General features: G+C 38.8%; 1 protein-coding gene across 1 annotated transcript; it reads left to right on the top strand.

Annotated features, from left to right (window-relative positions):
• Positions 1-202,709: 202,709 nt before the first annotated feature.
• On the top strand, positions 202,710-203,282 carry LOC140860810 (uncharacterized). Its single transcript, XM_073263817.1, has 2 exons — positions 202,710-202,779; positions 203,014-203,282. The coding sequence occupies exons 1-2, from the start codon at positions 202,710-202,712 to the stop codon at positions 203,280-203,282; spliced, it is 339 nt and encodes a 112-aa protein (XP_073119918.1).
• Positions 203,283-288,358: the final 85,076 nt, after the last annotated feature.

Below are 288,358 nucleotides of genomic sequence, written 5' to 3' on the forward strand. Positions count from 1 at the left end.
GTTCAACAGTGATGTCTCCTCTTTCCACAATCTCCCGGATGATGTGGTATTTCCTCAGTACGTGTTTGGATCTTTGATGAGACCTTGGTTCCTTTGCTTGAGCAACGGCACCCGTGTTGTCACAGTACACCGGGACTGGACCAACAAATTCAGGAATGACGCCCAACTCTTGGACGAACTTCCTCATCCAAACGGCCTCTTTAGCAGCAGCTGATGCTGCAATGTATTCAGCCTCAGTGGTGGAATCCGCTGTGGTGTCCTGCTTGGAACTCTTCCAAGAGACAGCACCGCCATTGAGCATGAACACAAATCCAGAGGTTGACTTCGAGTCATCCACGTCACTTTGGAAGCTAGAGTCGGTATAGCCTTCCAATTTCAGATCTCGTCCTCCATATACCATGAACATATTCTTAGTCCTTCGTAAGTACTTAAGAATGTCCTTCACGGCTTTCCAATGCATTTGACCGGGATTAGCTTGATATCTGCTCGTGACACTCAGAGCAAATGCTACATCCGGTCTGGTAGATATCATCCCATACATGATACTACCTATAGCTGACGCATATGGTACATGTGTCATATTCTCTATCTCTGCATCAGTCTTGGGACACATAGACTTGGATAAAGAAACTCCATGACACATGGGTAGATGTCCTCTCTTGGACCCATCCATTGAAAACCGTTTCAATATGGTGTCGATGTAGGTTGATTGAGTGAGTCCTATCATTCTCTTAGATCTATCTCTATAGATCTGTATCCCAAGAATGTAGGATGCCTCACCCAAATCCTTCATCGAGAATCTACCTGATAACCATATCTTTGTTGACTGTAACATCCCTACATCATTCCCAATGAGTAGGATGTCATCAACATAAAGTACTAAGAATGTCACAGCATCCTTAACTACTTTCTTGTACACGCACGGTTCCTCCGGGTTCTTGATGAAACCAAAATCTTTTATTGTTTCATCAAATTTCTGGTTCCAACTTCTTGATGCTTGTTTTAGACCATAAATTGATCTCTGAAGCTTGCATACCTTATGCTCGCTTCCCATGGATGTGAACCCCTCTGGCTGCTTCATATAGATTTCTTCCTTAATGTCTCCATTAAGAAAAGCAGTCTTCACATCCATTTGCCATATCTCATAGTCATACCATGCAGCTATGGCAATAAGGATTCTTATGGACTTGAACATTGCAACTGGTGAAAAGGTTTCATCATATTCAACTCCTTGTCTTTGAGTGTAACCTTTCGCCACCAATCGCGCCTTGTAGGTCAATACCTTACCATCAGGCCCAAGCTTTCTCTTGTAGATCCATTTACACCCTATTGGAACAATTCCATCAGGAGGATCTACTAAAGACCAAACTTGGTTTGTATGCATTGAATCCAATTCAGACTGCATAGCTTCAAGCCATAAATTTGAATCCGCATCAGAAATTGCTTCCTTGAAGTTTCTTGGATCACATCAAATGTCGGGTTCATCTTGATCCCCTTCAAGAAGAAGACCATATCGAACAGGAGGTCTAGAAGTCCTCTCGGATCTTCTAGGTTCAGGCGTGTCTAGTAATGGTTCCTGAGGCGTAGGATCGTTATTTTGTATTTCGGGTTCTTCTCGAACTTCTTCGAGTTCCATCATCTCACCTTTCTTATCCAATAAGAACTCCTTCTCCAAGAAGGTGGCATTCCTAGAAACAAACACTTTTGTTTCAGCAGGATAATAGAAATAATATCCGATTGAATTCTTCGGATACCCTACAAAATAACATAAGCTGGATCGACTATCCAACTTATCTCCCACTGTCCGCTTCACGTAAGCAGGACATCCCAAAATCCTCAAGTACGAATACTTAGGAGCTTTGCCATTCCATAACTCGTATGGTGTTTTGTCCACTGCTTTAGTGTGGACGTTGTTCAACAACAATACCGCCGTTTCAAGCGCATAGCCCCAAAACGAAAGTGGAAGCTCAGTGAAGCTCATCATAGATCGAACCATGTCCAACAAAGTTCGATTACGACGCTCCGATACACCATTCAGCTGTGGTGTCATAGGAGGAGTCCACTGAGAGAGAATCCCATTCTCTTTTAGATAGTCCAAAAAACTCGGTACTTAAGTATTCTCCACCTCGATCCGATCGAAGTGCTTTAATACTTTTACCTAGCTTGTTTTCTACTTCAGCCTTGAATTCTTTGAACTTTTCAAATGCTTCAGACTTATATTTCATTAAATATAAATACCCATACCTTGAATAATCGTCAGTAAAGGTAATGAAGTAGATGTGGCCATATTGAGTCCCAACTCTAAATGGTCCACAAACATCTGTATGGATCAAATCCAACAGATTTTGACTACGCTCAGGCTTCCCCTTAAAAGGAGATTTAGTCATTTTCCCTTTTAGACAGGATTCACAAGTAGGTAGAGAGTTAATATCAGACATATCAAACATGCCCTCTCCCACTAGCTTGTTCATCCTCCTTGAGGAAATATGACCTAGCCTAGCATGCCAAAGGTTCGCCGGGTTTTGACTATCGATTTTTCTTTTGTTTGTTGTTGCCGGTTTATCAATATAATTTATTGGAACGTCTTTCAGTTTTAAGTTGTATAGATCGTTTTCAAGTTGTCCATTTCCAATCAAACATTCATTCTTGTAAATATTGCAAATCCCATTCACAAAATTGCAAGAATAACCATCTCTATCTAACATAGAAACAGAAATAATGTTTTTAATTAAATCCGGAACAAATAAAACATCTCTTAAAAATAACTTAAAACCGTTCTGCAAAATTAAACAAACATCTCCAATGGCTGTAGCTTCAACTCTGGAACCATTCCCGAGCCTCAGCTGGGTCTCACCCATTCTAAGCCTGCGACTTCTTTTCATCACCTGCAAATCATTGCAAATGTGAGATCCACATCCGGTATCCAATACCCAAGAAGTAGTATTAAGTGAAATGTTTATTTCAATATAGAACATACCCTTTGCAGTTCCCAACTGCTCTAGATATTCCTTGCAGTTGCGCTTCCAATGACCGGGCTTCTTGCAGTAATGGCAAACATCCTTGGATTTTCCATTGTTTGAAGCCTTTGTCTTGTGATTCTTCTCGGGCTCGACTTTCTTGGGTGGGGCAGAACGTTTCTTGCCCTTCATACTTGGCCCCTTCTTAGCAGAAGATGAGGAGCCCACCAAGAAAGCTGGCTTATCCTTCTTAAGTGTGGATTCATATGTAACGAGCATATTGACCATCTCTTCAAGGGTGGCCTCTATCTTGTTCATATTAAAATTTACCACAAATCCGTCAAACGAAGAAGGAAGAGACAGAAGCAGTAAATCCACATTGAGTTCATGCTCCAACACCAAATCTAGGGTCGCTAACTTCTGTATGAGCCAAATCACTCGTACCCCATGATCACGGACCGAAGTCCCTTCACGCATGCGACACGTCATTAGCTCCTTAACAGTAGCGAACCTTTCAGCCCTCGATTGAGCCCCAAAAAGTTCCTTGAGTTGAGCGTGAATGTCAGCAGCATTCACGGTGTCCTCAAATCGCCTCTGGAGTTCATCAGACATCGAGGCTTGCATATAGCATTTGGTCTTGATGTCATGGTCCCACCATGCATCAAGTTTGGCCAATTCCTCCGGACTTACATCAGCTGGTGCTTCCTTCGAAGGTGCTTTCTCTAACACGTAGAGCATTTTCTCCGAAGTCAAGACAATCTTCAACTTCTGGAACCATTCCGTATAGTTGGCGCCAGTCAACTTGTTTTGTTCGAGGATCGAGAATAATGGATTACGCGAATTCATCGTATGAAATACTGAAAAGAAAAACAGACATATATCAATGATTGTTTAACAATTTACTAAGACATAAAATAGGCGAAATTTAATTTTATGAATCTCACTCCCACTATTTTAACGATTTCACCACCCTCTAGTGAAAACGAGAAACTTTTTCCTTAGTGAGAACATGGAGTCCAATTGACAAACTTATGGTCCCGAATAATATCAGCCAACCATAATTCTCAAAAGGTAGAGCCCAATTGCTTCCAAAGCAACCCCCATGTATTTACCTCATGTCCAATAAGGGCCCAATAATATGACGCCGTTTAAAGTGACATGTCAAGATGACCCATCAATATTAAGTTGTGATGGACGGTCGCCATGTGGATCCCCAATAATATGAGCCGATCCCATGGGAGTTCCACCCAACTTACAACATTTGTCGATCCAATGTACAGCTTTCCGACGGACGGGCCCCCCCAATAATATGAGCCGGACCGTATCCGCGGGTAGCATCACATACATTGACCGTTGATGGAAGGTAGGAATATTTAAACAAATTTAAATTTCCTTTGTTTATCTTGATATCAATTTTAAATCATATTTAAAATGAGGGATTTTTAATTATAAAAATTTGTCTCATCAATTTCAAATTATTGCATGCTTGCCGGATTCACGCAATTATGTCTAAAACATGCATACAATCATAATATCATATATTATATAGGATGATCGATTCCATTTCTAATTGACCCGTGGTTGCCAATCACGAGTCTTAGTCCAATCCTAGGTAATATGCAGTATGCAATGCAATCCTATTACATGTGCTTCCAATTTACATTTCTTCTGTCTTTATTGTCTGTTGGGCCCACCATCTTCAAATCTTGATCTCCCACTAAATCTAATGTATTTACAATAAATAACAATGACAAGTAGGGGATACATTTTTAGGGGTGGGAACGGGCCATAAACCAAGCCCACTTTTATTACATATGACATTCATACTGGGCCATAAACCAGGCCCATTAATAAAACCAACAACAATAAAAACAAATGTAAATTCCTAACATACACCTACAAAATTGGTCATGGCAATCGATCATCCTTATCCAATAACATTTAATTCAAAATTAATTTATTGGATAACATGTAGTGGCAATTCAAATTTAAACAAGATAAAATCATATTTTACATATAAAATCATATTTTATCTCTTTATCAAATAAAATCATATTTTATCTACAAAATCCAATTTTATAGATAAAATCATATTTTACTTAATATATCATAAGATCAAATCTTATCATCAATTGTACCAAAAATAATTGATTTCAAAATTCAATTTAAGGATAAAATATTAAAATTTTCCAAAAATTCAAATTTATCCAAAAATCAATTTTAAAATTTACGGACTCGAACAATTCGATCCGAAATCTCGTGAACCAATCAAAAACAATTTTTTTGACCGGACCAAAAATAAAATTTTAACACATTAAAATTAATTTTAAATAAAAAATTTAATTTTTCCCGCGGGCCGCCTGGGACACTCCTGGGCCGGCCCGCACCCGTGGGCGCGGGCCGGGGCAGCCCGGCTGCCCCTTTAGGGCAGCAACAGTTGCTGCCCTGGCGGCGCCGTGCGCCGCCCTGGGCAGCGCCCAGCGCTGCGCTGGGCAGCGCTCGGCGCTGCCCTGGCGGCGCCGTGCGCCCCCTTTGGGCGGCGCCGTGCGCCGCCCGAGGCAGCAACAATTGCTGCCCCACCGGGCAGCGATCCAATCGCTGCCCGGGTTTTGCCCCGAAATTTTTTTTTTTTTTATTTAAAAATATTTATTTTGTTTCAAAAACCGAGACTCAAAAATTTTTGTACAATCGATTAATTTAATCGTTTGATCTGAGCAACCTGGCTTTGATACCACTGTTGGAAAACTGGCGTTCAGATCAATCACGATTGATACCCGGTGCAGCGGAAGTTTAAAAATTTTATTATGGAACAATTCCATATTGTGGGTATCAACCGTTCAACGATTAAATTATAAGTGTGTGTAAAATTTAAATAACAATTATTAAAATTTTACCTTCAATCTCGAAGCGAGATTATTGGACACCAACAGAATTAATCTGCTCTTGTTGTCTCTCCCTGGAACCGATGAACTCCTTCAATCAGGTCCACGAATGAGGTTTAAATCCCTCTGATAGATTGCACTAGAAAATCTATCAGAAGTTTTTCTGCGAAGAGATTAAACGAATCTGATTCGTTATTCCTGACTGCAATTCAAAATCACAGACCGGAATTTCTCGGGCAGAGATAGGGAGTGTTCGGCCGATTGCTTTTGAGAGAGGCTAGGGTTCGAAATTTTTCTCTCAAAAATAATGAGCTGTTGTGTTTAATTTCTGTACTGCAATAACTTATTTATAATACAGGCCACTAACACCTTAGGGCCCATTAGTCATAAGTTGAGGCCCGACAAGCAAAGCCCGCATGTTCAGAAATTAATATAAAATTCATCGTGACTCCGATTGATAAACCGATTTTACCAATGTGCACAGAAACCATTTCTGCACATTTTAAAGTCAAGATAAATTTTCCTGAATCCGAATTCAGTGATTTCCAAAAATGTACATCCCTATGTCATTTTAGGAAATCCTACTCCCTTACTCTTATTTAAGAAGTCCAACTTCTTTATTCATTAAATTTAACTCTTTAAATTTAACTATCTCAACGGGGATTAAAACTCCATTACACTGTGTGACCCTCAATGGTTCAGGGATACAGCTAGCCGTGGGCTCACAACTCCTTGTGACTCGGAACAACGATTTCCGACTTGCCCAACGAATCATGGTAAAGCGCCTAGCAACATCGCCCCATGATTCCCTAGGTATCACTGATAGTGCCTACAAGAACCAGTAGATTTTGGTTAGCGTACAGTACGGTCCCTTCATCCATATATCCCGATCGAATCAACAACCATTGGTATATCGAGAGTCGCTCAAGATTCGATAACTATGCAATACATCTTGAAGATCAAATTAGTGACATCACATGTGCTACTAAGAAACCATTTCTTAAATCACATCAAGTACTCTGGCCAGAGATTCGTCACACTAATATCTCCTCAGATCGCATAGGATATCCACACTCGCAAGTATGTGGTGAATCCTTGACAACAATGCATCGACTCCTATATGTGTTGTAACTGTACCCAATCCCGACACCTGATGACCCCCATAGAGTCGGTAAACGAGTCAAAGCACAGTACTAGCATATAGAGTCTCCATGATGTTTCAAATAGTAAGGACTAATGGTGTACAACCAAAACCGCGGACTTTATCCACTCGATAAGTGATAACCACTTGGAAAATCCGGATAGGGTAGTTCGATTATTCATCCTATGAATATCCATTTGCATGCTTCGAACATCTCCATGTTCCCTACCAATGAAACGTGGTACTCCGCATCGCAAATGCTAGTCTCAAACTCGAGCGATCCTTATCCTTATTATCGGACAGCTCAATTGACTAGGAACAGTTTAGAATATACAGTGACTATAAGATGTATTTCATGATAGACATCCCCATGTTCTACCACATCTTACATACACTATAGTATATTCAAGGTCTTTATCAAAACAACAATAGTATATCACAATATAACAATATGAAGAAAGATAAAGTCATTGCCATTAATAAAAGTGTAAATTATATTAAACAAAAGATCGTTTGTACAAAGAGTCATCAAAGCCCATAGCCACAAGTTGGCTCACTGGGCATCCACTCTTTCAATACCTGCAATCACTTCATCCGATGCTGCTTGTGCTTGCTCTTCTGTCAATGCAAACACTCGTGCTTGTTGCCTGGGAGGTTGATTCACTGTTTGACCTCCTCCTCTACTCGGTGCTGCAGGCTGTGGTTGAAAAGAATGAACAGAAGATGTAGATTGACCTACTGGTCTCGATGATCCCACACCCTGTGCACCTTCAGAACCTCGTTGTGGACACACTCGTGCAAAGTGTCCCATCTTATTGCAAATGTGGCAGCTTCCAAATACACCTCGGCATTGTTCATTGGCATGACGTCCACCACACTTGGTGCAATATACATCAGACTTATGTCCATTTCTAGACTGTCGGGAACTAATTGAACTTGAAGAGTTACTACCACCAGATCTCTTGAACTGTTTACTCTTGCCCTTGAAGAAACTTTTCTTTCCACTACTACTACCTCCAGCTTCAAATCGGGGTGGCAGTGGAATCTGTGACTGTTCTTGGGACTGTCTCACTGGCTATGGCACAAACTGTGCTCCTCGTTGTTTCAGCATCCCTGCTTCTGCACCCTTTGCTCGATTCAGAGCATCAGCAAAGGTATTCGGTCTTCTCGAATTCACAAGTGTAAATACATCAGGATTCAAGCCATTGATGAATTGATCGGCTTGAGCTTCATCATTAACAGTGATATGTGGAGCAAACTTCAATAGGCTAGTGAATTTGGCAACATATTCTTCGATATTTAACTGCCCTGTTGTAGACTTGCAAACTCTGCTCCTTTATCCTTACGATAAGACACAGGAAAGAAACGCTGATAGAAATCAGTTCGAAATACAGACTAGGTAATAACAGTACCTTGGTTCTCCAATGCTTTCTTCGTCGCTATCCACCAACTCTTGACAAGACCATGCAGTTGATGAATTACCAGTCTCACATGACGATCATCTGTATAATCAATAGACTCGAATAACTGCTCAATATCTTCCAACCAGTTCTCGCACTCTATAGCATTCTCAGTTCCTTGCAACTTCGGAGGTTTGAATGATTGGAATCGTTTCAGAAGTTTCTCCATCGGATTAGCATCACTGAACTCATCAGTAGAAGTACTACCCTGTCCATGTTCAGACACTGTCACTGGGACCTATGCAGCATTCGTCTGTTCAGGCTGATTCGTAGCCAACGTCTGTCTAACTCTCGGTGCTGGTCGGGGAGGCATATCTGGTAATCAAACAGATTAGTGTACAGTTCGATCTCAAATACATTAATTCTGTGGCAGTCCACAATGCCTTCTTAAAAGATCGAGTTTCGATTCATCCTCATAATACATGCTAGTACTTCAATCAAATAACCAGATAGCATGTAATTCAAACCATTGTATAGCATATTCTTCGCAAATTATCACAGCATCATGTAACAATTTAATATCTGTAATCAATCAATCATATACCATACAATTATGAAAGCAATAAATAAATCAGAATAGAAGACTCGATCTACCCCGCTCATCTAATCTCAGTCCAAGAAACTTATAGCTCTGATACCACCTGTTGTGGGGACTTTGGGTTGCTAATCTCATCTTAGGGCAATTAATGAACAATTAACATTCATTAAACATCAATTAAGAAACCAAGAGCTAAGTAAAATTTTTTTTTTTTTTAAATTTCAGTGTCTCGCTCGATCGGGAAAAAACACCCGATCGAGCGAGCACAATTGCTCAGCTCTCGGATGGAAGTATAATTTGGCCTCGCTCGATCCGTCAACTTCTGCGGATCGAGCGAGCCAAAAACTAAAATCTCTGTTTTGCAAAATTAATGGCCGCGCTCGATCCTGGCTTTTCACAAGATCGAGCGTGCCCTCTGTTTTCAGCAAAACCAGCAATTCATTTTGCTGTCAACCCGATTCCTTCCATTCTAAATCATCAAAACATGGTCCAATACATGATATATCAATTCCAAAACATGCATATACATATAACCAAGGTCACAAGCATTATACATGCATTTTATTACATCGAACAAGTCGCTAAAGAACGATAAACGACATAAACTATCTCAAGTTTCATACATGTAATTCACAACCAACTAGACTAAAGTTTCATGCTTCTAAAGTTTAAGACATCATCTACAACCCGAGTCCTCATGTGCTAGACTCTCTCCCAGCTGTCAATGACGTTGATGACCAGCTCCTGCCCCATATGTTGTCATGCACACATACAAAACAAGACAACATCCGTATAAACTCCGGTGAGAAACAATTCTCAGTATAACCAACATATAGAAAGCGTTAAATAAATCACCTTGACTCTATTTCTACTCGACTCAACAAATAGAGTACGTAAACGCTTTACATACAAACTTATTCACATAACTTCAAAGCCATCAAGATTCATAACTGATCTTGACATGGATATCCATCTAACGAGTTCGTAACCAACTCGCAAATAAGGTTAACAGCAACCTTGACATAGAATCAATTCAATATAGCATCATATCAACTCAAATATAAAGATCCACTACCTGATATGGATCGACAACGTCACAATCAAATCAAAAACATAAACAAGTATGTGGTTTTGCGGGCCAACTCAAGGTTAGTCGTTCTTGAGTTTCAAAGTCCCTACTTCGCGATTTCGTCATTATTCCTTCGTTTATCTCGATTCTGAACTCTTCAAATCTGAAAAATACAATCATAATACATATATCAAACTTCATTTCAATCTATTGTATCAAAATCGAGTCGAAAACATCATAAAATCATCGATCAAACTCATTTCAAACCTCAATCCAACTTCTTCAGTTCAAAGTCGTTGTCTCGAGTCGTTGGCCTTCCAAACTCGACTGAAACGGAAGTATAAAATTCCCATAACATTCACATCATCAAGATAAGTGTTTCAGCTTAGCTATCGAATAACAAAACAGTCCAAAAACTCGATTAAACGGCGTAGCGATTGAAAATCGGTAACCGACGTAATCCCGAAACCATTTCTAACTTCTAAACAAATCATACATGTATTCAAGTCAATAACCAGCTGATAAATCATTCAAATCCTCATCTCAATAGCTAAAAAAATCGATTAACATGCTGGAATCAAGATTGGATATATGTAATACAAACTCATCAATCCAGTTTCGATATAGAAGCGCATAAACGTCGATAAACATAATCGAAAACTCAACATCTGATATCTGTCAACTTTAGAGCTTCAAACCATACTGAAAGATATAAACACTTACACTAAATCGAAGCCCTCTTTGTAAGGATTCCAGAACAATTTACGAAATCGAAATCGGATAACCGAAACAAATGTTATGGCAAATCAAAAATCATGAAATCAAGAAACAAGAAGATGAACTCGGCTCTGTACAAGTTTTCTGAATTGAATATTCAAAGAACACGTATTCATGCTGAGTAATAACTCTAAAATCAGATAGCTTCAATAGAAATTGCAATTTAGTCCCTCAATTCTTCAATAATGGCAATTTGGTCCTTGGTCCTTATTTTAATTCAATTTCAATCCTAAATAATTTAAGAATATTAGAATTTAAATCAAAACTCTAAATATTCCCAAATTAAATATACTCGGATTAAAATTAATTAAATTCAAATTAATATTAATTAATCCCGGGCCTTACAACCGACGACCTGGAGGTTTGCTTCACAGTCTGCCTATTTCGGAGTGGAAATGAGAGTTTATCACGATGGATTTTGTGACCCATTTGCCAATGTCCTCGAGGAATTGTGATGCTATCTGGGTTGTGGTGGACCGAATCATCAAGTCAGCGCATTTCATTGCCTATAGCCGAGAGTACACCGTGGATCGTATGGCCCGTTTGTATGTTCAGGAGATCGTTCGACTTCATGGAGTTCCTGTGAGCATTGTCAGTGATCAAGATCCCAGGTTCACTTCTAGGTTCTGGGGGAGTGTTCAACATGCGATGGACACTACTCTCAGCTTGAGTATTGCCTATCATCCGGAGACAGATGGTCAGTCAGAATTCACTATCTGTACTTTGGAGGATATGCTTCGAGCTTGCACTATGGACTTTGGTACAGCCTGATAGGATCATTTGCCATTGATTGAGTTCGCGTACAACAACAGCTTTCATACTAGCATTGGGATGGAACCTTTTGAGGCGTTGTATGGGCGACGTTGTCGTACTCCACTCTTTTGGGAAGAAGTGGGGGAGAGACAGGCTGGGGGACCGGAGTTTATCCAGCATGCAGTAGATGTTGTTGATCAGATCAAGAAACGGATTAAGACGGCACAGGATCGTCAGGCCAGTTATGCTAACACAAAGCGTAGGCCTCTGCAGTTTGATGTTGGGGAGAAAGTGTTTCTGAGAGTGTCACCTTTCCGCAGGATTCTCAGATTTGGCCTTAAGGGCAAGTTGTCTCCCAGATTTATCGGTCCGTTTGAGATCTTGGAGAGCATTGGCGATTTGGCTTATCGTCTAGCTTTGCCACCGTATCTGTCCAGTATTTACAACGTGTTCCACGTATCTCTGTTGCGAAAGTATGTGGCAGATCCGTCTCATATTCTACAGCGGTCTGAGGTTCAGGTGATTAAGGATTTGACCTATGTTGAGAAACCTATTCGTATCTTGGATCATAAGGATAAGGTCTTACGGAATAAAGTCATTCCTCTGGTTTTGATTCAGTGGCAGCGCCGAGGCACTGAAGAAGCCACTTGGGAGCTCGAAAGCAGGATGCGCACAGAACATCCTGAGTTATTTTGATTTCATTTTCGAATTGTATTCAGTTGTAAAAACTGTAAATTTTGCAATTTGAATAAAAGAATGTTTCTGCATCTTGTTTAACATTCAGTACTTAAGATCTGATTTCGAGGACGAAATATCTTAAGTGGGGGAGAATGTAGTATTCCAAACCCAATTTTAGTGATTAAATGTTATTTAATCCAATAAACATGATTGAGGGGACTTTTAATGGATTAACGGAGCCCGGGATTAGACCCAGAATGATCAGAAATGGTCCGAAGGGTCAGGCAGAACGGAAGCAACATTCTAGAAACGGATGCAACGTTTGTGCCATCTGAAATGCGTCACTGCTTACGTACTTGATGTGACATTGGCACAATCAGAAGCAACGATGGTGAACGGACGCAACGATGGAGGAATGGACGCAACGTTCGTTGTCTATAAATAGGGGTGCCGAGGCTCACATTTGAGCACACCTTTCATCTCTTCTCTCTCGATTCCTTAGCCTTCTAACTTAGATCTAGGGAGTTCTAGGCGTCCCGTTGGGAATCCGAAAGTTGCATAGCGATCCTAACGTCGTAGCGGAGCTGTGGCCTAGTTTTGAGGCAATCGACAGCAAAGGGCTAACGACGGACGAAGGTATAGCTTTTGCTTTCTAAAAATATTTAGGAGTATGCAATATCCTAGTTAAGACTTTTAGAGCACTTTAATGATATTAGTATCATTTGGAAGTGTAGTGCGGATTATAGGCGTAGACCTAGAGCTGGTAGAGCGCGCCTAGTATTTGAGGTACGAAAGTACTGTTCGAGATATCCTGACTGAGTATGCATGTATTATGTGACTGCATGATTTATATGCCATGATTTTATGCTGCATATATTTACATCTTGAGCTATCTCTATTGAGATGTCTGTTAGTAGGGTTTACCCTATCCTGTTAGTGGATGGGCTTCCATTGATTTGGGTCCCGCATATCCACTGGTATTTTTGGTATGTGAGCCACCTCCTGAAGCGACGGCACAACGTGCTACATACCAGGGCCCGGTCTGTCTTTGTTATCTGATCTTTGACATCGAGTCTGTAGGGAGTTCACTTGCATGCATGCATACTCATACTCTCGTGCTGAGCGTTTTATGCTCACGTCTCGTACTCTGTGTTTCTGGATACCCTATTCCTTGGGGCAGGTTTGCGATTGGACGAGGCGGGTGGATCGAAGAAGGGCTAGGCAGTAGTCAGCCAGCTGGAGCTTCGTCTAGGTTCTTATACTGTTGTTATTGGGTTGATACAACTTTCGATTTGGATGTATAAACTATTCAGATATTTACAAATTTCTTTTCTTGGGATTGTATAATTGTTTATGGTTTCCGCATTTTAATTCTGATTACTGTTTGATTAAGTTAATTGCATGCCTAACTTCTGTTTAGTAGGTGATCTCGGTAAGGGTCACTACACCAACACATCTAAAATCCACTTTTTCGAATTATGCTTCCAAAAATCATAACAAATCCGAACGACGCTCTATTTCAAAACCGACTGAGAATATCGATAAGAACTATATCAAGAATGACATAACCGAAACTCAATCGATTCTAACAAAATCCAAAAATAGAAGTATAACTGATCGGATAAAAACTTACTATAGAACGAAGCTCTCGCTGTCGTGATCGCTATTCTGCCTTCGTATTTAAATTCTACCGGACGGATCGACCGAAAATCGGAATCATAAATCTTGAAGAAAGCTTTGGGCGCCTTCAATGGAGGAAAACAAGATGGGGAAATGATGGAGAATGAAGACTAGTCAACCAAGCTAAGATATTATAACAAACTCCATATTTTCCTTTTAGTCCTTGAAATTTTTGAAAATTGCAAAATAGACCCTGATCAAAATCAAATCGGCTCTTGAGTTCCGTGATCTCCGATTATCTCAAATAAAATCAATTAAGATAAATTTGGGGCGTTACAAGATAGACTTCGTACCCAACAGTGTGTTGCTGAACCGTCCTACTTATAGGAGCAATCCGTAGGATACAAAGGAACTGCAAAAAGAGGTAAGTGAACTTTTAGATAAGGGTTTTGTGCATGAGTCGATGTCACCATATGCAGTGCCTGTGTTGTTAGTCCCTAAGAAAGATGGATCTTGGCGTATGTGTGTAGATTGTAGGGCTATAAATAACATTATCATCAAGTATAGACATCCTATTCCTAGACTAGATGATATGTTAGATGAATTGCATGTGTAGTAACCCATATCAAGAATTAATGATTAATGGATAATTAATCAAGTGATCAATTTTAGATTAAGTAAAACATGATTAAGGAGGCTTCAGATAAGTCTAAGGACTTCTGAAATGGACTCAGAATGATCGGAAAGGCCTCGAAGGGACAACCAGGATCGGACGGTCCGTTGGACAATCGGAAGTTCCGTTATGGTAGGACTGACATCATCCGTGACATCAGCAAAGTGACATCATTGGTTATTAACGTGATGGGACATCGGACGCAACAAACTGAAGAACGGATGAAACGATTGGAATGGACGCAACGTTCGCCGTCTATAAATATCGGTGCGAGGGCCTCATTTCAACTCACTCATTCCTCTCTTCTCTCTCGTTCTTAGCGTTTCTAGTCAGATCTAGGGATTTCTAGGCATCCTATTGGGAATCCGGAAGTAGTAGAGCAATCCCGGCGTCGTAGCAAAGCTGTGCCTAAGTTTTAAGGCAATCGCCATCAGCGGGATGATGACAGACGCAGGTATAGCTATGGTCTCCTTAAATTATTTAGGAGTAAGCAATAGCTTAGTTAAGGCTTTTAGAGCTTAAATAATGATGCATGGGTAATTTCATTGTAGAGCTGATGACAGGCTTGTAACCTAGAGTGAGACTGCTAAGACTGCCTTTAGTAAGGTACATAAGTACTGACTGACATAGCCAACATGATATATGATATATTTGTTGCATGAGTATGTGCTATTTGTTTCTCATGTTTTTACAGCTTTAGCACATGCATAATTTTTACACCGGACTACATCTGGTATGATGTGAGTCATGACAGTTTCCAATGGTGATGATGTGAGACCTTGGTTCTAAACATCTAAACTCGAGTAATAAAATCATACATCGAATAAACCAATGCTCAAAGTAATTCAAGCAAGGAAAGGGAATTTTTTTTTAAAAAAAATAGCTACCACCCGAGCGCGGCCAAAACTGCAACCTTGCTATTTTTCTCAAATGGGGGTGCGCTCGGGCTGCAAAATTTGGCCGCGCGTCCCCTGCTGCAGACCCATTTCAGAAAATAAACAAAGCTATGAACCTGATTTTTTTCAACAGTAAATCCATTCCACAACATGCCGGGATACAATTTCACGCATTGACAATATAAAATAACATTCAATCCTAAATATTCGAATAAACGATACAACGAGTTCCAAACCAAGACGAGTTCGAAACATGCTTCAAAACATAAACTAGATTGACATAATGTTCGACTTCTAAACCGAAGTCCCACTTCTATTCGTTGATCTCAAAGCTAACCAAGCTTTCTCTGACTCGATCCTGCCCCACCTGTTGCCAAGTACATATACAAAACAAAGCAATAGCCGGATAACTCCGGTGAGAATGATATTCCCAGTAAAAGAAACATAACATGAAATAACAAGTAATATCTCAATAACATGATATAAAGACAACATATTCAATGTTAATACAAATGAAATGCATGCCTTTAAAATCGGGATATCATCTTTGATAATCGAGGAATTTCTGCTATGCTTTTGTGATCACGAGGATGAGATCACGTAACGACTCACCGACTCACCCGATCGAGGTGGTGTCACGTATCTCCATCCTCTAGACTTTGGTGCGACTACAATGAGTATGCTGACACTAAATAAACTTCTACAACCCAGGCCACTCGCAATATAGCCCCCAAAACGTCTAAACAAAAAGGGCCGTACAGCCCACTGAAATCAAAGATTTAGGCTCGAGATGAATGCATATAGAAAACACAAGGAATTAAATCATAATTCAATTAATAACTAGAATTCAATCACAAAATACAAGTTCCCCATTCTAGAACAAGTATTGATGCAAGTATGTGATTTAAGGGAAACTCAAGAACCATCTGTCTTGAGTGTTCTATCCCACTTAAATGATGACTGCTTGTACCTTTCTCGATTCAATAGCTCCAACTCTGGATACTCTACAATAAGAGATTATATCAAAAACTATACAACCAATAAAACAAACGCTCAAGGTAAACTCTTTACCGCTCTTCGACTAATTCTTTGACGATTGATTTCTTCTAAATCTAGGCTCAATAAACGTCAAACCAATCTCTACGGAGGCAAAAGAAGATCAAAAATGACAATCAAACCCAACTGCCAATGGTTCGAAAATTCAAACGAATCAAAACCCCAAAACTAAAACCGGCGGCATAACGGCTATATTCTAATCAAACCGAAAACACAGACAGCAGTATAACATCACAATCAACTCAAACCAATACCAAAACAATATCGATTCAAAACCAACACATCACAAAAACCCCATTTTCGAAATATGCTACAAAAATCATAACAATTCCGAACGACGCTCTTTTTCAAATCCGACTGAAAATAAACGATAAGAAATAGTTCAAGAACATCATACTCGAAACTCATTCGATTCTAACAACATCCGAAAAATGAAATATAACTGATCGGAGAAAAACTTATGATAGAACGAAGCTCTCGATGCTGGGATCGCTAAACTAACTTTGGATTAAAATTCTACCGGACGGATCGACCGGAAGCCGAAGAAGAAAAGCTTGAAGAAGCGTTTCTCCTTATACAATGGTGGATGGCGTGTTGGAGGAGGAGGAGGAGTGAAAAAGACCAAGTCAAGACTCAAGATAATATATAAAATCTCAATTTTGCACTTTAGTCCCTGAAAATTCCGAAAATTTAAAAATAGAACCTGATCAAAATCAAATCGGCTCTTGAATTCTATAATCTCCGATTAACTAAAATAAACTCAATTAAGTTAAATTCGGGGCGTTACAATTCTCTCCCTCTTAGAAGATATTTCGTACTTTTGGTCAAGGATCTGAATCGGTCGCTCAAAGTAGCTCAAAGTCTCGTCAAGTTCGCCTCGTCAGGCTGAAGAATATGAGAAAGATCTGGATGATAATTCCACAACATAGAGACGTGAAAAACGTCGTGAATATCAGATAAAGATGGAGGAAGTGCAAGTATGTAGACAAGATCGCCTAACTTCTCGAGAATCTCATACGGTCCGATGAATCTCGGAGATAACTTCCATATCTTCCCAAATCTAACAGTGCCTCTGAAAGGAGAAATATTCAAGAAAACTCGGTCTCCCTGATCGAAACTCAGAGGTCTATGTCTGATATTTGCATACTTCGCCTGTCTATCCTGAGCTGACTTCATTCTTGTCCGAATGATCCTTACTTGCTCTGCCATATCTCGAAGCATATTCGGTCCCAAATCAGGTGACTCGGACACATCATCCCAAAACAAAGAAGATCGGCACTTCTTACCGTACAAAGCCTCAGAGGGTGCCATACCGATACTCTCTTGATAACTGTTGTTGTAAGAAAACTCGACAAGGGGCAAAGAATCCTGCCAACTAGTGCCAAAGTCTAGCACTACTGCTCCAAGCATATCCTCTAAAGTCTGGATAGTCCGCTCTGACTGTCCGTCAGTCTGAGGATGATATGCTGTACTCAGATGCAATCGAGTACCAAGTGCCTCTTGAAGGCTGTGCCAAAAGTGTGAAGTGAATCTAGGGTATCGGTCTGAAACGATCGACTTCGGCACACAATGAAATCTTACAACGTTGCTAACATACAACTCAGTCATCTGATCGTGGTGATACATCATTGATAAGTGCAGTTAGTATGCATTATTTTATAGCATTTTGTGTTTAGTTTGAATGAATTTAAGTTATTTTTCGTTAGTTTTATTAGTGTTTTAAGTTATGTGTTTGCATTAGACTCACCTGGTTGAATTTTGTAGGAAATTAATCAAAATTTGGGATTTCTGTGCGTTAAAGCCGCGCGCGCGCGAGCCTCTTTCTCGCGCGTGCGCAGAAGGGATGACCAAAGAGCTTACAGGGAAGCCGCGCGCGCGCGAGTTGATTGAGAATTCGCTGTTTTTTAACACTACGCGCGCGCGAGACGTCCTAGGCGCGCACGCACGTGTCCGCATGACCTAAGTTTCGAGATTTTTAGTTTGAATTGGATTCCAATTAGCGTGGCCCTATAAATAGAATTTTTATGCTCTTTTTCCGGACTTTTGGATCTTTTGGGAGAGGCGGCTACGGCACAGGATTGGGAGATTTTTCTCTTCTCTTTTATTTTATTTTATTTGTCAATTCATGATTAAAACTTGGTTTTGAATTATGAATTGTGAGTAGTTTTTCTTTATTTCGATCAAGGCCACGTGATTGGGCCAGACAGTTTATGTAAAAACTTGATTTATTTATTTGAGATTTTCAGACTTAATTGAGTTTATTGATTATCAGATTTATCTTTGCCTTACAAATTTCTTGGCCAGTTATTTGTTTGCTTGTTAATCGATCAATTTGTACAGAGGAGGTTTCGAATTCGATCACTTTGGTTTTCAACATAGTGTAAAACTGACTAGAAATAGAATTCGGTTTCATTATGCGGTTTAGGTGTTTACTGAATTTTCACAGTGTTTATTCATTTGGATTTGATTAGAATTATGAAATATTAATCCGTCAAATTTGAATAGGTTTGATTGTTCTAGAAATAGTCTTTCGAACAATTTAGGAAAATTCCCGTAAATTATAATTAAGTCTGATATCTTAGATAGATTGCTTGTTGTGTGAATTGTCTGGTACCTACGTGTGTCCTTGATCGGAGTTTTTCCCAAATTTTAAGTATTCCAAAATATTCCAGCTTTATTTTAATTAAATTTAGTTTTATTGCAATTTTAGTTATTAGTTTAAAAAACTGAAATCGCTCTTTTTAATTAGCCTAGATTAAGTAGAAATAAATATATTTTGGTAATCATATTTTTACAGTCCCTGTGGGTTCGACATCTGGACCGTTGTCCACTTTATTATAATTTGACCTGGTTCGCTTGCCAGTAGAATTTTATTCATACCGAAATAGCCGGTCAAGTTTTTGGCGCCGCGTTAAAGCCGCGCGCGCGCGAGCCTCTTTCTCGCGCATGCGCATAAGGGATGACCAGAGAGCTTACAGGGAAGCCGCGCGCGCGCGAGCTCCTTCGCGCGCGCGCGCGAGTTGATTGAGAATTCGCTGTTTTTTAACACTACGCGCGCGCGCGAGACGTCCTAGGCGCGCGCGCGCGTGTCCGCATGACCTAAGTTTCGAGATTTTTAGTTTGAATTGGATTCCAATTGGCGCGGCCCTATAAATAGAATTTTTATGCTCTTTTTCCGGACTTTTGGATCTTTTGGGAGAGGCGGCTACGGCACAGGATTGGGAGATTTTTCTCTTCTCTTTTATTTTATTTTATTTGTCAATTCATGATTAAAACTTGGTTTTGAATTATGAATTGTGAGTAGTTTTTCTTTATTTCGATCAAGGCCACGTGATTGGGCCAGACAGTTTATGTAAAAACTTGATTTATTTATTTGAGATTTTCAGACTTAATTGAGTTTATTGATTATCAGATTTATCTTTGCCTTACAAATTTCTTGGCCAGTTATTTGTTTGCTTGTTAATCGATTCCAATTTGTACAGAGGAGGTTTCGAATTCGATCACTTTGGTTTTCAACATAGTGTAAAACTGACTAGAAATAGAATTCGGTTTCATTATGCGGTTTAGGTGTTTACTGAATTTTCACAGTGTTTATGCATTTGGATTTGATTAGAATTATGAAATATTAATCCGTCAAATTTGAATAGGTTTGATTGTTCTAGAAATAGTCTTTCGAACAATTTAGGAAAATTCCCGTAAATTATAATTAAGTCTGATATCTTAGATAGATTGCTTGTTGTGTGAATTGTCTGGTACCTACGTGTGTCCTTGATCGAAGTTTTTCCCAAATTTTAAGTAATCCAAAATATTCCAGCTTTATTTTAATTAATTTGAGTTTTATTGCAATTTTAGTTATTAGTTTAAAAACCTGAAATCGCTCTTTTTAATTAGCCTAGATTAAGTACAAATAAATATATTTTGGTAATCATATTTTTACAGTCCCTGTGGGTTCGACATCTGGACCGTTGTCCACTTTATTATAATTTGACCTGGTTTGCTTGCCATTAGAATTTTATTCATACCGAAATAGCCGGTCAAGTTTTTGGCGCCGCGTTAAAGCCGCGCGCGCGCGAGCCTCTTTCTCGCGCATGCGCAGAAGGGATGACCAGAGAGCTTACAGGGAAGCCGCGCGCGCGCGCGCGCGCGAGTTGATTGAGAATTCGCTGTTTTTTAACACTACGCGCGCGCGAGACGTCCTAGGCCCGCGCGCGCGTGTCCGCATGACCTAAGTTTCGAGATTTTTAGTTTGAATTGGATTCCAATTGGCGCGGCCCTATAAATAGAATTTTTATGCTCTTTTTCCGGACTTTTGGATCTTTTGGGAGAGGCGGCTACGGCACAGGATTGGGAGATTTTTCTCTTCTCTTTTATTTTATTTTATTTGTCAATTCATGATTAAAACTTGATTTTGAATTATGAATTGTGAGTAGTTTTTCTTTATTTCGATCAAGGCCACGTGATTGGGCCAGACAGTTTATGTAAAAACTTGATTTATTTATTTGAGATTTTCAGACTTAATTGAGTTTATTGATTATCAGATTTATCTTTGCCTTACAAATTTCTTGGCCAGTTATTTGTTTGCTTGTTAATCGATTCCAATTTGTACAGAGGAGGTTTCGAATTCGATCACTTTGGTTTTCAACATAGTGTAAAACTGACTAGAAATAGAATTCGGTTTCATTATGCGGTTTAGGTGTTTACTGAATTTTCACAGTGTTTATGCATTTGGATTTGATTAGAATTATGAAATATTAATCCGTCAAATTTGAATAGGTTTGATTGTTCTAGAAATAGTCTTTCGAACAATTTAGGAAAATTCCCGTAAATTATAATTAAGTCTGATATCTTAGATAGATTGCTTGTTGTGTGAATTGTCTGGTACCTACATGTGTCCTTGATCGAAGTTTTTCCCAAATTTTAAGTAATCCAAAATATTCCAGCTTTATTTTAATTAATTTTAGTTTTATTGCAATTTTAGTTATTAGTTTAAAAACCTGAAATCGCTCTTTTTAATTAGTCTAGATTAAGTAGAAATAAATATATTTTGGTAATCATATTTTTACAGTCCCTGTGGGTTCGACATCTGGATCGTTGTCCACTTTATTATAATTTGACCTGGTTCGCTTGCCAGTAGAATTTTATTCATACCGAAATAGCCGGTCAAGTTTTTGGCGCCGTTGCCGGGGACTGTTTGATATCAAAATTTTTATTTCTCTTGAGATTAGACTGTTTTTTTTATTTATCTGCTTTCTGAATTTTTTTTTATTTTATTTGTGTTTGTCAGGTACTCATCTGCTAGTGCATGCATCGATCTCGACTATTCAAAAATCTCCTACCACTCGATTTGGAGATAGAACGCACGCTTAGTAGGATTCGGAGAGCTAGGAAAGATCTTAATTTGGAGCTTGATTCTGAGTCTGAGGAAGAAATGACAGAAGAAGTTGACAACCGCACTGTTTGGGATCTTATTAGGCCTCCGGTTGAAGGTTATGGATCCAGCATCGTTCGCCCCGCTGTTGAGGGGAACAGCTTTGAGCTTAAACCCTCAACTATTCAGATGATCCAACTTCAAGCACGATTTGGAGGCACTTCTACTGAGGATCCTTATGCTCATCTGGAGCGATTCTTGTCGATTTGTGACACATTCAAGTTTAATGGGGTAACCTCTGATGCAGTGAGACTGCGGTTATTCCCATTCTCTCTAGAGTGCGAAGCCTTGGAGTGGCTTGATGACCTGCCGACTGGTTGTATTACTACTTGGACGGGTCTTGTCCAAGAATTCCTAAAGAAATACTTACCTCCTACAAAGATGGCTAAGTTATTCTCTGATATTATATCTTTCAATAAAAAAGAGGGAGAATCTCTACATGCGGCGTGGACCAGGTCCAAAAAGATGTTGAGGACATGTCCTCAGCATAATCTTACTCAAAGCCAGCAGACCTAGACGTTCTACAACGGAGCCGATCAGTCGGTTCGATCTATGCTGGATGCTGCCGCCAATGGATGCTTATTCAGGAAGAAGCCAGCTGAAGCTTGGGAGATCATTGGCAACATGGCAGAGAGTAATATTGGGTGGCCGGATGTAAAGAAGGAAAAGAAGGGTGGAATTCTAGAGGTCGATGCTTTGATGGCCCTGAACGCTAAGATCGACTCTCTAACACATCAAGTGGCACTCATGAAAACAGTGCCAACACAAGGGAATCTGAAAGAGGATCAGCAGTTGTTTGAAGTTGATGCTGTAAATTTTATGGGAAATCAAGGACGGCAGCCGTACAACTCCTACAACAATAATTATAATCAGAAATGGCAGTCCAAGAAAGAGGAGAAGAAGCCGAGCTTCGAGGAAATAATGATGAAATATGTGGTGGGTACTGAGGCTCGTTTACAAAATCAAGAAGCTATGATGCAGAGGTTGGAAAGTCAGATGGGTCAAATTGCTTCCCAATTGTCAAATCGTCCTACTGGATCTCTACCGAGCAACACTGAGCTCAATCCCAAAAGCGTAAATGCAATTATGGTAGTGACGATATCACAATCTGAACAGTCTGAGAAGCAACCGGAAGACAAGAAGGCTGTGGAAGGGCCGAAAGTTGATGAAGAAAAAGAGGAGGTGCGTACAGAAAAATCCTCCACGATAGGTAAGAAAGGTAAGACTTCAAAATTTGAAGTTAATAAAAATGTTGATTTATCTACTTTACCTTTCCCTCTTAGAGCTAAGCAACTATTATTTGATTCTCAATTTAAGAAGTTTCTTGAAATTTTTAAGAAACTGCATATTAACATACCTTTTGCAGATGCTTTAGCTCAGATGCCGAGATACGAAAAGTTTCTGAAAGACTTGCTGAAAAATAAAAAGAAGCTGAATGATCTTACGCAAGTCACAATGAAGGAAGAGTGCTCGGCGGTGTTGCAAAAGAAGCTTCTAACAAAATCTCAGGATCCAGGGAGTTTTTCTATACCCTGTCATATTGGAAGTTTGTCTTTTGAGAATGTGTTGTGTGATCTTGGTCGAGCATTAATTTAATGCCTTATTCTATTGCTCAAAAATTAGGAGTTGAAAATATAGAACCTGCTGCTATCTTTCTTAAATTTGCTGATGGTTCTATTAAATATCCGAGAGGGATCGTAGAGAATGTCCTAGTCAAGATAGAACACTTTATATACCCTGTAGATTTTGTTATTCTTGACATGGATGAGGACTGTGAGGTTCCACTGATTTTAGGGCATCCTTTTCTTGCTGCTAGTAGAGCCCTAGTTGATGTTGAGAAGGGAGAGTTGGTTCTGAGATTGAACGATGAACAAGTAGTTTTTACTATGTCTAAGTCGGCTACTGAGAGCCCAATTTTGAAATCTTGTTCTGCTATTCGTTTGGTTGATGAGATGCATGATGTTGGTGCATGTCTGCAGGTGCAGTTGTCTACAGGAATTAATCCCTTGCACAAGTTCTTTAATGATGTAGCATGCAAGTGCAGGACTGATTCGAGTTTTTCACAGACGGTGGATAAACCACCTTGAATTTCACCACTCAAAGAGGAGTATAGTCGGGCTATAGACTATAAATTTAGCGCTGACTGGGAGGCAACCCAGTGTTTTTGTTTTTTTTATTATGTTTTTGGTTTTTATTTTTGTTTTTATTCGATTATTGTTTCTTTCCCATGCCAGTTGGTCGTGCCCGCCGATAATCTAGACTACTGATACCGTCCAAGAGGATACTGTCAAGAAGGAAGAGAATGCATCGAGAACCAGGGGAGTGTTATTTTTGTTTTTCATTACATTGTGTGTTTGTTTGCATTCTGTTCATTGTTCTGAAGCATTGAGGGCAATGCTTTGGATAAGTATGGGGGGGGTAGACTAATTTATAGCATTTGTGTAATTTATTGCATTTGTCGTGTTTCGTTTTTGTTTGCATATAGTGTGTTTTTGTTGTTGTTTGCATTGCATGAGTAGGATGAGTCATGATAGCCAATGATGATGAAGTTATGTTGAAAAAAAAAAAATTTGAAAAATTTTGCTCTTGGCTTGACATGAGAAACTGTAGGTTGAACCGTGAATATTTTTAAGCACTAATGTTAGACCAGTGGACTGTAACAAAAGATTTGATGAAGTTTTTGTCTGTTTGACCATTGCACGGCAATAGGTGGTTTATGAATCTTGATTGTTTACTATGAATTTTGATGAGGTTCTAGTTTACACTTATGATCTTGGGCGCACCTAGAAAAAAAAAAAAAAGTTTTATACAATTCCATCCGGGCCTTGAAAGGATTAAAATCCTATAAAAGATTAAATTTAAGGCTAAGTATGCGGGTTAAATGGGATTGATGCTCCATCCGGGCTATAGATGAGGGGATTAGAAAAAAAAAAATAGAATGATTTTTCATATCCTATCCAGTTGTAGCTAAGTCAGCGGGTAATTATTGGGGCTAATGCAATACCGGGTGCAAAATCCGGAGGTGTGTAATTCATTATCTCAAGGGAGGTGGGTATGTCTAGAGATCGTTGGAATGAATGGACACTTGGAAAGTGAAACTTGCACTGATTTGTCATAGATTGCTAAGCAGATTTGAGACGAATTCGGTCTAAGTTGTATGAAACTGGAATGACATTTCACACACACACGTTTACGTAAAACCGAAAGTGTATTATGAAAAGTTGAGAGCATGTCTGTGATTTTTGTTGGTAATTGAACTTCTCAGAGGCTGTGCACATTCATGACTTGTCCTTACTTATGTTTTTGTTAGCATTTTCTTTTTGCATGTCTTTCTCGAGGGCGAGCAAGAGTTAAGTATGGGGGTGTTGATAAGTGCAGTTAGTATGCATTATTTTATAGCATTTTGTGTTTAGTTTGCATGCATTTAAGTTATTTTTCGTTAGTTTTATTAGTGTTTTATGTTATGTGTTTGCATTAGACTCACCTGGTTGAATTTTGTAGGAAATTAATCAAAATTTGGGATTTCTGTGCGTTAAATCCGCGCGCGCGCGAGCCTCTTTCTCGCGCGTGCGCAGAAGGGATGACTAGAGAGCTTACAAGGAAGCCGCGCGCGCGCGAGTTGATTGAGAATTCGCTGTTTTTTAACACCACGCGCGCGCGAGACGTCCTAGGCGCGCGCGCGCGTGTCCGCATGACCTAAGTTTCGAGATTTTTAGTTTGAATTGGATTCCAATTGGCGCGGCCCTATAAATAGAATTTTTATGCTCTTTTTCCGGACTTTTGGATCTTTTGGGAGAGGCGGCTACGGCACAGGATTGTGAGATTTTTCTCTTCTCTTCTCTTTTATTTTATTTTATTTGTCAATTCATGATTAAAACTTGGTTTTGAATTATGAATTGTGAGTAGTTTTTCTTTATTTCGATCAAGTCTACGTGATTGGGCCAGACAGTTTATGTAAAAACTTGATTTATTTATTTGAGATTTTCAGACTTAATTGAGTTTATTGATTATCAGATTTATCTTTGCCTTACAAATTTCTTGGCCAGTTATTTGTTTGCTTGTTAATCGATTCCAATTTGTACAGAGGAGGTTTCGAATTCGATCACTTTGGTTTTCAACATAGTGTAAAACTGACTAGAAATAGAATTCGGTTTCATTATGCGGTTTAGGTGTTTACTGAATTTTCACAGTGTTTATGCATTTGGATTTGATTAGAATTATGAAATATTAATCCGTCAAATTTGAATAGGTTTGATTGTTCTAGAAATAGTCTTTCGAACAATTTAGGAAAATTCCCTTAAATTATAATTAAGTCTGATATCTTAAATAGATTGCTTGTTGTGTGAATTGTCTGGTACCTACGTGTGTCCTTGATCGAAGTTTTTCCCAAATTTTAAGTAATCCAAAATATTCCAGCTTTATTTTAATTAATTTGAGTTTTATTGCAATTTTAGTTATTAGTTTAAAAACCTGAAATCGCTCTTTTTAATTAGCCTAGATTAAGTAGAAATAAATATATTTTGGTAATCATATTTTTACAGTCCCTGTGGGTTCGACATCTGGACCGTTGTCCACTTTATTATAATTTGACCTGGTTCGCTTGCCAGTAGAATTTTATTCATACCGAAATAGCCGGTCAAGTTTTTGTGACGATACGTCATCCTGTACGGAATAAAGTAGGGGTGGAATCGGGTCGGGACCCATCCCGTAACCCCCTTACCCGATTCCCGTCCCGAATTGGGATATTTATTTCTCCCGATCCCGCACCCGAGAAGTGTCGGGACTCGAATGTTCGGGATCCCGAATATTTGGGATCCCGTCGAGTCGGGAGAGGGTAATCCCGAACAATATTTTTTTTAAAAAAAACTTTCTATGAAAATATTTTGTTAAAAAAAATTATGAATAAAATCAAACAATTTCTTAGTACATTACAAATAAATTACAACAACTACTTGATTAATGCAAAAAAAACATATAATTATTCATAATAATAAAAAAACAAAATAAAAATTTATAACTCAATGTTAATATTAAAAAATATAAATATAAAAAAAATTATATGGTAGATAATTATAAAACATTAATATTAAAACATAAAATTATAAAAAAAAATTATTTTTTTAATTAAAAAATATTATTTTTATATTTGGGTCGGGTCGAGAATCCCGTCGAAAAGTGTTCCCTATCTCGATCCCGATCCCGAAATTGATCGGGTAGGGAAAATTCCTCACCACTCGGGTCGGGAAAAGTTCGGGACGGGAAAAATTCGAGACGGGAACGGGTTGGGAATCGGGAAGGGTCGGGATTTATGTAAAATTTGCCAGCCCTAGAATAAAGCAAGCAGACTGTCAATCTTTCGATCACTACCCAAATTGCATCACTTCCTCGAACAGATCGCGGTAGCTTCGTGATGAAATCCATCGAAATGTGACCCCAATTCCATTCAGGAACGACTAAACTATGCAATAGACCACCTGGTCGCTTCCTCTCTGCTTTCACCTGCTGTCAGTTCAAACATCGGGATACAAATCTCGTAACATCGTTCTTGATCTTCTTCCACCAGAACTGATTCTTCAGATCGTTATACATCTTCCAGCCACCTGGATGAACATTGAACCGACCGAAATGTGCCTCTCGAAGAATACGATGTCTCAACTCAGAAATATTAGGCACAACAATATGTTATTCACAAACAAAACATCATCCCTGACTTGAAATTCAAACTGATGCCCAGATCTGACTTTCTCTACTGAAATCTGAATGCTCGGATCAGACTTCTGTGCTTCTTTGATCATCACCAATAACGTTGGCTCGGATTGAATAGCAAACACTCTGATAGTCCTCCTATCTGTTTCAAACTCAAAACCAAAAGTGCAACAATCGTCGATCAACTGGGAAACACCGATAGTAGAAAGAGATAATGAACAAAGCTTTCAGCTCAAGGCATCTGCAGCTGCATTCGACTTTCCCGGGGAGTATTTGATTTCACAGTCAAAATCCTTCAACAAATCTTACCATCTTCTTTGAATCATATTCAGTTCTGACTGCGAAAAGAAATAATTAAGGCTCTTATGATCAGAAAAGATCTCAAAAGACTCACAATAAAGATAGTGACGCTAGATCTTCAAAGCAAAAATGATCGCGGCGAGTTCAAGATCATGAACCGGATAAAGCGTCTCATGCAGCTTCAGCTGCCTCGATGCATAAGCTATCACGTGCTTATGCTGCATAAGAACACATCCCAAGCCTCGGTTAGAATCATCGCAATAAACGGTAAAACCTCCAATACCTGATGGAATAGATAGAATCGGAGCACTAGTCAGTCTCTTCTTCAGATCAATAAAACTAGCCTCACAATCTGTAGTCCAGATAAAGGCGCATTCTTCTGAGTTAGCTGGGTAATCAACTTTGCAATAGATGAGAATCCCTCGATGAATCGGCGATAACAACCAGCTAAGCCCATAAAGCTTTGGATCTCATGCACTGATGTCGGTCTAGGCCAATTCATAACTGCTTCGATCTTGCTGGGATCGACAGAAATCCCATCTCCTGAAATAATGTGATCGAGAGAGACAACTCGATCCAAACAAAACTCACACTTAGAAAGCTTGGCAAACAACTGTTTAGCCCACAAAATCTGCAATACGATCCTCAAATGCTCTGCATGGTCAGTTCGGTTCTTCGAATAGATAAGAATATCGTCGATGAAAATAATCACAAACTCATCCAAATAACGCTGAAATATACGGTTCATTAAACCCATAAAAACTGTTGGAGCATTAGTCAAACCGAACGACATGACTATAAACTAGAAATGGCCATACCATTTCTGAAAGCAGTCTTAGGAATATCTTCCTCTCTCACTCTCAGCTGATGATATCCTGACCTTAGATCAATCTTCGAATAGACAGAAGAACCCTGCAGTTGATCAAAAAGGTCATATATTCGAGGTAAAGGAAACCTGTTCTTTATCGTCGCTTGATTCAGTTGACGTTAATCAATACAGAACCGCATATAACCATCCTTCTTCCGCACAAAGAGAATAGGAGCACCCCAAGGGTATACACTAGGTCTGATGTATCCATTGAAAATAAAATCCTCGAGCTGTTCTTTTAATTCTCTCAATTCGACCGGTGCCATACGATAAGAAGCTTTGGAAATTGGTTGAGTACCTGACAATAAATCAATGCTGAATTTGTTCTCTCGAATAGGCGGCAATCCATGAATCTCATCTGGAAAGACGTCAGCAAATTCTCTAACCACTGGTATATCAACCAATTCTGGGCTAGATTTCAGGACATCCGCTGCATAGATCAAGAATCCCTCTGATCCTTTATGTAGCAAACTAGTCATCGACAAAACATATATTAAAGGAATTCTGGATCGAGAACCCTTACCAAAAAATTTCCACTCCTCTGCCATCTTCGGTCTAAAATGGACTACTTTCTGAAAACAGTCAACTTTAGCCATGTACTTGGTCAAAGCATCTATACCGATAATACAGTCAAAATATGACAATCCAAGCACAATACAATCGAAAATAATCACGTTACCTTCGAAATGAAGTTCACAGTTCCGAACCAATCTTACGGACACAATTCTCCCACCCAAAGGTGAAGTAACAACTACTACAGCAGGCAAAGGCTCACAAGGAAAGGCATGCATCAACACAAATTTCTCAGATATAAAAGAGTGAGACGCACCCGTATCAATCAATACATGAGCAGAATAAAAAAAAATTGAACAGTTACCTGCTATAACATCATCAGGTGCAGCCTGATCCTCAGTCAGAGCAAAGACTTGTTCCTGCTGTCTCGAAGGCTGGTTCGCATTCGGGTTACCTCCCTGTCTATTTTGTTGCTGAGGCTGGAAGGAGTGAACCGCAGAAGTCTGCCTCTCAGGCTGAGATGTATGCCTAGAAGAACTCCCACTCTGAGCTCGTTCATTACCTCGTTGAGGACACACCTTAGCAATGTTTCCTGGCTGCTGACAGATATTGTAGTTCCCAAAAACTCCTATACACTGCTCTTGGGAGTGTCTACCTCCACACTTGTTGCAGAACATAGATGAAAATCCAAAACTCTGTCCTGAACCGAATTTCTTGGTGCCACTGGAGCTAGAAGAGCTGCTCCCTGGCTTCTTGAACTGTTTCCCCTTTGCTCTGAAGTGATCCCTTTGGTTACCTCCACTGCTTCCTCCTTCATACCTCGATGGTTGGTTCTGATACTGCGATGGCTGATTCTGATACTGAGACGGTTGGTTCTGAGACTGTTTCGGTTGCTGAGGCACAAACAGAGCTCCTCTCTGTCTCATCAAACCTGCTTCAGCTCCTTTTGCATGATTCATGACATCCGCAAAATTATCAGGCCTAGTAGTGTTTACCAACGTGAAGATCTTGGGGTTCAAGCCATTAATGAACTGTTCGGCTTTTGCTTCTTCGTTGTCGGCAAAGTGCGGTGCAAACTTCAGCAAGCTATCAAACTTAGACACATACTTCTCAATGTTTATGTTCCCTTGCATCAGAGTGACAAACTCAGCACCCTTGTCCATTCTATAAGACACTGGAAGGAAACACTTAAAGAATTCTGTCTTGAACAAACTCCATGAGACAACTGTAACTCGATTCTCAAGAGCCCTTTTCATTGTAATCCACCAGCTCTTAGCAACACCCTGCAGCTGATGAATCACTAACCTAATTCAGTGGTCATCTGAATAGTCGAGAGAATCGAACAACTGATCTATGTCGTCTAGCCAACTCTCATTGTCAATAGCATTCTCAGAACCTTTCAAGGTTGGCGGATTAAATGACTGAAACCTCTTCAATAAGGTTTCCATAGGTGTCGCTGTGGCGTCAATCTGATCAGTTTCGTTACTAGCTTGTTTGTTCGTAGGAGTAACTGGCGGTGGGTTTTTGTTAATTACTCTACTAGGACCCATCTGATAATCAAAGGGTTAGGACACAATATATCTCAATCTCTACAATTCGGTGCCCTTCAACCTCTTAGGAATTCGGATACAAGTCGATAAACCAACAGTTATATCTCAAGTAGTCCATGCTTTATAAATTAAATCACATAGTCATGTAATTCAACTAATTCTCAAATAATAAAGCATATTCGCATGGAATTCAAACAATCAAATAATAAAATCAATCACATGCGAGAATCCAATACAAGCGGACTCGATCTACCCCGCTCACTTCTAGTTCAACCAAAAACTTATCGCTCTGATACCACTTAATGTGAGACCTCGGTTCTAAACATCTAAACTCGAGTAATAAAATCATACATTGAATAAACTACCGCTCGGGTGTGGCCAAAACGGCAACCTTGCTGTTTTGCTCAAATGGGGGTGCGCTCAGGCTGCCAAATTTGGCCGCCCGGGTGCTCCCTGCTGCAGACCCATTTCATAAAATAAACAAAGCTCTGGACCTGATTTTTTTCAATAGTAAATTCATTCCACAACATGCCGGGATAAAATTTCATGCGTTGACAATATAAAATAACATTCAATTCTAAATATTCAAATAATCGATATAACGAGTTCCAAACCAAGATGAGTTCTAAACATGCTTCGAAACATAAACTAGATTGACATGTTGTTCGACTTCTAAACCGAAGTCCCACTTCTATTCATTGATCTCGAAGCTAACCAAGATTCCTCTGACTCGATCATGCCCCACCTGTTGCCAAGTAAACATACAAAACAAAGCAACAACCGGATAACTCCGGTGAGAATGATATTCCCAGTAAAAGCAACATAACATGCAATAACAAGTAATATCTCAATAACATGATATAAAGTCAACATATTCAATGTTAATACGAATGAAATGCATGTCTTTAAAACCGGGATATCAACTCTGATAATCAAGGAATTTCTTCTATGCTTTTGGGATCCTGAGGATGAGATCACATAACGACTCACCGACTCTTCCGATAAAGGTGGTGTCACGTATCTCCATCCTCTAGACTTTAGTGCGACTACAAGAAGTATGCTGATACTAGGTGAACTTCTACAACCCAGGTCACTCGCAATATATCCCCCAAAACATCTAAACAAAAAGGGCCGTACAGCCCGCTGAAATCAAAGATTTAGGTTCGAGATGAATGCATATGGAAAACACAAGGCATTAAATCATAATTCAATTAATAACAAGAATTCAATCACAAAATACAAGTTCCCCATTCTAGAACAGGTATTGATGCAAGTATGTGATTTAAAGGGAAACTCAAGAACCATTTGTCTTGAGTGTTCTATCCCGCTTAAACGATGACCGCTTGTACCTTTCTTGATTCATTAGCTCCAACTCTGGATACGCTACAATAAGAGATTATATCAAAAACTATACAACCAATAAAACAAACGTTCAAGGTAAACTATTTACCGCTCTTCGATTAATTCTTTGACGATCGATTTCTACTAACTCTGGGCTCAAAAAACTTCAAACCAATCTGTACGGAGGCAAAAGAAGATCAACAACGACAATCAAACCCAACTGCCAATGGTTCGACAATTGAAACGAATCAAAATCCCAAAACTCAAACTGGCGGCATAACGGCTATATTCTGATCAAACCGGAAACACAGACAGCAGTATAACATCGCAATAAACTCAAACCAATACCAAAACAATAATATCGATTTAAAACCAACACATCACAAAAACCCCATTTTTGAAATATGCTACAAAAATCATAACAATTCCGAACGAAGCTCTTTTTCAAATCCGACTGAGAATAAACGATAAGAACTAGTTCAAGAACATCATACTCGAAACTCATTCGATTCTAACAATATCCAAAAAATGAAATATAACTGATCGGAGAAAAACTTACGATAGAATGAAGCTCTCGATGCTGGGATAGCTAAACTAACTTCGGATTAAAATTCTACCGGACGGATCGACCGAAAACCGAAAAAGAAAAGCTTGAAGAAGCGTTTCTCCTTATAAAATGGTGGATGGCGTGTTGGAGGAGGAGGAGGAGTGAAGAAGACCAAGTCAAGACTCAAGATAATATATAAAATCTCAATTTTTCACTTTAGTCCCTTAAAATTCCAAAAATTTCAAAATAGACCCTAATCAAAATCAAATCGGCTCTTGAATTCTATAATTTCCGATTAACTCAAATAAACTCAATTAAGATAAATTGGGGGCGTTACAGATGAGTTACTCCTTATGGATTCGTGTTTGGGGAGGTCAGCCCCTGGTTTTTCTATCACTAGGAGCGACCACGATGGTGGAGTAGACGCTATAGTTGATAGGGGAATATACGAGTACTCAGTGGATTCGCTCTCTTAGCACAATACTGTGTATTCATGGCGCCCTGAGCTTATTGTTTTTAACCCTTGTTTTAAATTCATTTATGTGCTGCATATATTTTATATATCATTCCTTTCGTATTGAGCGTAGTCGCTCACGTCCAGTATTTTTTGTATTCCTGGAAACCCCATTCGACGGGGCAGGTGCAAGTACAGGTAGTACCCAGTAGCTTGGAGAGGCCAACGACCAGGGAAGATAGCAGATTACCTGTAGGTTTTATTTGCCTTTAGGATTAGTTATTTCGATTGGGTTGTATAATCGAATTTTTTTAACCGGTTGTATTCTGCAAGTCAGCATTTATTTAAGGTCTTCCGCAGCGAATTTATGTATTTATTTTAATTGCATGCTTTATTATGCTCTAACTCTGATTATGTAGTGGATCCGGGTTGGGTCGCTACATTTATTGGTATAAGAGTAGCATGCAAAGAGACTTGGTATATAGTAATGAGACTTTGGGTTGTCCTTGTAGGGATGATGAGACCATAAAAGAGATAATGATAAGGCGATTAGGTTTCCCTAAGACTATCATCATCGACAGAATTTTTAAGATTTGGCTTATGGGATTCTAGCAAGTGCGGATAGGAGCGAAGGATCGTGTTTGAGTTTTCGAGACTTCTACTCATGTGGATCCTAGATTTGGATCGAGTACCAAATGATAGAGGCAGTGGCAGAGGATTGATTGGGACACACGTGATGCTTGCATCTATACCGTTCAACCATTATGACACACCTCTGAAGATTATCCACTCGTAGTTGGAGAGATTGTCATTAAGATCTTGCGTTTAACAGATCATTTCGGATGTATTTGTGCAGATCTTTAAGAGATATGGAGAGATTGAGGAAATATACTCTACTAGAATGCTTATATTGATGCTCAAAAAATAGAGTAGATACCTCAAGATCAAGATGTGCATTACAATACAAACATGTTTTAAATATTGTATTTTTTTGTAAACATTATTTTAGTTGTAATGAATCATCAGACTCCGGTTGTATAATTTCAAGTTATTGAATGTACATTTTTATTGTATTTTGGATACTGAATTTGTATTACATGGTATTGTAATAAAAGAATTATACATAACTTGAAACGATGATACATGTATTATTTTGAGATTAATCTAGTGATTAGTTGATTAGTGCTCAACTTTTGTTCTGAGTAAGCCGATTATAACTACTTGACATGTGGTTAGTCTAGGTGTTTTTCTAGGATTGACCTAGTTAGTCGATTGAATATGGGTAGTTCCAGTGATGAGGTAATTCCTCAGGAGGCATGAGAATATTGTTTTAAACTACTTTCTTTAGAACAATGAGTTTTGTTCTAGGTTGTTTCCATAGAACAGTTGACTATGTTTGACCTCATTAGGTTGAAACCTTGTGATGATGGGTTTTCATCAGGGTGCCAGGTCGATTAATACCAAGGGTTGTGGATTGTGACCAGGATTATATGTGAGGAGGAGCGACCCGATGCCGGTGTACCTGGAAGCCTTTGTTCATCAGGAGGTGGCGGTGGGAAGGATACTCAGTCTAAGGATTTGGTAACAGTCACAACGGGATATGACCTTGGTGTGGATAGATACCCAGTTTAGTATCATTGGTTTAGTTATCGTCTGACCTTTGTAAGAGATATTGTTTTGGGTTTTCTACAGTCAGAACCAGTCTTGGGAAGGTTTTCTTGACGAGTGAGTGCTATGAGTAAATAGGTTTGACCGATGAGATTTTGCTAGACAAGTGGATCTAGTAGGTAGTAGAATTTCTACCAGTTATGGCGCAAAATATCGTCTGATGTCTTCAGAGATTAAGCGTAGGATTTTTTCCATGGGATGGGAATGATCTAGGTTGATAGACCGAAGAGAATTTCTTTGGGTTTTAGTTCACCTTGGTGTTCGATTTGAGTGAACAAGGTAGTGGTTAGTAGTTTTGAAATGGCGCAAGATGAGTTCCAATGACTACTTTTAGCTATCGCCTGATGCTCTCAGGGATAAATGTGTGAACCAGCGTGATTATTGCTTTTTGGAATAGTAAAATTTTGACAATGTGATCGAGGTTATTGATCGAGCCATGTAGGTTTCGAGGATCGATGGTTGTCTGATTTGATTATCATTGACAGGCCGAGGGTGAGCCACAGTAGATCGATGTGGTTGATAAAAGAGTCCAATCAGTGATGATTAGGATATAGTAGATCAAGGAGTACTTGGGATAGTGTTTTGATGCATTGTGCTTAGGAGATTGGTATTTGGTATAGTCTCAGAGCTGTTGACGATTTGGGTATAATTGGAATCTCTAGGATTGCCAGAGATGGATCTTTTGGGATTGCTGCTAATCGAGAATGATTGCAAATTGACTTGTGTGTACAAGTGTCGGTGATAACTTGGTTATCAGCGATAGCAAGAGCAAGCAAGGAAATTGGTAGTTCCTCAGTTTAGTGTTTTCTTATTAAGAAGAAGCCAAAATTGATCCAAGCAATTGCTTAGTATTAGCAATAGTATATTCAAGGTTGAGTAAGGAAGAGATCAAGTGGTTGCTCCATGTCAGTGGTGGACAATAATTTTTGAGGACTGTCAACCTAACATATTGCCAAGTGTTCCTGTGGTGACGTCTTAGTATACCGTTGGGTTGAGATCCAACAAGTAGTGATGATTATAATAGGCATTAGCGAGTGAACATCAGTTGTCTGATCGTGGAATGAGTCAATAGTTGAGACTTGGTTTTTCAGGGTCTAACAGGATCGTTTCACTAATCTTTTAGCGTGTGATGCGGGATGCCAGTGAGATAATTGAATCAGTCGCTAATCGACTTAGTAGCCAACAAGATTACCATTGGGATTGAAGACTTCGTAAGATCGCGATGAAGCAACTTTGTTCTTTCCAGATAGCGAGTCAGATCAGTGTGGACTAATTGTCAAAGTTATTGCATTTCTGCAATGGACAATAGTCGAGTATGTGATGTGTAGCAAGTTACTTCAAGCATGGAGTGTTCCAAAGAGTAACTTGGTGACTGGTGTTTGGTGATAGTTTCAGAGATGACGTGTTCATCAAGAATCTTAGTCTTTTCCAAATCATGTTAGGGCTGATGCGTTTCAGCAGGAACATGGGTTAGTGAAAATGTTGAATCCATTGGGACTAGTTTTATTTAATATCAGTTGGTCAGATTTCGCGAGGGTAGAATTAGCGATGATGGTGTCATCAGGGACTCCGAGATGAGTTATACTAGGTGCAAATGACTGTCTATTTTGAGGCAGGATAGGAAGCGTTTCCATATGCCAGTGTACTGTGGAATGTCCCAGTCGAGCATTTTGGTGGAAGCTTGCCTTATTCTTGATGAGTGTATAGTGATCGCAAGTATACTATCAGGAGGATGTCCAAAGTTAACTAAATCCTGTAGAGAGATTTGACTAGCCTATCGATTGAAATTCATTGGTGAGTAACCTGTGGTTGAGACGATGCAATTCGTCAGAGATGCGATTGACACCAGAATATCGTGTGTTGTCTGGATGGTTTCTCAGACCAGTATATAGTGAAGACAATTTTTCATCAATACACAATGTTGAGTTATACTGAGAAACGTGAACTACGATCAGGACTAGACATGGTGGTTTGGTTCCCTGTGCTGCTCAAGAAGCTTGTTCGTGCTTCCCAGGGTTATGGAAAGGTTACTTTACCCCAGTCTGGAGATCGAACAGCAGTGGTAGCGCTAAGTCGTATCGCGCCCAAATTAACCTAACTCAACTCAAACAAAAAAATATGTAGTAGAGAGAGTAGGGTTCATTCCCACAAGAAAGGTGCAATTTATTGTGTTCTTAAAAATACTGAAAATAAATAAAAGGGGATTTTGGGTTTTTGAAATTAACTACCGAAAATTAAAAGCAAATTAAAATAAATTTTACCAACTAGCATGCAAGAATTAAAATTATAACAAATTAATCAATTAAAACAAGTCTTGGTATCGGTCGACTACCCCCTTGAAGTTATTCACTCGATCATCGATTCCCTAAAAATAGTTAATTCTCATTGAATATTCATCATTGGAAATTTAATTCCTATCTCACCTTAATTTTAGTTAATTAGACACAAGCGTTCTAAATTAACCCTTACCAATAAATCAGCAAAAATACAAGCGATCAAGGTATAAATCCAATGTAGCATTCAAACTAGTGAAATCGATGAATCTAGACAACACAAGCACAAACGGTTTTTATTTAATCTAGTCAATTGTTGTTTCTACGAATTAACAAATTCACAAGCGGAAAATATTAATCATAGTTGCTTCACAAATTAAATGGATCAAACAATTACGGATTTGATTTCTAATTTAGCAGTAGATTTTATGATAAAATCAAAGGGCGATCAAACAAGTAATTAAACATACAAGCATATCAATAGATTTCAAACAACTCTTGATACTCAAATAAAAATCAAACAATAAAAATCAAAATCTCACAAGATAAATAAACTTCAAAGGATTTGTCTTCATATACCAAGAATTAAAACTTACAAAAATTTAAGAAATAAATTAAATCTAAGAACAAGGAAGATAAAACCTAGCCGCCAAGATGTTTCTCCCTCTTTCTTCCGACTAAAACTGATTAAAAATCGGGTTCTAAGAGTTATTTAAAGTATAGAGTCCTTCCCAAGAAAGTTTCTTTTTTAAAATATAATTCTCGAATTTCCCGTCTGGCTCAATCGGTTGAAACTTACCGATCGAGCGAGAAAATTTCTGTCCCAAATTTTAAAATTTTGCTACATGCACGGACCCCGTGCCTGGTCCGTGCCTGGGTCCGTATATACATCCCTTCCAAAGCGCGGGTTTCTTGAAAAATTCATAACTCAATTTCTAGCCGTCGGATCAAACCAAAATTTGGACAACAGCTTTAAAACATCTTGAACTTTAATTTGAACGGTGAAGATCGGATTTAGATCTCTCTAGCATTAAATTAAATTTTGACCATTGCTGCTCCGTATATCATTTTTGCGGCTCTTCTCTTACATTTCTTTGCTCCATTTTTTTTATTTTCCTATATCAAATCACAAACCATGATTAGGAACTATAAAAACAATTAAATCACTCCAAACACACCTAATAATCACAATTTAACCCAAATATACATAGAAAAATATGGACATATCAAACTCCCCCATACTTAACCCTTTGCTCGCCCTCGAGCAAGTCATGCAAAAACAACATGCAACCATAAAAAAACATAAACAATGATGATTCATGAATATCATAGCCTCAGAGAATTCCAACTTACAAAAACAAACTTACGACTACTCTTTATTTTCCATGATACACCTCCAGTCAAGTGTGAACGTGAGTGTGTGTCATGTTATTTCAGCTACATGCAACTTCAAAAGACATAGTTTTAAGACTGTTCGCCGACCTATGACACATCAGTGTGAGTATTACCATCAAGAGCCCCTTCCTCCCAACAATCTTTAAACAAAACACAACTCTCTTGAGATATAATTGATGAAACTTAAAATTTGTAATTATTTATATGTTAAAAAGTGTGTTTTAAAATTTAAGTTTAATTAAAATTATGAAGTTGTATTATTTTAGTGTTATGTGTTTATATTTAAATGCTTTACTAAAATGTTGTATTTTACGGTTTGCGCAGGTTTGGTAAAAATAAAATTACTCAAGCTACAGAGGTCATAATGGAGTAATCTCAAAACCTGTAGAATCACAAAAGAGGCATCTTAAACTTTGTAGAAGATAAGAAATTCCAAAAACTTCATTAAGATGATCAAAATAATCAAACATCAAAATGGAGATAGATTTACTTTTACAATGACCAGCTTGGAGTAAAAATATCATAAGTATTTCATATGTTATCCAAAAGGGGTGAATGAGTTGTCCAAACACATCTACACAAAATATCCTACGTGTTCTATGTTGAAAAGAAAGGCTGAATCGGTGGTCTAAGGCATCAAATATGCCAATTAAAGTTGGGTCATGGTATTGACATTCAAGGAGACAAGCACCCACCAACTTTACTATTTCACATTTAATGAGCCTTGGACTCTTGCTCTCATTTGGCCTATAAATAGATGTGTTGTAAAAGCTTTGTAGTGTGCAAGAGGGTAGAGAATTCTTCATTTGTAAAATAAATATTGTGTGTGTGAGAATAAAAGTTTGAGTGTGCAAGTTTCTCAAGTTCAAGTATGAAATTTCTTTTATCTTTATTCTTGAGTTTCATGTTCATGGAAAGCTAAATCTTTTTATGTCAAGGTGAAAAGGTTTCATTGTTGGTCAAGTAAGATTGTCTATATTTTGTATATTCTTTTCCTTTCTATTTTTATTTTTACTAATTGATCTTTATTTGTAGGTATAATTTTGGATGATTTGTTGTTATCTATTTACATCAAATGCTTGGTACCTTGAATGTGGTTACCTTGATTTGTTGTCAAATATGATACAATAATTACTACAATAATTATATACTATAAATATATGTATCTATTTATAATAAAGTCATATATATTATTTAGACGATAGCGTGACACTGTCGGTTGTTCTAAATAATATATTGTGATTTGAACTAACATTTACTTTATCGCATCTAACTTTTACTTTATCGCAACTAACATTTATTTTTCCGCAACTAACATTTACTTTCTCGCATCTAACTTTTATTTTTCCGCAACTAACATTTACTTTATCGCATCTAACATAAAGTCATATATTTTATTTAGACGATAGCGTGGCTCTGCCGGTTGTTCTAAATAAAATATTGTGATTTGATCTAACATTTAATTTTATGTCAATTTATATTTATGCATTTATATATATATTATGGGTACCATGTATTAAATATCGGTGGATATTAATATAGTGGGAACTATATTATATGATATACTTGTTTAAATATTTAATTGTTCTTTTTATGTTTATATTTATTCATCTATATATATATTATGGGTACCATGTATTAAATATCGGTTAATCTGATATTAATATAGTGGGAACTATATTATATGATATACTTGTTTAAATATTTCATTGTTCTTTTATGTTTATTTTTATTTTAGTTTCTTTTATTTATTTTTATTAAGCAATCTTAAATAAACCAACAATGAACCTTTGAAACCTTGACAATTTTATAATTTGTGTATTTGAAGTTTTATAATAATATTTTCATCTATAATATATTATTGCTAAAATTAAACTTACAACATCCTCTCCGTGGATCGATCTCGTACTCACGAGTATATTACTTGCAGACAACCTACACTTGGGTGAATTACAATTTAAGTTGTAGCAAGTTTTTGGCGCCGTTGCCGGGGAGGTATAAATTAAGTTTAATTTTGTTATTATGTAAATAGTATGTTGTTTTTAATTGTATGATTGTTTGGAGTCGTAAACAAAGTGGTAGACTTGTTCGAGTAACTGAAAATATTTTAAACATGGACGATAATTCTAATAATCAAGATGATAATAATAATAATAATAATCATCAAGAACATGAACAACCAAGAACACTTAGGCACCATATGAATCCAATAAGAACTAGTACACCATCTTGTTTAGTTTTTCCTCCTGATGCATCTAATTTCAATTTTAAGCCACAAGTCATTCAACTTTTACCAAATTTTCATGGCTTAGATTCTGAAAATCCATATTTGCATTTAAGAGAATTTGAGGAGGTTTGCAACACTTATAATGATCAAAATTGTAGCATGGATACTGTTCGATTAAAGCTTTTTCCTTTTTCCTTAAAAGATAAAGCTAAAACATGGTTGCAAAATTTGAGATCAAGTTCAATAAGATCATGGGAAGAAATGCAACAACAATTTCTAAAAAAGTTTTTTCCTTCCCATAGAACAAACTCTTTTAAAAGACAAATTACAACTTTTTCTCAAAAACAAGGGAAACATTTTATCAATGTTGGGATAGATATAAAGAGTTACTTAATACATGCCCACATCATGGTTTTGAAATATGGAGAATAGTTTCTCACTTTTATGAAGGTTTAATACCTAAAGATAGGCAAATGATAGAATTCATGTGTAATGGAACTTTTGAAGATAAAAACCCAAATGAAGCTATGGAATATTTGGAGTCATTAGCAGAAAATGCTCAAAATTGGGATAATATAGGCTCAATTGAACCACCAAGTAAAACCAATAATTCAACAAATGGGGGTGGTATTTATCATCTTAAAGATGATGTAGATGTTCAAGCTAAACTTGCATCTTTAGCAAGAAAAATCGAGTCATTAGAAATGAAAAAGAGTGATCAATTAAAAAGTGTTCAAGAAATTGTTTGTCATATATGTGACACACATTCATCTTACAAAAAATTGTCCTACTTTGCCTTCATTTAAAGAATGTCTCCATGAACAAGCCAATTATGTTAACAATTTTAAAAAACCAACATTAGATCCTTTTTCACAAACATACAATCCTGGTTGGAGAAATCATCCCAATTTTAGTTGGAGGAACGATAATAATGCACAACCTTCACAAAAACCTTTTCAAAATAACCAAAATCATCAAGGTTATGCTCCTTATATCCCACCTCCAAGAAAAAATTTTGAAGATGAAATTCATGCATACATTCAAAAGAAAGAGTCTATCAATATTCAAAACATTCAATCTATGAATGATTTGAAAGAAACTCTTGCAAAATTTGCATCTGCACTTAATATTCATGAAAAAGGAAAATTTCCATCTCAACCACAACCTAATCCTAAAAATCAAAATCAAGAAAAATTTGATCAAGTAAAATCTGTTATTACTCTTAGAAGTGGTAAAATAGTTAATGATCCATATAGTGATGAAAACAAAGATCAGTCAAACTCAAAGAGTAAGGATGAAAATCTTGATACTTTCGAGAAAGATGATACTTTGAGTCCTAAGATTAAGAAAATTGATGATAAAATAAATAAACATGTTCCTTTTCCTCATGCATTAGTAAATAATAAAAAACAAAAAAATGATTCTGATATTTATGAAGTTTTTAAACAAGTAAAAATAAATATTCCATTATTAGATGCTATTAAACAAGTTCCTTCTTATGCAAAGTTTTTAAAAGATTTATGTACTGTAAAAAGACAATTGCATGTAAAGAAGAAAGCATTCTTAACGGAGCAAGTAAGCTCTATTATTCAAAATAATTCTACCTTGAAATATAAAGATCCCGGTTGTCCAACAATTTCATGTATTATTGGAAAAAATAAAATTAAAAAAGCTTTGTTAGATTTGGGAGCAAGTGTGAATTTAATTCCTTATTCAGTTTATGAAAAGCTTAAGTTGGGAGATTTAAAACCTACATCTGTTACTCTTTTACTAGCCGATAGGTCAATCAAAATACCTAGAGGTATCGTAGAAGATGTGTTAGTTCAAGTCGATAAATTCATATATCCTGTGGATTTTATTGTCTTGGATACACAACCAATAGAAGTACATAACGAAATTCCAGTAATATTGGGACGTCCATTTCTAGCAACTTCAAATGCTTTAATTAATTGTCGAAATGGAATAATGAAATTGTCTTTTGGAAATATGACTTTAGAACTTAATGTGTTCAATTTATGTAAACAACCAAGTATTAATGAAGATGAAGATGATAATGCAATAGAAACAATTGTGGAAGAAAATATACACCAAGAAAACTTAAATCAACAATCTGAAGTTTGTTTAGTGGAAAGTTTTGATTCAAAAAATGTTTTTAAATCAAAGTTATTTGAAGAAATTAATGAACTTGAAGAAGTAAAAGAAAATGATCGTCCAAAACTTGAATTAAAACCCTTGCCAATAGAACTAAAATATGCTTTTCTTGGTGAAAATCAAACATATCCTATTGTAATATCTTCTACCCTCTTACCAAAACAAGAAGAAGATGTAATAACACTACTTAAAAAACACAAAAATGCAATTGGATGGACTTTGCAAGATATAAAAGGTATAAATCCTTTAATCTGCACACATAGAATTCACTTGGAAGAAAATGCTAAAACATATCAACAACCACAAAGAAGATTAAATCCACACATGAAAGAAGTTGTTAAAAATGAAGTTTTAAAACTATTAGATGCCGGAATTATTTATCCAATCTCGGATAGTAAATGGGTAAGTCCAACACAAGTAGTACCAAAAAAATCAGGCATCACTGTTATAAAAAATGAAAAGGGAGAATTATTACAAGCTAGGATTTCATCTAGTTGGCGTATGTGCATTGATTATAGAAAATTAAATGATGCAACTAGAAAAGATCACTTTCCGTTACCATTTTTAGATCAAATTTTAGAGAAAGTGGCAGGTAATCCTTATTATTGTTTTCTTGATGGGTATTCGGGGTATTATCAAATACCAATATCATTAGAAGATCAAGAAAAAACTACTTTCACTTGTCCGTTCGGAACTTTTGCTTTTAAAAGAATGCCATTTGGTTTATGTAATGCCCCGGCTACTTTTCAAAGATGCATGCTAAGTATTTTTAGTGACATGATTGAAGAATTTGTGGAAGTTTTTATGGATGATATAACTGTTTTTGGAAACTCATTTGAAAACTGTCTTAAAAATTTGGAAGAAGTTTTAAAAAGATGTGAAGAAAAAAATCTTGTTTTAAATTGGGAAAAATGTCACTACATGGTTAAATCCGGAATTGTGTTAGGGCATGTCATATCTGAAAAAGGAATTGAAGTTGATAAAGCTAAGGTTGATGTTATTGCTAATTTACCATCACCAAACACGATCAAAGAAATTCGATCATTTTTGGGTCATGCGGGATTTTATAGAAGATTTATAAAAAATTTTAGCATAATATCGAAACCAATTTCAAATCTTTTAACAAAAGATGCACAATTTGAATGGACTCAAGAATGTGAAACTGCTTTTAAAAAAATAATTAATCTTTTAACTACATCACCTATTTTACAACCTCCTGATTGGTCTTTACCATTTGAATTAATGTGTGATGCAAGTGATTATGCTGTAGGAGCCGTGTTAGGACAAAGAAAAGAAGGTAAACCTTATGTGATCTATTATGCAAGTAGAACCTTAAATAGTGCTCAAATCAATTATTCAACAACTGAAAAAGAATTACTTTCAGTAGTGTTTGCATTAGATAAATTTCGATCCTATTTAATTGGTTCTACTACTATTGTTTACACTGATCATTCTGCCATAAAATATTTATCAAATAAACAAGATGCTAAGCCGAGATTAATAAGATGGATTTTGTTGTTACAAGAATTTGATCTTGTAATAAAATATAAAAAAGGAAAAGAAAATGTAGTAGCCGATCATTTATCAAGAATAATTTTTGAATCATCTCAAAATGAAATACCAATAAATGAAAATTTTCCGGATGATCAACTATTTTATGCTACTACTATGCCTTGGTTTGCTAATATTGTAAATTTTCTTGTGACAAATAAAATGCCTTCTCATTGGAGTTCACAAGATAAAAATAAATTCTTGAAAGAGGTCAAAAAATTTTATTGGGATGATCCTTATTTGTTTAAGTATTGTCCTGATCAAATTTTTCGACGATGCATACCCGACAATGAGGTAAGTAGTGTCATTAAATTTTGTCATTCTGAGGCATGTGGAGGTCATTTTTCGTCAAAGAAAACAGCTGCAAAAATCTTTCAATGTGGATTTTATTGGCCTTCTTTATTCAAAGATACACATTCATTTTGCAAATCTTGTGAAAATTGTCAGAAAATGGGTTCAATTTCAAAAAGAAACATGATGCCTTTAAATCCAATCATGATTATTGAAATATTTGACAGTTGGGGAATAGATTTTATGGGTCCATTTCCATTATCTTTTGGATTCACTTATATTTTAGTAGCTGTCGATTATGTTTCAAAATGGATTGAAGCAATTGCATGTAGAACTAATGATCATAAAGTTGTGATAAAATTTTTGAAAGAAAATATTTTTAGTCGATTTGGAATACCTAGAGCTATAATAAGTGATGGGGGAAGTCATTTTATAAATAAATCATTTTCTTCGTTGTTAAGAAAATATGGTATTACACATAAAGTTTCTACTCCATATCACCCTCAAACGAATGGTCAGGTTGAACTTGCAAATAAAGAAATAAAACAAATTTTGGAAAAACAGTCAATCCAAATCGAAAAGATTGGTCTTTAAGATTAAGTGATGCATTATGGGCATATAGAACTGCATTTAAAACATCATTGGGGATGTCACCATATAGATTAGTTTTTGGAAAGCATTGTCATTTACCTGTTGAAATTGAACATAAAGCTTATTGGGCAATTAAAGCGTTTAATACTAATTTAGATGATGCATCTAAATCAAGAAAATTGCAATTAAATGAACTAGAAGAATTAAGAAATGATGCATATGAAAATGCAAAGATTTATAAAGATAAAACAAAAGCATTTCATGATAAAAATATTATGAGAAAATCTTTTGAAATCGGACAAAAAGTTTTACTTTATAATTCTCGCTTGCATTTGTTTCCAGGAAAACTTAGATCGCGATGGTCTGGACCATTTATTGTTAAATTTGTCTATCCTAATGGTGCTGTTGATGTTGAAAATCCTAAAAATAATAATGTATTTAAAGTTAATGGGCAAAGACTTAAACCGTTTATAGAAAATGAAGTTCTTAATGAAGAGTTTATGCCTTTATATGATCCAACTTAATTGTTACTTATATTTTTATTTTATTTTTGCAGAAATTAGGACACTTCCCGGTTAAGTGGCGGATAACGGTACTCCGTGGCTCTTACAGTCGGTTAAATTGGTTTCCCACAATAACTGATCAAAAAAAAAATATATTTCTTTATTTTCAAAATGGAAGAAGCTATCAAAGAACATGGAAAATATATTTGTTCTTCTGTTTCTAAAAAAGTTCGAAGAATGATTTATGAATGCAGACGTGAAAGATTGAGAATGCTTATGCAAAAAGGAATTCCGGAGGATATTCGTCTTATAATTGAAGCCAAGGTTCGAATAGGTGGCGAAGTTCCAAAATTCTTATATGTTCGAAATATGTCCGGACTAGGAAAAAGCACCTATGCGAAGAAAAGGAGGGCAAAAGGGTTAGATGTTTGTCATAAATGTGCCAGATGGACTTGTAACAAACGATGCAGATCTTTGGGATGTGTTTCCACAAATAGAGAAGATAAAATTGATTTCATTAAGAATGAGCTGAGTAAAGAGTCATTGGATGATATCTCATTGACTCTTGAGACGCATTCTAGTGGATATGTACAAGGTCAACTTCTCCGTTTATGGAAACTATTCCAAGCGCAGCGTCATGGTAATGGTCTTGGGAATCTGACTAAAAAAGACCCTATTTGCCAATTTATAAGAAAATTGGATGGGAAGCCAACCCTCAACTCATAAGAAGACGTTGAAGTCATCATTGATTCAACATGTTACGAAATGGTTTGTGTTTGTTCCTCATCTTCAATAAATTCCAGGTGATATCTCTTTCATCATGTACTCTTTATTTTTCTTAAAAAAAAAAAAAAAAAAAAATTAAAAACAATGTCATATTCAGGTTTGGGGGAGGGTTTATCTCTAAAAAAAAAAATAATAAAAAAAAAATTAAAATTTAAAAAAAAATTTATTTCTATAATAATATTTATTTTTCTTTTTCAATGGCAGAGTAAGGAGTCAAAAACTCCTGACACGCATTAGTTTTTATTTATCATCTTATCACAATAGATTAGATTTTAATATTCCGTATATATTTAAATTGCAAACTACTAAGAAAATGAAGTCTTTTTGTATAGATGTTTATTTATTCTTCTTTTTATCAATTTAATAGAAAATATATAATTGATGGGATATAAGTTATAAATAATATATAATTATGTGTTTTCAAATACATATTTTCTAAAACTTTTATGAGTATATAATTAAAGTGATATTGATTGAATAAATAATAACATGTATAATTGAGGGAATTTATTTGTAAAAGTGCAATAGTTACTCACATAAATTTTGTGAGTGAGGGGTGAGAATTGAGAAAACAACTTATAAGCTTTTATTGATTATTAAGAAATGGTTGATTACTAGATTAAACCCATTTTGAAAAAAAAAAAAAAAAAGTAAAATAAAAATTGGCTGCAAAGTTGTTTGAAGTTTGATTGTAAAGATGTAGAGTATTAATATCTCTACTATAATTATTAATATAATAGATTTACCTCATAAAAAATAAAAAAAATAAATAAACTTTGAAAAAAAAAAAATGTTACATTTTCAAAGTTTATTGGAGGTATTTGATTATGTAAAAACGATTTTGCAGCCAAGCAAAAAAAACAAAAAAACAAAAAACAAAAAAACAAAAAAAAAAAAAATGGGTTTATTCTTTGTAAATCATCCTATCTTATTTTCAATATTAGATTATTTGATTGTCTGCTTTACATATTAACCATTTTCAATGAGCGTATAATTTTCTTCCAACTCCATGAGTGAAAAACAGCTATATATGAAATACTTTAACCCGAGAGAATATGGAGTTGAGACTTTTACATTAAGATTCCTGATATTATACATGTTATGAAATGATTTCTATTATCATTTTAATTATATTATTCTCAAAGTTTTTAGAAAATATTTATATAAAAAAATTATATATATTTAATATTTTGATATTGTGTGTAATATATATGTATACCCCATCCAATTATATATTAATATATTAGTTGTTAATGAGATTTATAAATAAACATATGATCTCCTCACAAGTGTGTTTTTAAAATTTCAAAGTTTGCAAATTTGAATATATATATTAAGGAATAAAAATCTAACTTGTGATTTTATGATATTTTATGATATTTTATGATATTTTATTACTAAGGGACTAGTAATTAGCCGGTTTGGGGGTGTGATGAAACTTAAAATTTGTAATTATTTATATGTTAAAAAGTGTGTTTTAAAATTTAAGTTTAATTAAAATTATGAAGTTGTATTATTTTAGTGTTATGTGTTTATATTTAAATGCTTTACTAAAATGTTGTATTTTACGGTTTGCGCAGGTTTGGTAAAAATAAAATTACTCAAGCTACAGAGGTCATAATGGAGTAATCTCAAAACCTGTAGAATCACAAAAGAGGCATCTTCAACTTTGTAGAAGATAAGAAATTCCAAAAACTTCATTAAGATGATCAAAATAATCAAACATCAAAATGGAGATAGATTTACTTTTACAATGACCAGCTTGGAGTAAAAATATCATAAGTATTTCATATGTTATCCAAAAGGGGTGAATGAGTTGTCCAAACACATCTACACAAAATATCCTACGTGTTCTATGTTGAAAAGAAAGGCTGAATCGGTGGTCTAAGGCATCAAACATGCCAATTAAAGTTGGGTCATGGTATTGACATTCAAGGAGACAAGCACCCACCAACTTTACTATTTCACATTTAATGAGCCTTGGACTCTTGCTCTCATTTGGCCTATAAATAGATGTGTTGTAAAAGCTTTGTAGTGTGCAAGAGGGTAGAGAATTCTTCATTTGTAAAATAAATATTGTGTGTGTGAGAATAAAAGTTTGAGTGTGCAAGTTTCTCAAGTTCAAGTATGAAATTTCTTTTATCTTTATTCTTGAGTTTCATGTTCATGGAAAGCTAAATCTTTTTATGTCAAGGTGAAAAGGTTTCATTGTTGGTCAAGTAAGATTGTCTATATTTTGTATATTCTTTTCCTTTCTATTTTTATTTTTACTAATTGATCTTTATTTGTAGGTATAATTTTGGATGATTTGTTGTTATCTATTTACATCAAATGCTTGGTACCTTGAATGTGGTTACCTTGATTTGTTGTCAAATATGATACAATAATTACTACAATAATTATATACTATAAATATATGTATCTATTTATAATAAAGTCATATATATTATTTAGACGATAGCGTGACACTGTCGGTTGTTCTAAATAATATATTGTGATTTGAACTAACATTTACTTTATCGCATCTAACTTTTACTTTATCGCAACTAACATTTATTTTTCCGCAACTAACATTTACTTTCTCGCATCTAACTTTTACTTTTCCGCAACTAACATTTACTTTATCGCATCTAACATAAAGTCATATATTTTATTTAGACGATAGCGTGGCTCTGCCGGTTGTTCTAAATAAAATATTGTGATTTGATCTAACATTTACTTTTATGTCAATTTATATTTATGCATTTATATATATTATGGGTACCATGTATTAAATATCGGTGGATATTAATATAGTGGGAACTATATTATATGATATACTTGTTTAAATATTTAATTGTTCTTTTTATGTTTATATTTATTCATCTATATATATATTATGGGTACCATGTATTAAATATCGGTTAATCTGATATTAATATAGTGGGAACTATATTATATGATATACTTGTTTAAATATTTCATTGTTCTTTTATGTTTATTTTTATTTTAGTTTCTTTTATTTATTTTTATTAAGCAATCTTAAATAAACCAACAATGAACCTTTGAAACCTTGACAATTTTATAATTTGTGTATTTGAAGTTTTATAATAATATTTTCATCTATAATATATTATTGCTAAAATTAAACTTACAACATCCTCTCCGTGGATCGATCTCGTACTCACGAGTATATTACTTGCAGACAACCTACACTTGGGTGAATTACAATTTAAGTTGTAGCAATAATTACGCACCTCCGGATTTTGCACCCGGTTTTCTTAAGCCCCAATAATTACCCGCAGACTTAGATATAACTAAGATAGGATTCGAATTTCAATCCCCTCGTCTATAGCCCATATGGAGTTACAATCTCATTGGGTCCGCAAACTTAGCTATGGAATCGTGACTAGAATTTCAATCACTTTTCAAGCCCGGATGGATTTGTTATTTTAAAATTTTTCAAATTTATAACCCCATTTTATCTGCATACTTAGTCAAGAACAAGGTGATTAGAATTTCAATCCCTTGCTCATAACCCGGATAAAGTTAATTTCATTTTTCCAAAATTTTCATAAAAAAAAATATTTTAACAGGTGCGCCCAAGATCGTATATGCCATATCAAAAAAAATCATTTAGGATTCAAAAACACTCTCAGGATCCACAAACAACTATTGCCGTGCAATGGTCCAACAGACACCAACATCATTTAATGCATCGCTACATTTCACTTCTCTAGCATGTGTGCTTAAAAAGTATTCACTACTCAATCTACGGTTTCTTATATCCAATCAAGAGTAAAAAATTTTCACAAAAATTTCATTTTTTCAACTTCATAACATCATAGGCTAACAATCTCCAAATGACTGGCTAAGTCCTCTCCCCCATACTTAAGATCTTACATTGTCCCCAATGTAAGTAAAAATGCAAAAACAAAATAAATACTAAGAATGAAAAAAAAAAATACTCCCCTTGGGTTGCCTCCCAAGCAGCGCCTGATTTTCAGTCTTTAGCTTGACCCTCATAAGCACTCCTCAAAGAGCGGCTGACGCCCAAATTAATTGTTATATGACACCACAAGTGGGTATTTGCTCCATGTTCCCTCAAGCTTGGCTAGATGTATACATTTTAAGCTCGTCACCTCAACAACACTCCATAGTAGCTGGTAAACATGGGAAGAGAACATCTTTGTGGGCTCTCGGAAGCCAAAATCTTTTGAAACTGGTATTGATGGAAGGAAAGGATCTTGGAAATGTATGTATGATAATATTATCGATGAGCTCAAATGGATAGACTCTTGAACTCCGTCATCCTCAAACTTGAGATACAATATATTTCCATCATACCCTATTTCTTCCAGAACATCTTCCGTCTGAGGTTCAATAAGAAGAGAAGACTCAAACACCTCTAAATCTTTAGCATGATTTGATTCGCACTCCCAATCCTGGTTCTCTAAGTCATCATCATCGAACCAAATTGGGTTGGTGTGGCTTGAGTATTGTAACGCCCCGATTTTATCTTAAATGAGTTTAATTGAGTTAATCGGAGATTACAGAGTTCAAGAGCCGACTTGATTTTGATCAGGGTCTATTTTGCAAATTTTCAAAATTTCAGGGACTAAAACGCAATTATTGGATTTTATATATTATCTACACATGGTTGACTAGTCTCATTACACCATCATCTTCCCCAACTCTTTACCCTCCATTAGAGCCGCCTCCTTTGATTTTCAAGCTTAGGGATTTCAGTCCGAGCTCGATCCGTCCGTTTGAATTTATTTCTGAGGGCAGATTAGCGATCACTGCAGCGAGAGCTTTGTTATATCGTAAGTTTTTCTCCGATCAGATACATTCTATTTATTGGATGTTGTTAGAATCGATTGAGTTTCGAGTATGTTGTTCTTGGCAGAGTTCTGATCGTTTATTCTCTATCGGTTTTGAAATAGAGCGTCGTTTGGAATTGTTTTGATTTTTGGAAGCCTATTTTCGAAAATCTAGTTTTGGGATTGGTTGGGTTTGATCCTTTATTGTTGTTTTAGAATTGATATGAGTTGATATCGATATTGTACTTCTGTCTGCATTTCCGGTTTGTTCAGTTTATAGCCTTTATGCTGCCGGTTTGAGTTTTAGAGATTTTGAACCGTTTTGTATTGTTGAACCTTGGCTTGTGAGTTGATCGTCGTTGTTGATCTTCTTTGCCTCCATACAGATTCGTTTGGAGTTTGTCGAGCCCTGTGTTAGCAGCATTGGATCGTTGAAGAGTTGGACGAAGATCGGTAAAGAGTTTACCTTGAGCCTTGTTGTTGTTTAGGTTGTATAGATTTTGATATAACCTCTTTTGTAGCGTGTCCAGAGTTGGAGCTACTTGAATTGAAAGGTAAAAGCAGTCATCGTTAGCGGGATAGCATACTCGGGACAGTTGGTTCTCGAGTTTCCCTTAAAATCACATACTTGCATCAATACTTGTTCTAGCATGTGGAACTTGTATTTTGTGATTGTTTTAGCTTTTGTTATATGGCTTAATGTTTATGTTTTCTTATGCATTCATCTTGAGCCAAACCTTTGATTTCAGTGGGCAGAACGACCCTTTATTGTTTAAACGTTTTGGGGGCTATACTATGAGTGGCCTGGGTGTATAGGTTCACCTAGTGTCAGCATACTCCTTATAGTCGCACCAAAGTCTAGGGGAGTGGGATACATGGCACCACTCGATTGGGAGAGTCAGTGAGTTGTTACGTGATCTCATCCTTGGGTCCCAAAAGCAGAGCAGCAATCCCTTGTTGATCAGAATTGATATCTCGATTTTAAAGACATGCATTTAATTACGTTGATATTGAATACGTTGTTGTCATGAAAGCATGTTTATTGTTGTATTACTTGTCATGTTGATTTTACTGGGAATATCTTTCTCACCGGAGTTATCCGGATGTTGCGTTTTGTATGTGTACTTGGCAACAGATGGGGTAGGATCAAGTCAGCGAAGAATTGGTTAGCATCAAGAGTGAGAGTTAGAAGTGGGACTCGGTTTAGAAGTCGTGTCAGCATGTCAATCTAGTTTATGATTTGAAGCATGTTAGAACTCGAACTTGTTGTTGTTTGTAGCTTCTATTATTCAAATATTATGGATTGAAGGTTGTCGTTGCATGCAATATGAATTTCGTTATGTATTGAATGACTTTTGGATTGAGTTGCCAAGTTTTTTTTTTTCTGGCTTTCTGTTTTGTTCTTTTCTGCAGCAGGGGGCGCCCGGTCGGCAGTTTTTAGCAGACCGAGCGCACCCCCCTTTGAGTACAACAGCAGGGCGGCTGTTTTGGCCACGCCCGAGCGGTAGTTTTCTGCCGCCCGAGCGCTGCACCCCTTAAAAAAACACTTTCTTTGCTTTTAATCTTGGATCTTGTATGCTATATTGTTTTTTAATCCGAGATTAGATGTTTAGAACCAAGGTCTCACATTAAGTGTTATTAGAGCGATAAATTCTTGGTTGAACAAGACTGAGCGGGGTAAATCGAGTCTGCGTGTATTGGCTCCTCGCATGTGATTGAGTTATTTAACTGTTTATTTAATTCCATGCGAGCATGCTTTATTATTTGAGAATTAATTGAATTACATGCTTATGTGATTAAATTTATAAAGCATGATCTACTTGAGATATAACTGTTTCTAATATCGACTGGTATCCGGTATTCTAAACGGTTGTAATGGCACCGATTGTAGCGATTGAGATATCTTGTGTCCTAACCTTTGATTATCAGATTGGTCCTCATTGAGTTATTAACAGAAACCCACCGACAGTTACTCCACCGAATGAGCAAGCTAGTACTGAAACTGTTCAAATGGATGCTACATCGACACCTATGGAAACCTTGCTGAAGAGGTTTCAGTCGTTTAATCCGCCTTTGTTGCTAGGTACAGAGAACCCGGTTGACTGTGAGAGCTGGTTGGACGACATTGATCAGTTGTTCGATTCCCTTGATTACTCTGACGATCGCCGAACTTGGTTAGTCATTCATCAGCTTCGAGGTGTTGCTAAGAACTGGTGGATCATGACAAAGAGATCCATGGAGAATCGAGGTACAGTTTTTATTTGGTCTCTTTTCAAAACTGAGTTTTATAAGCGGTTTTTCCCTGTTTCGTACCGAAAGGGCAAGAGAGCCGAGTTTGCCAATCTGAGGCAAGGGAACTTGAACATTGAAGAGTATGCTGCCAAATTCGATAGTTTGTTGCATTTTGCACCGCATATTACCGACAATGAAGAAGCCAAAGCCGATCAGTTCATCAATGGCTTGAACCCCGACATCTTCACGTTGGTAAACACTGCTAGTCCTGACAACTTTGCGGATTCCATGAATCTCGCAAAGGGAGCGGAAGCAGGTTTGTGGAGATAGAGAGGAAATCAGTTGGTACCTCAGCAGCAGAGAAAATCTCAGAATCAACTGTCTCAACATCAGAATCTGCAATCTCAGTATCAGAACCAGCCACAGAGGTACGAAGGAGGAAGCAGTGGTGGTAACAGGAAGGATCATTACAAAGCAAGGGGGAAACAGTTCAAGAGGCAGGGAAACAATTCTTCTAGTTCCAGTGGTTCCAAGAAATTCGGTTCAGGACAGAGTTCTGGATCTTCATCTATGTTTTGCAACAAGTGTGGAGGTAGACACTCACCGGATTAGTGTGTAGGAGTCTTTGGGAACTGCAACACCTGTCAGCAACCGGGACACTTTTCTAAGGTGTGCCCTCAGCGTAGTAGAGATCGAGATCAGAGTGGGAGTTCATATAGACCTACAGATCATCCTGAGAGACAGTCTTCTACAGATCACTCCTTCCAGCCTCAGCAGCAGAACAGACAGGGAGGTAACCCTAGTGCGAACTAGCCTCCGAGACAGCAGGCACGAGTCTTTGCTTTGACAGAGGATCAGGCTCTGGCAGCACCATACGATGTTATTGCAGGTAAATGTTTGATTCTTGATTATTCTGCTCATGTTTTGATAGATACAGGTGCTTCCCATTCCTTTATCTCTGAGAAATTTGTGTTGTTGCATGCTTTGCCTACTGAGTTGTTACCTACTGTAGTAGCTGTTACTTCACCTTTAGGTGGAGGAATTGTTTTTGTCAGATTAGTCAGGAAATGTGAACTCCGTTTTGAGGGAAATTTGTTAGAGTTTGATTGTATTGTACTTGGGCTGTCAGATTTTGACTGTATTGTTGGTATAGATGCTTTAACCAAGTACAAGGCAGCCGTCGATTATTTTCAGAAGGTTGTCAGATTCAGACCTGAAAAGGCAGACGAGTGGAAATTCTTTGGTAAGGGTTCTCGATCTAGAATTCCTTTGATTTCAGTGTTATCTATGACTCGTTTGTTACAAAGAGGTGCAGAGGGATTTTTGGTTTATGCAGTTGATGTACTGAAATATAGACCTGAATTGGTTTATATACCAGTGGTTAGAGAATTTGCCGATGTGTTTCCGAAAGATATTCCTGGATTGCCGCCTATTTGAGAGATTGAATTCAGCATTGATTTAGTGTTAGGTACTCAACCTATTTCCAAAGCTCCGTATCGTATGGCACCGGTTTAATTGAGAGATTTGAAAGAACAGCTTTAGGATTTGATTTCCAAGGGATACATCAGACCCTGTGTATTGCCTTGGGGTGCTACTGTTATGTTTGTTCGGAAGAAGAATGGTTCTATGCGGCTCTGTATCGACTACCGTCAACTGAATCAGGCTACAGTCAAGAACATGTATCCTTTACCCCGATTAGATGGCCTTTTTGATTAGCTGCAGGGTTCTTCTGTCTATTCAAAGATTGATCTGAGGTCAGGATATCATCAGCTGAGAGTGTGAGAGGAAGATGTTCCTAAGACCGCATTCAAAATGAGGTATGGTCATTTCGAGTTTATATTCATGCCGTTCGGTTTGACTAAAGCTCCAGTGGTTTTTATGGGTTTGATGAACCATATCTTTTAGTGCTATTTGGATGAGTTTGTTATTATCTTCATCCATGACATTCTTATCTACTCGGAGAACCATACTGACCATGCAGAGCATTTGAGGATCGTCTTGCAGATTTTGCGAGTTGAGCAGTTGTTTGCCAAGCCATCTAAGTGTGAATTATGGCTGGATCGAGTTTTCTGTCGATCCCAGCAAGATTGAAGCGGTTATGAATTGGCCTAGACCGACATCAGTGCTTGAGATCCGAAGCTTTATGGGTCTAGCTGGTTATTTTCGCCAATTTATCGAGGGATTCTCATCTTTTGCCAAGACAATTACCCAGCTGACTCAGAAGAATGCGCCTTTTATCTGGACTGCAGATTGTAAGTCTAGGTTTGTTGATCTGAAGAGGAGACTGACCAGTGCTCCGATTCTTTCTATTCCTAAAGGTACTGAAGGTTTAACAGTCTATTGTGATGCTTCTAACCGAGGCTTGGGTTGTGTTATTATGCAGCATAAGCATGTGATAGTGTATGCATCGAGGAATCTGAAGCCACACAAGACTCGTTATCCGGTTCATGATCTTGAACTCGCTGCGATTGTATTTGCTCTGAAGATCTGGCGTCGCTATCTGTATGGTGAATCTTTCGAGATCTTTTCTGATCATAAGAGTCTTAAGTACTTGTTTTCACAGGCAGAGCTGAATATGAGATAGAGAAGATGGTTAAATCTGTTGAAGGATTTTGACTGCGAAATCAAGTATTATCCCGGTAAGTCGAATGCAGTTGCAGATGCCTTGAGCCGAAAGCTTTGTTCTTTATCTCTTTCTACTATCGGTGTTTCTCAGTTGATCGATGATTGTTGCACTTTTGGTTTAGAGTTTGAAACAGATAGGAAGACTATCAGAGTGTTTGCTATTCAAGCCTAGTCGGAGTTGTTTATTGCGATCAAAGAAGCACAGAAGTCTGATCCGAGCTTTCAGGTTTAAGTAGAGAAAGTCAGATCTGGGCATCAGTCTGAATTCCAGGTTAGAGATAATGTTTTGTTTGTGAATAACTGTATTGTTGTGCCTGATATTTTGGAGTTGATACAGCGTATTCTCCGAGAGGCTCATTACAGTCGGTTCAGTGTTCATCCTAGAGGTCGGAAGATGTATAAAGATCTGAAGAATCAGTTTTGGTGGAAGAGAATTAAGAGCGATGTTGCGAAGTTTGTATCTCGATGTTTGAACTGTTAGCAAATAAAAGCAGAGAAGAAGCGACCAGGTGGTCTATTGCACAGTCTATCTGTTCCTGAATGGAAATGGGATCACATTTCTATGGATTCCGTTACGAAGCTACCGCGATCTGTTCGAGGATGCGATGCTATTCGGGTAGTGATCGACCTATTGACGAAGTCTGCTTGTTTTATTCCGTACACTATGACGTATCGTCACGATCAGATGGCTGAGTTGTATGTTAGCAGCGTTGTGAGATTGCATGGTGTGCCGAAGTCGATCGTTTCAGACCGAGACCCTAGATTCACTTCGCACTTTTGGCAGAGTCTTCAGGACGCACTTGGTACTCGATTACTATTGGATCTCGGATCTCTATCGTGCCCAAAACGCAGCGGAAGTTTAAAATTTTATTTTGAAATTCAAAATATTCTTGGACACTCGTATGATTTAAAAATAACAATCATAGGGAGTATATGAAATTTATACCTAGCAATCTTAAAAGATTGACGATGACTCCAACTATTTCGAAACAATTTCGAAAATAACTCTTGTTGTAAATTCCTACGAACAATCAACTGGATCAACTCCTTTTTTCAATCTCCGAATCAGGCCGAATTCCCTGTTCCTATTCTAAATTGCACTTAAAAGAAGAAGAAATTTAACGTTGAGAAAAAATTGAATTTAAGAATTGATCGTATCAATTCTTCAGACGAACGACCAGAGCGAAAAAGGAGAGAGCAGACGAAGCCGAAGAGAAAAAACAACAGCCTTGCCTATTTCTTCTGATAGCTTCTGCTATCATTTATCTCCTCAATCAATTGAAAGTTTTTGATTGAGAAATATTGAATGAGATGTCGGTTAATTTTTATCTTTTTTTATATATTATAATAATATAATATAAACATAAGGTCCCACAATAATATAATATATAATTATATTATAATATATATATCTATATATATATATATCAAATATATATATATATATAGTTTTTTTCAGCTGCCCACCTATCATGCTCACTATCATGCCCACCAATGATGTGACACTATTTTATTGGATGTGATAAAGATGAGATAAATTGTAGGTCCAATAGAATAATGCCACATCATTGGTGGGCATGGTAGTGGGCGTGATAGGTGGGCAGCTCAAAGAAACTCTATATTTATATTTATATATAAATATATATATATATATATATATATATATATATATTATGGATCCTTATCTCCAAGTCCTACATGGAAAAATTAATTAAACTCTTTTAATTAATTTTGCTCTCAAAATTTCTATAAGCTCTTATAAACAATTTATAAGCTTATCTATCGATCCAGTCATATAAATTCAACTCTTTGAATTTATTATCTCAACGGGAACAGGAAAACCAGTACTTGTGTAACCCTCAATAGTTCAGGGATACAGCTAGCTGTGGGTTCACAACTCTTTGTGATTCAGAAAATATTCCTTTATACGGGCTTACCCTTTTAGCCCCATTTTATGTATCAACTCCTTGATCAAAAAATGTCAGAACTCATTTCTGATTTAACCCATCGAATCATGGTAAGAGCGTTAAGTAGCACCGCCTCATGATTCCCTAGGTATCACTGATAGTGCCTGCAAGAACCAGTCGATTATGGTTAACGTACAGTACAGTCCCTTCATCTCATATATCCCGATCGAAACTGCAACCATTGATTCATCGAGGGTTGCATGTGAATTTCGATAACGATGTGATGTCTTTGAGAATACATAGTGGCATCTCATGTGTAACTTGGTAAACACTTTACTCCACTACATATATTACACTCTGGCCAAAGATTCATGCACTATTATCTCACTTGATCACAGATTCTAGTCTCAAGCTCGAGCGATCCTTATCCTTATTTTGGACGGCTCAATCGACTAGGAACTTGATTTAGAATATACAGTAATTAATAATATATGTTTCATGATTGCCATCACATGTACAACCTCATATCTTACTATAGTATATTTAAGGTCTTTATCTATGCAGCTTGCATGGGTATACAGATAAAGAAAATGCCAAATAAAAGATTAATTATATTAAAATAAAGATTGTTATTACACTTGAGTCAATAAAATCCCCGACCAACATTTGTCTTGCAGGGCATCTACTCTAACAATCTCCCATTTGCCCTAAAGCCAACTACTCATTAGTTTTAATCCCATTGTTTCACGATGCTTATCAAACAATGGTCCTGGAAAGGGCTTTGTTAGTGGATCAGCAACATTATCTGCAGAGGCAACTTTCTCGATAGATATGTCTCCTCCTCCCACAATCTCCCGAATGATGTGGAATTTCCTCAGTATGTGTTTGGATCGCTGATGAGACCCTGTTTCCTTTGCCTGAGCAATGACACCAGTGTTGTCACAGTATACTAGGACTGGATCAACTCCATTTGGAATAACGCCCAACTCTTGGACAAAATTCCTCATCCAAACTGCCTCTTTGGCTGCAGCAGATGCTGCTATGTATTCGGCCTCAATGGTGGAATCCGCAACTGTGTCTTGCTTGAAACTCTTCCAAGAGACAGCAGCACCATTAAGCTTGAATACAAAACCAGAAGTCGATTTTGAATCATCCACGTCACATTGGAAGCTAGAATCAGTATAGCCTTCCAATTTTAATTCTTCACCCCCATAAACCATGAACAAATTCTTAGTCCTTCTAAAATACTTAAGAATATCTTTCACGGCTTTCCAATGCAATGGACCAGGGTTAGCCTGATATCTGCTTGCAACACTCAGAGCATATGATATATCAGGACACGTTGATATCATGCCATACATGATACTACCAATTGCTGATGCATAGGGAACACTGATAAGTGTATTTTATACACTTAATTTATATATGATTTTAATTGTTAAATATTTGTTTCGAGCAGATTTATGTGGGTATTTTGTTGTTTTTGTGTTTACAGTGATTTATTGAATTTATGTGAAAATGAGAGGAAAAAGGAGAAAAGAAGAATAAAAGAAAGGAAAAAGAAAAGAAGAGAAAATTGAAGAGAAGAAAAGATTGAACAGTATTGGGCTTTGTAATTGGGTCAATCTTTAGCGCTTGTTGTTAGCGCTTAATCTAGAGCAATCGCACAATGCTATGTTTCTGAGAGAATTGAAATCAAGATTAAGGCGCGCCCGCGCGGAGTCAAGAGCGCCCGCCCCGATCGAGATTTGGAAATTTTATTATTTCGGGCAATTATTTTATGGGCTTTTGAGTGGGCTTTTGTGCATGGTATAAAAGGGAATTCTTATCAGACTCGGAGAGGGGCCGCCACAATCACACAAAATATCAGAGTTTGATCGGGAACTTGTGAAGATTTCTGGGAAGAAATCTGGAGCTTTATCTGAAGAACAAAGACGGAGTTCGATAGACCGGACACGGCGTCGACGACGGATTTGTTTCCTTTATCTTTTATTTATTTTATTCTGAATATGTTTGAATTTATTAATTATTATTTTATTCCGAATTTTATTATGAACTAAATTTTTAGAGTCTAGAGGTCAGATGGAACCAGGTGTAGACGCTTTCATGAATTTTTGATTTTATTGAATTGAGTTTCTTCTAGATTAATTGTTTTTTCTAGAATTGATTGTCTTTTCATTTATCTGATCAATAATTGATTTGTTATATTTATTTGAAATCATTGCTCGGGATAGGGGATTTTGAATAGGACATTAGAAACTACACTGTTAAGTATTTATACAGCTCGGGAGAGTGTATGATTTTAACAGAGCTTTTAAAAAGAACATTGTTTTGTGATAGATCACTGCGATAAATTCTTAATAGGAATATTGGAATTGAATTGTAGTTGATAAACATTATTTGTTGCTCGGGAGAGGGAAACAATAAACTTAAGTGTTCTTGGCTATTAATTGACTGAAATTCATGAAGATTAATTATTTAGGATTAACTATTGTTGAAACCAGGTGAAATCTATACCTCTAGACCAATTTTCTCTGATTGATTATATCTGCAAGTTGTGTGCGTGCTATCAAAAACATCCTGATTATTTTTATTTATTGCAAATTTCTCAAATATTGATTTTCTAGATAAATTTTAGACTATTTTAATTACAATCACTGAATATTTTCATTTTACTCCCTGTGGGATCGATATCTGATTTAAATCACTATATTAAAACTTGACACTCGTACGCTTGCGAGAAATTTTCACAACAAGTTTTTGGCGCCGTTGCTGGGGAGTAAATTTTGATTATTTTTTAGTCTTGTTACCAATTAGTCTAGATTTTAATTTAGAGTTTTTTTTTATTACTAATTAAATTCTTCTTAATTTTAATTGCAGTTTATGCGACGATCTCAAAGTGCGAATTCTCTACTTTTTGATCCGGAGATCGAACGAACTGCATGTAGTGACCCTTACCCGGATCACCTACTAAACAGAACTTAGGCATGCAATTAACTTAATAAAACAAATATCAAAATAAACTTGCGAAAACCATAAATAAATACAATCCCAAGGAAAGGAATCTGTAAATTATCCAAATATTATACAACCAAATCGAATAGCTGTATCAACCCAAAAACAACATAAATAAAACCTAGACGAAGCTCCAGCTGGCCAACCACTGCCTAGCCCCTCTTGGATCCACCAGCCTCGTCCAATCGCAAACCTGCCCCATGGAATACGGTGTCCAGAAACACAGAGTACGAGACGTGAGCATAAAACGCTCAGTATGAGAGTATTAGTATACATGCATGCAAAGTGAACTCCCTATAAACTCGAGGTCAAGGATCAGATAACAGAGACATACCGGGCCCTGGTATGTAGCATGCAGTGCCGTCGCTTCAGGAGGTGGCTCCCATACCATAATACCAGTGGATACTCTGGAACCAAATTGATGGAAGTCCATCCACTAACAGAATAGGGTACAACCCTACTAACAGACATCTCGAAGGAGATACAACAAGATGAAAATGAATGCAGCATAATATCATAGCATATAAACCATGCAGTCATAATACATGCATACTCAGTCAGGATATCTCGAACAGTACTTCCGTACCTCAAATCTGTGCAAGCTCTACCAACTCTAGGTCCACGCCTATAGTCCGCTCTTCACTGCCAAATGATACTACTATCATTATAGTGCTCTAAAAGCCTTAACTAAGCTATTGCATACTCCTAAATATTTATAGGAAGCAAAAGCTATACTTTCGTCCGTCGTTAGCCCTTTGATGTCGATGCCTCCAGAACTTGGGCACAACTCCGCTACGACTATCGAACGCCTCGACGACTCCCGGGTCAAGCCTATGAAGGCTAGAACAACTCGAATACAACTAGAGTAAAGAGGAAATCCGGAATTGGCAAATGAAAATGAATTCTCGGCCTTCTATTTATAGACAACGATCGGAGCCTCCGATCCTCGATCGGAACGTCCGATCCTGCCATCGGAGCTTCCAAAGATCCTGATCTGCCACGTGTCAAAATATCACTTGTTGACTTCAGATAGGGGTGATCGGAGCCTCCGATCCTGATCGGAGCTTCCGATCTTGCCACACGTCATGCCTGACGTAATACCATCGGAGCTTCCGATCCTAAATCGGAGCTTCCGATCCTGCTCGGAGCTTTCGAACTCACCTTCGGAGCTTCCGAACTCTACCCAAGTAATTATGATTAATTCCTTAATTACTGATTTTGGTTACGGGCTACTACATTCTCCCCCACTTAAGATATTTCATCCTCAAAATCAGATCTTAAGTACTGAATGTAATACAGAAATCAGAAACATTCTTTATTCAAATCAAACGTTTACAGAGTTTGCAACTGAATACAACTTTAAGAATGAAATCAAAACAACTCAGGATGGTCTTCACGCATCCTGTCCTCAAGCTCCCAAGTAGCTTCCTCAGTGCCTCGACGCTGCCACTGAACTAAAACCAAAGGAATGACTTTGTTCCGCAAAACCTTATCCTTATAATCTAGGATACGAATAGGTTTCTCAACATAAGTCAAATCCTTGCTCACCTGAACCTCAGACCGCTGTAGAATATGAGACTCATCTGCCACATACCGTCGCAACAGAGATACTTGGAACACGTCGTGAATACTGGAAAGATGCGGTGGAAAAGCTAGTCAATAAGCCAAATCGCCAATGCTCTCCAAGATCTCAAAAGGACCGATAAATCTGGGAGACAACTTGCCCTTAAGGCCAAATCTGAGAACCTTGCGGAAAGGTGACACTCTCAGGAACACTCTCTCCCCAACATCGAACTGCAAGGGCCTACGCTTAGTATTAGCATAGCTGGCCTGACGATCCTGTGCAGTCTTAATCCGCTTCTTGATCTGATCCACAATGTCAATTGCATGCTGGGTTAACTCTGGTCCCTCAGCCTGTCTCTCCCCCACATCTTCCCAGAAGAGTGGAGTACGACAACGTCGCCCGTACAACACCTCAAAAGGTGTCATCCCAATAATAGTATGATAGCTGTTGTTGTACGCGAACTCGATCAATGGCAAATGATCCTGCCAGGCTGAACAAAAACCCATAACGCACGCTCGAAGCATATCCTCCAAAGTACGGATAGTGCGCTCTGACTGACCATCAGTCTTCGGATGATAGGCAGTACTCAAACTGAGAGTAGTACCCATCGCACGCTGAACACTCCCCCAGAATCTAGAAGTAAACCTGGGGTCTCGATCGCTGACAATGCTCACAGGCACTCCATGGAGTCGAACGATCTCCTGAACGTACATCCGTGCCATGCGATCCAAAGAGTACTCTCGGCTATAGGCAATGAAATGCGCTGACTTGGTGAGTCGGTCCACCACAACCCAGATAGCATCACAGTTCCTCGGGGATACCGGCAAATGGGTCACAAAGTCTATTGTGATAAACTCCCATTTCCATTCAGGAATAGGCAGACTGTGAAGCAATCCTCCAGGTCTTCGGTGCTCTGCCTTGACTTGTTGACACACCAAACATTTCGAAACAAACTGATAAACACTGCGATTCATTACTTTCCACCAGAAACGAGTACGTAGATCCTTGTACATCTTGTTGCTCCCAAGATGAATACTCAACTTAGTGCGATGCGCCTGAGACAAAATCTCCTCTTGCAACTCTACATCCTGAGGAATCACAAGCCTACCAGACAAACACAGAAAGCCATCTGACTGATAGTGAAATCCAGATGAGCTACCCTCGTTAGCTAGACGAGCCAAACGCTGGGTCTTCGAATCAGACATCTGAGCATCTCGAATCCGCGAATACAAAGCTGGCTCAGATAATATTGCAAACATCTGGATACTCTGCATACCTTTCTTATGCTTGAAGGTATAACCTGAAGTACAACAGTCGCTGATTGCACTAGACATCGAACAAGTCTGAAGTGCGGATAGTCGCACCTTGCGACTCAAAGCATCAGCAGTGAGATTAGCAGCTCCCGGATGGTACTTAATCTCGCAATCATAGTCTTTAAGCAAGTCAATCCAACGTCTCTGCCTCATGTTCAACTCCGCTTGAGTGAACAAATACTTGAGACTCTTATGGTTGGTGAAGATCTCAAATTTTTCGCCATATAGATAATGACGCCAGATCTTCAAAGCGAACACAATGGCTGCTAACTCCAAATCATGGACTGGGTAGTTGTCCTCGTGAAGCTTCAGCTGTCTAGAAGCGTATGCGATCACATGCCCATTCTGAGTCAGAACACAACCTAACCCCTGAAGAGAAGCATCAGTGTATACCACATACCCTCCAGATCCTGACGGTAATGTCAACACTGGCGCAGAAGTCAATCGTCGTCGAAGCTCACAGAAGTTCTCCTCACACTCGGAAGACCACTCGAAATCCACACCCTTGCGGGTGAGCTGCTTCAAAGGTCGAGCTAACTGAGAGAAATTCCGAATGAAACGACGATAATAACCTGCTAGACCCAGAAAGCTACGGATCTCAGCAACTGTCGTCGGACGCGACCAATTAAGTACAACCTCAATCTTGCTTGAATCAACAGAAATCCCCTCCCTGGATATAACATGGCCAAGAAAGACCACTCGATCCATCCAGAACTCACATTTGCTTATCTTGGCGTACAACTACTCATCCCGAAGAGTCTGCAGTACTAGCCGCAAGTGAGTAACATGCTCCTCCGCATTACGCGAATACACCAAGATGTCGTCAATGAAGACCACGACAAACTTTTCCAAATACTCCCTAAAGACACGGTTCATCAGATCCAAGAATATAGCCGGCGCATTAGTCAAACCAAATTGCATCACTAGAAACTCGTAATGCCCATAGCGAGTACGGAATGCAGTCTTGGCTACGTCCTGATCACGGACTCTCAACTGATGATAACCAAATCTCAAGTCAATCTTGGAGTAAACTGACGTGCCCTGCAGCTGATCAAACAGGTCATCAATACGAGGCAACGGATACTTGTTCTTCACAGTGACTCGATTCAGCTGCCGATAGTCAATGCACAGCCACATTGACCCATCCTTCTTCTTCACGAAGAGAACAGGAGCTCCCCAAGGAGATATACTAGGACGAATGTACCCCTTGTCCAACAGATCCTGTAACTGATTCTTCAACTCTCGCATCTCTGACGGAGCCAGACGATACGGTGCTCGAGAAATAGGCGAAGTACCAGGCATCAACTCTATGCCAAACTCGACTTCCCTAACAGGAGGAAAACCCGGAATCTCATCAGGCAAAACATCTGGGAATTCATCTACAACAGGAATACTCTCTATCCCAATGCTCTCAATGGAAAAATCAACTACATAGATAAGGTAGCCTTCCTCGCCAGACTCTAGAGCTCGACAGGCTCTCAAAGCTGATACCAAAGGCATCGGGGGTTGCGTTCCCTCTCCATAGAAAAACCAGCTCTCACTCCCCTCCGGATGAAAGTGTACTAATCTCTGATAGCAGTCCACTGAAGCTCGATAGGTAGTCAACATATCTATTCCCAGAATGCAATAAAATTCGTCCATCGCCAGGACCATGAGATTTGCTAACAGAATGTTCCCTTTGAATTCTAAAGGGCAACCCATCACTAGATGCTTAGCCAAAGCAGATTGGCCCGTCGGAGTAGAAACAGACATCACTACATCTAGTGCAATGCATGGTAACTTATGCCTCTTAACAAAACGTGCAGAAATGAAGGAATGAGATGCACCAGTGTCAATAAGTACAAGAGCATGTATACCATAAAGCAGAAATGTACTTGCGATGACTTTCTCATTCTCCTCCACTGCATGATCATGTCTCAGGGCAAACACCTGGCCAGAAGCTCGTGGCCTCAAATGAGAACTCCCAGCAGGCTGTCCCTGCGACCTCTGTTGAACGGTGGCCTGAGAACCAGATCCTGAACCAGAACCAGAACCGCCTCCCCCAGATAGTGGACAATCCCTCCGGATATGACCAGTCTCTCCACAGCGGAAACAAGCTCCAGAAGCTCTACGGCACTTGTCAGATGGATGGTTCTTCCCACAGTGATCGCACTTGTCCTTCTTACCGAAACGGACAACACCTCCAGAACCAGAGGAAGAAGTAGATCCAGACTTCTTAAAAGATTGGGCATGGGGACCCAAAGAACTAGCAGGCCTTGACTGAGGGAAAGACCTGTTCCGCCGAATGCTGTCCTCCGCCTGGTGACAACGGCTAACCAAACCCTCGTAGGACATGTCGTCACCAACCGCCACACGGTCATGGATCTCAGGGTTAAGGCCCTGAAGGAACCGATTATATTTCATCCCAGAGCTGTCAACAATATCGGGGCAATAGGATAGCAGATCAAAGAACTTCTGCTGATACTCATCGATAGACATGGGTCCCTGTCGCAAACTCAGAAGCTCGCCTGCATTCGACTGACGGAGTGCAGGAGAAAAATACAGCTTCTGAAAATCTATGCGGAACTCGGCCCAGGTGGCCACTCCTCTCGCCACAACAAAAGGTGCAGAAGTAAACCTCCATCACCTGCGCGCACGTCCATCCAGAAGATAACCTAGGGTCTCCATCTTCTGCTCCTTGGTGCAGTGGAAAGTCTGAAAATTCGTCTCCATGTGGTCTAACCAGTTCTCCGCATCCTCCGGAGACTCACCTCCAACTAAAGGCTTAGGACCCATAGCTAAGAATCGACGCACAGTGAAACGCTCTTCGTCATGATGACGATGACGCCGTTCTCGACGACACTCTCGGTCGGCATCGCCCCAACGACCGCCTCCACTTCCGTGGCTACTTTCATCATCGTAGTTTGCCATCTACCAAAATACCTCATGATGAGACTAAATCCCAAGAATAATTTTGCATGCTCTGATACCATAAATGTAGTGACCCTTACCCGGATCACCTACTAAACAGAACTTAGGCATGCAATTAACTTAATAAAATAGATATCAGAATAAACTTGCGGAAACCATAAATAAATACAATCCCAAGGAAAGGAATCTGTAATTTATCCAAATATTATACAACCAAATCGAATAGCTGTATCAACCCAAAAACAACAGAAATAAAACCTAGACGAAGCTCCAGCTGGCCAACCACTGCCTAGCCCCTCTTGGATCCACCAGCCTCGTCCAATCGCAAACCTGCCCCATGGAATAGGGTGTCCAGAAACACAGAGTAGGAGACGTGAGCATAAAACGCTCAGTACGAGAGTATTAGTATACATGCATGCAAAGTGAACTCCCTGTAAACTCGAGGTCAAGGATCAGATAACAGAGACAGACTGGGCCCTGGTATGTAACACGTTGTGCCGTCGCTTCAGGAGGTGGCTCCCATACCATAATACCAGTGGATACTCCGAACTCAAATCTATGGAAGTCCATCCACTAACATCTCGAAGGAGATACAGCAAGATGTAAATGAATGCAGCATAATATCATAGCATATAAACCATGCAGTCATATAATACATGCATACTCAGTTAGGATATCTCGAACAGTACTTTCGTACCTCAAATCAGTGCAAGCTCTACCAACTCTAGGACCACGCCTATAGTCTGCTCTTCACTGCCAAATGATACTACTATCATTATAGTGCTCTAAAAGCCTTAACTAAGCTATTGCATTATCCAAATATTTATAGGAAGCAAAAGCTATACCTTCGTCCGTCGGTAGCCCTTTGATGTCGATGCCTCTAGAAATTGGGCACAACTCCGCTACGACTATCGAACGCCTCGACGACTCCCGGGTCAAGCCTAGGAAGGCTAGAACAACTCGAATACGACTAGAGTAAAGAGGAAATCCAGAATTGGCAAATGAAAATGAATTCTAGGCCTTCTATTTATAGACAACGATCGGAGCCTCCGATCCTCGATCGGAACGTCCGAACCTCGATCGGAATGTCCGATCCTGCCATCGGAGCTTCCGAAGATCGTGATCTGCCACGTGTCAAAATATCACTTGTTGACTTCGGATAGGGGTGATCGGAGCTTCCGATCTTGCCATACGTCATGCCTGACGTAATACCATCGGAGCTTCCGATCCTGCATCGGAGCTTCCGATCCTGTTCGAAGCTTCCGAACTCACCTTCGGAGCTTCCGAACTCTACCCAAGTAATTATGATTAATTCCGTAATTACTGATTTTGGTTACGGGCTACTACACTGCACGTGCTTTGAAAAGAGCGAGAAGAGAAGAAATTAATAACATGGCTGAAGAGAATTTGAATCAAGCTCCCCTGGTGCCTATCAGAGATCACTTCAGGCCGACGATCCAGGCTCACTACTCTGGAATAGCTTGAGGAACAATCAATGCCAACAATTTTGAGCTAAAGCCGGCCTTGATCAGCATGGTTCAATCGAACCAATTTAATGGGAGTGCCACAGCTGATCCTCACTTGCATCTCAGGACCTTTTTAGAAATTACTGATACGGTAAAATTTAACGGTGTTCCTGAGGATATAATTCGTTTACGCTTGTTTCCGTTTTCTCTCAGGGATCAAGCCAGAAGTTGGTTGCAATCACTTCCGCTTGGAAGCATCACTACTTGGGAGGGGATGACAGAAAAATTTCTTGCTAAATATTTTCCACCTGCCAAGTCCACCCAGTTGAAGATCGAGATCAGCACTTTCAGGCAGATGGATTCTGAACAGCCCTACGAGGCATGGGAAAGGTACAAAGAACTACTTAGACGTTGTCCTAACCACAATTTTGCAGATTGGGAATAGATCGAGTGGTTTTACAACGGACTGAATGCGCCTATGAGGATGAACGTGGATTCTGCTTCTGGAGGAAATATTTTTGCAAAGGACCCCGCTCAAGCCTATGATATGCTGGAACAGATGACGATAAATAGTTTTCAATGGCCATCTGAGCGTGTGGGAGTCAAGAAGCTAGCTGTAGTGTATGCAGTAGATCCTCTCACATCTATAACGGCCCAATTATCTGCACTGACTACACAGGTAGCTTCTTTGAATAAGATCACTGTTGCAGATTCCATTGGAGTTGAAGGATCACATAACCCAGAGGAAGTTAATTATATCCATCCTAATGGCTACCGAGGTTATGGAGCTTACAGAGGTAATCCTATTCCCAATACTTTTCACCCTAATTTGCGGAATAATGAAAATTTTTCATATGCTAACAATACTAATAAGGGTGATGGTAAGCCATCTTTGGAGGATGTGGTTAGTACTTTTGTGCAGGAATCAGGTAAGAGGATGGCCAGAACTGAGTCTCGCCTTGACAGCTTGGAGACGCACATGGCCAACATGGGCGCGGTGTTGCAATCCATGGAGACTAGCATAGGGCAGTTGGCAAACGCACTGAAAGACAACAACCGCGGCCAAATCCCAAGCAATACTGAGGTGAATCCCATAGAACAATGTAAGGCCATCGAGTTGAGGAGTGGAAAAGAAGTTGGAGTCCAAGAACCTGCTGTTGAACAGGAGAAATTTGAGAAGAAAGTCGAAGAGAAGGAGCCTGAACTTGATCCGAAACCGATGTACAAGCCTCAACTCCCCTACCCGCAGAGGTTCAAGAAGAAATCATTGGACGAGCAGTTCTCCAAGTTCTTGGAGATTTTCAAGAAAATTCACATCAACATCCCCTTTGCTGAAGCTTTGGAACAAATGCCGAACTATGAGAAGTTCATCAAGGAGATGATGTCCAAGAAAAGAAGACTGCTAGAGAACGAGGTGGTGAATTAGAATGAAGAGTGCAGTGCGGTGCTTCAAAAGAAGATGCCACAAAAGCTTAAGGATCCAGGGAGTTTTACTATTCCTTTTTCTATTGGTGGTTCTCATTTTAATAATGCACTTTGTGATTTAGGGGCCAGTATTAACTTAATGCCATTATCTATTTACAGGGCCTTGGAGTTGGGCGAGATGAAATCCACTATGATTTCATTGCAGTTGGCGGATCGGAGCATTACATATCCCCTAGGAATTATTGAAGATGTTCTAGTCAAGGTGGATAAATTTATCTTCCCAGCGGATTTTGTGATATTGGACATTGAAGCGGATCATGGTGCTCCGCTGATTTTTGGACGCCCGTTTTTTGCTACTGCTGATGCCAAAATAAATGTCAAGAATGGTGAATTATCGATGGGTGTGGAGTACGAACGAGTGGTCTTCAACTTATTCACGAAATCACCCACTCCACCCATTGAAGAATTGTGTTTAATTGATCTAGTGGAGATTTTGGAAGCGAAATTTACCAACAAAGAAAGCCACGAAGAACAAGAAAGCAAAATTTAAAAGGCGGTTCGTGGAAATTATTTGGCGAGTAAAAGAGAAAGGGAAGATCTAACACCGGTGAAAGTCGGGCTGACGACTTTAAACCAAGCGCTACATGGGAGGCAACCCAATTTTTTTCTTTTATTTTAGTTTTAATTGCTTTTATTTTCATTTTTAGTTAATTTTTGTTATTTATTTATTTTTTTTAAGTATTTTGTTATCAATTTTTTAAGCCTAATTCTTGTCAATTTTCAAATTTTTTTCAGGCTTAAAAATCTCAAATTCGAGCACACGGCGCGCCCGCCCCATTTATTTGAGCGCCCGCGCCTTATCTGGACGAAATTGGCGATGATTTGCGAATTAAAGGCGCGCCCGCGTCATTATCTCGAGCGCCCGCGCCTCCTCACCGCATGAAGCTTAGCCATTAGCGCATCTTCTTTGCGCAATCGCGCATCTCGACCGCGCAGCCACAAAGCGCAAACGCGCAACTTAAAGTGCACAAGACCAGCGCAAACAAGACACCAACAGTGCAGAATCTAGCGCTATCACGCATCATCACCGAAGCGCCAACGATTCCCATCTGTGCCTCTTCTAAGCGCAATCGCGCTAACCAAGCCATCATCTGCGCTGCCATAGGCGCTATCGCACCACTTCAGCCCCAACAGCACAGCAAATCTCCCTATCAGAAACTCTTCTGCGCAACGTCAAGAGAAAACACGCATCGCCATTTCCAGCAGATCTTCCATGCGATCGAGATTGCATCATAAGCTTCCCCTTACCATGCTCTAACAACCTCTTGAAGGGCGCCAACCATCCTCAACAGCGCTTAATAGTGCGCTAACGCGCATGAATCTCCCCATTTGCGCATCACAAGACATCCAAGGCGTAACAGTGTTCCTGCACCACGCAAGAATTCCAGCTGCTACTATCCATGCTCGAACGAGCTCTACAACATCAGCAACTCCGTGATCCAATGATCTCCACAACGATCTCCTAGCTGGTGCAGTTTAATGAGAAATCACGCCTCTCCATCAATTTTCATGGCTCATCTATGCGCACTCCTTCTTTGTCCCTATACATTACGAGTTCTATTTTGCTTGCTTTGAGCTTTACGTTTGTGTTTTAATTGTGTGCATGTCTTATTTTTCAGGTTAATATGGACGTTCATGTTGTGTTTTATCTATCTATGCACCATATTCCCCTGATGGTTTATTTGGTGGAGTATGAGAAGTCGAAAAAAAATTTCTATCCATGGAGATCGAGATGATGACATCGAGTACTGATGCTCGGTGTCGAAGGTACACGTCCCTTGTTCTTTTTATTGTTTTAATCATTAGGGACAATGATTATATTAAGTTTGGGGGGTAAATCAATTGAAAGTTGAGTTTTGAATTTCATAGATAAAATTTTTGTTGAAGTTTAGTTGTTAGTTGAGTTGAGTTGAATTTAAAAGAAGTCGAGAAAGAAATGGAATGCATGGCCAATGATGAAATAAATTTTGTGCTATAACTGAAATCCATGATTGTCTACCTATCTGATAAATATTTTTGAAAAAATGGAACCAATTAGATGAATAATTTCCTATATACTCTGTGATTAATACTTGAATCTGATTTTTGAGACATACAGACATAGATATGATTGAGGCATTGTTGAAATTTTTGGGCCTAATTTTCATTGAAAATTTTATTCTTAGTTGCCTATTGGAGCCTACACGTTTATGAGTACATTGAGGTATAGAAAATTCTGAAATTTCTTGTTGAAAATCATCGTTAACTGCTGATGATTATTTTTTTTGCACTGATTGAGATTTGTATGAATTAATTGTGTATTGAGACTTGTCTAGAACTAGTTCGGACACTCTTCGAGGCGAAATACGGGCAAAACTGAGATTAGGAATGATTTAGGAAATTTTTCTTAATTCGTTTGAGCCTTTCAAGCTATTAATCTATGTTATCCCTAGTACCTTGTTTGTGCTTTATTGAAAATCGAATGGCATGCGTGTAAACGTGTGAATAAACCCCCATTCGTCATTATTTCAAGGTCCTACATTGACTACCTGAATAGCCTAAACATTAATTCCTACCTTTAAGGGAGTAATTTGAATGCTAATATGGTATATGCTCCTAGTTTTATTTGTGAAAAATGGAATGGTGTGGTGGATTAATTGAAAAGATGAAAAGTGGTAGTAGAAGAAAAAAAAATGTGGTTGGAAAAGTTGTAAAAGAGAGTTGAAAGAAGTTGTGAAGAATTTGAAAAATCAATGAAGTGGAGAGAAAAAGTGTGAAATTGTGAATGAAAAGGAGTTGAGATTAGAGTTTAAGCATGAATATAAATTACTCCTTAATTTGAATTCTTATCCTTTGTTTGTAGCCATAAGCCAGGCCTTACACTATAAGCTGAATAAGTCCTATTGACCGAGTCTCAGTTGCTCAATATACTAGTGGAGAAGAGTTGCGAGAATTTAGCCTATGGACTGTTGATTGATGCTTTTAATGGTTATGAATTTTGATCGAAACACGCACATACTATTATTCTTTGCATTTACCTGATTGTGAGTGTTTTTGATTTTATATCATTTATATGATCCTATGCTACCTTGAAAAGTCCTCATGATCTATGAATTTTTGAATTGAACTTGGAGAATGGTGTTTTGAACTTGAGTTGCGGAGATTGTGAGTTTATGCGGTTATTTTGTTATGACTGAAACTTTCAAGTGTTAGTAGGTTGGATGAGATTGGATTTGAAATTTTTTGAAATCATTGTTGAGGCCATTGCTCCATAATATTTCTTGACTATTCTTGTGAGTTTTTGATGATTTGAGTTTTGGAAGATTATTGTTTTGAATAGTTTTGCTCAGGACTAGCAAAAGTCTAAGTTTGGGGGTATTTAATAAGTGTATTTTATACACGTAATTTATATATGATTTTAATTGTTAAATATTTGTTTCGAGCAGATTTATGTGGGTATTTTGTTGTTTTTGTGTTTACAATGATTTATTGAATTTATGTGGAAATGAGAGGAAAAAGGAGAAAAGAAGAATAAAAGAAAGGAAAAAGAAAAGAAGAGAAAATTGAAGAGAAGAAAAGATTGAACAGTATTGGGATTTGTAATTGGGTCAATCTTTAGCGCTTGTTGTTAGCGCTTAATCTAGAACAATCGCGCAATGCTATGTTCCTGAGAGAATTGAAATCGAGATTAAGGCGCGCCCGCGCGGAGTCAAGAGCGCCCGCCCCGATCGAGATTTGGAAATTTTATTATTTTGGGCAATTATTTTATGGGCTTTTGAGTGGGCTTTTGTGCATGGTATAAAATGGAATTCTTATCAGACTCGGAGTGGGGCCGCCACAATCACACAAAATATCAGAGTTTGATCGGGAACTTGTGAAGATTTCTGGGAAGAAATCTGGAGCTTTATCTGAAGAACAAAGATGGAAATCGATAGACCGGACATGGCGTCGACGACGGATTTGTTTCCTTTATCTTTTATTTATTTTATTCTGAATATGTTTGAATTTATGAATTATTATTTTATTCAGAATTTTATTATGAACTAAATTTTTAGAGTCTAGAGGTCAGATGGAACCTGGTGTAGACGCTTTCATGAATTTTTGATTTTATTGAATTGAGTTTCTTCTAGATTAATTGTTTTTTCTTGAATTGATTATCTTTTCAATTATCTGATCAATAATTGATTTGTTATATTTATTTGAAATCATTTCTCGGGAGAGGGGATTTTGAATAGGACATTAGAAACTACACTGTTAAGTATTTATACATCTCGGGAGAGTGTATGATTTTAACAGAGCTTTTAAAAAGAACATTGTTTTGTGATAGATCACTGCGATAAATTCTTAATAGGAATATTGGAATTGAATTGTAGTTGATAAACATTATTTGTTGCTCGGAAGAGGGAAATAATAAACTTAAGTGTTCTTGGCTATTAATTGACAGAAATTCATGAAGATTAATTATTTAGGATTGACTGTTGTTGAAACCAGGTGAAATCTATACCTCTAGACCAATTTTCTCTGATTGATTATATCTGCAAGTTGTGTGCGTGCTATCAAAAACATCCTGATTATTTTTATTTATTGCAAATTTCTCAAATATTAATTTTCTAAATAAAGTTTAGACTATTTTAATTAAAAGCACTGAATATTTTCATTTTACTCCCTGTGGGATCGATATCTGATTTAAATCACTATATTAAAACTTGACACTTGTACGCTTCCGAGGAATTTTCACAACAAACACGTGTCATCATCTCTATCTCTTCATCAGTCTTAGGGCACATTGATTTAGATAGAGTAACACCATGACACATTGGTAAGTATCCTCTCTTGGACTCTTCCATAGAGAATCTTTTAAATATGATATCAATATAAGTGACTTGGGGTGAGCCCCAACATCCTTTTTGATTTATCTCTATAGATTTGTATTCCCAATACATAGGATGCTTCACCCATGTCTTTCATGGAGAATTTACTTCCTAACCACACTTTAGTTGATTGCAATAATCCTATATCATTCCCAATGATAAGGATATCATCAACGTAAAGTATTAGGAATGTCACTGCATTCCCACTAATTTTCTTATACACACATGGTTCCTTGGGATTTTTAACAAAATCAAACTCTTTGGTAGTGTTATCAAATCTGAGGTTCCAACTCCTAGATGCCTGCTTCAGACCGTAGATCGATCTTTGAAGTTTGCATACCTTATGCTCACTTCCCACTGATGTGAAACCCTCAGGTTGAGACATATAGATCTCTTATTTAATGTCTCCATTGAGGAATGCTGTTTTCACATACATCTACCATATTTCATAGTCATACCATGCAACTATGGCTAGCAATATTCTAATTGACTTGAACATAGAGACTGGTGAAAAGGTTTCCTCATAGCCAACTCCTTGTCTTTGAGTATAGCCTTTAGCCACTAGTCTTGCTTTGAAGCTCAATACCTTCCCATCCGCCCCAAGTTTTCTATTGTAAATCCATTTGCATCCTATGGGAACAATTCCCTCAGGTGGATCTACTAAAGTCCATACTTGGTTCGAATACATGGAGTCCATTTCGGACTGCATAGCTTCAAGTCATTTAGATGATTCAACATCAGATATTGCTTCTTCGAAGTTTCGTGGATCACATCCATCACTAGGTTCATCATGGCCTTGTTCATGAAGAAGCGTATATCTTGCAGGCGGTCTGATTATTCTTTCAGACCTTCTAGGTATGTGTGATTCAACTACTGGCTGCTGGAGATTGGGTTCAACTTCTACAGTCGTGGATGTATCTCGAATTTCCTCGAGTTCTATCATTTTGCCTTTTCTATCTAATAGAAACTCCTTCTCTAAGAAGGTGGAATTTCTAGACACAAACACATTTGCTTCTTTTGGATGATAGAAATAATATCCAACAGAGTTCTTTGGATATCCCACGAAGTAGCACAAAATGGATCTACTATCCAATTTGTCTCCCACTGTCTGCTTCACGTAAGCAGGACATCCCCATATTCTCAAATAAGAATATTTGGAAACCTTTCCCATCCATATCTCATATGGTGTTTTATCCACTGCCTTTGTATGGACATTGTTCAACAATATTGTCGTAGTTTCAAGTGCAAAGCCCCAAAACGATCTAGGCAATTCAGTGAATCTCATCAAAGATCAAACCATGTCCATCAAAGTTCGATTTTGGCGTTCCGAAACACCATTCAATTTTGGCATTCCTGGTGTTGTGAAAATTCCTCGCAAGCGTACGACTGTCAAGTTTTAATATAGTGATAAAATCAGATATCAATCCCACAAGGAGTAAAATGAAAATATTTAGTGCTTGTAATTAAAATAGTCTAAACTTTATCTAGAAAATCAATATTTGAGAAATTTGCAATAAATAAAAATAATCAGGATGTTTTTGATAGCACGCACACAACTTGCAGATATAATCAATCAGAGAAAATTGGTCTAGAGGTTTAGATTTCACCTGGTTTCAACAACAATCAATCCTAATTAATTAATCTTCATGAATTTCAAGGAATTAATAGCCAAGAATACTTAAGTGTATTATTCCCTCTTCCGAGTGCCGAATAAAATATATCAACTACAATTCAATTCCAATATCCCTATTAAGAATCTACTTGCAGTGCTCAATTCGAAACAATGTTATTTTTACAAGCTCTGTTAAAATTATACACTCTCCCGAGCGATATAAATAAATAACAGTGCATTTTCTAATGGTCCTATTCAAAATCTCCTCTCCCGAGTGCCAGATTTCAAATAAATATTACAAATCAATTATTGATCAGATAATTGAAAAGACAATCAATTCTAAAAAAAAAAAAAATTAATCTAGAAGAAATTCAATTCAATAAAATCAATAATTCATGAAAGCATCTATACCAGGTTCCATCTGACCTCTAGACTATAAAAATTAGTCCATAATAAAATTCTGAATAAAACAAATCATATTCAAAAATCTAGACATGAATTCAGAATTAAATAAATAAAAGATAAAGGAACAAATCCGTCGTCGATGCAGTGTCCGGTCTATCGAACTTCGTCTTCGTTCTTCAATTAAAGCTCCCAAATCTTCAGAAATCACGATCAAAACCTTTCTTTGATATGTGTGTGTGATTTTGGCGGCTCCCTTGTCTGATCAGAAAAAAATCCCTTTTATATGTTGACACAAAAGCCCAAGAATATAGAAAGTTTCCTTTCTTGATAAAGCTCTAAATTCTAAAATCTCGCGACGCGCGCCCGCCTCAGAATTAACGCGTGCGCGCATAGGCCTCTGTCAAAACACTTCACTCTTCAGTCACACAGCGCGATAGCACTTCTTGAAGCGCTAAAGGGAAGCGCTAATCTCTAGGCCCAATTGTGAAAGCCCATCTCTGTTTCAATTCTTGTCTGTACGTTTCTTTTCTTCTTTTCTTTTATTTTCTCTTTTTCTTCTAAATTCTTTTCTCTTATCTTATTTTCTTCTTCTTTTCCAAATAACTCAATAATTCTCTTCAAGCACAAAAACAACAAAACAACATAAATCTGCTCGAAACAAATATTTAACAATTAAAATCATATATAAATTAAGTGTATAAAATACACTTATCAAATACCCCAAAACTTTGACTTTTGCTAGTCCCGAGTAAAACTATTCGAAACAAATATATTCCAAAAACTACTACTACCCAACAACCAACAAGAATAGTAAAGAAATATTATGGAGCAATGGTCTTAGCAATGATTTCAAAGAAATTTCAAATCCAATCCCATCCAACCTACTAACACTTGAAAGTTTTAGCCAATAACAAAATAACCGCATAAACTCACAATCTCCGCAACTCACGTTCAAAACACCCTTGTACAAATTCAATTCAAACATTCATAGATCATGAGGACTTTTCAAGGTAGCATAGGATCAAATTATAGGAATATAAATAAAAAACACTCACAAATAGGTAAATGCAAAGAATAATAGTGTGTACGTGTTTCGATCAAAATTCATAATCATTAAAAGCATCAATCAACAGTCCATAGGCTAAATTCTCGCAACTCTTCTCCACTAGTATATTGGGCAACTGAGACTCGGTCAATAGGACTTAATCGGCTTATAATGTAAGGCCTGGCTCATGGCTACAAACGAACGATTAGAATTCAAAATAAGGAGTAATTCATATTTATGCTTTAATTTCGACTCCTTTTCATTCACAATTTCACACTCTTTTTCACTTCGTTGATTTTTCAAATTTTTCACAACTTTTTCAACTCTTTTTTCTACTACCTCTTTTCATATTTTCAATTCATCCACCACACCATTCCATTTTTCACAAATATAACTAGGAGCATATAAAATTTTAACATTCAAATTACTCCCTTAAAGGTAGGAATTAGTGTTTAGGTTATTCAGGTAGTCAATGTAGGACCTTGAAATAATGACGAATGGGGGTTTAGTCACATGTTTACACGCATGTCATTCGATTTTCAATAAGGCTCAAACAAGGTACTAGGGATAAATTAGATTAATAGGTAGCTTGAAAGGCTCAAACGAATTCAGAAAAATCGCCTAAATCATTCCTAATCACAGTTTTGCCCGTATTTCGCCTCGAAGAGTGTTCGAACTAGTTCTAGACAAGTCTCAATCCACAATTAATTCATACAAATTTAATCAGTGCAGAAAAAATAATCATCAGCCGTAAACGATGATTTTTCAGAACAAATTCAGATTTTTTCCGTACCTCAATGTACTAATAAACGTGTAGGCTCAACTTGGCAACTAAGGATAAATTTTCAATAAAAATCAGGCCCAAAAATTCAAAAAAATGCCTCAATCATATCTATGTCTGAATGTCTCAAAACTCAGATTCAAGTATTAATCACAGAGTACATAAGAAATTGTTCATTCAATTGGTTCCATTCTTCTCAAAAATATTTGTTAGATAAGTAGACAGTCATGAATTTCAGTTATAGCACAAAAATATTTTTTTCATCAGCCATGCATCCATTTCTTTCTCGACTTCTTTTCAATAACAACTAAACTCAACAAAAATTTTATCTATGAAGCACACATAATAAAATTCAACTACTCAACTACCAATCAAATAACAAAATCAAATAATGATTCACCCCCCCAAACTTAATGTAATCATTGTCCCTAATGATTAAAAACAATAAAAAGAACAAGGGACTCATACCTCCGACACCGAGCATCAGGACTCGGCGCCATCATCATCATCTCCGTGTAAAATAATTTTGCAGCCACAACGCCATGGTTAAAATGTTTAAGACGCATGCATCTCATGAACATCCAAATGATCAGCAGGGAAGTGCAAGCTGGATGTGGAAGTGCTGTAGGGAGCTGGATGGCGCATGGAAAGGCTGGGAGTAGCGCGCTAGCGCTGAGGAAGCTGCATGATGGCGCCTCATTGTGCGCTGCTGGAGGATTTGCAGCGCGATGGCGCTTCGTTTGGCGCAAATGGTGGGGTGAGACGCGTGATAGCGCATAGGGGGGATGCGGAAGGTGATGCGCGTTAGCTCTTCATGCGGCGCGGTTGATGAGTGTGTTGGCGCTTGGAGGTGATGCGCATTAGTGCATGTGTCTGCGCAAATGGTGAGCGCGATAGCGCATGTGTTGCACACTTAAGTTTGCGTAGAGGTGAGGCAGGCGCAGGAGAGTCATAAGCGAGCGCGCACAAAGTTCTGCCCAAACGTCAAAAATCCTGAAAAAATTCAACAAATTTATAATATCATGCCTCCAAAATTTCCAAAATAATTTTTAAAAAAACAAAATTAACTGAAGAACAAAAATAAAAATAAAAGCATAAAATAAATAAAATAAAAAACAAAACAAAACAAAAAATTTTGGGTTGCCTCCCAAAAAGCGCTTGGTTTAGAGTTGCCAGCCCGACTTTCACCGGTGTTAAGTCTTCCCTTTCAATTTCACTCGCCAAATAAATTCCACGAACCGTCTTTTAAATTTTGCTCTCTTTTTCGTGGCCTTCTTCATTGGTAAATTCGGCGCTTCCAGCTTCTCAACCGGCTCAATCAAGCACAATTCCTCGATGGGTGGGCTAGGTGTCTTCGTGAAGAATTTAAAAATCACTCGTTCGCACTCCATACCCATCGGCAATTCCCCCTTCTTGACATCAATTTTGGCATCAGCAGTAGCCAAAAACGGGCGTCCAAAAATCAGCGGAGCACCATGATCTGCTTCAATATCCAAAATTACAAAATCCGCTGGGAATATGAATTTATCCACCTTGACTAGCACATCTTCAACAATACCCAATGGATATGTGATGCTTCTATCCGCTAATTGCAATGAAATCATAGTCGATTTTATCTCTCCAACTTCAAGGCTCTGTAAATAGACAACGACATTAAATTAATACTGGCCCCTAAATCATATAGTGCAGTAGTAAAATGAGAACCACCAATAGAACAAGGGATAGTAAAACTCCCTGGATCTTTCAGCTTTTGTGGCATTTTCTTTTGTAGCACCGCCCTGCACTCTTCAGTTAGATTCACCACCTCGTTCTCTAGCAGTCTCTTTTTCTTGGACATCATCTCCTTGATGAACTTTGCATAATTTGGCATTTGTTCCAAAGCATCAGCAAAGGGAATGTTGATGTGAATTTTCTTGAAAATCTCCAAGAATTTGGAGAACTGCTCATCTAAAGCTTTCTTCTTGAACCTTTGCGGTATGGGAGTTGAGGCTTGTACATTGGTTTCGGCTCAGTTTCAGGCTCCTTCTCTTTCTCCTCGATTTCATTCTCTCCAATCACAGCTTTTTCAGTCCCTTCAGTTGGCTGAATTTCTTTTCTTTCCACTTGCTTCTCACTCCTCAACATGATAGCATTGCACTGCTCCTTGGGATTTACCTCTGTGTTGCTCGGGAACTGGCCTCTGTTATTATCCTTCAGTGCGTTCGCCAACTTCCCTATGCTAGTTTCCATGGTTTGAAGTACAGCACCCATGTTGGCCATGTTGGAAAACTGTGTTCAGATCAATTAGAATTGATACCCGATGCAGCGGAAGTTTAAAAATTTATTTTATTAATATGGAACGATTCCATATCTGGGTATCAAAACTTTTACGATTAAATTTGTGTAAGTAAAATAAATAATCACAATTAAATATTTTACTTTAAAATCTCAAAGCGAGATTATGGACACCAACAGAATTTAATCTGCTCTTCTTGTAAATCCCGGGAACTGATGGCGTCACGATCTTTCTCCGGAATTAGGTCCACGAATGAATAACATAAACCCTCTGATTGACTGCACTAGAAATCTATCACAAGTTTGCGTAGAGAATAAACAGATATGATCTGTTAATTCAGAATTGTAATTTTTCACAAAAATCACAAGACTGAATTTTCTCCGAAAAGGGACAAAGATTTTCGAAAAACCCTTAGAAAATAATATGTGTGTTTTCGAAAATTTGATGAATGAATGGCATGTAATATTCGAACACTGCACATATATTTATAGATAATTTCTATACTAGATTAAGTTATAATTGTAAACTCCTTAAAGCCCACAATCCATAACTTAAGCCCAACAAGCCAAGCCTGTTGCTATAGAAATTAATATAAAATTCATCGTGACCCCGATTGATAAACTGATTTCACCAAAGTGCACAGAAACCATTTCTGCATCTTTTAGAGTCAAGATAATTTTTCTGAATCCGAATTCAGTGATTTCCAAAAATGTCCATCCCTATGTCATTTTAGAAAATCTCACTCCCTTTAGTTAAGAAGTCTAACTTCTCTTTCATTAAATTTAACTCTTTAAATTTAACTATCTCTACGGGGTTTTAGTAATCCATTACCTGTGTAACCCTCAATGGTTCAGGAATACAGCTAGCTGTGGGCTCACAACTCCTTGTGACTCGGAACAACAATTTCCGACTTACCCATCGAATCATGGTAAGAGCTCCTAGCAACATCGCCCCATGATTCCCTAGGTATTACTGATAGTGCCTTCAAGAACCAGTAGTTTTTGGTTAGCGTACAGTACGGTCCCTTCATCCATATATCCCGATCGAATCAACAACCATTGGTGCATCGAGAGTCGTTCGAGATTCGATAACTATGCATAACATCTTGGAGATCAAATAGTGACATCGCATGTGTTACTAGGAAAACCCATTAACCTAAAACAGATCATGTACTCTGGCCAGAGATTCGTCACACTAATATCTCCTCAGATCGCATAGGATATCCACACTCGCAAGTATGTGGTGAATCCTTGACAACAAAGCATCGACTCCTATATGTGTCGTAACTGTACCCAATCCCGACACCTGATGACCCCAATAGAGTCGGTAAACGAGTCAAAGTACAGTACTAGCATATAGAGTCTCAATGATGTTTCAAGTAATAAGGACTAATGGTGTACAACCAAAACCGCGGAATTTATCCACTCGATAAGTGATAACCACTTGGAAAGTCCGAATAGGATAGTTCGATCATTCATCATATGAATATCCATTTGCATGCTTTGAACATCTCTATGTTCCATACCAATGAAACGTGGTACTCGGCATCGCAAATACTAGTCTCAATTTAGAGCGATCCTTATCCTTATTTGCGGACGGCTCAATTGACTAGGAACTGTTTAGAATATACAGTGACTATAAGATGTGTTTCATGATAGCCATCCCCATGTGCTACCACATCTTACATACACTATAGTATATTCAAGGTCTTTATCAAAACAACAATAGTATATCATAATATAACATTATGAAGAAAGATAAAGTCAATGCCATTATAAAAGTGTAAATTATATTTAAACAACAGATTGTTTACATAAAGAGTCATCAAAGCCCTTAGCCACAAGTTGGCTATCCGGGCACCCACTCTTTCAATCTCCCACTTGCCCTAAAGCCAACTAGTCATACTACATAATCCCATTGCTTCGTGATGTTTTTCAAACAATGGTCCTGGCAAGGGCTTAGTAAGCGGATTAGCGATATTGTCTGTAGAGGCCACTCTCTCGACAGTGATGTCTCCTCTTTCCACGATCTCCCGGATGATGTGGTATTTCCTCAGTACGTGTTTGGACTTCTGATGAGACCTTGGTTCCTTTGCCTGAGCAACGGCACCCGTGTTGTCACAGTACACCGGGACTGGACCAACTGCTTCAGGAATTACACCCAACTCTTGGATGAATTTCCTTATCCAAACCGCCTCTTTAGCAGCAGCTGATGCTGCAATGTATTCTGCCTCAGTGGTGGAATCCTTTGTGGTGTCTTGCTTGGAACTCTTCCAAGAGACAGCACCGCCATTGAGCACGAATACAAATCTAGAGGTTGATTTCGAGTCATCCACGTCACATTGGAAGCTAGAGTCGGTATAGCCTTCCAACTTCAATTCTCTCCCTCCATAAACCATGAATAAATTCTTAGTCCTTCGCAAGTACTTAAGAATATCCTTCACGGCTTTCCAATGCATTTGACCGGGATTGGCTTGGCATCTGCTCGTGACGCTCAGAGCATAGGCCACATCCGGTCTGGTAGATATCATCCCATACATGATACTACCAATGGCTGACGCATATGGTATGTGTGTCATCTTCTCTATCTCTTCATCAGTCTTGGGACACATAGACTTGGATAGAGAAACTCCATGACACATAGGTAGATGTCCTCTCTTGGACTCATCCATAGAAAACCTTTTCAATATGGTGTCGATGTAGGTTGATTGAGTGAGTCCTATCATTCTTTTAGATATATCTCTATAGATCTGAATTCCTAGAATATAGGATGCCTCACCTAAATCCTTCATCGAGAATCTACCTGATAACAATATCTTTGTTGACTGCAACATCCCTACATCATTCCCCATGAGTAGGATGTCATCAACATAAAGTACTAAGAATGTTACCGCATTCTTAACTACTTTCTTGTACACGAATGGTTCCTCCGGGTTCTTGATGAAATCAAAATCCTTTATTGTTTCATCAAATTTCTGGTTCCAACTTCTTGATGCTTGTTTGAGACCATAGATTGATCTCTGAAGCTTGCATACCTTATGCTCGCTTCCCATGGATGTGTATCCTTCAGGCTGCGTCATATAGATCTCTTCCTTAATGTTTCCATTAAGAAATGCAGTCTTTACATCCATTTGCCATATCTCATAGTCATACCATGCTGCTATGGCAATAAGGATTCTTATGGACTTGAACATTGCGACTGGTGAAAAGGTTTCATCATAGTCAACTCCTTGTATTTGAGTATAACCTTTTGCCACCAATCGTGCCTTGTAGGTCAATACCTTTCCATCAGGCCCAAGCTTTCTCTTGTAGATCCATTTGCACCCAATTGGAACAATTCCATCGGGAGGATCTACTAAAGACCAAACTTGGTTAGAATGCATCGAGTCTATTTCCGATTGCATAGCTTCAAGCCATAAATTCGAATCCGCATCAGAAATTGCTTCCTTTAAGGTTCTTGGATCACATCCAATGACGGGTTCACTTTGATCCTCTTCAAGAAGAAGACCATATCTAATAGGAGGCCTAGAAGTCCTCTCAGATCTCCTAGTAATAGGCGTGTCTTGTGATGATTCTTGAGGTGTAGGATCGCTATTTTGTATCTCGGGTTCTTCTCGAATTTCTTCAAGTTCCATCATCATGCCTTTCTTATCCAATAAGAACTCCTTCTCCAAGAAGGTGGCATTCCTTGAAACAAACACTTTTGTTTCAGCAGGATGATAGAAATAATATCCGATTGAATTCTTCGGATACCCTACAAAATAACATAAAGTGGATCGACTATCCAATTTATCTCCCACTGTCTGCTTCACGTAAGCAGGACATCCCCAAATCCTCAAGTACGAATACTTAGGAGCTTTGCCATTCCATAACTCGTATGGTGTTTTATTTACTGCTTTAGTGTGGACGTTGTTTAACAACAATACCGCTGTTTCAAGCGCGTAGCCCCAAAAAGAAGGTGGGAGCTCAGTGAAGCTCATCATGGATCGAACCATGTCCAACAAAGTTCGATTGCAACGCTCCGAAACACCATTAAGCTGAGGTGTCATAGGAGGAGTCCACTGAGAGAGAATCCCATTCTCTTTTAGATAGTCCAAAAACTCGGTACTTAAGTATTCTCCACCTCGATCCGATCGAAGTGCCTTAATACTTTTACCTAGTTTGTTTTCTACTTCAGCCTTGAATTCTTTGAACTTTTCAAATGCTTCAGACTTATATTTCATTAAATATAAATACCCATACCTAGAATGATCACCAGTAAAGGTAATGAAGTAGGTGTTGCCACATTTAGTATCAATCCTAAATGGACCGCAAACATCTGTATGGATCAAATCCAACAGATTTTGACTACGCTCAGGTTTCTCTTTGAAAGGAGATTTAGTCATTTTTCCCTTTAGGCAGGACTCACAAGTAGGTAGAGAGTTAATATCAGACATATCAAACATGCCCTCTCCCACTAGCTTGTTCATCCTCCTTGAGGAAATATGACCTAGCCTAGCATGCCAAAGGTTTGCCGGATTTTGACTATCGTCCTTCCTTTTAATTGTTGTTACCGGTTTATCAACATAATTAATTGGAACGTCTTTTAATTTTAAGCTATATAGATCGTTTTCAAGTTGTCCATTTCCAATCAAACATTCATTCTTGTAAATATTGCAAATCTCATTCACAAAATTGCAAGAAAAACCATCTCTATCAAGCATAGAAATAGATATAATGTTTTTGACCAAATCCGGAACATATAAAACATCTCTCAAAAATAACTTAAAATTGTTCTGCAAAACTAAATAAATGTCTCCTATAGCTTTGGCTTCGACTCTAGAACCATTCTCGAGCCTTAGCTGGGTCTCACCCATCCTTAGCTTACGACTTCTTGTCATCACCTGCAAATCATTGCAAATGTGAGATCCACATCCGGTATCCAATACCCAAGAAGAAGTATTAAGCGAAACATTCATTTCAATGTAAAACATAACCTTTGCAGTTCGCAACTGTTCGAGGTATTCCTTTCAGTTACGTTTCCAATGACCGGGTTTCTTGCAGTAATGGCAAACGTTTTCATCTTTTATTCCAATTGAAGCCTTGACCTTTCCCTTTTTATTTGGTACAATCTTCTTGGGCGGGGCAGAACGTTTCTTACCCTTTCCACTTGGTCCTTTCTTAGAGTTAGAAGAGGAGCCAACCAAGAGTACCGGTTTATCCTTCTTTAGTGTGGCTTCATATGTGACAAGCATATTGACCATCTCTTCAAGGGTGGCCTATATCTTGTTCATATTGAAGTTCATCACAAAACCATCAAACGATGAAGGAAGTGATAGAAGCAACAAGTCTGCGCTAAGTTCATGCTCCAAAGTCAAGTCGAGTGTTACCAACTTTTCAATGAGCCCAATCATGTGCACCCCATGCTCACGGACCGAAGTCCCATCTCGCATGCGGCTCGTCATGAGCTCTTTGACGGTGGCATACCTCTCTGATCTTGACTGAGCTCCAAAGAGTTCCTTGAGGTTCTTGTGAATGTCAGCAGCATTCACGGTATCCTCGAATCTCCTTTGAAGCTCATCAGACATCGAAGCCTGCATGTAGCATTTGGCCTTGATATCATGGTCCCACCATAAATCAAGTTTGGCCAACTCTTCCGGACTTGTATTAGCCGGGGCTTCCTTCGGAGGTGGCTTCTCTAACACGTAGAAAGATTTTTCCGAAGTAAGAATAATTTTCAACTTACGGAACCATTCCGTATAGTTTGCGCCAGTCAATTTGTTTTGTTCGAGAATTGAAAACAGTGGATTGCGAGAAGTCATTGTAATAGTATACTGAAAAGGAAACAGACAATAATCAATGATTTGTTTAATTAATTTACTAAGACATAAAATATGTCAAATTTCTTTTTATGAATTACACTTCCACTATTTTAACGATTTCACTACCCTTTAGTGAAAACGGAAAACTATTTTCCTTAGTGAGAACATGGAGTCCAATTGACAAATCATGATCCCGAATAATATCAGCCAACCATAATTTTCAAAAGGTAGAGCCAAATTACTTCCAAAGTAACCCCCATATTTTTACCTCATGTCCAATAAGGGCCCAATAATATGACGCCGTTTATTGTGACACGTCAAGATAACCAATCAATATTAAGTTGTGATGGACGGTCGCCATGTGGATCCCCCAATAATATGAGCCAATCCCATGGGAGTTCCACCCAACTTACAACATGTGTCGATCCAATGTACAGCTTTTCGACGAACGGGCCCCCCCAATAATATGAGCCGGACCGTATCCGTGGGTAGCATCTCATACATTGATCATTGATGGAAGGTAGGAATATTTAAACAATATTTAAATTCCCTTTTATTAATCTTGATATCAATTTTAAATCATATTTAAAATGAGGGATTTTTAATTTTGAAAATTTGTCTCATCATGCAATTTATGTATGCTTGCGGGATTCATACAATTTAGTCTAAACATGCATACATCAATAATATCATATATTATTTAAGGATGATCGATCCCATTAACTAATCGACCCGTGGTTGCCAATCACGAGTCTAAGTCCAATCCTAGGTGATATGCAAGTATGCAATGCAATCCTATTACATTGTGCTTCCAATTTACATTTTTTCGGTCTTCATTGTCTGCTGGGCCCACCATTTCTTCAAATCTTTGTCTCCCACTAAGTCTAATAAATTTACAATAAATTTCGATGACAAATATGGGATACATTTTTAGGGGTGGGAACGGGCCATAAACCAAGCCCACTTTTATTACATATGACAATCATATTGGGCTATAAACCAAGCTCATTAATAAACACCAACAACAATAAGACAAATGTAAATCTCTTAACATACACCTAAAACATTGGTCATGGCAATCGATCATCCTTTATCCATTAATTAATTCAATAATTACATAATTGGATAAACATGCAAAGGCATCATAATTAAAAGATAAAATCATATTTTATCTTATCCATCCATAAGATCATATCTTATCATCAATTGTACCAAAATAATTAATTTTATAAAATCTAATTTAACGGATAAAATTTATAAATTTTCCAAAAATTCAAATTTATCCAAAAATCAATTTTAAAATTTTCGGACTCGAACAATTCGATCCGATGCTTCGTGATCTAATCAAAAACAATTTTTGATCGGATCAAACACTAGAATTTCAAAAATTCAAAATTTTTTAAAAAATAAAATTTTAATTTTCCGGGCTGCCCGGGACAATCCCGGGCAGCCCGTGCCCTGACCGGGGCTCGGGCTGGGCAGCGATCCGATCGCTGCCAGTGTTTTGCCCGTCAAAATTTTGTTTTTTTAAAAAATTTGTTTTGATTCAAAAACCGGGGCTTAAAAATTTTGTACAATCGATTAATTTAATCGTTGATCTGAGCAACCTGTCTCTGATACCACTGTTGAAAAAACTGTGTTCAGATCAATTAGAATTGATACCCGGTGCAGCGGAAGTTTAAAAATTTATTTTATTAATATTGAACGATTCCATATCTGGGTGTCAAAACTTTTACGATTAAATTTGTGTAAGTAAAATAAATAATCACAATTAAATATTTTACCTTAAAATCTCAAAGCGAGATTATGGACACCAAAAGAATTTAATCTGCTCTTCTTGTAAATCCCGGGAACTGATGGTGTCACGATCTTTCTCCGGAATTAGGTCCACGAATGAAAAACAGAAACCCTCTGATTGACTGCACTAGAAATCAATCAGAAGTTTGCGTAGAGAATAAACAGATATGATCTGTTAATTCAGAATTGTAATTTTTCACAAAAATCATAAGACTGAATTTTCTCCGAAAAGGGACAAAGATTTTCGAAAAACCCTTAGAAAATAATATGTGTGTTTTCGAAAATTTGATGAATGAATTGCATGTAATTTTTGAAACTGCACATATATTTATAGATAATTTCTAGACTAGATGAAGTTATAATTGTATCAGGACTCCAACTCTTTAAAGTCCACAATCCATAACTTAAGCCCAACAAGCCAAGCTTGTTGTTATAGAAATTAATATAAAATTTATCGTGACTCCGATTGATAAAATAATTTCACCAAAGTGCACAGAAACCATTTCTGCATCTTTTAGAGTCAAGATAATTTTTCTGAATCCGAATTCAGTGATTTCCAAAAATGTCCATGTAGTAGCCCGTGCCCTAATTGAGTAATTAAAGGATTAATGTTAATTAATTGAATTAGGTATCGGACGGATCGGAAGCTCCGAAGGCACGATCGGAAGCTCCGAACAGGATTGGAAGCTCCGATGAGCGATCGGAGGCACCGATGTTATTACGTCAGGCATGACGTGTGGTTGGATCGGAAGCTCCGATCAGGATCGGAAGCTCCGATCACCCCTATCCGGAGTCAACAAGTGATATTTTGACACGTGGCAGATCAGGATCTTCGGAAGCTCCGATGGCAGGATCGGACGTTCCGATCGAGGTTCGGACGTTCCGATCGAGGTTCGGACGTTCCGATCGTTGTCTATAAATAGAAGGCCGAGACTTCACATTCATTTGCCAATTCCGAGTTCTCCTTTCCTTTCTAGTCCTTTTGGAGCTGTTCTAGTCTTCTTAGGCTTGGTCCGGAGGTCGGAGAGGCGTTCGGTAGTCGTAGCGGAGTCGTGCCCAAGTTCTGGAGGCATCGACATCAAAGGGCTAACGACGGACGAAGGTATAGCTTTGCTCCCTATAAATATTTAGGAGTATGCAATAGCTTAGTTAAGGCTTTTAGAGCACTTTAATGATAGTAGTATTATTTGGCAGTGTAGAGCAGACTATAGGCGTGGACCTAGAGTTGGTAGAGCTTTCACTGTTTGAGGTACGAAAGTACTATTCAAGATATCCTGACTGAGTATGCATGACTGCATGATTTATATGCCATGATATTATGCTGCATTCATTTGCATCTTGCTGTATCTCCTTCGAGATGTCTGTAGTAGGGTTGTACCCTATCCTATTAGTGGATGGACTTCCATCGATTTTGGTCCGGCGTATCCACGGTTATCTCGGTATGGGAGCCACCTCCTGAAGCGACGGCACAGCGTGCTACATACCAGGGCCCGGTCTGTCTCTGTTATCTGATCCTTGACCTCGAGTCTATAGGGAGTTCACTTTGCATGCATGTATACTCATACTCTCGCACTGAGCGTTTTATGCTCCCGTCTCGTACTCTGTATTTTCTGGACACCCTATTCCATGGGGCAGGTTTGCGATTGGACGAGGAGGGTGGATCCAGGAGGGGCTAGTCAGTGGTTGGCCAGCTGAAGCTTCGTCTAGGTTTTATTACTGTTGTTTGGGTTTATACAGCTATTCGATTTGGTTGTATATTATTGGATAAATTACAGATTCCTTTACTTGGGATTGTATAATGTTTATGGTTTCCACAGTTTTATTCTGATATCTGTTTAATTAAGTTAATTGCATGCCTAAGTTCTGTTTAGTAGGTGATCCGGGTAAGGGTCACTACATTTATGGTATCAGAGCATGCAAAAGAATTCTTGGGATTTAGTCTCATCTTGAGGTATTTTTGTAGATGTCAAATTATGATGACCAGAGTTCTCATGGCAGTGTTGGTGGGCGTTGGGGTGATGCCGACCGGGAGCCTCTTCGAGAACGGCGTCATCGTCACCATGACGACGAGCGTTTCACTGTGCGTCGATTCTTAGCTATGGGTCCTAAGCCCTTAGTTGGAGGTGAGTCTCCGGAGGATGCGGAGAACTGGTTAGACCGCATGGAGACGACTTTTCAGACTTTCCAATGCACCGAGGAGCAGAAGGTGGAGACCCTTGGCTATCTTCTAGATGGGCGTGTGCGCAGGTGGTGGAGGTTTACTTCTGCACCTTTTGTTGCGGCGAGAGGAGTGGCCACCTGGGCCGAGTTCCGCACAGCTTTCCAAAAGCGGTATTTTCCTCCGGCACTCCGTCAGTCGAAGGCAGGCGAGCTACTGAGTCTGCGACAGGGAGCCATGTCTATCGATGAGTATCAGCAGAGGTTCTTTGATCTGCTATCCTATTGCCCCGAGATTGCTGATAGCTCAGAGATGAAGTATAATCTGTTCCTTCAGGGCCTTAACCCTGAGATCCATGACCGTGTGGCGGTTGGTGACGACATGTCCTACGAGGGTTTGGTGAGCCTTTGTCATCAGGCAGAGGACAGCATTCGGCGGAACAGGTCTTTCCCTCAGTCGAGGCCTGCTAGTTCTTTGGGTCCCCGTGCCCAAACTTTCAAGAAGTCTGGATCTTCTTCTTCCTCTGGTTCTGGAGGTATTGTCCGTTATGGTAAGAAGGACAAGTGTGATCACTGTGGGAAGAACCATCCATCCGACCAGTGCCGTAGAGCTTCTGGAGCTTGTTTCCGTTGTGGAGAGACTGGTCATATCCGGAGAGATTGTCCAATGTCTGGGGGAGGTGGTTCTGGTTCTGGTACAAGATCGGGTTCTCAGGCTACCATTCAGCAGAGGTCGCAGGGACAGTCTGCTGGGAGTTCTCATATGAGGCCACGAGCTTCTGGCCAGGTTTTTGCCCTGAGACATGATCAGGCTGTGGAGGAGAATGAGAAAGTCATCGCAGGTACATTTATGCTTTATGGTATACCTTCTCTTGTACTTATTGACACTGGTGCATCTCATTCCTTCATTTCTGCACGTTTTGTTAAGAGGCATAAGTTACCATGCATTGCACTAGACGTAGTGATATCTGTTTCTACTCCGATGGGCCAATCTGCTTTGGCTAAGCGTCTAGTGATGGGTTGCCCTTTAGAGTTCGAAGGGAACGTTCTGTTGGCGAATCTCATGGTCCTGGCGATGGACGACTTTGATTGCATTCTGGGAATAGATGTGCTGACTACCTATCGAGCTTCAGTGGACTGCTATCAGAGATTAGTACGCTTTCATCCGGATGGGAGTGAGAGTTGATTTTTCTATGGTGAGGGAGCGCGACCCCCGATGCCTTTGGTATCCGCTTTGAGAGCCTGTCGAGCTCTAGAGTCTGGCGGGGAAGGCTTCCTTATCTATGCAGTTGATTTGTCCGCTGAGAGTATTGGGATAGAGAGCATTCCTGTTGTGGATGAATTTCCAGATGTATTTCCTGATGAGATTCCGGGTTTTCCTCCTGCTAGGGAAGTTGAGTTTGGCATAGAGTTGATGCCGGGTACTTCGCCTATTTCTAGAACACCGTATTGTCTGGCTCCGTCAGAGTTGCGTGAGTTAAAGAATCAGCTACAGGATCTTTTGGACAAGGGGTATATTCGTCCTAGTGTATCTCCTTGGGGAGCTCCTGTTCTCTTCGTGAAGAAGAAGGATGGGTCGATGCGGCTGTGCATTGACTATCGGCAGCTGAATCGAGTCACTGTGAAGAACAAGTATCTGTTGCCTCGTGTTGATGACTTGTTTGACCAGCTGCAGGGCACATCAATTTACTCCAAGATTGACTTGAGATCTGGGTATCATCAGTTGAGAGTCCGTGATCAGGACGTAGCCAAGACTGCTTTTCGTACTCGCTATGGGCATTACGATTTCCTAGTGATGCCATTTGGTTTGACTAATGCGCCGGCTATATTCATGGATCTGATGAACCGTGTCTTCAGGGAGTATTTGGACAAGTTTTTCGTGGTCTTCATTGACGACATCTTGGTGTATTCACGTAATACGGAAGAGCATGTTTCTCACTTGCGGTTGGTTCTACAGACTCTTCGAGATGAGCAGTTATACGCCAAGCTGAGCAAGTGTAAGTTCTGGATGGATAGAGTGGTCTTTCTTGGCCATATCATATCCAGGGAAGGGATTTCTGTTGATCCAAGCAAGATTGAAGCGGTACTTAATTGGTCGCGTCCGACGACGGTTGCTGAGATCCGTAGTTTTTTGGGTCTAGCAGGGTATTATCGTCGCTTCATTCTGAACTTCTCTCAGTTAGCTCGACCGTTGACGCAACTTACCCGCAAGGGTGTGGATTTTGAGTGGTCCTCCGAGTGTGAGGAGAATTTCCGTGAGCTTCGACGGCGGTTGACTTTTGCGCCGGTGTTAGCATTACCGTCAGGATCTGGAGGGTATGTAGTTTACACGGATGCTTCTCTTCAGGGGTTAGGTTGTGTCCAAACTCAGAATGGGCATGTGATCGCATACGCTTCTAGACAGCTGAAGATTCACGAGGACAACTACCCAGTCCATGATTTGGAGTTAGCAGCCATTGTGTTCGCTTTGAAGATCTGGCTTCAATATCTGTATGGCGAGAAATTTGAGATCTTCACCGACCATAAGAGTCTCAAGTATTTGTTCACTCAGGCGGAGTTGAACATGAGGCAGAGACGTTGGATGGACTTGCTTAAGGACTATGATTGCGAGATTAAGTACTATCCGGGAGCTGCTAATCTCACCGCTGATGCTTTGAGTCACAAGGTGCGATTATCCGCACTTCAGACTTGTTCGATGTCTAGTGCGATCAGTGACTGTTGTACTTCAGGTTATACCTTCAAGCATAAGAAAGGTATGCAGAGTATCCAGATGTTTGCGATATTATCTGAGCCAGCCTTGTACTCGCGGATCCGAGATGCTCAGATGTCTGATTCGAAGACCCAGCGTTTAGCTCGTCTAGCTAACGAGGGTAGCTCGTCTGGATTTCATTATCAGTCAGATGGCTTTCTGTGTTTGTCTGGTAGGCTTGTGATTCCACAGGGTGAAGAGTTGCGAGAGGAGATTTTATCTCAGGCACATCGCACTAAGTTGAGTATTCATCCTGGGAGCAACAAGATGTACAAGGACCTACGTACTCGTTTCTGGTGGAAGGGAATGAAACGCAGTGTTTATCAGTTTGTTTCGAGATGTTTGGTGTGTCAACAGGTCAAGGCAGAGCACCGACGACCTGGAGGATTGCTTCACAGTCTGCCTATTCCTGAATGGAAATGGGAGTTTATCACAATGGACTTTGTGACCCATTTGCCGGTATCCCCGAGGAACTGTGATGCTATCTGGGTTGTGGTGGACCGACTCACCAAGTCAGCGCATTTCATTGCCTATAGCCGAGAGTACTCTGTGGATCGCATGGCACGGATGTACATTAAGGAGATCGTTCGACTTCATGGAGTGCCTGTGAGCATTGTCAGCGATCGGGACCCCAGGTTTACTTCTAGGTTCTGGGGGAGTGTTCAGCGTGCGATGGGTACTACTCTCAGTTTGAGTACAGCCTATCATCCGGAGACTGATGGTCAGTCAGAGCGCACTATCCGTACGTTAGAGGATATGCTTAGAGCGTGCGTCATGGATTTTGGTTCAGCCTGGCAGGATCATTTGCCGTTGATCGAGTTCGCTTACAACAACAACTATCATACTAGTATTGGGATGGCACCTTTTGAGGCGTTGTATGGGCGACGTTGTCGTACTCCACTCTTCTGAGAAGAAGTAGGGGAGAGACAGGCTGAAGGACTGGAGTTTATCCAGCAGGCGATAGACATTGTTGATCAGATCAAGAAACGGATTAAGACTGCACAGGATCGTCAGGCCAGTTATGCTAATATCAAGCGTAGGCCTTTGCAGTTCGAGGTCGGGGAGAAAGTGTTTCTGAGAGTGTCACCTTTCCGCAAGATTCTCAGATTTGGCCTTAAGGGCAAGTTGTCTCCCAGATTTATCGGTCCGTTTGAGATCTTGGAGAGTATTGGCGATTTGGCTTATCGACTAGCATTGCCACCGCATCTATCCAGAATTCACGACGTGTTCAACGTATCTCTGTTGCGACGGTATGTGGCGGATGAATCTCATATTCTGCAGCGGTTTGAGGTTCAGGTAGACAAGGATTTGACTTATGTTGAGAAACCTCTTCGTATCCTGGATTATAAGGATAAGGTTTTATGGAACAAAGTCATTCCTTTGGTTTTAGTTCAGTGGCAGCGCCGAGGCACTTAAAAAGATACTTGGGAGCTTGAGGACAGGATGCGTAAAGACCATCCTGAGTTGTTTTGATTTCATTCTTTAAGTTGTATTCAGTTGCAAACTCTGTAAACGTTTGATTTGAATAAAGAATGTTTCTGATTTCTGTATTTGCATTCGGTACTTAAGATCTGATTTCGAGGACGAAATATCTTAAGTGGGGGAGAATGTAGTAGCACGTGCCCTAATTGAGTAATTAAAGGATTAATGCTAATTAATTGAATTAGGTATCGGACGGATCGGAAGCTCCGAAGGCACGATCGGAAGCTTCGAACAGGATCGGAAGCTCCGATGAGCGATCGGAGGCACCGATGTTATTACGTCAGGCATGACGTGTGGTTGGATCGGAAGCTCCGATCACCCCTATCCGGAGTCAACAAGTGATATTTTGACACGTGGCAGATCAGGATCTTCGGAAGCTCCGATGGCAGGATCGGACGTTCCGATCGAGGTTCGGACGTTCCGATCAAGGATCGGAAGTTCCGATCGTTGTCTATAAATAGAAGGCCGAGACTTCACTTTAATTTGCCAATTCCGAGTTCTCCTTTCCTTTCTAGTCCTTTTGGAGCTGTTCTAGTCTTCTTAGGCTTGGTCCGGAGGTCGGAGAGGCGTTCGGTAGTCGTAGCGGAGTCGTGCCCAAGTTCTGGAGGCATCGACATCAAAGGGCTAATGACGGACGAAGGTATAGCTTTGCTCCCTATAAATATTTAGGAGTATGCAATAGCTTAGTTAAGGCTTTTAGAGCACTTTAATGATAGTAGTATCATTTGGCAGTGTAGAGCAGACTATAGGCGTGGACCTAGAGTTGGTAGAGCTTTCACTGTTTTGAGGTACGAAAGTACTATTTGAGATATCCTGACTGAGTATGCATGACTGCATGATTTATATGCCATGATATTATGCTGCATTCATTTGCATCTTGCTGTATCTCCTTCGAGATGTCTGTAGTAGGGTTGTACCCTATCCTATTAGTGGATGGACTTCCATCGATTTGGGTCCGGCGTATCCACGGTTATCTCGGTATGGGAGCCACCTCCTGAAGCGACGGCACAGCGTGCTACATACCAGGGCCCGGTCTGTCTCTGTTATCTGATCCTTGACCTCGAGTCTATAGGGAGTTCACTTTGCATGCATGTATACTCATACTCTCGCACTGAGCGTTTTATGCTCACGTCTTGTACTCTGTATTTTCTGGACACCCTATTCCATGGGGCAGGTTTGTGATTGGACGAGGAGGGTGGATCCAGGAGGGGCTAGTCAGTGGTTGGCCAGCTGAAGCTTTGTCTAGGTTTTATTACTGTTGTTTGGGTTTATACAGCTATTCGATTTGGTTGTATATTATTGGATAAATTACAGATTCCTTTACTTGGGATTGTATAATGTTTATGGTTTCCACAGTTTTATTCTGATATCTGTTTAATTAAGTTAATTGCATGCCTAAGTTCTGTTTAGTAGGTGATCCGGGTAAGGGTCACTACAGTCCATCCCTATGTCATTTTAGGAAATCTCACTCCCTTTAGTTAAGAAGTCCAACTTCTCTTTCATTAAATTTAACTCTTTAAATTTAACTATCTCTACGGGGTTTTAGTAATCCATTACTTGTGTAACCCTCAATGGTTCAGGAATACAGCTAGCCGTGGGCTCACAACTCCTTGTGACTCGGAACAACAATTTCTGACTTACCCATCGAATCATGTTAAGAGCGCCTAGCAACATCGCCCCATGATTCCCTAGGTATTACTGATAGTGCCTGCAAGAACCAGTAGATTTTGGTTAGCGTACAGTACGGTCCCTTCATCCATATATCCCGATCGAATCAACAACCATTGGTGCATCGAGAGTCGTTCGAGATTCGATAACTATGCATAACATCTTGGAGATCAAATAGTGACATCGCATGTGTTACTAGGAAAACCCATTAACCTAAAACACATCATGTACTCTGGCCAGAGATTCGTCCCACTAATATCTCCTCAGATCGCATAGGATATCCACACTCGCAAGTATGTGGTGAATCCTTGACAACAAAGCATCGACTCCTATATGTGTCATAACTGTACCCAATCCCGACACCTGATGACCCCAATAGAGTCGGTAAACGAGTCAAAGTACAGTACTAGCATATAGAGTCTCAATGATGTTTCAAGTAATACGGACTAATGGTGTACAACCAAAACTGCGGACTTTATCCACTCGATAAGTGATAACCACTTGGAAAGTCCGAATATGGTAGTTCGATCATTAATCATATGAATATCCATTTGCATGCTTTGAACATCTCTATGTTTCATACCAATGAAATGTGGTACTCGGCATCGCAAATGCTAGTCTCAATCTCGAGCGATCCTTATCCTTATTTGCGGACGGCTCAATTGACTAGGAACTGTTTAGAATATACAGTAACTATAAGATGTGTTTCATGATAGCCATCCCCATGTGCTACCACATCTTACATACATTATAGTATATTCAAGGTCTTTATCAAAACAACAATAGTATATCATAATATAACATTATGAAGAAAGATAAAGTCAATGCCATTATAAAAGTGTAAATTATATTTAAACAAAAGATTGTTTACATAAAGAGTCATCAAAGCCCTTAGCCACAAGTTGGCTATCCGGGCACCCACTCTTTCAGGCCATGTGCGTCTCCAAGCTATCAAGGCGAGACTCAGTTCTTGCCATCCTCTTACCTGATTCCTGCACAAAGTTACTAAAAACGTCCTCCAAAGATGGCTTACCCTCACCCTTAATTGTGTTGTATCCCGGTGGAGGATTCAACACATTGTTATTGTTATCATAAGAAAAATTTTAATGATTACGCATACTAGGGTGATAAGTATTAGGAACAGGATTACCTCTGTAAGCTCCATAACCTCGGTAGCCATTAGGATTGATATAATTCACTTCTTCTGGGGTATATGATCCTTCAACTCCAGTTGAATCTGCAACATGAATTTTATTCAAAGAAGCTACCTGTGTAGTCAGTGCAGATAATTGAGCGGTGATTGATGTGATGGGATCCACGGCATACACTCCAGCTGGCTTCTTGACTCCCATACGCTCAAATGGCCATTGGAAACTATTGACCGTCATCTGCTCCAGCATATCATAGGCCTGCACATGGTCCTTAGCAAAAATGGTACCTCCAGCCGCAGAATCCACATTCATCCTCGTAGGCGCATTCAGTTCGTTGTAAAACCACTCGATCTGTTCCCAATCTGCAAAATTGTGGTTAGGACAACATCTAAGTAATTCTTTGTACCTTTACCTTGCCTTGTATAGCTGTTCAGTGTCCATCTGCCGGAAGGTGATGATCTCTATCTTCAACTGGGTGAACTTGGCAGGTGGAAAATATTTGGCAAGAAATTTTTCTGTCATCCCCTCCCAAATAGTGATGCTTCCAAACGACAGTGATTGCAACCAACTACTTGCTTGATCCCTGAGAGAAAAAGGAAACAAGGGTAAACGAATAATATCCTCAGATACACCATTAATTTTTAACGTAACGGTTATCTCCAAGAAAGTACGTAGGTGTAGGTGAGGATCAGCAGTGGTGCTCCCATTAAATTGGTTCTGTTGAACCATATTGATCAAGGCCGGCTTCAGCTCAAAATTGTTTGCGTTGATAGTTCCACGAGCTATTCTAGAATAGTGATCCTGGATTACTGGCCTGAAGTGATCTCCAATTGGCACCAGGGGAGCTTGTTGTGCTTTTTGTTCAGCCATTCTCTCAATTTCTTCTCTTCTAGCTCTTCTTAAAGCACGTGCAGTTCGTTCGATCTCCAGATCAAAAAGTAGAGAATTCGCACTTTGAGATCGTCGCATAAACTGCAATTAAAAATAAGAAGAAATCAATTAGTAACTTAAAATAAAATAAAAAAAAACTCTAAATTAAAATCTAGACTAATTGGTAACAAGACTAAAAAAAATAATCAAAAATTACTCCCCGGCAATGGCGCCAAAAACTTGTTGTGAAAATTCCTCGCAAGCGTACGAGTGTTAAGTTATAATATAGTGATAAAATCAGATATCGATCCCACAGGGAATAAAATGAAAATATTTAGTGTTTGTAATTAAAAAATAGTCTAAACTTTATCTAGAAAATCAATATTTGAGAAATTTGCAATAAATAAAAATAATCATGATGTTTTTGATAGCACGCACACAACTTGCAGATATAATCAATCAGAGAAAATTGGTCTAGAGGTTTAGATTTCACATGGTTTCAACAACAATCAATCCTAATTAATTAATCTTCATGAATTTCAAGGAATTAATAGCCAAGAACACTTAAGTGTATTATTCCCTCTCCCGAGTGCCGAATAAAATATATCAACTACAATTCAATTCCAATATCCCTATTAAAAATTTACTTGCAGTGATCAATTCGAAACAATGTTCTTTTTACAAGCTCTGTTAAAATTATACACTCTCCCGGGCGATATAAATAAATAACAGTGTATTTTCTAATGGTCTTATTCAAAATCTCCTCTCCCGAGTGCCAGATTTCAAATAAATATTACAAATCAATTATTGATCAGATAATTGAAAAGACAATCAATTCTAGAAAAAAACAATTAATCTAGAAGAAATTCAATTCAATAAAATCAAGAATTCATGAAAGCGTCTACACCAGGTTCTATCTGACCTCTAGATTATAAAAATTAGTTCATAATAAAATTCTGAATAAAACAAATCATATTCAAAAATCTAGACATGAATTCAGAATTAAATAAATAAAAGATAAAGGAACAAATCCGTCGTCGATGCCATGTCCGGTCTATCGAACTCCGTCTTCGTTCTTCAATTAAAGCTCCCAAATCTTCTGAAATCACGATCAAAACCTTTCTCTGATATGTGTGTGTGATTGTGGCGGCTCCCTTGTCTGATCAGAAAAAAATCCCTTTTATATGTTGACACAAAAGCCCAAGAATATAGAAAGTTCTCAGAATTCACGCGTGCGCGCATAGGCCTCTGTCAAAACTCTTCACTCTTCAGTCACACAGCGCGATAGCACTTCTTGAAGCGCTAATCTCTAGGCCCAATTGTGAAAGCCCATCTCTGTTCCAATTCTTGTTTGTACGTTTCTTTCCTTTTTTTCTTTTATTTTCTCTTTTATTCTTCTAAATTCCTTTCTCTTATTTTATTTTCTTCTTCTTTTCCAAATAATTCAATAATTCTCTTCAAGCACAAAAACAACAAAAAAACAACATAAATCTTCTCGAAAAAAATATTTAACAATTAAAATCATATATAAATTAAGTGTATAAAATACACTTATCACCTGGTGGAGTCCACTGTGAGAGAATCCCATTCTCTTTAAGATAGTCCAAAAATTCAGTACTCAAGTATTCTACACCTCGATCAGATCGGAGTGTTTTAATACTTTTTCCCAATTATTTCACTACTTCAGATCTGAATTCTTTGAACTTTTCAAATGCTTCAGACATGTATTTCATCAAATACACATACCCATACCTCAAAAAATCATCAGTAAAGGTAATGAAATAGGACTGCCCATATTTAGTGCTAACATTTAGCGGGCCACATACGTCCGTGTGGATCAAATCCAAAAGACCATGTGCACGTTCTACATTCCCATTAAAGGGAGTCTTGGTCATTTTTCCTTTCAGACAAGATTCACAAGTAGGTAGAGAGTTTATATCTGACATGTCGAACATGCCCTCTCCCACTAACTTGTGCATCCTTCTTTGAGAAATATGACCTAGTCTAGCGTGCCATATATGTGCTGGGTTTTGACTATCTTGTTTTATTTTGTTTGTTTTTACTGTTTGGACATTGTTAAATGGAATATCTTTTAATTTTAAGTTATAGAGATCGTTTTGTAATTTACCAGATCCAATCAAACATTCATTCTTATATATATTGCAAACACATTTTGCAAAAATATAAGAATAACCATCTCTATCAAGCATAGAAATAGAAATAATGTTTTTAACCAAATTAGGAACATACAAAACATCTCTCAAAAGCAACTTAAAATCATTGTTTAATATTAAAATAATATCTCCTTTGGCCTTGGCAGCAACCCTTGCTCCATTTCCAAGTCTTAGAAAGGTCTCACCTTCTCTAAGTTTCTTGCTTCTTGTCATCACCTGCAAATCATTGCATAGATGAGAACCACATCCGGTATCCAATAACCAAGAAGAAGAATTCATTGAGATATTAAATTCAATATAAAACATACCATGGCCAGAACGCTTCTTGGCGAGATATTCAGTGCAATTACGCCTCCAATGTCTAGGCTTGTTGCAGTGAAAACAGACTTGTTCTGATTTATTTGGCCTTTTGGGCCCTTGAGCAGGTTTCTTGTATGACTTTTTATTAAACTTGTTCTTAACTGTAGGGGCAGAACGCTTCTTTCCCTTGTTTTGGGATCCTTTTTTTGTAGTGACCCGCACCGTGATCACCTACTAATCAGAAGCTTAAACATGCATTTAACTTAAATAATAAATCAACAGAATTAATTGCGGAAAAGCATAAATAAAATCCCCAAATAAAGATACAACCAAATCGAATGAATCCAATGTATTAACCCAAAAACAACAGAAACAAAAGCCTAGACAAAGCCTTGACAGATATCCTTGCTGGTCATCAATTGCCTAAGCTCTCCTGGAACCACCAGCCTCATCCAGCCGCAGACCTGCCCCATGGAATAGGGTGTCCTGATACAACAAAGTACGAGACATGAGCATGATAAGCTCAGTACGAGAGTATGAGTATACGGTATTATATGTGCATGTATGCAAGTGAACTGTGTACCAAGACACGAGGTCAAGAATATCTGATCAAGAACAATCTTGGGTCCGGGTATGTTCCACGCTGAGCCGTCGCAACAGGAGGTGACCAACATACTCAGACGCCCTGATGGTAACCTAACACAAGTACATGTGTCCAACCAAATATCAGTGACCTAACACGAGATCCATGTCCAACTGATTTTGGTGACCTAACACGTGTCCCTTTGTCCAACCATCTACTGACAGGATAAATATCCAAATACCGGATATCGCAAGGATACATGCTCAATATGCTCATGTATGCAACATACAGTCGTGACATGCTGTATATATAAAGGCATATAAAACATGCAATCACATAATCCATGCAAACACATAATATATGCATACTCAATCTAGATATCTCGAATAATACTTCCATACCTTATAAACTTGGCAAGCTAGACCAGCACTATGTCCAAGCCTACAGTCCACACTACAATGCAAAGTATTCATGCATTATCACTTTATTCTAAAAGCCTTAACTATACTATAGCATACTCCTTATTTACTATAAGGAGCCAGAGCTATACCTGCGTCCGTCATCAGCCCGCTGATGACGACTGCCCCAGAACTTGGGCACCGCTCCGCCGCAACCCCGTAGCACCTAGCCAACCTTAGGACCAAGCCTAGGAAGGCTTGAAACACCCCAAAACCCCTAGAAAAGCCTAAGAACCGAGAGAGAAAACTTGAATTGATGTGAAAATTATGAAATTCGGAGGGCCTATTTATAGGCAAAGTTCGGACGGTCCGAACTGGGTTCGGATGGTCCGAACTGCCACTTGTCCAAGCCATTTTGACACCTGGGCTCTGCTGAGTTCGGACGGCCCGAACTGGGTTCGAACGGACCGAAGTGGTTCGGAGGGCCCGAACTGGTCCGTAAGCTCCGAACTGTTTTGGTCCTTCTGAACTCATTTTTGGACCACCGGGACCTACCCTACCATTTCGGACGTTCCGGATCTGATTTTTCACTTATTTTAACCAAATAAGGACTCCTTAAACATGTTTTGACACTTTTAAAATTATATGTCATTTTCTAACATGTTTAAAATCATTTAATCTTGTAAAATGGAACCGGGCTATTACATTCTCCCTCATTTAAGATAATTTCGTCCTCGAAATACATCTTAAGTACCGATATGGACTTGAATAAGAACAACAAGTTCTTTATTCTCTCATATCATTTTACAAGACCTCACCAAATCAAAATAATCACTAGTAACATCATGGTCTCTAGACTGGGGTAACTTTCCAATAACCTGTCTGAAGTTCAAAAGACTTCCAGAGCAATAATGGAAACCACCCAAATAAGTCTTACAATCACTTAATAAGAAACCCAAATCATCATGTTGATCATGTCCCCGATCACTATCTGTAACTCTGATAAGGCCAAACGATACTGATCGAAACTCCTGGTTCTCCCCCAGTACCACCTGTGAAAACTATCCATACAGAAAGTACACTTGTCAAGGAATTCTTTACAAGACTATTCTGACAACAAAAACTAAAATCTGTATCTCTGATAAATTCAAACGATAGCTTTCAAATCTCTTGGCACTAATCCAGTACCAATATCAAATTCATAAGAACATTCCTTTTTGGTAATTATACCCCTTGCTATAACTGTGTAAAAATATCAAAACTCAGGTAGCCTCCCCCAATAGCCTATCTGGAATAAACTTCCCAGAAAACACCGGCGTAGGTCGCGCTTCCTATCTCTTCTTGAACAACCCAGCACAGTCCTCAGCACCTGGTATAATTCATCATTGAATGTATGATGAAAATCCATCATCAATAACCAATGATCCAAACACCGAGTCTTTGAGGAAACCAATCAACTTTGGCACTATGTCAAATCACTGACTTTTTGAATCATTACCACGATTATTCTTATCACTCTGATTTGCCATCTACACGTGACACAATGGTTAATCCCAAGACGAATCTATATCCCAAGATTTCTATGCATGCTCTGATACCATAAATGTAGTGACCCGCACCGTGATCACCTACTAATCAAAAGCTTAAGCATGCATTTAACTTAAATAATAAATCAACAGAATTAACAGCGGAAAAGCATAAATAAAATCCCCAAACAAAGATACAACCAAATCGAATGAATCCAATGTATTAACCAAAATACAACAGAAACAAAAGCCTAGAAAGATATCCTTGCTGGTCATCAATCGCCTAATCTCTCCTGGAACCACCTACCTCATCCAGCCGCAGACCTGCCCCATGGAATAGGGTGTCCAGATACAACAAAGTACGAGACATGAGCATGATAAGCACAATATGAGAGTATGAGTATACGGTATTATATGTGCATGTATGAAAGTGAACTGTGTACCAAGACACGAGGTCAAGAATATCTGATCAAGAACAAACTTGGGTCCTGGTATGTGCCACGCTGAGCCATCGCTACAGGAGGTGACCAACATACTCAGGAAAACCCTGATGGTGACCTAACACAAGTACACGCCTCCAAAAAATTATCAGTGACCTAACACGAGATCCGTGTCCAATTGATTTTTGTGACCTAACACGTGTCCCTGTGTCCAACCATCTACTGACAGGATAAATATCCAAATACCGGATATCGCAAGGATACAGACTCAATATGCTCATGTGTGCAACATACAGTCGTGACATGCTGTATATATAAAGGCATATAAAACATGCAATCAAATAATCCATGCAAACACATAATACATGCATACTAAATCTGGATATCTCGAATAATACTTCCGTATCTCATAAACTAGGCAAGCTAGACCAGCACTATGTCCAAGCCTACAGTCCACACTACAATGCGAAGTACTCATGCATTATCATTTTATTCTAAATGCCTTAACTAGACTATAACATACTCCCTATTTACTATAAGGAGCCAGAGCTATACTTGTGTCCGTCGTCAGCCCGCTGATGACGATTTTCCTAGAACTTGGGCACCGCTCGCCGCAACCACGTAGCACCTGGCCAACCTCCGGACCAAGCCTAGGAAGGCTAGAAACACCCCAAAACCCCTAGAAAAGCCTTAGAACCGAGAGAGAAAACTTGAATTGGTGTGAAATTATGAAATTCGGAGGGCCTATTTATAGGCAAAGTTCGGACGGTCCGAATTGGGTTCGGATGGTCCGAACTGCCACTTGTCCGATCCATTTTGACACCCAGGCTCTGCTGAGATTGGACGGCCCGAACTGGGTTTGAACGCCCCGAAGTGGTTCGGAGGGCCCGAACTGGTCCGTATGCTCCGAACTGTTTTTGTCCTTCTGAACTCATTTTTGGACCCCTGGGACCCACGCCACCATTTTCGGACATTCCGGATATGATTTTCCACTTATTTTAACCAAATAAGGATTCCTTAAACATATTTTGACACTTTTAAAATTATATGTCATTTTCTAACATGTTTAAAATCATTTAATTTTGTAAAATGGAACCGGGCTACTAAATTTTTTGTCCCAGACGACGATCCCACAAATAGAACAGACTTTTCTTTCTTGATTGTGGCCTCATAATTAACAAGCATATTGATCAACTCTTCAAGGGTGGCCTCTATCTTCTTCATATTAAAATTAACCACAAATCCGTCGAACAAGGAAGGTAAAGACAACAAGAGAATATCAGTCGAGAGCTCATAAGGCATAACCACATCGAGTCCCACTAATTTCTCAACTAACCCAATCATCATAACACCATGCTCATGGACCGAAGCCCCTTCTCGCAAGCGTGTAGTCATGAGTTCTTTCACAGTTGCGTGTCTTTTTGATCGAGTTTGAACTCTGTATAACTCTTTCAGATGAAAGTGAATGTCAGCAGCAGTCGCAGCATCCTCGAACTGCCTTTGCAGTTCATTCGACATAGAAGTCAGGATGTAGCTCTTAGCTTGGAGATCATGGTCCCACCATTTATCAAGCTTGGCTAACTCAGTCGCACTGATGTTAGGATCTGCTTTCTTCGGTGGCTTCTTTTCAAGCACATACGCAATCCTCTCCGAGTTTAGAACAATCTTTAGATTTCTTAGCCAGTCTTGATAATTAGGTCTGGTTAGCTTGTTTTGTTCGAGAATAGCAGAAAGTGGATTGCGTGTCGACATCTTAAACATACTGAAATTGAAAACAGATAATCGTTACTAATTATTTTAAAATAATTTTAAGATATAAAATATGGACTTTAATTTTATAAATTTCCTTCAACTATTTTGACATTTTCACCACGCTCTGATGAAAACGAGAAATCATATTTCCTTAGTGAGCATGTAGAGTCCAATCTAGACAACTATGATCCTGAATAATATCAGTCAATCATAATTTCTAAAAGGTAGAGCCCAATTGCATCCCCATGAAACCTCTACGTGTTTCGTCTCACTCTTGATAAGGACCCAATAATATGACGTCGTTTATCTTCGAGTGTCAAGACGACCCATCAATGTTGAATTGTAGTGGATGGTCGCCATGAGTTCTCTCAATAATATGAGCCGAAGTCATGGGAGTTCCACCCAATTCACATCACCAATGTCAGTGGAAATCACAACTTTCCGGCGTCTAGGTCTCCCCAATAATATGAGCCAGACACTGACCGCGGGTAGCGTTCATCATGCAACCACCGTTGATGGAAGACAAGAATAAATTAAACTCTTTTAATTTTCACTTTTATGGCTTGATATGAATTTTGAATCATATTCAAAATGAGGGATTTTAATTTTGAAATTGTATCATCATTTTATTTAAAATCACGTGCCATGATTTTGTATATTTGCCGGATTCATGCAACTATATTATCGAATAATATACATACATGCATATTACTATATATCGCATATATCGTAATATGACAATTAAATAAGGATTATCGATTGTCAATAGTATTTGATCCATGCGAGCCAAGCATGGATCAAGGTCCAAATCCTAGATAAATGCAGGGATGCAAATGCAACTTATTACATAAGCTTCCAATATTTTACATGTCATCATCTTGATCATCGGGCCCACCATCTTCTAATCTTGATCTTCCACTATTACAAATATTTACATTTGAATAGCCATGACACATAAAGGATACATATCAAGGGGTGGGAACGAGCCATAAACCAGGCTCACTTTAATTTTATCAAATAAAATTATACAAGTTGAGACATAAAAATATCCTAACATACACCTAGCACATTGGTCATGACTCTCGATCATCCTTCATACATATAATATCACATATTATATAATTCATCAATTTCATGTATCTTGTAATTTTATCACTAACCGCCACAATTATTCAATGAATTAACAAATTAAATAAACTCCTTTATTTAATTTCTAATTAATTCAATAATAATTGATTTTCTTGTAAAACCCTTTTACTATAAATAATTAAAATCACATTCTAATTATTTATTTCATAAAAAAATATTTTTAAAACCTTATAGGGCTCGAAACATTTTCGATCCCATGGTCTGACTGCCCAAAATATTTCGAACAGCCCATCACCTAACCCGTACTCTACCCGAACAATTCGAACAGCTTGCAAGTCGTGCTGCAATTCACATAATTGCATTTAGCAATAAGGCCCACAATTGCAATCATGATTATTATTATATTATATATATATATCTATATATGTTTATATATACATATCGTAATGCATATATATACACATATATATATATAATAATATATATAATAACAATAATATATATATATATATATCTATATATGTATATATATATCGTAATAAATATATACATATATATGAAAATAATAATATATATCCATATATATATTATAATAATATATATCTATATACGTATATATATATATCGTAATATACATATACATACATATATCTATATATATTTTTTAAAATTCTATTAAAAATAAATTTTATGGTGTAGAGATTTTGTAATATTTTCTTATGCAGTTAGAAATTAAAATTACTCAACATAAAATAAACCATACAATATAGAGAACCTGGCTCTGATACCACTGTTGGATTTCGGATCTCTATCGTGCCCAAAACGCAGTGGAAGTTTAAAATTTTTTTTTGACATTCAAAATATTCTTGGACACTCTTATTGTCTAAAAATAACATGCATAGGGAGTATATGAAATTTATATCTATCAATCTTAAAAGATTGACGATGACTCCAACTATTTCGAAATAATTTCAAAAATAGCTCTTGTTGTAAATCCCTACAAAAAATCAACTGAATTAACTCATTTCTTCAATCTCCGAATCAGGTCCACGACCGAATTCCCTGTTCCTCTTCTAAATTGCACTTAAAAAAAAGAAGAAATTTAACGTTGAGAAAAAATTGAATTTAAGAATTGATCTTATCAATTCTTCAGACGAATGACCAGAGCGAAAAAGGAGAGAGCAAACGAAGACGAAGAGAAAAAACAACAGCCTTGCCTATTTCTTTTGATGGCTTCTGCTATCATTTATCTCCTCAATCAATTGAGGCAATTGATTGAGGAATATTAAATGAGTTGTCGGTTGACAACTCATTTAATTATTATCTTTTTTTATATATATTATAATAATATAATATAAACATAAGGTCCCAGAATAATATAATATATAAATATATTATATTATATATACCTATATATATATATATCGAATATATATATATCTATCTATATATATATTATGGATCCTTATCTCCAACTCCTACTTGAAAAAATTAATTAAACCCTTTTAATTAATTTTGCTCTCAAAATTTCTATAAGCTCTTATAAACAATTTATAAGCTTATCTATCAATCCAGTCATATAAATTCATCTCTTTGAATTTATTATCTCAACGGGAACAGGAAAACCAGTATTTGTGTAACCCTCAATGGTTAAAGGATACAGCTAGCTGTAGGTTCACAACTCTTTGTGATTCAGGAAATATTCCTTTATACGGGCTTACCCTTTTAGCCCCATTTTATGTATCAACTCCTTGATCATAAAAATGTCAGAACTCATTTCTGATTTAACCAATCAAATCATGGTAGGAACGTTAAGTAGCACCGCCCCATGATTCCCTAGGTACCACTGATAGTGCCTGCAAGAACCAGTCGATTATGGTTAACGTACAGTACAGTCTCTTCATCTCATATATCCCGATCGAAACTGCAACCATTGATTCATCGAGGGTTGCATGTGAATTTCGATAACGATGTGATATCTTTGAGAATACATAGTGGCATCGCATGTGTAACTTGGTAAATACTTTACTCCACTACACATATTACACTCTGGCCAGAGATTCATGCACTATTATCTCACTTGATCACATAGGATATCCACTGGCTCCTATATGTATCGCAACTGTACCCAACCTGGCCACCTGATGACCCTCATAGAGTCGGTAAACGAGTCAAATTTAAGTCCTAGAATGTAGAGCCTCAGTGTTTTCCCGGGTCGTAAGGACTAATGTTGTACAACCATAACCACGGGCTTACCCACTCGATGAATGATAACCACTTGGGAAGTCCGAATGAGGGTAGTTCAGAGAACTCATCGTATGAGCACCAATCTGTAAGATTGAACATCTCTATGTCCATACCAATGAAACGTAGTACACATCATCATAGATTCTAGTTTCGAGCTCGAGCGATCCTTATCCTTATTTTGGACGGCTCAATCGACTAGAAACTTGATTTAAAATATAAAGTAATTAATAATATGTGTTTCATGATTGCCATCACATGTACAACCTCATATCTTACTATAGTATATTCAGGGTCTTTATCTATGCAGCTTGCATGGGTATACAGATAAAAAAAATGCCAAATAAAAGATTAATTATATTAAAATAAAGATTGTTACTACACTTGAGTCAATAAAATCCCGGACCAACAATTGGCTGCAGGGCATCTACTCTAACAATTACATATGAGTACAGCTTATCATCCTCAGACAGATGGACACTCAGAGCGAACTATCCAGACGTTAGAGGATATGTTTCGAGCAATAGTTCTAGACTTTGACACTAGTTGGCAAGATTCTTTGCCTCTTGTCGAGTTTTTTTACAACAACAGCTTCCAATCGAGTATCGGTATGACACCTTTTGAGGCTTTGTACGGTAAGAAGTTCCAATCTCCGTTGTTTTGAGATGATTTGTCTGAGTCACCTGATTTGGGACCGGATATTCTTAGAGATATGGCAGAGCAAGTACAGATCATTCAGTCTAGAATGAAGTCAGCTCAAGATAGACAGGCAAAGTATGTGAATATCAGGCGTAGACCTCTGAGTTTTGAGCAAGGAGAACGAGTTTTCCTTTTAGATTTCTCCTTTCAGAGGCATTGTCAGATTTGGTAAGAGAGGGAAGTTATCTCCGAGATTCATCGGACCGTACGAGATTCTAGAGAAGTTAGGCGATCTTGCCTACAGACTTGCACGTCCTCCGTATTTATCTGGTATTCATGACGTTTTTCACGTCTCAATGTTGCGGAAGTATCATCCAGATCCTTCTCATATTCTTCAGCCTGACGAGGCCGAGCTTGATGAGACTCTAATCTACTATGAGCGACCGATTCAGATCCTTGATCGGAAGGAGAAACAGCTTAGAACCAAGTTGATTCCGTTGGTGAAAGTGCAGTGGAGCCCTCACGGGGTCAAGGAAGCAACTTGGAAGACAGAATGCGACATGAGACAACGATTTTCGCAGTTATTCGGATGACGTGAGTTCTTCTTAATGTCTTTTATTCTTTATTCTATCTTATGAGTTTTGATTCTTATTGATTTTGAGGACGAAATATATTATTAGAGGGGAAGAATTGTAATGCCCCGATTTTATCTTAAATGTGTTTAATTGAGTTAATCGGAGATTACAGAGTTCAAGATCCAACTTGATTTTGATCAGGGTCTATTTTGAAAATTTTGGAAATTTCAGCGACTAAAACGCAATTATTTGATTTTCTATATTATCTAAACATGGTTGACTAGTACCATTACACCATAATCTTCCCCAACTCATTACCCTCCATTAGAGCCGCCTCCTTTTATTTTCAAGCTTTGGGATTCAAGTACGAGCTCGATCTGTCCGTTGGAATTTATTTCTGAGGGAAGATTAGCGATCACTGCAGCGAGAGCATTGTTATATCGTAAGTTTTTCTACGATCAGATAAATTCTATTTTTCGGATGTTGTTAGAATCGATTGAGTTTCGAATATGTTGTTCTTGGCAGAGTTCTGATCGTTTACTCTTTATCGGTTTTGAAATAGAGCATCGTTCGGAATTGTTTTGATTTTTGGAAGCCTATTTTCGAAAATCTAGTTTTGAGATTGGTTGGGTTTGAGCCTTTATTGTTGTTTTAGCATTGATATGAGTTGATAACGATATTGTACTGCTGTCTGCATTTTCGGTTTGTTCAGTTTATAGCCGTTATGTCGCCGGTTTGAGTTTTAGAGATTTTGAACCGTTTTGTGTTGTTGAACCTTGACTTGTGAGTTGATCGTCGTTGTTGATCTTCTTTGCCTCCATACAGATTCGTTTGGAGTTTGTCGAGCCCTGTGTTAGCAGCATTGAATCGTCGAAGAATTGGACGAAGAGCGGTAAAGAGTTTACCTTGAGCCTTGTTGTTGTTTAGGTTGTATATATTTTGATATAACCTCTTTTGTAGCGTGTCCAGAGTTGGAGCTACTTGAATTGAAAGGTAAAAGCAGTCATCATTAGAGGGATAGCATACTCGGGACAGTAAGGTCTCGAGTTTCCCTTAAAATCACATACTTTCATCAATACTTGTTCTAGCATGTGGAACTTGTATTTTGTTATTGTTTTATCTTTTGTTATATGGCTTAATGTTTATGTTTTCTGATGCATTCATCTTGAGCCAAACCTTTGATTTCAGTGGGCAGAACGACCCTTTTTGTTTAGACGTTTTGGGGGCTATACTGTGAGTGGTCTGGTTGTAGAGGTTCTGTAGCAACCCTGCCCGGATTCGCTACCTAATCAGAGTTAAGAGCATAATTAAACATGCATTAAATAAATCGCTGCAGAAGAATTAAATAAAAGCAGACCGGCAGAATACAACCGGTTAAATAAATTCGATTATACAACCCAATCGAATAACTAAGCCTAAAGGGCAAAAACCTACAGCTAATCCGGCTGTCTTCACTGGTCACTGGCTACTCTAAGCTCCTAGTGCACAATCCTGCACCTACACCTGCCCCATCGAATGGGGTGTCCAGACATACAGAAACACTGGACGTGAGCTCTAAGCTCAATACGAAAGCAATGATATATATATTATATGCAACACATAAGTGACTTTAAAATCAGGGTTAAATCACTTTCTCTGGGCGCCTGGAATACACAGTACCGGGCTAGAGAGCGACTCCGTGTGGTACTCGTATATTCCCAAGACACGAATCCTCTGGAAGAATCACCTCGACTAATGGAAACTGTCTTGACTCACATCATCCCGATGCAGTCTCCGTAAAAACATATGCATGTGCTAAGGCCGTAAAACATGGTAAAACATATAGCACATACTCATGCAACACATATAATATATATCATGCTAGCCATCTCAGTCAGTACTAACGTACCTCACTACAGGAAAATCCTAGCAGTCCCACTCTAGGTTCCAAGCCTATCATCAACTCTACAATGCAAATATCCATGCATCATTCAATAAGCTCTAAAAGCCGTAACTAAGCTATTGCATACTCCTAAATAATTTAAGGAGACCATAGCTATACCTGCGTCCGTCGTCAGTGAAAGAGTGGGTGCCCGGTGAGCCAACTTGTGGCTAAGGGCTTTGATGACTCTTTGTATAAACAATCTTTTGTTTAATATAATTTACACTTTTATTAATGGCAATGACTTTATCTCTCTTCATATTGTTATATTGTGATATACTATTGTTGTTTTGATAAAGACCTTGAATATACTATAGTGTATGTAAGATGTGGTAGAACATGGGGATGTCTATCATGAAACACATTTTATAGTCACTGTATATTCTAAATTGTTCCTAGTCGATTGAGCCGTCCGATAATAAGGATAAGGATCGCTCGAGTTTGAGACTAGCATTTGCGATGCAGAGTACCACGTTTCATTGGTAAGGAACATAGAGATGTTCGAACCATGCAAATGGATATTCATACGATGAATGATCGAACTACCCTATCCGGACTTTCCAAGTGGTTATCACTTATCGAGTGGATAAAGTCCGCGGTTTTGGTTGTACACCATTAGTCCTTACTACTTGAAACATCATTGAGACTCTATATGCTAGTACTCTGCTTTGACTCGTTTACCGACTCTATTAGGGTCATCAGGTGTCGGGATTAGGTATAGTTACAACACATATAGAAGTCGATGCTTTGTTGTCAAGGATTCACCACATACTTGCGAGTGTGGATATCCTATGCGATCTGAGGAGATATTAGTGTGATAAATCTCTAGCCAGAGTACATGATGTGTTTTAAGAAATGGTTTCTTAGTAACACATGCGATGTCACTATTTGATCTTCAAGATGTATTGCATAGTTATCGAATCTCGAACGACTCTCGATATACCAATGGTTGTTGATTCGATCGGGATATATGGATGAAGGGACCGTACTGTACGCTAACCAAAATCTATTGGTTCTTGCAGGTACTATCAGTGATACCTAGGGAATCATGGGCGATATTGCTAGGTGCTCTTACCATGATTCGATGGGCAAGTCGGAAATTGTTGTTCCGAGTCACAAGGAGTTGTGAGCTCACGGCTAGCTGTATCCCTGAACCATTGAGGGTCACACAGAGTAATGGATTTTTAATCCCCGTTGAGATAGTTAAATTTAAAGAGTTAAATTTAATGAACAAAGAAGTTGGACTTCTTATTTAAGAGTAGAGGAGTAAGATTTCCTAAAATGACATAGGGATGGGCATTTTTGGAAATCACTGAATTCGGATTCAGAAAAATTTATCTTGACTTTAAAAGGTGCAGAAATGGTTTCTGTGCACATTGGTGAAATCGGTTTATCAATCGGAGTCACGGTGAATTTTATATTAATTTCTGAACATGCGGGCTTTGCTTGTCGGGCTTGAACTTATGACTAATGGGCCCTAAGCTGTTAGCGGCCTACAATATAAATAAGTTATTGCAGTACAGAAATTACACACAACAGGTCACAAATTTTCGAAAACCCTAAGTATTTTCTCTAACAGTGGCCGCCCCCCTCCCCTCTGCTCAGGAAAATCCAGCCTGTGAATTTTGAATTACAGTCTGGTTTAACGGATCAAATTCGTTAATTCTCTTCGTAGAAACTTTTAATAGATTTTCTAGTGCAATCTATCAGAGGAATTAATTATCCGTTCGTGGACCTGATTGAAGAACAGTTCGTCCATCAGTTTCAGGGATATACAACAAGAGTAGAGTAATCTGTTGGTGTCCATAATCTCGATTCGAGATTGGAGGTAAAAATTTATAATTGTTATTTAATTTTTACACACAGAATTTAATCGTAAAGTTTTGATACCCATTATGGAATCGTTCAATATATAAAAATTTTAAACTTCCGCTGCATCGGGTATCAATTCTGATTGATCTGATCGCCGCGTTCTCCAACAGTGGTATCAGAGCCAGGTTGCTCAGATCAAGCGATTAAATTAATCGATTGTACAAAAAATTTTTAAGCCTCGGTTTTTGAAACAAAATAAATATTTTAAAAAATAAAAATTTTTTTTTTTTTCGGGCAAAACCCGGGCAGCGATAGGATCGCTGCCCGGGGGGGGCAGCGATGGTCGCTGCCCCGCGCAACGCGGATCGCTGCCGAGGGCAGCCGGGCTGCCCGGCCCGAGCCCTTTGGGGCGCGGGCAGCCCGGGAACGTCCCGGGCGGCCCGCGGAAAAATTAATTTTTTAATTTTAAATTAAATTTTAATATGTTAAAATTTTATTTTTGGTCCGATCAAAAATTGTTTTTGATTGGTCCACGAGGCATCGGATCGAATTGTTCGAGTCTAAAAATTTTAAAATTGATTTTTGGATAAATTTGAATTTTTGGAAAATTTAAATATTTTATCCGTTAAATTGAATTTTGAAATTAATTATATTTGGTACAATTGATGATAAGATATGATCTTATGGATATATTGAGTAAAATATGATTTTATGTATAAAATTGGATTTTATAGATAAAATATGATTTTATTTGATAGAAAGATAAAATATGATTTTGTATGTAAAATAAGATTTTATATATGAAATATGATTTTATCCTTTTAAATTTAAATTGTCATTGCATGTTATCCAATAAATTAATTTTGAATTAAATGTTATTGGATAAGGATGATCGATTGCCATGACCAATTTTGTAGGTGTATGTTAGGAATTTACATTTGTTTTTATTGTTGTTGGATTTATTAATGGGCCTGGTTTATGGCCCAATATGAATTGTCATATGTAATAAAAGTGGGCTTGGTTTATGGCCCGTTCCCACCCCTTAAAAATGTATCCCCTACTTGTCATTGTTATTTATTGTAAATACATTAGATTTAGTGGGAGATGAAGATTTGAAGACGGAGCTGGGCCCAGCAGACAATAAAGACAGAAGAAATGTAAAATGGAAGCTCAATGTAATAGGATTGCATTGCATACTGCATATAACCTAGGATTGGACTAAGACTCGTGATTGGCAACCACGGGTCGATTAGAAATGGAATCGATCATCCTATATAATATGTGATATTATTGTTGTATGCATGTTTTAGACAAAATTGTGTGAATCCGGCAAGCATACAAAATTTTAAAAAATGATGAGACAAATTTTCAAAATTAAAATCCCTCATTTTAAATATGATTTAAAATTGATATCAAGATAAATAAAGGAAATTTAAATTTGTTTAAATGTTCCTACCTTCCATCAACGATCAATGTATGAGATGATACCCGCGGATACGGTCCGGCTCATATTATTGGGGGGGCCCGTTCGTCGGAAAGTTGTACATTGGATCGACACATGTTGTAAGTTGGGTGGAACTCCCATGGGATCGGCTCATATTATTGGGGGATCCACATGGCGACCGTCCATCACAACTTAATATTGATGGGTCATCTTGACATGTCACAATAAACGGCGTCATATTATTGGGCCCTTATTGGACATGAGATAAAAACGTGGAGGTTGCTTTGGAAGCAATTGGGCTCTACCTTTTGAAAATTATGGTTGGCTGATATTATTCGGGACCATAGTTTGTCAATTGGACTCCATGTTCTCACTAAGGAAAACAGTTTCCCGTTTTCACTAGAGGGTAGTGAAATCGTTAAAATAGTGGGAGTGAGATTCATAAAATAAATTTCGCCTATTTTATGTCTTAGTAAATTACTTAAACAATCACTGATATTTGTCTGTTTCTTTTCAGTATTTCATAAAGATGAATTCGCGTAATCCACTTTTCTCGATCCTCGAACAAAATAAATTAACTGGCGCAAACTATACGGAATGGTTCCGTAAGTTGAAGATTGTCTTGACTTCGGAGATGATGTTCTACGTGTTAGAAAAATCTCCTCCGAAGGAAGCACCAGCTGACATAAGTCCGAAAGAGTTAGCCAAACTTGATACATGGTGGGACCATGATATCAAGGCCAAATGCTATATGCAAGCCTCGATGTCTGATGAACTCCAGAGGCGATTTGAGGACACCGTGAATGCTGCTGACATTCACGTACAACTCAAGGAACTTTTTGGGGCTCAATCGAGGGCTGAAAGATTCGCTACTGTAAAGGAGCTAATGACGTGTTGCATGCGTGAAGGGACTTCGGTCCGTGATCATGGGGTACGAGTGATTTGGCTCATACAGAAGTTGGTAACCCTTGATTTGGTGTTGGAGCATGAACTCAACGTGGACTTACTACTTCTATCTCTTCCTTCTTCGTTTGACGGATTTGTGGTGAATTTCAATATGAACAAGATAGAGGGCTCCCTTGAAGAGATGGTCAATATGCTTGTGACATATGAATCCACTTTAAAGAAGGATAAACCGGCTTTCTTGGTGGGCTTCTCTTCTTCTGCTAAGAAGGGGCCAAGTACAAAGGGTAAGAAACGTTCTGCCCCACCCAAGAAAATCGAACCCGAGAAGAAGTACAAGACAAAGGCTTCAAACATGGAAAAGTCCAAGGATGTTTGCCATTACTGCAAGAAGCCCGGTCATTGGAAGCGCAACTGCAAGGAATATCTAGAGCAGTTGCGAACTGCGAAGGGTATGTTCTATATTGAAATAAATGTTTCACTTAATACTACTTCTTGGGTATTGGATACCGGATGTGGATCTCACATTTGCAATGATTTGCAGGTGATGACAAGAATTCGCAGGCTTAGAATGGGTGAGACCCAGCTGAGGCTCGGAAATGGTTCCAGAGTTGAAGCTAAAGTTGTGGGAGATATTTATTTAATTTTGCAGAACGGTTTTAAGTTACTTTTGAGAGATGTTTTATTTGTTCCGGATTTGATTAAAAACATTATTTCTGTTTCTATGCTTGATAGAGATGGTAATTCTTGCAATTTTGTGAATGGGATTTGCAATATTTACAAGAATGAATGTTTGATTGGAAATGGACAACTTGAAAATGATCTATATAACTTAAAACTAAAAGACGTTCCAATAAATTATGTTGATAAACCGGCAACAACAAACAAAAGGAAAATCGATAGCCAAAACCCGGCAAACCTTTGCCATGCTAGGCTAGGTCATATTTCCTCAAGGAGGATGAACAAGCTAGTGGGAGAGGGCATGTTTGATATGTCTGATATTAACTCTCTACCTACTTGTGAATCCTGCCTGAAAGGAAAAATGATTAAATCTCCTTTTAAGGGGAAACCTGAGCGTAGTCAAAATCTGTTGGATTTGATCCATACAGATGTTTGTGGTCCATTTAGAGTTGGTACTCAATATGGCCACACCTACTTCATTACCTTTACTGATGATTACTCTAGGTATGGGTATTTATATTTAATGAAATATAAGTCTGAAGCATTTAAAAAGTTCAAAGAATTCAAGGCTGAAGTAGAAAACAAGCTAGGTAAAAGTATTAAAGCACTTCGATCAGATCGAGGTGGAGAATACTTGAGTACCGAGTTTTTGGACTATCTGAAAAAGAATGGGATTCTCTCTCAGTGGACTCCTCCTATGACACCTCAGCTGAATGGTGTATCGGAGCGTCGTAATCGAACTTTGTTGGACATGGTTCGATCCATGATGAGCTTCACTGAGCTTCCACCTTCGTTTTGGGGCTATGCGCTTGAAACGGCGGTATTGTTGTTGAACAACGTCCACACTAAATCAGTGGACAAAACACCATACGAGTTATGGAATGGCAAAGCTCCTAAGTATTCGTACTTGAGGATTTGGGGATGTCTTGCTTACGTGAAGCAGACAGTGTGAGATAAGTTGGATAGTCGATCCACCTTATGTTATTTTGTAGGGTATCCGAAGAATTCAATCGGATATTATTTCTATCATCCTGCTGAAACAAAGGTGTTTGTTTCGAGGAATGCCACCTTCTTGGAGAAGGAGTTCTTATCGGATAAGAAAGGCGAGATGATGGAACTCGAAGAAATTCGAGAAGAACCCGAAATACAAAATAACGATCCTACACCTCAGGAACCATTGATAGACACGCCTGTACCTAGAAGATCCTAGAGGACTTCTAGACCTCCTATTCGATATGGTCTTCTTCTTGAATGGGATCAAGATGAACCCGACGTTGGATGTGATCCAAGAAACTTCAAGGAAGCAATTTCTGATGCGGATTCAAATTTATGGCTTGAAGCTATGCAGTCGGAAATAGATTCGATGCATACAAACCAAGTTTGGTCTTTAGTAGATCCTCCCGATGGAATTGTTCCTATAGGGTGTAAATGGATCTACAAGAGAAAGCTTGGGCCTGATGGTAAGGTATTGACCTACAAGGCGCAATTGGTGGCGAAAGATTATACTCAAAGACAAGGAGTTGACTATGATGAAACCTTTTCACCAGTTGCAATGTTCAAGTCCATAAGAATCCTTATTGCCATAGCTGCTTGGTATGACTATGAGATATGGCAAATGGATGTGAAGACTGCTTTTCTTAATGGAGACATTAAGGAAGAAATCTATATGAAGCAGCCTGAGGGGTACACATCCATGGGAAGCGAGCATAAAGTATGCAAGCTTCAGAGATCAATATATGGTCTAAAACAAGCATCAAGAAGTTGGAACCAGAAATTTGATGAAACAATAAAGGATTTTGGTTTCATCAAGAACCCGGAGGAACCATGCGTGTACAAGAAAGTAGTTAAGGATGCTGTGACATTCTTAGTACTTTATGTTGATGACATCCTACTCATTGGGAATGACGTAGGGATGTTGCAGTCAACAAAGATATGGTTATCAGGTAGATTCTCGATGAAGGATTTGGGTGAGGCATCCTATATTCTAGGGATACAGATCTATAGAGATAGATCTAAGAGAATGATAGGACTCACTCAATCAACCTACATCGACACCATATTGAAACGGTTTTCAATGGATGGGTCCAAGAGAGAACATCTACCCATGTGTCATGGAGTTTCTCTATCCAAGTCTATGTGTCCCAAGACTGATGAAGAGATAGAGAAAATGACACATGTACCATATGCGTCAGCTATAGGTAGTATCATGTATGGGATGATATCTACCAGACCGGATGTAGCATTTGCTCTGAGTGTCACGAGCAGATATCAAGCTAATCCCGGTCAAATGCATTGGAAAGCCGTGAAGGACATTCTTAAGTACTTACGAAGGACTAAGAATATGTTCATGGTATATGGAGAAAGAGAACTAAAATTGGAAGGCTATACCGACTCTAGCTTCCAAAGTGACGTGGATGACTCGAAGTCAACCTCTGGATTTGTGTTCATGCTCAATGGCGGTGCTGTCTCTTGGAAGAGTTCCAAGAAGGACACCACAGCGGATTCCACCACTGAGGCAGAATACATTGCAGCATCAGCTGCTGCTAAAGAGGCCGTTTGGATGAGGAATTTCGTCCAAGAGTTGGGCATCATTCCTGAAGTTGTTGGTCCAGTCCCGGTGTACTGTGACAACACGGGTGCCTTTGCTCAGGCAAAGGAACCAAGGTCTCATCAAAGATCCAAACACGTGCTGAGGAAATACCACATCATCCGGGAGATTGTGGAAAGAGGAGACATCACTGTCGAAAGAGTGGCCTCTGTAGACAATATCGCTGATCCACTTACTAAGCCCTTGCCAGGACCATTATTTGACAAACATCGCGAAGCAATGGGTCTACGTAGTATGACTAGTTGGATTTAGGGCAAGTGGGAGATTGAAAGAGTGGGTGCCCGGTGAGCCAACTTGTGGCTAAGGGCTTTGATGACTCTTTGTATAAACAATCTTTTGTTTAATATAATTTACACTTTTATTAATGGCAATGACTTTATCTCTCTTCATATTGTTATATTGTGATATACTATTGTTGTTTTGATAAAGACCTTGAATATACTATAGTGTATGTAAGATGTGGTAGAACATGGGGATGTCTATCATGAAACACATTTTATAGTCACTGTATATTCTAAACTGTTCCTAGTCGATTGAGCCGTCCGATAATAAGGATAAGGATCGCTCGAGTTTGAGACTAGCATTTGCGATGCAGAGTACCACGTTTCATTGGTAAGGAACATAGAGATGTTCGAAGCATGCAAATGGATATTCATACGATGAATGATCGAACTACCCTATCCGGACTTTCCAAGTGGTTATCACTTATCGAGTGGATAAAGTCCGCGGTTTTGGTTGTACACCATTAGTCCTTACTACTTGAAACATCATTGAGACTCTATATGCTAGTACTGTGCTTTGACTCGTTTACCGACTCTATTAGGGTCATCAGGTGTCGGGATTGGGTACAGTTACAACACATATAGGAGTCGATGCTTTGTTGTCAAGGATTCACCACATACTTTCGAGTGTGGATATCCTATGCGATCTGAGGAGATATTAGTGTGACGAATCTCTGGCCAGAGTACATGATGTGTTTTAAGAAATGGTTTCTTATTAACACATGCGATGTCACTATTTGATCTTCAAGATGTATTGCATAGTTATCGAATCTCGAACGACTCTTGATATACCAATGGTTGTTGATTCGATCGGGATATATGGATGAAGGGACCGTACTGTACGCTAACCAAAATCTATTGGTTCTTGCAGGCACTATCAGTGATACCTAGGGAATCATGGGGCGATGTTGCTAGGCGCTCTTACCATGATTCGATGGGCAAGTCGAAAATTGTTGTTCCGAGTCACAAGGAGTTGTGAGCCCACGGCTAGCTGTATCCCTGAACCATTGAGGGTCACACAGAGTAATGGATTTTTAATCCCCGTTGAGATAGTTAAATTTAAAGAGTTAAATTTAATGAACAAAGAAGTTGGACTTCTTATTTAAGAGTAGAGGAGTAAGATTTCCTAAAATGACATAGGGATGGGCATTTTTGGAAATCACTGAATTCGGATTCAGAAAAATTTATCTTGACTTTAAAAGGTGCAGAAATGGTTTCTGTGCACATTGGTGAAATCGGTTTATCAATCGGAGTCACGATGAATTTTATATTAATTTCTGAACATGCGGGCTTTGCTTGTCGGGCTTGAACTTATGACTAATGGGCCCTAAGCTGTTAGCGGCCTACATTATAAATAAGTTATTGCAGTACAGAAATTACACACAACAGGTCACAAATTTTCGAAAACCCTAAGTATTTTCTCTAACAGTGGCCGCCCCCCTCCCCTCTGCTCAGGAAAATCCAGCCTGTGAATTTTGAATTACAGTCTGGTTTAACGGATCAAATTCGTTAATTCTCTTCGTAGAAACTTCTGATAGATTTTCTAGTGCAATCTATCAGAGGGATTAATTATCCGTTCGTGGACCTGATTGAAGAACAGTTCGTCCATCAGTTCCAGAGATATACAACAAGAGCAGAGTAATCTGTTGGTGTCCATAATCTCGATTCGAGATTGGAGGTAAAAATTTATAATTGTTATTTAATTTTTACACACACAATTTAATCGTAAAGTTTTGATACCCATTACGGAATCGTTCCATATATAAAAATTTTAAACTTCCGCTGCACCGGGTATCAATTCTGATTGATCTGATCGCCGCGTTCTCCAACAGTCAGCCCACTGATGGCGACTATCCCGCAACTAGGGGCACACCCCTGCTGCAGCTCCACAGTCTCGAGCACTGCTCCGCTACACGAGCACTACTCTACTACTATGTCAGACACTGTCTGACTATACTAAAATATGTTTCCTACTCCAACTCTAAAATAAGAGTACCCAAAGCCCAAAATAGAGCTACCAGGGCAAAGGAGAGGAATTCGGAATTGGCAAGAAATGAGGAGCTCGGACCCTATATTTATAGACGTAGATCGGAAGTTCCGTTCCTCGATCGAATGTTTCGTTCCGGCAGATCGGAAGCTCCGTTCCTTGATCCGACGCTCCGTTTGCCACGTGTCAATTTGGTCCACATGCAACCACACACCTGTCACCGACAGCCATCGGAAGCTCCGTTCTTGATCGAACGCTCCGATCCTAGATCGTTGCTTCCGATCCCACTCGAGTCTTGGAACCCTCTAAACCAATTTCGAGTGTCCTGGATCCATTTTTGGGCTTCGTTAATCCTCCTAGAATTTCCTTAATCATGTTTTACTTAACCCCAAACATGATTACATGATTAATTACTCATTAATCGTTAATCACGGATACGGGTCACTACATTCTCCCCCCCTTAAAAGATTTCGTCCTCGAAATCTAAGGTAAAACCTCGAGAACATATAAAAGACCCTTGCTTGAGTGCCTGGTCGAAATAGCTTCTGACATACTCAGACTCTTGTCGAATTATATGCAAACTTGCATAAATGCTAAATCACAATAGCATTCTCCGAGCTGGAAACCACTGCATTACTTGATGACAATTAACCTCGCTTGACACTAACGTGCCACAGCACTGATACATCCTTCGTCACAATCACGATCTTACTGATCACGAAGGATACAACAATCCACTTGATCAATATTATCATCCCAAGTAAAATCTAAAACTGACTAAGACCAAGTCATAACCTGACTGGCTTACGATATTCGTCGAATCACTAAACAATTTTAACCATCCACTGATCCCCAAAAGTTCTCAATGCCCAACACCTCTAGTTAGGAAACACTAATCCCAACACTGTGCTGACACAACAAATCTCTTATTCTCTTCAAGAGAATCTAATTGACACAGGGTCATACTGCAATATAACTGCTTAACATGATTTCATAGACTGATTATCCTCCCCATGCCTCACCGAAGAAAAACAGCTTCCCAAGGGCAACACTGGGAACTATCCAGTCTAATATCAATCACCGTTCATGTTTCTTAGTATACCTCAGCACCCTGCTATGATGAAAACATCTTCACTCACCAATAATGATGCTACGTCATTTCTAGCCTCTGATTATCAACATCATCTCAATCATAGGTTATTCACCCATGAATTCCATTGATGGACCTCCCCCGATAGTTATACATACTCGCAATCACTGTATACAAATAAAGACTAAGGCAAGCTCCCACCAATATGCTCGACTGGGACATTCCACAGTACACAGACATATGGAAACGCTTCCTATACCGTCTCGAAACTCGACAGTTGTAAGTGCCTGGTATAACTCAACTCAGAGTCTTTGATGATACCATCATCGCATACCAACCTCCCAAGGTTAATCACACTGATCCTGGGACTAAATCCCAACGGATTCTCCATAGTCAAACAGCTTCCCTTGCTGAACTCATAAGCTTCAGCAATGAAAAGACTAATTCGTCGATTTCCTAGCCGATCCTGGGAAACACTTGTGCTTAGAGTAGTGTGTCACATATAACAGCTCCGACTATTTTCTACTGCTGCAACGTAATATCTTCGACAATCAGTCTGCATGGATGTGACTTACTAACTTGAAAGAACAAAGTCGCTGCATCGCTGTCTTGCGAAGTCTTCAATTCCCACAACAATCTTGTTGACCACTAAGTTGATCAACGACTGCTTCGATCGTCTCAATGCTCTTACGCACCATATGCTAAAAATTAGTGACACCCCCTGCTGGATCTCGAGAACTAAGTCCCAGCTAATGTCACACCTCGCGATCATACAACTGATGTCAATATAAGTGTCCAATCCTGGTTGGATCCAAAACTCCAATGGTACACTTAAGACCTCATCATAAAAGCACTTAAGCGACAAAGTACTATCCCAAGCATTTCTCGATTGCTACATCCAATTCATCGCTGATTGGACTTACTCATCGACCTCGTCAATTTGCTGATTGATACTCACACTTATCAAATCAGATAACCACTGATCGTCAACACCTAAGTGGCTCGATCAATTACTCTTGACTCGACTGATCCAAGTCTACTATTTCAAACATTGGATTACACAAAAACTCTATGGTTACAACAAACCCGCGCTTGGTAACCGAAACATAGCTATTAGTAATCCAATGACACAATCTCGTGTCTTATTACTAACAGCTATCTCGTACACTGACTTAATCAATCTGACTCTGACAAAGTTAATCATTAACCACTAGTAGTCATTAGCACAAATCCTGTGCCATCTCAGCACCACTACTCGTTCATCTTGTTCACTCGAGATGATCATCAAGACAAACCAAGTTCAAGATCTTCTCGCGATCTTATCAACCTAGACCATTTCCATATCAGGGAAAATCCTACGCTCAACCTCCAAAATATCAGACAGTTCTTGGCGCAATCACTGGACTCATTATTCTTGCCTCGTTCTTTCAAGATGAACATCACGATTCGTCAAGTCCAAGAAGCATAACTAACGAATACCAAATATCTTCACAATCTTTGAACATGCTCCGGATCAGATCCCTTGCTAAGACTGTACGACAATTCAAGACTTAGGGTAGCTTACCTCAATAACCCACCTGGACAACCACCAAGGCTTCACGGGTATAGGCCATGCTTCCCTCAGATCTCAATAATCCTTGTACAATACTTATCATATGATCCAACACTTGATGAAATCAATCATCATGAAGTAATTCCTGTATTTGAGTCGAAGTCTCGAAACTGCATCCCATCCTGGATCTCGGATAATTCCTATCTCAAGGAAACTTTATCCACAACTCTGATGACAACCACAAGTCATTGTTGGTAGAATTCCATCCACCTACTAGATCCACACGTCTAGCAGTAATCATCGGTCAAAAATTAAATCTATCTGCTCAGAGCACACACTTGTCAAGGAAATCCCTCCAAGACTGGTTCCTATAGCAGAACACTATCACTGATATCTCTGACACATCAGACGATATCGAACCATCAATATCCTGTGATATCTAATCCAAGGTCATACCCTGTTGTGACTACTGCCAAATCCCTAGACTGAGTAGCCTTCCCACCGCCATATCCTGAAGCACAAAAGGCTTCCAGGTAATCCTCTGAAGTGCAAAGACTCCCAGAGTAACACTGGCATAGGGTCGCGCCCCATCACTTCTAGTCATGATCATAGTCCACAACTCTTGGTATATACTCGACCTGGCATCCTGATGAAATCCCATCATCGCAAGTCTCAACCTAACAAAGGTCAGACAGTCTACTTTCTTAAGAAAACAAACTAGAACAAAATCCAATGTCCGAAAAAAAACAATATTCCCATGCCTCTAGATAAGTCCACCCATCGTTGCACTATCTTAGTCCACTGACTAACTAGGTCAATCCTAGGAAGACACCTAGACTAACCGCAAGTCAACAATCATCGTTGGCCCTACTCAAATCCCATGAGTCACCACAGTTGAACACTAATCAACTAGGATCAATGCTAAACTTAGAAAAAACATGCAATCATCCACGAATTTCTAGATTAATAAAACATGTATCATTGCTTCAAGTTATGTAAAATTTCTTGATTACAATCCCTATGTAATACAATTACAGTATTTCGAAAATACAAAATGTACAATCAATAACTTGAATGATACAACCGAATCTGATGATTTATTACAACTGAAACACTGTTTACAACTACAACAATACAGTATTTAAATCATCGTACTAGTCTTCGTTTCTTGAGCATGAAGCTTCTAATCGACATACGCATCGGTACAAGCATACTCCCATCCAAGTCTCTCTACATGTCCTCCCGCAAAGAACTCCGGAGAAATGGCACGTGTTAGCTAACCAGCTATGCTCTGCGTCAGTGCATGTCAATCGACCTCTTATGCTCACGATCTACCGTCAGCTTTCTTCTTGTAACTAAATCATGCTTTTGAACATGAAGTTTCCCGTACGCGTACAAAAAGCATCGATACACGCACATCGGCAAAACCATGTTCTGCATGAGTTTAAATGATAATCTCTCCAACTACGAGTGGAGAATCTCTTTGGACTGGAAGCACATGGGTTATTACACATCATTCGTTCCAAAAAGCCCTCAGAGATATCTGACGTGATATTCTCTTTCTTCCCCCCCAGTCTTTTCCTGATGGAATCCATATGTTCTTCGATCAGCATCCCAATGCATCAAATGATGAACTGTAGTCAGCATATTCATGCTACTACCAGTGTTCTCATCACTGTTGCCTTCCTTATAGCGAAGACTTATGCCGCAAACCTTGGCAATGAAGAACCAAATAATCCTTAGGTCTCACCAATCCTACAAGGATAATCCAAAGTCTCAGTACTATATCCCAAGTTTCTTGCATGTATACGCTCTGATACCAATAAATGTAGCGACCCTGCCCGGATCCGCTACCGAATCAGAGTTAAGAGCATAATTAAACATGTATTAAATAAATCGCTGCGGAAGAATTAAATAAAAGAAGACCGGCAGAATACAACCGGTTAAATAAATTTGATTATACAACCCAATCGAATAACTAAGCCTAAAGGGCAAAAACCTACAGCTAATCCTGATGTCTTCACTGGTCACTGGCTACTCCAAGCTCCTGGTGCACAATCCTGCACCTACACCTGCCCCGTCGAATGGGGTGTCCAGACATACAGAAACACTGGACGTGAGCTCTAAGCTCAATACGAAAGCAATGATATATATATTATATACAACACATAAGTGACTTTAAAATCAGGGTTAAATCACTTTCTCTGGGCACCTGGAATACACAGTACCGGGCTAGAGAGCGACTCCGCGTGGTACTCGTATATTCCCAAGACACGAATCCTCAGGAAGAATCGCCTCGACTGATGGAAACTGTCTTGACTCTCATCATCCCGATGCAGTCTCCGTAAAAACATATGCATGTGCTAAGGCCGTAAAACATGGTAAAACATATAGCACATACTCATGCAACACATATAATATATATCATGTTGGCCATCTCAGTCAGTACTAACGTACCTCACTACCGGAAAATCCTAGAAGTCCCACTCTAGGTTCCAAGCCTATCATCAACTCTACAATGCAAATATCCATGCATCATTCAATAAGCTCTAAAAGCCTTAACTAAGCTATTGCATACTCCTAAATAATTTAAGGAGACCATAGCTATACCTGCGTCCGTCGTCAGCCCACTGATGGCGACTATCCCGCAACTAGGGGCACACCCCTGCTGCAGCTCCACAGTCTCGAGCACTGCTCCGCTACACGAGCACTACTCTACTACTATGTCAGACACTGTCTGACTATACTAAAATATGTTTCCTACTCCAACTCTAAAATAAGAGTACCCAAAGCCCAAAATAGAGCTACCAGGGCGAAGGAGAGGAATTCGGAATTGGCAAGAAATGAGGAGCTCGGACCCTATATTTATAGACGTCGATCGAAAGTTCCGTTCCTCGATCGAACGTTCCGTTCCGGCAGATCGGAAGCTCCGTTCACCACGTGTCAATTAGGTCCACATGCAACCACACACCTGTTACCGACAGCCCTCGGAAGCTCCGTTCTTGATCGGACGTTCCGATCGTCGATCGGACGCTCCGATCCTAGATCGTTGCTTCCGATCCCACTCGAGTCTTGGAACCCTCTAAACCAATTTTGAGTGTCCTGGATCCATTTTTGGGCACCGTTAATCCTCCTAGAATTTCCTTAATCATTTTTTACTTAACCCCAAACATGATTACATGATTAATTACTCAATTATCGTTAATCACGGATACGGGTCACTACAGGTTCACCTAGTATCAGCATACTCCTTATAGTCGCACCAAAGTCTAGGGGAGTGGGATACGTCGCACCACCTTGATTGGGAGAGTCGGTGAGTTGTTACGTGATCTCATCATCGGGATCCCAAAAGCAGAGCAACAATATCTTGTTTATCAGAATTGATATCCCGATTTTAAAGACATAAATTTCATTACGTTGATATTGAATACGTTGTTGTCTTGAAAGAAAGTTTATTGTTGTATTACTTGTTATGTTGATTTTACTAGGAATATATTTCTCACCGGAGTTATCCGGCTGTTGCTTTGTTTTGTATGTGTACTTGGCAACAGATGGGGCAGGAGCAAGTCAGCGAAGACCTGGTTAGCATCAAGAGTGAGAGTTAGAAGTGGGACTTGGTTTAGAAGTCGTGTCAGCATGTCAATCTAGTTTATGATTTGAAGCATGTTAGAATTCAAACTTCTTGTTGTTTGTAGCTTCTATTATTCAAATATTATGGATTGAAGGTTGTCGTTGCATGTAATATGAATTTCTTTATGTATTGAGTTGCCAAGCTTTTTTTTTTTTTTCTGGTTTTCTGTTATGTTCTTTTCTGCAGCAGGGGGCGCCCGGTTGGTAGTTTTTAGCAGACCGAGTGCACCCCCCTTTGAGTAAAACAGCAGGGCGGCTGTTTTGGCCACGCCCGAGCGGTAGTTTTCTACCGCCCGAGTGCGGCACCCTTTAAAAAAAACTTTCTTTGCTTTTAATCTTGGATCTTGTATGCTCTATTGTTGTTTAATCCGAGATTAGATGATTTGACCAGCGTAATTGTGAGACCTCGCTTCTTTATATTTAATCTATGGTTAAAACAATCACTAAGCATACAATATCCAAGATTAAAGGCAATAATAATTTTTTTTTAAAGAACAGGGCCTCGCTCGATCGATAAAACTCAACCGATCGAGCGAGCAGAAATTCCAAACTTACTGCTCGGATGAATCCAGCGCCGCTTGATCGGTAAGATTCAACCGATCGAGCAGGCAAGCATTTTTCAAAACAGAAACTTGGCACAAAGTCCATCGCTCGACCTGTCAAAATCTACCGATCGAGCGATGACAGCTCTGAACAGAAAAACCAGAAGAAAACTTACCAACTTAACTCCCATAATCATTCAATACATATCAAGGTACATATTACATGCAATGAAAACATACAAACTTCAATACTCGCATAAACGATACAACATAATCAGCAAGTTCGAGTTCTAAACATGCTTCAAAACATAAGCTAGGTTGACATGCTGATTCGACTTCTAAACCGAGTCTCACTTCTATTCCTTGATCTCGAAGTTAACCAAGCCTCTTCTAACTCGATCTTGCCCCACCTGTTGCCAAGTACACATACAAAACAAAGCAACAACCGGATAACTCCGGTGAAAGATATTCCCAGTAAAAGAAACATAACATGCAATAACAAGTAATATATCAATAGCATGATATAAAGACAACATATTCAATGTTAATAAGAATGAAATGCATGTCTTTAAAATACGGATATCAACTTTGATAATCAAGGAATTGCTGCTCGGCTTTTGAGATCCCGAGGATGAGATCACGTAACAACTAACCGACTCTCCCGATCGAGGTGGTGCCACATATATCCATTATCTGGACTTTGGTGAGACTATAAGGAGTATGCTGACACTAAGTGAACTTCTACACCCAGGCTACTCGATTATAGCCCCCAAATCGTCTAACAAAAAGGGCCGTTCTGCCAGCTGAAATCAATGATTTAGGCTCAATATGAATGCATATTGAAAACCCAAAGCATTAACTATAAATAAAATAAAAACAAGAGTTAAATCAAACAAAATACAAGTTCCCCATTCTAGAACAAGTATTGGTGCAAGTATGTGATTTAAGGGAAACTCAAGAACCAACTGTCTTGAGTGTGATATCTCGCTAAAATGACGTCTGCTTGTACCTTTCGATTCGAGTAGCTCCAACTCTGGATAAGTGCTCTTCGTCCAACTCTACAACGATCGACTTCTGCTAACTCTGGGCTCAACAGACTTCAAACAAATCTATACGGAGGCAAAAGATGATCAACAATGACAAGAAAACCCAATAGCCAAAGTTCAATCAATTCAAACGGTTCAAAATCCCAAATCTCAAACCTGCGGCATAACGAATATAAATCGAATAAACCGAAAACACAGACAATAGTACAACATTGCAAACAACTCAATTCAAAGCTAAAACATCCAAAACAAAACAAATCCAACACATCTCAAAATCTCCATTTTCGAAATATGCTTCCAAAAATCATAACAATTCCGAACGACGCTATTTTTCAAAACCGAGTGAGAATAAACGATAAGAACTAGCTAAAGAGCATCATAACCGAAACTCATTCGATTCTAACAACATCCGAAAATTGAAGTATAACTGATTGGAAAAATACTTACGATAGAACGAAGCTCTCGCTGCTGTGATCGCTAATCTGCCTTCAGAAATAAATTCGAACGGACGGATCGATCGGAAACTGAAATCACAAAGCTTGAAGAAAGCTTTTCTAAGCTTCAATGGAGGGAGGCGAGTTGGGGAAGGAGGTGGAGTGAAAAAGAAGGTCAACCCTTGTATAAATATCTAATAAAGTTCAAATTTACATTTTAGTCCTTGAAATTTCCAAAAATTTCAAAATAGTCCCTGATCATAATCAAGTCGATCCTCGAATTCTATAATCTCCGATTATGTCAAATAAACTCATTTAAGATAAATTCGGGGCATTATAATAATCATGATTAGAATGGTGCGAGATTCGTGCTCAGTGGATACGCAAGAACTGTCGTCTGAGATGATCAGAGATAGATATGATTGATTTCAGTTTGGGAATCAGATACTGTTGGTCAGTAGAAGCTCCAAGATGTCTCAATTTACGAGATATGATCGTACGAGTGTCTGCTCGATGGAAGAATCTTTAGAGTTGATGTTGGAAGGTGTATCCAGTTTGGGATACATTAGTACCTATTAAGTTTGACTTGTTCCAGCAATGCAGCAGATCTAGTTCTGCAGGAACCAGACTTATGGGTTTGGAGATACTGAAATAGTTAGGCAGTGCCAACAAACTTCTGGTCGTGTGACGAGAGTCTAGATTGTCGAAAGTTATTTCGACCAGTTGTTCCAAATCAGAATTTCCTGTGAATGTGATAATCAGAGGTTCAGATGAATTCTCAGGTATTCCCTAGATTTCGGGATGAAATCTTTTAAGGGGTGAGAATGTAGTAACATGTATCCAAAATTAATGATTAATGGATAATTAATCAAGTGATCATGTTTAGATTAAGTAAAACATGATTAAGGAAGATTCAGATAAGCCTAAGGACTTCAGAAATGAACTCAGAATGATCGAAAATGGCTCGAAAGGACATCCCGGATCGGACGGTCCATTGGACGATCAAAAGTTTCGTTTTGGTAGGGCTGACGTCAGCAAAGTGACGTCATTTCTTACGAACGTGATGGGACATTGGACACAACGAACTGGAGAATGGACGCAACGATCGGAACGGACGCAATGTTCTCCGTCTATAAATATGGGTGCGAGGACCTCATTTCAACTCGCTCATCCTCTCTTCTCTCTCTCGTTCTTAGCCTTTCTAGTCAGATCCAGGGATTTCTAGGCGTCCTATTGGGAATCAGGAAGTAGCGGAGCAATTCCGATGTCGTAGCGGAGCTGTGCCTAAGTTTTGAGGAAGTCGCCATCAGCGGGCTGACGACGGACGCAAGTATAGCTATGGTCTACATAAATTATTTAGGAGTATGAAATATCTTAGTTAAGGCTTTTAAAGCTTAAATAATGATGCATGGGTAATTTAATTGTAGAGCTGATGATAGGCTTGGAACCTAGAGTGGGACTGCTAGGACTGCCTTTAGTAATGTACGTAAGTACTGACTGAGATAGCCACCATGATATATGATATATGTGTTGCATGAGTATGTGCTATGTGTTTCCCATGTTTTTACGGCTTTAGCACATGCATGATTTTTACATCGGACTGTAGCTGGTATGATGTGAGTCATGACAGTTTCCATCGGTGATGAGTTATTCCTTATGAATTCGTGTCTGGGGAGGCTCAGCCCCTGGTTTTGCTATCACTAGGAGCAACCACGATGGTGGAGTAGATGCTATAGTTGATAGGGGAATATACGAGTACGCCGCAGAGTCGCTCTCTTAGCACGGTACTGTGCATTCATGGAGCCCTGAGCTTATTGTTTTTAAACCTTGTTTTAAAGTCATTTATGTGCTGCATATATTTTATATATCATTGCTTTCGTATTGAGCGTATTCGCTTACGTCCAGTATTTTATGTATATCTTGACACCCCATCCGACGGGGCAGGTGCAAGTACAGGTAGTGTACCCCGTAGCTTGGAGAGGCCAGCGACCAGAGAAGACAACAAGATTAGCTGTAGGTTTTATTTGCCTTTAGGATTAACTATTTTGATTGGGTTGTATAATCGAACTTGTTTAACCGGTTGTATTCTGCCGGTCAGCATTTATTTTAAGTCTTCCGCAGCGAATTTATGTATTTATTTTAATTGCATGCTTTATTATGCTCTAACTCTGATTAGTTAGTGGATCTGGGTTGGGAAGCTACAGCATGACTCTAGCATTTTTACCAAGATTGACCTTAATAGTGGTTATCATCAAATTAGTATGAGAGAGGGAGATGAGTGAAAAACTTCATTTAAAACAAAATATGGTTTGTATGAATGGATGGTTATGCCTTTTGGTTTGACTAATGCACCTAGTACTTTTATGTGTCTCATGAATCATGTTTTGCGTGCATATATTGGAAAATTTGTGGTTGTATATTTTGATGGTATATTGGTATATAGCAAGAATTTACATGATCATGTGGAACATTGGAGGTTTGTACTAATCACTTTAAAATATGAACATTTATATGCTAATCTGAAAAAGTGTGTGTTTTGTACAAAAGAGCTCGTGTTTCTTGGTTTTGTTGTGAGTACACAAGGTGTAAGAGTGGATGAAGAAAAGGTAAGTGCCATTCGAGATTGACCGAAGCCTACGTCGATTGGTTATGTTCGAAGTTTCCATGGGTTTGCAGGATTCTACCAGAGGTTTGTGAAAGACTTTAGCACGTTGGCGCCACCTATGATTGCAGTGATTAAGAATAATGTTTCGTTTCATTGGGGATATGAACAAGAGAAGTCTTTCAATTTAATCAAGAAAAAATTAATTAATGCTCCTTTATTGGTTTTGCCAGATTTTTCTAAAACCTTTGAAATTGAATGTGACGCTTCAGGTGTGGGAATCGGAGTAGTGTTGATGCAAGGAGGAAAGCCAGTATCATATGTCAGTGAGAAGTTGAATGGAGCAGCGTTGAATTATCCAACGTATGATAAGGAGTTTTATGCTTTAGTGCGAGTGCTAGAGACTTGGCAGCATACTTGAGGCCAAAGGAGTTCGTGATTTATACGGATCATGAATCATTGAAGCATTTCAAAGGACAACAAAAGTTGAATAAGAGACATGAAAAGTGGGTAGCATTTGTGGAAACTTTTCCTTACGTCATCAAGTACAAGCAAGGCAAGGAAAATATGGTAGCGGATGCGTTGTCGCGAAGGTAAGTTCTCTTAACTACTTTAGATACTAAGTTTTTGGGTTTTGAGCATGTGAAGGAATTATATGCCAGTGATGTTGACTTTGGTGATATCTATGAGTCTTGTATGCGTGGTCCAAAGGATAAATTTTTCATGCATGATGTTTATTTGTTTAAGGAGGATAAATTATGCATTCCTAGGTCCTCAATTAGGGAATTACTCGTTAGAGAATCGCATAGTGGTGATTTAATGGGTCATTTCGGAGTGGCTGAAACATATCAAACTTTGCATGAACATTTTTATTGGCCGCATATGAAACATGATGTTGAGAAGGTTTGTGAGAAGTGTGTGACTTGTAGGAAGGCAAAGTCTAGAACACAACCACATGGATTATATACTCCACTTCCTGTACCTAGTGAACCATGGGTAAACATTTCTATGGATTTTGTTGTGAGACCCCGTTTTCTAATCGTCTAATTAAAATTAATCCTATCGATAATCATAAAAAGGTCAAAGAGATAAAGAAATAATTTTTTTTTTGTGAATAGGGCTCCGCTCGATCGATAAGATCTTACCAATCGAGCGAGAAAGAAGTTGAAACTCACTGCCCGAAGAAAAACCATCGCCGCTCGATCGGTAGGATTCAACCGATCGAGCGGGCAAGCAATTTCAGAAACAAAAGCTCAACAAAATGCCCTATGCTCGATCGGTAAGATCTCACCGATTGAGCGGTGACAGTCCTGAAGTAAAAACACAGCAGAAAACTTGTCCAAACTCAATATAAATCATGCATAACCCATTACAAAATTCATCCAAGCATCATACAACCTTCAATACGAGATAGCCTAAGATTATATAATCTCAAACTATTAGGACAAGCTTTAATCTAGCTTATACAATACAAAGCATAACGAGTACGGAACAAATCTAAGTTCGATGATAGGATTCAATCGACTAATCTAAAATACTGCAAGTTCAAAATACACAAACCTACGACACGGTGTCTCACTTCTACCATTCACACCCCGTGCTAACCCAGATGACTCGGTCCGGCTCCTGATCCTCCTGTTGTCAAGTACACATACAAACAAAAACAACAGCCGGATAACCCGGTTAGAAATATAATTTCCAAGTAAAAGAGACAGGCATAAAATAGCAATTAAATATCTCATATTGAAATGTAACAATCATCAATAATTCAAAATGAGAGTGGATGTATGCATGACTTCAAAACACGGGATTATCAAGTCAGATAATCGAAATATCAATTGGTACTCGGTTGGGATCCCGTAATCAAGTCATTACGAACAACCACCGACACTCCCATTCGGGGTGGATGTCGCACAACTCAATCCTACACTTCAGAGCAACTATAAGAAGTATTCTAGCACTTGGAAAACTCGAAATCCAAGGCCACTTCAATATAGCTCCCTAAATCGTCTAATTTCAAAATGAATCAAATATTCGGCTCAATATGAATGCAATTGTAAACAAAGTAAATCAATAAAATTCACACCAACAAATTAACATGCAGTATGTGATTTTTGGGACTCGAGAATCAATCGAACTCGAGTATTCAACCCCAATCCATTCAATGTCGTCTTTTACCTTTCCAAGTTCGTCAGGGATTCAAATCTGAAAATGACAACGAACTCAATCAATATCGAATCAAATCAAAACAAACCATTACAAGAAGTTCAATACTATACCGTCTTCAACTCTCAAATCGGTTCAAACTCCCAAGTTCGTTCCAAACCCGAATCTTTCAACCAAACTCTGAAAATATGAAATACGGATTCGATATCAATCTACTAACTCAAACAAACCCAGAAATCAAACCGAATAATATAACCAAAAATCCAAAACTCGATTTCAACGACATAACGTCTATAAACGGTCAAACCAAAAATCTCAAACCAATTATCACCATCAATACAACTCAAAACCATCTTCCAAATCCAACAGACAACCAAATCCGCCAAAATCACAAAACCCATTTTCGAGATTATGCTCCAAAAATCATATAAAACCCAAACTTCGTTCTTTTTCCGAACATACTTCGAATACACGGTCTATGCTAGCTCAAGAACAACATACTCAAAAATCATCAAATTCTGACAATCCAAAAAAAATCAAAGTTCTTAGATCGTAGAAAAACTTACGGCAAAACGACGCCCTCGTTGCGGTGATCGTGAATCTCAACTCGAATCGGAAATCTGACGATCGGATCGTGCGAATCGAAGGAAGAAAAAGCCTGGAGAATATACAACCATGGCTTCTCTCTCTCTCGGTTTTGGCATGAAGAGGAAGGGAAGAAGGAAGAGGATGGGAGAGATATTTACATAACAATTAATATAATACTCTCAACTTGGCTAGTCAACCGGCATAATTGCACTCCGGTCCCTGAAACTCCAAATTCAATCAATTCAATCCCGGCTCAATTAATTCTCATCAATTCAATTCTAAAATAAATAATAATCAACTCTTCTAATCACGAAATAATTAATTTCAGGGCCTTACAATTCTCCCCCTCTAAGAATCGATTTCATCCTCGAAATTTGACAGATCACACACTGATACAAAGGAAGAATCATACTGATGAAGGACTCACCTCAATCAAATAACTCTGGAAATCGCTGCCTCATATCAGATTCGGTCTCCCAAGTCGCTTCTTCAAATCCGTGACGACTCCACTCAATCTTCACCAACGGAATCGACTTGTTTCTGAGCTGCCTCTCTTTCCTGTCCAGAATCTGAATCCGTCTCTCGAAGTAACTCAGAGTCTTATCGAGTTCTACCTTGTCTGGTTGAAGAACATGGGACGTATCCGGATGATATTTCCGCAACATCGAAACGTGAAGCACATCATGGATGCTTGAAAAAGACGGAGGAAGAGCAATCCTATAGGCAAGATAGCCTATCTTTTCAAAAATTTCATATGGACCAATGAATCTCGGCGACAACTTCCCTCTCTTCCCGAATCTGACAGTGCCTCTGAACGGAGAAATCTTCAAAAACACTCGGTCTCCCTGATCAAAACACAGTGTTCTGCGTCTGATATTAGCGTAGTTGGCCTGTCTGTCTTGGGCTGTCTTCATTCTGATTCGAATCAACTTCACCTGCTCGGCCATATCGTGAATCATATCTGGACCCATCTCAGGTGATTCTGAAATCTCATCACAAAATAACGGATATCTACACTTCTTCTCGTACAACGCTTCAAAAGGTGACATACCAATACTCGCTTGGAAGCTGTTATTGTACAAAAACTCCACTAGAAGAAAAGAATCCTGCAAACCTGAGACAAAATCAAGCACTACTATTCGAAGCATATCCTCCAAAGTCTGGATCGTACGCTCGAACTGAACGTAGGTCTGAGGGTGATACGCTGTGCTCAAGTGAAAACGAGTACCCAATGCCTCCTGTGAACTTTGCCAAAAGTGAGAAGTGAATCTCGAATCTCTGTCTGATACTATCGACTTTGGCACGCCGTGCAATATCACAACCTTTCTGACATACAACTCGGCCATTTGATCGTGACGGTATGTCATTAGGTACGGAATAAAACAAGCAGATTTCTTCAACCGGTCAATCACTACCCAAATCGCATCACAACCTCTGACTGAACGCGGTAGCTTCGTGACGAAATCCATAGAGATGTGATCCCACTTACATTCCGTAACAGGCAAACTGTGCAATAATCCACATGGTTTCTTCCTCTCGGCATTCACCTGTTGACAATTCAGACAATGGGACACAAACCTCGTGACGTCTCCCTTCAACTGCTTCCACCAGAACTGAGTCTTCAAGTCATTATACATCTTCCGACCTCCAGGATGAACACTGAACCGACTGCAATGCGCCACTCAAAGAATACGCTATCTCAATTCAGAAACATCGGGAACCACAATACGGTTATTCACAAATAAAACATCATCCATGACCTGAAACTCTGACTGGTGACCTGATCTGACCCTCTCTATCGAACTTTGACTGCTCGGATCAGATCTCTATGACTCTCTGATCAACTGAAACAACTCTGGTTTGGCCTGAATCACAATAACTCTTACGGATCTCCTATCGGTCTCAAACTCCAAACCAGCAGTACAACAGTCTTCAATCAACTGAGAGACACCAATCGTAGCGAGAGATAAGGAACAAAGTTTCCAACTAAGATGTCTGCAGCTGCATTCGACTTTCCAGGATAATACTTGATCTCACAGTCCAAGTCCTTAAGCAAATCGATCCATCTCCTCTCTCTCATGTTCAGCTCAGATTGGGAAAACAAGTATTTCAGGCTCTTGTGGTCAGAAAATATTTCAAAAGACTCACCATAAAGGTAATGGCGCCAGATCTTTAAAGAAAAAATGATCGCAGCAATCTCAAGATCATGGACCGGATAACGAGTCTCATGCGGCTTCAGCTGCCTCGATGCATAAGTTATTACGTGCTTCCTCTGCATAAGAATGAATCCAAGACCACGGTGAGAAGCATCGCAGTAAACAGAAAAACCTCCCGTACCTAATGGAATAGACAAGATCGGAGCAGTGGTCAACCTCTTCTTCAGTTCTGTAAAACTGGCCTCGCACTCTTTAGACCAAACAAATGGTGCATTCTTTTGGTCAACTGGGTAATCGGCTTTTCAATTGAAGAGAAACCCTTGATAAATCGGCGATAATACCCCGCTAAACCCATAAAGCTTTGGATTTTTGGCACTGATGTTGGTCGCGGCCAATTCATAACTGCCTCGATCTTACTAGGGTCCACAGAAATTCCATCTCCCGATATTATGTGGCCTAGAAAAACAATCGGTCCAACCAGAACTCGCACTTTGAGAGCTTAGCATACAATTGTTCGGCTCGCAAAATTTGCAATACAATCCTCAAATGCTCTGCATGATCTAAACGATTCTTCGAATAGATCAGAATATCGTCAATGAAGATAATGACGAACTCATCTAAATACCGCTAAAAGATACGATTCATCAGATCCATAAAAACGGCTGGAGCATTGGTCAAACCGAAGGGCATGACTATAAACTCAAAATGCCCATATCTGGTTATGAAGGCTGTCTTAGGCACATCCTCATCGCGAACTCTCAGCTGATGATACCCTGATCTCAGATCTATCTTCGAATACACTAAAGTATCCTGCAGTTGATCAAAAAGGTCATCAATTCTAGGTAGAGGATACTTGTTCTTGACCGTCGCTTGATTCAACTGGCGGTAGTCGATGCAGAGTCGCAAGGAACTGTCTTTCTTCCTCACGAAAAGCACTGGAGCACCCCAAGGTGATACGCTAGGTCGGATGTATCCCTTGGCAATCAAATCTTCTAACTGCTCCTTAAACTCTTTCAATTCTAAAGGAGCCACGCGGTAAGGAGCTTTCGAAATAGGCTGAGTACCTGGTGCAAGTTCAATGTTAAATTCGATCTCTTGAATAGGCGGCAAACTAGGAATCTCGTCTGGAAATACATTTGGAAACTCGCTAACCACTGGTATCTCGGTCAACTCAGGAATAGACCTCTGAACATCCACTGCATAAATCAAAAATCCCTCTGCCCCTCTCTGTAGCAAACGAGACATGGATATCACATAAATCAAAGGAATCATGGATCGAGAACCCTTACCGAAAAACTTCCATTCGTCTGCCATCTCAGGTCTGAATCGGACCACTTTTTGAAAGCAATCTACTGTCGCCTTATACTTGGTCAGAGCATCAATCCCGACAATACAGTCAAAATCAGATAGTCCAAGTACAATGCAGTTTATCTCAATCGAATTTCCCTCGGAATCTAACACACAATTTCGGACCAATCTCACCGAAATAGTTTCTCCACCCAAAGGCGAAGTAATAGAAACAACATCCGATAAAGTAGTCCACCAATTCTTAGCAACACCTTGTAGCTGGTGAATGACTAACCTGATTCTGCGGTCATCGGTATAGTCGAGGGAATCAAAGAGTTGATCAATGTCCTCTAGCCAACTTTCACAATCAATGGAGTTCTCGGTACCCGTCAAGGTAGGCGGTCGGAACAATAAAAATCTCTTCAATAGAGTTTCCATACGGGTCGCGCTAGCATCAATCTGATCCACTCCAGTACTACCCTAATCATTCGGAGGAGTTACTACTGGTTGCGGATTCTCATTAGAAGGAGGAACCACGTGTGGTTGATTTCTTCGCACAGATCGTCGAAGTGTCATCTGATATCAAAGGGTTAGGACACAATGTCTCAATCACAATCTCAATCTCAATCTCAATATCATAACTTTGGTGTCCAAAACTCTGCTCTGAGTACTCATGAATCTCAAGGATATTCAAGAACATATAATAGCACAAGGCAGATATATATCACGTAATTCATGCTTTATAAATTAAATCACAACTCATGTAATTCAATTAATTCAAGAATCAATAAAGCATGCTCACAAGTATTTAAAATAATCATTTAAATAAATCAATCACATGCGAGAATTCAATTCATGCGGACTCGATCTACCCCGCTCACTCTAGTTCAATTCCAAGAATCTTATCGCTCTGATACCACTTAATGTGAGACCCCGTTTTCTAATCGTCTAATTAAAATTAATACTATCGAAAATCATAAAAAAGTCCAAGAGATAAAGCAATAATTTTTTTTTTGTGAATAGTGCTCCGCTCGATTGGTAAGATCTTACCGATCGAGCGAGCAAGAAGTTGAAACTCACTGCCCGAAGAAAAACCATCGCCGCTCGATCGGTAGGATTCAACCGATCGAGTGGGCAAGCAATTTTAGAAACAGAAGCTCAACAAAATTCCCTCCGCTCGATCGGTAAGATCTCACCGATCGAGCGGTGACAGTCCTGAAGCAAAAACACAGCAGAAAACTTGTCCAAACTCAATCTAAAACATGCATAACCCAATACAAAATTCATCCAAGCATCATACAAGCTTCAATACGAGATAGCCTAAGGTTATACAATCTCAAACTATTAGGACAAGCTTCAATCTAGCTTATAAAATACAAAGCATAACGAGTACGAAACCAATCTAAGTTCGATGATAGGATTTGATCGACTAATCAAAAATACTAAAAGTTCAAAAGACACAACCCTACGACACGGTGTCTCACTTCTATCATTCACACCCCGTGCTAACCCAGACGACACGGTCCGGCACCTGATCCTCCTGTTGTCAAATACACATACAAACAAAAATAACAGCCGGATAACCCGGTTAGAAATATAATTTCCAAGTAAAAGAGACAAGAATAAAATAGCAATTAAATATCTCATATTGAAATGTAACAATAATCAATAATTCAAAATGAGAGTGGATGTATACATGACTTCAAAACACGGGATTATCAAGTCAGATAATCAAAATATCAATCGGTACTCGGTTGGAATTCCGAAATCAAGTCATTATGAACAACCACCGACACTCCCATTCGGGGTGGATGTCGCACAACTCAACTCCTAGACTTCAGAACAACTATTAGAAGTATTATAGCACTTGTAAAAACTCGAAATCCAAGGCCACTTCAATATAGCTCCCTAAATCGTCTAATTTCAAAATGAATCAAATATTCGGCTTAATATGAATGCAAGTGTAAACAAAGTAAATCAATAAAGTTCACACCAACAAATTAACATGCAGTATGTGATTTTTGGGACTCGAGAATCAATCGAACTCGAGTATTCAACCCCATTCCATTCAATGTCGTCTTTTAACTTTCCAAGTTCGTTGGGGATTAAAATCTGAAAATGACATTAAACTCAAAATATCAAATCAAATCAAAACAAATCATAACAAGAAGTTGAATACTATACCGTCTTCAACTCTCGAATCGGTTCAAACTCCCAAGTTCGTTCCAAACCTGAATCTTTCAACCAAACTTTGAAAATATGAAATACGGATTCGATATAAATCTACTAACTCAAACAAACCCAGAAATCAAACCGAATAATATAACCGATTATCACCATCAATACAACTCAAACCCATATTCCAAATCCAACAAACAACCAAATCCACCAAAATCACAAAACCCATTTTTGAAATTATGCTCCAAAAATCATATAAAATCCAAACTTCGTTCTTTTTCCGAACCGACTTCAAATACACGGTCTATGCTAGCTCAAGAACAACATACTCGAAAATCATCAAAATCTGACAGCCCAAAAAAATTCAAAGTTCATAGATCGTAGCAAAACCTACGGCAAAACGACACCTCGTTGCGGTGATCGTTAATCTCAACTCAAATCGGAAATATGACGGTCGGTCGTGCGAATCGAAGAAGAAAAAGCTTGGAGAATATACAACCATGGCTTCTCTCTCTCTCGGTTTTGGCGTGAAGAGGAAGGGAAGAAGGAAGAGGATGGGAGAGATATTTACATAACAATTAATATAATACTCTCAACTTGGCTAGTCAACAGGCATAATTGCACTCCGGTCCCTGAAACTCCAAATTCAATCATTTCAATCCCGGCTCAATTAATTCTCATCAATTCAATTCTAAAATAAATAATAATCAACTCTTCTAATCACGAAATAATTAATTTCAGGGCCTTACAATTCTCCCCCTCTAAGAATCGATTTCGTCCTCGAAATTTGACACATCACACACTGATACAAAGGAAGAATCATAATGATGAAGGACTCACCTCAATCAAATAACTCTGGAAATCTCTGCCTCATATCAGATTTGGTCTCCCAAGTCGCTTCTTCAACTCCATGACGACTCCACTGAATCTTCACCAACGGAATCGACTTGTTTCTGAGCTGCTTCTCTTTCCTGTCCAGAATCTGAATCCTTCTCTCGAAGTAACTCAGAGTCTTATCGAGTTCTGCCTCGTCTGGTTGAAGAATATGGGACGGATCCGGATGATATTTCCGCAACATCGAAACGTGAAACACATCGTGGATGCTTGAAAGAGACGGAGGAAGAGAAATCCTATAGGCAAGATATCCTATCTTTTCCAAAATTTCATACGGACCAATGAATCTCGGCGACAACTTCCCTCTCTTCCCGAATCTGACAGTGCCTATGAACGGAGAAATCTACAAAAACACTCGGTCTCCCTGATCAAAACACAGTGGTCTGCGTCTGATATTAGCATACTTGGCCTGCCTGTCTTGGGCTGTCTTCATTCTGATTCGAATCAACTTCACCTGCTCGGCCATATCGTGAATCATATCTGGACCCAACTCCGGTGATTCTGAAAACTCATCCCAAAATAATGGATATCTACACTTCTTCCCGTACAACGCTTCAAAAGGTTCCATACCAATACTCGCTTGGAAGCTGTTATTGTATGAAAACTCCACTAGAGGCAAAGAATCCTGCCAACTTGAGCCAAAATCAAGCACTACTGCTCGAAGCATATCCTCCAAAGTCTGGATTGTACGCTCGGACTGACCGTCGGTCTGAGGGTGATACACTGTGCTCAAGTGAAAACGAGTACCCAATGCCTCCTGTGAACTGTGCCAAAAGTGAGAAGTGAATCTCGAATCTCTGTCTGATACTATCGACTTCGTCACGCCGTGCAATATCACAACCTCTCTGACATACAACTCGGCCATCTAATCGTGACGGTATGTCATTCGGTACGGAATGAAACAAGCAGATTTCGTCAACTGGTCAATTACTACCCAAATCGCATCACAACCTCTAACTGAACGCGGTAGCTTCGTGACAAAATCCATAGAGATGTGATCCCACTTCCATTCCGGAACAGGCAAACTGTGCAATAATCCACATGGTTTCTTCCTATCGGCATTCACCTGTTGACAATTCAGACAATGGGACACAAACGTCGTGACGTCTCCCTTCAACTGCTTCCACCAGAACTGGGTCTTCAAGTCATTATACATCTTCCGACCTCCAGGATGAACACTGAACCGACTGCAATGCGCCTCTCGAAGAATACGCTGTCTCAATTCAGAAATATCGGGCACCACAATACGGTTATTCACGAATAAAACATCATCCATGACCTGAAACTCTGACTGGTGACCTGATCTGACCCTCTCTATCGAACTTTGACAGCTCGGATCAGATCTCTGTGCCTCTCTGATCAAATGAAACAACTCTGGTTTGGCCTGAATCGCAAAAACTCTTATGGATCTCCTATCGGTCTCAAACTCCAAACCAGCAGTACAACAGTCTTCAATCAACTGAGAGACACCAATCATAGCGAGAGATAAGGAACAAAGTTTCCGACTAAGACGTCTGTAGCTGCATTCAACTTTCCAGGATAATAATTGATCTCACAGTCCAAGTCCTTAAGCAAATTGATCCATATCCTCTCTGTCATGTTCAGCTCGGACTGGGAAAACAAGTATTTCAGGCTCTTTTGGTCAGAAAATATTTCAAAAGACTCACCATAAAGGTAATGGCACCAGATCTTCAAAGAGAAAACGATCGCAGCAATCTCAAGATCATGGACCGGATAACGAGTCTCGTGTGGCTTCAGCTGCCTCGATGCATAAGCTATTACGTGCTTACTCTGCATAAGAATGCATCCAAGACCACGGTGAGAAGCACCGCAGTAATTGGAAAAACCTCCCATACCTAATGGAATAGACAAGATCGGAGCTCTGGTCAACCTCTTCTTCAATTCAGTAAAACTGGCCTCGCACTCCTCAGACCAAACAAATGGTGCATTCTTTTGGGTCAACTGGGTAATCGTCTTTGCAATGGAAGAGAAACCCTTGATAAATCGGCGATAATACCCCGCTAAACCCATAAAGCTTTGGATTTCTGGCACTGATGTCAGTCGCGGGCAATTCATAACTGCCTCGATCTTACTGGGGTCCACAGCAATTCCATCTCCCGATATTATGTGGCCTAGAAAAACAACTCGGTCCAACCAGAACTCGCACTTTGATAACTTAGCATACAACTGTTCGGCTCACAAAATCTGCAATACAATCCTCAAATGGTCTACATGATCTGAACGGTTCTTCGAATAGATACGATTCAATGAAGGGCATGACGAACTCATCTAAATACCGCTGAAAGATACGATTCATCAGATCCATAAAAATGGCTGGAGCATTGGTCAAACCGAAGGGCATGACTATAAACTCGAAATGCCCATATCTGGTTCTGAAGGCTGTCTTAGGCACATCCTCATCAAGAACTCTCAGCTGATGATACCCTGATCTCAGATCTATCTTCGAATACACTGAAGAACCCTGCAGTTGATCAAAAAGGTCATCAATTCTAGGTAGAGGATACTTGTTCTTGACCGTCGCTTGATTCATCTGGCGGTAGTCGATGCAGAGTCACATAGAACCGTATTTCTTCCTCACGAAAAGAACTGGAGCACCCCAAGGCAATACGCTAGGTCGGATGTATGCCTTGGCAATCAAATCTTCTAACTGCTCCTTCAACTCTTTCAATTCTAACGGAGCCACGCGGTAAGGAGATTTCGAAATAGGCTGAGTACCTGGTGCAAGTTCAATGTTAAATTCGATCTCTCGAATAGGCGGCAAACCAGGAATCTTGTCTGGAAATACATCTGGAAACTCGCTAACCACTGGTATCTCGGTTAACTTAGGACTAGACCTCTGAACATCCACTGCATAAATCAGAAATCCCTCTGCCCCTCTCTGTAGCAAACGAGACATGGATATCACATAAATCAAAGGAATTATGGATCGAGAACCCTTACCAAAAAACTTCCATTCGTCTGCCATCTCAGGTCTGAATCGGACCACTTTTTGAAAGCAATCTACTGTCGCCCTATACTTGGTCAGAGCATCAATCCCGACAATACAGTCAAAATCAGATAGTCCAAGTACAATGCAGTTTATCTCAATCGAATTTCCCTCGGACTCTAACACACAATTTCGGACCAATCTCACCGAAATAGTTTCTCCACCCAAAGGCGAAGTAATAGAAACAACATCCGATAAAGTAGTCCACCAATTCTTAGCAACACCTTGTAGCTGGTGAATTACTAACCTGATTCTGCGGTCATCGGTATAGTCGAGGGAATCAAAGAGTTGATCAATGTCCTCTAGCCAACTTTCACAATCAATGGAGTTCTCGGTACCCGTCAAGATAGGCGGTCGGAACGATCAAAATCTCTTCAATAGAGTTTCCATATGGTTCGCGGTAGCATCAATCTGATCCACTCCAGTACTATCCTGATCATTCGGAGGAGTTACTACTGGCTGCGGATTCTCATTAGAAGGAGGAACCACGTGTGGTTGATTTCTTCGCACAGATCGTCGAGGTGCCATCTGATATCAAAGGGTTAGGACACAATGTCTCAATCACAATCTCAATCTCATAACTTCAGTGTCCAAAACTCTGCTCTGAGTACTCATGAATCTCAAGGATATTCAAGAGCAGATAATAGCACATGGCAGATATATATCACGTAATTCATTCTTTATAAATTAAATCACAACTCATGTGACTCAATTAATTCAAGAATCAATAAAGCATGCTCGCAAGTATTTAAAATAATCATTTAAATAAATCAATCACATGCGAGAATTCAATTCATGCGGACTCGATCTACCCCGCTCACTCTAGTTCAATTCCAAGAATCTTATCGCTCTGATACCACTTAATGTGAGACCCCGTTTTCTAATCGTCTAATTAAAATTAATCCTATCAAAAATCATAAAAAAGTCCAAGAGATAGAGCAATAAATTTTTTTTATGTGAATAGTGCTCCGCTCGATTGGTAAGATCTTACAGATCGAGCGAGCTAGAAGTTGAAACTCACTGTCTGAAGAAAAACCATCGCCGCTCGATCGGTAGGATTCAACCGATCGAGCGGGCAAGCAATTTCAGAAACAGAAGCTCAACAAAATTCCCTCCGCTCGATCGGTAAGATCTCACTGATAGAGCGGTGACAGTCCTGAAGCAAAAACACAGCAGAAAACTTGTCCAAACTCAATCTAAAACATGCATAACCCATTACAAAATTCATCCAAGCATCATAAAAGCTTCAATACGAGATAGCCTAAGGTTATACAATCTCAAACTATTAGGATAAGCTTCAATCTAGCTTATAAAATACAAAGCATAACGAGTACGGAACCAATCTAAGTTCGATGATAGGATTTGATCGACTAATCAAAAATACTACAAGTTCAAAAGACACAACCCTACGACACGGTGTCTCACTTCTATCATTCACACCCCGTGCTAACCCAGACGACTCGGTCCGGAACCTGATCCTCCTGTTGTCAAGTACACATACAAACAAAAATAACAGCCGGATAACCAGGTTAGAAATATAATTTCCAAGTAAAAGAGACAGGCATAAAATAGAAATTAAATATCTCATATTGAAATGTAACAATCATCAATAATTCTAAATGAGAGTGGATGTATGCATGACTTCAAAACACGGGATTATCAAGTCAGATAATCGAAATATCAATCAAACTCGGTTGGGATTCCGGAATCAAGTCATTACGAACAACCACCGACACTCCCATTCGTGGTGGATGTCGCACAACTCAACTCCTAGACTTCAGAACAACTATAAGAAGTATTATAGCACTTGTAAAAACTCGAAATCCAAGGCCACTTCAATATAGCTCCCTAAATCGTCTAATTTCAAAATGAATCAAATATTCGGCTCAATATGAATGCAAGTGTAAACAAAGTAAATCAATAAAGTTCACACCAACAAATTAACATGCAGTATGTGATTTTTGGGACTCTAGAATCAATTGAACTCGAGTATTCAACCCCATTCCATTCAATGTCGTCTTTTACCTTTCCAAGTTCGTTGGGGATTCAAATCTGAAAATGACATTGAACTCAAAATATCGAATCAAATCAAAACAAATCATAACAAGAAGTTCAATACTATACCGTCTTCAACTCTCGAATCGGTTCAAACTCCCAAGTTCGTTCCAAACCCGAATCTTTCAACCAAACTCTGAAAATATGAAATACGGATTCGATATCAATCTACTAACTCAAAAAAACCTAGAAATCAAACCGAATAATATAACCGATCATCCAAAACTCGATTTCGACGGCATAACGACTATAAACGGTCAAACTAAAAATCTCAAACCAATTATCACCATCAATACAACTCAAACCCATCTTCCAAATCCAACAAACAACCAAATCCACCAAAATCACAAAACCCATTTTCGAAATTATGCTCCAAAAATCATATAAATCCAAACTTCGTTCTTTTTCCGAACCGACTTCAAGTACACGGTCTATGCTAGCTCAAGAACAACATACTCGAAAATCATCAAATTCTGAAAACCCAAAAAAATCAAATTTCATAGATCGTAGCAAAACTTACGGCAAAACGACACCCTCGTTGCGGTGATCGTGAATCTCAACTCAAATCGGAAATCTGACGGTCGGATCGTGCGAATAGAAGGAAGAAAAAGCTTGGAGAATATACAACCATGGCTTCTCTCTCTCTCGGTTTTGGCGTGAAGAGGAAGGGAAGAAGGAAGAGGATGGGAGAGATATTTACATAACAATTAATATAATACTCTGAACTTGGCTAGTCAACCGGCATAATTGCACTCCGGTCCCTGAAACTCCAAACTCAATCAATTCAATCCCGGCTCAATTAATTCTCATCAATTCAATTCTAAAATAAATAATAATCAACTTTGTTAATCACGAAATAATTAATTTCAGGGCCTTACATTTGTTCTTGGGTTGTCGAGGTCTAAGAAGAGGAGAAATTCTATTTATGTTTTGGTAGATAGATTTTCTAAAATGGCACATTTCATTGCTTGTCAAAAGTCAGACGATGCTTCGCATGTTGCAGATTTGTTCTTTAGTGAGATTGTTAGATTGCATGACATGCCTAGAAGTATTGTTTCTGATAGGGATACTCGATTTTTAAGTTAATTTTGGAAAACATTGTGGGGTAAACTTGGAACTAAGTTATTGTTTTCTACTAGTTGTCATCCTCAAACTGCTGGACAAACTGAGGTAGTAAATAGAACTTTAGGAACATTGTTGCGCTCTATCATTAAAAATAATTTGAAAATTTGGAAGGAGTGCTTGCCATTTATTGAATTTGCTTATAATCGCTGCGTACATTCTACTACGAGTTATTCGCCTTCTGAAATTGTTTATGGATTTAACCCATTGACTCCGTTGGATTTGATGTCTTTACCCATGATTGAAAGGGTTAACATGGATGGTAAGAAGAAAGCTGAATTTGTTAAAAGCTTTCATGAGAAGGTGCGAGAGAATATTGAGAAAAAGAATTTGCAGTATACTAAGCAAGCAAACAAAGGGAGAAAGAAGGTTGTATTTGAAGGAAGATTGGGTTTGGTTGCACATGAGAAAAGAGTGTTTTCCAGAGAAGAGGCGTTCAATTTTGTTACCTAGAGGAGATGGTCCATTTCAAGTTTTGGAGCGAATTAATGACAATGCTTACAAATTGGACTTTCCAGGTGAGTACAATGTGATTACAACTTTTAATGTTTTTGACTTTTCATTGTTTGATGTAGGTGATGATCGAGATTTGAGGACAAATCCTTTCAAGAAGGGGAGGATGATGTGATCATGGATGTTGAGCATATTGGACAAGTGTCTAAGGAAGCTAAAGATCCGTTGGCAATGCCACGAGGACCAATCACGAGAGGTCGAAGCAAGAAATTTAAAGAAGTACTTCAAAGTTTCATGACAAATTATCAAGATGGAGTTGGATTTCTTGAACATCAACTTAAAGGGTGTTCTAATGTTCTTGAAGTTTAAAAGGATCAACAAATGAAGAAAATAGAAGAAAGGAAGAAGAAGTATCTGCGCTTCTTTTCAAAAGTGACAAGTGCAACTGCGCCGAGAGAGAAAAGGAAAAGAGCAATTGCGCTTAGTGGGTGGAGCAACTACGCCTTGGAGGAAATCACGCGAGATTTAGTACTGCATTTTCGCACGTCTGCGCTAGGGAACTTGCGTGTCTGCGCTTTGGGGATTCTTCATGCTGCGCGTCTCCGTGTTCTTCTTGTGCATCTGCGTTAGAGGAGATTTCACGCAAGAAAATTTTCTGACTTTTTGTGCGTCTGCGGAGGAGTAAAGTGCATCTGCGCTAGTTCGTAAATATCACACAACATGGCGTGTAGCGTGTGAAAGAGAGTATTTATTTATTATATTATTTCGTGATATTTTTTTATTTTTGGGTGTCCTAGTTTTGATAGGAAATTATCACAACAATATTTTAGCATATCTTTGCAATATTTTGCATTATCTTTTTTTTTTGAGTTGTAACTATAAATACTATATTTTTGTTCATTAATAATAGTTTTTTTTTTCATATTTTTATTCAATTATTGATTAAAATTCTCTCAAGAATTTTATTGAAGCTCTTAGCTTTGTCAAATCAAACTTATCAAAGTTTTTAACTTTGTGAAGTTTTCCAATTGATCTTCGTTGGAGATTGTCAGATACGAGTTATCTGAAGGTTTTCATAGATTTCAGTTGTTTCGTAATTTTTGTTGTTAATAGTTCATTGATTAAAGGTAGAAATTAAAATTCTATCTGTTATTATTTTTCCGCGAGATTATACTTGTCCTAAGATAGATCGAAAAAATCAATTGGGTATTTTTTTAATTTATCTGAGGGCACGAATTGATTTATATTCGTGTTTGCTTTTAATTAATCTACCGGATTCATATCATATTGGTTCTCCAAAAGAAACTACTAAGATCCATGAGTAGCATACTGGCATGTCCATCGAAATATATATATTAGAAAATTTAATGTAAGTGGGATTTCGTTTTTAACATGATTATGTTAAAAAACTATTCCGGCATGTATGTTTTTTATTCAAAGCATAAATTTCAAAAATGTATTTCTGATGCATTGAAACTTATGAAATAGTGGTAGGAATATATATTCTGAATATAACTGATTCTTGCCTCTCCCCTCAGAACATTAAAATATTGAGGATTGATATCTGTTAGCCACAAAAACATAAGCGGATTTGTGCATAAAACGATTCATGTTTATTCATGATGAATACATGAATTTTTGTTTTTATATGTATGTATATGAGATTTCTTTTAAAAATGATTATTAAAGTTGGAAAGATTCTCTCATATACTGAGTGATGACTATATCACTCATCCAAAAAACACCATATCAGATAAGAATGACGAGGAACAGGAAGAAGATGAACAAAATCAGTTTTGGGACTAATGAAGAAGACTGTGAATTCTGTTGTTTATTGTTTAGTTTTATATTGTTAAACCAAACCCTATGCGAGTGTAAGGGTAATTCTACATGGAATGCCCCCTACGCGCACAATGTTGCAGGATATGCCCGGCCCCTATGCGTGCAATGCTACATGATATATTGTAAATTATATACATGATAATTGAGGCCTCGTATGTGCGCAATGCTGCAGACGTACAACTCACATTGTACGCATGTGAAATAATTTTTTTTAAAAAAGTGGGTGAAATGCTCGGAAACTGGTTAGTGTCCGAGCATTTCACGTGGCCAAATAAATGTTCGACATTTAGAGAGACTTTTCTCTCTAAATATCCACAATTTTGGATGTCCTAATAGTGGTTGGGTTTGTAATACATTTTATTTTTTTTAACAATAATTATGTGTGTACATTATAAAACCTAAACATATTTTTTTGCATGAAATTTAAGGGAGTAAAGCTGCCTCCCTTGCCTCTATATAGTTGACCTGGCCAAAGGTCGGGTTTATCCCGGACTCATCTAGTGGTCAACGAGTTTGACCAGGAACAGTGATCAGACCGACTATTAGGCAGTCTAGTTACGGTTCACGGGTGTCAAACCCGTTGACCCGTTTGACCCGACAAGTCTACCCTTTAAAATATATATATATACATATATATATATATATATATATATATATATATTTAATATATAATTAAATGTGTGTAACTATGATTGAATATAATGAAATGTAATAGATTTTTTATATAAGATGTTGAATGTAGTGACCCTTACCCGGATCACCTACTAAACAGAACTTAGGCATGCAATTAACTTAATAAAACAGATATCAGAATAAACTTGCGGAAAACATAAACAAATACAATCCCAAGGAAAGGAATCTGTAATTTATCCGAATAATATACAACCAGATCGAATAGCTATATCAACCCAAAACAACAGAAATAAAACCTAGACGAAGCTCCAGCTGGCCAACCACTGCCTAGCCCCTCTTGGATCCACCCGCCTCGTCCAATCGCAAACCTGCCCCATGGAATAGGGTGTCCAGAAACACAGAGTACGAGACGTGAGCATAAAACGCTCAGTACGAGAATATGAGTATACATACATGCAAAGTGAACTTCCTATAAACTCGAGGTCAAGTATCAGATAACAGAGACAGACCGGGCCCTGGTATGTAGCACGCTGTGCCGTCGCTTCAGGAGGTGGCTCCCATACCGAAATACAAGTGGATATGCCGGACCCAAATCGATTGAAGTCCAACCACTAACAGGATAGGGAAAAACCCTACTAACAGACATCTCGAAGGAGATAGCTCAGTATGCAAATGAATGCAGCATAAATCAATGACATATAAACCATGCCGTCACATAATACATGCATACTCAGTCAGGATATCTCGAACAGTACTTTCGTACCTCAAATCAGTGCAAGCTCTACCAACTATAGGTCCACGCCTATAGTCTGCTCTACACTGCCAAATGATACTACTATCATTATAGCGCTCTAAAAGCCTTAACTAAGCTAAAGCATACTCCTAAATATTTATAGGAAGCAAAAGCTATACCTTCGTCCGTCGTTAGCCCTTTGATGTCGATGCCTCCAGAACTTGGGCACAACTCCGCTACGACTATCGAACGCCTCGCCAACCCCCGGGTCAAGCCTAGGAAGACTAGAACTACTCAAATATGCCTGGAATAGAGAGGGATCCTCGGAATTGGCAAATGAAAGTGAAGCCTCGGCCTTCTATTTATAAACAACGATCGGAACCTTCGATCTTCGATCGGAACATCCGATCCTCGATCGGAACCTCCGATCCTGCCATCGGAGCTTCCGAAGATCCTCATCTGCCACGTGTCAAAACATCACTTGTTGACTTCGGATAAGGGTGATCGGAGCTTCCGATCCAACCACACGTCATGCCTGACGTAATACCATCGGAGCTTCCGATCCACCTTCGGAGCTTCCGATCCTGTTCGGAGCTTCCGAACTCTACCCAAGTAATTATGATTAATCCCTTAATTACTGATTTTGGTTACGGGCTACTACATTGAAAATAGAAATGTAATATATTTTTTATTCAATAAATGTAATTGATTTTTTATCAAGATAATAAATATTTGATAGAGTTTTTATAGTACAATTGTGCAAGCCTTCATTTTTAATTTATTTTTTTATTCTTTAAATATTTATTAAAAAATAAAAGGGTTGACCCGAACCCGGAACTGGCGGTTAACCAGACCCGGAACCGGACCGTCGATTCCACGACCTAGACCATAAACGGCCACGGGCGGGTCGGTTAAAGGTAGATCTTTTTTCGAACTGGACCTGGACCTGGACCTGGACCTAGACCTGGACCTGGACCGTGGCCAGGTCTACTATATAGTGCCACCGCACCCATGGTGTAACGCCCCGATTTTATCTTAATCGACCTTATTTGAGATATTCGGAGATTTCAGAGTTCAAGAGCCGACTTGATTTTGATCAGGGTCCTTTTTGCAAATTTCAGATTTTTCAGGGACTAAAGTGAAAATATTGAGATTATTAGATATTTAAGCTTGAGTTGACTTACCTTTTCACTTCATCCCCTTCCCCAACACGCCTCCTCCCTCTCTAGATGCCATGGACGTCTCCTTGAGCTCCCAGATTTCACCCCGAGCACGATCCGTCCGTTAGAAATTATTTCTGAAGGCAGATTAGCGATCATGGCTGAGAGAGCTTCGTTATACCGTAAGTATTTCTCCGATCGGATATGTTTTGTTTTTCGGAGGTTGTTAGAATCAATTAAGATTCTAGTATGTTGTTCTTGGCGGAGTTCTGATCGTTTATTATCTGTCAGTTTTGAATTAGAGCGACGTTCGGATTTGTTATGAATTTTTGAAGGGATTTTCGAAAAGTGAGTTTTGTGATTTGTTGGAATTGGATTGTTTTGGTTGAATGTTGATTGATATGAGTTTCTTAGAGTGATATTATGCTGTTTGCATTTTCGGTTAGTTGAATTTATAGCCGTTATGCCGCCGGTTTGAGATTTTGGAAATTGGAGATTCGTTTGAGTTTTGGGAGTTGCTCATTTTGAATGGATTGATATTGGATTGATTTTATCTCCGCAGATTAGTTGAAGATCGTGGAGTTCCGAATTGGCAACTTTCGAATCGTTGAAGAGTTGATCGAGGTTTGGTATCGAGTTGATCCATCCTCGAAAGTTGAATTGAATTATCTTTATCGTTGAATTTTGATTTGGAATTCTTGTATCGATGTTGTTTCTAGGTTTGGAGCATCGACGTTGTTGAAAAGAGGTATAAGATGACTTGGAATGGAATGGAACGAATGACTCGAATCCGACTTGATTCGAGTGTTCCGGAAAAATCACATACTTGCATGTTAATTGATTATTTGAGTTATGTTGCATTGCATTCATATTGAGCATATGAACCCTGATTTGAATAGCGGGCAGGACGGCCCTTTTGATGATAGACGTTTTGGGGATTATATTGTGAGTGGCCTGGGTGTAGCCGTTTCACCTAGTGCTAGCATACTCCTTATAGTCGCACCAAATTCTAGAGGATGGAGATACGTAGCACCACCTCGATCGGGAGAGTCGGTGAGTCGTTTACGTGATCTCGTCCTCGGGATCCCAAAAGCAAAAGCTGAAATGTTTTGATTATCCGACTTGATAATCTCAGATTTAAAGACATGCATTGCATTTATGCATATGAATTGAGTTTTAGACGTGCTTGTGGAATTGCATGGTTGTTATTTGAATATGTAGAAGATGATGCATTTCGTTTGAGATGTTTTCATGATATTGCATGTTTGTCTCTTTTACTGGGAATATTATTCTCACCGGATTATCCGGCTGTTGTCTTGTCTTTGTATGTGTGCTTGGCAACAGGTGGGGCAGGACCGAGTCAGAGATCGCATGGCTAGGTGGATGAGTTGATAGAGTGAGGCCTTGTTATTGTAGAAGTCGAATTTGAAATCGAACTTAGATTGTATTCGAACTCGATTTGTATTTTGGATTTTGGAACTTAGAATTGATGCATGTTCTACTCTTTCTTATAATTGAATACTTCGTTGTTGGAAAAGTGTTAGTTGGATCATGTCGGAGCCTTTCCGGGTGTTGGATTGCACTTTTGAAGCCTTGTTTTGAGCTAAAACAGCAGGCCATGCGCGCCCGCGCCTGGTGAGGAGCGCCCGCGCGTTCTGCTCCCTTTCTCGGAGGCCCAGGCAGGGCTGTATGCGCGCCCGCGCCTCGGGTGGCGCGCCCGCGCGTCACCCTGTGTAAAAAAAAAAAAAAAAAAAAAAAACTTTGCTTTTATTCTTAGATCTTTTATGCGTAATTATTGTTTATTCTGAGATTAGATGATTAGAATCGAGGTCTCACATTAAGTGGTATCAGAGCATAAGTTTCTTTGGACTGAATTTAGAAGTGAGCGGGGTAGATCGAGTCTGCATGAATTGATTCTCGCATGTGGTTGAGTTATTTAAATTGATTTATTTAAATACCATGCGAGCATGCTTTGTTGTTGAGAATTACTTGATTTACATGATTGTGTGATTTGAAATATGAAGCATGAATTATTTGAGATATGAACTGTATTTCACCTGTATCCGGAATTCTGAGAGGTTGCAAGGGCACCGAATTGCAGCGATTGAGATATCTTGTGTCCTAACCTTTGATAATCAGATGGGTCCTCGACGAGTTATTAACAGGAACCCACCACCAGTTATTCCTGCTACTGAGCAAGCTAGTACTGAAACTGTTGAGATGGATGCTACAGCGACACCTATGGAAACCCTGCTGAAGAGGTTTCAGTCTTTTAATCCGCCGTTGTTGATGGGCACTGAAAATCCAGTTGATTGTGAGAGTTGGTTGGATGATATCGATCAGCTGTTTGATTCTATCGATTACTCAAATGACCGCCGAACCAGGTTAGTCATTCATCAGCTTCGTGGTGTTGCTAAGAACTGGTGGATTATGACGAAGAAAGCAATGGAGAGTAGAGGTATGGAAATTACTTGGGCTCTTTTCAAGTCTGAGTTCTATAAGCGGTTTTTCCCCGTGTCGTACCGAAAGGACAAGGGAGCCGAGTTTGCAAATCTGAAGCAGGGGAATTTGAATATTGAAGAGTATGTAGCCAAGTTTGATAGTCTGTTGCGTTTTGCACCGCTAATTGCCGGAGATGAAGAAGCTAAGGCAGATCAGTTCATCAATGGTTTGAACCCTGACGTCTTCACGTTGGTAAATACCAACAGGCCTAACAATTTTGCGGATGCCATGAATCACGCAAAAGGTGCTGAAGCAGGTTTATGGAGACAGAGAGGAGGTCAGTTTGTGCCGCAGCAGCAACATGAACAGTTTCAGGCACAACCTTTTCAATTTCAGAATCAACCATCGAGTTTTGAAGGTGGTAGCAGTGGAGGTAATAGGAAGGAATACTATTATCCGAAAGGGAAGTAGTTTATGAAGCACGGAACCAGTTCTTCGAGCTCTAGTGGTTCGAGATAGTATGGATCGGGACAGAGTTCGGGACAGTCAGGCATGTCTTGTGCAAATTGCGGAGGTCGTCACTCCAGTGATCAGTGTAGAGGTATTTTTGGAAGCTGTCATATTTGTAACCAGGCGGGGCACTTTGCAAGAACGTGTCCTCAGCGTGTCCCTGAGCAAGCACAGAGTGGAAATTTCTTGAGACAGACAGCTCAGCCTCAGCAGCAAGCACCTTCTGTTCACTCTTTCCAACCTCAGCAGCAGAATAGGAAGGAAGGTAATCAGTATGGAAGCCAGCCTCCCAGACAGCAGGCACGAGTCTTTGCTTTGTCTGAGGATCAGCAGACTCAGGCTGCACCCGATAATGACAGATCAGGTAACGTTCGATATTGAGTTCCCTATTCTTATTGGAATGTTAGATTCTGGCGAGTCTCTTGCCTTCTTATTGAAAAATCTGTTTATGTTTAACGTGCCTCTTTTAAATTGTTGAATCGTTCGAATTGATGAATACTCCAGTAGTGTTGTTAACTTCTGTTAACCGGATCTTTTAGAAGAATTAGTTGAGACTAGGAATTTTTATCGTTGATTCTTATCTTTTTGGAATGAGAATTGTACTGATCTTTCGGAGCTTTTGAGAATCGTATAGCAGATGTTTGTGCCGAGCAGTTGTATGTTTTTCTTCGATGTCTGAATTCTTTTGGATCGAATGGTCTTCTTCGATTGTATGATTTGATGATGGAATTTATGCCGATCAGCGATCTTTTCTTATCGATATTTTGGAGATGTACTCTTATTAAGTGGAATTGCGCTATAGTCTAGACGTCGAGACAGTTGAAGACGCTGGAGACTCAATGTCTGAATCTGGACTTTGAGCTCGTAGCGATCTTATTGATTCGAAGACCTGTTCTTCTATTTGTCTTATGCGGAAATTCACGTGATCTGTTCTAATCTTAAGAGTTGGAGTAATTATTTTAGCAGACGGAACTGATTTGAAAGCAGAGGAGAGGATTAGATTGTATGAGATTTCTTACTGCGAATTTTATCTGAGGAATTGTATGCAGCAACCGATGTTTTGAGCTGTTCTTATTTTATCTACTGTCTGATTTGATTGACCGATTGTTGGAATCTGCTATCGTTTTCCATACAGAATGACTTTCATTCAAGATTAGAGGATTGAGATCTTGTCAGAGGTCGTCAGATGTCATGTTTGGCCGAAGTCGGTTAGTTTAGACAGAGATCCTTGATGCGCTCATTGTTTCGGCAAGGACTTCGATGAGATTTTGTTGCCTGATTTCAACTTTTTCAGTTCGATATCCTCAGAACGACGGACAGCCAGATTAGATGAGTCGAACTTTGGATTTTATGCCTTGAGTTGAAACCGGAGATGATTCGATTGTGACTGAGCTTAGGAGGATTTTCTGTAGAGAAGGAGTCGACTTTTGATTGACAGACTTGAAGGAGTAGTTCGGAGAACAGAGTTCGTGTTGGAACCGTGTCGATTTCGAGGACGAAATCTTTTCTTAGTGGGGGAGAATTGTAACGCCCCGATTTTATCTTAATCGACCTTATTTGAGATAATCGGAGATTTCAGAGTTCAAGAGCCGACTTGATTTTGATCAGGGTCCTTTTTGCAAATTTCGGATTTTTCAGGGACTAAAGTGCAAATATTGAGATTATTAGATATTTAAGCTTGAGTTGACTTACCTTTTCACTTCATCCCCTTCCCCAACACGCCTTCTCCCTCTCTAGACGCCATGGACGTCTCCTTGAGCTCCCAGATTTCACCCCGAGCACGATCCGTCCGTTAGAAATTATTTCTGAAGGCAGATTAGCGATCACGCCTGAGAGAGCTTCGTTATACCGTAAGTATTTCTCCGATCGGATATGTTTTGTTTTTCGGAGGTTGTTAGAATCGATTTAGATTCTAGTATGTTGTTCTTGGCGGAGTTCTGATCGTTTATTATCTGTCAGTTTTGAATTAGAGCGACGTTCGGATTTGCTATGAATTTTTGAAGGGATTTTCGAAAAGTGAGTTTTGTGATTTGTTGGAATTGGATTGTTTTGGTTGAATGTTGATTGATATGAGTTTCCTAGAGTGATATTATGCTGTTTGCATTTTCGGTTAGTTGAATTTATAGCCGTTATGCCGCCGGTTTGAGATTTTGGAAATTGGAGATTCGTTTGAGTTTTTGGGAGTTGCTCATTTTGAATGGATTGATATTGGATTGATTTTATCTCCGCAGATTAGTTGAAGATCGTGGAGTTCCGAATTGGCAACTTTCGAATCGTTGAAGAGTTGATCGAGGTTTGGTATCGAGTTGATCCATCCTCGAAAGTTGAATTGAATTATCTTTATCGTTGAATTTTGATTTGGAATTCTTGTATCGATGTTGTTTCCAGGTTTGGAGCATCGACGTTGTTGAAAAGAGGTATAAGATGACTTGGAATGAAATGGAACGAATGACTCGAATCCGACTTGATTCGAGTGTTCCGGAAAAATCACATACTTGCATGTTAATTGATTATTTGAGTTATGTTGCATTGCATTCATATTGAGCATATGAACCCTGATTTGAATAGCGGGCAGGACGGCCCTTTTGATGATAGACGTTTTGGGGATTATATTGTGAGTGTCCTGGGTGTAGCCATTTCACCTAGTGCTAGCATACTTCTTATAGTCGCACCAAAGTCTAGAGGATGGAGATACGTAGCACCACCTCGATCGGGAGAGTCGGTGAGTCGTTTACGTGATCTCGTCCTCGGGATCCCAAAAGCAAAAGCTGAAATGTTTTGATTATCCGACTTGATAATCTCAGATTTAAAGACATGCATTGCATTTATGCATATGAATTGAGTTTTAGACGTGCTTGTGGAATTGCATGGTTGTTATTTGAATATGTAGAAGATGATGCATTTCGTTTGAGATGTTTTCATGATATTGCATGTTTGTCTCTTTTACTGGGAATATTATTCTCACCGGATTATCCGGCTGTTGTCTTGTCTTTGTATGTGTGCTTGGCAACAGGTGGGGCAGGACCGAGTCAGAGATCGCATGGCTAGGTGGATGAGTTGATAGAGTGAGGCCTTGTTATTGTAGAAGTCGAATTTGAAATCGAACTTAGATTGTATTCGAACTCGATTTGTATTTTGGATTTTGGAACTTAGAATTGATGCATGTTCTACTCTTTCTTGTAATTGAATACTTCGTTGTTGGAAAAGTGTTAGTTGGATCATGTCGGAGCCTTTCCGGGTGTTGGATTGCACTTTTGAAGCCTTGTTTTGAGCTAAAACAGCAGGCCATGCGCGCCCGCGCCTGGTGAGGAGCGCCCGCGCGTTCTGCTCCCTTTCTCGGAATCCCGGGCAGGGCTGTATGCACGCTCGCGCCTCGGGTGGCGCGCCCGCGCGTCACCCTGTGTAAAAAAAAAAAAAAAAAAAACTTTGCTTTTAATCTTAGATCTTGTATGCGTAATTATTGTTTATTCTGAGATTAGATGATTAGAATCGAGGTCTCACACATGGTCTCACGGATATAAATACGGTCTCATAAGAGACATACTCATCTTTTCTATATCTCTTCTATATTATTGAGGCATAGATAGTAACTAATTTTGGTAGGTTATGTCATACTATTTTTTGTCTCCAAAATACCCTTACCCATAACTACATAATTATTTTTAAATAAAATAAATGATCAAAAATTAATAACAAACATAACATTAAATATAAATTACTCAATTCTTATTATATTTCATATATCTCTTCTATATTATTAAGTTTGAGGCATATGTAGTAACTAATTTTGGTAGGTTATGTCATACCATTTTTTATCTCCAAAATACCCTTATCCATAATTACCATAATTATTTTTAAATAAAATTAATAATAAAAAATTAATAACAAAAAAACATAACATTAAATATAAATTACTCAATTATTATTATATTTCATATAAAAGTTTGTTATACACAACAAAAATCAAATTTATTTGCATGCATTATGTGCATATTTTTACTAGTATTTATTATTTATGTGCAATCAGGCGGCGACACACCACACAAGAATTTTTTATGAAAAAGCTCATGTAATCCCATTCTTGCATGTAGCCCACGCTTGAAGGAATTGTAGTGACTCGTTCCAGAATCACCTACTTATCAAAACTTAAGCATACAATTAAATCTTAAGTAACAATAATCAGATAAATCAACGAAAATTAGAATACATAGAAAACTCAAATCGAAAGTATCAAACTGAAGTATTGGTTAAGATAAAATCATATCGAATAAGTGTATCATAATACAACCAGGGCAAAACAACTGAACTAGATAACCGGAATCTGAAAGATGCTTCTCCTGACCTCAAGGATCACTCTTGTTTGCGTCATCCAACCTGAGGTTTGTGCCGCGGAATTAGGTGTCCGAGATGAAAATAAAGACGTGAGCACTAATGCCCAGTACAATAAATATGAGTAACAAACCTATATGTGCATGCATATGCCGTGATCTGGGTAACTGGATAAACAAAAAAAACTCATGTTTAGACTGGAGGCACGAGAGTGCATAGTACCAACTCGAAAACACCCCTCTGGATAAGTAGCACAAACATCCGGACGTGGATCTGAAATGTCCAGAAAACATCATAGCCCTCCCGATCCATCGTCCACTGTGACTCATGATCTCCACTCGTCCACAAACTATGGCTGAGCGACCCTACTATAAATGGCTACCTCAAAGAAGATACGACTCAACATGATACATAGACATGAAACATATGAACAGTAATACATGCATATCATGGCAGATAATATGCGACACAAAAGAATGCATGCTCTGTTAAAGTTATACACCCTCCCGAGCTATAAAAATATTAACAGTGTATTTTTTAATGGTCCTATTCAAAATTCCCTCTCTCGAGTGTCGGATTCCAAATAAATATAACAATTAAATTATTGATCAGGTAATTTCAAGTCAATCAAGTCTAGAAAACACAATTAAATTAGAAAAATAATTTAATCATATAAATCAAAGAGTCATACGAGTCGTGTAGTGACCCAACCTGGATCCACTATCTAATCAGAGTTATAGAAAAGCGCACGCAATAAAAGCTTTAAGAGTAAAGTACGGATAATTAAAATACAACAAATCCAATCGGCAGAATACAACCGACGCTGTCACAAGTATATAAATACTGTTATACAACCAAATCGAAGGTTCAGGATAAATAAATCCCTACCCTCTACAACCTTGGGCTCTCCAAAGCTCAATCCTGCTGGGAGCCGCCTGAACCGTCCAGCCTCAAACCTGCCCCGCCACAAGGAACACAATACCCAAACATAAGGGTGTGAGCTAGAACGCTCAATACGAAGCAATGATATAAATACATATATGCGCACACATATGCTTTAAAACTCAAGTGAAAACACTTGCTCATGGCACCGGGAATATACAGTACCGGCTAGAGAGCTACTCCGCGGGGTACTCGTATATTCCATATCAGGGCTGAGCCAACCCCATCCTGACCCGAATCCAAAACAGGATACAAGTCTCATACGAAAACTGTCATACCTGACTCGAGTCCAAAATAAGATCATTGTTCCCTATGGAAACTGTCAATGACTCACATCTCTCCGGATGCAGTCACACGTAAAATCATGTATGTGCTAAGACGGTAAAACATGCTAAAACATGATAAAACATATAGCACATACTCATGCAACATGATAATACTGCTGGTCAAACCTAACTCTGCTGGTCTAGACTCCAAGCCTACTAGTCCAGTCTACTAGCTACTACAATGCAAATATCCATGCATCAACAATTAAGCTCTAAAAGCCTTAACTAAGCTATTGCATACTCCTAAATATTTTTAGGATGCCAAAGCTATACCTGCGTCCGTCGTTAGCCCTTTGCTGACGATAGCCTCAAAATTAGGCCGTAGCTCCGCGACGACGTCTAGATCACTAAGCCACTTCCGGATTTCCAATAGGATGCCTAGAACTCCGTAGATCTAAGTAAGAAGGTTCGAAAACCAGAGGAAAGGACGAGAAATCGGTGCACAGAATGAGGGCTCGGACCCCTTATTTATAGACAACGTTCGGAGCCTCCGAACCCGGTTCGGACCGTCCGAACTCGATCGGAACCTCCGATCGCACCTTCGGAGCATCCGATCGCTCAATATTACATCAGCCATGATGTCACCTTACTGACGTAAGCGATGACGTGTGCCCTGGTCTAGATCGGAGCTTCCGATCTTGCCGACGGAGCGTCCGATCTCGATCGGGGCCTCCGATCCTGGCACGGAGCTTCCGATCCACTTCGGATCGTCCGAACTCCTCTTCGGACCGTCCGATCCTGCTGAACCAATTCAACTAATTTGAGTGCTCTGAATCCATTTCTAAAGTCCGTTATCCCAACAGGAACTTACTTAATCTTGTTTTACTTAATCTAGACATGATCACGTGATTAATTACTCATTAATCACTAATTAGAAATGCGGGTTACTACATTCTCCCCCACTTAAGAAATTTCGTCCTCGAAATTTAAGTCTTAGAGGAAAACATAAATAGCCAACCAAATGTTCTTTAATAAAACTGAACAAGTACAAACTCGATATAAAGAAGTACAAAATCTCAAAATAACTCGGGGTGCTCGGCTAACATCCGGCTCTCCAACTCCCAAGTAGCTTCCTCTGTACCTCTGCGCTGCCACTGTACCATCACCAACGGTATACGCTTGTTACGAAGTACAAACTCGATTCGTGTCTCTATCGCTGACAATGCTCAACGGAATCCCATGCAATCGCACAATCTCCCGCACATACAATTGCGCCATCCTATCAAAGGTGTAATCGCGGTTATAGGGAAGAAAATGCGCTGACTTCGACAACCGATCTACGACAACCCAAATAGCATCACAATTCCTGGAAGACATAGGCAAGTGGGTGACAAAGTCCATCGTCACATGCTCCCACTTCCATTCAGGAATCTCTAAGCTGTGAAGTAACCCTCCGGGTCGTCTAAACTCTGCCTTGACCTGCTGACACACAAGGCATCGGGATACGAACTGATAAACGCTGCGCTTCATCCCTTTCCACCAAAATCGAGTGCGAAGATCCTTGTACATCTACATGCTGCCTGGATGTACAGAGAATCTACTGCGGTGAGCATCCGATAAGATTTCATCCCTCAAAGTAGAATCCTCGGGTACCACAACTCGACCAGAAAGACACAACAGACCGTCTTCTTGCAAATGGAAACCAGAAGTATTATCACCCTCAGCCAGGCGGGCCAACTTCTGAGTCTTTAGATCAAAATTCTGAGCTTCCCGAATTCGTCTGTATAGTGCTGGCTCTGCAAGCACAGAAGAGACACGAATCCCTTGTTGTTATTTCTTATGACGGAACGTGAATCCCAAAGAAAAACACTCCTCCACTGCCTTCGAAACCGAACTGGTACGAAGCGAACTCACATAAACTTTGCGACTAAGCGCATCAGCAACGGGATTTGAAGAACCTGGATGGTACTTGATCTCACAATCGTAATCCTTCAACAGATCCATCCAACGACGCTGCCGCATGTTCAACTCAGCCTGAGTGAACAGATACTTCAAACTCTTATGATCGGTGAAGATCTCAAATCGTTCTCCGTACAAATAGTGATGCCACATCTTAAGAGCAAAGACAATGGCTGCAAGCTCTAAATCATGTACGGGATAGTTCTCCTCGTGAGTCTTCAGCTGTCTGGAAGCATAAGCGATCACGTGGCCATTCTGAGTCAACACACACCCCAAACCCTGGAGAGAAGCATCAGTGAAGACTACAAAACCACCTGATCCAGACAGTAAAGCAAGAACTGGAGCTGTCGTCAGACGACGTCTCAACTCACAAAAACTATCTTCACAAGCATCAGACCAAACAAAAGAAACGTCTTTCTTCGTCAACTGAGTCAAAGGCTTAGCTATCTGAGAGAAATTCTCCACAAAACGACGATAGTATCCTACTAAACCAAGTAAACTACAAATCTCAGAAGCTGTAGTCGGACATGACCAATTCAAAATAGCCTCTGTCTTGCTAGGATCAACAGATACTCCATCCTGAGAAATGATATGACCAAGGAACACAACTCGATCAATTCATAAGTCACACTTACTCAGCTTTGCGTACAACTGTCTCTCCCTCAAGACCTGCAGTACAGTATAGAGATGGTAGGCATGCTCATCCATGCTGCGAGAATGCACCAAAATGTCATCGATGAACACCACCACGAACTTATCCAGAAAGTCGCGAAAAACTCTGTTCATCAGATCCATAAAAACAGCTGGAGCATTCGTCAAACCAAACGGCATCACTAGAAACTCATAGTGTCCATACCGCGTACGAAATGCTGTCTTAGGAACATCCTCCTGTAGAACTCGCAACTGATGATACCCAGACCGAAGATCAATCTTTGAATAGACAGAAGTACCCTGCAACTGATCAAAGAGATCATCTATCCGCGGAAGAGGATACTTATTCTTCACTGTCACCTGATTCAACTGACGGTAGTCAATACACAACTGCATCGAACCATCCTTCTTCTTGACAAACAGTACTGGGGCTCCCCATGGCGAAACACTAGGTCTAATATAACCCTTATCAAGAAGATCTTGCAATTGCTTCTGCAACTCTTTCATTTCTGACGGTGCCAATCGGTAAGGAGTTCTGGAAATCGGTGTAGTCCCTGGCACTAACTCAATGCCAAACTCAATTTCCCTTACTGGTGGCAAACCTAGAATCTCCTCCAGAAACACATCTGGAAAGTCACGAACCACTGGTATCTCTCGGATATCTGGCTCTCCTAAGGATGCGTCAATGGCGTAGATAAGGTAGCCTTCCCCGCCAGACTCTAAAGCACGCCGGGCCTTCAGAGCTGAAACCACTGGCATCGGGGGTCGCGCTCCCTCACCATAGAAATACCATGACTCGTCATCCTCTGGACGAAACTGGACAAACCTCTGATAGCAATCCACTATCGCTCGGTAGGTAGTCAATAGATCTATCCCAATGATGCAATCAAAATCCTCCATTGCTAGAATCATCAGGTTAGCACTAAGTTGATGTCCCTCAAAATCCAAAACACAACCCACAACTAGACGCTTGGCTAAAACCTCGCTCCCCATAGGAGTAGAAACCACTAGCAATACGTCTAAAGGAATAAACGGCAATCTATACTTCTTAGCAAAACGTGCCGAGACAAAAGAATGCGATGCACCGGTATCATTTAAAACATATGCAGGAAAACCACATAAACTAGAGATACCTGCAATCATCCGATCGCTGTCAGCCTCTGCCTGCTCCTGTTTAAGCGCAAAGACCTGACCCTGGGTACGTGGCCTCAACGAATAATGACCCCGAGAAGGAGTCTGAGTAGGCTGTCTCTGAGACTACTGCGGATGCTGGCGCTACTGCGTGTACTGCTGCTGGAAAGGTGGCTGTTGGTGCTGAGGTGGCTGAACAGATGCCTGAGAACCTCCAGAACCACTCGCTGCCCCAATCAGCATAGGACAATCTCTCTTCATGTGACCCTCCTGGCCACACTGGAAACATGCAGTGGTCGATCGACCACACTGCCCTGGCGGATGTCTGCGTCGGCACTGAGTACATCGGTTCGGTCTCTGTCCAAAACGATGCACTCCACCCGATCCAGAGGAAGAAGAAGAAGTACCTCCTGGCTTCTTGAAGGACTGTCCTCTCGGACCCAAAGGACTAGAGCTCGCTGGCCTGGAAGAAGAAGAGTAAAGTCCCCTGTTCCTCCAAATACTCTCCTCGGCCTGGCGACAACGGTCCACCAAATCCTCGTAAGTCCCATCGCCGCCCACAGCAACCATATGATGAATGTCGGGGTTCAAACCCTGAAGGAAATGATCAAACTTCGCCATAGAACTATCAGCAATATGAGGACAAAAGGGTAGCAGATCAAAGAACTTCTGCTGGTACTCCTCGATCGTCATCGTCCCCTGTCGCAAACTCAACAACTCACTGGATTTTGCCTGATGAAGAGCTGGAGGAAAATAAAATCTCTGATAGGCAGTACGGAACTCAACCCAAGTAGCTGCACCTCTAGCTGCTATGAACGGTGCGGAAGTAGATCTCCACCACTTCCTCGCTCTGCCCTCAAGCATAAAGGCAAGAATCTCCATCCTATCCTCAGCCGTGCAACGGAACTCCTGGAAGCACTGCTCCATCCTCTCCATCCAATCCTCCGCCTCTTCGGCTGTCTCACCACCCGTCAAAGGCTTCGGGCTAACTTCCTTAAACCTACGCATGCTGACTCGCCTGCGCTCCTCGGGCTGTCCCCGACGTCTACGATCATCTTGATCGCCCCAACGACCGCCGTCTACGCTACCGTGACTCTCGTCGTAATCTGCCATCTGTTACATAAGAATAGATAATTACTTAATCCGCTTTACGATATTCCCAGTGCAATGCGTCCTCTGATACCAAAAATGTAGTGACCCAACCCGGATCCACTATCTAATCAGAGTTATAGAAAATCGCACGCAATAAAAGCTTTAAGCTTAAAGTGCGGATAATTAAAATACAACAAATCCAATCGATAGAATACAACCGACGCTGTCACAAGTGTATAAATACTGTTATACAACCAAATCGAAGGTTCAGGGTAAATAAATCCCTACCCTCTACAACCTTGGGCTCTCCAAAGCTCAATCCTGCTGGGAGCCGCCTGAACCGTCCAGCCTCAAACCTGCCCCGCCACAAGGTACACAATACCCAAACACAGGGGTGTGAGATAGAACGCTCAATACGAAGCAATGATATAAATACATATATGAGCACACAGATGCTTTAAAACTCTAGTGAAAACACTTGCTCATGGCACCGGGAATATACAGTACCGGCTAGAGAGCTACTCCGCGGGGTACTCGTATATTCCATATCAGGGCTGAGCCAACCCCATCCTGACCCGAATCCAAAACAGGATACAAGTCTCATATGGAAACTGTCATACCTGAATTGAGTCCAAAATAAGATCATTGTTCCCTATGGAAACTGTCAATGACTCACATCTCTCCGGATGCAGTCACACGTAAAATCATGTATGTGCTAAGACGGGAAAACATGCTAAAACATGATAAAACATATAGCACATACTCATGCAACATATAAGCAAATATATCATGCCGGCTATCTCGGTCAGTACTTACGTACCTCTAATACTGTTGGTCAAACCTAGCTCTGCTGATCTAGACTCCAAGCCTACTAGTCCAGTCTACTAGCTACTACAATGCAAATATCCATGCATCAACAATTAAGCTCTAAAAGCCTTAACTAAGCTATTGCATACTCCTAAATATTTTTAGGATGCCAAAGCTATACCTGCGTTCGTCGTTAGCCCTTTGCTGACGATAGCCTCAAAATTAGGCCGTAGCTCCGCGACGACGTCTAGATCTCTAAGCCACTTCCGGATTTCCAATAGGATGCCTAGAACTCCGTAGATCTAAGTAAGAAGGTTCGAAAACCAGAGGAAAGGAGGGGAAATCGGAGCACAGAATGAGGGCTCGGACCCCTTATTTATAGACAACGTTCGGAGCCTCCAAACCCGGTTCGGACCGTCCGAACTCGATCGGAACCTCCGATCGCACCTTCGGAGCGTCCGATCGCTCAATATTACGTCAGCCATGATGTCACCTTACGGACGTAAGCGATGACGTGTGCCCTGGTCTAGATCGAAGTTTCCGATCTTGCCGACGAAGCGTCCGATCTCGATCGGAGCCTCCGATCCTGGCACGGAGCTTTCTATCCACTTCGGATCGTCCGAACTCCTCTTCGGACCGTCCGATCCTGCTGAACCAATTCAACTAATTCGAGTGCTCTGAATCCATTTCTGAAGACCGTTATCCCAACAGGAACTTACTTAATCTTGTTTTACTTAATCTAGACATGATCACGTGATTAATTACTCATTAATCACTAATTAGAAATGCGGGTTACTACAAGTCATCTCGACTAAGCTATATCAAAATCTAGATTTAAGAATTTAGTTCATGATGCAATCTAAACAAACACAAATCATGTTTAGGAGTTTAGACATCAATATTAAAAATTTAAGAATATAAGATTAAGGAGAACAAAGCCAAAGTAGCATCCGCATCCTTCGTCTTTAATCTTTTCTCCAACTTCTTCTTCAACGTGTGCAGCCCTCCTTCTCCATTTCTCTATCGTGAGTTTATCTCTTTGCGTTTCTATTGTGTACGTGTGTTTTTTGCTTTGTTGCGGCTGATTCCCTTTTACATAGGTTCTCTGAAATCCCGGCAAGCAAAGCACAAAAATTCCATCTTTTTAATTACAAAATCTCAAACTTTTCCAAATTCGCGCAGCATGCTATAATGCTTAACATCTAGCACTTCTGATCTTCCTTCATGAACACCAAGCGCAGCAGCTCCTCAATCAAGGGCAGAAGCACTTACCTTTTGCATAACAAGCGCTGGAGCACTGATTCTCTTTTATTCGCCCAGACCAAGCAAAAAAGAGCTTATTTTCTTGCGCTAAAGCACTTCCGCTTCGTATATTGATACGCTGAATCTCTTCATTCCATGCACTAAAGCGCTGCTCTATTTTCTCAAGCACTGCTGCTCTTTCTCGTCTAGCGCTGCTGCACTTCATTTTTGTCATTGTAGTGTTGCAGCGCAACCAACATAGCACTGTTGCGCTGTTCTTTCATGCTTCCAGGGCGCAGCTGCGCTAGAGACCAGCGCAGGGGCATTGTTGCTTCATGTGTCAAGCACGCAGACTTCTTCAAAAAATCAAATCCGGAGTTTTAGCCGTTGGATCGAGCTAAAAATTTGACAGCATTTAAAACATCTTAAACTTTATTCTGAACGGTGCAGATCAGATTGGATCTCTCTATCATCTCAGATAAATTTTGAAAGTTCCGGCTTCGTAATTCCTTCTTTCGCCTCCTCTCGGTACTTAACTTCCAATCCTTGCATATCACAAAAAAAATAACAAATACGCATAAAACCCGCTCGATACATCACAAAAGCCATGTTAAAACACATGAAAAATTAAGTTCATAAAATGCACTTACAAAATCCCACCAAACTTAGACTTTTTCTGATCATGAACAAAATAATAATGAGTAATATAATCGGCCTCCGAATTTTATATTTCACAATTCAATCCACATATCGTCTAATTTTTCTCAAGAGTTCTCGTGTGTGTGTGATTTTACAATCTCACCTACCCACTAAACTTTCGATAAAATCATGCAATCCATAGGCTTCATTAATTTATTAACTCCGCCCCTAAGTTTCAAAATACTATCAACCAAGTTCAATATTTATTTGCACAGATTAAAAGGAATTTTTTGGTTAACATTAGGTTCAAGCAAATTAAGCAGGAGATAAGTATCCAAATATATATAAATGCTAATCAAGAACTCATGATTCAAGCAAAGGGATTGGATTTTTTCACATTGGGCAGTATTGAGTAGATACAAATATTATTTGCATTGCATTGCCAGATATTTATCTTGGCTTCCTTCTACTCCATACATTCTCCATCTTTTTACCTTGTATTTGGACTAGATTTCAATCCTTTTTTTTTTTCCAAGGCTCCCCTCACCTTACTTTCTCCGCTATTAAAGTTTTTCTTTGAATTTTTAGCTACTCAATTTGAATTGGTCTTCCATAAATATAGAGTGGTTAAAAAGGCTCAATTGATTCAAAAACGCCTAAATTACTTTCGTGTTTATAAAAATCTACCTCAGTCTCAGGAAAAAATTACAAGAGTTAAGAATCGAATCCTCTAATCCACATCACAAATCCATATAATTGTTCTCTAATTGATAGGAGTATCGAAAATCACGGCATTCATGCATATGTGTGAGAATTCAAGATTAAATATATCTAACACTAAATTTTCAACACAAATTTTTTTTCCATCATTGGCCAACACATTTACGCATCATTCCTTTAAATCAAACTAAGTCATCAAAAATTTTCAAATTTTCACAAATCCCCCAATACTTAAATACGTGCATTGTCCTCAATGTACAGTAGTGAATAAAAACAAGGTACCTTGGTGATAAGTGCATTTTATGCGCTTAATCTGTTTATGATTTTGATTGAAAATTTCTTAGTTTTGGGTGGTTTTATGCGTTTTAGTTGTCGTTTGTGTGATTGCAAGAATATTTAAAAGTTGGTGAAAAATGAGAGCAAAAATGAGAATATTGATTTTTTATTGAGTTGGAGTAAAAAGACCGTGAAAAACGTGATAAAGTAAGGAATGGACTTAAATAAGAAAGAAAAACAAGAGAAATGTCGCAGACCATGCGCGGACGCACAGACTGATAGGCGCGCCCGCGCTGTAGTAAGGAGGGTGATGAAGAAAATGCGGATGTAATGCACGCCCGCTCGGAACGATACGCAGGCCCGTGTTGGTTGATGAATTTTGGAAAATACGGGTGCGACACGCATGCGCGCCCGCGCAGTCGCGATATCAGATTTTTGGTTATTTCGGGACGGAAACTCTTGGAATTTTTTTGGCCTTTTCTTCGAAGAATTGGAGGCACATATAAAAGGGAGTTTTTATGCACAAACAAAGGAGGGTATCCGCCACATATTAGAAGAGAATTCATGAGAGTTTGTTCGTGAATTTAGGAGAAGAATTTGGACAAGGATTGAAGAACTTGAAGAACAAAATACGAAGATCGATCAACCGGACACGACATCGAATATTCAGATTTGTTATCTTTTTTTTGAACTCTTTATTTATTTAATTATGCTAGATTGAAAAACATGATTTGTTCTTATCAGAATTTGAGTATGAACTAAATTTTCTAAGTCTAGAGGTTGACGTAGCTTGGTGTAGACTCTTCTACGAATTTTTGATTTTATTGGATTGAAATCTCATAGATTAATTTTTTTTCTAGTATTTATTGTCTTTTAATAGGGATATTGAAATCGAATCTTATTTGATACAATCTATTTATTGCTCGGGAGAGAGTAATAGAAAAATCTAAGTGTTCTTGGCTATTAATTGAATAGAATTCATGAAAATAATTTATTTAGAATTATTTGTTGTTGAAACCAGGTGAAATCAAAACCTCTAGACCATTTTCTCCTCATTGATATTTATTTGAATTGAAGTGCATGGTTTGCTATAATTTATTATTTATTTAAGTTGAAAACCAAAATTTTGATTTAAATTTCTATATAAAGTTTGGACTATTTTAATTACAAGTACTGAATAATTTTCTCATTACTCCTCGTGGGATCGACATGGTTCAGGAGAACCAATTTAGTGGGAGCACCACAGCTGATCCTAATCTGCACCTGAGAACTTTCTTGGAAATTACTGATATGGTAAAGATGAATGGTGTTCCTAAAGATATTATTCGTTTATGTTTGTTCCCTTTTTCTGTCAGGGATCAGGCTAGGAGTTGGTTGCAGTCGTTACCGTTGGGAAAAATAACCACTTGGGGGAACATGACTGTCAAATTTTTAGCAAAATATTTTCCACCTACCAAGTAGTGAGATAGACAGCATGATTCGGAGCAGTTATATGAAGCATGGGAGAGATACAAGGATTTTCTAAGTCGTTGTCGTAATAATAATTTTGCAGATTGGGAAGAAATTGAATTGTTCTATAATGGGTTGAATATGCCTACTAGGATGTCAGTGGACTCTACGGCTGGAGGTACAATTTTTTCAAAGGACCATGTACAAGCCTATGACATGCTGGAGAAGATGACTATCAATAGCTTCCAATGACCTTCTGAACGTATGGGAGTCAACAAATCTGTGTATGCAGTTGATCCTATCACATCTATCTCTGGCCAATTGTCTGCTTTAACTACACAAGTGGCTGCATTGAACAAAGTGAGTATTGCGGATTCAGCAGTTGCATCAGTAGCTATTGAAGAGTCACATCCTCTTGATGAAGCTCAATACATCAATCCAATAGGTTATGGAGGCTATCGAGGTAATACTGTTCCTAATACTTATCACCTTGTCTTGCGTAATAATGAGAACTTTTCTTATGCCAACAATAAAAATGTGTTGAATCCTCCTCTGGGGTTCAATACAGACAAAGGTGAGGGAAAGCCTTCATTAGAAGATGTGGTAAGTACTTTTTTCACTGAATCTGGTAAGAGGATGGCGAGAACTGAGAATCGACTTGACAGTATAGAGGCACATATGTGTAATATGGGTGCCATGATGAAATCTATGGATAATCGGCCAATTGGAGAATGCTTTGAAGGACCAGAATAGAGGCTAGTTTCCCAGCAATACAGAGGTAAATCCGAAGGAACAATGCAAGGCTATCACCTTGAGGAGTGAAAAATAATTAGGGGCTGAAGAAAGAAAAAAAGATAGTGAAAAGCCAAAGGAAGCTGAGAATTATGATGTTGAAGAGATAATTGTTGAGGAAAAAAAAGAGTGAAGTTGAGGATAAACCAATGTTTAAGCCAAATCTTCCATATCCACAGAGGTTTAAGAAGAAGTATTTGGATGAGCAATTTTCCAAGTTTCTAGAGATTTTAAGAAGATACACATCAATATTCCCTTTGCTGATGCCTTAGAGAAGATGCCAAAGTATGCCAATTAAGGATGTGATGTCTAAGAAGAGAAGGCTGCAAGAGAATGAGGTTGTGAACTGAAATGAAGAGTGCAACGCTATTCTACAGAAGAAGCTACCAAAAATCTTAAGGATCCAGGGAGTTTTACTATCCCTTGTTTTATTGGTGGTTCCAAGGTAAATAGGGCTTTATGTGATTTAGGAGCAAGTATTAATCTGATGCCTTTTTCTGTTTACAGCAGCTTGGAGCTTGGGTATGTAAGGCCGACCACCATCAATTTACAGCTGGCTGATAGAAGTATCACATATCCACGGGAAATTGTTGAAGATGTTTTGGTAAAGTTGGATAAATTTATATTTCTTGCTGACTTTGTGATTTTAGATATGAATGAAGATGAAGAAGCTCCTTTAATTTTTGGGAGACCCTTTTTGGCGACTGCAAGGGCATTGATAGATGTCATAAAGGAGAGCTCACCCTTAGAGTCGGTGGGAAGCTATAATTTTTAACATCTACCTTTCCATGAGAGGGCCAAGCGAGGTAAGTGTTGGAGAACGCGGCGATCAGATCAATCAGGATTGATACCCGGTGCAGCGGAAGTTTAAAAATTTTATATGGAACGATTCCATAGTGGGTATCAAAACCTTACGATTAAATTGTGTGTGTAAAAATTAAATAACAATTATAAATTTTTACCTCCAATCTCGAAGCGAGATTATGGACACCAACAGATTGCTCTGCTCTTGTTGTATATCCCTGGAACTGATGGACGAACTGTTCTTCAATCAGGTCCACGAACGGATATTTAATCCCTCTGATAGATTGCACTAAAAAATCTATCAGAAGTTTCTACGAAGAGATTAACGAATTTGATCCGTTAAACCAGAATGTAAATCAAAATTCACATACTGGATTTTCCGAGCAGAGGGGAGAAAGGGGGCGGCCACTATTGAGAAAATCACTAGGGTTTTTCGAAAATTTTGTGACCTGTTGTGTCTAATTTCTGTACTGCAATAACTTATTTATAATGTAGGCCACTAACAGCTTAGGGCCCATTAGTCATAAGTTCAAGCCCGACAAGCAAAGCCCGCATGTTCAGAAATTAATAAAAAATTCATCGTGACTCCGATTGATAAACCGATTTCACCAATGTGCACAGAAACCATTTCTGCACCTTTTAAAGTCAAGATAAATTTTTCTGAATCCGAATTAAGTGATTTCCAAAAATGCCCATCCCTATGTCATTTTAGGAAATCTTACTCCTCTACTCATAATTAAGAAGTCCAACTTCTTTGTTCATTAAATTTAACTCTTTAAATTTAACTATCTCAATGGGGATTAAAAATCCATTACTCTGTGTGACCCTCAATGGTTCAGGGATACAGCTAGCCGTGGGCTCACAACTCCTTGTGACTCGGAACAACAATTTCCGACTTTCCCATCGAATCATGGTAAGAGCGCCTAGCAACATCGCCCCATGATTCCCTAGGTATCACTGATAGTGCCTGCAAGAACCAATAGATTTTGGTTAGCGTACAGTACGGTCCCTTCATCCATATATCCCGATCGAATCAACAACCATTGGTATATCGAGAGTCGTTCGAGATTCGATAACTATGCAATACATCTTGAAGATCAAATAGTGGCATCGCATGTGTTACTAAGAAACCATTTCTTAAAACACATCATGTACTCTGGCCAGAGATTCGTCACACTAATATCTCCTCAGATCGCATAGGATATCCACACTCGCAAGTATGTGGTGAATCCTTGACAACAAAGCATCGACTCCTATATGTGTTGTAACTGTACCCAATCCCGACACCTGATGACCCCAATAGAGTCGGTAAATGAGTCAAAGCACAGTACTAGCATATAGAGTCTCAATGATGTTTCAAGTAGTAAGGACTAATGGTGTACAACCAAAACCGCGGACTTTATCCACTCGATAAGTGATAACCACTTGGAAAGTTCGGATAGGCTAGTTCGATCATTCATCGTATGAATATCCATTTGCATGCTTCGAACATCTCTATGTTCCCTACCAATGAAACGTGGTACTCTGCATCGCAAATGCTAGTCTCAAACTCGAGCGATCCTTATCCTTATTATCGGACGGCTCAATCGACTAGGAACAGTTTAGAATATACAGTGACTATAAGATGTGTTTCATGATAGACATCTCCATGTTCTACCACATCTTACATACACTATAGTATATTCAAGGTCTTTATCAAAACAACAATAGTATATCACAATATAACAATATGAAGAAAGATAAAGTCATTGCCATTAATAAAAGTGCAAATTATATTAAACAAAAGATTGTTTATACAAAGAGTCATCAAAGCCCTTAGCCACAAGTTGGCTCACTGGGCACCCACTCTTTCAATTTCCCACTTGCCCTATAGCCAACTAGTCATACTACGTAGACCCATTACTTCGTGATGTTTGTCAAATAATGGTCCTGGCAAGGGCTTAGTAAGTGGATCAGCGATATTGTCTGCAGAGGCCACTCTTTCGACAGTGATGTCTCCTCTTTCCACAGTCTCCCGGATGATGTGGTATTTCCTCAGTACGTGTTTGGATCTTTGATGAGACCTTGGTTCCTTTGCCTGAGCAACGGCACCCGTGTTGTCACAGTACACCGGGACTGGACCAACAACTTCAGGAATGACGCCCAACTCTTGGACGAAATTCCTCATCCAAACGGCCTCTTTAGCAGCAGCTGATGCTGCAATGTATTCTACCTCAGTGGTGGAATCCGCTGTGGTGTCCTGCTTGGAACTCTTCCAAGAGACAGCACCGCCATTGAGCATGAACACAAATCCAGAGGTTGAATTCGAGTCATCCACATCACTTTGGAAGCTAGAGTCGGTATAGCCTTTCAATTTTAGTTCTCTTCCTCCATATACCATGAACATATTCTTAGTCCTTCGTAAGTACTTAAGAATGTCCTTCACGGCTTTCCAATGCATTTGACCGGGATTAGCTTGATATCTGCTCGTGACACTCAGAGCAAATGCTACATCCGGTCTGGTAGATATCATCCCATACATGATACTACCTATGGCTGACGCATATGGTACATGTGTCATTTTCTCTATCTCTTCATCCGTCTTGGGACACATAGACTTGGATAGAGAAACTCCATGACACATGGGTAGATGTCCTCTCTTGGACCCATCCATTGAAAATCGTTTCAATATGGTGTCGATGTAGGTTGATTGAGTGAGTCCTATCATTCTCTTAGATCTATCTCTATAGATCTGTATCCCAAGAATATAGGATGCCTCACCCAAATCCTTCATCGAGAATCTACCTGATAACCATATCTTTGTTGACAGCAACATCCCTACGTCATTCCCAATGAGTAGGATGTCATCAACATAAAGTACTAAGAATGTCACAGCATCCTTAACTACTTTCTTGTACACGCATGGTTCCTCCGAGTTCTTGATGAAACCAAAATCCTTTATTGTTTCATCAAATTTCTGGTTCCAACTTCTTGATGCTTGTTTTAGACCATAAATTGATCTCTGAAGCTTGCATACCTTATGCTCGCTTCCCATGGATGTGTAACCCTCAGGCTGCTTCATATAGATTTCTTCCTTAATGTCTCCATTAAGAAAATCAGTCTTCACATCCATTTTCCATATCTCATAGTCATACCAAGAAGCTATGGCAATAAGGATTCTTATTGACTTGAACATTGCAACTGGTGAAAAGGTTTCATCAAAGTCAACTCCTTGTCTTTGAGTATAACCTTTCGCCACCAATCGCGCCTTGTAGGTCAATACCTTACCATCAGGCCCAAGCTTTCTCTTGTAGATCCATTTACACCCTATTGGAACAATTCCATCGGGAGGATCTACTAAAGACCAAACTTGGTTTGTATGCATCGAATCTATTTCCGACTGCATAGCTTCAAGCCATAAATTTGAATCCGCATCAGAAATTGCTTCCTTGAAGTTTCTTGGATCACATACAACATCGGGTTCATCTTGATCCCCTTCAAGAAGAAGACCATATCGAATAGGAGGTCTAGAAGTCCTCTCGGATCTTCTAGGTACAGGCGTGTCTATCAATGGTTCCTGAGGTGTAGGATCGTTATTTTGTATTTCGGGTTCTTCTCGAATTTCTTCGAGTTTCATCATCTCGCCTTTCTTATCCAATAAGAACTCCTTCTCCAAGAAGGTGGCATTCCTTCTCCAACTTATCTCCCACTGTCCGCTTCACGTAAGCAGGACATCCCCAAATCCTCAAGTACGAATACTTAGGAGCTTTGCCATTTCATAACTCGTATGGTGTTTTGTCCACTGCTTTAGTGTGGACGTTGTTCAACAACAATACCGCCGTTTCAAGCGCATAGCCCCAAAACGAAGGTGGAAGCTCAGTGAAGCTCATCATGGACCGAACCATGTCCAACAAAGTTCGATTACGACGCTCCGATACACCATTAAGCTGTGGTGTCATAGGAGGAGTCCACTGAGAGAGAATCCCATTCTCTTTTATATAGTCCAAAAACTCGGTACTTAAGTATTCTCCACCTCGATCCGATCGGAGTGCTTTAATACTTTTACCTAACTTGTTTTCTACTTCAGCCTTGAATTCTTTGAACTTTTCAAATGCTTCAGACTTATATTTCATTAAATATAAATACCCATACCTAGAATAATCATTAGTAAAGGTAATGAAGTAGGTGTGGCCATATTGAGTACCATCTCTAAATGGACCACAAACATCTGTATGGATCAAATCCAACAGATTTTGACTACGCTCAGGTTTCCCCTTAAAAGGAGATTTAGTCATTTTTCCTTTTAGGCAGGATTCACAAGTAGGTAGAGAGTTAATATCATACATATTAAACATGCCCTCTCCCACTAGCTTGTTCATCCTCCTTGAGGAAATATGACCTAGCCTAGCGTGCCAAAGGTTTGCCGGGTTTTGGCTATCGATATTCCTTTTGTTTGTTGTTGCCGGTTTATCAACATAATTTATTGGAACGTCTTTTAGTTTTAAGTTATATAGATCATTTTCAAGTTGTCCATTTCCAATCAAACATTCATTCTTGTAAATATTGCAAATCACATTCACAAAATTGCAAGAATAACCATCTCTATCAAGCATAGAAACAGAAATAATGTTTTTAATCAAATCCGGAACAAATAAAACATCTCTCAAAAGTAACTTAAAATCGTTCTGCAAAATTAAACAAATATTTCCCATAGCTATGGATTTAACTCTGGAACCATTCCTGAGCCTTGACTGGGTCTCACCCATCCTTAGCCTATTACTTCTTGTCATCATTTGCAACTCATTGCAAATATGAGATTTACATCTGGTATCCAATACCCAAGAAGTAGTATTAAAAACATTTATTTCAATGTAAAACATACCCTTTGCAGTTCGCAACTGCTCGAGGTATTCCTTGCAGTTACGTTTCCAATGACCGGGTTTCTTGTAGTAATGGCAAATTTGTTCAGACTTGTCCAATTTAGCATGTAACATTTGGCCTTGAGATCATGGTCCAACCATTTCTCTAGTTCGGCCAACCTTTCGGCAGTTACATCAGCCGGGGCTGTTTTTCGGAGAAGCCTTTTCTAACACTTAGAAAATCTTTTCCGAACTCAGGACAATCTTAACTTATGGAACCATTCCGTATTGTTTGCGCCAGTAAGTTTGTTTTGTTGGAGAATTGAGACATGTGGATTACGAAGATTCATCATAATGATATGCTGAGATGAAACAGACAATTATCGATGATTGTTTAATTAATTTACTAAGACATAAAATAGGCTAAATTTATTTTATGAATCTCACTCCCACTATTTTAACGATTTCACTACCCTCTAGTGAAAACGGGAAACTGTTTTCCTTAGTGAGAACATGGAGTCCAATTGACAAACTATGGTCCCGAATAATATCAGCCAACCATAATTTTCAAAAGGTAGAGCCCAATTGCTTCCAAAGCAACCTCCACGTATTTACCTCATGTCCAATAAGGGCCCAATAATATGACGCCGTTTATTGTGACATGTCAAGATGACCCATCAATATTAAGTTGTGATGGACTGTCGCCATGTGGATCCCCCAATAATATGAGCCGATCCCATGGGAGTTCCACCCAACTTACAACACGTGTCGATCCAATGTACAGCTTTCCGACGAACGGGCCCCCCCAATAATATGAGCCGGACCGTATTCGCGGGTAGCATCTCATACATTGATCGTTGATGGAAGGTAGGAACATTTAAAAAAATTTAAATTTCCTTTATTTATCTTGATATCAATTTTAAATCATATTTAAAATGAGAGATTTTAATTTTGAAAATTTGTCTCATCATTTTTAAAATTTTGTATGCTTGCCGGATTCACACAATTTTGTCTAAAACATGCATACAACAATAATATCACATATTATATAGGATGATCGATTCCATTTCTAATTGACCCGTGGTTGCCAATCACGAGTCATAGTCCAATCCTAGGTAATATGCAGTATGCAATGCAATCCTATTACATTGAGCTTCCAATTTACATTTCTTCTGTCTTTATTGTCTGCTGGGCCCACCTCCATCTTCAAATTTTGATCTCCCACTAAATCTAATGTATTTACAATAAATAACACTGACAAGTAGGGGATACATTTTTATGGGGTGGGAACGGGCCATAAACCAAACCCACTTTTATTACATATGACAATTCATATTGGGCCATAAACCAGGCCCATTAATAAATCCAACAACAATAAAAACAAATGTAAATTCCTAACATACACCTACAAAATTGGTCATGGCAATCGATCATCCTTATCCAATAACATTTAATTCAAAATTAATTTATTGGATAACATGCAATGGCAATTTAAATTTAAAAGGATAAAATCATATTTCATATATAAAATCTTATTTTACATTCAAAATCATATTTTATCTTTTTATCAAATAAAATCATATTTTATCTATAAAATCCAATTTTATACATAAAATCATATTTTACTCAATATATCCATAAGATCATATCTTATCATCAATTGTACCAAAAATAATTAATTTCAAAATTCAATTTAACGGATAAAATATTTAAATTTTCCAAAAATTCAAATTTATCCAAAAATCAATTTTAAAATTTTCGGACTCGAACAATTCGATCCGACGCCTCGTGGACCAATCAAAAACAATTTTCGATCGGACCAAAAATAGAATTTTAACATATTAAAATTTAATTTAAAATTAAAAAAATAATTTTTCCGCGGGCCGCCCGAGACATTCCCGGGCTGCCCGCGCCCTAATGGGGTCGGGCCGGGCAGCCCGGCTGCCCCTAGGGCAGCGACCATCGCTACCCCCCCCCCCGGGCAGCGATCCAATCGCTGCCCGGGTTTTTGCCCGAAATTTTTTTTTTATTTTTAAAATATTTATTTTGTTTCAAAAACCGAGGCTTAAAAATTTTTGTACAATCGATTAATTTAATCGCTTGATCTGAGCAACCTGGCTCTGATACCACTGTTGGAGAACGCGGCGATCAGATCAATCAGGATTGATACCTGGTGCAGCGGAAGTTTAAAATTTTATATGGAACGATTCCATAGTGGGTATCAAACCTTACGATTAAATTGTGTGTGTAAAAATTAAATAACAATTATAAATTTTTACCTCCAATCTCGAAGCGAGATTATGGACACCAACAGATTGCTCTGCTCTTGTTGTATATCCCTGGAACTGATGGACGAACTGTTCTTCAATCAGGTCCACGAACGGATATTTAATCCCTCTGATAGATTGCACTAGAAAATCTATCAGAAGTTTCTACGAAGAGATTAACGAATTTGATCCGTTAAACCAGAATGTAAATCAAAATTCACAGACTGGATTTTCCGAGCAGAGGGGAGAAAGGGGGCGGCCACTATTGAGAAAATCACTAGGGTTTTTCGAAAATTTTGTGACCTGTTGTGTCTAATTTCTGTACTGCAATAACTTATTTATAATGTAGGCCACTAACAGCTTAGGGCCCATTAGTCATAAGTTCAAGCCCGACAAGCAAAGCCCGCATGTTCAGAAATTAATATAAAATTCATAGTGACTCCGATTGATAAACCGATTTCACCAATGTGCACAGAAACCATTTCTGCACCTTTTAAAGTCAAGATAAATTTTTCTGAATCCGAATTCAGTGATTTCCAAAAATGTCCATCCCTATGTCATTTTAGGAAATCTTACTCCTCTACTCATAATTAAGAAGTCCAACTTCTTTGTTCATTAAATTTAACTCTTTAAATTTAACTATCTCAACGGGGATTAAAAATCCATTACTCTGTGTGACCCTCAATGGCTCAGGGATACAGCTAGCCGTGGGCTCACAACTCCTTGTGACTCGGAACAACAATTTCCGACTTGCCCATCGAATCATGGTAAGAGCGCCTAGCAACATCGCCCCATGATTCCCTAGGTATCACTGATAGTGCCTGCAAGAACCAATAGATTTTGGTTAGCGTACAGTACGGTCCCTTCATCCATATATCCCGATCGAATCAACAACCATTGGTATATCGAGAGTCGTTCGAGATTCGATAACTATGCAATACATCTTGAAGATCAAATAGTGACATCTCATGTGTTACTAAGAAACCATTTCTTAAAACACATCATGTACTCTGGCCAGAGATTCGTCACACTAATATCTCCTCAGATCGCATAGGATATCCACACTCGCAAGTATGTGGTGAATCCTTGACAACAAAGCATCGACTCCTATATGTGTTGTAACTGCACCCAATCCCGACACCTGGTGACCCCAATAGAGTCGGTAAACGAGTCAAAGCACAGTACTAGCATATAGAGTCTCAATGATGTTTCAAGTAGTAAGGACTAATGGTGTACAACCAAAACCACGGACTTTATCCACTCGATAAGTGATAACCACTTGGAAAGTCCGGATAGGGTAGTTCGATCATTCATCGTATGAATATCCATTTGCATGCTTCGAACATCTCTATGTTCCCTACCAATAAAACGTGGTACTCTGCATCGCAAATGCTAGTCTCAAACTCGAGCGATTCTTATCCTTATTATCGGACGGCTCAATCGACTAGGAACAGTTTAGAATATACAGTGACTATAAGATGTGTTTCATGATAGACATCTCCATGTTCTACCACATCTTACATACACTATAGTATATTCAAGGTCTTTATCAAAACAACAATAGTATATCACAATATAACAATATGAAGAAAGATAAAGTCATTGCCATTAATAAAAGTGTAAATTATATTAAACAAAAGATTGTTTATACAAAGAGTCATCAAAGCCCTTAGCCACAAGTTGGCTCACTGGGCACCCACTCTTTCAGTAAGTACTTGTAAAAGCATTGAAGTTATTGATTTTATACTCCTTTATTATGTGCAGGAATTAATGATCCATTGGAGAGATGCTTGGTTGCGAACAAGGAAATTGAGAAAGAAGAAGATTGGGAGCTTTGTGAACAAGAAACGTTTCTTGATGGTGCTCCAATAGAAAAGGTGGTGAGTTCTAAGGAAAATAAAGTGCTGGAAAATAATGCAAATGAGGTAACTGTCTAAACTCATGATCTCAAGGAATTACCAGCACACTTATGCTATGCATTCCTAGTTGAAAAGGCGACTTTTCCGATTATTATTTCTTCTCATCTCACTATGGCTGAAAAAGATAAATTGTTTAGAGTTTTGAGAAAATTTAAAACTTCTTTAGGATGGTCTATTACTAATATTAAGTGTATTAGTCCAACTATATGCATGGATAAAATTTTGATGGAGGAGTATTATACCCCTTGTGTGAATCGTCAGAGGCGGTTGAATCCTGCCATGAAAGAGGTAGTTAAAAAGGAGGTGTTGAAATTGTTGAATGCTGGTGTAATTTATGTTATCTCTGATAGTAGTTGGGTTTCTCCTGTCCAAGTTGTGCTTAAGAAAGGTGGGATTACTGTGGTCAAGAATGAAAATAATGAGTTAATTTCCACACTCACGATAACGGGTTGACGAGTCTGTATAGATTATCGGAAGTTGAATAAGACGACTCGTAAGGATCAATTTTCACTTCCTTTTATTGATCAAATGCTTGATAGACTTGCTGGCTATTGTTATAACTGTTTCTTAGATGGTTATTCAGGTTATAATCAAATTGTTATAGCTATAGGATCAGGAGAAGACCAATTTTACGTGTCCCTATGACACGTTTTCTTTTAGAAGGATGTCTTTCGGTCTTTGTAATGCACGAGCTACTTTTCTGCGGTGTATGATGGCTATTTTTGCAGATATGGTGGAGGAAATTATGGAAGTCTTCATGGATGACTTTTCGATATTTGGATCTTCCTTTGATCACTTTTTGCATAATATTTCTCTTGTTTTGCAGAGATGTCGAGAAAAGAACTTTGTTCTTAACTGAGAAAAGTGTCACTTAATGGTCCAACAAGGCATTGTCCTTGGCCATAAAGTGTCCTCAAAGGCATTAGAGGTGGATCGAGCCAAAGTTTTAGCAATTGAAAAGCTTCCACCACCAAGGAATATCAAGGGCATCCGAAGTTTTCTTGGCCATGCAGGGTTTTATCGTCGATTCATAAAAAAAAAAAAAATTAAGATCACTAAACCCGTGTGTAATTTTCTTGAAAAAAAATTCCACTTCATTTTTTATGATGATTGTTTCCAGGATTTCGAGAATATCAAGATTACATTAATCACATCATCGATCATGGTAGTTCCGGATTGGAAAGAGTCGTTTGAGTTGATGTGCGACGTTAGTGACTATGTGGTGGGAGCTGTTTTGGGCCAACACAGAGATAAATTGTTTAGAGAAATTTATTATGCCAGTCGTACTATGGATGTAGTCCTGCAAAACTACACCACAACTAAAAAGGAGATGCTTGTAGTGGTTTTTGCTTTTAATATGTTTAGAACTTATTTAATTGGCACTAAAGTAGTTTTTTACACTGACCATGCAGCGATTCGCTACCTGTTTTCCAAGAAGAATGCTAAGCCACGCTTCATATGGTGGATTTTACTTCTCCAAGAATTTGATTTTGAAGTCAAAGATAAAAAGGGGAGTGAAAATCAAGTAGCGGACCATTTGTCTAGACTGGAGTTGGAGAACGTCAAAGGAGGATGTTATAAAAGAAGTGTTCCTCGATGAACATATTCTTGCGGTAAGCTCATCCCTCCCATGGTTTGCTGATATCGCCAACATTTTGTCTTGTGGTGCTTTACCTCCAGATTTGAACAGCTATTAGAAGAAGAAATTCTTTCATGACATCAAGTTCTTTCTGTGGGATGAACCTTATGTATTCAAAATATGCGCTGATCAAGTGATTTGGAGATGTGTGGCGGGCCACAAAGTACAGGAAATCTTGGAGCTGTGTCATTCAGCACCATATGGAGGCCACTTTGGAGCTTCACGGACTGCGGCTAAAGTATTACAATCCAGTTTTTATTGGCCTACTATGTTTAAGGATAGTTATAATTTTGTGAAATCTTGTGATAATTGTCAAAGAACTGGAAATATTTCTCGCAAACATGAATTGACTCTCTTAAAAATTTTAGAAGTTGAACTTTTTGATGTGTGGGGTATTGATTTCATGGGTCCCTTTCCTTCGTCTTTTGGTTACACATATATTTCACTAGCTGTGGATTATGTTTCGAAGTGGGTGGAACAAATTTCCAACTCTACTAATGATGCTCACGTGGTAGTAAAATTTCTGCAAAAGAACATTTTCACCAGGTTCGGTACTCCGCGAGCTACAATCAGTGATGAAGGTACGCATTTTTGTAATAAAATTTTTAATACCTTTCTCACAAATTATGATGTCAGGCACAAGGTGGCATGGGCATACCATCCGAAAACCAATGGTCAGGCGGAGATTTATAGCCGGGAAGTCAAGCAAATCTTGGAGAAGACAGATAAGACGAATCGGAAAGATTGGACAATCAAGCTAGATGACGCTCTTTTTTCATACCGCACTGAATTCAAGACACCTATTGGGATTCCTCCCTATAGGTTGGTATTTGAAAAATCTTGTTATTTGCCATTGGAGCTTGAGCATAAAGCATATTGGGCTGTGAAGAAGCTAAATATGGATCCTGAAGTTTCTGGAGAGTTGGTGAAATTACAGTTGAATGAGTTAGAAGAATTCTGAAATGAAGCGTGAAAGAAATTAATTATTCCTTGATATTTTTCCATGTTTAAAATATTATAATAATATGTTTTTCCTTTCTAAGATTGATATTTAATATTGTGTTTCCTATCTATATGTTTGATATATTTTAAACTAGGAATTGTTTTGATTTGAATTGAGATAATATAATATTCTTAGATTTAAAATTTTATTGATTGGGTTAATTATATTAAGAGATATTATCACTTATTCAACTTTTATATCTATCTCCTAATTTAAATTACTTACCTTATCTATGCAGATTTCTCACGCTTAAAAGTAAGAAGATCGAGAAGCAGATGGAGTGCAGAACGTCTTGTGCAGAATAGAGAGAGCGAGAGCAGAGAAACACATAGAGTGAACAAGAGATTTTCACGTAGAAAATTTAGAGACGCATTCACAAGAAATCAAGAGCTCTGAATTATATAAGAAGATTGTAGATTTCTATATTGCCGTGAAGCTTTTCGAAAACACTTGAAGATTACACTTGCAAGAGTGTTGATCGAAAGACCTTTTGTAGTTCTTGAATTTTGGCAATCAGGATCAACTTCTTTTGGTTTTATCGTTCTGTTTTATGAGATTTCCGTTGATGCCTTGAAGGTTTGAGAGCATTGAAGATTGGTGATCGAAGACGTGTTGCTCTCGTATTTTTTCATCAAGGATCAACTCCTTTCTTGAGTTTTCTTGCTCTACTTTCAGTAGAATTTTAAGGGAGTTGTTTTTATTTATTTATTTTCTAATATTCTTTGAGAAAATTAATTTTTACAATAATTCACTAGTTCTAGGGTTTTGTAAACTCTTTTATATGTTTTCTAGTGAAAGTTTTGTCTGAGGCGTTGCAAGAGTATTTTATACTCTTGCTTAAATATTTGAGTTTGATTATTTGGTTGTTTATTTATTTTATTCATGCTTTCATAAATTCTAATGCATGTTATTGGAGATGTTATTGAAGATGTTTCCAACATCTAGTGACAACATCTGATTCTGTTTTATGTGCAACCTTTTATCACTTTAGTTTTGTGCATATTTACCTTTGAGTATTTTTATTGTTGGTTTGCTGTTACTATTCACGTTTTAATATTTCCGCTGCATGTTGTGTAGGATGTTGTCAACATCTAGTCACAACATCTGATTCTGATAATTTTTATGTACCCTGATATTCCTTACAAGTGGCATCAGAGCCTAATCTTGATACACTAAGAGCCGATTCTAGATTATTTTTTCAGGAATATTATGGATTCAACAACAGCAAACTCATTCTTCAAACCTCAAGATGTCTTTGAATCGGATTTGGGAGATGACTCGATCTCACTCATCACAAAGAAGTTTGGTGATTATCTGAAGAAGATGAGGGAGACAAATAAGACCGATCAAAAACTAAAAGCTCCAATTTTTCCGGCTGCTAATAAACCTCTGAAAATTGGCGGGCCTGATCAATCATCAAGGAAGTTTCCTAATCCTCAAAAGCCACGACTTATGCAGGAAGGAAAGAAAAAGCTTAATGTAAAGAAGATTGACACAGTTCAATGTCATGAATGTCAAGGCTATGGTCATTATGCCATGAATGTGCAAATACGCTTTTTAAAGGGATGAACACATCTTTGAGTGGTGAAGATTCTGAAGAAGATAAAGAATAGACTGGAGAAGAATGTCACAGCCCTGACAGCTTTGATAGAAAGAATGAAGCTGATGCAAGTCAATCCTTTAGGTGTTTCCGCAGGTGTTGCCACACCTGGCCGCAACATCTCTCAAAGGACAGTATGTTTAAATTCTTCTACTGTTGATAATGTGAATAATTTTGATGCAGGTGATGAAATAATGTCTCTAGAAGATGTGAGAATGGTATATGAAGAGATGTATGCTGACTGGACTAAAAGGAATAAGAAGAACACTTTTCTCTCAAAGGATAATGATGATTTGAAGGCTTCTATGTCAAGACTTGAATTTGTGCTGAGTATGAAGGACCTGGAATTGTGTTAGGTAAAGGAAGAACTCGAGAAAGCCAAGGCTACATTGGCCAAGTTTAATTCAAGCACAACCAAGCTTGATTCTTTTCTTATGATGAGAAGAGATGGTAAGGCAGGATTGGGCTTTGAGATCAGTAAATTTGAGGTTGGTGAATGTTCAAAAGCTCCTATGTTTGTCAAAGAAAGTAGCTGTCTAGGAATCTTAACAGAAAAGGTCACAACAACCGATCCTCCAAAACCAAAGCCACAACCTTCTGCTCCTGTAAAGTCTGGAAGAAAACGTAAGTTTGTTTGTCACTATTGTCATAGACCTGGACATATCAAACCATGTTGTTTTAAGTTGCAGGAAGATTACAGATAGAGGTCTGCATCTAAGGTGTTGCCTAACACCTCACACAACATCCCTAACAACATATTTACTAGAAGAAAGGTTTGGGTACCAAAAGCTAATATTCACTTTTATATGATATATACTGCTTTGAAAACTAATGTTTCAGGTGCATATATGGTACTTTGATAGCGGTAGCTCACGCTATATGACAGGTTCCAAGCGATATCTCTCTGATTATGTTGAACAGAAGAGTGGGAAAGTGACTTAGGAAGGAGGTTGAAATGGAAATATCGTAGGAAAAGGCGCATTGGATGTTGCTGGTTTGCCTAAACTTTGCAATGTGCTACATGTTGAAGGACTAATTGCAAATTTAATAAGAATTAGCAAACTTTGTCATGATAACTTGCATGTGCAGTTTGATATGAAACTATGAAAAGTTTTTTATAGTTCTAACATATGTGTTATGACAGGTACGAGGTCATCTGATAATCGCTACCAACTTGGAGAAGAGATGGCTTATACACATACAAAGATGGGTGAATTTAACCTTTGGCATCGGAAGATGGGACATGAAGACTTCAAGACTTTGAAGAACTTAAGTAAGTTTGATGCTGTTAGAGGTATGCCTAATTTAAAATCTGGAATTCCATTTATTTGTGAGGCATGTCAAAAATAAGCAGACCAGGGTGTCATAGCAGATGTTGCCAACATCTGAGATAACACTATGTCTTCAGCTTGTACATATGGACTCGATGGGTCTAATGGATGTGGAAAGCTGTGGAGTTAAGAAATATTTTGTTGTTTGTGTAGATGATTTTTCCCTATATACTTGGGTAAGATTTGTGAGAAAAAAATCATATATATTTGATGTTTTTAAGAATTTGCACACAAGGATTGTGAACCTTCACAACTTGAAGGTTATAAGAATCTTGGATGCATGAAAGGCAAACACGACGATATTAAAATCGTACCCTCAATTCAATAACAAACAAATTCTATAATGTTGTCCCGATCTTTTGAACAAGTAAGTTTTCGGATATCCACCTCTAATTTACTTGAAATTAGCAATAGATAATCACGAGAAGAAAACAATTAATCACAACGGAACCTTCAAAAAACTTGTTTCTGACAATCCACGAAGATAATCAATTGACAAACAATTAATCACAACGGAACCTTCCGAAAACTTGTTTCTGACAATCCACGAAGATAATCAATTGACAAACGCCACAAAGTGGTTAGACTTTGATAAGTTTTATTTTTGGATAAACAAAGAAAAGCTTTGACATAATTCTAGAAAGAATTATAATTGATAAAAATCAATTTCCATAATTTTCAATCTTGTATTCAATAATGATTGTATATGTTGTATTTATAATACAATTACCAAATAATAAAAGATAAATAAAAATAATACAAAAGATATCAAAAGATATCATCTAAAAGTTTCCTAATGGACTTATAATACTCAAAATAATAAAAAATACTCAAAATAATAAAATAATACACAAAAATCCGAAAACACACACTACACACCGAGTGTGTGTAAATCCCGTACCGGCGCCGAGGCACTTGAAACTGGAGCCTAGGCTCTGAAGCTGTCTGAATTGTGCATTATTCTTTCAAAAATCATAATTCGAAATCCAGCCGTCGGTTCAAGCTGAAATTTTAACCGTAACTTTATAACATCCTAAACTACGTTTTGGACGGTGGAGATTGGATTTTGATCTAACAAGAATCTTCATAAAATTTCAGTACTCCACCACGAACTCTATGTTTTCCAACTTGGCTTCCTTGCTCCCCAACTTGATTGTCATGGATCCCAATTCCTTCTAATCTCGATGGCAAATTATGAGAAAAATGTTGGAACAATATGAATCTTAGATAGCTTTTTAGATTCATATCAGAAGGTGATAAGAATTCGCACTGATTATGGTAAGGAGTTCGAAAACTATTTTTTTGAGTATTTATGTGGTAAGAAAGGTATTTATCATGAATTCTCTGCTCCTAAAAACTCCGCAAGAGAATGAAATTGCTGAAAGGGAGAATAAAACTTTTCAAGAAATGGCTAGAGTGATGTTGGATTTTAAAAACATTTCAAAACGTTTTTTTGGGAAGAAACCTTAAACACAGCATGTCACTTCAAATTGAGTATACTTGAGGAATGGTTCTACTATGACTTCTTATGAAATTCTCATGGGAAGGAGGCCGAACCTTAAGTTGTGAGACCTCGGTTTTAAACAACTAATCTTTGATTAAACAACAATTAAGCATACAAGATCCAAGACAAAAAGTAATAAAGAATTTTTTTTTTGAAATAGTGCCTCGCTCGATCGGTAGAATTCAACCGATCGGGCGAGCCCAAAAGTTACAACTTTTTTCCCGGGTAAAAACCAGCACCGCTCAATTGGTCATAATCAACCAATCGAGCGGGCACCCTGAATCAAGAACAAAAACATGGCAACATGTCCCTCGCTCGATCGGTCAAAAACTACCGATCGAGCGGTGACAGTACAAAGCAAGAAAACACAATAGATTATTCCAACGCTCAAGTCCAATACATTCAATGCATAACCAGGTTCATAATACATGCAACGACAACATACAAACCTCAATACTTGCATAAACGATACAACAGATAAAAAGAAGTTTGAATTCTAAACATGATCCAACAATAAACTAGATTGACATGCTAATTCGAGTTCTAAACCGAGTCTCACTTCTAACTCTCACTCTTGATGCTAACCAGGTTTTCGCTGACTTGATCCTGCCCCACCTTTTTCCAAGTACACATACAAAATAAAGCAACAGCCGGATAACTCCGGTGAGAATGATATTCCCAGTAAAATCAACATAACATGAAATAACAAGCATTAACTCAAAACATGTAATACAGACAAAATATTCAAAGCTAATACGAATGAAATTCAGGTCTTTAAAACAGGGATATCAAAACTGATAATCAAGGAATTTCTTCTCTATTTTTGGGATCCCGAGGATGAGATCATGTAACGACTCACCGACTCTCCCAATCGAGGTGGTGCCACGTATCCCAATCCCCTAGACTTTGGTGCGACTGTGAGGAGTATGCTGACACTAGGTGAACTTATACAACCCAGACCACTCGTAACATAGCCCTCAAAACGTCTAAATAAAAAGGTTGTTCTGCCCGACAAATCAAAGGTTTTGCTCCAGATGAATGCATAAGAAAAACATAAAGCATTTAAGACATATAATAAAACTCAAACAACAAAATACATGCTCCACATTCTAGAACAAGAATTGATGCAAGTATGTGATTTTAAGGGAAAACTCAAGAACCAACTGTCCCGAGTATGCTATCCCGCTAAACGATGACTGCTTGTACCTTTCCATACAATTAGCTCCGACTCTGGATAAGCTACAATAAAAGGTTATATCAAAAACTATACAACATAACAACAACTGCTCAAGGTAATCTCTTTATCGTTCTTCGTCCAACTCTTCGACAATCGACTGCTGCTAATTCTGAGCTCGACGGCCTTCACACGAATCTGAAATGAAGCCAAGCAGATCAATATCGACACTCGAACTTCAACAAACACGATTCGATCAATTCAACTATTCGATAACCAAAACTCAAACCGGCGGCATAACAGGTATAATCTGATCAAACCGGAAACACGAACAACATTATAATATCGATATCAACTCATATCAATGCTAAAACAATAATAAAGGATCAAACAAAACAAATCTCAAAACTCAATTTTTGACATAGGATTCCAAAAATCATAACAATTTCAAATGTCGCCCTATTTCAAAACCGACTAAGAATAAACGATCAGAACTCTGTCAAGAGCAACATAACCAAAACTCAATCGATTCTAACAACATCCAAAAATAGAAGTGTATCTGATCGAAGAAAAACTTACTATATAACGGAGCTCTCGCTGCTGTGATTGCTAAACTGCCTTTAGAAATAAATTCCAACAGACGGATCGACCGAAAACCGAATCTGAAAGCTTGAAATCTTTAAAAGGGGCGCTTCAATGGTGGAGGCGTGCTAGGGGAGGAAGATGAAGTAATGAGACTAGTCAACCAAGTGTAGATATATATAAAATCCATTAATTACGTTTTAGTCCCTGAAATTTCCAAAATTTTCAAAATAGACCCTGATCAAAATCAAATCGGCTCTCGACTTCTGGAAACTCTGATTATCTCAAATAAACTCAATTAAGATAAATTTGGTGCGTTACATAAGTACTTTTATGTTTTTGACTGTGTATGTTACGTTTTGAATGATATTGATCATTTTGCAAAGTTTGATGATAAAAGTGACAAGTGTTTGTTCTTAGGTTATTCTTCGGATATTCAATATTACATGATGTTTAACATAAGAACTTAAACAATTTTTGAGTCTATTAACGTTGTGTTTGATGATTTTGCATATCTGAAGAAGAAGACTGCTAAGGACGAAGTTGATGACTTGCTTGAAAATTTTGGAAAATAAGATGTTGTCCCAAGTGTTACAACACCTCCGACAACACCTCCTACTAAAATTCCAGAAATGAAACTTGAACAGGTTACTGATGAGAATGAGGATAAAGATAGTGAGGTCATTGGAAATGTGCATGGAGATATGCAAACCTAAAGGAAAGAAAATGTGGATTATCGAAAGATGGCTGGATTAATTTTCATGAGCTCCATGTTTTCAAAGGTAAGACTTTCGTGTTTTGTGCCAAATATTGAACCCAAAAATGTAGTAGAAGCTTTGAAAGATGAATTTTGGGTCAATGTTATGCATAAAGAGCTAGAACAGTTTGTTAGAAACGATATTTGGTACTTGGTACCTTGTCCTGATCATAGTAATGTAATTGGAACCAAATGAATTTTCAAAAATAAGATTGATGAATTCGGGAAACATCGTAAGAAACAAAGCAAGGTTGTTAACTCAAGGGTATACACAGGTTGAGAGGGTAGATTTTGACGAAACCCTTGCTCCTGTAGTCCGCTTTGAGTTTGTCCGACTTATGCTTGCCATTTCGTGTCATATGTGAATGAAACTTTTTCAAATAGTTGTAAAAAAAAGTGTCTTTTTGAATTGTATTTCGAATGAAGAGGTGTATGTGAGATAACCCAAAGGGTATGAGAATCCACAACACCTAGATCATGTGTATAAGTTGAAAAAGGCATTGTATGGATTAAAGCAAGCACCACCTGCATGATATGAAATATTAACCGAGTACTTGCTCAATCTTGGATTCAAGAGATGTGAAGTTGATAAGACTTTGTTTGTGCAAAAGTCTCAAGGTAATATTTTAATCTGCCAAGTTTATATAGATGACATAATCTTTTGTGCTTCATATGAAAAACTTTTTGATGAATTTGTGAAGTGTGTGTCTTTTACTTATGAGATGAGTATGGTTGGTGAGTTGAGTTATTTCTTGGGATTGCAAATAAAACAAATGCATGATGACATCTTTTTGTGGCAAAGCAAGTATGCTATAAATCTTGTGAAAAAGTATTTGAATGAAAATTGTAAACACATGCGTACACCTATGGGGTCTAGTGAGAAACTGTCGAGGGAAGATATTGTCGAAGGTGTTGACAACACCCTCTACGAAGCATGATTGGAAGTCTCTTTTTTTGTTTTTGTGCTACTAGGCCAGATATCATGTTTAATTGTATGGTTGTGTACTGTGATAATTCAAGTTCTATTGATATATGCAAAAATCCAGTACAACACTCTCGAACCAAACACATAGACATTCGACATCACTCCATTAGAGATTTGGTCAAGAAAAAAATGATCTGTATTGAGTTTATTAGAACTGATAACCAATTAGCTGATATTTTCATCAAAGCATTGGATTTTGAGATATTCTCCAATTTAAGGAAGTCTCTCAGTATGTGTGCATTATAGACAGAACCGAGATGTTGTCTGGAGTGTTTCCAACACCCTAAGACAACACCTTTTCATGCATGTGCATCTTTAGGATCTTTAGGCATGTTGCATTCATGCATTCATACTGTTTTGTGAAGTGTTTGAATCTTTGTAACCATCGACCAGTCTACACTCAGATTTATATGCAAAATTATTTTTACAGCCTAATTGTTGTTACTTTAATTGGAGCTCTGACTAAATCACTAAGTAGTTGAGGAATGTTCGGATATTCCATGATCTTGTCCCATGTGAACGGTGATTTGGAAAATTCAAAAGTTCAACTTGATGAATTCATCAATGAAAATCTATTGATCATCAAGCTTTTATGTAAATCAGAAGAAAATGGAAAAAACTACCTAAAGGAGTCCTTTGAAGACCGTTCCTTTAGTGTGCAGGGTACCACTTCTGTTGCAATAATTCTATATGGCTATCTGTTCATTAAAAATTTCAAAAAATCTTGAGTGTTGCTGCAAGATGTTGCCAACATTGTCAATAACACTTCACCCGTAAACATTCATTTGTGTGTGTTAGCATTTTAATTCATTGTTACACTCTGGTTTTAGGCATAATTAGGACATGCATATTTATTTTATGGTGAATATATCTTGCTGAAAAGTTTGAAGTTCTAAAATAAGCGAAATTTAGTGATTTTCTCTATCCACTAATATTTTGAATTGTTTAGTGATTGAAAGTGTTTTAGTCGAGTTAAATTCGATGTGGAGTTTATCTACGGAAAGTTTGTGAAAATAAATTGGCTTGATTTATTGCTATAATTTGAAAATTTGTTGCCATTGTGATTTTAATTTTTTTTTGGATTTAGTTACCGTTAGGAATATTAACTGCAGCTGAGTAATTGGGATGTGAAGGATAGTGGATTTATTGTTTGGATTTGATCTCTTCATTAGAATATATTGTAGAGTTTTGTATTTTCCCCTTACCTTCACCACATTATCTGTTCTGCAAAAGTTCACGGTCATCATATTCTTGCCCTAATTATTCTCTTCTTATTCTAACTGTTCAAAATTTCATGGCAGGAAATAATTTTTATTCACGTGATATTCAAACAGAGATGGGCTACAAAGAAGATGTTGAGCCAGATGTTGAAAACATCCCTGACAACATCTTAGACGATTATTTTTTTGAGATATTTGATGGTCACTGTAACTACTGCTGATCCATCCCTTGAATTCTCTGATGATGAAGAAGCATCAATTGCAAAGTTTTTTTACTAACTTGAAGCAAACAAAAGCACAAAAGTCCTCTGCTACTCCTCTGCCTCTGAAGACGAACCTGATGAGAAGATGCTTTAAGAGTTTGCTGATAACCGTCCCAGTGATTTAGATAGTTCATCTTCTGAATCAAGTGAAGACTCTGTTGCTGATGAAGAATCTGAGGAATCTGCCTCTGAATAAGATGTTGCGCCAGAAGCTGCTGGCATCTTAGATGAGGAGTATTTGGTCAGTCAATATCTTTCTTCATCTTTTTATACACAAAGTGCTGCAGACGATTGGCAACACCATGCCAGTCGTGAATTCTTTGAGGAGAGCAACATAGACAGGGAGAGCTATCAACTGCAGAATACGTTTGCTCCTGCTATACTTAGAGGGAACAAAAAATTGGATCTTCCTTGATCTGAAGCAGATGTTGCGGCAGATGTTGGAAACATTTTTCCGTTCAATACAGTTTTTGTTCCTATTTCAACTCAACATCTGGATTATTTCTTTATTCATTCCCACATGCTGCGTGTTGAACAGAAGATTTTACAAGCCAAAGCAGACATTGCTTACTATAAAACTCTTTTGCCCCAATATAGAATTTTTCCTGGTGTAGGTACCTCTTTTGGACAAAAAAGGGGAGAAGATGTTGAAGATGGTGGCTCTAGATCTGGTAGAGAAGAAGCTAGTTCTTGCGAAGTAAATGATGGATCGTCACAAAGCAATAAGTTTTAGTTTTTTGTGGTTTAAGTTTATTTTGCTCTGCTCTGATTTGTCTTATGGTTTTTCTCTTATCTTGTTCTAATAAATTTTAGCTTGTTCGATTATAACTCTCTGATTTGTTCTTATAAGTTTTTTTATGCTCTGACTTAAGTGTTGAGGAGATGTTGGGAACATCCTTGACAACATCCGTGCTTTGACTAAGGGGGAGAGTGTATTTTCGAATTCAGGGAGAGAATTGATATTCAAGGGAGTTGTGATGTGTGCTGAATCGATTAAATGTGTTTTGTGATTCACTTCTGAACATGTATTAAGTATTTTCTGATCTCGCCAAGTGTTGTGTGCAGATGTTGCCAACATTCTTGACAACACTTAGAATTGAAAGATCAAATTCAGGGGAGAACTGATTTGAGAAGTTTGAACTCAGGGGGAGTTCTGAGAATTAATATTCAGGGGGAGTTGCTGAGTTTCTTTTAGATGTTTTGTCCAGAAAGGCAAAAAGGGGGAGATTGAAAGGAATTAATTATTCCTTGATATTTTTCCATGTTTGAAATATTATAATAATGTGTTTTGTCTTTCTAGGATTGATAGTTAATATTGTGTTTCCTATCTATATGTTTGATATATTTTAAACTAGGAATTGTTTTGATTTGAATTGAGATAATATAATATTCCTAGATTTAAAATATTATTGATTGGGTTAATTATATTAGGAGATATTATCACTTATTCAACTTTTATATCTATCTCTTAATTTAAATTACTTACCTTATCTATGCAGATTTCTCTCGCTTAAAAGCAAGTAGATCGAGAAGCAGATGGAGTGCAAAGCGTAGTGTGCAGAATAGAGAGAGCAAGAGCAGAGAAACACATAGAGTGCACAAGAGAGTTTCACGTAGAAAATTTTGAGACGCATTCACGAGAAATCAAGATCTCTAAATTACATAAGAAGATTGGAGATTTCTGTATTGCCATGAAGCTTTTCGAAAACACTTGAAGATTACACTTGCAAGAGTGTTGATCGAAAGATCTTTTGTGGTTCTCGAATTTTGGCAATCAGGATCAACTCCTTTTGGTTTTATCATTCTGTTTTATGTGATTTCCGTTGATGCCTTGAAGGTTTGAGAGCATTGAATATTGGTGATCAAAGACGTGTTGGTCTCGTATTTTGGCATCAAGGATCAAATCCTTTCTTGAGTTTTCTTGCTCTACTTTCAGTAGACTTTTAACGGAGTTGTTTTTATTTATTTATTTATTTTCTCATATGCTTTGAGAAAATTGATTTTTAAAATAATTCACTAGTTTTAGGGCTTTTTAAACTCTATGATTTGTTTTCTAGTGAAACTTTTGCCCTGAGGTGTTGCAAGAGTATTTTATACTCTTGCTTAAATATTTGAGTTTGATTATTTGGTTGTTTACTTATTTTATTCATGCTTTCATAAATTCTAATGCATGCTATTGGAGATGTTACTGAAGATGTTGTCAACATCTAGTGACAACATCTTAATCTGTTTTATGTGCAACCTTTTATTACTTTAGTTTTGTGCATATTTACTCTCGAGTATTATTATTGTTGGTTTGCTGTTACTATTAACGTTTTAATATTTTCACTGCATGTTGTGTAGGATGTTGTCAACATCTAGTGACAACATCTGATTCTGATAATTTTTATGTACCCTGATATTCCTTACAAAGCGTATGAGAATGTCAAGATCTATAAAGAGCAAACGAATAAGTGTTATGATAAACAAATCTTGCGACATGAATATGAACCAGGCCAACAAGTTATTTTATTTAACTCTCATTTGAAATTATTTCCAGGTAAGCTGAAGTCACGTTGGTCCGAGCCATTTATAGTGGAGAGAGTGTTTCCACATGGAGCAATCGAGCTAAAATGTCCCGATGGGAGGACATTTAAGGTGAACGTGAAAAGGGTCAAGAATTACTTTGGAGATGAAGTGCGGAAGGTGTACTGCATTTTCTTCAATGATGTGGCATAAAAGAGGGTGAAATTCTGGCTGACGACTATAAACCAAGCGCTATTTGGGAGACAACCCAAAATTTATTTTTTTTTGCTTTAGTTTTTCTTTAAATTTTGTTACTTAACTATTTCATGGTGCACACTTGTGACTTTATAGCCTAATTTTCTATAATTTTCAATTTTTTTTCAGGCTTTGGGATCCCAAATTTGAGCTTCATGCGCGCCCGTGCCTACACTATTGAGCGCCTGTGCGAATCTGTGTGGAATAAAAAATTTGCTGAGCGAACTTCATGCGCGCCCGCTCCTTCTCACATGCGCGCCCGCGAAGTTGCAACCCCAGAAACAAGCCAAAATCGAGCCCTATGCGTGCCCGCGCATTCTCTAAGGCGCACCTGCGCAATCCTGTGCAGGTTTAATTGTTGAATAGTGAACAGCATGCGCGCCCGTGCCCTTCTGTGAAACAAACTAGTGAACTTACGTACTACATGTGAGGCCACGCGGATCCATAGGCGCTCCCGCTCTACGCGTGTTTAAAATCTTACTCTTGCTCGATTTCTTCACTTCACTTTCCTTTCTCACATCTCTTCCAACTCTTCTAAATCCCTAAATTCCCTTCACCTCATGCTTCAAATCTCCTTTCCTATCTTGCATCAATTGTGCTCACCACATACCTCTTAGTCCTATATTTTCCCGTTTCACATCCTCCCCCTTTTCAATCGTAATGTTGGTGGCCATATTATTTTTGAAAGTGTTGTGTTTGTGTATTCACTCGACCAAAATTTTCTCCAGGAAACATGTGTTAAGTTCTACTTGTTGGAGTTTCATTAAATTTACTCCTATTTGTGGCTTGAATGGGTTTGAATTTTTGTTGAAGTGGTTTGTGTGGTGTATTGGTTTGAATTGAAGGGTGGTGTATACGTGTGAAGTTTGAATCCATTTCTATCGTTTTCTTGTGTGAATTTGAAGTTTGGGGGTATTATATCCAAGGTTTTATTTTCAAAAGCTCTTCGTTGTTTAGATTGCCCACAAGGTGTTTGTATATGGCTCCAAAGAAAAATTTGAAGCAAGGAGCCTGATCTTGCCCTTCTTCTTTTGACGTTAAGAGATTTTGGGATGAGACGACGAAAGCAAATTATCAAATGTTGTTATCTAATAGCATGTTGCCGGAGCGTGGGTTCGATATGTCAATGGGTTTTGATCCTTCTTTTCCAATGAGTGCTGTTGGGTGTGTTGTTGTGGCTAGGCATTGGGAAATATTTACGAAGCAACCGATGGATGCCGTAGTTTCCCTTGTGAGGGAGTTTTATGCAAATTTGAAAGTCAAGCATACTCAATTGAAGGTCTTGGTGCGGGGTAAGTTGGTGGCTTTCGATGCTCATTCCATCAACACATTTTTCGAAATTCCACCGTTAATGCACGATGAATATGTGGAATACAAAGTCGATGAAGTTGATTATGATGCCATCTTGAGGAGATTATGTGTCGCAGGAGCGCAGTGGAGATTGGGCCGTGACAATGTACCATCTAAGTTGAAGAAAACATATTTAGTTCCCAAAGCAAAGCAGTGTTACTCCTTTAAGTGTGCTCGGTTGAAGCCCACGAACCATAATCATGAGGTTACACGAGATAGGGCCATTTTGGTTTACCGCATTCTTGTTGGGAAGACGGTTTATTTGTGTGACGCCTAAAATTTCCTCAATTAGAGTTTCATGCCTAAATCTATTTTTAATATTCATAATTTTAATTTTCGGTATTTAAATGCCTAAACTAGTCTTTAATATTGATAATTTTAATTATTTTAATTTTTTGGGATTAATTGGCTAAATATTATATTGCTTCTGCGCATTAGAATTTATTATTTCTAACTTTTTGTGAAAATTAGTATTTTTATTTCTGGTTTTGTAGGATCGGATTTAATATTTTAAAATTAGGATTTTTTTAAGCTTGTATTTTTATTTAGTGCGATTTAATTTGTAGTCCTAATTTCTTTATTTCCTTGACATTTTTTTTTTGTGTATAACATTTTTCCCTAAATTTTATAACACTTCCATTTTTTTTCTAAGGTTTACCTACTTGTACACTTGAATTCAAGGTTCAATCCTAGCCACACATCCACACGCACAAGACTCACGCACTCACACACTCAAACACTCACAAGGGGGCCGAATTGTTCCCTGTTCTTCACGTTTCCCATCGGCTCCTCTTCTTCGAGATTTTCTTCACCATTCACGCCACCAACAGCTTCCATTTCCGAAAATTCATCTTCACGAAAGCTGGTTGAGCTACTCCCCTTCCCATTGAGCTCGATTTTAGCTCCTCCCTCGCCCTCCATAGCTCGACCGCAGCTTACGTAGCTTCTGTTCTCTTCGATTTTTTTTGTTCAAGCTAGGCAAGGATATGGCTTCCTTGTTCCGTCTTATAGATTAGTATTTATATATATATATATATATTGATTATTGGGTGTTGCATTTCATGAAATATATGTACATTGGTATGCCTTGCTTGAGTTTCCCTTTTCTTTTTTTTTTTCTGTCCAGCCGAGATGTTCTTCTTTTTTTTTTTTGTGTGTTCATGGTGAAATCGTAATGTTGGATTAATTATGATACATATATGGCTTTGAAATGCAAGTATGAGGAGTTATGCCACCTATGAACATTTCCAGTATTATTCCATGCTTTGAGGTTTCGAAATTTTGGAGTTGCTAGCATGATTGGTTTGAACTGTGTTGTTCCTTTTTGTGTGTTGTGGGATGATTTTTATGGTGTTTAAGGGGCTGCCACGGTTGATATGTAGTTCACGTGGTGGCTTGTAGGAAGGCTTGGAGTCTTGCTTGGTTTTGGTTTGGGGGAGGCATTCGAAATTGGAGAGGTAAGGGTCTGTTTTGGTTAAGTGTTTAAGTGTCGTCATTGAACCGGGTTTAGGATGATTTAAGGCAAGTTGTAGGGGCTGAAAATGTGGTTGATTGTGGACTTGGTCCTAGAATTAGAGTCTTGAGGGATTGGTAGGTTTATAGTTATGTTTGGAATGAGTTTGGGCTAGGGAATTTGAGAAGAATTTTCCTAAGTTTTTGGGCTGTCCGGATACTGGTTTTAAAACAAGGATTAAACTCGGGTTTTGGCCAAGGGCTCAGGTCGGGAATTAGTTTAGGATTTTGGAATTATGTTGGTCCAAGCGGAAATCAATTCGGTTAAGTTTGGGGCGAGTTTTAGATTTTAAATGTTAAGGTGCAGATTGGGTTGAACACAAAGGGGCTGCTGCCCGGAAATTGACCTTTTGAAAAATAATTGCTTAGGAAATAAATTCAAAGGATGACTTTTTTACTTATTTCTAAGTGTCGTGGAGTCGTGGTTTCAAATGGAATCCTTTTTGGATAAGAATCGAGTAAGTTATAAATTTTACGGGTAAACCGCTCAAAGTTGTTGTAAGTGCAATTTATGGGTTAAATTTTCCATCCTTTGGTTTAGTTCCTAAATCACCATCCCGGTCATCCTTGTGTGAGTCATACGCATGATTATCGCCTAATATTTACATTTACATCATTTTTACATTTACGACATATTTCCTTATGCATGCTAAGTCCCATATTCATGAATTAAAGAAAAATTACTTTTTTCGAACGAAGTGAGTTGGTTGTGACTATATTTATTTACGTGTATGTGTGGGGTTGGAAGACGTTCTGACCTACCTTAACACCTGACGTGTATGTGTGGGGCTGAGAGACGTTTTGGCCTACCTTACCAAATATTTACGTGTATGTGCGGGGTTGAGAAAAATCTTGGGCTCCCTTACCAAGTATGGGCAAGATGGGTTGGGTATTACCTGACCTCCTTGCGGCATAGTGCACTGCAACCATGATCATGATCGAAATCACAGAGTCACAACCCAAGGATCTAAGTTCAAATATTTATGTCAATGAATCCGTATAGTTTTACTCAGTTTTATTGCTTATGTTTAACTCAGTCATGCATATGTTTCATTCATGTTCATTCCTTTAATTTAGATATCACTTATTTTAAGTTAAGGGCGCAAAATTATTTTATTACAAGCTATTTTAAATCTTTCTGTTCTTGTATTTACGTAGTACTCATTATCCCCCCATATTCTTGCTGAGTATTTTGACTCACTCAACTTATTTGTTTTCAGGTGATGACTATTCCTTTGAGGCTGGGGGCAGGATCCCCAGAGCGAGGTCACTGGTGGTGCAGGCCCTTGACCGACGTGCTTTAGTTGTTCCGCAAACTCTGATGTTGCCCTTTTTTATTTATGAGTGGAATATTTTCATACACTGTCAGTCATTTGCAGGAGGTGTTTTCCCTGCTTTAAAACTTTTAGCATGTAAACTTAACATTTTTATTCCTCAACTGAGTGGGATAAACTCCCCTTTTTAGATTTTTATGATTACTGTATTTGGATTAAATTTATCAGGCGTCTATTTCTTTTGCTGTATTGTTGTCTCTGGCAGGTTGGCTTTGTAATAGTTTCAAACGAGTCATGGCAAATTTTTGAAAAATCCCGTATTTTCTTTATTAAATAATTATATTAGTGGTATCTATCGAGACATTTCAGTTGGTATCAGAGTATGGTCTTGGATTGGATCTCGCCTCGAAGTCTGTAAGATTTATGTTTCATTTATTTCTATTTGTTCGGATTAGTAGCATTATTTTCCTAAATTATTTGAAACATGTTTGAGTATAGATAAAAATATTTTCTTAAGGCATGAAATTTAAATTTTGGAATTTGAACTTGCACACAGATGGCACCTCGACGTGACCTCCATGCACCTCCACCGCCTCCGCCGCCGCCGCCACCTCCTCCGCCCCATCCACCAATTGATGTTGGGGATCAGGTGCTAGCCGTCCTGGCTCGTATCTTAGAGCAGCATGCCGAGGCCCCGAGGGCTAGACCTAGCGCGGTCTATGAGCAGTTCAGGAAGATGGATCCCAAGGATTTCTCGGGGACTACGGATCCGATGGTAGAGGAGGGTTGGATTCGCTCGCTTGAGGCGATTTTTCGCTACATGGAGTTGGGAGATGGAGACCGGGTTCGTTATATGACGTTCCTACTCAAGGATGATTCCGCCTTGTTGTTTGAGGGTGTGGAGAAGACTGTGGATGTTACCACCCTGACTTGTGAAGCATTCAAGACTCTCTTCTATGAGAAGTACTATACCGCTGAGGTGAGAGCGCAGTTGAAAAAGGAGTTCATGAGTCTCCAGCAGGGAGATCTGTCTGTATCCGAGTTTGTGCGCAAATTCGAGAGGGGCTGCCACTTCGTGCCATTGATAGGTAATGATGAGGAGGAGAAGTTGCAGCATTTTGTTGCTTGTTTGAGGCCTACTATTCATAGGGATGTGATGATGGCTGAGCCCGTGTACTATGCAACCGCTATCAGAAAGGCATTACGGTTCGAGCAGTCCTTGAAGGACATCAGTGCTGAGGTTCATAGCAAGAGGACCTTCACTCACCAGGGTCACCAGCAGCAGAAGGGCAAGAGGCCATTTACTAGGCCACAGAGACAGCAGGGACCGTTTAGGCCTAAGGGGCATCTGGCCCATAGGCCCCAGGGGCATCATGCTCAGAGACCTCAGGGACACCAGGCTCAGAGACCCGCTCCTTCCAAGGATGGGGAGAAGCCTCGTTGCCCAAATTGCAATCGTGCCCATCATGGGAAGTGTTTGGCAGGCGCAGGAGTCTGTTTTTGGTGCAAGAAGCCAGGGCACATAGCTCCGGATTGTCCATAGCACTGGATGCCGACTCAAGGGAGAGTCTTTGTGATGCAGGCCGAGGAGGCTGATCCTGATACCACGCTCATCACAGGTAATATTTAGAGCTTTTGATTAAAGGTGAATTAATTGACTTGTAGATGCAATTTTCGATTGTGAGCTTTTCTTTTGGGAATGTGAACTTATTAAGTAGCATGATTCGTGTTAGTTGTGGCATGTTAGCATGATTAATTCTGAATTTGAGAATTTGATGAATTAGAATGAACCTAAGTAGAACTAGCTTTGTTTGTTCCCAATCTTTTCATGGTTGTAATCACCTTTAATTCAGGTAGAATATTAGTAGTCGGTGTGGCCATTAGAGCCTTGTTAGACTCAGGGGCTACGCATTCTTTTATTTCGGAGGCTTTTACCCGCAAGCAGGGTATTGAGTGTGAAGAGTTGTTTGGTGGATTCACAGTGACCGTCCCATCAAGGGAAAAACTGTCCACGAGGAATATGGTGAAGAATCTTGAACTCTTACTCCAAGGGCAATCAGTGAGTGCCGATCTGATAGTGTTGCCCATGCTTGAGTTTGACTTGATACTTGGGATGGACTAGATGACGAAGAATGCTGTGGTGATTGATTTTCAGCAGCGATCAGTGATGGTCCGACCGGAGGGAGAGGAACCATTCTGGTTTGAGGCTACTAGGAGTTCGAAGAGGACCCAGCTATATCTCTCATGCAAGCTAAGCAGTTGGTGCATGATGGATGTGAGGCATTCTTGGCCAGTGTATCTTTGTTAGAGTTGCCAGCACGTCTGGATATTTCAGATGTGGACATGGTTAGGGATTTTGAGGATGTGTTTTCGGATGAAGTTACAGGTATCCCACCTAATAGTGAAGTCGAGTTCTCTATCGACTTGATACCTGGTACTGTGCCAATCTCTAAGGCACCGTACAGACTAGCTCCCACAGAAATGAAAGAACTGAAAGAGCAGATTCAAGAGTTTCTTAATAAGGGATTCATACGCCCTAGTTTCTCTCCGTGGGGTGCACCTGTCCTCTTTGTGAAAAAGAAGGACGGAATCCTAAGGCTGTGCATTGACTATCGAGGGCTGAATGGAGTGACGGTGAAGAACAAGTACCCGCTTCCTAGAATTGAGGATCTCTTTGATCAGCTGCGAGGAGCCTCTATATTCTCGAAGATTGATCTTCGTTCCGGTTATCACCAGTTGAAGGTGAAGGAGTCAGATGTGTTCAAGACAGCGTTTAGAACACGTTATGGCCACTACGAGTTCCTTGTGATGCCGTTCGGAATTACGAACGCGCCCGTGGTCGTCATGGATCTTATGAACCGCGTGTTCCAGCCGTATTTGGACTAGTTTGTCATCGTTTTCATTGATGATATCCTTATTTACTCGAAGGATAGAGAGGAGCATTCGCAGAATTTGAAGACAGTTCTTGAGGTACTCCGAGAGCGAAAGTTGCTTGCCATGTTTGAGAAATGTGAGTTTTGGTTGGAGAGAGTGGCATTCTTGGGCCATAATATTTCCAAGAGTGGAGTAGAAGTGGATCCTTCCAAGGTCCAAGCAGTGAAGCAGTGGTCTATACCTAGAAATGCATCGGAGATTCGCAGTTTTCTCGGATTGGCCGGTTACTATAGGAAATTTATCAATGGATTTTCGTCAATTGCTATGCCCTTGACAGCATTGACCAAGAAGAATGCTAAGTTTTTTTGGGGGCCGGAGTGTCAAAAGATCTTTGATGTATTTAAGGAAGCTCTTACGACAACATCAGTGTTAGCCATGCCATCAGGAGAGTGAGATTTTGTGGTTTACACCGATGCTTCCAAGTTTGGACTTGGGGTTGTGCTTATGCAGCAAGATAGGGTCATTGCTTATGCTTCTAGGCAATTGAAGGAGCATGAGAAGAACTACCCTACTCATGATTTGGAGTTAGCAGCTGTGGTTTTTGCACCAAGATTTGGAGGCACTACCTTTATGGAGAGAAGTGTAAGATATTCACCGACCATAAAAGCCTCAAATACTTCTTCACTCCAAAGAAGTTGAACATGAGGCAACGAAGATGGTTAGAGTTGGTGAAAGACTATGACTGCGATATTAGTTACCATCTTGGTAAGGCTAATGTTGTTGCCGATGCATTGAGTAGAAAGACAGCAGTGATTGCCTCTTTGACGGTGTCTAAACCGTTGCAGGATGAGATTCAAAGATTTGGGCTGGAGTTCTATGCCAAGGGTAGAGCTCCCAGATTTTCAACTTTGACGGTGAAGACTACTTTATTTGATCGTATCAGAGCTGCTCAAGCAGTTGATGAGCAGTTGAGTAAGTGGAGACAGAGAGCAGATGAGAGAGGCAGTGATTTGTATTCAGTTGTGGATGGGATCGTGAGGTTCAGAGGTAGACTTTGGGTGCCCGCAGGTGATTCTCTGCGAGTTAATATCATGGCAAAGGCGCATACATCATCGTACTCTATCCACCTAGGCAGTACAAAGATGTATCGGGACCTTCAGCAGTTGTACTGGTGGCCGGGTATGAAGCGCGATATCGGCCGATTTGTGTCAGAGTGTCTGACATGCCAGCAGGTCAAAGCAAAAAATCAGAGACCTGCAGGATTGCTTAAGCCACTCCCTATTCCCGAGTGGAAATGGGAGAATATTACCATGGATTTCGTTGTTGGCTTGCCGAGGAGAGTGAGAGGTTCGAATGCTATTTGGGTTATTGTTGACCGTCTCACTAAGTCGGCGCACTTTTTGCCAGTGAGGATGAATTTCTCCATGACTCAGTATGCGGAGTTGTATATTCGGAAGATAGTCAGACTACATGATCTCCCTGTTTCCACAGTGTCTGATAGAGATCCGCGGTTTACTTCAACTTTTTGGAAGAGTCTTCATTCAGCTTTTGGGACGAAGCTTTTGTTTAGCACTGCCTTTCACCCACAGACGGATGGACAGTCCGAGAGGGTGATTCAGATTCTAGAGGATCTTTTGAGAGCCTGTGTTATTGACTTCCATGATAGTTGGGATTCGAGGTTACCGTTGGTTGAATTTGCTTTTAACAATAGCTATCAGGCCACCATTAGAATGGCGCCTTACGAGGAACTTTATGGGAGACCATGCAGATCACCGGTATTATGGACCGAGATTTGTGAGAGGTCAGAGTTGGGAACCGAGATTGTTCAGCAGACTGCCGAGGTTTTAGCCAAGATCCGCGATAGGATGAGGACTGCACAGAGTAGGCAGAAGAGTAAAGCTGACCATAGGAGGAGAGACTTGGAGTTCTCGGTGGGAGATCATGTGTTTGTCCGAGTAGCACCTATGAAAGGTGTTATGAGATTTGGGAAGAAAGGAAAATTAGCACCAAGGTTCATAGGACCTTTTGAGATTTTGGACAGAGTAGGGGCATTGGCTTATAGGGTGTCCTTGCCACCTAACTTTGATGGAGTCCATAATGTCTTCCACGTATCGATGTTGAGGAAGTACATCTCAAATCCGTCTCATGTGCTCAGTTTGGAACCTCTTCAGTTATCTCCTCGCATGACGTATGAGGAGAGGCCCGTTCGGATTTTGGATAGACATGAGAGAAGACTCTGGAACAAGTCGATTCCGATGATCAAAGTGAGATGGCAGAACCATTCGGACGAAGAGGCCACATGGGAAGCAGAAGCGGATATCAGGACTCTTTACCCAGAGCTCTTTGGTAAGCCCTGAGTTTCGAGGACGAAATTCCTTATTAGGGAGGGAGGAATTGTGACGCCTAAAATTTCTTTAATTAGAGTTTCATGCCTAAATCTGTTTTTAATATTCATAATTTTAATTTTCGGTATTTAAATGCCTAAACTTGTCTTTAATATTTATAATTTTAATTATTTTAATTTTTTGGGATTAATTGGCTAAATATTATATTGCTTCCACGCATTAGAATTTATTATTTCTAACTTTTTGTGAAAATTAGTATTTTTATTTATGGTTTTGTAGGATCAGATTTAATATTTTAAAATTAGGATTTTTTTAAGCTTGTATTTTTATTTAGTGCGGTTTAATTTGTAGTCCTAATTTCTTTATTTCCTTGGCATTTTTTTATTTAGTGTATAACATTTTCCCCTAAATTTCATAACACTTTCATTTTTTTTTTAGGGTTTACCTACTTGTACACTTGAATTCAAGGTTCAATCCTAGCCACACATCCACACACACAAGACTCACGAACACACACACTCAAACACTCACAAGGGGGCCGAATTGTTCCCTATTCTTCAAGTTACCCATCGGCTCCTGTTCTTTGAGATTTGCTCCACCATTCACGCCACCAACAGCTTCCATTTCCGGCGAGTCATCTTCATGAAAGCTGGTCGAGCTACTCCCCTTCCCATTGAGCTCGATTTCAGCTCCTCCCTCGCCCTCCACAGCTCGACCGCAGCTCACGTAGCTTGTTCTCTCTTCGATTTTTTTGTTCAAGCTAGGCAAGGATATGGCTTCCTTGTTCCCCCTTATAGATTAGTATATATATATATATATTGATTATTGGGTGTTGCATTTCATGAAATATATGTATATTAGTATGCCCTGCTCGAGTTTCCCTTTTTTTCTGTCCAGCCGAGATGTTCTTCTTTTTTTTTTGTGTTCATGGTGAAATCGTAATGCTGGATTAATTATGATACATATATGGTTTTGAAATGCAAGTATGAGGAGTTATGCCAACTATGAACATTTCCAGAATTATTCCATGCTTTGAGGTTTCGAAATTTTGGAGTTGCTAGCATGATTGTTTCGAACTGTGTTGTTCCTTTTTGTGTGTTGTGGGATGGCTTGGATGGTGTTTGAGGGGCTACCATGGTTGATATGTAGTTCACGTGGTGGCTTGTAGGAAGGCTTGGTGTAGTAGCCCAGTTCCAATTTACATGATTAAATGGTTAATTATGTTTAGATCTAATAAATATTTTATTAACAAGAGCACAAGTCAAGAATCAAGAACACATGTCATGAGAATGAGCAAGGGTTGATGGATTTGACCATGGGCTCGGGTCGGTCATGAGTAGCTCGGGTTGGTCATGGTTGATCAACAAAGGCTCGGGCATGGCTGTGTATGTTTTTGGCTTGGGTATGGAGCTTGGCTTGAGCTCGGGTCTTTCCTTTGCGGCTCGGGTCGGTCACGATGAAAACCAAGATAGGGTTCGGACATGAGGGGCTCGGCCAAGGAAGAACATGGCTCGGGTCAGTAATGAGTGTCTCGGGTCGGGGCTTAGGGTGCTCAAGAAAGTGTTGTGCAAGGCTAAGGTAGTGTTCGGTCATGGAAGAGCACATGGTATTCAGGTCGGGAAAGAACACGTGGCTGGAGTTAAGACACGATTAGTGTCCTGCCAGGTGTCATGCACTCGGTTGATACCTGTCCCGGCTCATCCTCTATAAATAGGAGTCGAGGGTTCGGTCATTTTTACACCATTTCATCTCACTTCATAGTTCTACTCGGACCGAGTAGTAGCTCGGGAGTTCGGGAAAGAGCAGTTCAGGTCGGGGCTTGACCAGGAACAGTTCAGGTTGGGCTTGACAAGGTGCAGTTCAGGTCGGGCTTGACAAGGTGCAGTTCAGGTCGGGCTTGACCAGGTGAAGTTTAGGTCGGGCTTGAAGGGTAAGGCCAGGTCGGGTCAGTCTTGAGACCAGGTCGGGTTGGGCTTGGACCTAAGACAGCTAGGGGTTGTCTTTTTCCAGCTTAGTTCACACTTCGGTGTTAGGTACGAAAGTACTGTTCGAGATATCTTGACTGAGTATGCATGTATTATGTGACTGCATGATTTATATGACATGATTTTATGTTGCATACATTTTCATCTTGAGCTATCTCTTTTGAGATGTCTGTTAGTAGGGTTCTACCCTATCCTGTTAGTGGATGGAATTCCATCGAATTGGGTCCGACATATCCACTGGTATTTCGGTATGTGAGCCACCTCCTGAAGCGAGGTACAACATGCTACATACCAGGGCCCGGTCTGTCTTTGTTATCTGATTCTTGACCTCTAGTCAATAGGCGGTACACTTGCATTCATGTATACTCATACTCTCATGCTGAGAGTTTTATGCTCACATCCCGTACTGTGTATTTCTGGACACCCTATTCCATGGGGCAGGTTTGCGATTGGATGAGGCGGGTGGATCCAAGAGGGGCTAGGCAGTGGTTGGCCAGCTGGAGCTTTGCCTAGGTTTTTATTCTGTTGTTCTTGGGTTGTTACAACATTCGATTTGGTTGTATAACTATTTTGATATTTACATATTCCTTTCCTTGGTATTGTATATTGTTTATGGTTTCTGCAGTTTAATTCTGATTACTATTTTATTAAGTTAATTGCATGCCTAAGTTCTGTTTAGTAGGTGATCTCGGTAAGGGTCACTACACTTGGAGTCTTCCTTGGTTTTGGTTTGGGGGAGGCATTCGAAATTGGAGAGGTAAGGGTCTGTTTTGGTTAAGTGTTTAAGTGTCGTCATTGAACCGGGTTTAGGATGATTTAAGGCGAGTTGTAGGGGATTAAAACGTGGTTGATCGTGGACTTGGTCCTAGAATTAGAGTCTTGAGGGATTGGTAGGTTTATAGTTAAGTTTTGGAATGAGTTTGGGCTTGGGAATTTGAGCAGAATTTTCCTAAGTTTTTGGGCTATCCAGATACTGGTTTTAAAACAAGGATTAAACTCGGGTTTTGGCCAAGGGCTCGGGTCGGGAATTAGTTTAGGATGTTGGAATTATGTTGGTCCAAGCGGAAATCAATTCGGTTAAGTTTGGGGCGATTTTTTGATTTTAAATGTTAAGGTGTAGATTTGGTTGAACACAAAGGGGCTTCTGCCCGGAAATCGACCTTTTGATAAATGATCGCTTAGGAAATAAATTCGGAGGATGACTTATTTACTTAGTTCTAAGTGTCGTGGAGTCGTGGTTTCAAACGGAATCCTTTTTGGATAAGAATCGAGTAAGTTGTAAATTTTACGGGTAAACCGCTCAAAGTTGTCGTAAGTGCAATTTATGGGTTAAATTTTCCATCCTTTGGTTTAGTTCCTAAATCACCATCTCGGTCATCCTTGTGTGAGCCATATGCATGATTATCTCCTAATATTTACATTTACATCATTTTTACATTTACGACATATTTCCTTATGCATTCTATGTCTCATATTCATGAATGAAAGAAAAACTACTTTTTTCAAACGAAGTGAGTTGGTTGTGACTATATTTATTTACGTGTATGTGTGGGGTTGGGAGACGTCCTGGCCTAACATACCACCCGACGTGTATGTGTGGGGCTGAGAGAAGTTTTGGCCTACCTTACCAAATATTTACGTGTATGTGTGGGGTTGAGAGAAATCTTGGCCTCCCTTACCAAGTATGGGCAAGATGGGTTGGGTATTACCTGACCTCCTTGCGGCATAGTGCATTGCAGCCATGATTATGATCAAAATCACAGAGTCATAAACCAAGGATCTAAGTTCAAATATTTATGTCAATGAATCCGTATAGTTTTACTCAGTTTTATTGCTTATGTTCGACTCAGCCATGCATATGTTTCATTCATGTTCATTCCTTTCATTTCGATATCACTTATTTTAAGTTAAGGGCACAAAATTATTTTATTACAAGCTATTTTAAATCTGTCTGTGCTTGTATTTACGTAGTACTTATTATCCCCCCCATATTCTTGCTGAGTCTTTTGCCTCACTCCACTTATTTTTTTTCAGGTGATGACTATTTCTTTGAGGCTGAGGGGCAGGATCCCCAGAGCGAGGTCACCGGTGGTACAGGCCCTTGACCGACGTGCTTTAGTTGTTCCGACGTGCTTTATGAGTGGAATATTTTCATACACTGTCAGTCGTTTGCAAGAGGTGTTTTCCCTGCTTTAAAACTTTTGGCATGTAAACTTAACATTTTTATTCCGCAACTGAGTGGGATAAACTCCCCTTTCTAGATTTTTATGATTACCATATTTGGATTAAATTTATCAGGAGTCTATTTCTTTTGCTGAATTGCTATCTGTGACAGGTTGGCTTTGTAATAGTTTCAAACGAGTCATGGCAAAATTTTTGAAAAATCCCGTATTTTCTTTATTAAATAATTATATTAGTGGTATCTATCGAGACGTTTCAATTTGGGCCTCATTTTTCAAGAGATGATTTAGAATGTGATCGCTGGTCATATGAGTGGGGGTCTCGCCTTTCCTTCTATTATTACTGACCTTTATGAAGCGGCTGGCATTGAATGGAGTGCCAGTGAGTAGGTGTTGAAGCTCCGAGCCTCTATTAGTTGTTCAAATCCATTCCGACTGATTCCGGAGTATGAACAACGTGAACGAACTGCGAGGAAAGAATTCAATGCAAGAGAGGCTGCTCGACGAGTCTCTCCACCACATCCTACTGCTCCTTGTACTTTGAATGATCTCGTTACCTATCTGGAGGAGGAGGTGCGCCATAAGAGGCAAACCATGCATACATTTCAGTAGATGTCTGGGGTGCTCATGAACTTCATGATGGATTTTACAGAGGCATTGACCCACCAGTTCCTGGATGCTGCGAGTTCCTTGCACCAATTCCCTCCCATCCAAAAGGGCCTCCCACTGTTGGTTCTCCTGAGCATCCCCCTGCATTCGATGATGAGGATGGCGGCGACCACTGACGGTCTTTGCCCGAGGTACATGTCCTTGGCTTTTATTTTTCAATCATTAGGAACAATGATTGTACCTAAGTTTGGGGGGGGGGGGGGGGGTGGGGATGAATTATTATTTTTATGAAAATGAGTTTGTCTTTTCTTGCATGTTTGTTGTTGTTGATTTTAGAAGTGAAGAACTTAAATGAACTTGATTTGATGGACAGATTTGGAAAATGTTAATGATATTCCTGAATGGTTGTTGTTTTTTTTTTTTTGTGTTTTTTGTTGGTATTTTTAGTGTTGTTGTTCTGTTGATAATGAAAAAAAATGAAAAATGAGAAAACAAAAAGAAATATAGTTGATGATGATGTAAAAGGAAAAAAAATGGAAAATGAAATCTAGTGTTGGTGAAATTGTATCTTGAGTTCTCACAAAAATGCACTATGCCTTGATTGTTTAGACCTTAGTGATTAAAGAAGCCTTGTGACATTGTGAGTGGATTGGATTATTCGATTCTTAACTTTTGTAATTTATATTCAAGACCAAGGTAGACTAATACGAGCTTAAAAATGATTTAGGCAATATTATTGAATTCATTGAGTAGCTAAAAAAGTTGCAAAAGCAACAGAGAGCGAAAATAAAATTTTTAACAACTCCATCTGGGCCTGGAAAGGGATTGAAATCTTAATCACCAATCAATGGAAAAGTTTGCAGATAAAATGGGGTTGATGCTCCATCCGGGCTATAGACGAGGGGATTGAATTTCGAATCCTATCTTTAGTTATAGCTAAGTTTTCGGGTAATTTATGGTGCTAAAATAAAATCCGGGTGCAAAATCCGGCGTCGTTTTGAAAAAATTGTGATATACCTTGAAAAGTCCTTTGATCTTAGTTAGTAGAAGTTGACCTTGGTAGAGAATGTTTTGGAACTAGAGAGCAGAGTTGATGGTTCTATGAAACGAAGGTGTTACATGAGTGTATCGAAAACTAGGTGGATAGACAAGATTGACAATTCACACAGACACACACACACACGAGAACTCTTGAGAAAATTAACCATATATGGATTAAATGATAAACATCTGAGAGAGTGGATTATTTTTATTTCCCTGCTTTCTTGTTCGTCTTGTGTGTCGTTCAGTTGAGTTTTGATTTATGTTTTGTTTATTTTTGCTCGAGAATAGAAAATATTTAATGTTGGGAGAATTTTATAAGTGCATTTTATGCGCTTAATCTGTTTATGATTTTAATTGAAATTTTTTTTGTTTCGGGTGGTTTTATGCGTTTTAGTTGTCGTTTGTGTGCATGCAGAAATATTTAAAAGCTGGTGAAAAATGAGAGGAAAAAGGAGAATATTGATTTTTGTATTGAGTTGGAGTAAAAAGACCATGAAGAACGTGATAAAGCGAGGAATGGACTGAAAGAAGAAAGAAAAATAAGAGAAAAGTCGCAGATCATGCGCGGCCGCGCAGACTAATAGGCGCGCCTGCGCTGTATTAAGGAGGGAGATGAAGAAAATGCAGATTTCATGCGCGCCCGCTCGAAACGATACGCGCGCCCGCGCAGTCGCGTTATCAGATTTTTTGTTATTTCGGGAAGGAAACTATTGGATTTTTTTTTGGGATTTTCTTTGATGAATTGGAGGCACATATAAAAGGGAGTTTTTATGCACACACAAAGGAGGGTAGCCGCCACATATCAGAAGAGAATTCGTGAGAGTTTGATCGTGAATTTAGGAGAAGAATTTGGACAAGGATTGAAGAACTTGAAGAACAAAATATGAAGATTGATCAACCGGACACGACATCGAATATTTGGATTTCTTATCTTTCTTTTGAACTCTTTATTTATTGAATTATGTTGTCTAGATTGAAAAACATGATTTGTTCTTATCAGAATTTGAGTATGAACTAAATTTTATTAGTCTAGAGGTTGACGTAGCCTAGTGTAGACTCTTCTACGAATTTTTGATTTTATTGGATTGAATTATCATAAATTAATTGTTTTTTCTAGTATTGATTGTATTTTCAATTTACTGGCCATAGATTGAATTGTTATATTTATTTGAATCGATGCTTGGGATAGGAGATTTTTAATAGGACATTAGAAATCGCATTGTTAATTGTTTATATAGCTCGGGAAAGTATATAACGTTAACAGAGCTTTAGGAGGAACAGCGTTCTACACATATCATTAAGCCTAAATTTTTAATAGAGATATTGAAATCGAATCTTATTTGATACAATCTATTTATTGCTCGGGAGAGGGTAATAGAAAAATCTAAGTGTTCTTGGTTATTAATTGAATAGAATCCATGAAAATAATTTAATTAGAAGTATTTGTTGTTGAAATCAGGTGAAATAAAAACCTCTAGACAATTTTCTCTCATTGATATTTATTTGAATTGAAGTGCGTGGTTTGCTATAATTTATTATTTATTTAAGTTGAAAACCAAAATCCTTAATTAATTTTATAGAAAAATTTTGGACTATTTTAATTACAAGTACTGAATAATTATCACATTACTCCTAGTGGGATCGACACTCTACTTACACTTTATTAAAACTTGAAACCGTGCACTTGCGGGCACAAAAATACGCAACACTTGGTCACTAAGCGTCAGTACTCGGCACCATCTAGATCATTCAATGCTCTTTTTCAGGGGTGGCGCCTAAGATTTTTCAGCTACACACTTTTCACCTACACAAATCAAAATTAGTATTGATGTCTAGTCTCCTCATAAAAAAACAATATGAAAGAAAAACAATTTAAAAAAATAAAAATAAAGCAAATAAAAAAATAGCTTGGGTTTCCTCCCAAGAAGCGCTTAGTTTATAGTTCATAGCCCGACTATACTCCGATTCTATTCCATTACCACTTTGTTGGAGGTTTTTCCCTTGTCCTTCACCCTCCAAACATATTCAAAGATCCTCTTAAACTTTGCTTCCTTTTTATTTTTTTCTTTTTCTTTTTCTTTTGCACCAGCGAATCTGTGACGCCTAAAATCCAATCTACTAAATCACATGCATTTAATTTAATAAATATTAGGATTTTTATTTTTTTAAGTTTATTTGATTTAAATTATTTATTTGAATTATGTGTTAATAAAATATTACTTATTTATTCAAATGATTTTATTGTGCAATTTAATTGTTTTAAAGATTTTAAAGGTTTAAGGTTTTTGCCTATTTATATGATTTTTGATTTTTAATTGTTTAGTTTATTCGTTCAAATCATTTTAACTGTTTAGCTTATTTGTTTAAATATTTTTGAGTGTCCAACTTATTTATTTTAAATAGACTAAGTTTAGCGGTTAGTTATTTTAAGTTATTTTAAATGTCTAGATTATTTATTTAAATCCTTTTTAATTGTCCAAATCATTTTAAAGGTTTTTATTTCCGCTTGTGTAATTATTTCAATTACTTTTAAACGATAGTCTAGTTTGTTTAAATTATTTTAATCGATCTGCTTGTTATTTAAATATTTTACTCGTCGACGGGACATCAGAATATTTTAAGCATTTAATTCTTGGATTTTCAAGCTTGTGCATTTTATAAGCACAATTAAATTTAATTCTTGGATTTTCAAGCTTGTGCATTTTATAAGCACAATTAAATTTAAGACCTAAAGTTGCTATTTTGTGTATAGCACTTTTACACCCTTACACACTTATACTTAAAGATTTAACCCTAACCCCCACCATTTCTCACCCATTCATTCACGCTCAAACTCACACACATCACACGATCCTCTTCATTTCCTCTCCAGGCACAAAAGGGGCCGCTACCTTCATTCTCCTCCAAGCATTTCAGCCGCCGACCACCACCAACTGCTTCGTCCAGCCACCAGCTCCGAAGCAACCCATCTCCAGCTCGAGCTTTGCAAGCTGTCCCAGCTTCCTTGGCTCGGCACTTAGCTCATTTCGAGCCCTTTTTCTTTGTTTTATCTTGTTTAGGAAAGAATGTGATTTCTTCCCTTCACTATGAAGATTATTGCATTATGTGTGTTGCATCTTTAGGGATTTCAAATATATATATATATATATATATATATATATATATATGTATGAAATGTGCCTTGTTTCGAGCCATATAGTTTAGCCGAGACTTTTCTCTATTTTCATGCTTGGGTTAATGGAATTATGACGTTTTTGATGAGGATTATTTGTGTATAAATTCAAATAGGGTGATTTCAATAATTCTATACATGTATCCAAACTTTTCAGAATTTTTGTGCCTTTGATTTTCGAAATTTCAGAACGTGGTTTTTACCTATGGATCGAATTATTGTTGTATGTTGTGTTGATTTGGATGGTGAGTTAGGAACTATCATGGGTGATATGTAGTTCACATGGTAGTATTAGGATGTGTGAAGAAGAATGTGAGATGGTATTATAGGAATTTCGAAGTGTCTAAAGGGAGTAGGAGCTCGGATATGAGGGTGGCTGGGAAGCTATCTTCGAGTTGAGAATAGGTAAGTGAGGGGTGAGTTGTGGGTGCTTGACATGAGCCTAAGGGTTGATCTTGATCATAGTCTAGTGGCTTGAAATTTTTCATGTTCTCGATTAGGTGCAAAGAGTGGGTTTGAGCAGAATTTTAGAATATGCATGGGCTGTCCGAAAACTGGTTTTGATTCAAGGTTAAACTCTGGTTTATGTTTAAGGTCTCAGGTTGGGATTTAGTGTTAGATGTTAAGATCTTGCTGGTGAAAGCGGGGAGTAATTCGATTAGAATTAGGCCAAGTTCTAGGCATTTGAATGAAGGTGAGCAGAATTTTTTGGTTAGAGGGTGCTGTCCGGAAATGTATAACTAAGGAAGGGTTAAAAGTTGAATTTGATTATGGGCTCGGGTATGGAATTTTTTTGGGATGTTAGGATTATGTCAGCGAAAGCGGGAATCAATTCGGATAAGTTTTGGTCGAGTTCTAGATTTTTAATTGCCTAGGTGCAGAATTTTCGAAGCAAAAACAGGGCTGCTGCCCGGAATTGTGTTTTTTGTAAAATGATCGCTTAGGAAATAAATTCCGAGGATGATTTTTCTACTTAGTTCTATGTGTCATGGAGTCGTGGTTTCAAGCGGAATCTCTTTTGATTAAGAATCAAGCAAGTTATTAATTTTACGGTCAAACCGCTTGCATTGCCTTAAGCGCTACATTTTGGTTTAGTTTTTCCCATCCTTTGGTTTAGATCCTAAATCACCATCCCGATCATCCATGTGTGAGTCATATGCATGATTATTGATTAATATTTACATGTACGTCATAATTACATATGCATGCTAAGTCTCATATTCAATAAAGGAAATAAGTATATTTTGAACGAAGTGAGATGGTTGTGACTGCATATTCATGTGTTCGTGTGGGGCTGAAAGGCGTTTTGGCCTCCCTTACCAAATCATTATGGGTTTCCTTACCTTATCATGTGTTTGTGTGGGGCCGGAGCTATTATGGTCTCCCTTACCAATAGGGCAAGATTAGGTTGGGTTCCATCTCGACCTCCTTGCGGCATTGTGCACTATAGCCATGATCATGATCGCAATCATAGAGTTACAATCAAGGATCTAAGTTCACAGTTACAGTTACAGATTTAGATACAATTTATGCAGTTTCATTGATTATATTTGACTTAGCCATGCATATGTTTCATTTCATGTTCTCTCATTCATTTTGAAGTTTATTTATTTGTTGAAAGTAAGGGCACAAAACAAAGTTATTTTTAGTATCAGCTATTTTTAATCTGCGTGTGCTTGTATTTTACGTAGTACTTGTTATTCCCCCCATATTCTTGCTGAGTCTTTTAGACTCACTACACTTATTGTTTTCAGGTGAGGAGTATTCCATTGAGATCGAGGGGCAAGACTATCAAGTGGACTACGATGCGGGCACGGCTCATCCCTCCGACCTATGTCAATCTTCTGCGAAAGTTTACTTTATTACCTTAATGTCTTTCATTTTATTGTTTGGACAATGTAAATGTAAGGAATGGCAGATTTATTTGTGGGAATTAATTATATAATTGTTTAACTTTTCAAGGTTTGTATGTCGAATCCCTTTCTCAGGACTTCGTTCTTTTCTTGGTCTGAATTATTTAGTGTTGTGGGTTGTTTTATTTTTTACTGCTGTCTGTGACAGGTGGGTTGTAATATAAACAGAGAGGTCATGCCAAAATTTTTTAAGAATTTTTGAAAACCCGTTTTTTATTTAGTTTAATTTAAAGTAGATTTAAGGTCGTTTCAGTTGGTATCAGAACATGGTTCTGGTTTGGGTTGTGTCTACTTCCGGTTGCAAGAAACTCGAGAAGTCTTGCCTCAAAGTCTATAAGTTTTAATGAATTTTATATGGTAGTCGTAATTGATTTATTACTTTAAATGTTTTGATGTCACCTTCTTTTTAAAATATTTTCAAAACTAGATGTTTAATTTACTTAAGTGTGTAGTATAGAGTTTATTTTTGTTTAAAACTTCTTTTATAATTTAAAGTGTATTATTTTACTGTTTATTTTTGTAGCATGCGGTTCCATGTTAAACGGAGTTGGTGTACTAATATTCCTTCCAATTTTGGATAGTAGGTGGATGTTGTTTGATTTACTAGGTAGTGTCAGTAATTTTGATGAGATTGCAGGAGTTTGTTGGAAAATATCAAGCTTGTGCATTAGGAGATATTAGTCGTTGTGTCCTTGTTGTCATTTATTATCTTATGGATGGAATTTAGTCGGATAAAACTAAGTGAATACTTTGCTTAGAAATTGATGGATGTATGTTTTGTCAGTTAAGTTTATAAATCGAACTCGTGTGAAGACTTGGGATACGAACTTGGTTTTATATTATTATGGATAGTTTGAGTTATCTTTTGTTATTTGGGAAAATATGATTATTTTTTTATAATAGGGAATTGGTTACTATGAGCCTTTCAATTATGTGAACTATTATTCCGATCGTTACTTCCTTTTTTTTTTTTTGTGCTCAAATCCGTTGCAGCATATACTTTTTAGTATCCAAAATTTCTTTGCACATCCATTGTTCATTCATGAATTCATATGACATCAGTCAACGTTGTATTCAGCTAATTTTGCATTGATTGAACTTCTTAATAAAATATTGTTTATATTTCGCACTTCTTGAAATTTTTCTTCGGTTCTAGAGCCACATGTTATGTGAGTAAGATCCACTTTGTCTTCCTTTTTGGTGATCTACTCATGTTGTGGTTGACACCTGAATATGTCTTAGGACCGTTGTTTTCCCTAATTTTTTACTTGTGTGGACTTCTCTCGTCTGAAGTCACACCGATTGCTCTTAATTTTGCTTTGATTGTTTGAGCATGGTTTCATTACCCTCATGAATGATCACGAGGATTGTATCTTGTTGGCTCATATTTATTATTCATGGAGCCTCCATTATTATTCATTCATCCCTAGAATTGAATTATGAGTTAGTTGTTTTCACTTATCTAGTTTTTTTATTTTTAGCTCGTTTGTTTGTAATGCTTGCATTATTTTATTTCAATGTAAGCAACATTACTTGTATGTTTGTTTTCTTTCCTGATCCATCATGTTGAATTATTTGAGTGGATCATAGTTTCAAATTATCATTTTTATTCTTGTGTAGAGGATCGGCTCGTAACCGCTTAGTAAGTGTTTAGACCGTTGGAATCTAGTATTAGTACTAGATAAAATCCTAAGTTATTGTTGTGTTATGAGGAAGGACGAATATCAATTATATCTGGTTCTAGAGAGTAGACTAGTAGTTAGTAAATTAATTGAATGAGTTGTTTCAATTTTAAATAAGATCGTTAAGAGTAAACAATTAATTTTGGTAAGTGATAAGTGCATTTTGTATGCATTATTTCATGTTATTTTTATTTCTATTTTGTGTGCATTTGTAGTAACCCGTACCCTAATTGAGTAATTAAAGGATTAATGTTAATTAATTGAATTGGGTATTGGACGGATAGGAAGCTCCGAAGGCACGATCGGAAGCTCCGAACAGGATTGGAAGCTCCGATGAGCGATCGGAGGCACCGATGTTATTACGTCAGGCATGACGTGTGGTTGGATCGGAAGCTCCGATCAGGACCGGAGGCTCCGATCACCCCTATCCGGAGTCAACAAGTGATATTTTGACACGTGGCAGATCAGGATCTTCGGAAGCTCCGATGGCAGGATCGGACGTTCCGATCGAGGTTCGGACGTTCCGATCAAGGATCGGAAGTTCCAATCGTTGTCTATAAATAGAAGGCCGAGACTTCACTTTCATTTGCCAATTCCGAGTTCTCCTTTCCTTTATAGTCCTTTTGGAGCTGTTCTAGTCTTCTTAGGCTTGGTCCGGAGGTCGGCGAGGCGTTCGGTAGTCGTAGCGGAGTTGTGCCCAAGTTCTGGAGGCATCGACATCAAAGGGCTAACGAGGGACGAAGGTATAACTTTTGCTTCCTATAAATATTTAGGAGTATGCAATAGCTTAGTTAAGGCTTTTAGAGCACTTTAATGATAGTAGTATCATTTGGCAGTGTAGAGCAGACTATAGGCGTGGACCTAGAGTTGGTAGAGCTTGCACTGTATTGAGGTACGAAATTACTGTTCGAGATATCCTGACTGAGTATGCATGTATTATGTGACCGCATGATTTATATGCCATGATATTATGCTGCATTCATTTGCATCTTGCTGTATCTCCTTCGAGATGTCTGTTAGTAGGGTTGTACCCTATCCTGTTAGTGGATGGACTTCCATCGATTTGGGTTCGGCGTTTCCACGGTTATCTCGGTATGGGAGCCACCTCCTGAAGCGACGGCACAGCGTGCTACATACCAGGGCCCGGTCTGTCTCTGTTATCTGATCCTTGACCTCGAGTCTATAGGGAGTTCACTTTGCATGCATGTATACTCATACTCTCGCACTGAGCGTTTTATGCTCACGTCTCGTACTCTGTATTTTCTGGACACCCTATTCCATGGAGCAGGTTTGCGATTGGACGAGGAGGGTGGATCCAGGAGGGGCTAGTCAGTGGTTGGCCAGCTGGAGCTTCGCTTAGGTTTTATTACTGTTGTTTGGGTTTTATACAGCTATTCGATTTGGTTGTATATTATTTGGATAAATTACAGATTTCTTTACTTGGGATTGTATAATGTTTATGGTTTCCGCAGTTTTATTCTGATGTCTGTTTAATTAAGTTAATTTCATGCCTAAGTTCTGTTTAGTAGGTGATCCGGGTAAGGGTCACTACATTTATGGTATCAGAGCATGCAAAAGATTTCTTGGGATTTAGTCTCATCTTGAGGTATTTTTGTAGATGTCAAATCGTGACGACCAGAGTTCTCATGGCAGTGTTGGTGGGCGTTGGGGTGATGCCGACCGGGAGCCTCGTCGAGAACGGTGTCATCGTCACCATGACGACGAGCGTTTCACTGTGCGTCGATTCTTAGCTATGGGTCCTAAGCTCTTAGTTGGAGGTGAGTCTCCGGAGGATGCGGAGAACTGGTTAGACCGCATGGAGACGACTTTTCAGACTTTCCAATGCACCGATGAGCAGAAGGTGGAGACCCTTGGCTATCTTCTAGATGGGCGTGCGCGTAGGTGGTGGAGGTTTACTTCTGCACCTTTTGTTACGGCGAGAGGAGTGACCACCTGGGCCGAGTTCCGCACAGCTTTCCAAAAGCGGTATTTTCCTCCTGCACTCCGTCAGTCGAAGGCAGGCGAGCTACTGAGTCTGCGACAGGGAGCCATGTCTATCGATGAGTATCAGCAGAGGTTCTTTGATCTGTTATCCTATTGTCCCGAGATTGCTGATAGCTCAGAGATGAAGTATAATCTGTTCCTTCAGGGCCTTAACCCTGAGATCCATGACCGTGTGGCGGTTGGCGACGACATGTCCTACAAGGGTTTGGTGAGCCGTTGTCACCAGGCGGAGGACAGCATTCGGCGGAACAGATCTTTCCCTCAGTCGAGGCCTGCTAGTTCTTTGGGTCCCCGTGCCCAAAATTTCAAGAAGTCTGGATCTTCTTCTTCCTCTGGTTCTGGAGGTGTTGTCCGTTTCAGTAAGAAGGACAAGTGCGATCACTGTGGGAAGAACCATCCATCCGACAAGTGCCGCAGAGCTTCTGGAGCTTGTTTCCGTTGTGGAGAGACTGGTCATATCCGGAGGGATTGTCCACAGTCTGGGGGAGGCGGTTCTGGTTCTGGTTCAGGATCGGGTTCTCAGGCCACCGTTCAGCAAAGGTCGCAGGGACAGTCTGCTGGGAGTTCTCATTTGAGGCCACGAGCTTCTGGACAAGTGTTTGCCCTTAGACATGATCAGGCTGTGGAGGAGAATGAGAAAGTCATCGCAGGTACATTTCTGCTTTATGGTATACCTGCTCTTGTACTTATTGACACTGGTGCATCTCATTCCTTCATTTCTGCACGTTTTGTTAAGAGGCATAAGTTACCATGCATTGCACTAGACGTAGTGATGTTTGTTTCTACTCCGACGGGCCAATCTGCTTTGGCTAAGCGTCTAGTGATGGGTTGCCCTTTAGAGTTCGAAGGGAGCATTCTGTTAGCGAATCTCATGGTCCTGGCGATGGACGACTTTGATTGCATTCTGGGAATAGATGTGTTGACTACCTATCGAGCTTCAGTGGACTGCTATCAGAGATTAGTACGCTTTCATCCAGAAGGGAGTCAGAGTTGGTTTTTCTATGGTGAGGGAGCGCGACCCCCGATGCCTTTGGTATCAGCTTTGAGAGCCTGTCGAGCTCTAGAGTCTGGCGGGGAAGGCTACCTTATCTATGCAGTTGATTCGTCCGCTGAGAGTATTGGGATAGAGAGCATTCCTGTTGTGGATGAATTTCCAGATGTGTTTCCTGATGAGATTCCGGGTTTTCCTCCTTCTAGGGAAGTCGAGTTTGGCATAGAGTTAATGTCGGGTACTTCGCCTATTTCTAGAGCACCGTATCGTCTGGCTCCGTCAGAGATGCGAGAGTTGAAGAATCAGCTACAGGATCTTTTGGACAAGGGTTACATTCGTCCTAGTGTGTCTCCTTGGGGAGCTCTTGTTCTCTTCGTAAAGAAGAAGGATGGGTCGATGCGGCTGTGCATTGACTATCGGCAGCTGAATCGAGTCACTGTGAAGAACAAGTATCTGTTGCCTCGTATTGATGACTTGTTCGATCAGCTGCAGGGCACGTCAGTTTACTCCAAGATTGACTTGAGATCTGGGTATCATCAGTTGAGAGTCCGTGATCAGGATGTAGCCAAGACTGCATTCCGTACTCGCTATGGGCATTACGAGTTTCTAGTGATGCCATTTGGTTTGACTAATGCGCCGGCTATATTCATGGATTTGATGAACCGTGTCTTCAGGGAGTATTTGGACAAGTTTGTCGTGGTCTTCATTGACGATATCTTGGTGTATTCGCATAATATGGAAGAGCATGTTTCTCACTTGCGGTTGGTACTACAGACTCTTCGAGATGAGCAGTTGTACGCCAAGCTGAGCAAGTGTGAGTTCTGGATGGATAGAGTGGTCTTTCTTGACCATATCATATCCAGGGAAGGGATTTCTGTTGATCCAAGCAAGATTGAAGCGGTACTTAATTGGTCGCGTCCGACGACAGTTGCTGAGATCCGTAGTTTTCTGGGTCTAGCAGGGTATTATCGTCGCTTCATTTTGAACTTCTCTCAGTTAGCTCGACCGTTGACGCAGCTTACTCGCAAGGGTGTGGATTTCGAGTGGTCCTCCGAGTGTGAGGAGAATTTCCGTGAGCTTCGACGGCGGTTGACTTCTGCGCCGGTGTTGGCATTACCGTCCGGATCTGGAGGGTATGTGGTATACACGGATGCTTCTCTTCAGGGGTTAGGTTGTGTCCTGACTCAGAATGGGCATGTGATCGCATACGCTTCTAGACAGCTGAAGCTTCACGAGGACAACTACCCAGTCCATGATTTGGAGTTAGCAGCCATTGTGTTCGCTTTGAAGATCTGGCGTCATTATCTGTATGGCGAGAAATTTGAGATCTTCACCGACCATAAGAGTCTTAAGTATTTGTTCACTCAGGCGGAGTTGAACATGAGGCAGAGACGTTGGATGAACTTGCTTAAGGACTATGATTGCGAGATTAAGTACCATCCGGGAGCTGCTAATCTCACCGCTGATGCTTTGAGTCGCAAGATGCGACTATCCGCACTTCAGGCTTGTTCGATGTCTAGTGCGATCAGTGACTGTTGTACTTCAGGTTATACCTTCAAGCATAAGAAAGGTATGCAGAGTATCCAGATGTTTGCAATATTATCTGAGCCAGCCTTGTATTCGCGGATCCGAGATGCTCAGATATCTGATTCGAAGACCCAGCGTTTAGCTCGTCTAGCTAACGAGGGTAGCTCGTCTGGATTTCATTATCAGTCAGATGGCTTTCTGTGTTTGTCTGGTAGACTTGTGATTCCGCAGGATGAAGAGTTGCGAGAGGAGATTTTATCTCAGGCACATCGCACTAAGTTGAGTATTCATCCTGGGAGCAACAAGATGTACAAAGATCTACGTACTCGTTTCTGGTGGAAGGGAATGAAACGCAGTGTTTATCAGTTTGTTTCGAGATGTTTGGTGTGTCAACAGGTCAAGACAGAGCACCGACGACCTGGAGGATTGCTTCACAGTCTGCCTATTCCTGAATGGAAATGGGAGTTTATCACAATGGACTTTGTGACCCATTTGCCGGTATCCCCGAGGAACTGTGATGCTATCTGGGTTGTGGTGGACCGACTCACCAAGTCAGCGCATTTCATTGCCTATAGCCGAGAGTACTCTGTGGATCGCATGGCACGGATGTACATTCAGGAGATCGTCCGACTTCATGGAGTGCCTGTGAGCATTGTCAGCGATCGGGACCCCAGGTTTACTTCTAGATTCTGGGGGAGTGTTCAGCGTGCGATGGGTACTACTCTCAGTTTGAGTACAGCCTATCATCCGGAGACTGATGGTCAGTCAGAGCGCACTATCCGTACGCTAGAGGATATGCTTAGAGTGTGCGTCTTGGATTTTGGTCCAGCCTTGCAGGATCATTTGCCGTTGATCGAGTTCGCTTACAACAACAGCTATCATTCTAGTATTGGGATGGCACCTTTTGAGGCGTTGTATGGGCGACGTTGTCGTACTCCACTCTTTTGGGAAGAAGTGGGGGAGAGATAGGCTGAGGGACCGGAGTTTATCCAACAGGCGATAGACATTGTTGATCAGATCAAGAAACGGATTAAGACTGCACAGGATCGTCAGGCCAGCTATGCTAATATCAAGCGTAGGCCTTTGCAGTTCGAGGTCGGGGAGAAAGTGTTTCTGAGAGTGTCACCTTTCCGCAAGATTCTCAGATTTGGCCTTATAGGTAAGTTGTCTCCCAGATTTATCGGTCCGTTTGAGATCTTGGAGAGCATTGGCGATTTGGCTTATCGACTAGCTTTGCCACCGCATCTATCCAGTATTCACGACGTGTTCCACGTATCTCTGTTACGACGGTATGTGGCAGATGAATCTCATCTTCTGCAGCGGTCTGAGTTTCAGGTAGAAAAGGATTTGACTTATGTTGAGAAACCTCTTCGTATCCTGGATTATAAGGATAAGGTCTTACGGAACAAAGTCATTCCTTTGGTTTTAGTTCAGTGGCAGCGCAGAGGCACTGAGGAAGCTACTTGGGAGCTTGAGGACAGGATGCGTAAAGACCATCCTGAGTTGTTTTGATTTCATTCTTTAAGTTGTATTCAGTTGCAAACTCTGTAAAACGTTTGATTTGAATAAAGAATGTTTCTGATTTCTGTATTTGCATTCGGTACTTAAGATCTGTTTTCGAGGACGAAATATCTTAAGTGGGGGAGAATGTAGTAGCCCGTACCCTAATTGAGTAATTAAAGGATTAATGCTAATTAATTGAATTGGGTATTGGAAGGATCGAAAGCTCCGAAGGCACGATCGAAAGCTCCGAATAGGATCGGAAGCTCCGATGAGCGATCGGAGGCACCGATGTTATTACGTCAGGCATGACGTGTGGTTGGATCGGAAGCTCCGATCAGGACCGGAGGCTCCGATCACCCCTATCCGGAGTCAACAAGTGATATTTTGACACGTGGCAGATCAGGATCTTCGGAAGCTCCGATGGCAGGATCGGACGTTCCGATCGAGGTTCGGACGTTCCGATCAAGGATCGGAAGTTCCGATCGTTGTCTATAAATAGAAGGCCGAGACTTCACTTTCATTTGCCAATTCCGAGTTCTCCTTTCCTTTCTAGTCCTTTTGGAGCTGTTCTAGTCTTCTTAGGCTTGGTCCGGAGGTCGGCGAGGCGTTCGGTAGTCGTAGCGGAGTTGTGCCCAAGTTCTGGAGGCATCGACATCAAAGGGCTAACGACGGACGAAGGTATAGCTTTTGCTTCCTATAAATATTTAGGAGTATGCAATAGCTTAGTTAAGGCTTTTAGAGCACTTTAATGATAGTAATATCATTTGGCAGTGTAGAGCAGACTATAGGCGTGGACCTAGAGTTGGTAGAGCTTGCACTGTATTGAGGTACGAAAGTACTGTTCGAGATATCCTGACTGAGTATGCATGTATTATGTGACCGCATGATTTATATGCCATGATATTATGCTGTATTCATTTGAATCTTGCTGTATCTCCTTCGAGATGTCTGTTAGTAGGGTTGTACCCTATCCTGTTAGTGGATGGACTTCCATCGATTTGGGTCCGGCGTTTCCACGGTTATCTCGGTATGGGAGCCACCTCCTGAAGCGACGGCACAGCGTGCTACATACCAGGGCCCGGTCTGTCTCTGTTATCTGATCCTTGACCTCGAGTCTATAGGGAGTTCACTTTGCATGCATGTATACTCATACTCTCGCACTGAGCATTTTATGCTCACGTCTCGTACTCTGTATTTTTTGGACACCCTATTCCATGGAGCAGGTTTGCGATTGGACGAGGAGGGTGGATCCAGGAGGGGCTAGTCAGTGTTTGGCCAGCTGGAGCTTCGCTTAGGTTTTATTACTGTTGTTTGGGTTTTATACAGCTATTCGATTTGGTTGTATATTATTTGGATAAATTACAGATTCCTTTACTTGGGATTGTATAATGTTTATGGTTTCCGCAGTTTTATTCTGATGTCTGTTTAATTAAGTTAATTGCATGCCTAAGTTCTGTTTAGTAGGTGATCCGGGTAAGGTTCACTACAGCATTCATATTATTTTTATGTGTTTTTATGTGTTTTAGTTCATGTGTGTATTTCACTCCTTGGGTTTGGGTTAATTTTTTAGGAAAATGGATTTTTGAAAAGTTAATTACGGAGCAGCCTTGATCTAAAAATCATATTTAATTTTAGAGAGATCCAAATCCGATCTTCATCTTTCAGAATGAAGTTCAAGATGTTTTGAATCTGCAGTCCAAATTTTAGGTCAATCTGACGGCTAGAACTCAAGATATGAATTTTTCAAAATCGTCGCTTGGAGCAGGTTGAAGGTTGCGCTGATGGTGAGAGTTGTTGCGCGTTTGCCCTTGTCTTGGCGCTAATAAGCATGGGAGAAGCGCTAACGCGCTGAGAAACAAGTTGTTAGAACAAGAATTAGCGCTATCGCGCTTTATGGCCGTGGTTGGCGCAAGAAGCAGCGCTATCGCGCATGTTCAGAAATAAAAGAGCGCGCGCGCGCAAGAGGAAATTCCAGAGAATTGTGAGAAGAACGCGCGCGGGCGAGCTTCTACCCTGCGCGCGAGAGCGGAAGTCTGAGTCACTGTTTTATATAACTGCGCACGCGCGAGGACTCCAAGGCGCACGCGCGCGTGTCGACGGGCCAGAAAATTCCGAAAATTATATTTCAACTAGGAAATTAATTTTTAAGGCTTTCCAAACACTAAAAATAGGAGTTTTTATTATTTTACAAGGGTTCCACAAATTTTCTGAGTTGGAGACGGAGGCAGAGACGGCTACACGCTTGGGAGAAGAATTATTTTCTTTTCTTTTCTCTTTTCTTTTATTTTCTTTTATCAATTCATGATTAAAATTTGGTTTGGAATTATGAATTGTGAGTAGTTTTTATTTTTCGATCAAGGACACGTGATTGGGCCAGACAATTTATGTAGAAAACTCATTTGTTTATTTGAGATTTTTAGACTTGATTTGATTTTATTAATTATCGAATTTATATTTGTCTTACAAATTTCTTGGCCAGTTATTTGTTTGCTTGTTAATCGATTCCAAGTCAACAGAGGAGGTCTCGATTTTGATCACTTCGATAATCAACATAGTGTAAAACTGACTAGAAATAGAATTTGGTTTCATTATGCGGTTTAGGTTTTTACTGAATTTTCACAGTAATTTATGCATTCAAATTTGATTAGAATTACGAAAGATTAGTTCATCAATATTTGAATAGGTTTGATTGTTCTAGAAATAGTCCTTCGAACAAATTAGGAAAATTCCCGTGAATTACGATTAAGTCTGATATCTTAGATTGACTGCTTGTTACATGAATTGTCTGGTACCTACGTGTGTCCTTGATCGAGCTTTTCCCAAATTTGAGTTAAATCCATTTTTTTTAGCTGTGTTTTAGTTAATTTAATTTTATTTTTAATTTTATTTATTAGTTAAAAATCTGAAATCATCCTTTTAATTAGTCTAGATTAGGTAGAAATAAATATATTTTGGTAATCATTTTTTTTACAGTCCCTGTGGGTTCGACACTTGGACCTTTTTCCACTATATTATTACTTGACCTGGTACGCTTGCCAGTAGAATTTATTCACACCGATTAACGCGATCAAGTTTTTGGTGCCGTTGCCGGGGACCAAGTTTTTGGCGCCGTTGCCGGGGACTGTTTATGATATCAGAATTTTTATTTCTCTTGAGATTAGACTATTTTTTTTTATTTAATAAAATTTTGAATTTTGAATTTATTTTATTTTCTTTGTGTTTTTCAGGTACTCGTCTGCTAGTGCATGCGTCGATCTCGATTTTTCAAAAATCTCCTACCACTTGACTTGGAGATAGAACGCACACTCAGCAAAATTCGTTGTGCTAAGAGAGATCTTAATCTGGAACTTAGTTCTGAGTCTGAGGAAGAGATGGCAGAAGGAGTTGACAACCGCACTGTTTGGGATCTTATTAGGACTCTGGTTGAAGGTTATGGATCTAGCATCGTTCGCCCCGCTGTTGAGGCGAACAGCTTTGAGCTTAAACCCTCAACTATTCAGATGATCCAACTTCAAGCACGATTTGGAGGCACTTCTGCTGAGGATCCTTACGCTCATCTGGAGCGATTCTTGTCGATCTGCGACACATTCAAGTTCAATGGGGTAACCTCTGATGCAGTAAGAATGCGGTTATTCCCATTCTCTCTACAGTGCGAAGCCTTGGAGTGGCTTGATGACCTGCCGACTGGTTCTATTACTACTTGGACGGGGCTTGTCCAAGAATTCCTAAAGAAATATTTCCCTCCTACGAAGATGGCTAAGTTATTCTCTGATATTATATCTTTCAAGCAAAAGGAGGGAAAATCTCTACATGAGGCATGGACCAGGTTCAAAAAGATGTTGAGGACATGTCCTCAGCATAATCTTACTCAAAGCCAGCAGACCCAGACGTTCTAAAACGGAGCCGATCAGTCGGTTCGATCTATGCTGGATGCTGCCGCCAATGGATGCTTATTCAGGAAGACGCCAGCTGAAGCTTGGGAGATCATTGGCAACATGGCAGAGAGTAATATTGGGTGGCCGGATGTAAAGAAGGAAAAGAAGGGTGGAATTCTAGATGTCAATGCTTTGATGGCCCTGAACGCTAAGATCGACTCTCTAACACATCAAGTGGCACTCATGAAAACAGCGCCAACACAAGGGAATCTGAAAGAGGATCTGCAGTTGTTTGAAGTTGATGCTGTAAATTTTATGGGAAATCAAGGATGGCAGCCGTACAACTCCTACAACAACAATTATAATCAGAACTGGCAGTCCAAGCAAGAGGAGAAGAAGCCGAGCTTCGAGGAAATAATGATGAAATATGTGGCGGGTACTAAGGCTCGTTTACAAAATCAAGAAGCTATGATGCAGAGGTTGGAAAGTCAGATGGGTCAAATTGCTTCCCAATTGTCAAATCGTCCTACTGGATCTCTACCGAGCAACACTGAGCTCAATCCCAAAAGCGTGAATGCAATTATGGTAGTGACGAGATCATAATCTGAACAGTCTGAGAAGCAACCGGAAGACGAGAAGGCTGTGGAAGGGCCGAAAATTGATGAAGAAAAAGAGGAGGTGTGTACAGAAAAATCCTCCACGACAGGTAAGAAAGGTAAGACTTCAAAATTTGAAGTTAATAAAAATGTTGATTTATCTACTTTACCTTTCCCTCTTAGAGCTAAGCAACTATTATTTGATTCTCAATTTAAGAAGTTTCTTGAAATTTTCAAGAAACTACATATTAACATACCTTTTGCAGATGCTTTAGCTCAGATGCCGAGATATGCAAAGTTTCTGAAAGACTTGCTAAAAAATAAAAAGAAGCTGAATGATCTTACTCAAGTCACAATGAAGGAAGAGTACTCGGCGGTGTTGCAATAGAAGCTTCCAACAAAATCTCAGGATCCAGGGAGTTTTTCTATACCCTGTCATATTGGAAGTTTGTCTTTTGAGAATGTGTTGTGTGATCTTGGGTCGAGCATTAATTTAATGCCTTATTCTATTGCTCGAAAATTAGGAGTTGAAAATATAGAACCTGCTGCTATCTCTCTTAAATTTGCTGATGGTTCTATTAAGTATCCGAGAGGGATCGTAGAGAATGTCCTAGTCAAGATAGAACACTTTATATACTCTGTAGATTTTGTTATTCTTGACATGGATGAGGTCTGTGAGGTTCCACTGATTTTAGGGCGTCCTTTTCTTGCTGCTAGTAGAGCCCTAGTTGATGTTGAGAAGGGAGAGTTGGTTCTGAGATTGAACGATGAACAAGTAGTTTTTACTATGTCTAAGTCGGCTACTGAGAGCCCAATTTTGAAATCTTGTTCTGCTATTCGTTTGGTTGATGAGATGCATGATGTTGGTGCATGTCTGCAGGAATTAATCCCTTGCACAAGTTCTTTAATGATGTAGCATGCAAGTGCAGGACTGATTCGAGTTTTTCACAGACGGTGGATAAACCACCTTGAATTTCACCACTTAAAGAGGAGTATAGTCGGGCTATAGACTATAAATTTAGCGCTGACTGGGAGGCAACCCAGTGTTTTTGTTTTTTTTTATTATGTTTTTGTTTTTTATTTTTGTTTTTATTTGATTATTGTTTCTTTCCCATGCCAGTTGGTCGTGCCTGCCGTATTCTAGAATGTTGATATCGTCTCGAAGGATTCTGTCAAGAAGGAAGAGAATGAATCGAAAACTAGGGGAGTGTTATTTTTTTTTTCTTTGTGTTTTTGTTTTTCATTGCATGGGTTGTTTGTTTGCATTTTGTTCATTGTTCTGAAGCATTGAGGGCAATGCTTTGGATAAGTATGGGGAGTAGACTAGTTTATCGCATTTGTGTGTTTGTTTTGCATCCGTTGTGTTTCGTATTTGTTTGAATATAGTGTGTTTTTGTTATTGTTTGCATTGCATGGGTCGGATGAGTCATAATAGCCAATGATGATGAAGTTTATTTGAAAAAATTGATTTTTGAAATTTTTTTTTTTTTTTGCTCTTGACTTGACATGAAAAACTGTAGGTTGAACCGTGAATATTTTTAAGCACTAATGTTAGACCAGTGAATTGTAGCGAAAGATTTGATGAAGTTTCTATCTGTTTGACCATTGCACGACAATAGGTGGTTTGTGGATCTTGATTGTGTTCTATGAATTTTGATGAGGCTCTAGTTTATACTTATGATCTTGGGCACACCTAGAAAAAATTTATATACAATTCCATCCGGGTCTTGAAAGGATTAAAATCCTAAAAAAATAAAAAAATAAAAAAATAAATTTAAGGCTAAGTATGCGGATTCAATGGGATTGATGCTCCATCCGGGCTATAGACGAGGTGATTAGAAAGAAAAAATAGAATGATTTTTCGTATCCTAGCCAGTTATAGCTAAGTCAGCGGGTAATTATTGGGGCTAATGCAATACCGGGTGCAAAATCCGGAGGTGTGTAATTCATTATCTCAAGGGAGGTGGGTATGTCTAGAGATCGTTGGAATGAATGGACACTTGAAAAGTGAAACTTGCACTAATTTGTCATAGGTCGCTAAGCAGATTTGAGACGAATTCGGTCTAAGTTGCATGAAACTGGAATGACATTTCACACACACACGTTTACGTAAAACCGAAAGTGTATTATGAAAAGTTGAGAGCAGGTCTGTGATTTTTGTTGGTAATTGAACTTCTCAGAGGCTGTGCACATTCATGACTTGTCCTTACTTATGCTTTTGTTTGCATTTTGTTTTTGCATGTCTTGCTCGAGGGCGAGCAAGAGTTAAGTATGGGGGTGTTGATAAGTGCATTTTGTATGCATTATTTCATGTTATTTTTATTTCTATTTTGTGTGCATTCATATTATTTTTATGTGTTTTTATGTGTTTTAGTTCATGTGTGTATTTCACTCCTTGGGTTTGGGTTAATTTTGTAGGAAAATGGATTTTTGAAAAGTTAATTACGGAGCAGCCTTGATCTAAAAATCATATTTAATTTTAGATAGATCCAAATCCAATCTTCACCTTTCAGAATGAAGTTCAAGATGTTTTGAATCTGCAGTCCAAATTTCAGGTCAATCCGACGGCTAGAACTCAAGATATGAATTTTTCAAAATCGTCGCTCGGAGCAGGTTGAAGGTTGCGCTGATGGTGAGAGTTGTTGCGCGTTTGCCCTTGTCTTGGTGCTAATAAGCATGGGAGAAGCGCTAACGCGCTGAGAAACAAGTTGTTAGCACAAGAATTAGCGCTATCGCGCTTTATGGCTGTGGTTGGTGCAAGAAGCAGCGCTATCGCGCATGTTCAGAAATAAAAGAGCGCGCGCGCGAGGGAATTATCGCGCGCGCGCAAGAGGAAATTCCAGAGAATTGTGAGAAGAACGCGCGCGGGCGAGCTTCTACCCCATGCGCGCGAGAGAGGAAGTCTGAGTCACTGTTTTATATAACTGCGCGCGCACGAGGACTCCAAGGTGCACGCGCGCGTGTCGACGGGCCAGAAAATTCCGAAAATTATATTTCAACTAGGAAATTAATTTTTAAGGTTTTCCAAACACTATAAATAGGAGTTTTTATTATTTTACAAGGGTTCCACAAATTTTCTGAGTTGGAGACGGAGGCAGAGACGGCTACACGCTTGGGAAAAGAATTATTTCCTTTTCTTTTCTCTTTTCTTTTATTTCCTTTTATCAATTCATGATTAAAATTTGGTTTTGAATTATGAATTGTGAGTAGTTTTTATTTTTCGATCAAGGCCACGTGATTGGGCCAGACAATTTATGTAGAAAACTCGTTTGTTTATTTGAGATTTTTAGACTTGATTTGATTTTATTAATTATCGAATTTATATTTGTCTTACAAATTTCTTGGCCAGTTATTTGTTTCCTTGTTAATCAATTCCAAGTCGATAGAGGAGGTCTCGATTTTGATCACTTCGATAATCAACATAGTGTAAAACTGACTAGAAATAGAATTTGGTTTTATTATGCGGTTTAGGTTTTTACTGAATTTTCACAGCAATTTATGCATTCAAATTTGTTTAGAATTACGAAAGATTAGTTCATCAATATTTGAATAGGTTTGATTGTTCTAGAAATAGTCCTTCGAACAAATTAGGAAAATTCCCGTGAATTGCGATTAAGTCTGATATCTTAGATTGACTGCTTGTTACATGAATTGTCTGGTACCTACGTGTGTCCTTGATCGAGCTTTTCCCAAATTTGAGTTAAATCCATTTTTTTTAGCTGTGTTTTAGTTAATTTAATTTTATTTGTAATTTTATTTATTAGTTAAAAATCTGAAATCATCCTTTTAATTAGTCTAGATTAGGTAGAAATAAATATATTTTGGTAATCATTTTTTTTACAGTCCCTGTGGGTTCGACACTTGGACCTTAGTCCACTATATTATTACTTGACCTGGTACGCTTGCCAGTAGAATTTATTCACACCGATTAACGCGGTCAAGTTTTTGGCGCCGTTGCCGGGGACCAGTAAGCTGAATGGGTGAATAGTTACGAGATAGGAAATAGAGTTGTACCTAGAGACTTTTGGTTACTTTACATTTGCATTCTAAGATTTTGTGAACGTCAACCGGTAAGATTAATGCACCAACTATGGGAAAATAATGACGAATAAAATATTTAGGAAGTTTTCCGGATAAGCTGTAGATTTATTTATCGGTGAAATGCTAAGGTACTGGAGGATCAATTAGAAAGCCTTTACGATCAGGTTACAACCTATTCGAGGTGTCTAATTTCATGTTAAGTTCTTGAAACATGAATTCAGAATGTACATATAATAATTTAGGAATTTATGTATTTTCATACTTGCTGTCAAGAGGAACTAGGAATTTGAGATAAGTATTCAGACGATATGTAAGATTTGTTTGGTACTTAGGGATCATCTAATCCAATAAGTGGATAATAGCTCGTGGTATAATTTGAATTGAGGTGTAAATATGAAATTTTTAGTCGTTGCATCTGGGGTAGAAGAGTGGATAAATTTATTGGAAAATTTTAATTAAGAGTTGAACTTGCGGTAGAATCAAAGACACTAGATATGATCGTATAAATTGGTGAAAGGATATTTGGGATCTGTCTAGTCACCTATTCGGATTCTATATGTTATCGGATAATATCTTGGAACTGAACATTTTATGGGTATATTTTCTTATCAAGGATTGGATTAGATTTATTTATGGAAATAGGTCGATCAATCCTAAGCTGAGGAAAGTCGTTGGTACCACTTGAAGGTTAACCGAACTAGAGTCGTTGCTTAAGGAAATTTTTATTTATACTTATAAGCATTGTGAGATGCATTAATTAATAAGGGATTGGGCATAGTCCAGGATCATTAAGCGTAGCATTGCTAATAAGTGGCGTAGACCTTTATAATTTCAAAATGGTTGTTAGGTTTTTCTTGAAGGTATCATTGTTTCATAGTACTATTGACTTGGGTATATGAGGAAATTAACTCGATTTGTCGGTCCTTATGCGATTGTTGAGGAGATAGGTAATTTGTTTTATCATTCGAGCTGGCGCAGAGTTGTTAGTGATACATGATGGGTTTCATGTATCGATGTTTGGGAAGTATGAGTCAGGTTCATATCTTATTTAGGGGTCTAACGAGGCAGAATTGTATAGTCCCTTAACTATCATATTTAGAAGATTTTAGTGTTTAGTTGCCAAGTTTTATGGGAATTTATGAATTTCTTAAGAGCTCAAGTTGTATAGCATGCTAGTTAAGTTTGATTAGTAAATAGACGATACACGTAGTTTCGTTGTTAGGAAGTTTGAAGTCTTGGTCGGGGTCGGCATAAATTATTTATTGATTATATGGACTCTATAGCTTGGAATTCCAACGTAGGGTATAAGGTTAGCATAACGTAGGTTGTGCAATAACTTAGAGATCTAAGAATTTGTAGGATGGAGAACTTATCAGTTGGGGTAGGATGACGTTTTTAAGTTGATAAATTTAGGTTGAAGGTAAACTGAGGAGTGATAAAAATTGAGGATAAGACCACATGGAAAGATGTAAGAATTGTAGATTTTATATTGCAATAAGAGTCGGTCAGATCTTTGATTGCGCAGCTAAAGCTTAGTAGCGTCGACTCATGTAGGTACTAGGTAAGAGTAATTAGTGCCAATCTGGTCTAAGGTATTCGAACCTAGTTAGTAAGTCTCAAATTTCGAGGAAGAAATTCCATATAAGGGGGAAGGAATTATGACGCCTGAAATCCAATCTACTAAATCGCATGCATTTAATTTAATAAATATTAGAATTTTTATTTTTTTAAGTTTATTTGATTTAAATTCTTTATTTGATTTATGTGTTAATAAAATATTACTTATTTATTCAAATAATTTTATTGTGCAATTTAATTGTTTTAAAGATTTTAAATGTTTAAGGTTTTTGCCTATTTAAATGATTTTTGATTTTTAATTGTTTAGTTTATTCGTTCAAATAATTTTAACTTTTTAGCTTATTTGTTTAAATATTTTCGAGTGTCCAACTTATTTATTTTAAATAGTCTAAGTTTAGCGGTTAGTTATTTTAAGTTATTTTAAATGTCTATATTATTTATTTAAATCTTTTTTAATTGTCCAAATCATTTTAAAGGTTTTTATTTCCGCTTGAGTAATTATTTAAATTACTTTTAAACGATAGTCTAGTTTGTTTAAATTATTTTAATCGCTCTGCTTGTTATTTAAATATTTTACTCATCGATGTGACATCAAAATATTTTAAGCGTTTAATTCTTGGATTTTCAAGCTTGTGCATTTTATAAGCACAATTAAATTTAAGACCTAAAGTTGCTATTTTGTGTATAGCACTTTTACACCCTTACACACTTAGACTTAAAGATTTAACCCTTGCCCCCACCATTTCTCACCCACTCATTCATACTCAAACTCAAACACATCACACGATCCTCTTCATTTCCTCTCCAGGCACAAAAGGGGCCGCTACCTTCATTCTCCTCCAAGCATTTCCACCGTCGACCACCACCAACTGCTCCGTCCAGCCACCAGCTCCGAAGCAACCCATCTTCAGCTCGAGCTCTGCGAGCTGTCCCAGCTTCCTTGGCTTGGCACTTAGCTCATTTCGAGCCCTTGTTCTTTGGTTTATCTGATTTAGGCAAGAATGTGATTTCTTCCCTTCACTATGAAGATTATTGCATTATGTGTGTTGCATCTTTAGGGATTTCAAAAATATATATATATATATATATATATATATATATATATATATGAAATGTGCCCTGTTTCGAGCCCTATTGTTTAGCCGAGACTTTTCTCTATTTTCATGCTTGGGTTTATGGCATTATGACGTTTTTTGATGAGGATTATTTGTGTATAAATTCAAATAGGGTGATTTCAATAATGCTATATATGTATCCAAAATTTTCAGAATTGTTGTGCCTTTGATTTCTGAAATTTCAGAACGTGGTTTTTACCTATGGATCGAATTATTGTTGTATGTTGTGTTGATTTGGATGGTGAGTTAGGAACTACCATGGGTGATATGTAGTTCACATGGTAGTATTAGGATGTGTGAAGAATAATGTGAGATGGTATTGTAGGAATTTCGAAGTGTCTAAAGGGAGTAGGAGCTCGGATATGAGGGTGTCTTGGAGGCTGTCTTCGAGCTGAGAATAGGTAAGTGAGGGGTGGGTTTTGGGTGCTTGACATGAGGCTAAGGGTTGATCTTGATCATAGTCTAGTGGCTGTTGGAAAACGCGGCGATCAGATCAATCAGGATTGATACCCGGTACAGCGGAAGTTTAAAATTTTTATATAGAACGATTCCATAATGGGTATCAAAATCTTACGATTAAATTGTGTGTGTAAAAATTAAATAACAATTATAAATTTTTACCTCCAATCTCGAATCGAGGTTATGGACACCAAAAATTGCTCTGCTCTTGTTGTATATCCCTGGAACTGATGGACGAATTGTTCTTCAATCAGGTCCACGAACGGATATTTAATCCCTCTGATAGATTGCACTAGAAAATCTATCAGAAGTTTCTACGAAGAGATTAACGAATTTGATCCGTTAAACCAGACTGTAATTCAAAATACACAGACTGGATTTTGTCGAGCAGAGGGGGAAGGGGGGCGGCCACTACTGAGAGAAAATCACTAGGTTTTCGAAAATTTGTGACCTGTTGTGTGTAATTTCTGTACTGCAATAACTTATTTATAATGTAAGCCGCTAACAGCTTAGGGCCCATTAGTCATAAGTTCAAGCCCGACAACCAAAGCCCGCATGTTCAGAAATTAATATAAAATTCATCATGACTCCGATTGATAAACCGATTTCACCAATGTACACAGAAACCATTTCTGCACCTTTTAAAGTTAAGATAAATTTTTCTGAATCCGAATTCAGTGGTTTCCAAAAATGCCCATCCCTATGTCATTTTAGGAAATCTTACTCCTCTACTCTTAATTAAGAAGTCCAACTTCTTTGTTCATTAAATTTAACTCTTTAAATTTAACTATCTCAACGGGGATTAAGAATCCATTACTCTATGTGACCCTCAATGGTTCAGGGATACAGCTAGCCGTGGGCTCACAACTCCTTGTGACTCGGAACAACAATTTCCGACTTGCCCATCGAATCATGGTAAGAGCGTCTAGCAACATCGCCCCATGATTCCCTAGGTATAACTGATAGTGCCTACAAGAACCAATAGATTTTGGTTAGCGTACAGTACGGTCCCTTCATCCATATATCCCGATCGAATCAACAACCATTGGTATATCGAGAGTCGTTCGAGATTCGATAACTATGCAATACATCTTGAAGATCTAATAGTGACATCGCATGTGCTACTAAGAAACCATTTCTTAAAACACATCATGTACTCTGGCCAGAGATTCGTCACACTAATATCTCCTCAGATCGCATAGGATATCCACACTCGCAAGTATGTGGTGAATCCTTGACAACAAAGCATCGACTCCTATATGTGTTGTAACTGTACCCAATCCCGACACCTGATGACCCCAATAGAGTCGGTAAATGAGTCAAAGCACAATACTAGCATATAGAGTCTCAATGATGTTTCAAGTAGTAAGGACTAATGGTGTACAACCAAAACCGCGGACTTTATCCACTCGATAAGTGATAACCACTTGGAAAGTCCGGATAGGGTAGTTCGATCATTCATCATATGAATATCCATTTGCATGCTTCGAACATCTCTATGTTCCTTACCAATGAAACGTGGTACTCTGCATCGCAAATGCTAGTCTCAAACTCGAGCGATCCTTATCCATATTATCGGACGGCTCAATCGACTAGGAACAGTTTAGAATATGCAGTGACTATAAGATGTGTTTCATGATAGACATCTCCATGTTCTACCACATCTTACATACACTATAGTATATTCAAGGTCTTTATCAAAACAACAATAGTATATCACAATATAACAATATGAAGAAAGATAAAGTCATTGCCATTAATAAAAGTGTAAATTATATTAAACAAAAGATTATTTATACAAAGAGTCATCAAAGCCCTTAGCCACAAGTTGGCTCACCGGGCACCCACTCTTTCAGTGGCTTGAAATTTGTCATGTTCTCGATTAGGTGCAAAGATTGGGTTTGAGCAGAATTTTAGAATATGCATGGGCTGTCCGAAAACTGGTTTTGATTCAAGGTTAAACTCTGGTTTATGGTTAAGGGCTTGGGTTGGGATTTAGTTTTAGATGTTAAGATCTTTTTGGTCAAAGCGGGGAGTAATTCGATTAGAATTAGGCCAAGTTCTAGGCATTTGAATGAAGGTGAGCAGAATTTTTCGGTTAGAGGGTGCTGTCCGGAAATGTATAACTAAGGCAGGGTTAAAAGTACAATTTGATTTTGGGCTCGGGTCTGGAATTTTTTTGGGATGCTAGGACTATGTCGGCGGCGGGAATCAATTTGGATAAGTTTTGGTCGAGTTCTAGATTTTTAATTGCCTAGGTGCAGAATTTTCGAAGCAAAAACAGGGCTGCTGCCCGGAATTGTGTTTTTTGTAAAATGATCGCTTAGGAAATAAATTCCGAGGATGATTTTTATACTTAGTTCTAAGTGTCATGGAGTCGTGGTTTCAAGCGGAATCCCTTTTGATTAAGAATCGAGCAAGTTATTAATTTTATGGTCAAACCGCTCGCATTGCCTCAAGCGCTACATTTTGGTTTAGTTTTTCCCATTCTTTGGTTTAGATCCTAAATCGCCATCCCGATCATCCATGTGTGAGTAATATGCATGATTATTGATTAACATTTACATGTACGTCATAATTACATATGCATGCTAAGTCTCATATTCAATAAAGGAAAGACGTATATTTTGAACGAAGTGAGATGGTTGTGACTACATATTCATGTGTTCGTGTGGGGCTGAAAGACATTTTGGCCTCCCTTACCAAATCATTATGGGTTTCCTTACCTTCGCATGTGTTTGTGTGGGGCTGGAACTATTCTGGTCTCCCTTACCAATAGAGCAAGATTGGGTTGGGTTCCATCTCGACCTCCTTGCGGCATTGTGCACTATAGCCATGATCATGATCGCAATCATAGAGTCATAATCAAGGATCTAAGTTCACAGTTACAGTTATAGATTCAGATACAGTTTATGCAGTTTCATTGATTATATTTGACTTAGCCATGCATATGTTTCATTTCATGTTCTCTCATTCATTTTGAAGTTTATTTACTTGTTGAAAGTAAGGGCACAAAACAAAGGTATTTTTAGTATCAGCTATTTTTAATCTGCATTTGCTTGTATTTTACGTAGTACTTGTTATTCCTCCCATATTCTTGCTAAGTCTTTTAGACTCACTACACTTATTGTTTTCAGGTCAGGAGTATTCCATTGAGATCGAGGGGCAAGACTATCGAGTGAACAGCGATGCAGGCACGGCACATCCCTCCGACCTATGTCAATCTTCCGCGAAAGTTTAATTTATTACCTTAATGTCTTTCATTTTATTGTTTGGACAATGTAAATATAAGGAATGACAGATTTATTTGTGGGAATGTAATTATATAATTGTTTAACTTTTGGAGGTTTGTATGTCGAATCCCTTTCTCAGGTCTTCGTTCTTTTCTCGGTCTGAATTATTTAGTGTTTTGGGTCGTTTTATTTTTTACTGTTGTTTGTGACAGGTGGGTTGTAAAATAAACAGAGAGGTTATGCCGAAATTTTTTAAAAATTTTTGGAAACCCGTGTTTTTATTTAGTTTAATTTAAAGTGGATTTAGGGTCGTTTCAGAATCATTCTCTCTTGACAAAGCTACTTTACTCTCAACTTTGCAGCAGCATTCCATCTTCTTTGCTAGTTCGATCATGAACACCTTCTCGGTTGATGGATTTCTAGACTCCTTGAATACATTAAAAATAACTTTATCACCTTCTATGCCCAACGACAACTCTCCTTTCTTGAGATTGATCTTGGCTTCATCAGTAGCTAAGAATGGTCTCCCCAATATCAATGGAATATTTGCATCATCCTCCATATCTAGCACCACAAAATCCACATGAAAAATAAATTTATCTATTTTTATCAGTACATCCTCGATAATTCCAAACGGATATGTGAGCGATCTATCGACTAATTGAAATTCGATTGTCGTGGGCTTCACCTCGCCAAGTCTTAAGCTCCAAAAAACAGACACAAACATTAAATTAATGCTAGCTCCTAAATCACAAAGTGATTTACTAAAATTATAAGAACCAATAGTGCAAGAAATAGTAAAAATCTCTGGATCTTTTAATTTTTGTGGTAGATTCTTTTGAAGTATAGCACTGCACTCTTCAGTCAGATTCACTGTCTCAAACTCCTCTAACTTCTGCTTCCTATACATAACATTCTTCAAGAATTTAGCATAATTCGACATTTGCAACAAAGCATCGGCGAATGGAATATTAATTTGAAGTTTCTTGAAAATCTGAAGAAACATGGAAAAATATTCATCCAACGCTTTCTTCTTGTGTATATGAGGAGGAAGCTTTGACTTAAGCATAGGTTTCTCTTCAGGCTCTCTCTTCAACTCCATAGGATTACTCTCACCAACTTCAGCTTCTTAAACTTTCTTCTCCTTCTCAACTTCAGATTTAGGTTCATTGCCTCCAACTTCTTTTCCACTCCTCAACTCTATTGCTTCAAAATATTCTAATGGATTCAACTCAGTATTATTCGGGAACTGAACTTTGTTTTGATCTTTCAATGCATTCGCCAACTTTCCAATTTGTATCTCCAAATATTTCATAGTAGCACCCGTATTACTAATATTCATCTCCAAGCTATCAATAGGAGATTCCGTCATTGCCATTTGTTTTCCTGACTCCGCAAAAAAAGTACTAACCACGTTCTCCAAAGATGACCTCCCTTCTCCCTTATTTGTATTAAATCTCGGAGGGGGATTCAATACATTCTTATTATTTGCATAAGAAAAAAATTTCATGGTTACGCAATTCAGGATGATAAGATTTGGAAAAGGTTTACCTCGATATCATCCATAGCCTCTGGTGTTAATGTATTGGGCCTCGTCAGGAGCGTGTGCCGCTTCAGTAGTGATAGCCTTACCTTCAAAATTTCTTGTGCTCACAGCCGCTATCTGTGTAGTCAATGCCAAAACTTTAGCAGATAAAGATGTGAGAGGATCCACTGCATACACTCCGAATGATTTCTGGATGCCAGCTTGTTCAGTCGGCCACTGAAAACTGTTGATAGTCATTTGTTCCAACATCTCATATGCCTGAGCAGGATCCTTCGCAAATATTGTACCTCCAGCTACTGAATCCATAGACATCCTTGTAGGTGCATTCAGTCCACGACAAAAAAATTCAATCTTCTCCCAATCAGAAAAGTTATGGTTTGGGCACCGTTTTAACAAGTCCTTGTAACACTCTCATGCCTCATATAGCTGCTCAGCATTATGCTGCCTGAATGTGCTAATCTCTATCTTCAATTGGGTGGACTTTGCAAGAGGAAAATATTTTGCAAGAAATTTCACCGTCATATCCTCCCAAGTAGTAATATTCCCAAGTAGTAATGATTGCAACCAACTCCTTGCCTGAACTCTGAGAGAAAATGGAAATAAACGCAATAATATCCTCAGAATCGCCATTCATTTTTATCGTATCTATAATCTCTAAAAATGTCCTCAGATGCATATGATGATCAGCAGTAGAACTTCCACTGAACTGGTTTTGCTGAACCATGTTGATGAATGCAGGCTTAAGCTCGAAATTGTTATCATTGATTGTTCCACGAGCTATGCCAGAATAGTGATCTTGGACTACAGGCCTGAAGTGGTCTCTAAATGGCACCAAGGTAGGTGGATTGTTCTCAGCCATCTTTGTCAACTCTTCTCTTCATTTTTTACGTAATGCTCTAGCAGTTCTTTCGATCTCAGGATAAAAAAAAGTAGAGAATCAACTCTTTGATCTTAGCATATACTACAACCCAAAGAAACCAAAAAGAATCAGTAACTAACAAAAAAAAGTAAAGAGAAAACAATAAATTAAAATCTAGACTAATTGGTAATAAGAAAAATATAAATTCAATAAAAATACTCCTTGGAAACTGCGCCAAAAACTTGTTGCGTCATTTCTTGCTTGCAAGTGCACGATTGTCAAGTTTTAATAAAGGATCAATAAAGTATCGTTTTCACGAGGAGTATGCTTGAAAATTATATAAGTGTTTGTAATTAAAATAGGCTAAATTTTATCTAGAAATTTAATAATGAGATTTTTTTCAAATTAAAATGAATTAAATAAGAAAACCAATGAGCAACTAACACACTTGAGAGAAAACCAATGAGAGAAAATATCTAGAGATTTTGATTTTACTTAGCTTCAACAACAACTATTTCTAATTAATTTATATTCATGAATTTCATTCATTCAATAGCCAAGAACACTTAATTATTTCTATTCCCCTTTCCTAAGCAAAAAATAGAATTTATCAATTAAACTTTGATTATAATATTCCTATTAAAAATCTAGGCTTAATGATATGTGATAATCGATATTCTTACACAAGCTCTGTTAAATTTATACACCCTCTCGAGCTATATAAACATTAACAGTATATTTTCTAATGGTCCTATTCAAAATCCACTCTCCCGAGTGCCGGATTCCAAATAAATATAACAATTCGATTATTGATCAGATAATTGAAATTCAATCAAATCTAGAAAACACAGTTAAGTTAGAAAAGGAATTCAATCATATAAATCAAAGTCATAGAGTCGTCTCGACTAAGCTACATCAACCTCTAGATTTAAGAATTTAGTTCATGATGCAATCTAAACAAATACAAATCATGTATAGGAGTTTAGACATCAATATTCAAAATTTAAGAATAAAAGATTAAGAAAAACAACGCCGAAGTAGCGTCCGCGTCCTTCGTCTTTGATCTTTTCTCCAAATTCTTCTTCAACGTGTGCAGCCCTCCTTCTCCCTTTCTCTATCATGATTTTTTCTCTTTTGCGTTGCTGTTGTGTGCATGTGTTTTTTGATTTGTTGCGGCTGATTCCCTTTTACATATGTGCTCCAAAAGCCCGGCAAGCAAAGCCCAAAAATCCCATCTTTTTAATTCCGAAATCTAAAACTTTTTCCAAATTCGCGCTACAGCGCTTAACATCTAGTGCTTCTCCTCTTCCTTCATGAACAACAAGCGCATTAGCTCCTTAATCAAGCGCATAAGTTTGGGACCGGTTTTGTTGGGCGTTCTCTGTGGTTCTCCCCTTGCCCGACTTTCAAGCTTTGATGTATGTTGACATTGGATGGATAAGACGCATTGTCTCGTGTTCTTTGGTTTTGGCGTGCTCTGTTGCCGCTTATTCTACATATTTTTTAGTCTACCTGGTTTGGGGATGTGTTTGGGACCAGACAACCATATCTATGTTGCTTCCTCCTTCGAGGTGGTATCTATTGGATCCGCTGGTTTGCAGTCACCCCTTCTTTTTCTGGACGACCACTTTGTTGTAGAACGCGGCGATCAGATCAATTAGGATTGATACCCGGTGCAGCGGAAGTTTAAAAATTTTGTATGGGACGATTCCATAATAGGTATCAACCTTACGATTAAATTGTGTGTGTAAAAATTAAATAACAATTATAAAATTTTTACCTTTAATCTCGAATCGAGATTTTGGACACCAACAGATTTCTCTGCTCTTGTTGTATATCCCTGGAACTGATGGACGAACTGTTCTTCAATCAGGTCCACGAACGGATATTTAATCCCTCTGATAGATTGCACTAGAAAATCTATCAGAAGTTTCTACGAAGAGATTAACGAATTTGATCCGTTAAACCAGACTGTAATTCAAAATCAAAGGCTGGATTTTACCGAGTAGAGAGGGAGGGGGGCGGCCACTATTGATAGAAAATACTTAGGTTTTCGAAAATTGTGACCTGTTGTATCTAATTTCTGTACTGCAATAACTTATTTATAATGTAGGCCACTAACAGCTTAGGGCCCATTAGTCATAAGTTCAAGCCCGACAAGCAAAGCCCGCATGTTCAGAAATTAATATAAAATTCATCGTGACTCCGATTTATAAACCGATTTCACCAATGTGCACAGAAACCATTTCTGCACCTTTTAAAGTCAAGATAAATTTTTCTGAATCCGAATTCAGTGATTTCCAAAAATGGCCATCCCTATGTCATTTTAGGAAATCTTACTCCTCTACTCTTAAATAAGAAGTCCAACTTCTTTGTTCATTAAATTTAACTCTTTAAATTTAACTATCTCAACGGGGATTAAAAATCCATTACATTGTGTGACCCTCAATGGTTCAGGGATACAGCTAGCCGTGGGCTCACAACTCCTTGTGACTCGGAACAACAATTTCCGACTTGCCCATCGAATCATGGTAAGAGCGTCTAGCAACATCGCCCCATGATTCCCTATGTATCACTGATAGTGCCTACAAGAACCAATAGATTTTGGTTAGCGTACAGTACGGTCCCTTCATCCATATATCCCGATCGAATCAACAACCATTGGTATATCGAGAGTCGTTCGAGATTCGATAACTATGCAATACATCTTGAAGATCAAATAGTGACATCGCATGTGTTACTAAGAAACCATTTCTGAAAACACATCATGTACTCTGGCCAGAGATTTGTCACACTAATATCTCCTCAGATCGCATAGGATATCCACACTCGCAAGTATGTGGTGAATCCTTGACAACAAAGCATCGACTCCTATATGTGTTGTAACTGTACCCAATCCCGACACCTGATGACCCCAATAGAGTCGGTAAACGAGTCAAAGCACAGTACTAGCATATAGAGTCTCAATGATGTTTCAAGTAGTAAGGACTAATGGTGTACAACCAAAACCGCGGATTTTATCCACTCGATAAGTGATAACCACTTGGAAAGTCCGGATAGGGTAGTTCGATCATTCATCGTATGAATATCCATTTGCATGCTTCGAACATCTCCATGTTCCTTACCAATGAAACGTGGTACTCTGCATCGCAAATGCTAGTCTCAAACTCGAGCGATCCTTATCCTTATTATCGGACGGCTCAATCGACTAGGAACAGTTTAGAATATACAGTGACTATAAGATGTGTTTCATGATAGACATCCCCATGTTCTACCACATCTTACATACACTATAGTATATTCAAGGTCTTTATCAAAACAACAATAGTATTTCAAAATATAACAATATGAAGAAAGATAAAGTCATTGCCATTAATAAAAATGTAAATTATATTAAACAAAAGATTGTTTATACAAAGAGTCATCAAAGCCCTTAGCCACAAGTTGGCTCACTGGGCACCCACTCTTTCAATCTCCCACTTGCCCTAAAGCCAACTAGTCATACTACGTAGTCCCATTGCTCCGCGATGTTTGTCAAATAATGGTCCTGGCAAGGGCTTAGTAAGTGGATCAGCGATATTGTCTGCAGAGGCCACTCTTTCGACAGTGATGTCTCCTCTTTCCACAATCTCCCGGATGATGTGGTATTTCCTCAGTACGTGTTTGGATCTTTGATGAGACCTTGGTTTCTTTGCCTGAGCAACGGCACCCGTGTTGTCACAGTACACCGGGACTGGACCAACAACTTCAGGAATGACGCCCAACTCTTGGACGAAATTCCTCATCCAAACGGCCTCTTTAGCAGCAGCTGATGCTGCAATGTATTCTGCTTCAGTGGTGGAATCCGCTTTGGTGTCCTGCTTGGAACTCTTCCAAGAGACAGCACCGCCATTGAGCATGAACACAAATCCAGAGGTTGACTTCGAGTCATCCACGTTACTTTGGAAGCTAGAGTCGGTATAGCCTTCCAATTTTAGTTCTCTTCCTCCATATACCATGAACATATTCTTAGTCCTTCGTAAGTACTTAAGAATGTCCTTCACGGCTTTCTAATGCATTTGACCGGGATTAGCTTGATATCTGCTCGTGACACTCAGAGCAAATGCTACATCCGGTCTGGTAGATATCATCCCATACATGATACTACCTATGGCTGACGCATATGGTACATGTGTCATTTTCTCTATCTCTTCATCAGTCTTGGGACACATAGACTTGGATAGAGAAACTCCATGACACATGGGTAGATGTCCTCTCTTGGACCCATCCATTGAAAACCGTTTCAATATGGTGTCGATGTAGGTTGATTGAGTGAGTCCTATCATTCTCTTAGATCTATCTCTATAGATCTGTATCCCAAGAATATAGGATGCCTCACCCAAATCCTTCATCGAGAATCTACCTGATAACCATATCTTTGTTGACTGCAACATCCCTACATCATTCCCAATGAGTAAGATGTCATCAACATAAAGTACTAAGAATGTCACAGCATCCTTAACTACTTTCTTGTACACGCATGGTTCCTCCGGGTTCTTGATGAAACCAAAATTCTTTATTGTTTCATCAAATTTCTGGTTCCAACTTCTTGATGCTTGTTTTAGACCATAAATTGATCTCTGAAGCTTGCATACCTTATGCTCGCTTCCCATGGATGTGAACCCCTCAGGCTGCTTCATATAGATTTCTTCCTTAATGTCTCCATTAAGAAAAGAAGTCTTCACATCCATTTGTCATATCTCATAGTCATACCATGCAGCTATGGCAATAAGGATTCTTATGGACTTGAACATTGCAACTGGCGAAAAGGTTTCATAATAGTCAACTCCTTGTCTTTGAGTATAACCTTTTGCCACCAATCGCGCCTTGTAGGTCAATACCTTACCATCAGGCCCAAGCTTTCTCTTGTAGATCCATTTACACCCTATTGGAACAATTCCATCGGGAGGATCTACTAGAGACCAAACTTGGTTTGTATGCATCGAATCTATTTCCGACTGCATAGCTTCAAGCCATAAATTTGAATCCGCATCAGAAATTGCTTCCTTGAAGTTTATTGGATCACATCCAACATCGGGTTCATCTTGATCCCCTTCAAGAAGAAGACCATATCTAATAGGAGGTCTAGAAGTCCTCTCGGATATTCTAGGTACAGGCGTGTCTATCAATGGTTCCTGAGGTGTAGGATCGTTATTTTGTATTTCGGGTTCTTCTCGAATTTCTTCGAGTTCCATCATCTCGCCTTTCTTATCCAATAAGAACTCCTTCTCCGAGAAGGTGGCATTCCTTGAAACAAACACATTTGTTTCAGCAGGATAATAGAAATAATATCCGATTGAATTCTTCGGATACCCTACAAAATAACATAAGGTGGATCGACTATCCAACTTATCTCCCACTGTCTGCTTCACGTAAGCAGGAAATCCCCAAATCCTCAAGTACGAATACTTAGGAGCTTTGCCATTCCATAACTCGTATGGTGTTTTGTCCACTGCTTTAGTGTGGACGTTGTTCAACAACAATACCGCCGTTTCAAGCGCATAACCCCAAAACAAAGGTGGAAGCTCAGTGAAGCTCATCATGGATCGAACCATGTCCAAAAAAGTTCGATTACGACGCTCCGATACACCATTCAGCTGTGGTGTCATAGGAGGAGTCCACTGAGAGAGAATCCCATTCTCTTTTAGATAGTCCAAAAACTCGGTACTTAAGTATTCTCCACCTCGATCCGATCGAAGTGCTTCAATACTTTTACCTAGCTTGTTTTCTACTTCAGCCTTGAATTCTTTGAACTTTTCAAATGCTTCAGACTTATATTTCATTAAATATAAATACCCATACCTCGAAAAATCATCAGTAAAGGTAATGAAGTAGGTGTGGCCATATTGAGTACCAACTCTAAATGGACCACAAACATCTGTATGGATCAAATCCAACAGATTTTGACTATGCTCAGGTTTTCCCTTAAAAGGAGATTTAGTCATTTTTCCTTTCAGGCAGGATTCACAAGTAGGTAGAGAATTAATATCAGACATATCAAACATGCCCTCTCCCACTAGCTTGTTCATCCTCCTTGAGGAAATATGACCTAGCCTAGCATGCCAAAGGTTTGCCGGGTTTTGGCTATCGATTTTCCTTTTGTTTGTTGTTGCCGGTTTATCAACATAATTTATTGGAACGTCTTTTAGTTTTAAGTTATATAGATCATTTTCAAGTTGTCCATTTCCAATCAAACATTCATTCTTGTAAATATTGCAAATCTCATTCACAAAATTGCAAGAATAACCATCTCTATCAAGCATAGAAACAGAAATAATGTTTTTAATCAAATCCGGAACAAATAAAACATCTCTCAAAAGTAACTTAAAACCGTTCTGCAAAACCAAATAAATATCTCCCACAGCTTTAGCTTCAACTCTGGAACCATTTCCGAGCCTCAGCTGGGTCTCACCCATTCTAAGCCTGCGACTTCTTGTCATCACCTGCAAATCATTGCAAATGTGAGATCCACATCCGGTATCCAATACCCAAGAAGTAGTATTAAGTGAAACATTTATTTCAATATAGAACATACCCTTCGCAGTTCGCAACTGCTCTAGATATTCCTTGCAGTTACGCTTCCAATGACCGGGCTTCTTGCAGTAATGGCAAACATCCTTGGATTTTTCCATGTTTGAAGCCTTTGTCTTGTACTTCTTCTCGGGTTCGATTTTCTTGGGTGGGGCAGAACGTTTCTTACCCTTTGTACTTGGCCCCTTCTTAGCAGAAGAAGAGGAGCCCACCAAGAAAGCCGGTTTATCCTTCTTTAAAGTGGATTCATATGTCACAAGCATATTGACCATCTCTTCAAGGGAGGCCTCTATCTTGTTCATATTGAAATTCACCACAAATCCGTCAAACGAAGAAGGAAGAGATAGAAGTAGTAAGTCCACGTTGAGTTCATGCTCCAACACCAAATCAAGGGTTACCAACTTCTGTATGAGCCAAATCACTCGTACCCCATGATCACGGACCGAAGTCCCTTCACGCATGCGACACGTCATTAGCTCCTTTACAGTAGCGAACCTTTCAGCCCTCGATTGAGCCCCAAAAAGTTCTTTGAGTTGTACGTAAATGTCAGCAGCATTCACGGTGTCCTCAAATCGCCTCTGGAGTTCATCAGACATCGAGGCTTGCATATAGCATTTGGCCTTGATATCATGGTCCCACCATGTATCAAGTTTGGCCAACTCTTCCGGACTTACATCAGCTGGTGCTTCCTTGGGAGGATATTTTTCTAACACATAGAGCATCTTCTCCGAAGTCAAGACAATCTTCAACTTACGGAACCATTCCGTATAGTTTGCGCCAGTCAATTTATTTTGTTCGAGGATCGAGAAAAGTGGATTACGCGAATTCATCTTTATGAAATACTAAAAAGAAACAGACAAATATCAGTGATTGTTTAATTAATTTACTAAGACATAAAATAGGCGAAATTTATTTTATGAATCTCACTCCCACTATTTTAACGATTTCACTACCCTCTAGTGAAAACGGGAAACTGTTTTCCTTAGTGAGAACATGGAGTCCAATTGACAATCTATGGTCCCGAATAATATCAGCCAACCATAATTTCAAAAGGTAGAGCCCAATTGCTTCCAAAGCAACCTCCATGTTTTTACCTCATGTCCAATAAGGGCCCAATAATACGACGCCGATTATAGTGACATGTCAAGATGACCCATCAATATTAAGTTGTGATGGACGGTCGCCATGTGGATCCCCAATAATATGAGCCGATCCCATGGGAGTTCCACCCAACTTACAACATGTGTCGATCCAATGTACAGCTTTTCGACGAACGGGCCCCCCCAATAATATGAGCCGGACCGTATCCGCGGGTAGCATCTCATACATTGATCGTTGATGGAAGGTAGGAACATTTAAACAAATTTAAATTTCCTTTATTTATCTTGATATCAATTTTAAATCATATTTAAAATTAGGGATTTTTAATTATAAAATTTGTCTCATCATTTTTAAAATTTTGTATGCTTGTCGGATTCACACAATTTTGTATAAAACATGCATACAACTATAATATCACATATTATATAGGATGATCGATTCCATTTCTAATCGACCTGTGGTTGCCAATCACGAGTCTTAGTCCAATCCTAGGTAATATGCAGTATGCAATGCAATCCTATTACATTTGCTTCCAATTTACATTTCTTCTGTCTTTATTGTCTGCTGGGCCCACCACCGTCTTCAAATCTTGATCTCCCACTAAATCTAATGTATTTACAATAAATAACAATGACAAGTAGGGGATACATTTTTAAGGGGTGGGAACGGGCCATAAACCAAGCCCACTTTTATTACATATGACATTCATATTGGGCCATAAACCAGGCCCTTTAATAAAACCAACAACAATAAAAACAAATGTAAATTCCTAACATACACCTACAAAATTGGTCATGGCAATCGATCATCCTTATCCAATAACATTTAATTCAAAATTAATTTATTGGATAACATGCAATGGCATTTAAATTTAAAAGGATAAAATCATATTTCATACATAAAATCTTATTTTACATACAAAATCATATTTTATCTTTTTATCAAATAAAATCATATTTTATCTATAAAATCCAATTTTATACATAAAATCATATTTTATCAATATATCCATAAGATCATATCTTATCATCAATTGTACCAAAAATAATTAATTTCAAAATTCAATTTAAGGATAAAATATTAAAATTTTCCAAAAATAAATTTTAAAATTTTCGGACTCGAACAATTCGATCCGACGCCTCGTGGACCAATCAAAACAATTTTCGATCGGACCAAAAATAAAATTTTAACATATTAAAATTTAATTTAAAAATTAAAAATTAATTTTTCCGCGGGCCGCCCGGGACATTCCCGGGCTACCCGCGCCCCGTAGGGCTCGGGCCGGGCAGCCCGGCTGCCCTTAGGGCAGCGACGATCGCTGCCCTGGGCAGCGATCACATCGCTGCCCATGGGCAGCGCCGAGCGCTGCCATGCGCAGCGCCGTGCGTCGCCCCTGCCCCGGGCAGCGATCCAATCGCTGCCCGGGTTTTTGCCCGAAAAAATATTTTTATTTTTAAAATATTTATTTTGTTTCAAAAATCGAGGCCTAAAAAAAATTTTTTGTACAATCGATTAATTTAATCGCTTGATCTGAGCAACCTCGCTCTGATACCACTGTTGGAGAACGCGGCGATCAGATCAATTAGGATTGATACCCGGTGCAGCGGATGTTTAAAAATTTTGTATGGAACGATTCCATAATAGGTATCAACCTTACGATTAAATTGTGTGTGTAAAAATTAAATAACAATTATAAAATTTTTACCTTTAATCTCGAATCGAGATTTTGGACACCAACAGATTTCTCTGCTCTTGTTGTATATCCCTGGAACTGATGGACGAACTGTTCTTCAATCAGGTCCACGAACGGATATTTAATCCCTCTGATAGATTGCACTAGAAAATCTATCAGAAGTTTCTACGAAGAGATTAACGAATTTGATCCGTTAAACCAGACTGTAATTCAAAATCACAAGCTGGATTTTACCGAGTAGAGAGGGAGGGGAGCGGCCACTATTGATAGAAAATACTTAGGTTTTCGAAAATTGTGACCGGTTGTATCTAATTTCTGTACTGCAATAACTTATTTATAATGTAGGCCACTAACAGCTTAGGGCCCATTAGTCATAAGTTCAAGCCCGACAAGCAAAGCCCGCATGTTCAGAAATTAATATAAAATTCATCGTGACTCCGATTTATAAACCGATTTCACCAATGTGCACAGAAACCATTTCTGCACCTTTTAAAGTCAAGATAAATTTTTTGAATCCGAATTCAGTGATTTCCAAAAATGGCCATCCCTATGTCATTTTAGGAAATCTTACTCCTCTACTCTTAAATAAGAAGTCCAACTTATTTGTTCATTAAATTTAACTCTTTAAATTTAACTATCTCAACGGGGATTAAAAATCCATTACACTGTGTGACCCTCAATGGTTCAGGGATACAGCTAGCCGTGGGCTCACAACTCCTTGTGACTCGGAACAACAATTTCCGACTTGCCCATCGAATCATGGTAAGAACGTCTAGCAACATCGCCCCATGATTCCCTAGGTATCACTGATAGTGCCTACAAGAACCAATAGATTTTGGTTAGCGTACAGTACGGTCCATTCATCCATATATCCCAATCGAATCAACAACCATTGGTATATCGAGAGTCGTTCGAGATTCGATAACTATGCAATTCATCTTGAAGATCAAATAGTGACATCGCATGTGTTACTAAGAAACCATTTCTTAAAACACATCATGTACTCTGACCAGAGATTTGTCACACTAATATCTCCTCGGATCGCATAGGATATCCACACTCGCAAGTATGTGGTGAATCCTTGACAACAAAGTATCGACTCCTATATGTGTTGTAACTGTACCCAATCCCGACACCTGATGACCCCAATAGAGTCGGTAAACGAGTCAAAGCACAGTACTAGCATATAGAGTCTCAATGATATTTCAAGTAGTAAGGACTAATGGTGTACAACCAAAACCGCGGATTTTATCCACTCGATAAGTGATAACCACTTGGAAAGTCCGGATAGGGTAGTTCGATCATTCATCGTATGAATATCCATTTGCATGCTTCGAACATCTCTATGTTCCTTACCAATGAAACGTGGTACTCTGCATCGCAAATGCTAGTCTCAAACTCGAGCGATCCTTATCCTTATTATCGGACGGCTCAATCGACTAGGAACAGTTTAGAATATACAGTGACTATAAGATGTGTTTCATGATAGACATCCCCATGTTCTACCACATCTTACATACACTATAGTATATTCAAGGTCTTTATCAAAACAACAATAGTATATCACAATATAACAATATGAAGAAAGATAAAGTCATTGCCATTAATAAAAATGTAAATTATATTAAACAAAAGATTGTTTATACAAAGAGTCATCAAAGCCCTTAGCCACAAGTTGGCTCACCGGGCACCCACTCTTTCACACTTTTGCATAGTGACTATCCTGCAGCCTGTGGTTTTTGGACATATTCATAGCTTAGTGCTAACACACTGATCTAACTCAGGATTTTGACGACTCTTCGTTCGCGCCTCGGTTCCCGGTCTTCTTTTGTTTTCTCGAGTCGTAGATGTTGCTGACTTATGTCCAAGATGACTTTTGGTGGCCTTCTCAGTTGCAGTCACCAATTTTTTGTTGTACTGTTTAGTTACTAGGTTTGATGTTTATGTACTTATTTCGATACCCTTGATGTTCCCATGTTTATAAATTTTTGTATAGTCTTTTGAGGAGGTCTTGGTCTAGTCCCCCTCCTCCTTTAGGTTTTCCTTTGTATTTTTTTTTTATGTTTATATACAGGTAGGGGTCTGCCTAACCCCCTGCTTCTGGTTGTGTTTTCCTTTTAAAAAAAAAATCAAACGCATAAGCACTTACCTTTCACATATGAAGAATTGAAGCGCTCACCTTTAGTGCAGAAGCCCTAATTCTCTTTTCTTCGCCCAAACCAAGCGCATAAGTGCTTACTTTCTTGCGCTAAAGCGCTGACACTTTGTATATTGATGCGCTGAATCTCTTCATTCCATGCGCTAAAGTGCTGCTTTATTTTCTCATGCTGCTCTTTCTCGTCTAGCACTGCTGCACTTCATTCTCGTCATTGTATCACTGCAGCGCAACCAACATAGCTCTTCTGCGTTGTTCTTTCGTTCTTCCAGGGTGCAGCTGCACTAGAGACCAGCACATGAGTGCTGTTGCTTCATGTGTCAAGTGCGTAGAATTCTTCAAAAAATCATATCCGGAGTTCTAGCCGTTGGATCGAGCTGAAATTTTGACCGCAACTATAAAACATCTTAACTTCATTCTGAACGGTGGAGATCGGATTTGGATCTTTTATCATCTTAGATAAATTTTGAAAGTTCTGGCTTCGTAATTCCTTCATTTTCCTCTTCTCAATACTTAACTTCCAATCCTTGCATATTACAAAAACAACAACAAATACGCATAAAACCCACTTGATACATCACAAAATTCAAGTTAAAACACATGAAAATTAAGTGCATAAAATGCACGTATCAAATCCTCCAAACTTAGACTTTTGATCGTCCCAAACAAAACAATAATGAGTGAAGTAACCCGATTCCCGTTTTAATGATTAAAATATTTAAGCATGTTTAAAGTGTTGAAACATGATTGAGGATTCTATATTTGGGTAACTTAAGAAGAAAATTGGATTCACGACATATGGAAAAGGTCTAGAAGGTATCAAAGACCCGAGTAGTTCGGAAGATCCGAACTACAAACTTGATGAGATCGGTGGATCCGAACTGTTCGGAACAAGCGATGGTGTTAGGATCGAAAAATTGGACTGCTCTTATACAACTTCCGTGAGCAGTTTGCTTGTCAATTTTCTTATATGTGAGCAGTTGCTGTAAAACAACTAACTCTATTCCTTCTCGTGTGTCAATGTTAATCAACCAACAAATATATGTGCGGAAAGAGACCAAATAACATATAGAACAATAATAGAGATGTCTTGACAGAAAGTAAATAACACGGAGATGTTTATGGATATTCGGAGAAAAAATCCTACGTCACCCCTTCTTTTACGAGGGAAGGATCCACTAGAAGACTTTGGTTTATACAACGTCTTGTATACAACCCAGTCCAATCGTTGGACTTATCCTTTTACTAGATCAAAAATCCTAAAACACAACCAAGTTAAGACACTTTGTCCTAACAACAAAATACAATGATGAATGAATCCGCAGACTCAAACAATAGATCAACTCCTTATACACAAATAGCAGTTGAGATAACTTTCTGGTATTCTTCTTGTGTGTATCGTTTTCTCTCTGTGTTCTCTTATTTTTATTCTCAACCTTTCTATCTAATTTATATATGCATATTTGCAACGTTTATCTTCGTCATAAATGCATGTCTCCTTTGCCTCTAGATTTTCAATAAGTCTTTATGAGGACTTTAATGATGTTGCACGTTCTTCAATAGAAATTTCTGGATCTTGCAACGGTCTTTATATTTGAAATATGTCTTGAATCAGTAGAATAATATATATTCCAATTTATTTCTTCAAATCGTATCCTTTAGCAGTCTGGACTGGATATGTGAAAAGTTTCCTTCAACTAGTATTGAACTGTTTCACTATAATGTTCGACTGGGCTGCTTGCGTCTCTTTCGAATGGACTGTATTTCAACTGCTTGGAAATATTTTTTCATGTTTTGTCAAATACCAAAACTTTATCCCAACAATTTCCATCTTTTTGGTCTTTGACTAAACTAAGCAGTTATTTATGCCTTTGAAATATTTTCTTGAATATCAGAGGCTTATCTTAATTACTCTTCAAACAATTTCCCCTTAATATGATACACATTGACTTCGACTGGTTTTCTTGGTAGTCCTCTTCTATTTCTTTGTTTTTTGATATATACTATGTCTCTTCTATTTCTGCAAATTCATTAAAAGTATGAATATAACTCTTCATATATTCTTAATCAATCTATAAATAGACACGATTTGCACAACTATTAATTATCATTAGCAAGTTCATAAACTAGCAAACTTATCATGAAAGAAATTTTCAAGGAATGTGAAGCAGTTATTCTTTAAAAAATTTTGCCTCTTAGGTCATTGAGAATGCAGCAGGTTCACAAGTTTATGCCTTATTCATCAGCTATAGCTGGAAGACAGACCATAATTGAAGCAAAATTCAAGCTACGACTTGAAGTTTCTAAATTTGAAGACATTTATACTCCAAAAAATGTTTTTCTCTTGACTCATATGAAAGAGCTTCAAACCCTAGAGAAATTTTCCCTCTCTTATGATTTTTAAGATACATCCAAAGAAAAACTAGCCACTAGGATATATTTTTGGAAAGTCGCTGTAGAGTCGAAAATATTTATTTTAAGGAATGATCTTTGAATAATGAATAAATTATTCCTTTATTTCGCTATCGTTTACTGATATGCATGATATAACTGTTTCTATCGAAAATATCTTTTCAATAAATACAGTTCACGCTTTTCAATAATACTTATCGATCTCCTGAAAATCTATCGGAACAAGTTAACATATATAACTTTTCATATTCTGTAATCAGATCAATAAATTGGTCCATATTTTATATATTCAAATATATCAAAAAGTTATTTAGCATAGAAGTCATGGAAGCAATTAAAAAAATAATACGAACCCATCGAAATTCATTAAAAGTATCAATATAACTCTTCTTATATTTTTAATCAATCTATAAATAGACACGGTTTTCACAACTATTAATTATCATTAGCAAGTTCATAAACTAGCAAACTTATCATGAAAGAAATTCTCAAGGAATGTGAAGCAGTTATTGCATAAAAAATTTTGTCTCTTAGGGCTTTGAGAATGCAACAGGTTCACAAAGTTATGCCTTATTCATCAGCTATAGCTGGAAGACTGACAATAATTAAAGCAAAATTCAAGCTACGACTTGAAGTTTCTATATTTTAAGACATTTATACTCCAAAAAATATTTTTCTCTTGACTCATATGAAAGAGCTTCAAACCCTAGAGAAATTTTCCCTATCTTATGATTTTTAAGATACATCTAAAGACAAACTAGCCACTAGGATATATTTTTGGAAAGTTGCTGTATAGTCGAAAATATTTATTTTAAGGAATGATCTTTGAATAATGAATAAATTATTCATTTATTTTTCTATCGTTTACTGATATGCATGATATAACTGTTTCTCTCGAAAACCTCTTTTCAATATATAAAGTTCACGCTTTTCAATAAGACTTATCGATCTCCTGAAAATCTATCGAAACAACTTAAAGTTAACATATATAACTTTTCATATTCTGTAATCAGATCAATAAATGCGTCCATATTTCATATATTCAAATATATCAAAAAGTTCTTTAGCATAAAAGTCATGGAAGCAATTAAAAAAAGAATATGAACCCATCGTTGATCAAAAAGTGATGTCCATATAGGCTAAATTGAATATGTTAAAGACGAATCAAGTCAACCCATATCCTCCAGCTACTGCAGAGATGCTGGGTGGGATAGGAGCAAAGTATATGCAAAGGATTGGTGCTTCCAGTTTTGAAGACATATTTTCTCCAAAAGGTGTTTTCATTTGAAGCTTATAAAGGAACTTCAAGTAGTAGAAAAAATCATCAATTCTCCCAATTATCAACAGTTGACATCAGAGAAACTGATCACCTCTATGTCATACTGGATGATGGCTATTGAATGGAAAATATATTTTTGTACTAATGAATGAATGAAATAAAATATATCCAATATATTTATGAGAATTTAAGGATTCTAGCCTACTTCAAAACCATATTTTTAAAAGTAGTCTTATTCATCAAATATTTTGCAGTATAGCTTTCCAGAAATTTAAAATCCTAAATTACCCTTTTAAACAATTTCTATATTCGTAGATTCTATTACTATAACCCACAAAATAAATTAAGAGAGATTTACTACATTTTTTTTTCTTTTTTTGGGCACGCAAATCACAATACATGCCATACATAAAATTTAATTGATATGAAAAATTTTCGTAGCTTTTAATATGCGACTCGTATTCGATTATATATATATATATATTTCCTTTTACACTTTTTTTATTCCAAAAATGAGAATTGATTTAAATGAATAGTTGACTGTTTGCGCTTTTTTCTAAAATATTTTTTTTAAAAAAAAGGCTCAATGGGATTTTTTCATATATAAACTATCTTTGGAACCAATTCATGTAAAGTTGAAAGGAATTTTATAATAATGTGAATTGGCTTATAAAATTGTATTTGGTTTAATCTATTCATACTAATATAATGATAAATTTGTGTATTTTCAATACATTAAAATAATATATAAGAACAAATAAAAAATAAAAAAAAAAGAATATTCTGTACTTTGGATAATGGTTTGGCGGTGGGCAGCAAGGAGAAAAAAAATAATAAATTTGTGATGGTAGGTGGTAATAGGGTTTTAAAGATTAATTTGTAAGTTTACATGATTAAATGACTAATTTGAAAAAAATAGCTAAATTAAGGCCAAAATTGATTATAAATATTTGCAGAAGGCCATTTTAAAAATTCCCTCTTTATTTATTTCATTGAACAATATCAAACTTCAAACATATAAACAAATAATTATATGAGTAAGAAATCTTAGTCTTGTTTTTGGCGTGTCAAGGGATGTTTCGAAAAACATTTCAACTAGTAATCTTCTTGAAGGAGTTTAGAGATTTCCTCCTTTATGCATGTTTGAGATATTTTGAATATTTTCAATTATTGATTGATATTAGTTTTATATATTTTTTGAATAGTCTGATCACCTAGTCACATTGTAGCACCTAAAATCTAATCTACTAAATTGCATTCATTAAATTTAATAAATATTAGGATTATTATTTTTAGATTTAATTGATTTAAATTCTTTATTTGAATTATGTGCTAATAAAATATTTTTATTATTTATTCAATGATTTTATTGTAATAACTATTTAGTTAATGTTTTAAATTGTTTAACTTTATTTTTAAAAATGATTTTATTATTCAATTTAATTGTTTTAATATTTTAAAGGTTTAAGCTTGCATATTTAAATTATTTTAATTTAATAATTAATTGTTTAGTTTATGCTTTTAAATGATTTTAATTGGTTAGATTATTTTTTAAATGATTTTAACTATTTAGCTTATTTGTTTAAATATTTTCGAGTGTCCAACTTATTTATTTTAAATAGGCTTAGTTTAGCGGTTAGTTATTTTAAATTATTTTAAATTATTTTAAATGTCTAGATTATTTATTTAAATCATTTTTAATTGTCCAAATCATTTTAAAGATTTTTATTTTCGCTTGTGTATTTATTTAAATTGCTTTTAAACGTTAGTCAAGTTTGTTTAAATTATTTTAAATCGTTCTGCTTGATATTAAAATATTTTACTCGTTGTCGTGACATCAGAATATTTAAAATGTCTAATTCTTGGATTTTTGAAATTGAGTATTTTCAGGATTTGGGTCTAACACTTATAAATACTACATATTATATTTTATGTATTATGTTCCTTACCTAGTTAAACTCATGTGTTGACCCGACCCAAAGAAAATTCTTCAACCCAACTTCACAGCCCATTAAAGAAACTCTTTGGGGACCTCGGGTGCTAATCAAATCTTATAAGGCGATTAATAACTAACAATAGTTAATCTGCAATACTGGACATTTGGCGACGCGAAAACACGTCGCGAAACGAATAAATTTTTAATTTTTTTTTAGTCACCCACACGGACCTATGTCCGGACCCTGCACGGACCAAGGCACGGGGTTCGTGCCTCTTCTGGACCTGGGTCCGTGCCCAAGGCAGAATTCAAAAATGAAGAAGTTGCATAACAGTGGGCTACACGGACCTTGGCACATGGCATGCACGGGGTCCGTGCCTTCTTTATTCTAAATCTGTTCAGAAACAATAGGGTACACGGACCCTTACCCACAATCTGCACGGGGTCCGTGCCCTGCTATAAAAATTCAGAATATTAAACATTTCAAGGTTTACAGCAAAGCATAAAACTCTTGTTCACATCTCAAACCTCATAAACATGCATTTAAACTGTTCTAGTCATCTGAAATACATGCAATCATAAACATAAACGAGTATTCTACAAGTTTCACATATACAAAGGTTCTTGTTTGAATTCTAACATGTCAACAACTCAAAAGACATGTTCTCTTGCTTAAAACCCGAGTCCTCACAGGCTAAAACTCTCTCTCGAGCTATCCACGTCGAGTCTGACCAGCTCCTGCCTCACCTATTGCCATGCACACATACAAAACACAACAATAGCCCGATAACTCCGGTGAGAATAAATCTCAGTATAAATAACAAAACATGCAATATAATAAACATGAATGCAATGCATGTTTCAATGGAAGACTATCAAATCTGATTCAACTGAATATTAGTTCTTGGGATCCCGAGGAAATAAAATCTTAAACTAACACCAACTCACCCAATCGAGGTGAAGTTAAGTATTTTATTTCTTCTGACTTTGGCGCAACTATAGTGAGTCTTCTATCTCTGAAAGTAACTCTACATTCCATGTCACTCAACTACAGTCCTCCAAACGTCATATGCACTCTAGGCCTTTCAACCCTCTGTGCTTTTCAGGCTGAAGTTCAAGATGAATGCAACATAATCTGTATGCATTAAAGACTGTAAAACATCTTGAACATCTAAGCACATAATCAAGCAATGCAACAAAAGCATCAAAATCACATAAAGACATATAAACAAACAGGTATGTGGATTGACAAGGGAATACTTGAGAATCATATCTTTCTCAAATGTTCTAACCCATCTGGATTAGTTGTCATTTATACCTTTCAATGTCGAGTCTGAAAGTACTTCAAATCTGAAAAAATAACATGACGAATATATATCAAAATCTGCTCGAATTCGTTGCAAGTCAATCAATCAAACTACTTCAAACCTTCTTCAATCTTTCTCGGTTCGAAAACTATCGTCTTGGCTTCAATACACTTTGATACCAAGCTGAAAATGGAATATGAATGAGCCAAAAACTCAGTTGTACATTCAATCTAAGCTTCACTAATTCAATAGACTCAAAAGTGTAGTAATTCTGAAACCGATGGCGTAACGGCTAAAAACCGGCGATCCAAATCATAATCAAATCAATCCAACAATCAATATAACTTATAATCTTCATCATATCAGCTCACATAACTAAAAAATCAGCATATACAAAAATGATAGGGTTCGAATTTTTCTTCAATAAATCATATCAAATTCAAACGACAGTCTTTTTCCGAACCGTCTGCGACTACATAATCGGTACAGCTCATATATGCATATATCTTAAAATCATGAATTTGCATCTTAAACATAAAAAAAAAATCTGAGAAAAGTGAATGAAACTTGCACCAAAACGTAGCTCTCGGAGCGGTGATCGCAGATATATATTTATCTTGAAATTCTGACAACCGGATCACAAGATATCGAAGCTTTTGCGGCTGAAAAATATGAAAATGGCATTTTGGAACCCTTCAGCCGTGTTCTCTGCCTTTTCTTTTTATTTTATTGTGACAATGGCTGAATAAATGTATAAGTGTAGATAAATATTAGTCAAATTGCAGTTTAGTCCCTAAACTTTTGTCTATTTGCAATTTAGTCCCCGGAAAAGCGATTAATTCAATTTCAATCCTTATTCATTGAAGAATATTAGAATTTAATTCTAAACTCTAAATATTCCCAAATTAAATATTTTCGGATTAAAATTAAATAATCCCGGGCCTTACAAACTCCCTAGGCAATATCGGCCCAACCTCGGCCCATTAACTCATCAGCCCAATATCTCTCGGCCGGTAAGTTTTCCCCTTCTCCAAGCCTTTTTAATCGAAAGCAGACACACTCCTCTAGTTTCATTATTTTGGCATCAATCGGCACCCCCATAATCTTCATTACAGGAGTTTCGCCGTAGTAGCTTGACCTCCCCGGCGTGGCTTTCCCCAAAACTCACTGTGCGAGCACATTTCGGAATCCCTCATCTCGATTTCCAGCTCGTCGAGTTTTCATCCCCTTCCCTTTTACTGATTTTATTTGATTAAGGCAAGATTTATGGGCTTTTTGGCCACCAAGTAGACTATTATGCGTGTGTGCTTATTTATTTTTCTTGTTGGTATTTCGAGTTTTACTGGATTTTCTTTTAAGTTGCACGTTCCTTGTTTTTTTTTTCTGAGAATCCCTGACATCGTTCGAAGTCTCGACACTCTGTGTGTCTTACGAATTCGTTGGTTTCGAACTCTAAATCTTTTCGGTTGGTTATCCTGCTTGCATTTCGAATGTAGGGGATTATAGGGTGTTTGTTTGTTCCTTTCCTGTTTTTCTGCGTGGTTGCTCGAGTCCCATGTTTCGTTGGGACAATTGCACAAAACGTCATTTCCCATTGTGGCGTGTTGTATTTTCTTGGGTTTGAGTATGTATTCCTTGTGGTGGTTATGTATTGAAACAGAAGTTTCCTTTTCTTCTGAATGATGTTTACGCAACCACATTCTTTTTGAGTTTATTCCTTGTGCTTGATGTCGTGATGTACTGAGTTTTTCTTGTTGCATGGATGGTGAAATAGGGGCTACCATGGGTGAGAATGTAGCTCACATGGTAGCACTTAGGTGTGTTGGGATATAGCTAGCAAATTGGAGGTGAAAGGCTATCAAAGTTGGGTCATGTTGGCTTCGGTTTTGGAGGCAGGTTAGGCGTCGATGTGCGAGCTGTGAAATGTGGTCTTGGTCTGGTTTTATAGGCTGGGATAAAAGGGAGTCCAATGGTTAAGTTTTAGAAGGGAGAAAGAGCTAAGATATGTGTGCAGATTTTTGCTTAGTAACAAGGCTGTCCGAAAATGGTTGTTTAAAACAGGGTTGAAATTATGTTTTGGTTATGGCTCGGGTCTGGAATTGATCTAAGATGTTAGGAGTATGTCGGTTCAAGCGGAAACAAATTCGGTTAAATTTTGGTTGAGTTCTAGGCATTTGATTTGATAGGTGCAGAATTTTGGAAATTTAATGAGGTTACTGTCCGGAAATGAATTTTTATTTAATGATTGGATAGGAATAATACCTAGATGATAAATTCCTTTTTTATTTCTAAGTGTCACGGAGTCGTGGTTTCAAGCGGAATTCTTTTTGAATAAGAATTGAGTTAGTTGTAAGCTTTACGGGGGAACCGCTCGGATTGTCCTAAAAGAAAATTTATGGTTTAGATTTTTATCCTTTGGTTTGCTTCCTAAATCACCATCCCGGTCGTCTATGTGTGAGTCATTTGCATGATTATCAATCAAACATTTACATGTACGTCATATTTACATATGCATTCTAAGTCTTATATTCAACTATGAAAGAAATTATTTTACGAATGAAGTGAGATGATTGTGACTACAATAAAGCATGTGCTTGTGTGGGGCAGGGAGACGTTTTGGCCTCCCTTACCAAATCATTATGGGTTTTCTTACCTTAGCATGTGTTCGTGTGGGGCTGAGAGATATCTTCGCCTCCCTTACCAAATACAGGGCAAGATTGGGTTGTGTGATATCTTGACCTCCTTGCGGCATAGTGCACTTGTAGAGACCCTACCCGGATCCATTACCTAATCAGAGTTTAAATAGCGCATGCATTAAAATTAAAAGCGTAAAGAGCGGAATATTTAAAATATAACAAATCCAATCGGCATAATACAACCGACGACAAAACATAGTGTACAAATACTCTTATACAACCTAATCGAAAGTCTTAGGGTAAAAAACGCTACAACTAAAACCTCGCTGCAACAGGTAACAACCTCAGCACTGCTGCGAGTCACCGGGACCGTCCAACCTCAAACCTGCCCCGCCACCAGGAATCCAAAAAGAAACCAACACAGGGGCGTGAGCGAAAACGCTCAATACGAAAGCAATTATATAAAGACTAATATGCAGCAAGCAAATGAATTTAAAATACTGGTTAAAACAGTCTACTTAGGGCGCCAATGAATATACAGTACCGTGCTAAGAAAGCGACTCTGCGGGGTACTCGTATATTCTCCTATCAACTATAGCGTCAAAACACACCGTCGTGGCCGCTCTTAGTGATAGCAAAACCAGGGGATGAGTCTCCCCAGGCTTGAACCCATAAGGAGTAACCCCTCACCGATGGAAACTGTCAATGACTCAAATCATACCAGATGCAGTCAACCATAAAAATATGCATGTGCTAAATCCGTAAAAACATGGTAAAATATATAGCACATACTCATGCAACATATAAGCATATATATCATGCCGGCTATCTCGGTCAGTACTTACATACCTCTAACACTGCAGGAAAATCCTAGCACCACTGGTCTAGATCCCACGCCTACAAGTCCACACTAAGGTGTGTTGGAACACGGTCGTTCTCCGAATGGAAAAAAAAAAGTGATACCCGGTGCAGCGGAAGTTTTAAAATTTTATATGGAACGATTCCATATGGGTATCAAATTCCTGCGATTAAAATTGATAACATAAAATTTAAACAATGTAAATTTTACCTTAAAATCTCGAAACGAGATTGTGGACACCAACAGATTAAACTGCTCTTGATGTATATCCCAGGAACTGATGAACGAACGTTTCTTCAATCAGGTCCATGAACGGAAATTTAATCCCTCTGATAGACTGTACCAGAAAGTCTATCAGAAGTTTCTACGAAGAGAGATAACAGATTTGATCTGCTAATTCAGACTGCAAATTCGAAATTTGCAGACTGAAAAATCTCAAAGACAGAGGGAAGGGGGGCGGCCGAAAACTAGAGAAACTCTCTAGGGTTTTCGAAAATTTATGACCTTGTGTTGTGTAATTTCTGCACTGCAATAACTTATTTATAATGTGGGCTGCTAACAGCTTAGGGCCCATTAGTCATAAGTTCAAGCCTGACAAGCAAAGCCCGCATGTTCAGAAATTAATATAAAATTCATCGTGACTCAGATTGATAAACCAATTTCACCAATGTGCACAGAAACCATTTCTGCATCTTTTAAAGTCAAGATAAATTTTCTTAATCCAAATTCAGTGATTTCCAAAAATGTCCATCACTATGTCATTTTAGGAAATCTTACTCCCTCTATTCTTAAATAAGAAGTCTTACTTCTTTATCCACTAAATTTAACTCTTTAAAATTAATTATCTCAACGGGGATTAGAAATCCATTACTTGTGTGACCCTCAATGGTTCAGGGATACAGCTACCCGTGGGCTCACAACTCCTTGTGACTCGGAACAATAATTTCCGACTTACCCAATGAATCATGGTAAGAGCGCCTAGCAACATCGCCCCATGATTCCCTAGGTATCACTGATAGTGCCTGCAAGAACCAATAGATTTTGGTCAGCGTACAGTACGGTCCCTTCATCCATATATCCCGATCGAATCAACAACCATTGGTAAATCGAGAGTCGTTCGAGATTCGATAACTATGCAATTCATCTTGAAGATCAAATAGTGACATCGCATGCGACACATCATTAACTCTTTTACAGTAGCGAACCTTTCAGCTCTCGATTGAGCCCCAAAAATTTCCTTGAGTTGTGCGTGAATGTCAGCAGCATTCACGGTTTCCTCAAATCGCCTCTGGAGTTCATCAGACATCGAAGCTTGCATATAGCATTTGGCCTTGATATCATGGTCCCACCATTTATCAAGTTTGGCCAACTCTTCCGGACTTATATCAGCTGGTGCTTCCTTAGGAGGAGATTTTTCTAACACGTAGAATATCTTTTCCGAGGTCAAGACAATCTTCAACTTACGGAATCATTCCGAATAGTTTGCGCCAGTCAGTTTGTTTTGTTCGAGAATAGAGAATAGTGGATTGCGCGAATTCATCTTAATGAAATACTGAAAAGAAACAGACAATAATTAGTGATTGTTTAATTAATTTACTAAGACATAAAATAAGGCGAAATTTATTTTATGAATCTCACTCCCACTATTTTAACGATTTCACTACCCTCTAGTGAAAACGAGAAACATTTTCTTTAGTGGGAACATGGAGTCCAATTGACAAACTATAGTCCCGAATAATATCAGCCAACCATAATTTTCAAAAGGTAGAGCTCAATTGCTTCCAAAGCAACCTCCATGTTTTTATCTCATGTCCAATAAGGGCCCAATAATATGACGCCATTTATTGTGACACGTCAAGATGACCCATCAATATTAAGTTGTGATGGACGGTCGCCATGTGGATCCCCAATAATATGAGCCAATCCCATGGGAGTTCCACCCAACTTACAACATGTGTCAATCCAATGTACAGCTTTCCGACGAACGGGCCCCCCCAATAATATGAGCCGGACCGTATCCGCGGGTAGCATCTCATACATTGATCGTTGATGGAAGGTAGGAACATTTAAACAATATTTAAATGTCCTTTTGTTTATCTTGATATCAATTTTAAATCATATTTAAAATGAGGGATTTTAATTTCGAAAATTTGTCTCATCATTTAAAATTTGTATGCTTGTGGGATTCATACAATTTAGTCTAAACATGCATACAATAATAACATCATATATTATTTTAGGATGATCGATTCCATTAATAATCGACCCATGGTTGCCAATCACGAGTCTAAGTCCAATCCTAGGTAATATGCAAGTATGCAATGCAATCCTATTACATTGACCTTCCAATTTACATTTCTTCGGTCTTTATTGTCTGCTGGGCCCACCTTTGTCTTCAAATCTTCATCTCCCACTAAGTCTAAAATTTACAATAATTTTCGATGACAAGCAAGGGATACATATTTAAGGGGTAGGAACGGGCCATAAACCAGGCCCACTTTTATTACATATGACAATTTATATTGGGCCATAAACCAGGCCCATTAATAAATCCAACAACAATAATTAAAACCAAATGTAAACAACCTAACATACACCTATAATATTGGTCATGACAATCGATCATCCTTATCCAATAATATTTAATTCAAAAATTAATTTATTGGATATCATGCAATGGCAATAAATATAAATAGATAAAATCATATTTCATACATAAAATCTTATCTTATATATAAAATCATAGTTTATCTAGTTTATCCATAAAATCATATTTTACATATAAAATCCAATTTTATACATAAAATCATATTTTATTATCAATTGTACCATAATTATTAATTTTATAAAATCTAATTTAATGGATAAAATTTATAAATTTTCAAAAAATTCAAATTTATCCAAAAATCAATTTTTAAAATTTCGGACTCAAACAATTTGATCCGATGCCTCGTGGACCAATCAAAAACAATTTTCAATTGGACCAAAAACTGAAATTTCAAAAAAATTCAAAAAATCAAAAAATTAAATTTTAAAATTTCCGGACTGCCCGGGACAATCCCGGGAAGCCCGACCTCCACGTGGGACAGGGCTGCCCACGTGGAGGTGGGCAGCCAATCGCTGCCCGTGGGCACGGCGTTGCCCAGGGCAGCGACGGTCGCTGCCCATGGCAGCGATGGTCCCTGCTTTGATCGCTGCCCGATTGCCCTGGAATTTAATTTAAAATTTTCATTTTATTTTAATGAAAAATCAAGGCTGGTACAATCGAATAAATTTTAATCGTAAAATCCGAGAACAACCTGTCTCTGATACCACTGTTGGAACACGGTCATTCTCCGGATCGAAAAAAAGAAAGTGATACCCGGTGCAGCGGAAGTTTTAAAATTTTATATGGAACGATTCCATATGGGTATCAAATTCCTACGATTAAAATTGATAACATAAAATTTAAACAATGTAAATTTTACCTTAAAATCTCGAAACGAGATTGTAGACACCAACAGATTAAACTGCTCTTGTTGTATATCCCAGAAACTGATGAACGAACGTTTCTTCAATCAGGTCCACGAACGGAAATTTAATCCCTCTGATAGACTGCACTAGAAAGTCTATCAGAAGTTTCTACGAAGAGAGATAATAGATTTGATCTGCTAATTCAGACTGCAAATTCAAAATTTGCAGACTGAAAAATCTCAAAGACAGAGGGAAGGGGGGCGGCCGAAAACTAGAGAAACTCTCTAGGGTTTTTGAAAATTTATGACCTTGTGTTGTGTAATTTCTGTACTGCAATAACTTATTTATAATGTGGGCTGCTAACAGCTTAGGGCCCATTAGTCATAAGTTCAAGCCTGACAAGCAAAGCCCGCATGTTCAGAAATTAATATAAAATTCATCGTGACTCGGATTGATAAACCAATTTCACCAATGTGCACAGAAACCATTTCTGCATCTTTTAAAGTCAAGATAAATTTTCTGAATCCAAATTCAGTTATTTCCAAAAATGTCCATCACTATGTCATTTTAGGAAATCATACTCCCACTATTCTTAAATAAGAAGTCCTACTTCTTTATCCACTAAATTTAACTCTTTAAATTTAATTATCTCAATGGGGATTAGAAATCCATTACTTGTGTGACCCTCAATGGTTCAGGGATACAGCTAGTCATGGGCTCACAACTCCTTGTGACTCGGAACAACAATTTTCGACTTACCCAACGAATCATGGTAAGAGCGCCTAGCAACATCGCCCCATGATTCCCTAGGTATCACTGATAGTGCCTGTAAAGAACCAATAGATTTTGGTTAGCGTACAGTACGGTCCCTTCATCCATATATCCCGATCGAATCAACAACCATTGGTAAATCGAGAGTCGTTCGAGATTCGATAACTATGCAATTCATCTTGAAGATCAAATAGTGACATCGCATGTGCTACTAGGAAACCAAGTAACCTAAAACACATCATGTACTTTGGCCAGAGATTCGTCACACTAATATCTCCTCAGATTGCATAGGATATCCACACTCTCAAGTGTGCGGTGAATCCTTTACAACAAAGCATCAACTCCTATATGTGTTGTAACTGTACCCAATTCCGACACCTGATGACCCTAATAGAGTCGATAAACGAGTCAAAGCACAGTACTAGCATATAGAGTCTCAATGATGTTTCAAGTAATAAGGACTAATGGTATACAACCAAAACCGCGGACTATATCCACTCGATAAGTGATAACCACTTGGAAAGTCCGAATAGGGTAGTTCGATCATTCATCATATGAATATCCATTTGCATGCTTCGAACATCTCTATGTTCCATACCAATAAAACGTGGTACTCGGCATCGCAAATGCTAGTCTCAATCTCGAGCGATCCTTATCCTTATTTGTGGACGGCTCAATTGACTAGGAACTGTTTAGAATATAAAGTGAACTTAAGATGTGTTTCATGACAGTGATCTCTCTATATTCACTATCTCATCTTACTTTAGTATATTCAAGGTCTTTATCAAAATAGCAACAGTATATCATTATATAATAATAAGATAAAGTGAACGCCATTTAAAGAACGTATATTATATTAAACAAAGATTGTTTACAAAAAGAGACTCTCAAAGCCCTTAGCCACAAGTTGGCTAGCGGGGCATCAACTTTTTCAAGGTGTCTATGATAACTATGTTTTTTATGCATATTTTTGTGTTGGTTTTTCGTGCATTCATATGTTTTTCTTATTGTTTTATTTAGCTTTAGCATGTTTAATTCATATAGCTCCATAATACTCTTCCCGGTCCATTTTGTAGGAAAGCTCGGGATAACACAGAAAGTTGAACATAATAGGTCTCGCTCGAGCGAGCCGGAGAGGGCAATTATTTTTTCCAGAAGATCGCTCGCTCGAGCGAGACTTGAGCTCGTTTGAGCGAGATAGACGTTCCACAAAAGTTTGCGAGACAGAAGACTGATCGCTCGAGCGAGAGTGGTGCTCGCTCGAGCGAGCGAGGCGAGAAAAGATATCCTTTGGAGAAGAGAAATGCTCCCTCGAGCAAACGACGCGTGCAAAGTTTTTTAAAAAGAAAATTCTTGCTCGGAAGAATATTATCTTTTGAAGATCCTTGAGCATATAAATATCAATCTATTCATCAGAATAAGGGTTACACAACATCTTTGAAGGCAAGGAGGCGGCCAACATCATCTTCCATTCTTCTCTTCTTATTTTTATTTTATTTTTGATATTTGATTGATGTTTTGGGATTAAAAACTTTTATTCTTGAATTATGTTGAACTTTGAGTAGTTTTCTTTCTTCGATCAAGGCCACGTGATTGGGCCAGACAATTTATGTAGAAAACTTGATTGTTTATTCGAGAATTTTCAGACTTTAATTTATTTTATTGATTATCGAATTTATATTTGTCTTGCGAATTTCTTGGCCAGTTGTTTTCTTGCTTTTTAATTGATTCCAATTCGACATAGAAGGTTTCGATTTTGAACACTTCGATAATCAACATATTGTAAAACCTACTAGAAATAGAATTCGGTTTCATTATGCGGTTTGGGTGTAAACTGAATTTTCACTATTCGTCATGCATTCAAAATTGATTAAAATTACGAAAGATTAATCCGTAAATATTTGAATAGGTTTGATTTTTCTAGAAATAGTCCTTTGAATAATTTAGGAAAATTCCCGTGAATTAAGATTAAGTCTGATGTCTTAAATCGACTACTTGTTACATGAATTGTCTGGTACCTACGTGAGTCCTTGATCGAGCTTTTTCCCAAATTTAATTTTAATCAAAAATTTATGCTGTGTTTTTATGGTTTCCACAGTTTAATTCTGATTTACTGTTTGATTAAGTTAATTGCATGCCTAAGTTCTGTTTAGTAGGTGATCTTGGTAAGAGTCACTGCATTTATGGTATCAGAGCATGCATAGTATTCTTGGGAATGTAGATTCTGCATAAGATAACCGTGAGGTAATTTTTGTAGATGGCGGATCGTGATGATCAGAGTAGTCACGACAGTATTAGTGGACGTTGGGGCGATGCCGACCGGGAACGTCGTCGGGAACGCCATCATCGTCGTCATGATGAGGATCGTTTCAGTGTGCGTCGATTCCTACAGATGGGTCCTAAGCCCTTGGTTAGACCGCATGGAGACGACTTTCCATACTTTCCACTTCACTGAGGAGTAGAAGATGGAGACGCTGGGTTACCTTCTAGATGGGCAAGCCCGTAGGTGGTGGAGGTTTACTTCTGCACCCTTTGTTACGGCGAGAGGAGTGGCCACCTGGGCCGAGTTCCGCATAGCTTTTCAGAATCTGTATTTTCCTCCTGCATTCGTCAGTCGAAGGCGGGAGAGCTACTGAGTCTGCGACAGGGAGCCATGTCTATTGACGATTATCAACAGAAGTTCTTTGATCTGTTGTCTTATTGCCCTGAGATTGCCGACAGCTCTGATATGAAGTATAATCTGTTCTTTCAGGGCCTTAACCCTAAGATTAATGATCGCGTGGCGGTTGGTGATGACATGACTTACGAGGGTTTGGTGAGCCTTTGTCACCAGGCGGAGGATAGCATTCGCCAGAACAGGTCTTTCTCTCAGTCTAGGCCTGCGAGTTCTTTGGGTCCCCGCGCTCAGACTTTCAAGAAGTTCAGATCTACTTCTTCTTCCTCTGGTTCTGCTGGTGTTGTCCGTTTTGGGAAGAAGGACAAGTGTGATAATTGTGGGAAGAACCATCCGACCGACCGATGCCACAAAGCTTCTGGAGCTTTTTTTGATGTGGAGAGGTTGGTCATCTCCGGAGGGATTTTCCATTGTCTGGGGGAGGCGGTTCTGGTTCTGGTTCGGGATCGGGTTCTCAGACCACTGTTCAGCAGAGGTCGCAGGGACAGCCTGCTGGGAGTTCTCATTTAAGACCGCGGGCTTCTGGCCAGATGTTTGCCTTGAGGCATGATTAGGCTGTGGAGGAGAATGAGAAGGTCATCGCAGGTACATTTCTACTTTATGGTATACCTGCTATCGTACTTATTTACACTGGTGAATCTCATTCCTTCATTTCTGCATGTTTTGTTAAGAGGCATAAGTTACCATGCATTGCACTAGACGTAGTAATTTCTGTTTCTACTCCGACGGGTCAATCTGCTTTGGCTATGCGTCTAGTGATGGGTTGCCCTTTAGAGTTCGAAGGGAACATTTTGATAGCGAATCTCATGGTTCTTGCAATGGATTACTTTGATTGTTTTCTGGGGATAGACATGCTGACTACCTATCGAGCTTCAGTGGACTGCTATCAGAGATTAGTACGCTTTCATCCGGATGGGAGTGGTAGCTTGTTTTTCTATGGTGAGGGAGCGCGACCCCCGATGCCTTTGGTATCAGCGTTGAGAGCCTGTCGAGCTCTAGAGTCTGGCGGGGAAGGCTACCTTATCTATGTAGTTGATTTGTCCGCTGAGAGCATTGGGATAGAGAGCATTCCTGTTGTGGATGAATTCCCAGATGTATTTCCAGATGAGATTCCGAGTTTTCCTCCTGATAGGGAAGTTGAGTTTGGCATAGAGTTGATGCCGGGTACTTCGCCTATTTCTCGAGCACCGTATCGTCTGGCTCTGTCAGAGATATGAGAGTTGAAGAATCAGTTACAGGATCTTTTGGAGAAAGGGTACATTCGTCCTAGTGTATCTCCTTGGGAAGCTCCTGTTCTCTTTGTGAAGAAGAAGGATGGGTCTATGCGGTTGTGCATTGACTACCGTCAGCTGAATCGAGTTACCGTGAAGAACAAGTATCCTCTGCCTCGTATTGATGACTTGTTTGATCAGCTGCAGGGTACTTCAGTTTACTCCAAGATTGACTTGAGATCTGGGTATCATCAGATGAGAGTCCGAAATCATGACATAGCCAAGACTGCATTCCGTACTCGCTATGGGCATTACGAGTTTCTAGTGATGCCATTTGGATTGACTAATGCGCCGGCTATATTTATGGATCTGATGAACCGTGTCTTCAAGGAGTATTTAGACAAGTTTGTTGTGGTCTTCATTGACAACATCTTGGTGTATTCGCGTAATGCGGAAGAGCATGTTTCTCACTTGCGAGTGGTACTGCAGACTCTTCGAGATGAGCAGTTGTACGCCAAACTGAGCAAGTGTGAGTTCTGGATGGATCGAGTGGTTTTTCTTGGCCATATCATATCCAGGGATGGGATTTCTGTTTATCAGAGCAAGATTGAAGTTGTTCTTAATTGGTCGCGTCCAATGACGGTCGCTGAGATCCGTAGTTTTCTGGGTCTAGCAGGTTATTATCGTCGTTTCATTCTAGACTTCTCTCAGCTAGCTCGACCGTTGACGCAGCTTACCCGCAAGGGTGTTGACTTCGAGTGGTCCTCTGATTGCAAGGAGAATTTTTGTGAGCTTCGACGACGGTTGACTTTTGTGCCAGTGTTGGCATTACCGTCAGGATCTGGAGGGTATGTGGTGTTCAAGGATGCTTCTCTTCAGGGGTTAGGTTGTGTCCTGACTCAGAATGGGCATGTGATCGCATACGATTCTAGACAGTTGAAGTTGCATGAAGACAATTATCCAGTTCATGATTTGGAGTTGGCAGCCATTTTGTTCGCTTTGAAGATCTGGCGTCATTATCTGTATGGTGAGAAATTTGAGATCTTCACCGACCACAAGAGTCTCAAGTATTTGTTCACTCAGGCGGAGTTGAACATGAGGCAGAGGCGTTGGATGGATATGCTTAAGGACTATGATTGCAAGATTAAGTACCATCCGGGAGCTGCTAATCTCACTGCTGATGCCTTTAGTCGCAAGGTGCAACTGTCCACACTTCAGACTTGTTCTATGTCTAGTGCGATCGGTGAGTGTTGTTCTTCAGGGTATACCTTCAAGCACAAGAAAGGTATGCAGAGTATCCAGATGTTTGCAATATTATCCGAGCCAGCTTTGTATTCGCGAATTCGAGATGCTCTGATGTCGGATTCAAAGACCCAGCTTTTGGCTCGTCTAGCCAACGAGGGTAGTACGTCTGGATTTCACTATCAGTCAGATGGTTTTTTGTGTTTGTCTGGTAGACTTGTGATTCCGCAGGATGAAGAGTTGCGAGAGAAGATCTTGTCTCAGGCACATCGCACCAAGTTAAGTATTCATCCGGGGAGCAACAAGATGTACAAGGATCTACGTACTCGGTTTTAATGGAAGGGAATGAAACGCAGCGTGTATCTGTATGTTTCGAGTTGTTTGGTGTGTCAGCAGGTCAAGACAGAGCACCGACGACCTGGAGGTTTGCTTCACAGTCTGCCTATTCCGGAGTGGAAATGAGAGTTTATCACGATGGATTTTGTGACCCATTTGCCGATATCCTCGAAGAATTGTGATGCTATCTGGGTTGTGGTGGGCCGACTCACCAAGTCAGCGCATTTCATTGCCTATAGCCGAGAGTACACCGTGGATCATATGGCCCATTTGTATGTTCAGGAGATCGTTCGACTTCATGGAGTGCCTATGAGCATTGTCAGCGATCGAGACCCCAGGTTCACTTCTAGGTTCTGGGGGAGTGTTCAGCGTGCGATGGGCACTGCTCTCAGCTTGAGTACTGCCTATCATCCGAAGACAGATGGTCAGTCAGAACGCACTATCCGTACTTTGGAGGATATGCTTTGAGCTTGCACTATGGACTTTGGTACAGCCTGGCAGGATCATTTGCCATTGATCGAGTTCGCGTACAACAACAGATATCATACTAGCATTGGGATGGAACCTTTTAAGGCATTGTACGGTCGATGTTTTCATACTCCACTCTTCTGGGAAGAAGTGGGGGAGAGACAGGCTGAGGGACCGGAGTTTATCCAGCAGACAGTAGATGTTGTTGATCAGAACAAGATACAGATTAAGACTGCACATGATCGTCAGGCCAGCTATGCTAACACTAAGCGTAGGCCTCTACAGTTTGATGTTGGGGAGAAAGTGTTTCTGAGGGTGTCACATTTCCGCAGGATTCTCAGATTTGGCCTTAAGGGCAAGTTGTCTCCCAGATTTATCAGTCCGTTTGAGATCTTGGAGAGCATTGGCGATTTGGATTATCGTCTGGCTTTGCAACCGTATCTGTCCAGTATTCACAACGTGTTCCACGGTATGTGGCAGATACGTCTCATATTCTACAGCGGTTTGAGGTTCAGGTGGATAAGGATTTGACCTATGTTGAGAGACCTATTCGTATCCTAGATCATAAGGATAAGGTCTTACGGAATAAAGTCATTCCTCTGGTTTTAGTTCACTGGCAGCGCCGAGGCACTAAAGAAAATACTTGGGAACATTAAAGCAGGATGCGTACAGAACATCCTTAGTTATTTTGATTTCATTTTCGAATTGTATTCAGTTGTAAACTCTGTAAATTTTGCAATTTGAATAAGAGAATGTTTCTGCACCTTGTTTTACATTCGGTACTTAAGATCTGATTTCGAGGATGAAATATCTTAAGTGGCGGAGAATGTAGTAGCCCGTACCCAGTTTTAGTAAGTAACTGCTAATTAAACCGGTAAACTGGATTAAGAAGACTTTTAATGAATTAACGGAGCCCGGGATTAGACCCAAAATGATAAAAAATATTCTGGAGGGTCAGGCAGAATGGAAGCAACGTTCTAGGAATGGATGCAACGTTCGTGCCATCAAAAATGCGTCACTGCTTACGTACTTGATGTGACATTGACACCATCGGAAGCAATGATGGTGAACGGACGCAACGTTCGTCAGGCAGAATAGACGCAATGTTGAGGAACGGACGTTCCGTTCGTGGTCTATAAATAGAGGTGCCGAGATTCATTTCAAAGCACACCATTCACCTCTTCTTTCTCGACTCCTTAGCCTTCTAACTCAGATCTAGGTAATTCTAGGCGTCCCATTGGGAATCCGAAAGTGGCATAGCGATCCAGGCATCGGAGCGGAGCTGTGGCCTAGTTTTGAGGCAATCGACAGGAAAGGGCTAACGACGGACAAATGTATAGCTTTTGCTTCCTAAAAATATTTAGGAGTATGCAATAGCCTAGTTAAGGCTTTTAGAGCTCTATAATGATATTAGTATCATTTGGCAGTGTAGTGCGGATTATAGGCGTAGACGTAGAGCTGGAAAAGTGCACCTAGTATTTGAGGTACGAAAGTACTGTTCGAGATATCCTGACTGAGTATGCATGTATTATGTGACTGCATGATTTATATGCCATGATTTTATGCTGCATACATTTACATCTTGAGCTATCTCTATTGAGATGTCTGTTAGTAGGGTTTATCCTATCCTATTAGTGGATGGACTTCCATCGATTTGGGTCTCGCGTATCCACTGGTATTTTGGTATGTGAGCCACCTCCTGAAACGACGGCACAACGTGCTACATACCAGGGCTCGATCTATCTTTGTTATCTGATCCTTGACCTCGAGTTTTAGGGAGTTCACTTGCATGCATGTATACTCATACTCTCGTGCTGAGCATTTTATGCTCACGTCTCGTACTCTGTGTTTCTGGTTACCCTATTCCTTGGGGCAGGTTTGCGATTGGACGAGGCGGGTGGATCCAAGAGGGGCTAGACAGGGGTTAGCCAGCTGGAGCTTCGTCTAGGTTTTTATTTCTGTTGTATTTGGTTGTATAAACTATTTGGGTATTTGCAGATTCCTTGCCTTGGGATTGTAGTATTTTATATTGTTTATGGTTTCCGCAGTTTAATTCTGATTTACTATTTGATTAAGTTAATTGCATGCCTAAGTTCTGTTTAGTAGGTGATCTCGGTAAGGATCACTACAAAAACCAATTATCACATCCTTCCTGATGAAAATGCACAAGTCTCTGATAGCAATCGACTGTCGCTTGATACAATGTTAGTACATCTATACCCAAGATACAATCAAAATCCTTCATGGATAAGATCATAAGATTCGCAATCAAAACGTTACCCTCAATTTCCAATGGACATCCCACTTCAATTCATTTAGCTAAAGTTGACTGACCTATCGGTGTAGAAATAGAAAGTACTACGTGTAGGGAAACATATGGTAAATGGTGACTCTTTTCAAAATGATGGGAAATAAAGGAATGAGATGCACCAGTATCAATAAGAAAAAAATGCAGGTATGCCACACAAATTGAATGTACATGCAATGATCTCTTGTTACCCTCCTGATCACGTCTTAGGGAAAAACATGGCTCGGTACATGGCACTGACAACTAGATCCTCCTAATGACTATGGTGACAACTTATGTTGCATTGTAGCCTGAGAACCAACACCAGATGAATTTCCTCCACCTATCTGTGGACAGTCTTTCTTGAGGTGCCCAATTTCACCACAACGAAAACAAGCTCCAGCAGCTTTATGGCTCTTTATTAGTCGGGTGATTCTTCCCACAATGGTTGCACTACCCCTTATTCTGACCAAACCGGTTAACTCCTCATGATCCATAAAAAGTAGTAGAAGAAGCAGACTTCTTAAAAGACTAGGCCTATGGCCCCAAGTTATAACCAGATGGTTGAGCAGAATTCTGAGTCATACCTCGTTGCAGATTTATCTCAGATTGTAGAAAATGGTTCACCAATCCCTCGTAGGACGTCGTATCATCACAAACTAACACTCGATAAAATATCTCCTGATTCAAGCCTTGATTAAAGTGGTCAGACTTCGTCAAGAACCGGAGTGAATGTGAGGGAAATATTGTAAAAACTCAAAGAACTTCTACTTGTATTCATCCACAAACATGTTTCCTTGCTTCAGCGACAAGATCTCTATAAACTTGGCTTGGCGAAGGGTAGGAAGAAATACAATTTCGAGAATTTTGTACAAAAATCAGCCCCAGTAATCGTACCTCGCTCCTACAGCAGTGGAGTGGAAACAAACTTCCACATTTACGAACACGGTCCTCCATTAGGAAATTCACCGCCTCCAAACTTTGTTCCTCAGTGGTATTGAACACTCGGAAAAAACCTTCCCTGCGCTCCAACCAATATTCTGCCACTTCAGCTGATTCTCTGCCTACCAGTGACTTGTGTACCTTTTGAAGGTACCTATGAATGTTAAAGAGACAACGACCTTCATGGTGATGGTGTCGATGTTCCCGATAGCGATCACGACCCTTATCATCACCCCATAAGCCCACACTTCCATGGCTACTCTCGTCATCTCGTCTTTCCATCTACAAGACACAATGAAATCAACCCAAAGAAAGGTTCTATATCCCAAAAATCTAATTCATGCTATGATAACATAAATGTAGTGACCCGCTCTAGAATCACCTACTTATCAAAATTTAAGCATCAATTAAATCTTAAATAACAATAATCACATAAATCAGCAGAAACTAAAATACATAGAAAAAACAAATTGAAAGTATCAAACTGAAGTACTGGTTAAGGTACAACCATATCGAAATAAGTGTATCATAATACAACTTAGGGTAAAACAACTGAACCAAATAACCGGAATCTCAAATGCGCTGCTCCTTGCCTCGAGGCTCACTCATTCCTGCGTCATCCAACCTGAGACTTTCCCCGCAAAATGGGGTGTTCAAGATGAAAACAAGGACGTGAACGCTAACACTCAGTAAAATAAATATGAGTATACAAACCTATATGTGCATGCATATGACATGAACTAGGTAACTGGATCAACAAGGAAACTCATGCTCAGACTGGAGCCGCCAGAGTGCATAGTACCAACTCGGAAATAACCCTCTGGATAACTAGCACAAACATCCGATAGTGGATCTGAAATGTCATGGAAACATCATAGCTCTCCTGAACTGTCGGTCAGTGTGACTCATGATGTCCAATAGTCCACAAGCTAAGGCTGAGCGACCCTACTATAAATGGCTATCTCAAAGGAGATACGCCTTAGCGTGATACATGGACATGCAACATATGAAGAGTAATACATGCATATCGTGGAAGATAAAATGCAACACATAAGAATGAATACAAAACTGGATATCTCAATCAGTACATACGTACCTCTACGGGTCAAGTCTAGGTGAACAACCTAGTATCCAAACCTATAATCAAATGTGTACCGTATCACTTATACAATTCTGAAATCCTTAACTATGCTATTAAATACTCCCAAACTTATCAAGGATCTCAGAGTATTACATGTGTCCATCGTTATCTCATTGATAATGATGGTCCCAAACACTAGGCACAACTTCATTATGATCTCGGTAGCACCTTCCTATCGCCCGACTCTCGAGACGATGCATAAAAGCCTAAAAATATACACTAAAACGAGATAGAAAATGTGGAATTGGCAATCTAAAATGGCTTCCTCGATCCCTATTTATAGACAGTAGTTCGGAAGTTCCGATCTACCATTCGGACCTTCTGAACTAGTTCGCACATTTCGATCGTGCCTTCGGTGCTTCCGATCCTTAACACCAAATGTGTGTCCTGTGATTGGACAATTCAATGTTGTAGCTGGGTTTGAACCTTCCGATCATGCCTTCAATGCTTTCGATCTGCCTCAAGTCAAATCACCAATCAGAAACTCGTACCCTGTCTGTCTGAGGGATTTCGGAGCTTTCGATCTCTCGTTCAGACCTTTTGAATGCCTCGGTGCTTCTGAACTGCACCCTAATCCTCCGAAGCGGTTCAGACTTCCGATCTCCCTTAGCTTGAATCCGATTTTCTACTTATTTTCCTCAAATAAGGGATCTTTAATCATGTTTTGATCATTTAAACATGCTTAGACAGTTTAATTGCTTGATTAAGAATCGAGTTAGAAATCGTACCATGAATCCTGTTGTAATTCACATTCAGAAAATCATGGTAAAATTTCGCCAAACTCTCCGGCAGACTCTCGTAAATCTTGTTGTGGTTGAAATCCAAACAAACAAGTTAAAGGGAAACTCGTTTTTTTAAATATCAAACTCGAAAAGAGTCCATTAGAATTCAACTTCTTGTGTAACCTTTTTATTCTCAAACAAGAATGACAGATCTCCTTTGACCTGGTTCCAATACAATTCGATTAACTAGAAGAGCTGGTGAACCTAACCTCTCGGGATCGTCCTCTAGAGCTAATTGTATGAAAGATATAGATATTACAGATGTTCCCAAAGAATGCAGGTATGCTTCCACTTCATCTATTCCTGTCTGTTCGAAGAACTCTTAGGGTTTTGAGCCCATCCAGATACCGAGAAATCGGGTCGCTCAAGTGTTGAATACAATTCAACATATGTCGGATAAGTGCATTTTGTGCACTTATTTTGTAATGATATTATTGGATAATTGTTTGGTTTCGAGCGGAATTACGTGGAATTTGCTGTTGTTTGTGTTGGATGCTATGAAGTAAAGCAAATATTGAATTTATGTTTGATAGAGTCAAAGGAGTCAAGGAAGAGGCAGAAAGAGTGAAGACGGTTCAAGATTTTGAAGGAAAGATGAAGAAGGACCCGAGCAGTATGCGCTCCCGCGCCAGCCATCACGCACGCCCGCGCCTCCTGAAGTCTTTTTAGAGTGTTGAGGCAGAGATTCATGCGCGCCCGCTCCTAACATTACGTGTTCCCGCGCATGTTCGAGAATTTTGAAGTTGTGAGATAGAAATGTATGCGCGCCTGCATGACTTATGAGGCGCGCCCGCGCGTCACTATTTTTCTGCCGAAGTGTTTCTGTAATTTTGAAAACTTTGAGATATCTTTGGGTTGATTTTGGACGATTCTTGGGGAGTATAAAAGGGAGTTTTTCAAAATTAATAAGGGTTATCTAGCCTCCGCACAGTACAATATCTTAGGGAGAAAAACTTTGTGAGAATTTGAAAGAGCTTGAGATTGAAGATTGCTTGGAACGAAGACAGAGATTTTCAATCGGACACAGAAGAAAGACTACGGATTTGTTATTTTTTCTCTATTGTGTTATTTTAGTTATTGAATTATTTTTGAGACATTAAACATGATTTTGGTTGTTTTGAATTTTAATATGAACTAAACTTTTTAAGTCTAGAGGTTGACGTAGCTTGGTCAAGACGTGTTTATGAATTGTTGATTTTATTGAATTGAGTTTTTCTAAATTAATTGTGATTCTAGTTTGAAAGTCTTTCAATTTACTGGCCATAAATTGATTTGTCATATTTATTTAGAATCCGGCACTCGGGAGAGGGGATTTCGAATAGGATCAATAGAATTCACACTATTAATTGTTTATATGACTCGGGAGAGCTTATACCTTAATATAGCCTAGAAAGAACATTGTTTTACACATATCGCTATAAGTAGATTCTCAATAGGGATATTAGAATTGATTTGTGGTTGATACACTCTGTTTGACACTCGGGAGAGGGAAATAGAATTATCTATGTGTTTTTGGTTATTAATTGAAAGAAACTCATGAAAATAGATTAATTAGGAATGAATATTGTCGAAACCAGGTGAAATCAAAACCTCTAGACTGTTTCTCTTTGATTGATAATCTTTTAAGCATTGTGTGTGCGCGCGCTTTACAAACTTCTTTATTTATTTAAATTTTTTAGCCAATCTCTAATGTTTAATTTTCTAAATAAAATTAAGACTATTTTAATTACAAGATTGGAATATTTTAATTTTACTCTCTATGGGAACGATACTTGATTCATCACTATATTAAAACTTGACACTCGTACGCTTGCGAAAATTTTTCACAACAAGTTTTTGGCCCCGTTGCCGGGGAGTAATTTTTTATTTTGTTTAGTCGTGTTACCAATTAGTCTAAGTTTTAATTTAGAGCGTTTAATTATTTTATTTTAAGTTACTAATTGAATTATGTTGTCTTGACTGCAGTTTATGCGAAGATCTCAAAGTGCGAATTCTTTAATCTTTGATCCAGAGATCTAACAAACCGCACGTGCTTTGACAAGAGCAAGAAGAGAAGAACGACAGAACATGGCTGAAGAAAATGTCAATGAATTGCCCTTGGTGCCAATCAGATATCATTTCAGGCCGACGATCCAGGCTCACCATTATGGAATTACTCGAGGGACAATAAATTCCAACAACTTCGAGTTGAAGCCGACATTAATCAACATGGTTCAGCAGAACCAATTCAATGGAAGCACCACAGCTGATCCTCACTTACACTTGCACACCTTCCTAGAGATTACTGATACGATAAAAATGAATGGTGTTTCTGAGGATATAATACGTTTATGCTTGTTTCCTTTTTCTCTCAGGGACAAGGCACGAAGCTGGTTGATGTCATTGCCGCTAGGAAGCATAACAACTTGGGAGGACATGGCTGTGAAATTTTTAGCAAAGTATTTTCCACCGGCCAAGTCCACCCAGCTGAAGATTGAAATCAGCACCTTTCAACAGCATGATTCAGAACAGCTATATGAGGCATGGGAAAGGTAAAAAGATTTGTTAAGGCGTTGTCCTAACCATAATTTTACAGATTGGGAAGAAATAGAGTTTTTCTACAATGGGTTGAACACGCCTACAAGAATGTCCATGGACTCTGCTGCAGGATGCTGGAACAAATGACTATCAATAGTTATCAATGGTCATCTGAACGTATGGGAGTCAAGAAGGGAGTGTACACTGTTGATCCTCTCACTTCCATCACTGCACAGCTATCTGCATTGAGTACACAAGTTGCTGCTCTGAACAAGGTGAATGTAGCAAAACTTGCAGGTGTGTCAGTTGCCATAGAAGAGTCTCATACACCTGAGGAATCGCAGTATATAAATCCCAGAGGCTATAGAAATTATCGAGGTAACCCTCCGCCCAATACTTTTCATCCTAGTTTACGTAACCATGAGAATTTTTCCTATGCCAACAAGAAAAACGTGTTGAATCCCCCTCCGGGATTCAATACCAACAAGGGAGAAGGAAAGGCGTCATTGGAGGATGTTGTTGCTACATATGTCAATGAGTCTAACAAGAGGATATCGAGGACTGAAACTCGAATGGATAGCATGGAGACACATATGTGCAGTTTGGGGGCTATGATGAAATCCATGGAAACACAGATAGGACAGCTTGCAAATTCTTTGAAGGATCAAAACCGAGGACAATTTCCCATCAATACTGAAGTGAATCCAAAAGAGCAATGCAAAGCAGTGGAGTTAAGAAGTGGTAAGAAGTAAGAGGCTAAGGATCAGAGCAAAGCAAAAGAAGTGGAAGAACCAGTGGTTGAAGAAATCATTGTTGAAGAGCTTATGAAAGAAGCAGTTTCAAAACCGATGTACAATCCACAGCTTCCATACCCACAACGGTTCAAGAAGAAAGTACTTGATGAGCAATTTTCCAAGTTCCAAGACATCTTCAAGAAGATACACATCCGTTTGCAGATACCTTGGAACAAATGCCCAATTATGCCAAGTTCATCAAAGATGTGATGTCCAAGAAGAAGAGACTGCAAGACAATGAAGTGGTGAATCTGACAGAAGAGTGCAGTGCAATCCTGCAGAAAAAGTTGCCACAAAAGCTTAAGAATCCAGGGAATTTTACTATCCCTTGTTTTATTGGTTGTTCTAAGGTAAATAGAGCTTTATGTGATTTAGGAGCAAGTATAAATTTAATGTCTTTTGCTGTATACAGGACCTTGGAGCTTGGAGAAGTCAGGGCAACCACCATCACATTACAGCTAGCTGATCGAAGTATCACATACCCACGGGGTATTGTGGAGGATGTTTTGGTGAAAGTGGACAAGTTCATATTTCCAGCAGACTTCGTAATTTTAGACATGGATGAGGATGAAGAAACTCCCTTGATTTTTGGGAGACCCTTTTTAGCCACTGTACGTGCGCTAATTGACATCCACAAGGGCGAGCTCACACTTCACGTTGGTGGTGAAGCCGTGATTTTCAACATTTATTACACCATGAGGGGACTAAACGAGGTAAGTACATGTAAAAGTATTGAAATTATTGATTCTCATAATTCTTTTTCATGTGCAGGAATCACTTATCCACTAGAAATATGTTTGGTGGCGGATGAGGTATTTGATAAGGAAGAGGATTAGGAGCTACATGAACAAGAAGCATTCCTTGAGGGAGCTCCGAAAGAAAAAATGGTTAGTAATAAGGAATCTGAAGCATTGGACAATAGTGCACCAGAGGTATCTGCTGAAACTCATGATCTTAAATAATTGCCTGCACATCTATGTTATGCATTCCTTGGTGAAAATTCTACTTGTCCTGTTATAATTTCTGCTCACCTGCCTGCTGTAGAAAAAGATAAGTTGTTGAGAGTATTGAGAAATTTTAAAACTGCTTTAGGATGGTCAATTTTTGATATTAAGGGTATTAGTCCAACAATATTCATGCATAAAATTTTGATGGAAGAGTCTTATACTCCTTATGTTGATCATCAGAGGCGGTTGAATCCCGCTATGAAAGAGGTAGTTAAGAAAGAAGTTTTAAAGTTGTTGAATGCGGGTGTGATTTATGCTATTTCTGATAGTATTTGGGTATCTCCTGTTCAAGTGGTGCCTAAGAAAGGTGGGATTACTGTGGTAAAAAATGAAAATAAGGAGTTAATCTCCACACGTACAGTAACTGGCTGGCAACTCTATATAGATTATAGAAAGTTGAACAAGCTACTCGTAAGGATCATTTTCCACTTCCTTTCATTGATCAAATGCTTGATAGACTTGCTGGTTATTTCTAGTACTGTTTCTTAGATGGTTATTCAGGCTATAATCAAATTGCTATCGCACCGGAGGATCAGGAGAAGACTACTTTTATGTGTCCCTATGGCACGTTTGCTTTTAGAAGGATGCCTTTTGGCCTGTGTAATGCACCGGCGACTTTTCAGCGGTGTATGATGGCGATTTTTGCAGATATGGTGGAAGACGTGATGGAAATATTTATGGATGATTTTTCAGTATTTGGTTCCTCTTTTGATCATTGCTTTCATAATCTGTCTCTTGTTTTGCAGAGGTGCCAAGAAAATAATTTAGTTATTAATTGGGAGAAATGTCATTTTATTGTTCAAGAGGGCATTTTCCTTGGATATAAAGTGTCCTCAAATGGATTAGAGGTGGATCAATCCAAGGTGGTTGTAATTGAGAAGCTTCCACCTCCGAAGAATATCAAGGCCATCGGAAGTTTCTTAGGCCATGCGGGGTTCTATAGGCATTTCATCAAAGATTTTTCAAAAATCAAAAAACCCCTATGTAATTTGCTTGAAAAAGATTCTACATTCATATTTGATGATGATTGTATGCAGGCCTTTGAAAATATCAAGACCATGTTGATCACAGCACCCATCATGGTTGTACCGGACTGGAAGGAACCTTTTGAGCTGATGTGTGATGCTAGTGACTATGCAATAGGGTTTTTTTTTGGGCCAGAGGAGAAATAAATTGTTTTGAGCCATCTATTACGTCAGTCGCACCATGGATGCGCACAACAAAACTACACTACTACAGAAAAAGAGTTGCTTGCAGTAGTTTTTGCTTTTGATAAATTTCGTCTGTATTTAATTGGAACTAAAGTAGTTGTTTACACTGACCATGCAGAGATTTGATATTTATTTGCCAAGAAGGATTCCAAGCCACGCTTGATAAGGTGGATTTTTCTTCTACAAGAATTTGATTTTGAAATCAAAGATAAGAAGGGTAGTGAAAATCAGGTTGCTGATCACTTATCGAGATTGGAGCTAGAAAATGTTAAGGAGGAGGAAAGCATAAAAGAATTATTTCCGGATGAACATATCTTTCAGGTAAGTTCCTCTACTACATGGTTTGCTGATATTGCTAATTTTTCGTCTTGTGGTGCTATGCCTCCAGAGTTGAACCGGCATCAGAAAAAGAAGTTTTTTTATGTTGTTAAGTTTGACTTATGGGATGATCCCAACGTTTCAAACGTTTTGCCGATCAAGTGATTCGGAGATGTGTGGCGGGGCAAGACGCACTTGATATTTTTGAACAATGCCATTTAGCGCCATATGGAGGATATTTTGGAGCAACCCGGACTACTGCTAAGGTACTACTATCTGGTTATTATTGGCCTACGTTGTTTAGAGATAGTTATACCTTAGTGAAATCATGTGATAAGTGCCAACGAACGGGGAATATATGTAGTAACCCAGATTTCATTTTAAGATAATAATATGTTAAACATGATTAAGGGTTAGTAATTAACTGATTCCGGAGTTTAATTTGGGCTTTTGATTTTGGGCCGGATCGGAAGCTCCGAACCCAGATCGGAAGCTCCGATCCCAACCACTTCGGAACCTCATCGGAAGCACCGAGATCGGAAGCTCCGATCCTGGAACGGACGTTCCGATCTCCAGCTACCAGCAATGCTCGATGACTCAGCCACGAGTTTTGACAAGTGTTGAATGTAGAGCAGATCGGAAGCTCTGATCGCCCGATCGGAAGTTCCGATCCCGACGTGTCACACATGCATGCAGTGAGATGGATCGGAAGCTCCGATCCTGAAATCGGAAGTTCCGATCCTGGCCGGGAATTTTGCCTATAAATAGGGCTTCTTAGATTCATTTCTAAATACGAATTCCCGAGTTTCTTTCTTCAGTTATATAGTGTGAGATATACACTTGAGGGCCCTATCGGTTATAATAGAGGTTCTGGAATAACCAAGGTGTGGTTATAGTCATCCGGGACTAGCGACTCCAAAGGGCTAACCACGGACGAAGGTATGGTCCGGGAATCTGTTTAATTTTTGGGAGTACTTATTAGCTTAGTTAAGGCTTATAGAATTTATGTAGTGATACGGTGAACTTTTGAATATAGTCTTGGAACCTAGGATCCTACTTTACTTGAACTAGCCTAGAGGTACGTACACATTGACAGAGATTGTCAGCGAGTATAGATGTTTATATGTTGCATTTATTTGGCATTATTATATGGCATGAGATATGATTTACCGTTTTCTTTATTCATATGTCATGTGCATATACACGTTGAGCCTATACCTTGTTATACCTGACTATAGAGCCGCTCAGCTCTATATTCGATAGTCTGTCACTGAGAGTACCGCGACGGCGGGGGCATTTATGTCTGTCTACTCTGGTGTACTAGACGAGTGTGGTTGCACCCAGAGGTTGATCCGTGCGGTGGCAGCACTCATGTGGCGCCAGCACTGAGCATGATTTTTGAATGACCCGTTACCAGTCTTCATGTTGCATGCATCATATATTTACGTGTACTCATGTTTATGTACTGGGCGTTAGCGCTCACATCCTAGTTGCTATCTTGGGCACCCTATTCCATGGGGCAGGTCGCAGGATGGACGGAGCTGGTAGTTCAAGGCAGGACTAGGGAGAAAGAGCCTTGAGGATTTTATTATACAGCAGGATTTGATATAGCTGTATAATGTTTACTGTTTAAGTTTATGATTTGGTTGTATCACTACAGATTTAAGCCTGGATTTTATTACTAAGCTGATATGTATTTTATGGTTTTGTTTCCGCATGTTTTACTCTGTTAAGTTATTTTGCTGTATTAAGTTTAATGCATGCTATTAGTTGCCAGTTAGTAGGTGATACCATGCAGGGTCACTACATTTTTGGTATCAGAGCATGCTTAGATTTTGGGATTAGTACTTGGGATTTAGTTTAGTCTTGAATAATTCTTGCGCATTTGAGATTTTAATGTGCAATTCTTTTCAGGATACGGCTGACGAGAGTCACGGTAGTGTTGGCCAGGGAGGTGGTCATCATCATCGTCATCACCGCCATCATGATGATCAACATCGTCATCATGAGGGTAGACGTCGCTACTCTATCAATAAGTTTATGCAAGTAGGACCGAAACCCTTGGTGGGAGGCGAGAATCCTGAACAAGCTAGAAGCTGGATGTCTAAACTCCAGAGTACTTTTCGTGCTTTCGATTGTACTGAGGATCAAAAATTGGAAGTTCTAGAATTCTTTCTAGAGGATCGAGCACGTTTTTGGTGGGATGCCAAGGCTTCTCAGGCACGTACTGAGAGAGGACAGGTGACTTGGGGAGATTTTTGTGAGCAGTTCCAGAAACTATATTTTTCTCCAGCTGTTCGCCAAGCACGATCGATGGAGTTGCTTACTCTAAAACAAGGATCAATGACTATTGATCAATATTAGCAACGATTTCTTGATCTGCTACCTTTCAGTCCTCATATTAATGAGAGTGATGCATCGAAGTATGATATCTTTCTACAAGGTTTGAATCAAGATATCTACTCTCAGGTTGTCGTCTGTGATGACCCAGTATCTTTTGAGACTTTAGTGAACCGTTGCCGTCTTGTGGAGACTAGCAACAGGCGGGCACAGTTGATGATGCCAGCACATCCTAGTGGATCTTTTGAGCCTCGAGCTCAATCTATTGTGCAATATGGACCTACGTCTTCTTCTACTCCTACTACTTCATCTGGATCTCGTGGTTCACGAGGTATGTTCCATTTTGGGAAGAAGAAGAAGAAGGAGGAGTTTTGTAGTCATTGTGGAGGGAATCATCCTGCAGCTTCATGTCGGAGAGCTACTAGTGCTTGTTATATTTGCGGTCAGCAGGGACATCTGCGGAGAGATTGTCCTCAGCGCATGGGTTTTGCTAGTGGATCGGGATCACAGGTTGGATCTCAGGCTTCTACTTTTCCACGTCAGCAGCCAGCACCATAGAGTTCTTCTGGTTATCGTCCCCAGACTCAAGGGCAGGTGTTTGCTCTGTCTCAGGAGCAGGCTATAG

Source organism: Henckelia pumila, chromosome 1 (genome assembly GCF_033568475.1).
Source record: "Henckelia pumila isolate YLH828 chromosome 1, ASM3356847v2, whole genome shotgun sequence".
Classification (NCBI taxonomy): Eukaryota; Viridiplantae; Streptophyta; class Magnoliopsida; order Lamiales; family Gesneriaceae; genus Henckelia; species Henckelia pumila.

Excerpts from the sequence above, each read along its gene's own strand:
- LOC140860810 (XM_073263817.1), top strand. The coding sequence starts at position 202,710 with ATGCCGACTCAAGGGAGAGTCTTTGTGATGCAGGCCGAGGAGGCTGAT. Across the intron at positions 202,780-203,013 it reads TGATACCACGCTCATCACAG|GTAGAATATTAGTAGTCGGT; the intron begins GTAATATTTAGA and ends CCTTTAATTCAG.